General features: G+C 42.4%; 1 protein-coding gene and 1 long non-coding RNA gene across 5 annotated transcripts; one reads left to right on the top strand and one right to left on the bottom strand.

Annotated features, from left to right (window-relative positions):
* Positions 1 to 20,989: 20,989 nt before the first annotated feature.
* znf512b (zinc finger protein 512B) lies at positions 20,990 to 187,943 on the bottom strand. Of its 4 annotated transcripts, none has more exons than XM_068048282.1 (17): positions 187,713 to 187,943; positions 169,273 to 169,398; positions 99,817 to 99,896; positions 88,720 to 88,848; positions 76,566 to 76,738; positions 74,464 to 74,675; positions 63,116 to 63,187; positions 62,353 to 62,481; positions 57,794 to 57,918; positions 43,418 to 43,510; positions 43,075 to 43,173; positions 42,520 to 42,687; positions 40,996 to 41,190; positions 38,689 to 38,790; positions 34,823 to 34,885; positions 30,026 to 30,124; positions 20,990 to 28,862 (listed from the first exon to the last, which is right to left on the bottom strand). In XM_068048282.1, exons 2-17 carry the CDS (start codon positions 169,394 to 169,396, stop codon positions 28,593 to 28,595), a joined length of 2,133 nt encoding a protein of 710 aa, XP_067904383.1. In that variant the 5' UTR covers positions 169,397 to 169,398; positions 187,713 to 187,943; the 3' UTR covers positions 20,990 to 28,592. The 4 variants fall into 4 exon arrangements, with proteins under 4 accessions (XP_067904383.1, XP_067904385.1, XP_067904384.1 ...); XM_068048284.1 differs by lacking the exon at positions 169,273 to 169,398 and adding an exon at positions 104,978 to 105,327 and having other exon boundaries at positions 187,713 to 187,942; XM_068048283.1 differs by lacking the exon at positions 187,713 to 187,943 and adding an exon at positions 104,978 to 105,327 and having other exon boundaries at positions 169,273 to 169,361.
* Positions 35,114 to 63,384, top strand: LOC137378155 (uncharacterized). Its single transcript, XR_010976568.1, has 3 exons — positions 35,114 to 35,195; positions 38,738 to 38,814; positions 62,701 to 63,384. It is a non-coding gene; the product is annotated as an uncharacterized lncRNA (long non-coding RNA).
* Positions 187,944 to 264,282: the final 76,339 nt, after the last annotated feature.

Below are 264,282 nucleotides of genomic sequence, written 5' to 3'. Positions count from 1 at the left end.
CAAGGTCAGTGCAATGCCCTGTGCCAAGTTGGCATCGGACTCCTCCATTCTCCTTGACATTGATCGCAGGTTTCCCAATACACCAAACATTTTGTTGTGCATACCAATCAGCATTCTTCTGTAGGTTGCCCCATCAACTTCTTCATATGAGTCCTCTGCAGTGGAATCCGTGTGTGACCTCGCCCTCAGTGAGCTGCCATCTGCGCTATCCTTGCTCTCTGTCCTGGCTGCAGCCCACTTCGTGCCCGGTGCCTCACCATGTGCAGATCTCACCTCTAATCTGTCCTCTAAGATGCACGCAGTGTCAGTGTTTGAGCTTGTGGCAGTGGTGGAATCTTAAGCAATTTAAAAATAATCGCACGTTGGGAGATTTCTGGGTCCCAACCCCGCACTTGCTGGCAGTTCACCTGCAGGCGCAATCTTCTGGGAAGCGGTCTCCTAATTGGCTACCTCCACGTCTGCTGTCTAATTAAGAATGGCGGGTAGGTTTCTGAGGCAGCGATGGGAGCTCTCGCTGTAGGGGGGGAACCACGAGTGTGCCTCCATGTTGAAGCACCCTCTGAAGATGTTTCAATTTTGTAAAAATGAACTATGGCCACAGCTGCCAGGCCACCACTGGGGGAGGACCCCTTCCACATGATGGCCTGTGGCAGCAGCTGTGACCCACTGATCCATCTGAGGCAGGTGTAAGTGAAGGAGGCCTCTTCGGCTTCCCCAGTGAGCTGTCAGCAATCCACCTCCAGGCACCTGGCCGCAGCCGGGGAGGTTGCGGGGAGTGGGGGGGGGGGTTGGTTGTTTGGGGCTCTCATCCATCACTGGGACGATCCCGTCAGCATCCCCAATCTGGTCACAATTGGGCACGCAAATGTGCAAAGTGGCTATCCATTACTGCCGCTTCCACTCTGCCACCAACAAGATCAGCCCAAGGTGGGAACCCGTCAGCCTACCGACCCGATGCACTCCCATTCCACCTTCTTCGAGGTCCCGCCATCAAAGCCCGTTTAGTGGGACGAGGAAGATTCTGCCCTGTGAGGATGAAATCGAGTGCCGGTGCTGTGTCTTCATCATAACTCTTTTGTTCGTGTTCCTCCACTCCCTGGTCAGGTTGGACCTTTTGGGTATCTGAAAGGAAAAAGGCACAAGGGTAAGGTTGTAGTGCAGGGAGTTCGGGAAAATTAAGATGCATTCACTAACCTTGACCGCTTATGTAAGGTCATTGAACTTCTTGCAGCATTGCATACAGGTCCTCAGGGCTTGACTCCTGGCATTGACATTCATAGCTATCTGCTCTCACTATCTTTTGAGTATAGAGGGCATCCTGACTCCCTCCAGATACAGAATATCTCTCCTCCTTTCCACCTCCTCCACCAAGGCCTCCAGTGCATCATTGTAAAAGCTTGGTGCCCACTCTCCCATGTTGTCCCATTCCTCACTCTTTCCCAGATCAGATCCAGTTCCTGCATGACTACCAACACCTGCTCCAGCGACAGTGTATCTGCCCTTTAAGAAGTGCAGTCTAGCTTTAAGTGGCATGAGCTAGTTACGATTTTGGGCCCTCTGCTGTTGAACAGCATAGTTAGTAATGGCTGCAAGCAGCAAACATGGAAATGAGAGTCAGGATAAAGTTGGCATTCTGCCTGCATTACATTGGATGGGCACAGTTTAATCACGCATTGCAATCCCCGTGCCTGTTTTCGTCGGCTATCCATTTTAACCACCTCTTCCCCCCCACACCCACCAACTTTATTAATAGAGGAGAAATGCAAGGAAGTTATGCTAAATCTTTACAAAACACTGGTTAGGCCTCAGCTGGAGTATTTTGACCAATTCAGGCCTTGGAAAAGGTGCAGAAGAGATTTAATAGAATGGTACCAGGGTTGAGGGACTTCAGTTATGTAAAGAGACTGGAAAAGCTGGGATTGTTCTTCTTACAGCAAAGAAGGTTATGAGGTTTAAAATCATAAAATAAAAACAGCAAGTGCTGGAAATATTCAGTAGATCTGGCAGCATCTGTGGGGACAGAAACAGAGTTAACATTTCGATCCGTGACCTTTCATCAGAACTGACAAAGATTAGAAATGTAATAGGCTGTGAGCAAGTGAAAGGGAGAAGAAGAACAAAAGGGATGGTGTGTGATAGGGTGGAGGATAGGACAGATTAAATGACTATGTCATGGAATAAAAGGCAAAGGGAGTGCTAATAGTTGTAGTAAAGACAAAGCATTGGTCCGGAGACAGTGTTAATGGCAGAATAATGAACAGCTCTGTCCAAAAGCAAAAATATGGAAAACAAATTTAAGACAGGCACAGGGTTAAAAAAAAATGTAAAAAAGGAGTGGTCGTACTCTGAAATTGTTGAACTCAATGTTGAGTCCAGAAGGCTGAAGAGTGCCTAATCAGAAGATGAGGTGTTGTTCCTCGAGCTTGCGTTGATGTTCACTGGAACACTGCAGCAGGCCAAGGTCAGAAATGTGGGCGTGAGAGCAGGTGGTGAATTAAAATGGCAAGCAACCGGAAGCTCGGGGTCATGCTTGCGGACTGAGTAGAGGTGTGCCACAAACTGGTCACCCAATCTGCGTTTCATCTCCCCAATATAGAGGTGACCGCATTATGAGCAGCGACTATAGTAAATTGAAGGAAGTACAAGTAAATCGCACATCACCTGGAAGGTGTGTTTGAGGCTGTGGATGGTGAGGATAGAGGAGGTAAAAGGGCAGGTATTACACCTCCTGTGAAGATCATGAATGGTTTAAAATTATGAATGGTTTTGAAAGAGAAAATAAGAAAAAACTCTTTCCAGTAGCAGAAGGGTTGGTAACCAGAGGAAACAGATTTAAGGTGATCAGTAAAAGAACCAGTGATGACAAGAGGAAACTTTATTTTTACAAAGTGAGTTGTTGTGATCTGGAATGCTCTGAAAGAGTGGTGGAAGTAGTTTCAATAGTAACATTCAAAAGGGAACTGGATAACTACTTGAAGGGAAAAAAATTGACAGAGCTATGAAGAAAGAGCAGGGGGAGTGGGATTAATTGAATAGCTCTAGTAAAGAGCCAGCACTAGCACAGTGGCCTCTTCTGAGCTGTATCATTATGTGGGTAAAACTGGTCTTTGGCAAAAGCATAAAATGAGTGGTAGAAAATAAGCAGTCAGTTCGACACCGCACCAAATTTTCTTCCCATTCATTCCGATTTACTACCAGTAGAGAGGTGGAGAGGTGGAGGGAGGGAATTCAGAGCTATGGGCCTAGATAGCTGAAGGCACGTCCACCAATGATGGGGCAATCAAGAGGCCAGAATTAGATTATCTTGGAGGGTTTTGGGGCTGGAGGAGGTTACAGAGATAGGGAGGGGCGAGGCCATGGATGGATTTGAAAACAAGGATAAGAATTTTAAAATCAGACGTTGCTTGACTGGGAGCCAATGTAGGTCAGAGAGCACAGGAGTGAAAGGTGAATGGGACTTGGTGTGAGTTAAGACACGGGCAGCATTTGAATGACCTCAAGTTTAAGGAGCGTAGAATGTGGGAGACCAACAGGAGTGTGTTGGAATTGTCAAGTCAAGAGGTAACAAAGGCATGAATGAAGGTTTCAGCAGCAGATTAGATGAGACAGGAGCCAATGTGGTTGGAAGCTCATCTTGGGGTCAAATAGGACACAAGGATTGTGAACAGACTGGTTTCGTCTCAGGCTGTTGCTAGAGAGAGGGCTGGTGTCGGGAATGGAGTTTGGAGCAGAGACCAAAAACAATGCCTTCAATCTTCACAATATTTAATTGGAGGAAATCATCCAGTCCTGGATGTTGGGTAAGCAGTTTGATAATTTAGAAACTGTGGAGAAGTCAAGAAGGGTGGTAATGAGGTAGAGCTGGGTGTCATCAGTGTACATGGGAAAACTAATGCTGTGTTTTCAGATGATAACGTCAAAGGGCAGCATGTAGATGAGAAATATGAGGGAGCCGAGGATAGATCCTTGAGGGATACCAGACATAACAGTGCGGGAGCAGGAAGAGAAGCCATTTCAAATGATACTCTAGCCAGGATTAGATAGATAAGAATGGAACCATGTGAGAGCAGTCCCACCCAGCTGGACGACAGTGGAGAGGCGTTGGAGGAGGATGGTGTGATCAACCGTGTCAAAGGCTGCAGACTGGTAGAGAAGGATGAGGAGGGATAGCTTACCTTTGTCACAGTCACATTGGATTTCATTTGTGACTTTGATAGAAGCCATTTCGGTACTGTGGCAGGGGCGAAAATCTGATCGGAGAGATTCAAACATGGAGTTCTGGGAAAGATGGGCACGGATTTGGGAGGTGACAACAGGGTCAAGGACTTTGGCGAGGAAAGGGAGGTTGGAGATGGTGTGGTAGTTTGCAAGGTTGGTGGGGTCCAGGGTTGATTTTTGAGGACGGGGTGATGATGACAGATTTGAAAAAGAAAGGGACAACACCAGAAGAGAGAGAACTGTTGACAATATTAGGTAACATGGGGACCAAGAAGGGAAGGTGGATGGGTCGGAGGTTTAGTGGGTGTAGAGTCAAAGGAGCAAGAGGTAGGTCTCATGGACAATATGAGCTCGGTGAGGGCATGAGGGGAGATAGGAGAGAAACTAGATAAAGATGTGAGTTCAGGGCTAGGGCAGCAGGGAAGTTAGAGGAAGTTTGGCCCAGTGGGATAATGGAAGGGAGGGATGGGGCAGAGGCAGCTGAACGGATGGTCTCGATCTTAGTGACAAAGAAGTCCATGAGCTTCTCGCCCTTATTGTTGGAGGTAAAGGTGGAGGAGACAGGGGAGATGTGTTTAAGACTACATTAAATATTCATCCACTAATAAAGCTGACAGTAATTTCTGGTATTATTTATGTTTTTGTTATCTGCAAATGGTTGCACCATGATTTATGTTGGCTCTTTATCGTTTAATTATAATATTAGATGTAATAGAGATGTTCATTGTCCACGTCGATAATGTTGTAAGAACACTAGGATCAGTCAAAGCCTTAATCCCTTTACCTTAAATCTTTGCCAGTGAACCATCTGAGGTTTACCATCCAGTCTATGGCTAAGATTTACTGATGCCTAAATTTGGCTCACAGAGTTATGTCAATTACTTTCATTATATTAACATTTACATTACCAACATCCAATCAGCATCTGCACAAACTGCAGAGTGGATGAATCAATCCTTTCTTGAAAATTATCATAGACAACAAAATCATGAGCTAACAAATGACTTTTTTTCTTAGGATCATAGTTAGCAGCATGTAAATTTAGGAATAAAAACAAGAAATGCTGGAACCACTCAGCAGGTCTGGCAGCATCTGTGAAAAGAGAAGCAGAGTTATCGTTTCGAGTCAGTGACCCTTCTTCGGATGAAGGGTCACTGACCCGAAACGTTAACTCTGCTTCTCTTTTCACAGATGCTGCCAGATCTGCTGAGTGGTTCCAGCATTTCTTGTTTTTATTTCAGATTTCCAGCATCTGCAGTATTTTGCTTTTATGTAAATTTAGGCATGGAGCATGCAAATAATTAGTAGAGTTAATTGACAAAATAAGTAACAGATGTTCAATAGTGACCTTCAAAAGGGAATTAGATAAATACTTATAAAGGAAAGATTTGCATGGCTAATGAGAAAGAGCCCAGGAGTAGGACTAATTGGATAGCTCATTCAAAGAGCTGGTGGAGGCACCATTGGCCGAATGGCCTCCTTCTGTACTATGCTATAATTCTATGAAATAGTTAAACTTGATATAATTTTTTCCAATAGAATAACAGAATTAATCTTAGACTGAAGCCAGTAAGTTTTTGTTGATCTTTACTGTGTGTAGTAGTATGTAAGTAAGTGTGATCCCCTAAGTTCATACGTATTACCTGTTCAATACCTTTCCCTAACATAATTACCAACATCTTTAAACTATTAACTGTGTGTGGTGAGCTATAGCCTGTATGTCAGAGATTTTCTTTGCTGAGGGACTGGAATTAGTACCCATTGTTGTTATTGAGCTTTGTTTTGACCTCCAGCTGGCACCATGACTACCCTGATGTATCTTCAATGTTATATCATGTTACATTGAGTCTACAGCACAGAAACATGTCATTCAGCCCAACTGGTTTATTCCGGTGTTTATGCTCCACATGAGCCTCTTCCCACCCATCTGCACCCAACCCAATGGCGGATCATCTATTTCTTTCTCCCTCATGTCCTTACCTTGCTTCCTCTTAAATGTATCTATGCTATTTGCCTTAACTACTCCTTGTGGTAAGGTGTCCCCCATTCTTACCACCCTTTGGGTAAAGAAGATTCTCCTGAATTCCCCATTGGATTTATTAGTGACTGGACTGTTGCTAGAATGTCCCTGCTATTGGAGTTGGCTTTAGAAGTTACTTGTCCAGGGCTTAGTGTTGGCACAGAGCTTATACTGACAACTCTGTAATTCACCAACCATGTGCCACTATGCACCTGCTGCTGCTGGGGGCATCTCCTTGGGTTGCGCAATCATGTTCCAGAGAGTAGAAGAATATTCATTTCACAGGTTCTTGAATCTTTACCTGATATTACAGTCTGGGCACCCTAGAAAGGGCCAGCCAGCACAACTGGTTTCTGGCTCAATCCCCTTGTCAATCTCAACCTCTTCTCCCACTTCTTCATCATTTTGCTTGCAGCAGCCATGGTTTCCTCATGGCCCCACTCAACAACAATAACAACGTATATTTATAAAGCGCCTTTAACATTGTGAAACGCCCCAAGACGCTTTACAGGAGCATTATAAAACTTGCTCTACGGCAGCGAGGCCTGGACAACGTATGCCAGCCAAGAGCGACGTCTCAATTCATTCCATCTTCGCTGCCTTCGGAGAATACTTGGCATCAGGTGGCAGGACTATATCTCCAACACAGAAGTCCTTGAAGCGGCCAACACCCCCAGCTTATACACACTACTGAGTCAGCGGCGCTTGAGATGGCTTGGCCATGTGAGCCACATGGAAGATGGCAGGATCCCCAAAGACACATTGTACAGCGAGCTCGCCACTGGTATCAGACCCACCGGCCGTCCATGTCTCCGCTATAAAGACGTCTGCAAACGCGACATGAAATCCTGTGACATTGATCACAAGTCGTGGGAGTCAGTTGCCAGCATTCGCCAGAGCTGGCGGGCAGCCATAAAGACAGGGCTAAATTGTGGTGAGTCGAAGAGACTTAGTAGTTGGCAGGAAAAAAGACAGAGGCGCAAGGGGAGAGCCAACTGTGCAACAGCCCCGACAAACAAATTTCTCTGCAGCACCTGTGGAAGAGCCTGTCACTCCAGAATTGGCCTTTATAGCCACTCCAGGCGCTGCTTCACAAACCACTGACCACCTCCAGGCGCGTATCCATTGTCTCTCGAGATAAGGAGGCCCAAAAGAAAAAAGAAAGAAAGAATAAAACTAAGTATGACACCGAGCCACAAAAGGAAATATTAAGTTAGATGACCAAAAGAGTCAAAGAGTTGGGTTTTAAGGAGTGTCTTAAAGGAGAAAGGTGAGGTGGAGAGGCAGAGAGGGGATGGCACTACAAAGCTTGGGGCCTAGGAAACTGAAGACGCGCCCACCAATGGTGGAATGATTAAAGTCAGGGATGCACAAGAGGCCAGAATTAGAGAAGCGCATATATCTCGGGATGTTGTGGGGCTGGAGAAGGTTACAGAGATAGGGAGGGTGAGGCCATGGAGGGATTTGAAAACAAGGATGAGAATTTTAAAATCAGATGCTGCTTGACCGGGAGCCAATGTATGTCAGCGAGCACAGGGGTGAAAGGTGAATGGGATTTGGTGTGATTTAAGACATGGGCAGCAGAGTTTTGAATGACCTCAAGTTTATAGAGAGTAGAATGTGGGAGACCAACCAGGAATGCATTGGAAGAGTCAAGTCTAGAGGTAACGAAGGCATAAATGAAGTTTTCAGTAGCAGATGAGCTGAGACAGGGGCAAAGTTGAGTGATGTCACAGAGATGGAAATAGGCTGTTTTAGTGATGGCATAAATATGAGGGCAGAAGCTCATTTCGGAATCAAATGTGACACCAAGGTTGCAAACTCACTGTAAATCCTGAAATGCTGGACGATCCGGTCCTTGAGTTAATGCTTACTGAAAGTCTGAGTGGTGATGGTGGATGCTCTGATGAATGGTGTTGCTCTGCTTCCAGCTCCAGGCGACTGATTTCTGTATCTTTCCTTGTACATAGTCGAGGTTACCTTTCTGAATGCATTAGCACAATTCTTCAATTCACTGCAGCCTTTGAAACTAATGAGCTGTAAAATTGTTGTCCTCAGTCTATGAGCTGCAATATTAGCTGTTCTGCAAAGCAGAAGAATATGAAAGTCTGGATTTTATGCTCGCCGCTTATCAACTTTGAGGTAGGCAGGGGTTAGAAATTGATTGGAGATCCACTCTGCCACATCGCTTTTTTCTGTGCATTCCAATTCACACTTTGAGCCCTGTGGCAGACACAATGCTCGTCCAGTGCTGGGTCAGTGTTTATAAATTAAATTGAAGATTAGGAAAATATATATCCAATTTATTTCCCCTCCATTTGCATCACTACTACACTGGATGACCTGCTAGCCCTAGGCATGCAGTGTCCAAAAAGCAGCAGAGGAGAAGGCATGACAATATTTTTTTGGATGCAGGTCCTGAAAAGTTATTATTAGAGCAATGGATTGGACACACTCAAAAGATTCATGTAAATAATATTTTGCATTTTGTGGTTGATTCACAGGCTGCACACAAACTGCCAGCTGTGGCTGGCCTCCATTTCAACGGGATTCTGTAGCGAAGTCCAGGGAGCCCCACCTTCAATATTCAAAGTACCTTGAGGCCAGAAGATCAGCTGGGGTCCGGAGCACATGTCTCTGGCAGGTGGAAGTCCCCTACACCCAATTATTAAAGGGCAGAAAATCTAGGCTGAACTTTGTACATGGTGTGCGCTTCTTCCTAACTCCTGAGGAGAATGCTTTCCACCATCTCCATATTGCAGGGCAACATCCTTTTGCATGTTGGTGCCGTCCCTGAACCCTTTTATTAAAATTCACCTTTTCTGACAGGGCAGCCATTAGGGAGGGTCAGTTCAACAAAGTCCTCATGATGATATATTAAATTTCCTGTACTATTATGGCATATATGAAACCCTTTTAAAAATCTTCATCTTCATTAAGACATTTTTGTGGAATTATATCTGTGTTAGGACAATGGCTTTTGATGCAAAAATTTGTAATATCTGAAGATCACATTGGAATATATATTTATAGTCCATATTAAATCTTGCAGCATTTGAAGTTCCATTTCATACTACATTGGTAGACATTTTCAAGTCATGGTACTTCTTCCTGACTTCTTTCCAAGATCTTTTGGATTTCTGAATTATCATCGACATCATCAGCAAGTTGTATCAAGGTGCCCCAGTACCAACTTTAGTTAGTGGACCACTAGTTAGACTCTACATGCCAACATTTACTTTTTATTCAGCTTGACGAAAGGGACAGTCAGGTCTTAACCAGAAAACCAGGGTTTTGGAGCACTGCAAGCAGCTACTGCTTACATATTCAAATTTCTTTGCGGTGTTTACAGGTAATTCACATGAAATGATGCTTAAGCAGCTCATCAGAAGTGTGAAAAGGATCATCAGTGCATGTATACACAAATAAAGAGTTCCTGTCAAACAAAATTACTGCATTAGCGAGGTACAAGTGTTAGTAAAGAAAATCAAGTCCATCTGACAAGAAAAATGCTACCCTACAAAATTTTGATTATTGTATAGAAAAAAAGCCAGTCTGTGTCCATAAACATTTAATTGCAACCACTATATACTGTCACTTAGGTCGTCTATGATGGCTATAGGGATGCATCTCCAGCATAACAGACTTATGCCCGCCTCAAAGAACCACCACTGATCTCGACTGCAATGCCACCCTCTGGATTATTTCCATATTGTAGCTGGACTTACTGTCATTCACTGGAAGCTCTGTTGGAATTATTCCCCTTTGGCAACAGATAAAATTGACTGGTCCTCTCTTCGCTGCCAGAACAATGTTGAATGCCAGGGAGTAACATGAGTCCCTCACATCCATGCAAGTGAAGTGATCTCCTGCTGTAAAATGGATTTCCCTCATTTTCAACTTTGTATATTACACCCAGCCACATATGGATCAGTATATTGTACATCGCCAAGCTGGCACAGTGCAAAATGGGGAGGGAGGTTGCGAAAAAAAAATGGGGACTGGGCAAAATGCGTTAAACCCAAACAATTTTCTGCCTCGACCCATGCCAGTTTCACTGAAAATTCAATGGATGGCAGACAAGAAATCCATCCGATCATGTCACGGGTGCTGTTGTTGACAAAATTATCTGCTGTATCATGTGAACTATAATATACCCTGGAGAATGGGAGAGTGGAGAGAGTATAACACGATATAAATAGTGCAGATGGTGTAGCTACATTACATATCACATTATGTAGCTACAATATCTGGGATTGGATACAGAGAACTATGATCCTTTTTGAAAAGTGTGTTTTTTTTTGCAAAGTTTAGAGACTACTGTTGCATTGCAGCAGTTGCTTTTGTAGTGTCAACCAGCAATAAAAAGTTAATTTGTCCATCACCAAGACCTGATTATAATGCATAAGTTGCTTTTTCTCTACACCAACACAAAAGTAAAATACTGTGGATGCTGGAAATTTTAAATAAAAACAGAAATGCTGGAAATACTCAGCAGGTCAGGCAGCATCTGTGGAGAGAGAAACAGATTTAATGAGGGGAATCTTATGGGCCCTGCAAGAACGGCTTTGGTGGCGTGCGGGGTGATTTAATTCGGCATGAGTTGTTTTTCCGGATTTCCAACCGCGGGGTCTTTTATCCCTTTAGAGCCAGCGGTGTGCTTGCAGTGGCCCAGGGCTCCCCCACACAGTGGTGGATTGCAGCTTTGCATGCATTTCCAAACCATAAATACTCATTACCCTCCACTTACAGCTCACCAATCACCTTCTCAAGGGCAATTAGGGATGGGCAGTTAATGCTGGCCTAGCCAGCGATGCCCACATCCCATGAACAAATACAAAACAGTTCAAATTATGTTCTACCTGCCAGATTAAGTTAGCGGCGAGTGGTATTCCTGTGCCACCCGGTTCACATTCGTTTAAATGTGGCATACACCAGTCGGCTTTGTGCAGTTGTGTCTGAGGTTAGTGGTTTCAAATCTTGAATTCATCTGCACAAGAAAGACAAACATTGGAATTGATGTTTGGCTCCAAGCAAGGGAGAATCTTCTCAGGCGATGGCGGGCAGGCATAGGGGGGTGGGGGGGTTCATGGAGGAGGACGGGAGGGAGGAGGGCAGCTTCCAGGGTGGGTAATGGTTGATTGAGAGATGAGGCTGGCTGTGTGCCGTTGCAGGGGGTGGTGGGTTGATATGTTCCTGCCAGAAAACTGATGGTCACGAGGGGCCTAAAAGGAGGGAGGATCACTGTTATGTCGGAGTCCTGTGTGACCACATCAGGGTACTCGTTGGCAGAAGTACATTCACAGTCACAGGGGATAATTGTATATGGTAGGAAGGTTGAGACTTAGGGTTGGGTATTCAAAGTCATTATAGAGAGGCAATTCGGAATCTGTAACTATATCAAGGTGGATTGTAGGAGGATCAAGGGTGAGAGTCGGCAGTCGGATGGTGACGGGAGTAGAGACGGGGGGAGGGATGATATGTATAAATTTATGATGAACCGGTGCACGGTAATGGGGGAGGTTCTATGGTAACTTGGGGAAGGTTGAAGATTACATTGGGTGGGTCAAGGGTGATGAGTGTAGCCTGGGAGGTGGCAGAAGGAGGTTGGAAGGTGAGTAACTTGCCCGTAGTTGCAGACGCAACATTTTCTCAAAGGATAATGGAAACCACATGTCCAATCAAGAATTGCTAGTTGATTGGGAGGAGACCAACGATGGTGGCTGGGATTTCCTGGTACAAGCAAATATAAGTCACATAACATGGCTTTCATGGCTCAGCTAACTGGCAGCAGAAGTCTGTTTTAGAACAAAAAAAACCAAAAAGTACTGGAAATACTCAGCAAGTCTGGCAGCGTCTGTGGAGACAGAAGCAGAGTTAACATTTCAGGTCAGTGACCCTTCATCAGAACTGGCAAAGGTTAGAAATGTAACAGGTTTTAAGCAAATAAAGCAGGGGTGGGTCAAAAGAGAACAAAAGGGAATGTGTTGATAGGAATAAGGTCACAGAGAATAACTGACAAGGAGGTCATGGGGCAAAGGCAAAGAGCGTGTTCATGGTGTAGTGAAAGACAAAGTGTTAGTACAGAGAGAGTATTAAATGACAGAATAATAAAAGCCCTATCAAAAGCACAAAAATGAAAAAAAGTGGGCAGGCACATGGTAAAAAAAATTGAATAATGAAACAAGCTAACATAAAATAAAATAAAAATAAAAACTAAAACTAAAAATAAAAAGGTCTGAAATTATTGAACTCAATGTTCAGTCCAGCAGGCTGTAGTGTGCCTAATCGGTAAATGAGATGCTGTTCCTCGAGCTTGCGTTGATGTTCACTGGGACACTGCAGCAAGCCCAGGACAGAGATGTGGGCATGAGAGCAGGGGGAGTGTTGAAATGGCAAGCAACCGGAAGCTCGGGGTCATGTTTTCAGACTGAGCGGAGATGTTCCGCAAAGCCTTCACCCAATCTACGTTTGGTCTCCCCAATGTAGAGGGAACCGCATTGTGAGCAGCTAATACAGTATACTAAATTGAAAGAAGTACAAGTAAATCTCTGCTTTGCCTGAAAGGAGTGTTTGGGGCCTTGGATAGTGAGGCGAGAGGAGGTAAAAGGGCAGATATTACACCTCCTGCGATTGCATGGGAAGGTGCCGTGAGAAGGGGATGAGATGTCGGGGGTAATGGAGGAGTGGACCAGGGTGTCGCAGAGGGAACGATCCCTTCAGAATGCTGACAGGGGAGGGGAGGGGAAGATGCATTTGGCAGTGGCATCATGCTGGAGATGGTGGAAATGGTTGAGGATGATCCTTTGGATGTGGAGGCTGATGGGGTGGAAAGTGAGGACAAGGGGAACCCTGTCGCGGTTCTGGGAGGGAGGGGTATGGGTGAGGGCACAGGTGCGGGAAATGGGCCAGACACCCACTCTGTTCATTTCAATATTTGGAAATCTTCAAAGAAATAAACTCAAATTTTCTCCGAATGTGGGAAGAAGACAGGGGGTGCGATTGAGGAGGGCTCTTTCCCGTGAACAGATGATGTGTGAATGCCAGCAGCAGCAAGGAAAAGAAGGGGAAGCTGCTCAGAATGTAGCCATCCAGGAAAGGCATTATCAAAAATGTACACTTGCGCATTGCCGCATCCTCAGCACAAGGTTACCTCACCTTCAGATGTCAAGAGATGCAATACGAGAGACGCTTAAGGATGTCACATTAAACGTTCACTTACATTTGTAGGATACTGGAGCCTGACCTGCAACCGCATATTTAGTTTAGTTTAGTTTAGTTTAGAGATACAGCACTGAAACAGGCCCTTCGGCCCACCGAGTCTGTGCCGACCATCAACCACCCATTTATACTAATCCTACACTAATCCCATATTCCTACCACATCCCCACCTGTCCCTATATTTCCCTACCACCTACCTATACTAGTGGCAATTTATAATGGCCAATTAACCTATCAACCTGCAAGTCTTTGGCATGTGGGAGGAAACCGGAGCACCCGGAGGAAACCCACGCAGACACAGGGAGAACTTGCAAATTCCACACAGGCAGTACCCAGAATTGAACCCGGGTCGCTGGAGCTGTGAGGCTGCGGTGCTAACCAGTGCGCCACTGTGCCGCCCCTGTGCCACTGTGCGCCACTGTGCTGGTGGGAATCCCATGCCAGTTACTCTCAAGGTAACTGCTGCACTCAATTTCTTTGCTAGTGCTGCCTTCCAAGGATCAATGGGTGACATATGTGGCATCTCACAGTCTGTGACCCCTAGGTGCATCAAAAAGGTGACCAATGCCCTGCTCCATCGTGCCAATGATTTCATCTACTTGCAGACGAAGATAGCTGGATAGCAAGCTCAGTGGCCTTCAGCTCCATTGTTAGTTTCCCTACAGTTCAAGGGGTGATTGAGTGGACTTATGTGGCCGTTAGAGCTCCGTGGCAACAGCCTGCAGCATTTGGCATTGGCAAAGGCTTCCACTGTTTGAATGTACAACTGGTTTACAACCACAGGAGAAGAGTCATGCAGGTTTGTGCGCGACTCCCAGGTGGTCTCATGGCTCATACATTTTGCATAATTCACAGCAAGAGAATTTGATGGCTGCATCATGGGTGACAAGGGCTACCTCCTTTGGACATGGATCATGACACCAGGGTGGCATCCTCAAAGCGCAGATGAAGATTGATACAACGCTGCTTACTCATCCACCAGAGCCATCATCGAGCACACCATTGGCATGTTGAAAATGCGATTCCACTGACTTGAACGGTTTGGAGGGGCTTTTGAGTACGTGCCACAGAGGGTCTCATGATTGATTGCTCTCTGCTGTGCATTGCACAGCCTATCAATTAGACATGGTCACAATTTGCATGCAGTTCAACAGAAGACACAGCAGTCAGCCTCAGATGAGGATGATTAAGCAGAGCGTGAGGAGAACGACAATGCAAATGACGATATTACAGATATAAGGGCCATGGAGAGATGTGCAAAGGACATCAGAGAGAACCTCATAATGTTTCAGCCAACATTGAGTCACTTGATGAAGTATATTTGGATGCAAGGTAAACAATCTACATATGTTAATGAATGCCTGTGTTCTGATTCATAGCTGCAATGTAAAAGAAGGGCTCATGACAACATCAAGTTAATCTGCATTGGAGATGTGCCTAACGGCCTGTCTGTGATCACCTTTATTGAAAGGGACGTGCTTGTCCATGGAAATGATGTCCTGCATCAAGGCTGAGACCCTCACTCAGAGGATGCTGCAGCTTTGCCCCACTTTGATGTGACAGGCATATCTAGTCACTTATGGGGAATGAGGGACCCACAACAGCACCTATGCAACTAATGTAAGGGGGGACCACAGAACTGAAAGTGGAAGGCATGTTGGTAAAGAATCATGTGACAAATGTTGAAGGGAAAATTGGCCATCATTGCAGACTGAAGGCTCCAATATTAAGGATTAAATCACACTGGACTCTTTCTTAAATCCTTTGAAAGCAGCAATGGGTCCCAGACATAGGCCTGCAAAAAAAAAATTACCTTCTCATCTACAATTAATGGAATGACATAGGAGAGTGCATCAAAAATTAAAGTAAATAAATATATTTGTAACATTCCTTGCATTATGTGCAATATTTACAATACCCGTGCCACTTTAGTGCTTATAATTGCTTCCTTTTCTCTCTTCCTACTGCCATGTCTGGGTGCAACCCCAACATCAGCAGCTGAGGTGGAGGCAGTCTGCTCAGTGTGCTGCCCCATTGCTCTGAATGACTGTGGCAGGCATCTTCAGGAGGTACAGGGCCTTGACGGCTCCATGCTACTGGGGCTCTGCAGCATGGATGCTTGAATACCCCTTTATGCTCGCCTGCTGGAGGTAAGGGAGTCAATGTCAGGGAGGAGGAGACAGCACTTAGCCTGGGGGTGTTCTGAGTGGGAGTCCAGGGCAGCTGGCACGTGCTCATCCTCCATCGTGTGCACGATGACACCTGCCTGTCTCCCTGAACGGAAGGGGCACCCAGATGAAGGTCCAGGTTCCTCATCCCCTCTCACTCTGCTGCATCGGACCCATGGATAAAGCGATTAAGTGCAGGTCAGAACACATACGGCTTGAGTGCTCAACCAGAGTCACCACAGAGCTCTCGACTGAAGAAGCCATACATTCATATATCTGGAACATGGCAGAACCGATGACTTGCATGGACTCCTCCATGGCACACGCAAAACCACGCATGACCTCAGGCATCTCCAACATGTGTTCCACATGGGTTTGCTGCACATCCAAAGATTTCTCATGGGGCCGAACAGTGCCTGGTGCCCAGCAGTCCTCCAATTGTCAGGGGACCCAGCTGGCACATGCTCCCTCAGCTGCTGGGACCTGTCTGTGTCGTGCACACCACCTTGTGCCCCTGCTTCTAATCTTGAACCCCCGCAGACTGTGTGGATGTATTGTGTTGGTAGAGGTGGAAGATGAGGCAAATGACAGTGCACTCTCTGGGGCATTGACATCTTCCTCCCCAGAGGTCGAATGCGGACCCTCATTGTATTCCATCGGTCAAATGCTGGCACCCGCAGTGAAGACAAAACAGAGAAACATTCAGCACCAGTTCTACATGAGGGCAACATTTTCACTCAAGCTCCTGCATGTTCACATATGGCTGCTAGACCACAATGGACACTTCATTCTTACGCCTTGAGGATCCTGCCTTGCCATCATCAACAGATCTCGCTCCCTCCTCTCTCTCTATTTGTACTGCCTGCTCCTCAGCTGCCAACAGTGCTCTGATGTCAGGAACACCTCCACCTGTCTTTGCCCACTCCCACTGGTTATGGTGCATTTATCCTGCAGGAGACACTGCAGATTTAAAGCCATATCAAAAGCTGCATCATACCCGTTGTATACATGCATCAATATCACTCATTCTCTGGAGTGGCTTCCACACCATACATCCAAACAGATGCAAAAGCCAGATGTCAGGATTCTGCAAGGTCATTTTGTGTCTGTCACCAAGGCTGATCAGGTATTCTAATGTATACTTGCTTGATCACTGTCAAACGCACATGGAGCCAAGGTGACAGAATTAATAGCAGCTTCGGGAAAAGCTCTTAGCCTTGCCGATCTGAGCAGGTCATTTACACGTTTCCAACATTGTACCCAAGTTTGCCGTGTCACCCCACAATTTGCCACCTCTATCCAAGCCATCTTGGTCAGGCGGGCGGGTCTTCTGATGCTATCGGCAGCGAAGAGGACCTCCAGCCTTTCCCTGAGGTGGTGTGGTGCTGGGGTGAAAACTGGAAATTAAGATAAAGCAAGTCCAAAAAACTTCAAGGATTTTCTGTGGTTGTGATCAACAGATAATTGCAAAGGATGCTGATCCTTGAGGCTTGCAACAGAGAAAGATTTATAAACGTGTGGCTCATGGCGCTTCTGATAGTAATGGCGGTTCCCACCAATGAAAGTCCATCCCTGCCACATGATTGCACGTCTCCCACGCACGTCACCACACCTTCAATTTGTATGTAAAATTGCGTGCAAAATAGGAAAAAGGGAGGAAGCGGGAATGGCTGCTAACTTCCAGTTCTGCTGTCGGAAATGCTGTGGTACTCATAAAATCCCAGTCAATGTTTCAGGTCAATGACTTTTCATCAACCTTTTTCTCTAAATCCTTTCCAAAAAGCAGGACCTTTTGAACATATTTTATTTCATAAAAGTGAAGGCCACTTCAAAAGAACCTCACTGTCAGTGCACTATTAACAAATGTGTGAGACCGGCAGCAATTGTTTACTTCAGCCTTTGGTCTGATGCTTGATTTTTTTTTACATTTATTGTCAATGCGCAGAACACATCTCAATGCTGTTGCATCATATAAACCTCTCAGTAATCCCACTCATGCAATGGGAATTATATATTATAACAATTGTATTGTTTTATGACTAACAGTAGTAATATTTTTCTTGATTATTAACTTTCAGATATCTAAGAAGCTGTGTAATTGTGATATTGCTCCCCTGTTCAGATAATGACAATGGCATTTGTGGACATTGATGAACTCCATGGCTGTGATAATCTTTTTAGTACTCCAATTAATTATAACTACAAAATACAACATAATTGCTATGGTTAACAATTAAACTATAATTACGATGATGTTCCCAAATGAAATGAATGTAATTCATAGGCATACAAAAGTTGTCTGATGATCTTTATTTTACTGCAGCCTTGTAACTGCAGATGCATGCTATAATGTGCTTTCGCATCTTTACCCCCTCTGGTCTACAGTTCAAAATAATCAAAACAAGGGTTAAATTTCTGTGGACATGTCTTCCAGTGACACTGGTTCCATAGAGTAGTATTTGGAAAATTAGTGATGGTTGATATGTACTTTCTGTTTTTAACCTTCCACCTGCCTCAGTCATTTGTCCATATTTATTCTGAATGACATCAGGGAACATAGAGACTCAGAAGTGTGACGGTTTTAGTGGCAAGACAACCATCCACAAAATAGCTTTTTTATCCATGTTAACGGACAAGTAAGTCACCTTACAACCTCCATTACTCAGGTGGCAAAGCAACTTGGGGTGACTTCCAATTCTCCTGTGTTAGAAGGAAAAAGACTTGCATCTGTATTGTGTCTTTCACATCCTTAGGCACCCCTAAAATGCTTCACAACTAATGAATTACTTTTAAAGTGTTTAGTGTTGTTTAGTAGCCAATTTGCACACAGCAGGGTACCACAAACAGTAACAAGAAAAAAATACCAGTTAGTCTGCTTTTAATCATGTAGATTGTGGAATAAATGAATGTTATCTAGGACACTGGTAGAACCTCCCTGTTCTTCTCAGGCAGATAGGGCTGCAATTAAGTATCTCATCCATAATGTGACAAATGCAGCAATCCTCCAATACTGCAAGGAAATGTCAGCCTAGATTGTGTTTGTCCCTGAACTCACAACCTTCAGAATCAAAGGTGAGAATACTACCACTGAGCCGAACTGACAGTAGTAGCTACCTCCCACTGCCATGATTATTTTCCATACCCACCTTCCACCTAAGATTCATCTTCACTGGTAGGAATATAGGAGCAGGAGTAGGCCATTCAGCTCATTGAACCTGCTCCGTCATTCAATTGGCTGATCAGCTACCTCAATGCCACTTTCCCGCACTATCCCCATATCCCTTGATATTATTATTATCCAGATAGCTATCGATTTCTGTCTTGAACATGCTCAATGATTGTGCTTCCACAGCCCTCTGGGATAGAGAATTCCAAAGATTCACCACCCTCTGAGTGAAGAAATTCCTCCTCCATTTAGTTTTAAATGGTCTACCCCTTATTCTGAGACTATGTCCCCTGGTTCTAGACTCACCAGGCAGGGGAAACATCCTATGTACATCCACCCTGTCACGCCCTGGAAGGAATTTGTAAGTTTCAATGAGATCACCTCTCATTCTTTGAAACTTTACCAAATGCCGGCCCGGTTTTCTCAATCTCTCCTCATAAGACAATCCTGCCATCCCATGGATTAATCTGGTAAACCTCCATTGCACGACTTCTATGGCAAGTATATCCTTCCTTAAATGAGGAACCCAAAACTGTACACATACTCCAGCTGCAGATTCACAAAGGCTCTATACAATTGCAGCAAGACGTCTTTACTCCTGTACGCAAAACGCCTTGCGATGAAGGCCAACATACCATTTGCCTTCATAATTGCTTGCTGCACCTGCATGCAAGCTTTTAGTGACTCATGAACAAGGACACCCAGGTCCCTTTGGACACCAACATTTCCCAACCTCTTACCATTTAAGAAATACTCTGCCTTTCTGTTTTTTTTTATCAAAGTGGATCACTTCACACTTATTCACATTATATTCCATCTGCCATGTTCTTGCCCATTCACTTAGCCTGTCCAAGTGCCCTTGAAGTTTCCTTGCATCCTCCTCACAACTTACATTCCCACCTAGTTTTGTGTCATCAGCAAATTTGGAAATGTTAGATTTGGTTCCCACATCCAAATCATTATTATAGTTTGTGAACTGCTGTGGCCCCAGCACTGATCCTTGCGGTGCCCCACTATTAACAGCCTGCCATCCTGAGAAAGGTCTGTTTATTCCTACTCCCTGTTTTCTGTCTGTTAACCAATTTTCAATCCATACCAGTATATAACCCCCAACCCCATGTGCTCTAATTTTGTTTACTAACCTCCTGTGTGGGACCTTATCAAAAGCCTTCTGAAAATCCAAATACATCACATCCACTGGTTCTCCTTCATTTATGCTACAAGTAACATCCTCAAAAAACTCCCAACAGATTTGTCAAACATGATTTCCCTTTCATAAATCATGTTGGCTTTGCCCAATCATATCATTATTTACTAAGTGTCTAGTTATCGCATCCTTTATATTAGATTCCAACATTTTCCCTACTACTGACGTCAAATTGACAGGTCTGTAGTTCCTCGTTTTCTCTATCCTTCCTTTCTTAAATAGTGGGGTTACGTTTACTACTTTCCAGTCTTCAGGAACCTTTTCAGAATCTATAGAATTTGAAAGGTGGCCACCAATGCATCCACTATCTCTACATCCACCTCCTTCAACACTCTGGGATGTAGCTCATTTGGTCCAGGGGATTTATCAACCTTCAATCCAGTTAACTTTTCGAGTACAACCTCTTTATTAATATTAATTTCTTTCATCTTCCTCATTTTCATAAGTCCCTTTGTTCCCTAGTATTTCTGGTAGATTTTCTGTATCTTCCTCCATAAAGACAGACACAAAGTAATTGTTTAGTTTCTCCGCCATTTCCCTATTCTCCATTATAAATTCTCCTGTCACCGCCTACAATGGACCCACATTTGTCCTTGCTAATCTTTTCCTTTCCTTCCAACCTCATACAGAACATTCTTCCAATTTGTCTAGGCTTCATTCCCTCTTTATAGTTGATTTTGCTGCCAGCATTTGTTTCTGAATTTGCATCTAAACGAATCCCAGCAAAGCAGAAAAAATTAAGGATCGCTGTGGTGAATAGCTCACTGCGTGATGCTTCTTTGGGCATTCATTACCAGTTATACACAGAAGCTTATTGCAAAATCAAAGTAGAAAGACCCAAATAGAATTTGTACATTCTTGAATGCAGGAGACAGGGAAATTTGTATAATTTTCAAAACAGGTTCAAAACAGATGTGATAAGTGAACATTCAGTGCAATATGAAAATGAAGAAACATTCCCATTATTTAACATCACTTTATTAAGGAGATGGTGTTTCATAAGCAGTTAATGCAACAGGAAACAATTTTATGATTTTTGAACAGTCTTGAAATTATGCCTTAAAAGTATTTAAATGAAAACAAACAGTATGTTGGTCACAATTTGTATGCCACCCTGCAACCTAGCACTATCACAATTATCTTTCATTTTTCTAGCTACGTTTTAGAAACATACATGACACAGTAACATCAGTATAAATTGTTATGAAGTACAAATGTTTGTGTGAACTTGTATTGTTGCATATAAATAAACATACATTTTTAACATGATACAAAATTGTGTTTAAAAAGCAATGCAGACTATGCAAAGCAAACTATGGGAACACAGAGCTCACTCAAATGAAACATTGTCTAGTGGCGCTAACATAGCACAGACACTGTTAATGATTTTAACCAGTTAAACTGGTCTGACCAAGTGCTGTCAATATCCTTTGACATTCTCTGACACTAAGGATAAATAACCATTTCATTTAACAGTAATGAATCTTTAAACTCAAAACCCCTTTTCTTCAAACTTTAAGATGTTGATTTGTGTCGTCTTGGTGAAACTCTGACTTCCCTATATATTGGGGTATTCCAACAGCATCTTTAGTGTATTGTACACTATGGTACTTGCTCTTGTAGATTTAGATGCAAAAAAGCTTCCCATGTCTTATAAAATTTCATTCAAAAACTGAGTTAGACGTGTATAGCATTATATTACATTAAGCAGTACTATAAACTAAATTATAGGTTGAGAGGACCCAGTATTCCTTTCACAATTGGAATTATGCAGGTAGAACAGATCTATAACTCAGAAGCTGGAGTTAAATGATTTGTTTTAATCAGAGCACGAGTTCACAATAAAAAATATATATTTCAGTTCAGCAGTAATTGGGCAAACACATTCAGGCAGGTTCAAGGACAGTACATTGGAAGCTGATGACAGGTAACAAAATCTGATGCTCGAAAAGGTTCTCTCAAGTTTGATGAGCATTACAACAATAATGCAGATCTTTTACCTTGCATATGCATTAGCTACCCTAGCAATGTTTTATGGTATCAATTGAAGCATGTCAAGCAGGTGCCCAACCTGTGGCCTGCCACCAGAATTTTACCTTGTTTTATTTTTTCATGGGATGTGAGCATCGCTGGCAAGGCTAGCATTTGTTGCCCATCCCTAATTTCCCTTGAGAAGGTAATGGTGAGGTAATGTGAACAGGACCAATGAGCAGCTGCTTATTTGAGTGAAATGAACACTATTCATGAATCGCACTTACCTATGCAAAAACCCATCATCAGAAACAAAGGGTCTGCTAATGAGGAATAAAATAATCAATCACTTAGACAACACTGCCACCTGCCCCAGCAAGAGGGCGCCAGGCTGGCAGACCCTTCTGCTCCATGCAGTATTCCTCTGTTGCTCCATTTGGGACTTGCGCTAGAAATCTACTAGATTGTATGTAACAATTGGAGGGGAACAGCAGCATTGCTTGGAAAGGAAAGTGGGTATTACAACAAGGTGCAATAAAGGGGTCCTAGGATGTCATAGTTTATAAAATAATTTGTACCCAAAATTTTTGCTACTAACTTGCAAACACTAATCTATACAATACGGTGTTCATTAATTTTTTTTTAAATCACTGGCTCCCATCTTTTTCATAAAGACTGTTACCTGTGGATGGACTGTTAGTTCTAGTGGCAGAGTGTTGTGTGGATGACTGTGTGTGATGGGCACAGTGAGTGAGTGCACAACAGAGTAGTGGAGTGTGGAATATGCAACGCAAACTGAATCCATGACAAAAACTCAGGCACACTGAGCCTTGTTAGGTGGCCAGGTTTGTTCCTTAGCACTGTGCAGAGAAAGAATGTTTGCGGCAGAGGGGACAATTAGAGGATTTGTTTTAAGGAGACTCTATAGGAACATCTGGGGTTAATCAATCAGATTACATTGCCAGGTGTCTCAATGGGAGTACTCCATCCCAACAATTGCCTCTTGCCTCCATCTACTCCAGAGGGGAGTTTTGGTAATCCACTATCGTGCAGGTCCAAAGTGGAGGGGAAGAATAGCACTGCAGAAAGCGAGAGGCTGGTGTCAGCCCTGTTCACTCTCACTGAGCGAGCAGGCAACGCTGCCTGCCTGCCTTATTATCCAGTGGGTTCTTCTGGAGCTGCTTTTCATCAATAGTGCTCAGCTTGCTCATCTGTGGCTCTTTACTGGTAGTAAGTAGGAAAGTTTCTGGGAGAGCAGCTTACTCAGAAAAACAGCCTTGAGAAAGGCTCACATAAAGCTACGGAGTTTAAGCATGGTTGTACCCCTAGACCCCACCAATAAACTACACCCTCAAAGAAGACCATTAACTCTCTCAGACAATCAACAGAATATGGCAGAGATTCCAGCATATTTTCACTGCAAGCCCAAGAAGCAACAGCCTCTAACTTTCCCACCTGAGTCTTGATGCCATTACCTCTAACCCACTTGAGTTCCTATGCTATAATAAAAACAGAAAGTGCTGGAAATATTCAGCAGGTCTGGCAGTGTCTGTGGAGAGAGAAACAGAGTTAACATTTCAGATTGATGACCTTTCATCAGAACTGTTCTGTTTTTCTCTCCACGGTTGCTGCCAGACCTGCTGAGTATTTCCAGCACTTTCTGTTTTTATTTCAGATTTCAAGCATTCACAGTATTTTACTTTTATATGAGTTCCGGTGCTGATGGTTTTCCCTGCCCACAGCTGCAGAGCCAAATGGGAGACAGATAAAATGAGAGTAAGAAAGTGAAAATAAATAGGAGAAAAGGGTAAAAGAGCAGGGAAAGAGGGTGAGATAGCAAAATAGAGGAGAGACTAAAAGAATGATTTTAACTCCCAGTGGAAGCAGCCGGCAATCCCATATAGGAGTTAAAAGTATTTCAATTTTCTTAGCTTAAGCTATTTTTCTGCTGAAAATTACAAGGCCGAATCCAGATACTTCCACACTGGGAGGGATCGAAAATGAGAGAGAGCCATTAATACTGGCCTTTTCATCCTCTTTCCAGTGTTAAAGCCAGAGTAGCAACTAAAAAAGATTTAAAAGTTGATAATCTACCACTACAAAGCAGGATTTGCATGGTCTGAAGAGATTATAATGGAGACAAAAGAAAAATGAGATGGCAGCATACCCTCAAAAATAAAAAGGGTTCTGGATCCACTCAGCTAGGCCCTGAATATAACAGAACTGGAAAATGTCAAGTGGTTCAATAAGTGATATCAATAGCACACCCATTATCAATGGCTGATGGTAGATTGAAAGCTGATCAATATAATTTGAATGAAGACAGTTTACATTTTCTTAAAGTTTCTCCATTCCCATCATCAAAACATTTAAACTTTTTTTCTGCATTTTAGATGCTCCTTTTGCTATGACTCTTGGCCAGATCGGCTTTTTTATTTTCAAGATGAATGAGAGAGCTAATGCGATAAGGTGGAACAAAATCCTTTCTCTTTTTGTTGAGTACTGAATTTGTAGATACTCAGCAAGAGTTAGGTTTCTGGGTTCTGAATGCTGTGCTCACAAATAGACACAACCAAAAAATAATACCTTCTCAAGTACTCAGAAGAAATTTTCAGTTTTTGTATTTAGGTTTACAAAAAATATTAATTTAACTGTCAAGCATTGCCTTACACTTCAGTGCTGTAACATTTGTAAACCCTGAACAAAGGCAATTTTGCAGAGAAATAAATTGTAGTTGTTTTTCCATATGTAAATTGGCAAATTATTTTTCTGAGCAAAATCAGTTTTCAGAACCTGCTCATTTTACTCCAGTGATGAAGGTAATCCTTGGCTTTTCACTTTCCCCTTTCAGGGAAATGCATGAATTCCACTTAAGCCCATGTTGCTCCCTTGGCGTTGCTAAGTTTAGGAATTCACCATGTGGGGAGTCACAGGAGCAATTCCAACTATCAATCTTTGGAGACCACTGCACTTGCACCTTATCCTTAATTCAATCTTATTTTTAAATCAAATAAGTACTATACCTTAATTAATAGTGCATTAATTGAAACTTTCAGGTGGGATTTCAATTTTACTTTACACTAAAGCCTCTAAGGCCACAATTAGGCAGGATAATATCTTCAACAAACAAAAGCTTTGCTTCAGTACTTGGCTATTTATTTATAATGTTAATAAGATAACAGTAGACACAGATGGAAACCTATTAATTTGGCAGCAGTGTGCATTTCTATCCAGCAATAAATCTAATAGAAAAATGTAGCTTAAAGTGCATATGCTATGTACCCATTTGGACTGGGATATGTATGACCCTAAACTTAAAATATACATTCATATTCCAGCTTCACACTGTATATAAAACCACATTTATCATTCTAAATTGACCCTTTCGCTGGCTAGTTCCAACTACAGACCAGTTCTGAATACAACATTGTTACAAGTGCTGTAAGGTCGTACTTGAAGGTGCTTCTGTCTATTACTTTACTTGTAAAATAGTTTTTCTAAAAATCAATCACATAATAGTATGTACAATTCAATTACTGAATCACAGAGTTATGAGGACTTCACAAAACACAAAGACATCAGTCCAAAGAAATACCGATTAATATGAGTCAAGATGTTGTGTTGCTTTGAATCTTTATTCTAATGAAGCAGTAAGGGGCATCAAGTGTATTGGAAACCAAAGTGTTTTCTCATGCTATTTAACTGCATTAGATATACTCTCTTATAACTGTTGTTACAATGTTGCATAATTTCTTAAATTAGTTATTGGAATTTCTTTACTCTTTTAAAGCAGTACTTTAATAATACATATACATATGCACTGAGCCCCTGCCTTATTCCTATTTTCAGTGCATGCAGAAGTTCTTCCATATGTTCCAACTCACTGGGTGTCTTCCTCAGCTGCTGACTGGTTTCAACAGTAATGACTAATACAGGCTCTATATTAGGAATGCCCATGCTTTTAGTCCTTGTGAGCTGCTTAGATGACTACCATGGAACCTTGGGGGGCCACATATAAGCCTAGAGTTTCCTTCTTGGCACAATCTGGAAGTTGCACCCGAAATCAGACCCGAAGTTGCGTCCATTTTGCTGATGTCAAGTTACATCCAAGTATCTTCCCAATCTCATTAGAATGCACTCAAACTTAAAAGTGGGTGTAAATGAGCATAAATCAGCAAAAACATTTAGGGCTCAAGTAAACACCAAACCCACACCAGTATATTTCTTCTTTGTGTCTTAAAATTTAAGTTTCAACTTATTTAACCATCATTCATGCACATCAGGCATATGTTTAAGAATCTGCTATCGGGAAAGGTTTTCAATTTTTAATGTGGCTTATGCCATAAAAGTGCATTAGAAGTATCAGAAGTAATAGACCAGGTCTGAAGGAGGATGATTTTTCAAAAGAATGCTTATAAAATTGTAATTAGAAGACCAGAAAAATGACCTTGCACCTGAAACTCTGGTTCCAATGTTAACAGATGCACACTGTACCTCCCACCCACCAACATCCCCACTCCCAAACAAATGCAATTGGAGGATACTCGCATTTCAGAGTCAGGTGTATAGCCAATTTTTTTGGTGCAAATTTGTTTAAACAAAGGGCTCGATGGACGACTTAAAAGATCAAGGAGTCTTGAGCGTATTGAAGTTACGTGGGAAACTCACTCACACCCAAGATTCTGCAATCTTTTACGTCTCATAATTTGTTTGTGCTCAGATCATGGGTGTATCTGGGTGCAAATGCGAAGGAAACTCCAGGCCATAAAGTTATAACCCACCTTCCATTATTCTGCATGTATCTCAAATTACTAATACTAACAGATCTTGGTTTTATGATTTAGAATTAAACCTACAATGTGACAACAGCATCAAAAACAGATCTTTGCAAAACTCCATGTCTGCAAAATTCAAACAAGACAAACCGGTGAATAAGAAATGTAAACACTAATAGGACAGTGTTGCCAGAGCTTTAAGGGCTGGTTTGCCTGGCACCCCATATGGTCCACTGATTCTGGCATATATTGATTCATACCATATATTCGCATTCGTCTCTGACAAGGCATTCCTTTCTGGATTAAAACATTAACATATGAGTTCACTGTAGAATTGCTGCAAATTACTGATTATTATGTTCCTGGTGGAGTAATCCAGTGACCCACAGGAAATTTACAATGATGCCAGATATCAGGATTACACACAAGAAATGGGACACCTATTTCTCATGTCTAATTCTTGCTTCAAGTAGAACTGAACCAAGCAATACTAATACAACTAGATTCAAAGCTGATTAAGAGCTGAGACCACAGCCTAGAATTTCTGATGTGCAGCCATTGCAGCTATCCAACTTTCTGTGCCTTGAACCAGGTGGACGATCCAGGTTCAGGCTCATTTGAATGTTTGTGGCAGCCTCCTAGCAAGTGTTTCTGATTGTGTGCTTTGGGATAAAGATGTGGGGAGGAAAATCACTGCAGGTAGGGTGGCCGGGGGTGAGTGGTTGAAAAAAAGCTTTCCACCTTTTGTTTAAAATCTCCTGCATTACCTTGTGAACTTGATTGTTCTGCAATGCACTAGGATTAATGAGAGGAAATGTTCTATGATGCATTTCCATCATTAACCTGTCATTTGGATACGTCTGTCCAAATGCTGAGGTGCCAGTGGAGGCTGGGATCTCAAACTGGCACCCTGCCACATTTCCCATTTCTGCCTGCCCAGAACCCTCTGAAAATGGGCAGTAAATTATCAGAAAAATTTAAGCTTATGAGTTAAAACATTCTGCAAGTATTTCAATGCACTGAAGAAAGAAATATGGAGAAACCTACATTCACCACACACAAGGGGTCATTTTACAAGTCCACATTGCCATCAAAGACATTTGGGTGTGTGCTAACTACAACTGTCGGTACAAAAATCATACACCAGCTGCACAGACCTATAAAATTACCCCTACAGTCTTAAGCACCAAATCATTTTATATATATATAATATATGGATTGTAATAGTTATTTTGGAAATATATACATAGCCTAGACTCTATATTGTATATAAACATTAGTTTATATTGATAAATAATTATAAATATAAACTAATAGATATGGATTGCAATATGTTTATTAAATTTGTTTATTAAATAACAAAGGAATTTGAACAATATAAATAAATAACCAATTCGATTAATCAAGGTGCAATCCAATACTAACAACATACTACCAATGTTTTAAATCTAGTTAAAAAGCATAACAAATCGTTTTATTTGACACCTTGCACCCCATAATTGTCTACTTTATAAAAACATAAACTGTAAAGTCAAATAGAGCAGTATATAGTAACAAAGCAGTATTAAATAGCCATATAATCCTTTGTGCTAAATGATTGTGTCCTGCTTGTGTTCAGTTTTAACCCAGTTACAAGGATTGGCTTTTATCTGCACATACACAGCTTTATTCCCTGGGCCAGTTTTTGGACCCATGTACATGTAGGTAATATAACAAACTTAAGAGCTACTGGTAGGTAGTGCTATCTTATGTTAATCCATCATTCCTCACTTATGATACTCGAAGGCTCCTCCAGAGTACAGAAGCTTTACCTTTACATTGGCTTTCATTTTGCAGCTCCAGGCATCTAGCCTGACCCTCCTTTTTTGCTGCTTGGTAATATATTCTTCCTTTTCATTTTTCTATTGCTCTTCAAATCTGTAGGACATTGTGTGGTTATTTGATCTGCAGTCTTTGCTTCTGCCATCTCCTTGTCTTTTTTAGAAAGCTCTGAAGTTCTTTCCTTGGGTTTTCTTCCTCTCTTCTTCCCAGTTGTGCTTTTCTTCCTCTCTGCTTTTGTAACCTTCAGTTCTCTTTTGCTTCTTGCAGGTATTTCTGCAGAGGCCCTAAACCAGTTCTGTCAAAGGACATTTTAACCTTTTAAGTGTTGATTGCGTTTTGAAGTTTGGGAAAAGTGCATAGCCTAATTCTCACTTCAACTATTTTCAGGATAAAACATGAAGTATTAGCGTAGGGTGTGCATTTATATTACATGTTTTTTTAATGCAAACTTGTGAAAGCCAATCCTCTAATTTCTTCTCTAATATCCCCAGTCTCCCTGTGACTTACAATAACTACAACTGGTGCAGATGGGCAGACAATCTATTGTCAAGCATTCACCAACACTCCTTTGATCTTGGCAAAAGCATGTGACATTTGCCCAGGCACAACTTTCTCCCCAAATTTTCCCTCCCTTTTGATAGGATGTGCTTGGCCTCCACTTAACAACTCTCCACAGCTGCACGATTCAGGCTGGCACCTCAGCACTGTGTTACCACACAGACTGGTGCATCAACACACAATTTAGCTTGTAGTACAGGTTCTAATTTAATAATGGGACATTTACTGGAAAGAGCTGTGCAAAGCAGGTAATAAATAAACAGCTCAGAGACTATGCCAAACTGAACTTTAACAAATGGGAAAGATTAAAGCAATACTTGTTCTTTTCAGAGTATTTAATGTTATTAGAAAATTAACATGAAAAATCATTTTGGTGGAATCCCATCATCCGGAGTGTAACATTTCAAGCCGACACATGTGGCATATGAACCAGTTAGGTAGACTGCCTGTCTAGACTAATACTGGATTATCAAATAAATTATGTAGCAGTACACCTGTTAGTCTTGACATTCATCTTCCTAATACCATACATACACTGGTCTGTAACCATCTGTAAAGTCAACTTCTGGGATAGGTGAATGAAGCTGAATTAGGCTGGTCTAGTTAACCTACACTTTCAGGCAGCACATTTCCCTTTCCTCTCATGCATCGTGGGTGCGCTTAATAGTAAATCAAGAAAATGTCAAGTGTGTTGTGGTTTAACAGCAATTGTACTGTAGTTCTCATCACCAGTCATAAATGTAGTCCTTAAATTCAAACCCATTTTCCTGTGATGGTGACTTCAACGTGTTGAAAAGGATACAACAAAGCAGGGACAATTGTTACATTAATACTGAAAGTAGTGATTCTTTTTGCTGATTGTCTTGTTTTAGGACTTTTTGTGAAATGATGTTAGCTTACCTCAGAATGAGAGTTGTTGATGTGGTATTTAACTCCACTTTCTGAGCTAAACTCCTTCTGACAAATCAAACATCTGTATTTCCCAACTAGATGCTCACCCTGTCATAAAACATCATGTCATTAAATCTCAAAGGGTAGATATTGAAAAGAAAACTGCAAGTCTTCACTTCTTAGGAGAGGTTTGCATTTAAGAGGCAATTTACTAACTTTGCATTGTTGGCAGGGATTGTGTGTTCAAATTTCCAATATGCTCTCTCAGTTGGCAAGGCTAGCCATTAGCAGCATAATGTCAGAAAATTACCTCTTCAGCAAGAAACTGTATTTATAGAGCCATATTTGCACAGGAAATGTTCCAAAGTGATTCACAGAGGTGCAAGCAGATCCATAACAATGAGGAGCAGAGAGCTCAGCAGTAAAATGGCATAAAGGGACATGGAATTTAATCCCCAAGCCAATAAGCTTTTGTTTTCAGCAGCATGGCTACAGAAAGCTGCCAGACACAGCCCTGGCACAACAGGAGTTGGGGCGATTTGCATGTTTAGACCATTGTCCCATGCCTCCTAGTGGCTGGTGGGAGGGGCACTTCTTAAAAATTTCTTTACACAGAAGATAATTAGAATGCAGAATTCTTTACCATAAGCTATGCATTCTTTTAATGGAGAGTTATATAGTTGCTTGAAAAAGAAGAATGTTAAGAAATGTGGGGCATGAGCAGAACAGTAGCATTAGACCAAGTGCAGCTCATGTACAGAAAATTACTGGTACAGATTTCTTGGGCCAAATGGCCTGTTTCTGTACAGTGACATTTTACAATTCTCTGGTGGTGGCCTGAGAGTTCAACGGGCAGCAGCCAACCTTAAAAGTAAAAGGCTAACAAATTATAAACACTACCAATGTGTCAATTTTCTGTACATCCTATATCATGGGAATGTTCCTCTATATATAAATGTTGGGAAATTATTTGGTAAATAGTTATAACAAATACTGTAGTTCATTTCTGAGAGAATACAAAGTTTGCCATTTTAAGGGATCCATTTAAATCAAATATAACACCAGGAATTTCCTCAGGGTATTTCCCACTCTCCTACTATAACTTTTAGGAGAAATCCCATTTATTCCATTTATAAACTTCTGCCGAAGTTACAGCGGTGGAACAGGAGAATTCCAGAGAAAACTTCCAGCCAAGGTGTTTCTAATGATGCGTTTATACTACAGTTTGAGATCAGTAGTTGCAGTATAAATTCCAGTTGATTTATACTGTTTATCCCCGTTGTAATTCTCCCAACAGGGAGAGAGTTCTGTATAAACATTCTCATAGACATTTGCAGAGCTCCTGTAACAATGGTTAAAAATTACAGAAACACTAAAATTCCAATATAAGCATACCTTAAGGTATTTATATTAATCACTCAACAGAAAACATTGCAATTTAGAATAGAGCAGAACCCTTACCTCACCATCAATGAGGGCATGCAAAGTCTGCCAGTTGACATACATACAACTAAACAGCACGTGCACCACAGACTGTTGTGGTGTTACTTAATGGTGCATCAGTTAAAAATAAGTTTGCTTAAAAAAAACAAAGCCAGCTGGTCAGTAGGCTAAGTCCTGAATGAAACATAATGCTGACACTATTTATGGGTGAACAGCACTGAAGAAGATTCTACTCAGATTGCACTTCAGTGCCACCTACTGGATGTCTGCAGAGTGACACCGGGGGATTCCACAGAAGTGTCAGTGGTCATCCACCTGCACACTCAGCTGGTGTCCAGCATGTGAAGAGAGGAAGAACAGAATGGAGAGAAATAGGGAAACTAGTGGGTAAAAATGACTATTAAAAGACTTCTTAAGCATTGTTAATTTGTTTTGTTTCCAATGTATTTCAGGATTAGCCATTTAATTCATAAATACTTCCATCACAACACTATAGCTATGAGTTCGAATCTCTAAAAGGGCCAGATTATCCTGCAGAAATATATTTAGGAAAGCACAGGCTAATTAGTTTGTCTGAGGGAAATACATGACAGCAACTTATGGAATACTACCAATGCTCATCTGAATAGGGTAAAGTCTATAAACAGTCAACAATTGGTCATGCTGTACAGTTATAGTGGGATTCAAAATTCATGGAATGAAATACCTGGTTCATGAAGTTTAGTTTGATTTTCAGAAGAGATCTGATGATGTTCTTATGTGAGGTATTTGAAGAAGATATAATTAATGGTAAATTTAGTGAGCTGGATTGAAAATTCATTGGGCAGAATAAATTAGAGATGTGGTATAAGGCAGATTTCATTAAATAATTAATCCTTTATAACTCATTGATAAGGTAAAACTAGCCTCAAAAGGACAATTGGTGCATTGGATAGATTTAAATTTAAATTGGAAAGAAAGAGGCATAATGTGGATGTCAGCAAAGTACTTAACCGATCATAGAGCAAGAGAACATCAAGACATCATTACCAAGCTTCAAATGAAATCAGACAGCAGAAAATTTTTTTTACACCGATTTAGCGGATGTGGAGTGGGCTCCCAGCAAATGCTTTTAATCTTGTATTAATTCCTTTAAAATGCCTGGTTAAGGATGGAATAGATAATTTAAAGGATAGGTCTATATTTGCTATGGAACAACAACTTACACTTATTTGGTGCCCTTAAAGTAGCAAAAGCTCCCAAAGTGCTTTGTAAGCAGGTAGATTGAATGCAAATAGGAATGGTAGGTGACCGAAGCCAAGGTTAAAAGATGTAGATTTCTGAGGAGGCATTTGAAAGTCGAGCAAGACGGACCAAGATGAACGGCTGAAAGGAATTGCCGAGCTCAGAGCTATGGTGGCTGAAGATTCTACCACCAAAAGGGCAGTACAGAGAGGGTGTCCTGGAGAGCAGAGTGTGCTTGCTGGGATAATATGGCTGGAGGCAGAAAGCAGGTGGATAATATGTGCATTCAGGACAAGTGGTGGGGGCTAGATGATTGGTGATATTGACTTTGTACAGGATTGGATATGGGCATCAGAGTTCTAAGTGGGTTGAAACTTCTATTGGGTGGAACTCAGAATGTTGCCCAGAAGTGTGTTAGTAAAAGTGAGCCTGAGGATTTCACAATGGTGGAGGTGAGGCAAAGATGAAGAAGGGTGACATTTCAGAATCGGAAGTAGTCTGTCTTAATGATGAATTGGAGTAATTTGTTCGCAATGCTGTCAGAAATCATCATCAATGGAAAGCAACTGGAGACCGTTAAGTACTTTAGCTTGTGAGGATAGATCAATAGCCTGTAGTTTAGTTTGATTAGTTAGTGGATTCATGCAGAAATTACATAGAACTTACTTCACAAGGTTAAGTGGGTTATATTGATTCCATATGAACACAAATTGTGCTCAAGTTTGTAGGGAGGCTGGACAGATTGTTACTTGAAAATGGCCTTTAATGTTCTTTGTTTTTTAAGTTTTAATTGGAATTTTAAACTGACTTCAGTCAAAGAAATCAAAAGGTAAAAATTTATATATCAGCAAGATTCAGTCTGTGAACTAAGAACATAAAATGCTGGAAATACTCAGCAGGTCTGGCAGCATCTGTAGAGAGAGGAACAGAGTTAATGTTTCAGCTCAGTTAGCCTTCGTCAGAACTGACCAGCTGTGACCCAGAACTGCTGACTAATTTTTCCAGAATTTTCTGTTTTAATTTCAGATCTCTAGCTTCCGCAGTACATTGTTCTTGTATCAGTCTGGGAGCTCTCCACCATGAACTGGGCTTGGAGTGTAGAGTGCCTCTGAACTGGGGGGGAGGGGGGGGGTTGGTTTGCTAAAATTAACTAGAATGTGTATTTTTAATCTAAAAATTCAAAATTTTACACGGAAATGTGAAAACAAGTAGTTACACAGGGCTGAATTTTCATAGCGGTGCAGAGGTGGGCTTGCTGGTAATTTCACACTACCGGCCAGTGTGCCAGACTGCCATCACGTTCCATGATGTATTTTCATGGAGCGTGCTTCAGGGGGCTGATGGCTCCTCGCCTGCTAGAGGAGGGTAGTCAATTAGGCTGAGTGAAGCAGTAAGTAGTTGAAGCAATAAACATTCTCCTCTGCTTTCTGGTTGTAAAGCCAGTCCCAATACTGAAGGGAGCAGCATTCCAAAAGCTAATGGGCCCAGACTATGGATTCTGATATGCTCCTATTGAAAACTCTCCATCTTGAAGCGCACTCACAGTCACCCACCTACTAAAGCAGTGCCCACTTCTGATGGTGGGGCTGCCAATCTTCCAGTTCTGGAGGGCCTCCTATTGGCCCTCCAGCCTCGGGAGCCTGCCCACCTGCTGTCCTTAATTCGAGGGACTCCTGGTGGTGGAAACTTATTTGGTCGCCTCCTCCAAAATCTCCCTCTGGGACCCGCCGCCAGCATTTGTGGGTTCCCAACCCACATTTCATCTCAACATGGGATCGGGCCCTGGGAACGAAGATCCTGCCCATGGTTCACCCCCATCCTACCACCCCAAGTGCCTTCAACATTTAAACTGCCTCTTTTATGCAGTTAGATTTTTTTCCTTCCAATATCAGAGAAGGAATGTTATGTATACCTAAAATTTAAGTTGTAAATTCCATGTTACCACTTGATTTCAAATGCCTTAGCTTTATAATCAGTGTGTTCTTAAGTTGTCAATCTTTTGGGGATGGTTCAATTATTTTTGCCACTGTTAGTCAGCTTTTACTAGTTTTCTAGGTTGGAATGTATGCAACTGAGCCAAGTGAACACTTTCAAACAATTTGATTGCACATTAGCTATTTGGCTATCTCTCCAACTGACCTTAGTACATGTTGCTAGATGAGCTTTTAGTCCAGAAAAACTTGAGTAAATTGCTTCACAACGCTGTAAAATAAAGAATATGCAAGTGAGAAACCTGCTCCTTCACAGCAACCACAACAAGTACAGGAAAAATACAGCACGGCTGAGTGAAGCAGTAAGTAGTTGAAGCAATAAACATTCTCCTCTGCTTTCTGGCTGTAAAGCCAGTCCCAATACTGAAGGGAGCAGCATTCCAAAAGCTAATGGGCCCAGACTATGGATTCTGATATGCTGCTAAATCCAGTTCCTTAACTGACTGGATTATCTGTTCTGTTAGTTAGGAATTATAAATCACAAAATAATTCTAGCATTGCATAATTCAAGATTCTGGAATGTGAGTACACTTTTCAAATGCTTGTTTTTACTCTGTGTAAGAAAAGTAGAATTGCAATAATAAGATCGTAATATAGGAGTTGCCTAAACTGTGATTCTGGTGGCTGAGTCTTCATGCATAATTTTCATACCACAAGTCACTTCCATTTTTTTACATTTGAACAGTTTTTTATTGAAATACTTTTCAACACAGCTTGAATATTTCCTCTGACTTGTTTTTTTGATAGGAAGATAAAACAGTGACCTTACAATAACAAATTCTTTTTGACAAAATTGAAATTTGTTGTACATAAACTAGCAGACCAGATATTATTCAAATAAATGGAACTGCTGCACCCATTCTAAATTACCAGAGTGAGATAACCAGGAATGGGAAGTTCTAGCTAAAGAAAGGCTTGAAAAATTGCCTGGGACAGAGAACTGAAAGGAACTAATAGAGATTTTCAAAATTATGAAACGTTTTTGGAGGGTAAGTAGTAAAAGATTGTTTCCACTGGTTAGCAAATCAGTAACAAGAGGTTACTCAAGACTCAAAATTATCAGGAGAAGAATTAAAGGCGAAATTAGAATATTTTTCACACAAAGGATTATTAGAAAATACAATGCTTTACCACAAGTGGCTAATAAGGCAGAGACTAAAAGAGGGATGGTGCAGACAAGGGGTTAAATGGTGGGTGAGGGGTTTGCACCAAATTCCTGAGGCATTCCCACGCCACTACCATTTTAACTAGCCTGAAATCAGGCAGGGAAAGGCCACATGCGCCAGAGGAGCAGGGGCTTAATTTAAATGGCAAAATCATGTCCCAATGTGTGATCAAGACACACTAGACATTTTAACTGCTGGCTCATCTAACAGCCGTATGGCCTCAAACCTGCCAGTAAAAGCTGGAAGCAGCCAGGTTCCTGGCTACAGGAAGCAGGTTTTCCTCCTGGCCTCACAAGAATACCTTGGTCTCTCTTGTATCCTAAATCATCTACTTGACAATTTACAATTGACATTACAATTCCCTTGTGGTATCAGTTCTTGCCTTAATGTTACTATTTAACTTCTGAATCATAGGGGGGAATTTTATGCTGGCGGCGAGGGTTTCGTGGCAGGAGAAACCGACGCCGAGATCCCCCACGATGTCTCTTTTCCGGAATTTAGTACCAATCAGGCACTTAAGTGGACAGCGGTGGGCCTTCCATAGGATTTAGGACCCCGTTGCCGAAGTCCCACCCATGGAGAGCTGCTGGCCAATCAGAGGCCGGCAGCTACAGCACCACCGTGGATGTGGTGGCTGCTGCTGGAGGTGACTGTCCTGGAGGCCGAGGAGTGTCAGGGAGCCAGACCTCCAGTATGGTCATGGCGGAGGGGTCGCGTGGAGCAGGGTCGTGGGGGGAGGGGGGAGGTTGGCAACAACGGTAAGGGGGGTTGGCCGTCAGCGGACATCCACCTCCCTTCCTGATGCCGGGTCTCTTGTTCAGGAACTGCCTTTGAATGTGGGCCCCTCTCCCTCTCACCATTGCCCCCGGAGCTGGGCAGCAGCCCACATGGTTTTTCCTACCATGCTTTCCATGCAGCGATAGGGCCGCCCGCCGCACGGGTATTTGCGGCTGTGGCGGAAAGAGGCTCTTAATTGGGGGTTAATTGCCCAGTTAAGGGCCTCAATTGGCGGTGGGTTGGGAAGGCCGTAGACAGGTCTTCCTGCCCTGGACTAAATTAAGGCAGAGGCGGGATAGTGCCAGCAATCACCCCCGCTCCCCCATCCTACCAGCGCCTGCCACCGGACACCATCTCACTTGATTTTATGCTCTCCCTGCCTCCAAATCCCCCACCGGGAAGAGCATAAAATTCCACCCATTGTGCATTTTTGTATTTTGCTGACAGCTTGGTTTGTGGCTCCTCTGTTACATAAAGTACAGAAATAATGGCCCCGATATTGATGGTGGTGTGCATTTGCAGTGTGGGGCAGGATTTATGGATGGGAGACCTGGAAGTATGGGTTTCCCACACATTCTGTATTAATTAACAGGGATGATGAGAAAAAAGACTTGGTGCAGGATAGGAGACAGACAGCAGAGATTTGGATGAGAGTGTTAAATGGAAAGCCAACCAGGAGAAGAATCAATTAGTTGGAGGTGGCAAAGGCATGGGTGAGTGTTTTAGTGGTAGCTGGGCTTAGGCAGTAGTGAAGGCAAATATTACAGATGTGGAAGAAAATGGGGATTGAAATTCGTCTCAGTGCAAAACGGATGATATCAGATTGACCACCGGTTATACACAGCACCTGATAATCACTTCCATTGCAGTAGTGGAATTAAATATCAGGCAATGCGTATAATGAGCAGCCGATACGATATGGCCCGTTTTGTACCAATCCCCGAGATGAGTTTCTATCTCATAGTCTTTATAACAGAAAATATATGGATCGGTAGCTCAGCTCAGGATTGAGTACAATGCCAAAGTTTAAGCCTGAGATGGTGACCAGGGAGGGAGATGGCGTTGGTGACAAGGGTACAGAATTTGTGGCAGTGGCCAAAGAAAATAACTTCAGCCTTCCCAATATTTAATTATAGGAAATTGACAGTTATCCATGACTGGATGGTAGAGAAGCTGTCGGACAGGCAAAGGAGGAGTCTAGAGAGGTGATAAAGAGGTAGAACTGCTAGTACTGGTGTACATGATGTGATTAGAACTATTTGCTCATGTGGAGGGTAAATACTGACATGAATCATTTTGGCCAAATGCCCTGTTTCCATGTTGTAACCTTTATGTAATCCGGGTGGATGCTGACCTCATGTTCACTGATGATGCAATCAAGTGAAAACATACATATGAAGTAGGGGATCCATGGTACACTCCTGAAGTGATAACACTCAGATGTGTAGAAAAGAAATTGGGAGAGATGCTCTGGTTATGAATGGATAGATAAGAGTGGAACTAAGTGAGGGCAATCCCATCAAGAAAATGGTGTAGTTAGTGTGTTGAGAGATCATGGATGATGAGGATGGATAATGCGCCACAGTCACAGATAGTGTCATTTGTGACTTTGATTAGGATCATTTTGCTGCTGCAGCAAGTATTGAAACCTGATTGGAGAGATTCACATAGAGTTTGAACAGAGCTGGGCATGGATCTGGGAGGTAACTGGATTCAAGTATTCAGGAAAGAAAAGGAAGGGGAGAACGGGTAGCAGTTTACAATGGCGAAACGGTTGAGGTGCATATTTTGAGGAGTGGGTTCATATCAGCAGTTTTGAAAGGGAAGAGGACAGTGCCTGGAAAAAGGAAACTATTTACAATGTCAGCTAGCATGGGAGTCAGGAAAAGAAGTTCGATGGTCAGCAGTTTAGTGGGAAGAGGTCAAGGGAGCAGGATGTAGGTCTGATGGACAAGATAATCTTGAAGACAGCATGAGAAAAGATAGGAGAGAAACTTAAGCCTTCACAAGATATAAAAGACAAGACTAGTGCCGTGGGGAAAGATCTAAAATAATAGCTGCCTTTACTTACATTGTTAGGGCAGCAGATCTGACCGTTTTCTTTGACCTCATTTTTCCAGCTTTCCAGCTGTTTGGGGTGAAATGATGGTAGCCCAGGACGAGTATATTTAAGCTACATCAAAAGAAAAAGACCTGGGTAAGAACAGCCTACATAACTGGATTCTCGGGCAAACAATGTCTAGCTTATTAATTATACAGTAAATTATGTTACTCTGTGATTAGGGCTGCACCAATTCTATTAAGGTTAATATCACACTAGCTATTACAATCACTTCTGTTACTCTTCTTGGAAAGCTTAACAATAATTCCTTTTGTCCAAACTTTTGGTATTACTTCTCTTTGAAATAGGGAAAGCAAAACTGCACACTGTACTCCATGTGTGGTCTTACTAGGGCTAAGTATAACTTTGCTGAATTTATATGTTATTCGCCTTGCCATGCATCTCCAGGTTCTGTTTGCCTTTTTAGCATTATGGGAACATTATGTTGATAGTTTTAGTGACCTGTTCATTAAACTTTCAAGATCTTTCTCCTGCTCCAATACCTCGAGTACACTTTTCCAATTAATCAATGGCCCTGAAATTTTGCAGAGCATTTACCAGTCTAAAGTCATAACTCCAGCAAGAGACCAGCAGAAACCAAGGAAAGAGACTAAATCATAGACTGGCCTCCTTCTGTGCTGTAACCAATCAGCCTGTCGTGTCTGTGCTAGCTTTCTGCAAGAGCAACTCAGCTAGTCCCAATCCTCTGCCTTTTCCTCATAGCCCTGCAATTTGTTTTCTCTTCAGTTAATTATCCAATTCTCTTTTGAAGGCCTTGATTGAATCTGCCTCCATCACACACTCAGGTGGTGCATTCCAGATCCTAACAACTCACTGTGTAAAAATGGTTTCTCCTCACGTCGCCGTTACTTCTTTTGCCAATCATCTTAAATCGGTGTCCTCTGGTTCTGGATCCTTCCACCAATGGCAACAGTTTCTCCTTATCTACTCTGTCCAGACCCCTCATGATTTTGAACACCTCTATGAAATCACCTCTTAATCTTCTCTTCCCCAAGGAGAACGACCCCAGCTTCTCCAACCTATCCATGTAATTGAAGTTCCTCACCCCTGGAAGCACTCTTGTGAATCTTTTTTGAACCCTTTCTAATGCCTTCACGTCCTTCCTAAAACGTGCACACAATATGCTAGTTGAGACTGAACCAGTGTTTAATACAGGTTTACCATAATTTCCTTGCTTTTGTACTCTATGCCCCTATTTATAAAGCACAGGATACCATATGCTTTATTAACCACTTTCTCAACCTGCCCTGCTAACCCTTTAGAATTGTACCCTTTATTTTATACTGCCTCTCCTCGTTCTTCCTACCAAAATTATTCACTTCACACTTCTCTGCATTAAATGTCATCTGCCACTTGTCTGCCCATTCCACCAACCTGTCTATGTCCTTTGGAAGTTTATCACTATCCTCCACACAGTTCAAAATACTTCCAAGTTTTGTGTCATCCGCAAATTTTGAAATCGTGCCCTGTACACGCAAGTCTAGGTCATTTTCCTCAATGCCTTGTAAGAGAAGGAACTTCCATCTGTCCGTCACAAGGACCTATGTGGGCCCGACCAGTGATGTCCTGGCCAACCAAGTGGACCCCAAAGACCAACTAAATTCTTTAAAAAATATATTTTTATAGATTGGTTCTCTGTTTTGGAGACAATAAAGAGATAATGGCCAGGGTCGGGGAGTTTGGTAATACCAATTGCTGGGCAGATACCAGAGTTTCCAGCTGGAATGGGTAGTTAAGCATTGAAGATGTGCCCAAAGTGTCATTTTTGCTCACCTGCTGCATGCAACTGTGATGCCCTCCCAGTAAGCACACAAACCCTGGCAGAGTTTCTGGAGGGCATGTATGATTAGAACCAGACGAATTTCAGGACCATGTGTTGAGCAGTAGGGAGCTAGCAGAGGTCAGCAAAGGCAGGGGTGATAGGTGATTAAGCTCTAGAATGGGATAGGATTTGGATAGCAGAGGTCTGGGTGAGTTGCTGTTTGTGAAATAAACCATTTTGTATTATGTAGTGTTTAAACTGAGTATAATCACATAGTCCTCTGTCTAAGAACAGTTGCTTCTTTCAATGTTTTTATTGCAACGATAACTTTTATACAGAATTGCAGATTTCTGCAGGAAATAACATCTGTAATTACTGAGTGACACTGCACTGCGTATCACATTGTAAATTACAAAAAAGGGTCAACACAATTTCAGCAAAAGATCTCCAATTTTCATCACAAGTCACTTTCATTGAAATAAACATTCCCTTACCCTCTTAATATCGGGGACTAAGTCATCTTTATTTCTTCTTCTGGTCCAAAGTTTTGATAGTTCATCCTCTGCAATTTCCTGGAGATGGAAAACAGCTACTTGTGCAGATCTTCTACGGATGCGCCCACTTGGTGTTTTCTCAAACAAATTTTCTAACTCATCCTCAGCTAATTTCTGATCAGATTCCTCAATTGCCTAAACAATGTTTTATTGGAATTGTTATTATCAACATAATGGTTAAAAAGATGCAAATTGTTCTTTTCTCTCTTTTTATAATCCATGAATTAATACTTCACAACAAATGTCAATGATTGCAAAGGAGAAAGAATGTAACATGATCCTTCCTTGAATCAGGCAGTTGAGAACTAAAGAAAGATGACAATAATGACTTTAGAAAACTTTCTGCTCTTTTAAACATGCACTTGTGTGTGTAATCAGGGATTAAGATGGGAAAGAAATTATAAAGAATATATATGAAAGAAGGGGAATCAACTGTGCAGATAATCATACAAATTATATTTGATAATTCTATTTTGTTGATTTTATTATTCTGCACAAATAGCTTGTTATAAATTAAAGATCTCCCATCCCTACTTGTTTAAATTTTGGAGAATAAGTTTATTTGACAGAAGTATTCACAGATGCACTAGTTATTAAGAAAAAAATACTTGCCAAGAAATTTCAATCATTAATTATTGTAAAGATAGGTGTTCAGAATCATTATCTCGCTCAACACTGGTGTATTAACCTAAGTGTGCTCACGTACTGGAGTAGAGCTTGAAACAACAAATTTCTGACTCAGAGACATGGTAATACCAATTCTGTCAATGTGATATAAACACATATCTATAATTCTGTTCTAAGGATAAGGCTTTAGCAATATAAACTCCGTACTGCCAAATGTAAAAACTCTTTGATCTTCTCCACAGTGTCAAACCTTAGTTCAGTGACCCATGTCCCTGAGTAAAATGGTTGCAGGTTCATGCCCCACTTAAGCACATAATCTATGGTGACACTCCAGTGCAGCACTGAGGGAGTGCTGCACTGTTGGAAATACCAGCTTTCAGATGAGTTGTTAAGCTGTGGCCCTGTCCATAAAAGATCTGTTGGCACAATTCAAAGAAGATCAGGGAAGTTCTCCCAGTGCCCTGACCAATATTCACTACTCAACCCTCATCATTAAAACAAATTACCCAGTCATTTATTTCATTCCTCTTTGTGGTATTATACTGTGAGCAAATTGGCTTATACAATTCCCAACATTACAATACTTCAAAAGTATGCAATTGGTTGTGAAACACTTGAGAACGGCCTGAGTTTCACATAAATGCAAGTTGTTTCTTACATGATGAGCTCCTAATACAACATTAATCATCACCAAAAATATTCACAAAAAACACCAGATAAACACTTCGGTATACTGAGGATATATTTAAGGAAATGTTCGCACAGTGTCCGTAAAAAAGCAGGAGAGAAATGAAACGTTTTTAAATTACCACTATTTTAAAAATCAAGCTATCTTACCACTGTATGTTCTGATTTTACATGATAGTCATGACCGGCCTTCGATTTATACTCCTTTCCACAATGTTCACAAATGAAAACAGCTTTTTCGATATCCGCAGGCTCTTTCCCACATCTTTTTAGATGATACTGGTAGCCCATTAGGCTGGCAAATGTAGCTGTGCAGCCCTAGGAAGGCAATAATTACAAACACTATGCACCAGATCAAGAAACAGGAGCATATCCAATTTCTCCAATTACTATGACAAATTGCTGTTATATATATTTCCATAATTGTTTCCAATTAGGAACTACCAAATGATGGAAGAGCATATAACTCTACAGGGTAAATATTACCAATCTATGCTCCTAGCACAGAAGTTCTACTACTGGCTGCACATGTCGTGAAATCATGTTGAGTTTTCATAATTTCCTACTATGTGTTTCCAACAAACAAGACTCTGTACCAGGAATGCATACTTGTAAAATTGACCCGAATAACTTCCCAAAATAAAAAATTTAGGGAATAAACTTCAGCTTTAACCTTCCAATATTAATATTTAGAATGTATTTAACCTCATTAGGACACTTCAGTTTTCCCATTTGCTTAAGTACTCTCCGAAGTCTTTCACGCTCCTGCTGTTCATCCAGCAGCTTCTCTGCATTCATCACAGGCTGTAAGATATGAGACAAGAAAATGCTGTTTCATAAGAAGTTCAGAAATGAGTAACTTTTTTCAATGCATAATGAGGAGCCTCGTCTACTGGAAGTTCATGTTGGGAAATTCCGCATGTCCTCGATTTCCTAATATGCATTCCCAGCGGGCAATAATCCCATATGGCAGCCAACATTTGTTATGCTGACAATCTGAAAAGGGAGCTTTAATTAATGTTATGAAAATTTGAGGTTGTTTACTCACCTTATTGTTGTGCTCTGCCATTGTGTGATACTTCAGCCCAGCTTTAGATTTAAACTGCTTAGCACAATGTCGACACTTCAAAGCATCCTGGAGCTGCAAGCATTAAAGAACAGTCAATCTTTCTGAATTGATAATACTGCCACATAATCCTAGCAAGTTATCTCAAATGTCATGTTAGGTCCCCACCTGTCAGGTTTGAGGCACATTAATTTTGTCAGGAACATTGATTTTTAACTATTACAGGAGTGAAGAAAGGACACGCTAAACAGATCAACCGTGGCTGGAAAATACATTTGCATATTAACAGACAGTGTTTGGAAGGTCAAAGCAGCCATTCCCTGACACATTCAACCCACAATGGACTTTTGATCACTAGACGTTGATGGTGGGAGAGCTCGCATTCCAGGTTGACTGCTAAGATGGCCAAATACACAAATGGACATGGTCAAACCAGCTGGTCACATGACTAACTTGCTGGGCAACCTGAGTTTTTTGAATTTGCAGAAAGTATGTTTGCTTCTAGACTGAGAAGAGCTCCCTCCTGTCTGCTCCCATCTCTTTCTCACAAGCCTCTGAATCCACTGAAGACACATGAACCCCAAGAGAGAAAAGTCTCGTACAGTGAACAAAGTTTAAGAAGAATACTGGGCCCCAACGAAAAGCAAGATCTACCTACAATCACAGACTTTACAGTGAGCTCGAAGAACCATAACACAAAAAACCTCCTCAGGTATTGCCTCAAACTTTCCAACTTTATTTCTTCTGTTTTCTTTCTGTCTCTATTTGCATGTGTGGATCGCATGTGCATGCTAGCGTGGGCGTGTCATGTATCCGTAGGCGTTACCCGAATTAGAGTTTAGGATTAATTTTAATAAATTTCAACTTTTCTGGCTGAGAGGGACCCCCAGACATCTTTCTCACCTGGTCGTAACAGAAATTTGGGGGCTATTTACCCACAAACGAGAGAAATTGGAAGTGGGAAACCAAATCGTTCCGAATCAAAAAGAGCAAGATTTCAATACAGGTTTTCTTGTGGTTGTGTGTGCTTGAATACTAACATATCTGCAACTGAAACTAGTAGCTCTCCAAGCCAGGTTGAAGTAACTTGGGATAAGTTAAAAGCATCCTCTATGGAGGAGTTGAGGAAAATGGCTGAGCAGTGTGGGATCACTGTACGTGGCAAGTCTAGGAAGTCTGAACACGTAAGGCTAGTGGCCAACCATTATGCCCTTGAACCTGAAGAAGCAGAAACAGCGTTAGAATCAGACTCCGACAGGGTATTGTTAGCAAAGATACAATTGGAGCAGAGGAAACTTGAATTTGAGGACAGGGAGAGAGAAAGAATATTTCGGAAGGAATGCGAAGACAGAGAGTTGAAGTGGCTTGAGTTAACTAGGGGGCGACAGAGTAACCCCAGTGAAAGCAAAGCCAATATGGAGGAGCATAATGCAGGGCTGGGTACAAGATTGTTAAAACTAGTTCCACTAACTACAAACTTCAATGAGGAGGATGTAGAAGCATGTTTTGTGCCCTTTGAGAAACTGGCAAGGCAGCTAAAATGGCCAGCTGAGACCTGGTCTCTTTTACTACAAAGCAAGCTAACTGGAAAAGTGCGTGAGGTTTATTCCTTGTTGCCAGATGAGAGTTCATCAAATTATGAACTGACCAAAAATGCTATCCTCGGGCCATATGAATTGGTACCTGAAGTCTATCGCCAAAAGTTTAGAACCCTCAAGAAGCAAGCTAAACAAACTTATCTGGAGTTTGAAAGAAGTAAGTAGCTGGCTTTTGACCAGTGGCTGAGGGCTCTTAAAGTAGTGCTCAGCTGTGAGAATCTCAGAGAAGTAATTCTGTTAAAGGAATTTAAACACTCTCTCCCACTCTCCATAAAGACCCATGTAGAGGAGCAGCGGGTTCAGAGAGCCCGGCAAGCAGCCGTTCTGGCCGATGTGTTTTCTTTAATTTATAAGTCGGTTTCCCAGGGGAGAACCTTTCCTAGTCACTCCCACAAATCCAAAAGGGACAAAAGGTGGGAAGGTGACAGGAGCCCAAGCAGTCTTGGGAGAGAAGGAAAGCAGGAGACACAGGGGGCCCTCCTCTAACCAAAAGGGAAGGTGCTTGAGCAAGAGTGAGACCCAGAGACCTGTGTGCTTCCATTGTAATAAGGCAGGTCATTTAAAAGCTGCCTGCTGGAAACTAAAGGAAAAACCTGTAGGGTTAATCAGGGCACACCCGCTCAGTGAAGACAGGAACCTGCAGTAAGAGTGAGACCTAGGAAGTCTACCACTGCAAGTGCAGGAAAATTTAATAAGGTTCCTGAGGGTTATCAGGGTTTTGTGTCTGAAGGGAGAATAACCCTATATCCCTCGAGTGGGGCAAACAAGCCCATAGTGATTCTCAGGGGCACAGGGGCCACTAGATTCCTTTTACTGGGAAAAGGCTTGACCTTTCCCCCAGAGAGTGCAGTGAACACCAAAACGGTGGTGAATGGTATTGGAGGGCAGTGTATGACTGTACCTGTATACCGGGTGCACCTGGAGTGCAACCTAGTTTTGGGACCTGTGACTGTAGGGATTGTCCCTAGTTTGCCTGTGGACAGGGTTGACCTGCTCCTAGGTAATGATCTGGCGGGGGTGAAGGTGGTAGCCCCCCCATGAGTGAAAGAAGGATCGCAGGAGGTCAGAGGGATGGGTGCAGTGGCGGGAGACGGATCCCTGCAGTTTCCCTGAATGTGTAGGCCATGATCAAACTAGCTCCCCGAGAGGAGACTGCATTAGCACTGCAGGCAGATGAGCATGAATCTGCCTGTCCGTGACTTTCTTTGGAAAGTTAGGAGACCCAGGGAATGAATTAAATGGATTTTCCCGAGCTAAGGCTAAGTGAGCTGATCCAATATTGTAAGAGTTAGCACAGGCTGCCCAGTCTGAAACTGAAGCAGAAGGAGTTCCTGATTGCTACTATTTAAAGAATGAGGTACTGGTGAGGAAATGGAGTTCTCCTCACAGACCTGAGAGCAAGGTGTGGGCAGTAGTTCACCAGTTAGTGGTGCCGCAGAGGTACCAGAGAGAAATATTAAGAAAGGCCCATGAGACCACAGTAGCTGTACACACTGGTATACGAAAGACCAAAGCCTGCATAAGACAGCAGTTTGACGGGCCAAAACTCCACAAAGATGTGGTGGAGTACTACAGGAGTTGCCACATGTGCCAGGTTGAGGAGAAACCCTAACCTACAGTAAAACCTGCACTCCTAAGAGGGCTGGTGAACTGTAAGGGCCCCCGCCGAGAACAAAAAGGGACAGGAGGCACACGGCTGGCAAAAGGTTAGACAGAGAAGGGGTAAAAGTGACCAAGAGGGCAGGTTAAGTAAGTCCAGGAGGCATCCCAGATGAAAACCCCTACTGTCCGGTCAGCCAATACTGAAAAATTTGAAAAGGTAGACCCCACATCCTCCCACGTAAATGCAGACACTGGAAACACCCCATCAGAGTTGCCAGCAGCATTTACAGGCACCTGCAGAGACAAAGAAAGACCTCCAGGGGGCAGAGAAACCGGGAGGGTGATGTCTCACCTAGTTGAAGTGCCACAGGGGAGTGCAGTTGAGTCTGCACAAATACCTGCAGGCAGGAGTGTCCTTTGGGACAAAGGGGAGATAAGCAAAGAATCCTCCCCCACAGTCAGAAAAAAAGCAAACCACCCATCCCCTGAAGTCAAAAGCCTTTGCATGACTCAGCAAAGCACTGAAAGAGAGTTCAGGATAAACCCGCCCACTACTGACTCTTAAAAAAAAATTACCTCAGCAGGAACAAAGACCCTAGGCAGCCATGGAAATAGGCAAATGGAAGAGAAACTTCCCAAAAAAAAAGAACCAAAGGTTTATTGGGATCTCAAAATGGGGGGCAATTAAAGCAGCACTGGCACCAAGAAAAGACAGGCTGTAATAAGTTTTAGGATTTATGAATGAATAGGAATGAATGAGAGAAATGCATGTTTTTTTTCTGTATCTTACATTTTTCTCTCGATCCTTTTAGCGAAATGTGCTTTTCTCAAATGACATTTCATTCCACTGGGTGTGGAGGTGTTATGCGAGGCCCACACCTGCCAAGAATGAGGCACATTCATTTTGTCATGAATATTGATTTTTAACTGTTACTGGAGAAGGGACTTGTGAAACAGATCAGCCATGACTGGAGAGGACATTTGCATATTAACAGACAGTGTTTGGAAGGACAAAGCAGTCATTTCCTGACACATTCTACCCACAATGGACTTTTGATCACCAGACATTGAAGGTGGCGGAGCTCGCATTCCAGGTTGACTGTTAAGATGGCCGAATATACAAATGGACACGGTCAAACCTAGTCACATGACTAACCTGCTGGGCAACCTGAGTTTTTTGAATTTGTACAAACAGGTTGGTCAGAAAGTCGGTTTGCTCCTGAACTGAGAAGATCTCTCTCCTGTCTGCTCCCATCTCTTTCTCACAAGCCTCTGAATCCATTGAAGACACATGAACCCCAAGAGAGAAAAGTCTCCTACAGCAAACAAGGTTTAAGAAGAATACTGGGCCCCAACGAAAAGCAAGATCTACCTACAATCAAGGACTCTACAGTGAGTTCGAAGAACCGTAACACAAAAAAACTCCTCAGATATTGCCTCAAACTTTTCCACTTTATTTCTTCTGTTTTCTTTCTGTCTCTATCTGCATGTGTGTATCACGTGTGCATGCTAGCCTGGGCGCGTTAAACGAATTAGAGTTCAGGTTTAAGTTTAATAAATTTCAACGTTTCTGCTTCAAACCTAAGAAAGCCTGTTTGTGCTGGTTTCTTTGCCTTATAATTGGAAAGCGGTGAACAAGGATTCACCAAGGGGGAGCTAAAAAACATGGTGTTTTAAAAATTAAACCCTGTTACGGGAAGACCAGGTGAAGGCTGAGAGGGACACCTAGACACCTTTCTCACCTGGTCGTAACACAAAGGATTACATTTTATTTAAATAAAATTTTAAATAAAATTTGCTTAAAATAACTAACTTCTAAAACACCTAGTTAATGTGAAAATATATATTTACTTTTTGTTTCTTATACGTTAAAAATGATTTGTGAAAGTTGGATGAAAAACACCATATAAGATCCTCTGATGGCTCAGTGGGATTACACCATTGAGTAACTGAGCTACCGTTCCTGCTTTTGACCACTATACCTCTCAGCGTTCACAGAGGAGGTTGATTTTCAGATCGCAGAATCACACGAAATCAGTGTAAATAGTGATTGATTGATTGATTCCTGTGGTTAGCAGGTCTCCAGTCCTCAGGGGTAGTGCCAGAGGACTGGAGAATTGCAAAGGTAACACCGTTGTTCAAAAAAGGGTGTAAGGATAAGCCCAGCAACTACAGGCCAGTCAGTTTAACTTCGGTGGTGGGAAAAATTCTAGAAAGAATAATTTGGGACAAAATTAATAGTCACATGGACAAATGTGGGTTAATTAAAGAAAGCCAACATGGACTTCTTAAGAAAAAATCATATCTGAAGAAGGGTCACTGACCTGAAACGTTAACTCTGTTTCTCTCTCCACAGATGCTGCCAGACCAGCTGAGTATTTCCAGCATTTCTTGTTTTTATTTCAGATTTCCAGCATCTGCAGTATTTTGCTTTTATTTTAATGTTTAACTAATTTGCTGGAGTTTCTTAAAGAGGTAACAGAGAAGGTTGATGAGGGAAATGCAGTTGATGTGGTATACATGGACTTTCAAAAGGCATTTGATACGTGCTACACCACAGACTTGTGAGCAAAGTTATAGCTCATGGAATAAACAGGACAGTAGCAACATGGATAAGGAATTGGCTGAGTGACAGGAAACAAAGGGTAGTGGTTAATGGATGTTTTTTGGGCTGGAGGAGGGTTTGTGGTGGAGTTCCCCAGGGGTCGGTGTTGGGACCCTTGCTTTTCCTGATATATATGAATGATCTAGACCTTGGTGTACAGGCACAATTTCAAAGTTTGCAGATGATACTAAACTTGGAAGCATTGTGAACTGTGAGGAGGATAGTGTAGAACTTCAAAAGGACATAGACAAGTTGGTGGAATGGGCAGACAGGTGGCAGATGAAGTTCAATGCAGAGAAAGGTGAAGTGATACATTTTGGTAGGAAGAACATGGAGAGACAATACAAAATAAAGTGTACAATTCCAAAGCGGGTGCAGGAGTAGAGGGACCTGGGTGTATATGTGCATAAGTCATTGAAGGTGGCAGGACAGGTCGAGAGAGTGGTTAATAAAGCATACAGTATCCTGGGCTTTATTAATAGGGTAGTAGAGTTCAAAAGCAAGGAGGTTATGTTGAACTTATATAAGACGCTAGTTTGGCCTCAGCTGGAGCATTGCATCCCAGTTCTGGAGCCGTGCTATAGGAAGGATGTGAAGGTTTTAGAGAGGGTGCAGAAAAGGTTCATGGGAATGATTCCAGGATGTGGAACTTCAGTTATGAAGACAGATTGGAAAAGTTAAGGCTATTTTCCTTGGAGGAGAGAAGGCTGAGAAGAGATTTGATAGAGGTATTCAAAATCATGAGGGGTCTGGACACAGTAGGTAGAGAGAAACTGTTCCCATTCATGAAAGGATCAAGAACGAGAGGGCACAGATTTAAAGTAATTGGTGAAAGAAACAAAAGCATTATGAAGAAAAACTTTTTCACGCAATGAGTGGTTAAGGTCTGGAATGCGCTGCCTGAGAGTGTGGTGGAGGCAGGTGCAACTGAAGCATTCAAAAGGGAATTAGACAGTTATATGAAAAGGAAGAATGTGCAGAGTTAAGGGGAGAAGGCAGGGGAGTAGCAATAGGTAAAATGCTGATTAGGAGAGCCGGTGCAGACACGATGGGCCGAATGGCCTCCTTCTGTGCTGTAACAATTCTGTGATTCTGTATCAGGAGAGCACAAATTGAAGATAATCTCAAAAAGACTGGTGGTGGGAATAAATGTCTTCATGCAGAGGGTAGTTGGAAATTTCTGTGCAGTCCTTTAATTAATTGCAAATCAGAAAGTTGATTAAAAAAGATAAATATTAAAGGGTTTGGGGAGCAAGCAGGACACAGGGATTGGAGTGAGAAATTTATGTGGAGAGAACATGTGCAGATCCGATAGATCCAAGACCTCATTCTATGCTATGAGTAAATGTGTGTAAAAATGGATATCAGGTGAGGCGATCAGCTGGAACAATTCAACAGTCAAACAGACAACACTGAATGTCCAGACTGATATAAAGAAATGGCACTTCAGTAAGGTAAAGATATCCTCTGGTGTTGAATAGAACACACTCATTGTCAAGGCTTACATATATACTTGAATATGGGACCAGAACGTGACAGACACCTATACGAACATACGAATTAGGAGCAGGAGTAGGCCACTCAGCCCCTCGAGCCTGCTGCCCCATTCAATAAAATCATAGCTGATCTGATTGTAATCTCGACTCCACATTCCTGCCTATCCCTGATAACCTTTCACCCTCTTGCTTATCAAGAATATATCTACCTCTGCCTTAAAAATATTCAAAGACTCTGCTTCCTCTGCCTTTTGAGGAAGAGAGTTCCAAAGACTCACGACCCTCTGAGAGAAAATATTTCTTCTCATCTCTGTCTTAAATGAGCGACCCCTTATTTTTAAATAGTGACCCCTAGTTCTAGATTCTCCCTCAAGGGGAAACATCCTTTCCACATCAACCCTGTCAAGACCCTTCAGGATCTTATATGTTTCAATCAGGTCGCCTCTTACTCTTCTAAACTCCAGCGGATACAAGCCTAGCCTGTCCAACGTTTCCTCATAAGACAACCCGCCCATTCCAGGTATTAGTCTAGTAAACCTTCTTTGAACTGTTGCCAACACATTTACATCCTTCCTTAAATAAGGAGACCAATACTGTACACAGCACTCCAGATGTGGTCTCACCAATGTCCTGTATAACTGAAGCATAACCTCCATACTTTTAGCTTTCCTAATTACTTGCAGAACCTGCAGACTAACCTTTTGTGATTCATGCACTATGAGACACAGATCCCTCTACATCTCAGAGCTCTGCAATCTTTCACCATTTAAATAATGCTTCTTTTTTATTCTTCCTGCCAAAATGGACAATTTCACATTTTCCCACATTATACGCCATTTGCCAGATCTTTGCCCACTCACTTAACCTTTGTAGCCTCCTTATGTCCTCTTCACAATTTACTTTTACTTTCCTACCTATCTTTGACTCATCAGCAAATTTAGCAACCATACCTTCGGTCCCTTCATCCAAGTCATTTATATAAATGGTAAAAAGTTGAGGCCCCAGTTCTGATCTCTGCGGCACACCACTTGTTATATCTTGCCAACCAGAAAATGACCCATTTATGCCCACTCTCTGTTTCCTGTTAGCTCGCCACTCTTCTATCCATACCAATATGTCATCCCCTACATCATGACCTTTTATTTTCCGCAATAACTTTTGATGTGGCACTACATCCCAGTGAGAAGTGAAAGCTTTCGGGGTAGAAGGAGGAAATATTTTTCAAGAACAAAGTTATCTGAGAAAAATACACAATGGATGAACAATGTTAAGAAATGGTTTTGAAAAATGGCTTAGATGAGTGGAATTTTTTTTTCTTGAAACAAATCTCCTAGGTGCTTAAATTTAGTAACTGCAAGCAAATCTAATCCCATAAATTCTGTTGAAAAATAATATTCAAAATGTCCTGTTAAATAATCAAATTAAATAAGGAATTAGATTAAACTTATCTATAAACCTTTGATCTCTCTTTAAAATATAAAAAATTATATTACATAATGGCTCAAAAACAGCTCACAATTGATCAGTACAGAGATTGTACTGCAAGTAACTAATTGATCATTCTCAGCAGAGGTGCTTCAAGTATCAGCTCAGTTAGTAGCACTCTCACCTCTAAGTTAAAGACTAAGTTCAAGCCTCAATTCAGAACCTCAGCACGAAATCTCAGCTGGCACTTCAATGCAGTACTGAGGGAGTGCTGCATGTCAGAAATGCCATCCTTCAGATGAAATGCTAAACTGAATCCCTATCTGACTGTTCAGGATAATGGGGTAAAAGATCTCTTAAAACTAGTCGAAGAGTAGGTGGTTCTCTCAGAGTCCTGGCCAACAATGATTCCTTAAGCAATATCACGAAACTTGCAGTATGTGAGACATTGGTGTACACAACTGATTGCCATATTTGCCTATATATCACAGTGACTGCACCTTAAAAGCAATTCATTGCTTGTGAAGTATTGTAAGATGTCCTGAGATGTGATAAAGCACTATATAAATGCAAGTCCATTCTTAGATCCCCTTGCTCAGGCCCACTCTAGGCTGCTTGTTCCTTTGCCCCACGAGAGACTGTCATGTGTGCTGGCTCACTGTGTTTACATTTCGGAATTCTTTTTCTTATCCTAGTGGTAGAATCGTAGACCCACCTTTTTTTGAATAAAGAAGCCACATTTAGCAATAAAAATGTGTGGAGCTGGTGCATAGATAGCAATTTTCTGTGATTGACAGGGGTCAATAGAAAAGTTAAATAAATAATTGCAGGATGCCATGAAGGAGCCCAGTAAATTAGAATATCAACCTATCTGATTAATTCATAAAAAAAAACAGGGAATAATTCCTCCCGAGATAACTCTACTCCTTTAAATATTTGTTAGCTTCCTGATATTCTGTTCCCCCTATCTCCTGAGGCCTCTCTTTCCGACCAGGTGAGGCAAGGTGGAACTTCTACCTGCCATAAGATTATTGAACTTATTTTAAAAATAAGGTGTATTGAGGAGCATGGAAAACACCTAGAGGAGAGACAGGAACCTAGTGCAGCAGTAGGATATAAAGCCAGCTTCTGCTGAAAGGGGAAATGGCAGGAGTAGAGGAAGCAAATAACCTGAACATTAAGGATGGCAGCCAGTTCAAAGAAACAAGCAGCAAACCATAAGGAGCTGGAGCCAGAGCCAGATGTCCTCAAAATCTGTGGCCATAACTGTTACTTGCAATATTTTTTCAGATCCTATCAAAGAAAAAGGGTGAGACAGCCAAATCTAGAGCCCCATGTATATCAAGGAGCTTACAGGGTAAGATAAGGCAGAAAAGGAACGCATATGTCCGACACCGAGAACTCAATACTACAGAAAGCCGAGAGGAGTATAGAAAGTGGAGGGGGTGAAATCAAAAAGGAAATTAGGAAAGCAAAGAGAGGGCATGAAAAAATACTGGCAAGCAAAATCAAGGTGAACCCAAAGATGTTTTATCAATACATTAAGAGTAAGAGGATAACTAAGGAGCAAGTAGGGCCCATAAAAGACCAAAAAGGTAACCTATGTGTAGGGGTGGAAGATGTTGGTATGGTTCTTAATGAATACTTTGTGTCTGTCTTCACAAAAGAGGGGGACGATGCAGATATAATAGTTAAGGAGGATGTGTGTGAAATATTGGATGTGATAAACATAGGGAGAGAGGATGCATTAATGGAATTAGCATCCTTGAAAGTTGATAAATCACCAGGGCCAGATGAAATGTACTCTAGGCTGTTAAAAGAAGCAAGAAAGGAAATAACAGAAGGTCTGGCCATCATTTTCCAGTCCTCACTGGATACAGTTGTAGTGCCAGAGGATTGAAGAACTGCTCACATTTGTACCTCTGCTTAAAAAGGGAGCGAGGGATAGACCGAATAATTACAGGCCAGTCAGTCTAACCTCAGTAGTGGGCAAATTATTGGAATCTATTCTAAAAGACAGGATAAACTGTAACTTAGAAAGGCACAGGTTAATCAAGGATAGTCAGCATGGATTTGTTAAGGGAAGATCTTGTTTGACCAACTTGATCGAATTTTTTGAAGAAGTAACAAGGAAGATAGATGAGGATAGTGCAGTTGATGTGGTCTACGTGGATTTTAGCAAAGCTTTTGACAAGGTCCCACATGGCAGACTGGTTAAAAAAATAAAATCCCATGGGAGCCAGGGAAATGCAGCAAGGTGGATACAAAATTGGCTCCGTGGCAGGAAACAAAGGGTAATTGTTGATAGGTGTTTTTGCGACTGCAGGGTTATTTTCAGTGGCGTTCCGCAGGGTTCAGTACTGGGTCCACTGCTTTTTGTGGTATATATTAATGATTTGGACGTAAATGTAGGGAGCATGATCAAAAAGTTTGCAGATGACACAAACATTGGCCGTGTGGTAGATAGCGAGGAGGATAGCTGTAGGCTGCAGGAAGATGGGCAGAATAGTGACAAATGGAATTCAACCTGGAGAAGTGACAAATGGAATTCAACCTGGAGAAGTGTGAGATGATGCATTTGGGGAGGCCAAACAAGACAAGGGAATACATAATTAATGGGAAAATACTGTGAAGTGTAGAGGAAGTGAGGGACCTTGGAGGAAATGTCCACAGATCCCTGAAGGTAGCAGGACAGGTCAATAAGGTGGTTAAGAAGGCATATGGAATCTTTTCCTTTATTAGCCGAGGTATAGAATACAAGAGCAGGGAGGTTATGCTGGAACTGTATAACTCATTGGTTAGGCCACAACTTGAGTACTGTGTGCAGTTCTGGTCACCTCATTACAGAAAGGAAGTAGTTGCACTCAGAGCGGGTACAGAGGAGATTTACGAGGATGTTGTCAAGACTGAAAAAATGCAGCTATGAAGAAAGATTGGATAGGGTGGGGTTGTTCTCCTTGGAACAGAGAAGGCTGAGGGGAGATCTGATTGAAATGTACAAAATGCTAAGGGGCCGAGATAGAGTGGAGGTGAAGGGCCTATTCACCTTAGCAGAGAAGTCAGTGACTAGGGGGGCATAGATTTAAAGTGATTGGTAGAAAAAGTAGAGGGGAGATGAGTTAAAAACCTTTTCACCCAGAGGGTGGTGAGGGTCTGGAACTCACTGCCAGAAAGGGTAGTTGAGGCAGAAACCCTCAATTCATTCAAAAGGAGTCTGCATATGCACCTCAAGTGCCGTAATCTGCAGGGCTACGCACCAAAGGCTGGAAGATGGGATTAGAATGGGTGGACTGTTTTTCAGCCGGCACAGACACGCAATGGGCCAAGTGGCCTCTTTCTAAGCCTTAAACTTTCAATGATTCTATGATCTTTATATGTAATGTCAGAGGTGAAAGTGGGATCAGAAAGTGGGTATCTGAGGCTCTGCGCAAGGCAGACATGGTTTCTAAGCTTGAAGATTCACATCTCTAGGATCCTGCTCTAAAAAGGATGCTGAATGAGCATCACACCCACATAAGACACAAAGGACCATTTCATAGGACCTGAGATGGATGGCACAGGTCATACCCCCAGTATTGAAGAAGCAATACAATGCAATCTTACTGGAATGAATTGTAGCACCATGAACCTTTTAATCCACTGATAGAGAGGCCTCCAGACCAGTTAGTGCATCCTCAGTGAATGCTTTTACCAGTCGCTATTCGGCCCTGGAGGATCATTTGGAGAGTATGATAGAAACTGGCTTTCCTGAAATTTGGGGCCCTATCTGTCAAAGTCCGTAAGGGATGTAACTGATGCCATCAATTCTGACCTCCCAATAGCCAGTGGGCACTGAGATCCAAGATCTAACGCAAATGGCATGGCTAAAATATGCCTTTATGATGCTATCCTCTCTCTTGATGACAGTTCACATAACTTTTTAATTTAGATCAGTCCCTTAGATGCCTGCTTACATAGGTGTCAGAATGCAGGACCAAACTGCCCATACACTTTCAGTGGCATTGCAGTCTGTTTGAAGAGTCCTCCTGGGACTCAAAAGCCAAGAAAAGGGCCACCTCAATCCCAAGAGGTTCATGATAACATAAGCATAGGCAAACATAACAGATATTCTGAGCCTTCAGGTAAGACCCTACTGCAGCACCATGATAGGTTTAAAGATGGCACAAAGAAGCACTGGGATAGTCATTTAAGAAGCACTTCTTGTAACTATATATGAACAGAATAAAGCCACTTTGTAGTATGAAGTCCAATGATCTGAGGCATGCCTGTTCTTTGCTTTTTGTGTTTGACAGGATGTTTGCAATGAGACAAACAGTTTCTTCTATGCCTCCTCAAAGAACATTTGCCTCCTTAAGAAAGTCACTTCAAGGCAGCAGCATGATCTGTTGACTCTGTTGGAAGAGCAGCTCCCTTCCCTTGCAGCTTTATTCTTTGTCTCTCTCACTTCTTCCTTCTCTTGTTCTGGCTTCATCATAAAGATGTGTAAGTGAATGCCCATAATGAACCCCATGGTAAGGTCCTTTTTAAAAAATTCATTCATGGGATGTGGGCGTCGCTGGCTAGGCCAGCATTTATTGCCCATCCCTAATTGCCCTTGAGAAGGTGGTGGTGAGCTGCCTTCTTGAACCGCTACAGTCCATGTGGGGTAGGTACACCCCAGTGCTGTTAGGAAGGGAGTTCCAGGATTTTGACCCAGCGACATTGAAGGAACGGCGATATAGTTCCAAGTCAGGATGGTGTGTGACTTGAAGGGGAACTTGCAGGTGGTGGTGTTCCCATGCATCTGCTGCCCTTGTCCTTCTAGCTGGTAGAGGTCATGGGTTTGGAAGGTGCTGACTAAGGAGCCTTGGTGCATTGCTGCAGTGCATCTTGTAGATGGTACACACTGCTGCTACTGTGCTGTGGAGGGATTCAGTGATGGTAATGGCAGTGAATGTCAACGGGAGATGGTCATTGCCTGGCACGAATGTGTGGCACGAATGTTACTTGCCACTTATCAGCCCAAGCCTGGATATTGTCCAGGTCTTGCTGCATTTCTACACGGAGTGCTTCAGTATCTGAGGAGTCGCGAATGGTGCTGAACATTGTGCAATCATCAGCGAACATCCCCACTTCTGACCTTATGACAGAAGGATGGAAAGCAAAAGATTTTCCTGTTGAAATTGCAGAAATACAGCTTGCAGGTTCACTTCTTCGTTGCACTGTTGAGAAAAGATGTTTTGTATTTGTTCCAATCAAAGCTGATGTTCCAGACAAAGCTTATCAATAGTGAAAACCTGTGAGCTCAACCACTTACTGGTTTAATAAGTCATGCTGGTAGCTTACCCCTCTTCCACAGGCTTAATTCTAGTCAGGTGAAACTCCTGCATAAATTGGTGAATTTCTGAGCCTGCAGATTTTGCCTTCATTATCCTGTTATTTGTAGACATGCAATATGGGGGAACATCTTCTGCCGAAACTAAGTTCCACTGGAATGTAGCATGTATCTTAGAAGTGGTGTAACTCTGGTGTATCTAACCTATACCTCAAATGATAGAACTACTCAATTTCTGCCATCATCTACCCCCATAAAAATAGCAGAATTTCAGGTCCCGAGTATTTTCTAACATCAGTAGAATTAAATCTTACATACCTCTTTGCAGATTTCCAGGTGTTTCTTCAAACCTGCTACAGTCTTTCTGTGCACAGTTATACAGTTTGGACAGACAACCTCTCCTTTCTCCGCAATCTCCTGATGCCACTTCTCTTCCTGGCTTCCTGTTACCAATAATATGAATATGACATTAAAAGCAACAGTGAAAGATCTACTTCCAAAAGATTATCTGTTCATCACACATTTAATGTCATACTATTCATATAACATAACCTTGTTTGGAATCCTGCTGGTCCTCCTGGCTGAGGAAGCAGCCAAAAATGCCTGTATTGTTAGAATAAATTCAACTAATGATTCAGTATTCCAACAAAGGAAACCTTGTGCTAAAGAAAATAGAAATTTTCAATTCCATGCTAGCATAAGACACATAGGGTGGAATTTTATGCTCTCCCTTGCGGTGGGTTTGGAGGCGAGGAGAGCATAAAATTGGGTGGAACAGTGGCCAGGGGGCGAGGGGTGGGGGGGGGGGGGGGGGGGTAGCGACCTCGCCACCTTCGCGCCTCCACCAAAATTTAGTCTGGGGCGGGAAAGCCTAAGAAAAGCCTTTCCGCCCCGCTGTCAATCGAGGCCCTTAACTGGGTATTTAATCCCTAATTAAGGTCCTCTTCCCGCCACAGCTGCGGGCAGTCCTGTCGTCGCAGGGGAAGCACGGTATCAAAAACTGTGCAGGCTGCTTCCTGGCTGCAGTGCGGGGGTGGAAGGCGAGGGTCCATAGTTCAAAGGACCCACCCCCCCCCACCCCCTGGACTTGCTGCCAACCACCCACACCCCCTCCCCCACAATCCCACCCCGCGAGACCCCTCCCACCCTGACCTACGCTAAGCCTGATTCTAGTGCGGCTCCTCAAAGTCTGGTCGCTGCAGCAGCAGCTACTGCCTCTGCGGTGGCACTACAGCTGCTGGCCTCTGATTGGCTGGCAGTTCTGCAAGGCCGGGACTTCCTATGTCCTAAATCCTACAGAAGGCCTGCTGCTGTCCAGTTAAATGCCTGATTGGCAGTAAATTCAGCAGGCCTGCCGTAGACAGTTTCCGCCGATGTCGCGACCCCCACTGCCAGCATAAAATTTCCACTACAGCTTTTACCACAACTGCTCTACAGTCTCTGTTGCAACTGTTTAAAGCTGCCTACTTTACAGGCCTTTATGGGTGTTAGTACTGCAAGTTGCCAATAAAAACAAAGTTCTTCCGAGGAGCCAGATTTAGCAAAGTTACAATGTCACTGCCGCTAGTTGCTCAAGATCAGAGCATTGGGAAACAGTGGCTTAAGTCTCGTGCAAATGCAACTTAACAGCCTGAAAATACAATCTATTTACAGGCTGTTAAATCCATTAAATCCAAGCAGCCCTTTTGTAATAACTGTTAGTATATTTGATTCTCGAGGGATGATTTTAACTCTGCCTGCTCAGTAGAATCCATGCAGGCATTTTAAATGGCTGACTTCCCATGGGCTGCAATTTTAACCTGCTCTTTTGACCAGGCAAATGGGAGACCCATCAAAAGGAATGGGGTCTTTCTTCAGATATGCAGGTCGTACTCCAATTACACCATCAGGACTTGACCGCAATTTTAAACTGAGGCCTATGCAAGGTAGCCATCGTGGCCTCAAAGCCAAGCCAACAAGGTGGCGAGTAGCTTCGGGGCTGGATGAGCCCCAGAAAAGTTGTTATTTTAAATTTTCTTTTTGCTTCCTGCCACTAGCTGGGAAGAGAACCTTTTGCTTACCCTGAACCTTCCAGCAGGCCCTTCAGAGAGAACCTGGAGGCTCGCCTTTGACTCATGCTGACTTTTCAAAATATTCCTTCATGGGATATGAGCATCGCGGGCAAGGCCAACATTTATTGCCCATCCCTAAATGCTCTTGAGATGGTGGTGGTGAGCTGCCTTCTTGAACTTCTGCAGACCATCTAACAGTGCTGTTAGAAAGGGAGTTCCAGGATTTTGTCCCAGTGACAGTGAAGAAACTGCAATATAATTCCAAGTCAGGATGGTGTGTGGCTTGGAGGGGAACTTGCAGGTGGTGGTGTTCCCATGCATCTGCTGTCCTAGACCTTTGAAGTGGTAGAGGTCATAGGTTTGGAAGATGCCGTCAAAGAAGCTTTGGTGCATTGCTGCAGTGCATCTTGTTGATGGTACACACTGCTGCTACTGTGCGTTGGTGGTGGAGGGAGTGAAAGTTTAAGTTGGTGGATGGGGTCCCAATCAAGCAGGCTGCTTTGTCCTGAATGCTGTCGAGCTTCTTGAGTGTTGTTGGAGCTGCACTCATCCAGGCAAGTGGACAGTATTCCAACACACTCCTGACTTGTGCCTTGTAGATGGTGGACAGACTTTGGGGAGTCAGGAGGTGGGTTACTCGCCGCAGAGTTCCCAATCTCTAATCTGCTCTTGCAGCCACAGTATTTATATGGATGGTCAAGTTAAGTTTCTGGTCAATGGTAACCCCCAGATGTTGATGGTGGGGGATTCAACAATGGTAATGCCATTGAACGCCGAAGGGAGATGGTTAGATTCGGTCTTGTCAGAGATGGTCATTGCCTGGCACTTCAGGGCCACGAATGTTACTTGCCACATATCAGCCCAAACCTGAATGTTGTCTAGGTCTTGCTCCTTCAGGCAAGGGTTGCTTCAGTATCTGAGGAGTCTTGAATGGTACTGAACATTGTGCAATCATCATCAAATATCCCCACTTCCGACCTTATGATAGAGCGAAGGTCACTGATGAAGCAGTTGAAGATGGTTGGGACTCGGACACTATCCTGAGGAACTCTTGCAGCAATATCCTGGGGCTGAGTTGATTGGCCTCTAACAACCATGACCATCTTCCTTTGTGCTAGTTATGATTCTAACCAGTGGAGGGTTTTCCCCCCGATTCCCATTGACTTCAATTTTGCTAGTCTCCTTGATGCCACACTCGGGCAAGTTTATCCTGAATGTCAAGGGCAGCCACTCTCACCTCACCTCTGGAATTCAGCATTTTTGTCCAAGTTTGGACCAAGGCTGTAATGAGGTCTACAGTTGAGTGCCAACCCAAACTGTCCATTGGTGAGCAGGTTATTATTGAGTTAAGTGCTGCTTGATAGCACTGTCAATGACAGCTTCCATCACTTTGCTTATGATTGAGAGTAGACTGATGGGGCAGTAATTGGCCGGATTGGATTTGTCCTACTTTTTTTGGACGGGACATACCTAGGCAATTTTCCACATTGCTGGGAAGATGCCAATGTTGTAGCTTTACTGAAACAGCTTGGCTAGGGACGTGGCTAGTTCTGGAGCTCATCTTCAATACTACTGCCAAGATGTTGTCAGAGCCCATTGCCTTTGCTGTATCTAGTGCCTTCAACTGTTTCTTGATATCACATGGAGTGAAGTGAATTGACTGAAGACTGGCATCTGTGATACTAAGGACCTCAGGAGGAGGCCAAGGTGGATCATGCACTCAACACTTCTGGATGAAGATGGTTGCAAATTCTTCAGCCTTGTCTTTTGCACTGACATGCTGGGCTCCTGCATCATTGAGGATGGGAATGTTTGTGGACCATCATCATTTACAACTGGATAGGACTTCAGCGCTTGTGGGATTGCTTAGTTCTGTCTATTGCATATTGTAGCTTCACCAGGTTGGCATCTCATTTTTGGGTATGTCTGGTGCTGAATCTGGCATGCTCTCCTGCACTCCTCATTAAACCAGGGTTGATCCCTTGGCTTGACGGTTTTGGTAGAGTGAGGGATATGCCAGGCTATGAGATTACAGATTCTGGTTGAATACCATTCTGCTGCTGATGTTGGCTCACAGCACCTCATGGATTCCCAGTTTTGAGCTGCCAGGTCTGTTCTGAATCTATCACATTTAGCATGGTGGTAGTGCAACACAATACGATGGAGGGTATCTTCAGTGTGAAGACAGGACTTTGCCTCACAAGGACTGTGCGGTGGTCCTTCCTACCAATACTGACGGACCGATGCATCTGAAACAGGTAGATTGGTGAGGGCGTGGTCAAGCAGGTTGTTCCCACTTGGTTCTCTCACCATCTGCCACAGGCCTAGTCTGGCAGCTATGTCCTTCAGGACTCGGCCAGCTCGATCAGTAGTGGTGCTACTGAGCCACACTTGGTGATGGGCATTGAAGCCCCTGACTCAAGATTCTGTGCACTTACTACCCTCAGTGCTTCTTCCACGTGGTGTTCAACATGGAGGAGTAGTGGTGTAACTATAATCTTTTTTACTCAGTTATTTTATCTGTTAGTGAGCTATGGTTTATTTTAAACTATAAATTTTCATCATGCTCTGATGACTACAAGTAGTTTCACTGCAATCAAAGAATATGCAAATAGCTATAATTGCTCTGTTGGTTTTACAGGAACTCATCATGCCTAATTGATTGGGATTGTATTGAGGGCATTAGAATATTAAATAAAACTATTCCTCACTGGATACAATGGGTGGGTACTGCAAAATGGCAAAAATAATTTTAATACTTTAGTTTCTCAATGTGATTCAATATTCTTGGAATGGATTATAGATGAAACTTTGAAATGTTTTTACCTGGTAAATATGTGACAGTTTCTTTTTTTATGTGAACTCCCAAAGGTTTCCTTTGCAATTCTTCGGTGCATGTGCTGTTATTTTTCTTCTTGCCTCTACCCCTTCCCTTGTCATCTGGTTTTGACAGGCCTTTAATTAACAAAGTAATTAATTCAGAGTGTATAATGAAACCACCACAGAAAAATCACTGTCCTTCATCCAACACAATAATAATTAATTAGTCCCTTTGCTATTTTTTTATTCTCTTTAACCAGATGTATTTTTCAACAGACATATTGCATTAAACGTTTTGCAATGCATCTTGCTGAGTCATGTAATGATATAACACTCAAATTGTTCATTCCATAGCACTTCACTTATAAACTTCAGTTCAAGGTTGACTGTCTACCTACCAACCTGTGGAGGGGAAAAAAAGCTGTACTAAACTCTGCTTGCCATATGCATCTGAAAAGTCACAGAGCAACACAGAAATCAAGGAAGCACAAAGGAATTCTAACTTGATGATGGAAATTTTTAAAATAATGATGATTTAAAAAAAAAACACCTTCAAGAAACTGGTTGCCCAAAATACATAAAATGGGGAATAGTGCACTATTGTACAGTCACACCAGAAAACCAAGACTGTTATTTTTTGTTCTGGTGGATGATAAAAATGTCCAACATGTTATTACTGCATGTGCTTCATGACGCTTCTCAAACTTAATACTGTTCAACTAGATTATCTAAACTAGTTTTCACTTAACTGATTGTTGTGTTGGTTTACCTTTTAATCCAAAGGTTCCTGATATTGATGGCTGCTCGCCTGTAAACTTCTTAGGTGTCTTCTGTTTCCTTCCTAGCTCAAACAAATTATTGCAAAATATCAGTCTGAATTGCTTAATTTTTAGTTGTAACCTCTATTTGGCCTAAGAAGTATTCTAGCATGGTTTGGGAATTAACAGTCTAAATGTTTTAACTTTAGAAATTAAAATTTGCAATATTAGCAGACAAAACATTAAATTGTCAGTATGATATTCCTTTCTCTATTTTACCAGATGTGCTAAGTTATTTAAAATAAACCGTGTTCAAATTAAAGACAAAGGAAAGTCAAATGAATGTCTTAAGCATCTGTTCATTAACATCACCAATGGTAACTGTAGTCATTTAACTTTGGAATTGGTTTTGTGGAATAGTACTTCACACATAACGGCCAGAATTTGACAGAAATTTGGGCAGGTGGCCCCGCCTACCGGCTGAAAAGTCGGCAGCGAGCCCGCCTCCACCGGGCCTGGGGAGCTACATTGGGATTTTTCGCTTCCCAGGCCTTTAACTGGCTTTGGGCGGGACTTCCACCTCCTTGAGGCAGGAGGTCCCGCCTAACGGAGATGCTGGCCAATCAGCGGGCTGGCAGCTCTTAATCCAGCAGTGCCACGGGAGCAGTGGCTACTGCTGGGTCTATGTCCAGCCATCGGAAGATAGAGGAAGGACGGTCCCGGAATAACAGAAAGTTTCTGGGGCATCGCCGGGGACAATCCGCCGGTAATTGGCCACTTTAGGGCATTGATTGGCCTGGGGTGGGCAGGCCATTTCTCGCCGCCGTCGGCCCCGCTTAAAATTTTAATGGGGAATGGCCCCCACCTGCCACCAGCCCACTCATTGTGGGGGGGGGGGGCTGTAAAATTCCAGCCAATGTTCCAGCTTCAGACAATTGAAATTGTTTACATTTTCTGTGAAACATGCAGTTTCATTTTGCAAGCATGGTCCTATTGATTCGAGAATAGCAGGATATCATTTCTCGAGATTCCCAATTGGGCGGGGGGAATAGTCAACAATTTAATTGGCAGCAGAGAATGTGGGGAAAGGATCCAAGGTTAAGCTGCTGGCTTTCTGTCAACATGGGGAACAAAAAGGTTTCGGGAAAATATGGTCAAAGGCAGTTGTGTAAGATCTGATAAGGGACACAGAGGGAGATCATTGTTTAAGACAAAGTCAATCAGGTTGAGCAGAACTATGGACTAGAAAAGTGATATTGAGCCCATTAGCAAGAACATTGTGGCACATTTATTATTTTCTTTATAACAAGGAGTCCTACTGGATTAAGTTAAAGCACAGTGAGGTTTTCTATAAGTCTTACAATGCTTTCTCACTTAACAATTGTAAAACAAATCAGTTTATTGATTTACAGTGAGCCTCATCTTACTAAAATCTTAATCAGTCCACCATTTGGGAGACTGGAGGAACAAATGTAGAAGCACTTGTGAGATTTCAGTGGCCAGTTCAAATAGCAAGGTGTTTTCATTGTTACGGTCCTGTCATAGGACTAAATATTGGGCAGCAAAGGTAAACTCATGATCACAAGGGACATAAACTTTGCTTACAGGGGATACCAGTCAAACTGAGAGGATATTGTTAACTATATTTTGTAATGCCACTGTACAATTTTCTCACAATATTTACATATTCCTTTTTCTGAAAGAAAATAGAAAATGTAAACACCCTGAGATATTAATTCTGGCCGCTAGCTGCATTTTCTGAAATATGCCATGTTTAGGTTTGTTCACAGAATACCATGAATTTTGTTACTGTCTACTGTTTGGCATGATTATTTGATTCTGCATAATATTCAGGCTCACAGATTAAAACATTGTTTTCAAAGTGCATTTCACATAAAACATGTGGAGGCCAATTTTCCTACAGTTTGTACCTCAGGAATGCTGATGTTCCAGGTATAAAGCAATGAATATTGCAGTGGAGGCCCATTATGCCAGGACTTTGCCCCTTTATATTGACCCAGGAATTCCAGGACTTCCCTCAAGGGAAGAATGGAGTGCATTTGCAGGCACAGGCAAAGACTGGCCATTAAATAAAGTGGGAGAGGGGCATTCCCTGCCCTCCTGACTCATTTTTGTCAAAGCCCACCAGGAAGGCACCCAAGCAGAGTATCTGAAGAGTGCAAGCAACAAGCTTGGGCGGCACAGTGGCGCAGTGGTTAGCACCGCAGCCTCACAGCTCCAGCGACCCGGGTTCAATTCTGGGTACTGCCTGTGTGGAGTTTGCAAGTTCTCCCTGTGTCTGCGTCGGTTTTCTCCGGGTGCTCCGGTTTCCTCCCACAAGCCAAAAGACTTGCAGGTTGGTAGGTAAATTGGCCATTATAAATTGCCACTAGTATAGGTAGGTGGTAGGGAAATATAGGGACAGGTGGGGATGTGGTAGGAATATGGGATTAGTGTAGGATTAGTATAAATGGGTGGTTGATGGTCGGCATAGACTCGGTGGGTCGAAGGGCCTGTTTCAGTGCTGTATCTCTAAACTAAACTAAACTAAACAAGGGTGTCTGGAAAATTAAGTTTCTCTTCCAGACTGGTCATGGATTTTCAGGGCTGTGAGGTCTTGATTCTAAACACAAAGTTCTAAAAGGCCAGAGGGGAATATGACCAGACCATTTAAATGACCTGACCCACCAAATTTCAGCTTAGCCAGGCGAGGACAGGTATAATATACTTTAGGCATACTTTGCCTATCCAGGTGTCAGAGGAAAGGGAATGGCGGGGGCGGGGGGTGCAAGGAGGGGGAAGGAAAACTGGGGCTGAACTTTGTTTAACTTGAGGCAACAACTATTTTGCCCTCCCACTTTTGTCCCTGATCATCCCAGACCTGACACCCAGGTGGAGGGTGGCCATTCGTCTGGTTTTATACCGGACAGTCCGGATTTCAGCACATCTGGCCCCATTCTGGTACCAGTTGCCCTTAGGTCCGATATTTTGAAGTTCGCAATGCCTTGGCCCAGCCCGAGGGAAAGGTCCATTCATTCACGGGCGCTCACCGACAAATGTGGAGATAATCTAAAATGAATGATATCAAAAATCAACCAATTAGAGGCTGCGCGGTTCCAAATGGCCACCCTACCAGCCTCATTGGTTAAATGTAGGTCATGAAATCATTACCAGGTTAGCGAGTGCCCGCGATAAAAGGTTCTATCAGACCTGTCCTGTATCCTTATGACGCCACCCTCAATGTTACACGATGTTGTCCTACCAGTCTCATTGCCTAATATCTATGCCAGTCATTTCCAGTTTGGCAATTGTCTGTGAGAAAAGATCCTAGCATTGTTCTCATCACCACCCAGCACCATTCACTAATTCAAAATGCCTAAAGGAAAGGTGTTTTCAATCCAGAATGGTCAAAAATATGTAATTTCATAGCAAAAAGCAGGGAGAGCATCAGGTATTCTGCACTTTGTTATTATATTAGTTATTATTACAGCTATTATTGGTATTTGTTCCTTACACTTAATCAATAAAGTAATTCAGTGTGCAAAAAATGCAACTGCAGCAATCAATGCTCATTTTAATTAATTATATTGGTAGACCTTAAGCTCGTAGCCATTTTTGCATGTGCACGTGTGTGGTGGTTAGCAGACCAGTGAGGCCAGATCTGTGTCCAGTATTCCTGACCTCCGCCATACCCAGATGTGGCCAATTCGACAACAGAGGAAATGGGCTATTGCTGATTCTGGTCAAAGCAAAGTGCCAGGGAACCTAGAACAGTGCTGGATTAAACTCGAATCTCACCATTTTGCGGTGCACTCTCTGGTACTCCAACAAAAAGTATTACTTTACCCCATACTCCTGTGCATATTTTGGCAGTTATAAAAAATTCAGCACTCAAACATCTGGAAGTAGATTGAAATATTTGTTATCTCCTTTTCACTTTTGAAAATAACCCCACCCCCACTGGAGGGGTTCCCCCTCTTTTGCCAGGGCCTGCCTTGCAGCCTCAGCAGTAGCCACTTCTATCAGTAGCACTCTCGAGGCTGCAAAACTGCAGGCCCTCATATTGGAGAAGCAGGCCGCCATCTTTATTCGGGCAGCGGTCCCAGTGGCAGCCTCTGACTCAGATTCATTGAATTTGATTTATGTGATAGTATGTCACATAAATAGAATATTTACAAGTAAGATTTTAACAGTCTAATGAATCCAAGCAACCATTGGAAATGTCAACAGTTTTTAAGGAGTTATTGATGTTAGCAAGGTCCACAGACGTTGACAAATTTGTCTACAATTTGAACAAGATCCCATAAAAAGTTGATGACTCACAGGACTGATCTCCCAAAGTCAGAAATAAATTTAGTTCAAGAAAATCCTACCCCAGCACAGAAAATAACAACAGAAGCAATTACATTCATAAAAGTCCAAAAGGCTCATTTCAAGGAAATAGCTCCCAGTGGATAATGTAAAATGTTGCAACTAGGGGGCACTGCTGCACAAGCATATCTGACCTTGAAATTTCCTTAAAATGTTATATGAAAGTTTGAGGGAGGAAAAATAGACAGGGAAATAATCCAGACATGATCAGTTCAGAATCCATTGTAGAACAATAACTCTTTCAAATGGGTTAATCTTCTTTGATTCTTAGATTCCTGAAATTATAGGCAGTGTGCTAAATGCCTTTTTCCTGTTAAATATCTTGCAGCAGAGCAAATGTGAAGGAATACGAGATAGACTCAGGCAAAACATTTCTTTAAAACCAACTCAGAGGCTGCACTCTAGGCACCACCACTAAGATCACCTATTTCCACCTCTGTAACCGCCCAACTCCGCCCCTGCAGCAGATCATCTGCTGTTGAAACCCTCATCCAAGCCTTTGTTACCTCTAGACTTGACTATTTCAATGGACTCCTAGATGACCTCCCACATTCTATCTTCTGTAAACTTGAGGTCATACAAAAGTCTGCTGCCCATGTCCTAACTCACACCAAGTCCCATTCATCCATCATCCCTGTACTCGCTGACCTACATTGGCTCCTAGTTAAGCAACACCTCAATCTTAAAATTCTCATCCTTATTTTCAAATCCCTCCATGGCCTTCCCCCTCCCTATCTCTGTAATCTCCTCTAACCCCACGACCCTCCAGATATCTGTGCACCTCTAATTCTGGCCTCTTCAGCAAGCCCAATTTTAATCATTCCACTATTGGCAGCTTTGCCTTCAGCTGCCACAGCCCTAAGCTCTGGAATTCCCTTCCTAAAAGTCTCTGCCTCTCTATCCTTCTTTAAGACACATGTTAAAACCCATCTCTTTGACCAAGTTTTTGGTTATCTGCCCTAATATCTCCTTACGCTGCTTGGTGTCAAATTTTGTTTGATAATGCTCTTGTGAAACGGCTTGGGACATTTTACGACAATAAAGGTGCTATATAAATATAGGTTGTGTTTGTTGTTTGTTGTTGCAGTAAAGTGCTGAACAATAGTTACTAATCTGGCCTTAGGTTGTGATCCAAGCAAATGAATGATCAGCATCCTCCGTTTCCTAGTACCCAGTCTGAAATGCAACATAAATGTTTCCAGTTTTCTGATCTTAAAATATGATATTAACGTTTAACAGAATATGCTGGGCTTTCCTACTATTTGAAGTGTAGAAAAGCCCAAGCAATAAAACTTTAGAGATTAAACAGTATTTAAAAATTGGCATTTTTGTCTCCATGGGTGCAAAATTCAATAGCACCCAAAAATGGGCACGGGAATCGTGACGTGGAATTAACCCGCGTCCATTATTTCCAATGTAGAAAGCCCAGAAACTTTCTTCAGCCTGCTCCTTTAAATGATTGCATCATAAAGCGTGCAGCTGAGTCACTGCACAACTATGTGGGGGACACAAAATCAAGACAGAGGAGCATGAGTTCATGCTAGCCTGCGCTAATTAAAGCCAGTCTGCACCTCCAAAGGTGAAGTGCATTTTGGCTGGGGCAGCTGCTGTAAGTCATTCTAAAGTCACTTTGACCTGGGAAAGATACAGAAATAGCAGAACAGGGCAGACAGCGGGCTCCAAGGTTCTCCAATGCAGCATCAGAAGCCTTTATGCAGGAGGTGGACAGGAGGAGAGAGGTCCTCTATCCACAGTGGACCAGGAGGCCCTCCAGCCAATCTCTGAGAAGGTGGTGGGAGCAGATAGCCATTGCAATCAATGCAGTATAGCACTTGGATGCAGTGCCAAATGAAGTTCAATGACCTCACCAGTGGTCAAGGCCAGTGAATATATCTTCAAATTCCACAGCCCACCAACTGTACCACTAGCGTCACCAACTGCTCCATTCACCATACCCCCATCACTCATCTACCAACAATCTCTACCAAACATGACTCATACCTCACATTCATAGCTTTACTTCACCCTCACACACTTAGCACTGCTGCAAGTCTCAACACCCACATCTCACAACTCATGCACACTGCCAGCTATTCAACCATGACCAGCATGTCACCCAGCCACATTGCACCACACTCACTGACACATTTCCCTTTCTATTGCAGGAGAAGATGGCAGGTAGCTAAGTGGTGAACGACAGGCATGGCTGCATAGCCTCACCTCTATGGAGGAGACCATGCTTGCCATCATTGGAGCCGCCATGACTGAGGCCCTGGCAAGTGGCAGGGCTGAAACCAGCAAAGATGATCCTCCTTAATCCTCCTTCTCACATCCCACTTCCTCCTCATCCCACAATCTCTTGATTTACAAACTGCAGATGGTCTAAGCATGCACCTCTTGTGTTTTCCCCCTCCCCTCCCTCATCACAACCCTACCCTTGTGCCTTTCCCCTTTCAGATCCCAAGATCCTCAACCTGGCTAATGGTGGAGGAGTGTGAAGTGCAAGAGGAAGAAGAGACCAATGATGATGAAAACACACCATTACTCAATCTCACATTTGCAGCCACCAACTCAGACACTGACGCTGTGTGCACTTTAGAGGTTAGAATAGAGGTGGGATCTGCATGTGGTGTGTCAGAGGGTACAAGTGGCCTGCTGCCGGGGCAAGAAGAAAAGATAGCGCAGGTGCCAGCTCGCTGGAGGGTGAGTCATACACGAGTCCTGCTGCAGACGACTCAGATGAGGACTTCGAAGGGGTGGTGTACAGGGAAAAGTTTATGGTATGCACAATGAAATGCGTTGACAGGTATGGCAGAAAGCCTGGGTCAATGCCAAACAGCATGGATGAGTCCAGTATCAACATTGTGCATGGATCTGTGCAGAGCTTGGTGTCTTTTCCAGTGTGGAAGTGGTGGCCAATTCCATTAGTACACTTGTGAACCCAACCTTGATGCAGCGTCTGATGGCTGATGTCTCAGCTTCCATTGCAGCACAAGCAGAAGCCACCCAATATCTTAGTGCTGCAGTGAAAACTCAGACTTCTGCCATGCAAGCTCAGCTTGTTGCCATGAAAGTGCAGTTTTCTGCCATGCACCCTCAGACCGCTGCCATCATGGCTGCGGGTATTAGTGTTCAAAGAGCTTGCAGAGTTTCAGAGCAGTCCAATAATCAGTCCTCCAACACATTACTAGGATTTCTGGAGGCACCACTCCCAAGGAGTAGCAGTGGCTCCATGGAGCATGAACCTGCTGCCCTCTCTCAGGTTGACAACATTCATTCTCTCACCACTGCCACTCTGCCTTGATGTTGCCTGTCAGCCAGCCAGCCCAAACTGTTGCTGCTCATGCTGACATGGGGCAGTCCAAAGCCTGGCCTTCTAGCCCAGAGCTACATGAGGCCATCCTGCAAGGCCATCTGCAGTCACCCCACTGAAAGTCAGCCGCCTTCTGCCAGCCATGCTGCAACCACAGAGGTAGCACTGCATAAGAGCACTAAGCCAGGCAAAGGCACATGGAAGATAGGCACTAAGGGAATGCATGAGCGTGATTAGTTGAATATGGTATGGAATTGGATGGCTTGTTTGATAATGTTGGTTTGAATGTTTGTTTTGTGGTGACTTTTATTTCAGCATTGTGTCCAACAGGATGCTGTGATGGTCCGTAACAGAGGGAAGGTATGTTGTTGAATGGGGAATTGGCTTGTGTTCATTAGTAATGCACTGAGATGAACCAGCCAGAAAAGGGATGTGTTGGTTGCCTCCTTCCTTTCTTCCTCCTCCACCTCCTCTTACTTAGTTGCTTGCCATATACCTGGTGACAACGGCTCTGCCCTCATGATGGCGAGGTTGTGCAGGATGCAGCTGACCATGAGGAATGGTGACATGGTCTCTGGAGACTACTGCAGGGCTCTTCAAGAGCACTCCAAAAGCAATTTTACCTCCCAAATGGTCTGCTTGATGAAATTCCATGTGGCAGCATGACTCTTGTTATACGTTTGCTGCCCATGCATGTTTGAGTTGTACCCAAGTAGTCACCCTCTGGTCTCTCGTGGTGGCTCAAATGCTGATGGTACAGCAAACTGGTGCAGATGGTCGCACACCAGCTGCACACTGAGGGAGTGAACACTTTGCGGTTTCGGTACATCTCTGAATTAAGATGTGGTGCCTGCAAAGCAATGTGTGTGCAGTCAATGACACCTTGCACCATGGGGAAGCCTGCTATCTTGGCAAAACCACATGCATGCTCTGCCTGCTTCTCTCTGGAAAGAGTAAAGGCAATGTATTCCCAGCCTGGAAGCAGCCTGACATGAAAAAGTTCATGGCTATGATCACTTTTACAGCCATTGCTAATGCCATTCTTGCCCTGTTCTGAGGCTGCAAGTCATCCCGCATCAGATGGCAGATTTCAGTGAGCACTTTCTTAGTGAAGTGAAGGCATCGAACACATTGTTCCTTGCTAGGTTAAGGTAGGAGAATTGCTCCTTAAAGACCTGGGGTGGATAAGGCAATCTGCTGTGAGCCCTTCTCTGCCTCCTTCTCCTCCTCTATGTCACCTCTGCTCATTTTCCCTGTCATGCTACAGGCTAAAGATGATGGAAACTACAGCACCAATGACTGTGAGTACATGGTCTGAGCAGAACCCTTGAAGTCAGAACCAAGGCTTTCACCATGTACCAACATTAAAATGACAATTACAAACCAACAAACATATCTACTAACTCAGCAGCAGCCAGTAAAAAACACTCATAATTGTATATTAATTGTATTAAATAGTATGCAAGTGATGAACATTAACTATGCATTCATTTTTCCCCCTATAGACACAGACTGAAACTGTGGTTGGTGGGTTAGGTAAAAATTTGCTTGTAATATGTGACTCTATAAATAAATGCTTATAAAAGTGTGCAAAGATTGGCTCCAGTTCCATCGTTCATTTACTGGCTTTCTGGAATATAACTTCACCAACTAACCTGAAGTGGTTGATGATCCCTTTAAATAGCACTGTTTGGGGATCCTTACCGCTGCTGAACACATGCCCAGTTATGCAACGTTAAGAGAGGGCAATAACTCGAGTGTTGTGGTCGAAAGTAGCACCACTGGCATCGGACCAGTGCTACAATTTGCCGATTCTGCATACTTCCAGTGCATGATCCTTACGCCAGCACCACTGACCCTGTACCAGAGGAGTGCACAGCCACTATTTTGGACATGAAACGGCACCTGTAGTGCTGAAAATATGGGCAATACGGAGCTGAATTTTGGGGTTCAAATGTTTGGAATGCATAAAACCTCTACTGTGTAACGCACACATCAATTATAGATTTTATATTTAATTAAGCTTAATGAAGAATCTATCCAATTCTGGAATAATGGGAAGGCCATTTTGTCCTTTAAATTGTTATGCTCGAAGAATTGGGGTACACTTTGAACTAGCATAAATCAGTAATTGATATAAATTGGTCTATTATTGCCATGCAAAACCACAAACAAGCGTTGACAAGCACTAGCAACTTCCTTGCTCAAAGATACAATCAAAGGACTCATTTCTGTTTCAAAACATGACGTCATTGCAATAGCTGGATCAAAACATTCTTAGCTGGCCTTTCTATGGTCATAAATCCTTCAATAATGCTAATTTACATACTGCACACTGAAACCACAGGAACAATCTAAAGTCTGCCCACTTGTTCAGTTCAATGCATCCCAAAGGAGCTTATGGAGTGAGATGGTAAAATCCATTTGTGCTGTAGCTATCCCCAAACTGCAATAAGGAAAACAGCAATATCCACTAACATTGGGTCATTTGAAAAATTTCTCATCCAAGATCCTTGAGCAATCAGAGAACACAGTCCCAAACTCAGCAGCAATGTCAACAACAATAATTCTGGTAATAATTTAACAATCACTGAGCTGATCTTTAATCCACAAAAAATTAATGAGAAGCCATTTAATGCTAAAGATTTTAAGTCAACAATACAAAAATCTCCATGATAGCAAACAGATCCAATACTGTACACAAGTATGAGAGGCTGACAAAAGGACCAAGGACAAATTCACAAAAAACACCAAATAATATTATCGAATCCAAGGGTATCATCCCTACCCAAGGTACAAGCACAAATCACTACCTCAAACAGCTTGATAAATTGATTAAAATTTTTATTCCTTCAGTATTAAGTGAGTTTTAGATCATATTAATTCTTTAAAAAAACTTACAACAAATGTTTCAGTTGGGGCCCTGGGTGATCTTAATGTAGAAATCAAGTAAGGAAGATTAAACCAGATAAGCAATAACCATTTAATGTTCTGACAAACAGTCATTATTTGGTCATTCCAACCAGTAACTTTAGATTACACAGAATAGCTACAAATCAAATTTTCTATCCTCTTTTATACTGGTGATTGCTTAGATTGGATTAAAGATGACAAGAGTTCATGAACTGACTCCTCACATTGATAGTGCTAAATCTGACTCTCTTACCCTGGCAACAAAATTGTATTCTACTTTTCATGAGTCTACAATTAATACTATATATTTGTTAATGCTATACATTTGTACAGTATGAGTTTAAGTGCTAGAAAAAGCTTGTTAAAGAATTCAGTTGTGGCTTAGTCATCATGAAATAAGGTCATCAGAAGGAAAACTCACCAGGAAAAAGATGGGTGCAGGCAAGTGAAAGTTGGAATTGTGGACGTTTTGTGGGTCACAGTGATCACAGGTGATGGGTTGCAATATGGGAAGGGGGTGGAAGGGCTGAGGTGGTATGTTCAAGACTAGCACTATACCACCAGTTAAAGCATATAGGGTGGGTAAAGACAAGTATGCTGCACCTGAGGCCCCAAAACTTTAAGTTATTTCTGAAATATCAAATAAAATAACCTACGTTACTTACCCATTTTTGTTAGACCAACAGGGCATTTAATAGACCCTAATTTAAAAAGAAAAATAATTTCTCAGACAACTATTATCTTGAATTGTTATAGGCTTACTGTGTTTTGTTCGCTCGGGGTCTTCCTCAGGAAATATCTGTTTTTTGCCTTTGCTTAGTTCATTAGATGTCAGAGTTTCTTGAGCTTCTGTAGTGTTTGTTAATTTGTTGTCTCTCTTCTGTGTTGCACATTCCCCATTCTCTGAGTGCCTACTTAATTCTCTCTTCTGTTGCTTACACTTTTTTGGTGAAGTTTCTGCATTTTCAGTAACCCTGAAACAAAAGAAAAATATTTACCTATTAGCTCACTCAGTATACAAATAGCAGAAAGATCAATAATATTTCTGTCACTCCGGTGCATGTAAGATATAATTTTCTTCATAAAAATCTATATTAATTAATCATCTGTACCATTGCATAAAAATGTCAAGATCAAGTGAAGTATTCGGTTAGAGGGTGGGGGATAACTAGACCTAGACAGGGGAGAAGGAGAAGGCAGATGGGAGGAAAAGAGGATCATGAACAAGATGTATGGGCAGGGATAGGTGACTGAACATTAGACAGGAGGGGGAGAGAGATAGAAGAACAGAGAGGGAATGGGAGGAGAGGGAGGAAAGGGAAGGGAAGGGAAGGGGAGAGGGTGATGGAACAGGGGAAAAGGAGAGCCAACAGGGGATGGGGAGAAGCCAGAGTAAGATGGGAGAAATGGAGAAAGCGGGGGTGGGGGCAGCACAAGAGGGGAAGAAGGAGGGAAGGCCTGGATGAGGGAAACAAGGTGCCAAAACATTGCTCACTGGGTAGGGGATTTGGCAAGGGCCTAAATGATGGCCTGTGGAGAAAGTTGTAAGAGCTGAAAGGCTCAGAGCAAAGGCTCTGATGCTGTAAAGCAGTGGATGGGCTGAAATGTTCCTCAGTACTGGACTGCTGAGGGGACAGAATGGACCAAATTGCTGATCTATGGTGGCAGGGCAAGGGTTTGGGGCCAAAGTATTGCTCAGTGGGGGTGGGATATCCGTTATGCTGCAAGTAACGGTGGGGGGCAGAATCGACTGATATGCTGCACAGCGTCAATGGTGTCAGGGCTTGAAAAGCTGATCGATGGGAGGGATAGAGAGTAGATCTTAGCATCACCAGTCAACAGAACCTAGAGGTGTCTGACGGACATCTGAGTAGGTTAGCAGACTGTATTGCATACAGGCATCTGATTAAATGGCCAGCAAGTCAGTGGGCCAGGGTGGGGAGTCTAATTGCATGAGGTCAGATCATAAAGTGAGCTAATGGGATTTTTTTCAGATGCTGTTGTGGGCCTTGGGATTATAGGCCCATTGTTGTTCAGGATCATTGTATCATTGCAGAGAAAAGGCAGGCATCTTTAATTACCTTTACCAAGATGGCTGCTGGCAAAGATAACAGAAGCTCAAACACTTAAGGATGCTCCACTGTGTCACTCAATGGGCAGAAGCTGCAGTCTCAACTGCTTCTTTGGTCTTAACTCTCAATATGCTATGTTGGGACTGGTGGGGTAAGTTTAACTTTTGGCGATGGTGTAGAACTACCAATATCAATCAACTGCCCATCATACACCCTGCGCAATGTTACTTTCCATTGACTTCAATGGAAATTCATCCACTGTCGCCTGTTTCTACACCTTCACCATTGTTTTAGCTACTAAAGTGGTGTGACATTTAGCATTGAAAAACTCAGTAACCAGTATCACAATTAACTGTTTCCAGTTTTAAAATGGATTTTGCAGTAGACAGATTTTTCAATGCATTTTGAAGTGGAATGTTGCATCCCAACTTAGCAATTTTAATACAACAGATATACAGTATTATCTAAATAACAAGTACACTTTTGTGAAATGCATTAAACAGGAATATTTGAATATTAAATTAGAAGAGTATTGAATTTAAATAGAGGTTCAAGATAAAAGTTATAATTATGAACATATATGCATATTTAATTACTTTACATTAAACCGTTTTGACAATATATAATGTCCCTTAAATACATATTAAGCATAATGGCACACTCGGCTATAATTAAGCTGTGCCTGAAATTTTTTTTTAAAAGATAAATATAAAACCCTCAAAAAAATTTCCAACCCACTATAAACCTTAAGATAGTTAGTGTTCGACTAGATTCTATCCAAAACTAACATACCTTTTTCTACCTCTACCTCGACCAACTGCTTTTGTAACTTTCTCATCCACTTCTGTTGCCTGCGTTCTTTTTTCTTCATGTTTCCATTGTTTATGCTTTTCCAGTTGGGCTTTAGATACAAATGAGGCTTCACATAGAAGACACTGGTGGTTATACTTCTTTGAATCGATGCCCTACAGTAAAACAGTCTGGTTATAACAAGTTCTGTGGTTATTATAAATTACTCAACGAACAGATTATTGCAATTTAATGGTGTCAATGGAGACAATTCCCAAATAGAGCGGTTGCACCATTATAGATGCAAAAGATACTGAATATGGATGTAAAATATTGAACTTATGTAAAAATATCTGTATCTGTATGTTTGCTCTGTGCTTTTAGATTCTCCTAACCATTTCAACAATGTGAAAATCTGTTCCATGTGAATTTACTTCTATGAAATAAAGTTATGTTAAGTAACTGAAAAAGCCCCACTCCTGGAGCCTGCAGCAATCTAAATTATGCTAAAGCCAGTGAAAATGACGGTAGCACTCAATTTACTATCCACAGGATCATTTCAGGATCAGCAGAAAACGCTGTTGTAACATTACAGAGTGACAAGATTTCTCAGGTGCAGAGGGTTATTGACAGGACACACATCTCCACACATGCACTCTCGCAGAATCCAATAAACTATGTGAACAGAAAATGGTTTCACCCTTAATCCCCAGTTTATAGGCAATGCTAGGTACAATGTTATGCATGTGAATGCTTGCAACCAAGGAAGCTGTTATGTTTCATTCATTTTAAAATAATCAAGAACCTCAGCACTGCACAATTCCAGGCTAGGTTTCCAGTTGGCTGTTTGCAGACAAGGGCTATTGCTTACAACAGCAGCAAATGACTCCACTGCAAAATCCCAGAACCCTGAACAGGTACTATTACAAGTGGGGGTCAGCCTAAATATTCTGGTCATTCCCTTAAATAGGCTGAGTATGCCCATACTGCCAAAACTAAATATTATACTGAAACCCAGGGATGTAATAACATAATATATATGAGAAGGATGCACCGTCCGTGGCTAATTAAGGAAGTGAAGGACAGTATCAAATTGGAAGAAAAAGTGTACAATACTGCAAAGATTAGTGGTAGGTCAGAAGATTGGACAGATTTTAGAAACCAGCAAAGAATTACTTAAAAAAAAGGATGGAGAAGTTAGAGTATGAGAGAAGGCTAGCTGGAAATATAAAAACAGATAGTATGAGATTCTACAAGTATTTCAAAAAGAAAAGAGTAACTAAAGTGAGCATTGATCCTTTAGAGGGTGAGAATGAGGAATTAATAATGGGAAACAAGGAAATGGCAGAAGCGTTCAAGAATACTTGAAAATCAAAAGGCAAAAGGGTGGAACTTAAAACAATCACAATCACTAGGGAAAAGGTACTGGGAAAACTATTAAAACTAAAGGCTGACAAGTCCCCTGAACCTGATGGCTTGCATCCTACAGTCTTAAAAGAGGCTGAAGAGATAGTAGATGCATTGGTTGTGATCTTCCAAAATTCCCCTGATTCCGGAAAGGTCCCTGCGGATTGGAAAAGGAGGGCGACAAAAAACAGGACATTATAGGCCAGTTAGCCTAACATCTGCCATGGGGAAAATGCGAGAAGCCGTTATTAAGGAGGTAATAGCAGGACATTTTTTATTCTTTAATGGGATGTGGGCGTCACTGGAAAGACCAACATTTGTTGCTCATCCCTAATTCCCTAGACAACTGAATAGCTTGCTGGGCCATTTCAGAGGGCAGTTAAGAGTCAACCACATTGCTGTGGCTCTGTCTTCACATGTAGGCCAGACCAGGTAAGGTCCTCCCCTAAAGGACGTTCGTGAACCAGATGGTTTTTAATGACCATTGATAGTTTCGTAACATCATTACTGAGACTAGATTTGAATTCCAGATTTTTATTAATTAATTGAATTTAAATTCCAACAGCTGGCGTAGTGGGATTTGAACCTGTGCCCCCAGGGTATTAGCTTGGGCCCCTGAATTATTAGCTCAGTGACATTATCACTATGCCACCGTCTCCCTCATGATTATAAAATCATAATACAATCAGCCAGAGCCAGCATGGTTTTGTGAAAGAGAAACTGTGTTTGACTAATTTATTAGAGTTCTTTGAGGAAGTAACAAGCAAGATAGATAAAGGGGAACCTGTAAATGTGGTGTACTTGGATTTCCAAAAGGCATTCAATAAGGTGCAACATCAAAGGTTACTACACAAAATAAGAGCACATGGTGTAGGAGATAACATATTAGCATGGATAGAGGATTGGTTAGCTAACAGGAAGCAGACAGTCGGGATAAATGTGTCATTTTTGGGTTGGCAAGCCGTTAATAGTGGAGTGCCACTGGGATCAGTTTTGGGGCATCAACTATATACAATCTATATCAATGACTTGGATGAAGGGACTGAAGGTATGGTAGTTAAATTTGCTGATGACACAAAGATAGGTAGAAAAGTAAGCTATCAAGAGGACATAAAGAATCTACAAAAGGATTTAGATAGGTTAAGTGAGTGGGCAAAAATTTGGCAGATGGTGTATAATGTGGGAAAATGTGAACTGAGTAAAGATAGGCTCCAGCATTATCCTTCCACAAGCTTTCTGCAGTATAACATGGTAGCAGAGGATGGTTACCTAAACCTGAAAGTTGGAAACTAGGATTTTTTTTTTTTACATAGAAAACTAAAATCTCACTGGTTATTACCGCCGCCGGCAATATGTGGCTGGCCCTTTTCGACGTTAGGGGTAGAGGCGGGCCTCTCCACACTGAATTTTACCGGCCCCTCCACCACCACCCCCCCCCGCCATGACCCACAGTTAGCCTTGTCATACAGGTGGATTTTTACTGAAAAAGTCCTTCCAGATGGGACTTATAAAGCTAAAGTGAGGCTAGTTCCGAGGGTTTTTAAAGAGCGACTGGGTGATACTGATGTTAGATAATAAAAACAAGAAATGCTGGAATCACTCAGCAGGTCTGGCAGCATCTGTGGAAAGAGAAGCAGAGTTAACGTTTCGGGTCAGTGACCCTTCTTCGGATACTGATGTTAGAGTGGACTCTCCCACAGCTGGAAAAGTAATCCTTGAAAATCTTTTCAGCTCTTTTGGCCACATATTCATGTGAGTGTAGATCCATTGACATAAAAGCCACATTTCTGCAGGGTGATACTTTTCAGAGAGAAGTGTTTCTGAAACCACCTAAAGAGACAGCAGATGCAGAAGGAAAACTATGGAGATTGAACAAATGTATCTACGGCCTTAATGATGCTTCCAGAGTGCGGTATTTCTCGGTGAGATCTGTTTTGTAGAAAATTGGTTGTGTTCAACTAAAAGCAGATCCTGCCATGTTTTATTGGCATCATTAAGGAAAACTTTCAGACATCAGACATTGATGATTTCTTATGGGATGGTACCATGGATTTTGAGTAATATGTTATTCGTAACATTAGGGGAGAATTTAAGATTGGGATTCAGGCTTGTGGGCCCTTTAAGTATATTGGTTTCGATTGTCATGCAGACCCCCACCTGCCAAGACTGAGGCACACATTATTTTGCCACACAAGCATTAAAACTTAAAATTGTGCTAAGAAAAGAGGGTCTATCACAAGGAATTGCCGACCCCTGACTGGAAAGACATTTGCATAGTAACAGACAGTACTTGGAATGGACAAAGGGGCCACTCCCTGCTCCAATTTAATCCACAATGGACTTTTGATTATCAGACGTTGAAGCATTCCAGGTTAACTGCTAAGATGGCCGAATACACAAACAGACATGGTCAGCCTAGTTTAGTCACATGACTGACTGTTGGAGTTTTTTGAATTTAAACTTGCCACAGAGTTAAAACTCAGAAAGCTCTTTGCTCCTGGACTGAGAACATCTCTCTCCTGTCTGCTCCCAACTCTTTTTCATGGAACTGAAGACCCATTGAAGACACATGAACCCCAAGAAAGAAAAGTCTCCTACAGTGAACAAGGTTTAAAAAGAATACTGGGCCCCAACAAAAAGCAAGACTACTTACAATCGAGGACTACAGCGAGCTCAAAGCACAATAAAAACCCCTCTTCAGAGATTGCCTCAAAGTTTTTCACTTTATATTTCTTCTGTTCTTTTCTGTCTCCATTTGCATTTGCGTATCGCATATGCATGCTAGCGTTGTGTGCAGTGTGTATCCATAGATGTTAACTGAATTAGAGTTTAAGTTTGAATAAATTTCACTTTTTTTCTTTAAACCTAACAAAGTCTATTTATGCTCATTTCTTTGCCTTATAATTGGAAAGTGTTGAACAAGGATTCACCAAGAGGGAGCTCAAAACACAGTGTGTTTAAAATTAAATCCTGTTACAATAAGACCAGGTGAAGACAGTAAAAGACCCCTAGACACCTTTCTCACCTGGTTGTAACAAGATAATAAGCAGACTACATCTGGAATAACTTCAAATCAACAATCCTATTTAGAGAGTGTTACTCCGATCCCGGTTATTCGTGTTAGGTCATCGCAGAAAGATGATGATATATTTAAAGCAGAGACTGAGCAATTGTGAAGCTTGATTGGTCAATTAAATTGGTTGTACACTCAGACTAGACCTGATGCTGAGTTTTGATGTGCTGGAGCTAAGTACAATGACGAAATACCCGAAGGTTGAGAATGTTTTAAGGACAAATAAAACATCAAAAAAATTAAATCTGGAGAAATGTGTACTGAAATTCCCAACCTTAGGTGACCCAAAGAACATGAAGCTAGTCATTTTTAGTGATGCCTCACATGCTAATCTTCCTGATGGGTATTCGGGTGAAGTTGGTTTCATAATATTTCTGATGGGTGAAAATGGGAAATGTCGTCCTTTAGCTTGGGAAGCTAAGAAAATAAAACGTGAGTATTGCTGAAAATAGAGACATGTTGTCGAAGCTTTTCGTCTTGCACTCATCAAGACAATCCGCAAAAATACCAATGTAAGGGAAAAGAACAACATAATATTGTATGAGAAGAGTGCTGATTGATTGGTAAGTGAACTCTGATTGGTAGTGGTGTTGCCATGGAGAATACACTAGTTTACGGTGACTGATAGTTAACTGCCAAGCTTTCTTTGAAATTTAAACCAGGCAGCTTGACGCTGATTGGTGAAGGCATTGACCTGAGGAATGAACCAGTGTGTGACTCTCACTTATTTTGTTTAGTGCCAGACAGCGCAGTGTGGTGCATTTGACCTATATTAATACACAGGGCCCTGTTCTTTGCAGACAGAAAGAACATATACAAACATTGCACTTTGAAATGTTCTTTGAGCATGTTCATACTTCGTTCATAATATGGAATTTATTTTGAAATGTTGAGCATATTAATCTAAGTTTTACTACAAAAGAAAAAAAGAAATCTCTTAATTGTATGTCAATTGTTTAATTATCTGCAGGTGGAGGTGTTACTGGGGTCTTACTTGAGCATTTATAAGGCAACTCTTACTGAGACTGGTACAGGGTTTGAGTGAGGAGCTACATGTTTGTACTCCTTTTACTCTGTACAATAAAATGTGAAACTGAGTAAAGATAGGCTCCAGCATCATCCTTCCACAACAAGCTTTCTGGTGTTTAACAATATGGAGTACTGTGATCAGTTTTGGTCACCTTACTTAAGAACGGATAAAATTGGATGAGAAGCAGTTCAGAGAAGGCTTACTTGACTATTCCTGGTTTGAAGGGGTTATCTTATGAGGAAAAGTTGAGCAGGTTGGAGTTTACAAGAATGAGAAGTGATCTTATTGTAACATATAAGATCCTGAGAGGACTTGACAGGGTGGATGCTGACAGGATGTTTTCCCTTATGGGGGAGTCTAGAACAAGGGGACACAGATTAAAAATTAGGTGTCTCCCATTTAAGACTAAGATGAGGAGACATTTTTTCACTCAGAGGGTCTTTAGTCTGTGGAATTCTCCCCCCAGACAGCAGTGGAGGTAGGTCCTGAATATATTCAAGGCTGAGTTCGATAGATTTTTTGATCGACAAGGGAGTCAAGGGCCGGAGTTTTACGCCCCATCCCACCCCGCAGGAGCGGGCTGGTTGTAAAATTGAGTGGGAGGCGGGGAGGGGTGCCATTGCTGACGCTTTCCCGCCTCCGCTGCAATTTTACAAGGGGCGGCGAGAAACTGCCCGCCCAACCCAGGCTAACAAAGGCCCTTACATGGCCAATTAACTGCCACTTAAGGGCCTCTTCCTGCTGCCACTGATATTGTACCAGCTCAGGCCTCCAGGAGGCTGTCAGGTAAAACCACGTGGCCTCCTTGCAGGCTGGGGGGTGCCCTCCAGATCGGGCACCCTGTGCCCCATGGAGGACCCCTTCACAGCCCAACCGCCCCCACTACACAACACTCCACTCCCCCACCCACAATCAAACCCCTTGCCTCGCCAGGGCCTGGACGATTGTCCCCGGCGAGGCCCCAGACACATCTTTTTATCAGGGCCGGTGTCCCTCTTGCTACTGAAGCTGGCTACAGTCCCAGCAGTGGTCACCGCTCCCAGTGGCATTGCTGGGACTGAGAGCTGCCAGCCCACTGATTGGCCAGCAGCTCTTGAAGGTAGGACCTCCTGCCTCAGAGGGACGGAAGTCCTGCCCAAGGCCAATTAAGGGCTTGGTGAGCGAAAGTCCTGGGGTGGCTCCCCAGGCCTAGCAGAGGCAGGCTCGCCCCGACTTTTTGGCAGGTGGGCGGGGCCTGCTGCACAACGTAAGATTCCAGCCAAGGGTTATGAGGAGTGGACAGGAAAGTGGAGTTGCGGCCACAATCAGATCAGCCATGATCTTATCAAATGGCGAAGTAAGCTCGAGGAGCTTAATGGCATACTCCTGCTCCTAATTCTTGTGTTCTAGCGTAAACCTCGTGTGATCTGAATTGGATATGGGTGCAGATTTTGCCGGAGTAACAGCGAGGATAACGGTGCTTGCCATTGTTACAGGGAAAATCTGACAGCAACTTCTGGCATCCATACATAAGTAATTAAACGTGGAAATCCAGATGTTTATGTCAGAGATACCCTGCTCCTTCACAGGGTGTGCTGTTGCAGAGCTCACCAATAGACTTGGCACTGAAATCAGTGAAATGGCGTGAACTCAGGATAAAGACCCACTAGTCTTATATTAAAGGCAGATGAAAAAGATAGGCCTAGTGGATTCAGGAGTGAGTTTTTAAGTGTCATAAGTGATAATTACTGCTCAAGAACCTCTCTGGCCCTGAAAATGTAATTTTGCAAGTGTGGAGTCTCATTTCCTCAGAAGAAAATTAATGTTGCAGATTTTTTTTAAATGGAAACTACAATTTTATTTAGTTTTTCCATTTTCTCTTTTATCTCTCTCCTTTAATCCCATGTGCATGTCCCAACCTTTATTTTGTGTTCTGCATAATGATTTAAATGCAATTTATACATTATCTGTTTTTTTAATTCCTGGTTTCCAATCTGCGTCTCTCAGTGAGGGTTCTTCAATTTGGTTGAAGAGCCGCCCCCCTGCCTTTGCTGCTCACAGACACCCTGTACAGTCTGCTGCACTGGATCAGACATAGGCTTAGTAGAAATCTCCTCTGATAAGCTTGTGAGAAGTCTCAGGACAACTGCAAAAACCATTCCTACATCACCTGGAGCAAAATCTGGGCCATTGTATCTTTTACAAATGCCCTCAAGTGCACAATGAGGGCAGAGAAAGCAGAATTTCAAAGAATGAATGCATTGTGAGATCTTCCAGCATATTTGGCACTGACATAGAAAGTTTAATTTTAGCCCTGCCAGCCTGATGATAATGATCTGGGCAGGGTTATTACAATTTCAGGGCTACAGAATCCATTGCATTCTCACCTTTGCAATTTTAACTCTCAGGTGCTCAGCAGTGTGAAAGACCTCCACCACAGGCAGACAGTAGCCCTATACATATTGATGATAATTTGCACTGTGACATAATTGGAACGTGGAATAGCAAGGATCGTGCAATCTCAAAGCTGGCAATAGAAACTGGCAGCAAGCAGGATCGGGTCAAGGGAGGTCCACGTAAGTTTTCTTAAAATTTTGGTATGGTTCCTTGTGACTCACAAGGGGAACGACAGATTGTCCCAGATCCTTACTCTACCCCATTATCTCCCCACAATTATTTACTTTCTGGGACCATTTCCTGCAGCCATGTGATTTTTCACTTCTGCCAGCTGGCCTCTACATCAGGCCTGCTGCGTTGGGACAGAGTCTGTGAGGTTGGATTAAAATGAGGCTGCAAGTTTCATCCTCCAGGGGCCGGATGAGTCATCCCCAGCTTCTGCCCCACATCAGGAATTCCTGCCCTAGGTTAAAATCAAGGCTGTAGGATCTTCTACAGCTCAAAGCACACAATCTATGCATTGAGGGAGTGGAAGCCTTTTCTACTGATAGTTGGGGGATGTTTGTTGGAGCCTGCAAAGCAAAGTGGGTGTGATCAATTGCACCCTAAACCTTAGAAAAGCCAGCTGGCCTGTAAACTAAATGGTCCTACCTTGCTGCAATGCCAAAGGTGATGAATTTCCCAGTTGTGCATCTGTCACCAGATGAATACATGCCTGTACTGCAGCATGGCTGATTGCTTATGACTGGCTGAAATGAGCCCGACTCTCCTTTGCTCCATCCTGTGCTGCTCATCCTCCCCATCCATGACAGGGACATTCAAGGGTATGCCCATAAGGAATGCCATACCTGCTCCTGAGAAACCTTGACTATGATTAAGGGGATGGGGGCTGAAAATCTGCCAAGGGTCTGACTCTTTCAGAAGCCAATGCAAGTCTGTGCAAGCAAAATGGCATGCGGATGTTGGTGTAGGGAATGCTGCAGCAATTGCTAAAGGAACTCTCCATCCAGGTTCAGAAATTCCTCACTTCCATTTTTCTTAGCTGATCCTGGCAGCATTTATTTGTATTGTAATTCCAGTCTAAATTAAACTGAATGCATTGAGATTTTAAAAGCAAAATACACAGTCCCAGTAGTCTTCATTATAACATAGAATTACACACAATATACAGCACAGAAACAGGCCATTCGGCCCAAACACTCCATGCAAGCATTTATGCTCCAATCAAGCTCCCTCCGGTCCTTCCTTATATAATTATCAGCATAACCTTCTATCTCCTTCTCACTGATATGCTTATCTAACTTCCCCTTAAAAGCATCTATATTATTCGCCTCAACTACTCTCTGTGGAAGCATTAAACAAAATTTTTAAAACCATGTACTTCACAATAGCTTGATTACATATATCCAATGTGTCTTTTAATGTTTTAATTAAAGGTTTTACATGGGGGCCTTGGACTATCTCAAAAACGTGAGCTCTGCCGGGATATTTTTACCACTCAAAAATTAATAATCACATCTGCATAATCTGACCAAGTGCAGTTTGCAGAATATACTAGCAAACAACGTGTGCATCAACATGAGAGCTAAAAGATAGACAGGTGTGTCTTCTGAACCTGTCAGGATTTGACAGATTCTTTGCTTTATCCAGAAAATTTTGAAAGGAACTCGCGGTTGGATTCTCAAAGCACTCATTTCAAGCAAACTACATACAATATACCAGACAAACAGGCCATTTGTCCCAACTAGTCCATGATGGTGTTAATGCTCCATACAAGCCTCTTCTCATCTTTCCTCATCTAACTCTATCAGCATCACCCTCTATTCCGTTCTCCCTCATCTGCTTATCTAGCCTCCCCTTAAATGCACCTAAACTATTCACTTCAACCACTCCCTATGGTAGCAAGTTCTCACCACTCTCTGGGTAAAGAAGATTGTTCTGAATTCCCTATTTAATTTCTTGGTGTCTATTTTGCTCTAGTTTCCTCTTCCGCACACTCTGTCTGTGTCTACTTCATCAAAACCTTTCACAATTTTAAAGATCCCTCTATTATATCACCCCTCAGCCTTCTCTTTTCAGCAGAAAAGAGACCTATCCTGTTCATCCTTTCCATAAGTAAATGGGGACACTCAAGACTTGATGGATGGATCGCAGGAAAGACCAAAATGCACAAATGAACTCAGATGAGTGATTGTATGCCAGAAAGCCAGCAGAAACAGCTTCTGTCCGATTTTCCTGCCACAAACATTTACTTGCCCCAATCATGTCAGGCCACAAAAGCAATGTACAATACTTACACAATCTTCCGCTCCCCCAAGTCTGTTAGGAGTATTATGAAGGTGCTCCTATCTTTTAAAAAAAAAAATTTGAGTATTCATGTACTAGAATTGTGGATTCATTGGAAAACTGAAGGAATTCCATAGATGTAAGGTCGCCAGAAGGACACTTGAGGTCTTGTTTGAAAACAACCTTTACTGGAAGTCACATGCCTTAAGCTCAATAAACAACAGAAACCTTGGTGACTTGGGGGAGATGTTTACAGAGAAGTGACATGTCACGATTTATGAGGGTCAGGAGGTTCTGACTTGCTATTTGGTTTCACTTCTGAGATAATGTTTTGGTTCATTGGGGTGTGGACTGTGTTTGAAAGCAGTGGAGATCAACCTGCCAACAGAGAAACATACAGCTTGCCTACTTCCTCTTTTCTCTGTGAAATGCTATGTTTCTCCTGAGGAGCTCCTGGAAAGCTTGCCAGATTAATTCTCAATGCTGCTTGAAAAGAACTGCTCCAGAAAAGGTCCCAGTGACCGGCCTACGTGTACTCAGGTATGCCATTTTGGGACACAACATTTCTCATCTGTTTTATTCAAGAATAAACAAGTGTTTGGCCAAACATGTCTTTTATTTGTAAAAGAGCTCTGCAGAGACAATCTCTATATTTTTCAGTTAGCGTGTGTGTGTGTGTGAGGGGCTAAGGTAAAAAGGGAACTTTCATATTTCAATCTGTGTGTTAATGCTTTGCTTCATTATTGCATAAGTCTTGTTTAATAATAAACTGATAATTTTGTTGTTTATTAAAGAAACCTTGTTGATGTATTTTATTCGGGGACAAAGAGTAGAGTATATTATTGATCGTATCAGTAACTGGGTAAACATTTAATTAGAAAAGGCAGCGCACTCCTCTCGTCTCAGTCATCATAGGAGAATGCAAGCAATGCCTTGAGTTCAACCAGTGAGCTCCAGATTGCAGTAAAATGTCTAGAATGAGAAAAAGCCTCATGGCCAGATGGCTATCCTGCTTAGTTCTACATGGCCCTACTCCTGTCCTACATCATGGGCTGCAGAACTACCCAAATACTATCAGGGCAACCATAATGGGCTGAGCTTTAACACCCAAAAATGGGTGGGTTTGGGTTTGGGTTTGGACCGATATTAAATTTTTAAAAATCTCAAACCTGACCCCAAACCACCTCCAAACCCACTTCTGAGATTAACAGAAGTGGGACAAGGGTTAGGCAGCCATCCCGCTCCCAAGAGGCGGGTTGGCAATTTAATATTTTAATTAGACTGACAGTCTCTGATTTAACCCGTTTTACATGTTTAAGGGTGGCCTACTGCGTTTCTCAGGCCTCGGGAAACCTGACAGCTGAAGGGAGGTGAGGACAGCTTTGGGGTGAAAATAATTGGCTTTACAGCACTCCTTGTGGGCCAGGAGGAGCAGTAGTGCCGTCCTCCTGGCCACCCAAGCTCCCCCATATCAGCCTCCCATCTCATACAAAGACCTCATCTCACCACCCCCACTCCCCTGCCCCGGGATCGGACACGCCACTTCCTGCCCTAACTACAGATTCTTTAGTAACATTCACCAAGGTGAACCTTGGCATCCACAGAGTACAGGCAGGAGGGAATAAAAACAAGATTACACCCTGTAATTGTATGACAATTTTTTGTCTGGCATTATATGGAAGTGTTAACCCATTTAAAATAAAGTGGCTAATGCCTGCCTCAAAATATAAATCAAAGGAATGTAACATGAATGTATTAAGTATTTGACAGCTAATATCAGCAGCAGTAATATCTACACTCAAGTGAACACTGTTTTGCTGAATTGAAGATTCAAAGGTTACTGGGCCTAACTCGTCCTTAGTTCTTTACCTTCTGTAATCCAATCTATGTTCAATTCAAGGCGGAACATTACTGGTTCATTATTGTTTCAACACTGAGTTAATTAATTTTATACAGATTATCTACCACTAGAAAGTAGTTCTTACCCTCTGACAACGCTGGTAATGGTACTTCAATCCATAAATACTAGGAAACTCCAGCCAGCAACCAGAGCTAGGACATTTGATTCGAGAATGTATTTTGAACTCTTCCTTCCATTTCGCCATCACACTTGCCTAGGAGCAGAGACGTTCTATTAGTAAATGTAATCTTTGTGCAAAATATCAGATACGATAGATTCCCACTGAATGAAAGTGTCTGAAACTTGATGAAGATATGGTGAACAATGGCAAAGATGAGATGGCTTCACTATTATCTTTTAATGGCCATTGTGTAACATTAAATACTTTGGTCATGAAATTCAATACCATTTTTGGTAGATTAAATCAGGAAAATTACTTTTCCAAGGCAGTAAATTGAGGCAAAAACCATTTCTACTGGTTTTCCAACCTAAAATGAAATCCCTTAAATTTCTTAGCACAATTTGACTCTTGCCCATGATCCGGCTGCCAAGGTGTATGCTCCCTATACACCTTAATTACCATTTATTATAATGAGGGCCAGGGGTACTGCAACTTTAAATTTCCCATTTTATGTTCACAATGCATTAAGGGTAAATTAGATTTTAAAATATTCAGACACTATTGCCTAGACCAGCTGAGAATGAATGATGTCAGAGGTTTGAGCCTGAGGTCTACGAAAAGTCTGTCCTATAATTACTGCAGCTGGGAACAACTTTTTGGAATTTTTTTTGTTTGGAGTTGGACTTTCTTCTGATTTTCTGTGGTGTGCCAGAAGGCCAAGAGATTTTGACTCACCCTCTAATCCCCATCGTCACACAGAGTAAGAGTGTCTCAGGAGCAGGCATTCCCCATGGGAATACTTTTATACATCATTATCATGGCAGAAGGAGGAACAGGATAGAGGGACCTGCAGTCTCAGCCATCTGCCCACACTGTTCCTTCTGTGGCTATGAAGATGTGCACTGCTCTCAACTTTTATTACACCAGTTTACTTCAGGCAACATCGGAGATCTCTTTATCATCAGTCAGGGTGCAGTACAGGCATGTATTTGACAGATAACTGATGCACTTTTCAGAAAAGCTGTGAATTCATCATCCTTGGCTTTGCAGCAAGGCAGCAGCAAGAAAGTGACATCCAATTTTATTCAATCCCCTTTTATCACAAGGCCCAGGGTGAAATAGAAGGGACCCATGTGCTTTTTGAGCCTGTATAATTAATCCCCTCAACTTCCTCAACAAAAATAGTCCCACTTCCTGAATGTACAGATTCAGACAACAGGCAAAAATTCCTGCATATCAATTTGAGATTTCCTGGTAGTTGTGATGATGAAATTATTGTTTAGAATTCAGCCCTCCCCAAGATCTTCAAGGAAGAACTTCATATTGTCACGAAAACATGTTATGCCGAATGATGATTTTTTTTCATCTAAGGGCTGGAAACCTGAATTAAATTTCTAAAAAGGCAAAAAAGAACAGACAAAAGGTGACTGCTGGCAACTAAGATGGCCAACGCAATTTACATCACTATACCCTACATTCCAATGCATCAAGGTGGAGACGATTTGTCTGCCCAGTGCCTTCAAGAACAATGACCTGGGGAATTTTGAGTGAGCTACCTATCCTGCTCCCATTAACAAGACATTACGTGAGACATTAAACTGGTGGAGAAAAACAACTCAAACCTAATCACTTGAACAATGGGACCCTGGTTGAGAGAAGGGAATTCCTAGACATGAACTGATTATGTTGCAAGAGGGAATACACACTGGTAGCCATCATATTGAATCACTGGGTGACAGTCATGTGACAGACCCACCATCTGTGCGTTTAAGCTGGTGTTTTTCTCTGCAGCAACAGAACCAAGCAACTAGACACCGACCAAAGAAGGCCCACGGGGAGTCCCTCCTCTCTCCAGTCCACTTTACAAGCTTTGAACCCTGCCTGCTGGCTGCAACCACATAGGCCTATCATGCTGCAGAGACCCCGTGAAAGTAATCATCTGCATCGCTGTCTCTAGGAAAACCCCGAATCAACAGGCTACAGCTGCAAGGCAGAAGCCTCTGGGCCACCAAGTTCAGCTGGAAGCTAGCCAAGTCACCAAACTCTAATCCAGACTCTAATATGTCCAATCTATCCTTCCCCACTCTATAACGTGTGTGTGTGTGTGTGTGTGTGTGTGTGTGTACGCTGCAGCGTAGTTTATTATTTTATTTAGATCAATTTAAGTACGATAAAGCTAATCTCTTTCTTTGTTAAACTTAAGAAAACCTATCCGATTAGTTCTTTTATGATCAAAGCAGATAACTAGTTCAACACTCACTGAATTGGGAAGTATATCCACTTTAAAGAAGAAATAAATCTGTTGTGGTCAAACAAGGAGAGGGACAAGAGGAGAGCCCTCCGACCCCTCCTCTCCTGATCGTAACAATGTCAATGAATATTTTGTGATTGACAAGGCATACCTCCTGCTCTCATGGATAATAACCCCAATAAGAGTTATGCAAACAGCAGCAGAGGAATGCTACAATGAGGCACATGCCTGTGGCAGAGTTGTTATTGAGAAGACCATTAAGGAGTTTAAGGTGCTTCCACTGCCTTGACTGGTCAGGAAGGGTGTTGCAGTACGCTGAAGTTCTCAGATCCTGCATAGAAGTAGCTTGTTGTGTTCTGCACAACTTTGCTCCTCAGAAAGGCCTGAATGTATACATGTTACTTTGGAGAGAGAAGTATATGGAAGACAGCATTATGATCATGGTCACTCAGAGGACTTTGATTGACTTCTTTAAGGGTCAACAGAACACAACTAATTATTGGAGCCTTCTCTTCTGTTTAACACAATCTATCTTTGTTACCATTGCTTTACCTCCTTCTGACTCACCCTCAAATAAAGGACCAATGCTCCAATCCACTACCCATCCTAGAACATGACAACATATTAGATCTCTTTGTTCCTATGTGACCATGCCAATAATAATTATCAAATTGAATAAATCAGAACAAAATAAGTGCACCCTTTCCTGTACGTCAATAACTTCCATGAATAACAAAGCACAACATAAGCATATATTCTTTTTAATACAATGAACTTTAAATAAAAGCCAACATACTTATTTCTGACAACATGCTTCCCTATTCTAGTGCTACACCTAGGTGCAACTGAAGGTCCAGTATTACAAGAGCTGTTTGGGTGCTTCTGTACTACAAAAGGCTTCTGGAATGAGATGACCCTGCTCTCATGGTAGCTTGCTTCTGGGAGGGACCTGCTGCTAGCTGCATCTCTTAAGCTTGTGCCGGGCAGCCGATGGCATTTCCTATATACCAGTGATATTATTTATTAGAGATACAGCACTGAAACAGGCCCTTCGGCCCACCGAGTCTGTGCCGAACATCAACCACCCATTTATACTAATCCTACACTAATCCCATATTCCTACCAAACATCCCCACCTGTCCCTATATTGCCCTACCACCTACCTATACTAGTGACAATTTATAATGGCCAATTTACCTATCAACCTGCAAGTCTTTTGGCTTGTGGGAGGAAACCGGAGCACCCGGAGAAAACCCACGCAGACACAGGGAGAACTTGCAAACTCCACACAGGCAGTACCCGGAATCGAACCCGGGTCCCTGGAGCTGTGAGGCTGCGGTGCTAACCACTGCGCCACTGTGCCGCCGATATGGTGATCTAAAGGGCACAGCCATATAACTAACATATGTTGCTGTCTTGAGTAATAGCAGTATCAGGCAGATCTATTCCAGCCATTACACTGGGCCCTAGGTCTATGTACCCACTGATAAACAGGATGACTGGTCGAATAGGATAGGCTTAGAAGCACTGAGAGATAGTGGCCTGTGTCCTGGCCACCAGTATCTGGAGGCCCATATGCAGTGTGCTGTCTATTCTGTCCCCGACTGCCACCAGAGCCACAGTCTGTGCTATTGTGGAGAAGACAGCCCTAATTGGTGTTGGGTTGGCTATTAGGCAACAGATTCCAATGAAGCTGTCACAGGCTCTGTTAATATCCGCAATGAAGAAAAATCCACCCTACGGATGAGTCAGTTAGTTGTCAGACATCCTTAGAAACTGACCTCAGAGTCTGCCTAGTTGTGATGTTCCTCAATCATTCTTGTTTTCAGGCCTTCACCCATGAGTTCTTGGTCTCAGAAACTGCTGGAAGCTTGTGGCTATGTACCACCTTACAGAAATGCCACAGCAATTATGTAGGTGTGAGGCCACTAACTTGATGCCAGCACTGTAGCCCTGAACTTGCCAACTCCCACGACTAGAGCAGGGTACGTCCCAGCAGCTTCATGGTCTGAAAATCCTAGAGGGTGAGCTCTTTAATGTCCCCTCCAGTTCTCAGCTTCTCAATGTAGGCAATTTTCTCTTGCAACATGGTTAAAGGAATTATGTAAAAGCCAGCAACTGAGAACAGTCTCCCACCTAGCATTAAACATCTCATGTAAGCCATCTGGTGGTACCACCCTGCTGAAATACAGGACAATATTTTAAGATTCTGCTTGCAAGTTAATTGCTGTTCAGGGAGATGGCAACACATACTATAAGATCCCTCTTCAGCACCTCCTTTACCATAGTGAAGTGAGAAGGCTTAATTATACAGCTTTTAGTTTTAGAGAGTGAAGACCTTACTGGTGCCCAAGGAATAAAAGAAATGGTGGCCAATGTGTTATTTTGGTTGGCCTGGTCAGGTCATTGACCTTCTTGTGACACAGGTCTGCAGTTCTAAGGTAACAGTTGTCACTCAGTGCCAATGCTACTTCTCTCCACAAGGCATGAGACATTTTTGAAGCTCCCTTCCATTGGGAATCAGCAGTCTTTCTCTTTCCTTTGCACAGTATCCTCAAGGAGCATTTAGAATCTTGCAACACCCTGGTCCCTTCTTAAGCTGCCTGTGCCAGATTCTCCAGGGGAAGACATTCTTGAAAAGCACACAGTAGGCCTCCAATGAAGCTAACAGTAAACCCAATGATACAAATACTTTTCTACTTACCTGTGGAGCCACCCACATGCTGCTGCAAATTTCAGCCAAACTTGGCTTTTTAAAATGTGCATTTTAATTTCCAACTACCCAGTGCATTACTGCTGCTGTACACCAAATTTGCACTAGAGTTACTCCAATGGATATACAAGTAAGTTAATAAATTTTATAAATTATGTCAGATTCAGTTGCAGAGAATCAACAGCCAATCCCAGATTCATTGGTGCAAACTGGGCACAGCTTATGTTGATTGTAAATTAACTGTATTTAATTGTAGGCAGGTGGTGGACATTAATATAAATGCACACCGATTGCAGCTGTGATGGTTGGGGTTAGGACATGCTTACTTGTAATATGTAACTATGTAAATAAATGCTATAAAAGTGTGTAAAGATTGGCTCCAGTTATATCCTTAACCAACTGGTTTTCTGCAATAAAACAACATACTGCGAGGAAATTTAAAGCCACTCCATATTCATACTTAATTTTGTTTGCGTTTAGTCTCCTGAGAATTCTCAATGTTCAGGCTAATAAATTAAAGAGCCAGTTGAATATTTCTAAACTCATTCACACTGGATTTGGATACATGTCTATAAACACTTTCACCACTTACATATCCAAATTACAACTTCAGAGGTGAAAAACACATTGCTTAATATTATTCTATTGAATCACTTGAAAATTAAAAACATGTACTAAAGCTAAATATACTTTCTAACAGAATGTATATTTTTAACTTGAGTAAAATTCCATTAATAGGAGCTCAAAAGAATATCCAGTATCCACACTCCTATTAGCTACCAGCATATGTACCTGCCAATAATGTTGTCCTTACCTTGAATATACATAATGTTTTTGATACTAGTATTGTACTGATCTTTATTCTCATGACCAGAGAACCGTTCTGTTGTTTGCTTAATACCAAATTTTGGGGACTCTTGATTATCTATAAATTTCCATTAACCACAGAGGGTCTCCTCCATTGAAGTGGGTATTGGAAATTCTGTGATAATATGAACAGTTTGCTAATTTAACATTCAATTCAACTGACTTCAATTTAAAACTTATCTTTGTTGAGCAATATTTGTATTTGTGTATAAGCCTGTAACATAGCAAGGAACATTGTGGATTGCCAAATGCTGCATTATTTGAAAAACAAGCTGAGAAAAATGGGATCCACTCTGAAAAGCTATTTCAGATACCAAAGTGATCAAAATCTGCTGAAAATACCATATTTGCTCTGATTTATTTCAGTTGGTTCTGTTTGGCTCAGGTCAGAGGCACCAGTCCACAAAATGCCAGTTTAGGATTGTAGCTTAAAAAATCTTGACTTGCACTACAGAAATGATTACAATTATAAAGGAGCCTATAAATGGAGATCATTATCCAACTTCAGATTTACCTGGCAATGGTTACCATCTACTAGATGTGCAGATCTTGGGCTGAATTTAATGATGGCACGGACATGGGTGCTGTTTCTCTCTGTCATGTGACTGACCCCCCCCACCCCCCCCCCACCACAATCACATGGTGGGCAGCTATTTTGCATAGTGGAGGTGCAGTGTCCCCTCAATCATGTGGTGAGCGGGAGGCGAGTCGCCAATTACGGTATCAGATGACACCAGGGCAGGTGCTGGCGCCATATTTAAAGGCCTGCCAGCCCTGCATTCACTCCTGCCTTACTGTCACTGGCAGCTTTCATTTGACAGTCGAAAACGTTGCTGAACTGATTCATGGACCCCTCCAACTGCCCCCTCGAGGAGGACATCAAAGGATGCACTGTACACAAAAAGCAGGACAAATCCAAACTGGCCAATTACCGCCCCATCAGTCTACTGTCAATCATCAGTAAAGTGATGGAAGGTGTCATCGACAGTACCATCGGTTTGGATTCCGCTAGGGCCACTCAGCTCCTGACCTCATTACAGCCTTGGTTCAAACATGGACAAAACAGCTGAACTCAAGAGGTGAGGTGAGAATGACTGCCCTTGACATCAAGGCAGCAGTTGACCGAGTATGGCATCAAGGAGCCCTAGCAAAACTGAGGTCAATGGGAATCAGGGGGAAAACCCTCCGCTGGCTGGAGTCTTACCTAGTGCAAAGGAAGATGGCTGTGGTTGTTGGAGGTCAATCATCTGAGCTCCAGGACATCACTGCAGGGTAATGTTCTAGACCCAACCATCTTCAGCTGCTTCATCAATGACCTTCCTTCAATCATAAGGTCAGAAGTGGGGATGTTCGCTGATGATTGCACAATGTTCAGCACCATTCGTGACTCTGCAGATACTGAAGCAGTGTAGAAATGCAGCAAGACCTGGACAATGTCCAGGCTTGGACTGATAAGTGGCAAGTAACATTCGCGCCACACAAGTGCCAGGCAATGACCATCTCCAACAAAAGAGAATCAAACCATCTCCCCTTGACATTCAACAGCATTACCATCGCTGAATCCCCCACTATCAACATCCTAGGGGCTACCATTGACCAGAAACTGAACTGGAGTAGCCATATAAATACCGTGGCTACAAGAGCAGGTCAGAGGCTAGAAATCTTGAGGCAAGTAACTCACCTCCTGACTCCTCAAAGCCTGTCCACCATCTACAAGGCACAAGTCAGGAGTGCAATGGAATACTCTCCACTTGCCTGGATGAGTGCAGCTCCAACAACACTCAAAAAGCTCAACACCTTCTAGGACAAAGCAGCCCGTTTGATTGGCACCCCATCCACAAACATTTACTCCCTCCACCACTGACGCACAGTGGCGGCAGTGTGTACCATCAACACGATGCACTGCAGCAATGCACCAAGGCTCCTCTTACAAACATGTGACCTCCACCACCTAGAAGGACAAGGGCAGCAAATGAATGGGAACACCACCACCAGCAGGTTCCCCTCCAAGCCACACACACTATCCTGACTTGGAACTATATTGCCGTTCCTTCACTGTCGCTGGGTCAAAATCCTGGAACTTCCTTCCTAACAGCACTGTGGGTGTACCCACCCCACATGGACTGCAGCAGTTCAAGAAGACAGCTCACCACCACCTTCTCAAGGGCAATTAGGGATGGGCAATAAACGCTTGCCTAGCCTGCAATGCCAACATCCAATGAATGAATTAAAAAAAATTCTGAGGAAAGACACTGGATAACACTGTTGATGAAGGCGGCTGGCTGGTCAGTGGGAGTTTTAATGGCCACATTCATGCTATCTCTCACACCTTGCACCTGGGGGAATCCAGTGATGGCCCCAAATCTGATGGCCCTCTCGGTCTGACTGTCAGTGTCAGTCCGGTAGCACACTGGCCCACTTGAACAGAGCCTTGGTCACCTCTTTGATGCAGCAGTGGGCTGCTGCCTGGGAGACCCCACACATGTCCCTGGTGGATCCCTGGAAAGATCCAGATGCATAGAAAGTTAGTGCCACAGTGATCTTTAGTGACCCCCTAAGCACAGAGGTCGCAACTTGGCATGCAGCAGAGAGCATAAGTCAGTGATGGCCTCCCTGGAGAGCTGCAGTCTTCGTTGACAATGCCACTCGGATATTTGGAGGTAGCTGATTCGAGTCGGTACACCCTCTGCTGCTGGTGGCCCTTCCCAGACAGGCGCAGCAGCCTACTGTCCCTCCTTCCATTGGAGGCACTGCTTCATGCCACGAAGGTCCAATAATACAGGGCATATAAGACCCATGCCAGGTGACCTGTGGGCCTGCAGAGTGCTGTTGATGCAGAGATGACCCTGCCTTGGCAACTAAGGTTTTGACAATTCTCCCGGAAGAGTCGCTGATGAGCTCGGAGCCCAAACTTGCTGACAGCCCACCTTCTGTTCCATCAGTGTCAGCGACCAAACACATTACACAGCAGTTTGATAACCCAAACTGCCATTCCCCCCAAACCCACACTGAACCGTTGCAGAGCCCCTGAGATGCCAGATCCCCTTGCAGAGCCTCTGAGACCCTGAAGCCCCTTGCAGAGCCCCCCAGACCCCAGACTCTTTTACAAAGCATACAGCAACACCATCCCACGATGACCTCCAAACCCCCCTCTACCCCATGCAGCAATGCTCGAGGCTGCCTGCCCATCACGGCAATGCAGCCTCTCACCTCAGTGACGCCAGGTTTTAACGGTTGTGAACCCAAAGGCACTTTTGTGTTGCCCGCTCTTCACAAAATCGAGAGCCAATCGTTAAATCGTAATTAATTATATTTAAATACATTTAAAATAGCAGTTCAGCAATTTAAAATAGCTTCCCATCTCGTGGGGGCGGCAATGCCGCTATGGTGCTTTCCCACCACTGACAAAGTCTGGAACTGATGTCACGACGTCGGTTGCGATTCTCCTTTCCACACCCCCCCCACCCCCCACCATTCCACCATACCCATGTTCAATAGCTGCATTAAATTCTGCTCTTTGTCTGGGCTCGTTTCTTGTAAACATTACTCATTAGCACTGTAGTGTTTAATGATGAGGTATTGCATTATTACACATATGCCATTCCACTTTCTGGTCGGTTTTTGATAACTACTTGTTATGGAAATTATTGTCAAACTTTTGAGTGAAATTATATTCTCCGATTATTCTTCTCTTTCGTTCCAAATATAATTAAATTCTCATACTTTATACATGAAAAAATGTACTAACATCTCAATAATGTCTGGGGAAAAATGTGTAAGCTGTGTGTTACGGCCACGTGGTGAGGAGTGCAGGTGGTTCCCAACTGACCGCAGCAAGTATTTTTTGTTATTAGGGTTTAACCCCTTTGTGTTTTATTTGTCAAATAAATAGACAGCAACAGGCTTTCTTATAGGTCTAAAACATAAGATTAATTATTTATTAAGCAATACGCCTTATCTGGAAATTGTCGCAACCACACCCACTCACACATTCACTCGTGCGCGTGCACACACACACACACAAACACACACACAAACACACACGAGATAAATCAAGAGGAAAAGGGGTAAGTGGTTTGAAGTGGGGTAGGTTTCATGGGTCATGGTAAACCTGCTGAATTCTCTCAGAAGTCAAGTTCTCGTTGGTTGCAGACCTGAGGTGTTTGTAGGTTTCCCTCAGTTGAAAGTTCAGTTGGAGACAGTGGGTCACTTCTAATTCACTGCTGCATAAGTAAAGATGTAGAGTTTTACACAGGGCACTTCTCTTCTAGCTTGCTGGATTTCTCCCAGCCCCTTGGCTGGAATCAAGCTTCTCGTAGATGCTTCTTTCTGGGTGTCTCCCTCTCTGTCATCACGGAGCTACCTTTAAGGTCAAAAATTGTTTCACACCTTTGCCTCTGTTGGGAGATGTGGATCTCCCTCCCAGTGGTGACCAAAAATGTCCTAGAATGTGGCTACTTCACACCTTCTTTGTTTCAGAAGAGCACATTCAATTCAAAAGTGTCTCTTGATAGGTGTAATTGACCCCTCCCAGCTCAAAAGGTATTCCCTGGTCCCTGTCAGAAAGCTTGAATATACAAAGGCCAGATCGTTTACCTTTGGCAGCCATTTTTAGCAGCATTGTCCATTTTTTTTAAAAGCTAAAGTCAATTTTTATATCTCTTCAGTTTTAGTCTGTATTTTTCCCATTGTCGAACCTCTTGTACATATGACATGTGGCACAATTCATATCTGGACTGTGAATTCAACTGAAATGTCCCTTTAAAACTTAGTCCTACTTATGTTTATATTCTAGGTTTATAAGACCAATCTTACCACATTAAGAGGTAGAACTTATGATTGATAACATTTATGTACAAACATTTTGGTGTTGTCCTTATGACACACTTGCGTTATTTTTATGTAGATGTTAATGCATTTATTTTAAATGTCCTCTTATTTTAAATAAGTTAATACCTGTGTTAAAATAACACACACAGAAATGTAATACAATCTCGCTAAATGTTCACATATAATCTCGGCTGATTGAAAATTCTACCCTTAAATTATTCATACAGTAGAACATTTAAAGTTAAGAATGATGCAATGCTCAAATAAACTTTATCATTAGTATTACAATTTCATGCATTTATCAAGAGTGACAATAAATTGATAGGATAATAATCACAAAGTGCAAACTATTTATATGTACTTTTAGGTTTGCAATACATGTATATCTCAAACTACCTACTGGGATTTCCTTCAGATCTTGGTCCTCTGATTTGTGTCTTCCTTTCTGTCTGCTTACTACTTTATCACTTTCAGCATGTCCTGGACAAAAAAAAAAACAATGTTCAGACAATAGTTATTTTCATTAACCTCAAACATTGCAAAACAAACAGTTATTGGCATCCCAGGAGACATTTACTGATAGACTCAGTCTGCTGATTTAGTGATTAAGCTACCGACCCTTTCAGATTATTGGACCTCAAGACTTGCGTTCATTTCTTGACTCAAATAGAATGAAAATATGACAAGATGGTTCTGGGTTTCTGCAGTCCTAACATATGCATGAATAAGGTCAGTCCCACACTGATAGCAGTTTGCTGATAATTAAAGAATTGTATGACACACTGCTAGATTAAGGAAGCATTTAAGAACATATACATAATTGCTAATTGCTAGGTGAGGGAGGAGAAAATAAACCCAACAGTTTGTGATTATTGTCCAGTGACTCATGTGGGTAAGTGCATATGTGTGTATATTGGATGGAAATAAAATCAGACTCCACTGTAATGCCTTTGTGATAGAATAGTCTTCTAACACTTAGAATCCTGGAATATTAGGGCACAGAAACAAGTTTTTTTTGGAGCAACAAAATATTTTGCATAAGTAAGTGATTTTAAAAGTTGAAATATTTATATCCAGATGCACCATTTGCAATTTAAAACAAACTGGCAACCTCACTGGGATTTTTGAAACATATCTGTAGTCAACATGAATCTGCGTGCAAGGGTCATAACCATACTATTAATAACAATTTTCTGTCTAAAACTGCAATTTTAAATGTCTGGCCGGTAGAGGAAAACACCGTGTAATCAATCATATAATGTTGGGTGGAATCCCACTCAAGCTAGTGAGTCACATAACGTTAAGGTCACAGCTTTTTATTTATTTATTTTTATTTAGAGATACAGCACTGAAACAGGCCCTTCGGCCCACCGAGTCTGTGCCGACCAACAACCACCCATTTATACTTATCCTACATTAACCCCATATTCTCTACCACATCCCCACCATTCTCCGACCACCTACCTACACTAGGGGCAATTTACAATGGCCAATTTACCTATCAACCTGCAAGTCTTTGGCTGTGGGAGGAAACTGGAGGACCCGGCGGAAACCCACGCAGACACAGGGAGAACTTGCAAACTCCGCAAGGCAGTACCCAGAACTGAACCCAGGTTGCTGGAGCTGTGAGGCTGCAGTGCTAACCACTGCGCCACTGTGCCGCCCACATAATATATATATATATTATTAATATATATTATATTAATATATAATACATGCATATAAACACAGCGTTGAGGTGAGAGTGATTGCCGTTGACCTCAAGGCAGCATGTGACTGAGTGTGGCTTCAAGGGGCCCTGGTAAAAATGAAGTCAATGGGGATCATGGGAAAACTCTCCACTGATTGGAGTCATACCGAGCACAAAGGAAGATGGATGTAGTTGGAGTACAATCAACTAAGCCCCAGGACATCACTGCAGAAGTTCCTCAGGGTAGTGTCCTAGGACCAACCAGCTTCAGCTGCTTCATCAATGACCTCCCTTTCAACAGAAGGTCGGAAGTGGTGACGTGCACTAATGATTGCACATTGTTCAGTCCCATTCACAACTACTCAGGTACAGAAGCGGTCCGTGACCTGGACAACATTCAGGCTTGGGCTGATAAGTGGCAAGTGACATTTGTGCCAAGCAAGTGCCAGGACATGCCCATCTCCAATAAGAGAATCTAACCATCTCCCCTTGACATTAAACAGCATTACCAGTGCTGAATCCCCCACTATCAACATCCTAGGGGTCACCATTGACCAGAAGTTGAACTGGACCAGTCATATTATTACTGTGGCTACAAGAGCAGGTCAGAAGCTGGGAATTCTGCAGTGGGTAACTTACTTTGTGACTCCCCAAAGCCTGTCCACCATCAACAAGGCACAAGTGAGGAGTGTTATGGAATACTTTCCACTTGTCTGGATGAGTGCAGTTCCAACAACACTCAAGAAGCTCAACATCATCCAGCCTGTTTGATCAGCACCCCATCCAACACCTTAAACATTCACTTCCTCCATAACCAGCGCACAGTGGCAGCAGTGTGTACCATCTACAAGATACACTGCAGCAACTTGCCAAGGCTTCTTTGACAGCACCTTCCAAACCCACGACCTATACCACATAGAAGGACAAGGGCAGCAGATGCATGGGAACACCATCACCTGCAAGTTCTCCTCCAAGTCACTCAACATTCTGACTTAGAAGTAAATCGCCATTCCTTCACTTTCGTTGGGTCAAAATCCTGGAACTCCCTCCCTAGCAGCTCTGTGGGTGTACCTACACCACATGGACTGCAGCGGTTCAGGAATGGGGCTCACTACTTCCTTCTCAAGGCCAATTAGGGATGGGCAATAAATGCTGTGTTCTCCAGGCTAGTGATGCCCACATCCCAAGAATGAATAAATAAAATACAAGAAACTAAATTTCAGAATTTCTACTGAGACTAATACAGCTCCCCCATACTAATGGGATCCATAGCACTTCCCGGATATATCACACAATGTCATCGGCATTTCAGTTAATCACTTCATGTAATTATTTAATTCTTTAAAAGAATGTTGACAGTAATGCTAATTCTCCTTTCAATTAAATTTTCTGCTTTTTAAAGTAAGGAATGACAGTACTGAGGAAATGAACAGTACTCCAAATTTGACATTCTGGGGGTAATTTTCACTTTGGGCATGGGCAGAAAACTGGCAGTTACAGATCAATTGCCTGTTATACCCCTTGCCCAATTTTCTTTTCCATTGACTGATTCAGAACTACCAGTTTTCCACCCACACCCAAAGTGTAAATGAACCCCACTGTCTTACTCCCCAGTAAGGCACAACACAGATGCTGAACTCACACCCTCTGTCACAAAGATGTACTTAACTCAAACTTCAAAGGATCCCTGACACTAATTCGGTGCAAAAATACTGCAGACCTATATCAAGTCAATCATATTATACAGCCTTCAAAACTTGAACCTCACACTGGAATTTGAATCAATTGTCCAAAGTTCAAATTGAGATTTCTCAGTGTAGTTTCCAGTATAATAAATGGGTTCATCCAATATCAATCTCATCCTATCACACTTCTTATATGTAATAAGGGAAGTTGGCCATTAAAATTCATAATAATCCATGTTTAACAAATTGGATTGATTGTATCTAAACTGAGCCAACCTGAATTTTATGCTCGCCACTGCGGCAGGTTTGAATAGTATTGGTTGGGATGGTGGCTGGGGGGGGGGTGGGGAGGGGGAACTCTGCCACCTTCCCACCTCCATCGAAATTAAGACAGGGGCGGGAAGGCCTGTGAATGGTCTTTCCATCCCATCGTCAATAGAGGCCCTTAAGTGGGCAATTAATGTCCAACTAAGGGCCTTATCCATCTGTTGCCACAATTAGCTGAGTGGCAGGCAGGCCTGTTGCCGCACATGAAGCACGGCAACAAAAACCGTGTGGGTTACTTGCCGGCACCAGGGGGGTCCCTCGTTAAAAGGCACTTAGTGCCTGAACGAGGGACCTGGCGTCGGGAAGGGGGGGGCCCGCTGAGTGCCACCCCCTGCCACTGCTGCCAACACCCCTACACTTCCATCTATACACCCCTTCCCTGCGACCCCACCCCCAACCTGCAAGACCACTCCTGCCCTGACCTACCTGTGGCCTGGGTCCAGCGCTGCTCCTAGGCCTCGGGTAGGTGCTTCACCGGCATCAGCCTCCGCCTCCACGGTAGCACTGCTCAGTTAAAGAGCTGTCGGCCTCTGGTTGGTCGGCACCTCTGAGGGCAGGACTTCCATCGCCAGGATTCTTGATCCTGTGGATGGTCCACCGCTGTCTAGTTAAGTGCCTAATTGGCACTTGATCGGTGGGCCTCCCACAGAAGGTCAATTTGGGGTTCTCGGCAGCGCTTTTGCTGGAGGTCAAGACCCCCGTCGCCTGGATAAAATCCTGGCCAATGTTTCAGCCACTGTTCTCTACCACTCAGACCTACAGCGCTGTAAGTTGACAAGTATTGCTAAAATTCCATGAATATATGAAGTCATAAAAGACTCCAAAATTGAACAACCACAAAGAGAGGAGGAAAACACTTAACAATGACAAAGACAACACTTTTTGTTAGAAAATAAAGTAATGTATGTTATCTCTGCATCTTCAATGAACATTTGAGGCAATGACTATCCATAAACAAACTACTTTTGCTGGAATATCTATGCAGTGCAAAGTGTGCAAACAGGCCAATGAGTCTCTCAAGGTCGTTAGGAAAAGTCAATCGTGTAATGATTTTTTAATTAAGTCTGACAATTAAAAATGCTAAGCTTGTTCAGATTAAGTGACAGAAGGTAGTGACTTATAATATTGTACACTTTATATTACTGGTTGTCAAGAGTGAATTCCCCTCAAAGGACAAGTATTTAAGAATGTGATTAAATTACTGCTAAGTTCATTTCATGCATAGCTATATTTAATCAGTTCTGACCAGTTGCAAGTAACCTACCTATCTTATCTGCAAAGTAGAGAAATCTCAAGTGGGCAATTGCTATCTGTGCAAACAGAGGGAGTATTGCTGACAACAAGGATTAGACCAGGACTCCAAATTGTTCATTTGCATGACTGTAATTTCTAAATGAACATTGGGTCCAATTTCATAGATTGCATGCTATGACCACTCCAGCAATTGCTCTTAATTGGAAAAAACAGCAGCAAAGGTTTTGTAGCTCTGAATTATTATTAATAACTTGCCCTACGCTCTGACCAAAGCCAACATTTTTATTGCAATTTGGGAAAGAAAACTTTCAATGTTTTAATTGTAATTATTTTATTTAAAATTCAGCAGCAATAAATATAACTTAATCCTTTGTTAAATATTTATGTGTTAAAGTTAAAGAAACATAAATAACAACTGTAACTGTATGAAACTCCTCTTTCACAGAAGCATTTAATATTTATTTTTAACTACTTAGTTCCTTTGCTCCTTCCGTACGGTAAATTTCTATGATTCTAATATCACATAGGGTAATGTTAAAGTATTTCTTATACTCTAAATAAATCTGGTTATGTAGTGTCAACATTGGGTGAAGATATAATTCTACCTTTTAGAATATACTAGCATGGAATTGGTCATGGTAAGTTGAAAGGACACAGGGGTAGAAATTCATCTGTGTTTCCAGGGTGGCACAAAATGGTTGCAGGAATGATCCCTGTGCCCAAACAAGTATGACCAAGGCCTGATGAAAATTGGGCCTTTCTTCTCATTTGAATAATTAGGTCAAGTTGTCAGTGCTTGTTGTGTATCCAGAGGAGGGGTCCATCTGTTGTCTGAGGCCAGGACTCTTTGGCAGCAGCTCATTAATGACTGCTTCAGCTGAACAATCGCTGCTCCCCTGTATTAAAAGTCATGGCCAATATATCTCCAGTCCTTCCACCCTCAAGTAAACGGCACCTGCCCAAAGACAAACATTGATATTCATTTCAACTAACATTACAGGGTCATCAGCTAAAACATGAATACTCTCTGCATGTAGCATAAAAAGATTTCAAAATTGTTTTTCATATTATCGGTTTACAGAACTCCTACATGCTAGTTATAACTCTGATGTGAGCCCTTAAAGCTCTTTTATCTCCCCAGTGATTGCAGCATGGAAGCTGGAAGGGTGTTGCGGCTCAAAGGCTCATGAGATGCCATGGTTGGCAACATCCATTTGTCTACCAGAAACAATCAGACAGGGAGGTAGATAAACATTGGGAAAAGAAAAAATAAAGGGGATGGAAAAAGGACAGCAGAATGGGATTAACTGGTCAGCTCCTTCAGAAAGCCACCACAGCAGTACGAACAAAATAGCCGTCCTGTATTCTGTACAAATGAACATACAAACATATAAATTAGGAGCAGGTCACTCGGCCCCTCGAGCCTGCTCTGTCATACAACAAGATCATGGCTGATCTGATTGTAACCTCAACTCCACATTCCCGCCTAACCCCAATCACCTTTCACCCCCTCCCTTGCTTATCAAGAATCTATCTACCTCTGTCTTAAAAATATTTAAAGGCTCTGCTTCCACTGCCTTTTGAGGAAGAGAGTTCCAAATACTCACCCCTCTGACAGAAAAACTCTGGGACGATTTTCATCTGCTTACTGCCTCAGCCAACTTTATTTTCGACTAAGCTTCCAAATGCATAGCCAGTGCTCAAAACTGAAACAGGATTAAGCCTTTTAAAATATTTCACTCGGGGTCCTATGGTGGTTGTATTGGATGAGCAGAAATTTCCTCCAATAATTATTGGGAAGACGGAAGCCGTTACCTTCGGTCCCTACCACAAATTCCACTCCCTAGCCATCAATTCCATCCCTCTCTGTGCCAAATGTCTGAGGCTGAACCAGACTGTTGGCAACTTTGGCATCATATTTGACCCCAAGATGAACTTGCAACCACATATCCATGCCATCACTACGGCCACCTCTTTCCCTTCTGTAACATCGCCCAACTCTACCCCTGCCTCAGCTCATCTGCTGTTGGAACCTTCATCCATTCCTTAGTTACATCTAGACTTGACTATTCTAACATACTGCTGGTCCACCTTCTGCATTCTGCCCTTAAACTTTCGATCATCCATCACTCTGCTGCCTATATCCTAACTTGCGCCAAGCCCCATTCATCCATCAGCCCTGTACTTGTTGACCTACGCTGGCTCCTAGTTAAGCAATGCTTCAATTTTCAAATTATCATCCTTGTTTTCAAATCCCTCCATGGCCTAGCCCCTTCCTAGCTCTGTAATCTTCTCCAGCCCTAATGCCCTCAATGATATCTATACTTCTCTAATTCCAGCCTATTGAGAACCCAGATTTTAATTGCTCCATCATTGGTAGCTGTGCCTTAAGCTGCCTGGGCCCTAAGCTCTGGAATTCCCTCCCAAAACCTCTCTGCCTCTCTACCTCGTTCTCCTTCTTTAAGATGCTTCTTAAAACCTACCTTTTTGACCAAGCTTTTGGTCATCTGCCCTAATATCTCTTTATGTGGTTCAGTGCCATATTTTGTTTTATAATGCTGTGAAGGACATTGTTGTTGTAACACTAACGTGCACAGATCCAGTACCACAAAGTGTGCTTGGTGCAGAAATTAAGTTAACCTCTTTAAAGGTGCATGACAATCCCACTGTCATCCTTTACATCTTGTCATCTTTCAATATTTTTGACTATTGGACTGAGGAAAAATTTGAGGAAATTTATACTAAGATGTCACGATTAAGTTGAATTCAATACATAAGGATTTAAGTCCACAGAACATACAAGAATTTGGAAATTGTGGATTAGATCCAGAGGGACCAGCTGGAGAAATGGTTGTCAGAGCTCCTTACCTAGTTTGGACACAGGTCAGTGTAAAGAAAATAAAGACTTGCATTTATATACAGCCTTTCACAATCTCAGGTCATCCCAAAGTGCTTTACAGCCAATGTAGTATTATTGAAGTGTTGTTAGTCTTGCAATATTGGAATCTGCAGTAATCTGCAGTGGAAGTCAGACCCAGGAGAGAACTCTCAAGTTTTGGCTGATTAGTGAGACAATAGATTCAGCATGCTAACAAGCATAGTGTGGTGTGCTTTATTATTTTCTATATTATGAGGATTGTTGTGAAATAGATTTAAATTCAGAGTAAGCATATTCTGTTCATTTACATATTTTATGTAACAAAAACTCAGTTGGTTACTTTACATTTGGCCTGACCTCATTAGAGCTTTCATCAGTCTGCTTTTGGGAAGATAGGAGGAACATACTTGGGGCAAGGGCAAGATTGCAATATCCAGTTCACATGAATAGTCAGTGGGGTTGTACGACCTCCAGATCACACTGTTGTACGACTGGATATTGACCAATAAAAGTAAACTCCTGATCACAGGGAACGTGAGAATCATTAACATGAGATACCCAAGAAGCTGAGCATGAGTGAATATCTATTGCAGTCCTGAAATTTGTATTCAGTGACTCGAAGTTAGCACACCAGTGGGATTGCCATGTACTGTATATTTGAAGAATGAAATTAAATATTTTCTTGTTCTGTACAATTATGTCTCTGCAACGGCTAAAATAATGAGATTTTGATCGATAGTGTACCGCCAAATAAGTCGTCTTATCGAAGCTCGATGAGATTTTGGTGGCTTTTGTATTGGGATGGAGAAATTCTTTTTCACCATTAACATGGAATATTCTCGCACAGTGCAGTGAAAGAGGTGTGATTAAACAAAACACAAGAAATTAAAATATTTTCAAAAATATAACTGGAAATCATACTGGTGGCCATTTTAATTACAAATAAAATATTACATAATTTATAACAAGGTATGGGCGACTTTTTAATGTTATCCCATTCCCTCCTCACAAGCTGCTGCAAAGAATATGTACGCATATATCATTTGTATTGCGTTTGTATTATGAAAGCACCAATATATATCTGGTTTCTGTAAAGTGAATGCTATTTCTCTGGATAAGCAAGCTTTCTAACTTAATTTGCTAAGTCGTGAGCTCATCAAATTGCTGGTAATTAAAGACATAATCACACATAATACAAAATCTTTCGGGTTTCTAATAAGCTTGACCTAACAGTGGCTATAAGGAGAAAAGTAGCTGCACTAGAGCAAGGCAGAATGAAAGTGAATGTGTCAATGATTCAATGTATTCGAAATAACTACAAACCAGCCAGATTAAAATCAGCTCGTTAGCAGATGTAAGTATAGAGCACTGAACAAAAGCAATATTGTTTCGTTGGTATGCAGTTATCAGAACCATCTTTATATGAAATTTTAAAATATTCATGCTTTAGAGGGATTGTAAAAATAATTTATTTCAGTTTTTTGTTAAATCCACTTTCAAATTTGCTTGCAATGGCTTTCAACATCTACAATCTTTCATGTTCCAAATTCAAAAGCAGCAAGAGAAATGTCAAAGCTCTAGAGCAGAGCAGCGTTTTGGGTAAAAATAAGCAGAGTGGGTCAGGAAGGGGCAATGAGAGTAACAAAGGTAATAGGACATCAGTAACTAAGGTTTCAAAAGGGAAAATTAGAAGACAGTCAAAGCTAAAGGCACTATATCTGAATGTGTGAAGTATTCACAATGAATCAGATGAATTAACACCACACATAGAAATTAATAGGTTTGATCTAATAGCCATTAAAGAGATATGGGGCAGGATTTTGCCTCCAGGGTCGGGGTGAGAGGGGTGGGGAGTAGTCGCAACCTGCGATTTTCGCAGATACGGGCTAGTAATTGCAGACCCGATTTAAAGGCATCATGGCAGCCATTACTGAGGCAGCCATTTGGAAGCAGGATGCAAGCAGAGGCGACAGGAGGAGAGGCAGAAGCCTGGCACCCAGGGCAGGGCTGTTCCTTGCTTCACTGATGCTGACCTTGAGGTGCTCCTGGAGGCTGTCTGGAAGAGGAGGGAGGTCCTCTATCCAGAAGGTGGAAGGAAAAGGCTACCCAGCCAAACAAAACAGGCAAAGCTGGAGGTGGCTAAAACTGTCAGCAGCATGCGTGTAGTGCAGAGCAACTGAGTACAGTGCTGCAAGAGCATGAACAGCCTTCTTCACTCTGGCAAGGTGAGTTCAACACGAAACCCTGATGACAGGCCTCTGCGTATTCAGCAGACACAGCAAGCAGGTTGCTTCCACCTCATCCATGGGAAGCACAGCTCAGAAGTGGCCAAGAGTGGAGGGCACTGCGTCAGTCAGAGCAGTGAGTTGTTCACTGGGGTTTCTTTCACTTGTAAGTGTGCATTTTGTTACTTTTTGACCACAAGATAAATATTGATGCATGACTCCAGACGTGTGAGCTTCCATTCTTTAAAGCCAAAACTTGAAAAAAGGGATGAGGTGGTGAAGGAATGCAAAGGCCTTTGAAGGTAGACAGTGAGACCGCTGGATTGATTTGCATCATTCATTGGCAGTTAGAATGGATCCATTCAAGGCTGTGTCATCAATGGAAGTGTCCTGACAAGCAGCTCAAACTGAATTCCAGAGCATGCAGTCCTCCTGGGTTAGAAGCATTCAGGTGAAACGTGCCTGAACCAGATGTTCCCTGGCATTGATGGTATCCTGATGAGACCTTCGAGTCCTGCGCCAGCCCTGGCACTTAACTGCATGCTGGGGCACTTCTCTACTCTGCATCTTCAAAATCATCCTGCTCCTCTTCCACCTCCCGTTCCTCCTCTTCCTCCAATGAGCTGTGTCGTTCCAGGGCCTCTCCCTCTTCAAGGGCCAAACTTCTCAGCAGGGCGCAATAGAACACCACAATGCGCGGGACCCTTTTTATTTATTTATTTTTATTTAGAGGTACAGCACTGAAACAGGCCCTTCGGCCCACCGAGTCTGTGCCGACCAACAACCACCCATTTATACTAACCCTACAGTAATCCCATATGCCCTACCACCTACCTACACTAGGGGCAATTTATAACAGCCAATTTACCTATCACCTGCAAGTCTTTGGCAGTGGGAGGAAACCGGAGCACCCGGAGGAAACCCACGCAGACACAGGGAGAACTTGCAAACTCCACACAGACAGTACCCAGAATTGAACCCGGGTCCCTGGAGCTGTGAGGCTGCGGTGCTAACCACTGCGCCACTGTGCCGCCCTTGCAGAAGTGTACTGCAGGGCGCCACCCGACCTGCCAGGCACCGGAGCCACATCGTCAGAAGCACAATGGCCTGTTTGATGGTAGTCCTTGTGAGCAGTTGGCTTTGGTTGTAGTGCCTCTGCGGCTCTGTCTCAGGCTCTTGTAAAGGGATCAGTAGCCACCTCTTCAAGGGATAAGAACATAAGAAATAGGAGCAGGAGTAGCCAATACAGCCCCTCGAGTCTGCTCCGCCATTCAATACAATCATGGCTGATCTTCTGCCTCAACTTCACTTTCCCTCCCCCTCTCCATATCCCTTGATTCCCTGAGAGACCAAAAATCTGTCTATCTCAGCCTTAAATATACTCAACAATGGAGTATGCACAACCCTCTGGGTAGAGAATTCCAAAGATTCACAACCCTTTGGGCTGGATTTCACAGCCACCCCCCGCCAACGTCGGGGGTCATGGTGGGAGGGCAGCCGGAAAATGCCTCCCGCAGAGGCCTCGATGCCTGGAAGGCTCAGCCCAATATTGCCGACGGCAACGAGGGTTCGCGGCGACCCCCACTGCCGCTCGGTGATGGGAGCAAAATCTGCATGTTTAAAAAATGCAAACAAAAGAATTAATTCAAATGAATTAATTACTTAGCCGCTCCCGCCGTCCGTCCCGCTCTGATATTGGTCCTGGAGGCTGACACTCCCGCGCCTTTGGAACTCCGTCTGGAGATCCAAGGCAGAACACTGTGAGGAGTGGGGAGGAGTCGCAACAGAATAATTTGATTGGTCTAGGGGATGGTGGGAAGGGGTAAAATTTAATGCATATGAACTTTGAGGGGGGAAAGGTTAGGTGAACCAGGTAATGTTTTGGGGGGGACAGAGGGCAGGTACTTATTTCTATGGTTATTGGGGGAGGTGTGGGAGAGGGTCAGGATCGAGTTATTTAATTTTTAAAAAACAATGTCTCTTTAGATAGCAATGTAGAGCTTGAAGCCCTTTAAAAATGGCGTCGGTGCCTGTGCAGTGGCACCTGTGCCATTGCCAGGGACGGACCGCCCGCCCCCTCCACATCATCGGGGGGCACCGTCTGCCCGGCCATTTATATGAGCAGCTGCGATCCGCTACGTGCAGCCCGTGCGGGCGGACCACCATTGTTCATGTCTGCCGCCGATCATGGTGGTGACAACATAAATTTCATCCCTTTGAGTGAAGAGGTTTCTCCTCAACTTAGTCCTAAATGATTGGCCCCTCATCCTGAGATTGTGCCCCCATGTTCTAGATTCCCCAACCTGGGGAAACAACCTCTCAGTGTCTACCCTGTCAAGCCCCTTCAGAACCTTGTATGTTTCAACGAGATCACCTCTCATTCTTCTAAACTCCAGAGAGTATAGGCGCAATTTACTCAGCCTCTCATCATAGGGCAACCCTCTCATCCCAGGAGGCAATCTAATGAACCTTCGCTGCACTGCCTCCAATACAGGTATATCCTTTCTTAAATATGGAGACCAAAACTGCACACACTACTCCAGGTGTGGTTTCACCAAAGCCCTGTGCAATTGTAGCATGACTTCCTTATTCTTGTACTCAGTCCACTTGCAATAAAGGCCAACATGCCATTTGCCTTCCTAACTGCTTGCTGTACCTGCATGCTAACGTTCTGTGTTCCTTGTACGAGTATACCCAAGTCTCTCTGAACATCAACATTTAGAAATTACACGTCTTTTAAAAAAATTCTGTTCTTGCTACCAAAGTGAATAACCTCACACTTCCCCACATTATATTCCATCTGCCACCTTGTTGCCCATACAATTAAGCTGTCTATATCTCTGCAGCTTCTTTGTGTCCTCTTCACAGCTTATATTCTCACCTAGCTTTGTATTGTCTACAAACTTAGATACACTACTCCTGGTGTCTTTGTCTAAGTAATTAATATAGATAGTAAATAACTGAGGCCCCCAGCACTGAACCTTGCGGCACTCCACTAGTTACAGCCTGCCAACTTGAAAATGCCCTGTTTATCCCTACTTTCTGCTTCCTGTCCATTAACCAATCCTCTATCAATGCTCATATATTACCCCCAACTCCATGAGACCTTAACTTGTGTATTAGCCTTTTGTGTGGCACCTTATCAAATGCCTTTTGGAAGTTCAAGTATACTACATCTACTGGTTCCCCTTCATCTACCCTGCAAGTTACATCCTCAAAAAGTCTAATGAATTTGTCAAACACGATTTCCCTTTCGTAAAACCACGCTGACTTTGATCATACTATAATTTTCTAAGTGCCAGCATTTTCCTGATGACTGATGTCAGGCTAACTGGCCTGTAGGTCCCTGTTTTCCCTTGCTCCCTACTTTCTTGAATAGCAGTGTTATATTTGCTAACTTCCAAACCACCGGGATTGTTCTAGAATCTAGGGAATTTTGGAAAATCATAACCAGTGCACCCACTTTCTCTGCAGCTACCTCTTTTAGAATCCTAGGATGTAGATCATCAGGTCCTGGAGAATTGTTGACTTTTAGCCCCTGAAGTTTCTCCAATACTTTTTCTCTGCAGATATTAATTACCTTAACTTCCTCATTATTATTAACCCCTTGGTTACCCTCTATTTCTGGTATGGAATTTGTGTCTTCTACTGTGAAGACAGACACAAAATATTTGTTCAACATCTCTACCATTTTCTCGTTTTCCATGATAATTTCTCCCATCTCTGCCTCTAAGGAACCAATATTTATTCTAGCTACTCTCCTTTTACATACTTGTAAAAGCTCTTACAAACCAATTTTATGCTCCTGGCTAGTTTACTCTCATTCTATTCTTTCCATTTTTTTCAATTTCTTGGTTACCTTTTGCTGGTTTCAAAACACTCCCAATCCTTAGGCTTACTATTATTCTTTACAACCTTATAAACCTCTTGTAATCTAGTACTACCCTTAATTTCCTTAGTAAACCACAGATAGATTATTTTTGCTGAGTATTTGTTTTTAATGGAATGTACTTTTGTGGAATATTTTGAATAATTTCTTTAAATGTTTCCCACTGTTTGTCTATTTACCTTTTAGTCTATTTACCCAATCAACCTCAACCCTCATACCGATGTAATTGGCTTTGTTTAAGTTCAAGAATCTTGTTTGGGACTGGACTTTCAAATTTAATATGGAATTCATTTGTATGATGATCACTTTTTCCCAGAGGATTTTTTACTATTAGATTACTGATTAAACCTGCCTCATTGCACAATACTAGATCTAAAATAGCTTTATCCCTAGTTGGTTCCACAACGTATTATACCAGGAAACTGTCGTGAAATCATTCTAAAAATTCATCTTCCAGACCAGCATTGCCAATTTGATTTGCAGAGTCTCCAAGCAGATTAAAGTAGCTAATAATTATTACATTGCCTTTGTTAGAAATTCCAATTATTTCTTGCTTAATGCTCTGTCCAATGGCATAACTACTGCTAGGGGGGAGCCTACAAACTACTCCCACCAGTGTTTTCTGACCCCTTTAATTCCTAATCTCTACGCATACTGATTTTACTTCCTGATCTGAACCAGGATCCTTTCTCACTTCTGTCCTTATGTCATCCTTTACAATGAGAGCTACTCTTCCTCTTTTAACATTCTGTCTATCTTTTCAAAATGTTGTGTACCTTGGAATATTTATATCCCAAACCTGGTCACCTTGTAACCATGTCTCTGTAATGGCGATTAGATCCAAACCATTTATCTCTATATGTGCTGCGAGTTTGAAGACCTTATTGTGAATGCTTTGCATATTCAGAAAAACAGCCTTTTTTAACTACTATTCTTTGCATGGACATTATTTGCTAATGCATTATTACTGTTAAACTATCTAGGGAGTATTTTTATTTGAATGCAAGGGTGGGAATGGGGGTGGGCAGTTGCATAAACCTGTCCCTTGGGTTGGCGTGCTCAACGCTCAATTCCCAACATGAGATGGGCATGCTCAAATTTTAAAAGCCCCTGCCGAGAGCCAGAGGAACCAACCTGCCCGACAGCAGAGGGTCTAATGCCAAAGAAAAAGCTACCTAGAAATGTCAGAGAATCAATGCCACAGAAACATAGAAAATAGGTGCAGGAGAAGGTCATTCAGCCCTTTGAGCCTGCTCCGCCATTCATTATGATCATGGCTAATCATCCAACTCAGTAGCCTGTTCCTGCTTTCACCCCGTACCCTTTGATCCCTTTGGACCCAAGAGCTATATCTAACTCCTTCTTGAAAACATACAATGTTTTGGCCTCAACTGCTTTCTGTGGTAGCGAATTCCACAGGCTCACCTCTCTCTCGATGAAGAAATCTCTCCTCATCTCAGTCCTGAAAGGTTTACCCCGTATCCTTAGACTATGACCCCTGGTTCTGGACTCCCCCACCATCGGGAAAATCCTTCCTGCATCCACCCTGTCAAGTCCTGTTAGAATTTTATAGGTTTCTATGAGATCCCCCCTCACTCTTCTGAACTCCAGCATGTATAATCCTAACGGACTCAATCTCTCCTCATAGGTCAGCCCCACCATCCCAGGAATCAGTCTGGTAAACCTTCGCTGCACTCCCTCTATAGCAAGAACATCCTTCCTCAGATAAGGAGACCAAAACTGCACGTAATATTCCAGGTGTGGCCTCACCAAGGCCCTGTATAATTGAAGCCAGACATCCCTGCTCCTGTACTCAAATCCTCTTGCTATGAAAGCCAACATACCATTTGCCTTTTTTACTGCCTGTTGCACCTGCATGCTTATCTTCAGCGACTGGTGTACAAGAACACCCAGGTCTCGCTGCATATTCCCCTCTCTCAGTTTATAGCCATTCAGATAATAATCTGCTTTCCTGTTTTTGCTACCAAAGTGGATAACCTCACATTTATCCACATTATACTGCATCTGCCATGCATTAGCCCACTCACTCAACTTATCCAAATCACCCTGAAGCCTCTCTGCATCCTCCTCATAACTCACCCTCCCACCCAGTTTTGTGTCATCTGCAAATTTGGAGATATTACATTTAGTTCCCTCATCTAAATCATTAATGTATATTGTGAATAGCTGGGATCCTAGCACCGATCCCTGCGGTACCCCGCTAGTCTCTGCCTGCCATTCGGAAAAAGACCCATTAATCCCGACTCTTTGTTTCCTGTCCGCCAACCAATTTTCTATCCATCGCAATACACTACCCCCAATCCCATGCTCTTTAATTTTACATGCTAATCTCTTATGTGGGACTTTGTTGAAAGCCCTTTGAAAGTCCAAATAAACCACATCCACTGGCTCCCCCTCATCAACTCCACTAGTTACATCCTCAAAGAATTCTATTAGATTTGTCAAACATGATTTCCCTTTCGTAAATCCATGCTGACTCTGCCCGATTCTACCACTGTTCTCTAAGTACTCTGCTATAAAATCTTTAATAATGGACTCTAGAATTTTCCCCACTACCAACGTCAGGCTGACTGGTCTATAATTCCCTGCTTTCTCTCTACCTCCCTTTTTAAATAGTGGGGTTACATTAGCTACTCTCCAATCTGTAGGAACTGTTCCAGAGTCTATAGAATCTTGGAAGATGACCACCAATGCATCCGCTATTTCTAGGGCCACTTCCTTAAGTACTCTGGGATGCATACCATCAGGCCCTGGGCATTTATCGGCCTTCAATTCCATCAATTTCCCCAACACCATTTCTCTACTAATACTGATTTCTTTCAGTTGCTCTCTCTCACTAAGCCCTGTGTTCCCCAACATTTCTGGTATGATATTTGTGTCCTCCTTTGTGAAGACAGAACCAAAGTATGCATTTAGTTGGTCAGCCATTTCTTTATTCCCCATAATAAATTCCCATGTTTCTGACTGTAAGGGACCTACATTTGTCTTCACCTATCTTTTTCTCTTCACATACCTATAGAAACTTTTACAGTCAGTTTTTATGTTCCCCGCAAGCTTGCTCTCGTACTCTATTTTCCCCTTCTTAATCAATCCCTTGGTCCTCCTTTGCGGAATTCTAAACTGCTCCCAATCCTCAGGTCTGTTGTTTTTCCTGGCAAATTTATTTGCCTCTTCCTTGGATCTAATGCTTTCTCAAATTTCCCTTGTAAGCCATGGTTTGGCTATCTTTCCCATTTTACTTTTGTGCCAGCAAGGGATAAACAATTGTTGCAGTTCATCCATGCGCTCTTTAAATGTTTGCCATTGCCTATCCACCATCATCCCTTTAAGTAACGTTTCCCAATCCGTCATGGCCAACTCGCACCTCATACCTTCGTAGTTTCCTTTACTAAGATTCAGGCCCTTGTCTCAGAATCAACTACATCACTCTCCATCTTGATGAAGAATTCTATCATATTATGGTCGCTCGTCCCCAAGGGGTCTCGCACCACTAGATTGTCAATTATTCCTCTCTCATTACACAATACCCAGTCTAGGATGGCCTGTTCTCTAGTTGATTCCTCAACGTATTGGTCCAGAAAACCATCCCGTATACATGCCAAGAATTCCTCCTCTACAGTATTGTGACTAATTTGATTTGCCCAATCTATATGCAGATTAAAGTCACCCAGAATAACAGATGTTCCTTTATCGCATGCATCTCTAATTTCCTGTTTAATGCCATTCCCAACATCACCACTAGAGTTTTGGGGTTTATATACAACCCCCACTTACATTTTTTGCCCCTTAAGTGTTTCTCAGCTCTACCCATACGATTCCACATCGTCAGAGCTAATATCTTTCCTCACTACTGCGTTAATTTCCTCTTTAACCAGCAATGCAACTCCACCGCTTTATGCTTTTTGTCTGTCCTTCCTAAATACTGAATATCCCTGGTCACTTTGCAGCCATGTCGCCATAATCCTGACTATATCATACCCGTTTACATCTATTAGCGCGATTAATTCATCCACTTTATTGCGAATGCTCTGCGCGTTAAGGCACAAAGCCTTAAGGCTTGTCTTTTTCACATTACTTGTCCCCGTCCCACTATTTTTCACTGTGGCCCTGTTTGATTCTGGCCCTTGATTTCTCTGCCTATCACTTTTCTTATTCCCCTTACTGTCTTTTGTGCTTGTCTTTGATTCCCACCCCTCCTCTGACTCCTTGCAAAGGTTCCCATCCCCCTGCCATTTTAGTTTAAACCCTCCCGAACCACTCTAGCAAATACTCCCCCTAGGACATCAGAAAGCCACACCTGCCCAGATAGATGGTTACTGACTGATATGTCCTATTTGAGGGTCAACTGAGGGTTCACAGGAAGCGTTGCTATGATCTTCCTGTGGCTGTAAAGGTCACAGTGGCCTTGTACTTTTTTGCAACCAGATCCTTCCAAGCAGCAGCAAATATTGGTGGCACCTTGCAGGCAGAAGCTCATCACTGCATCAGTGAGGTGATGGATAGTCCGTTTGAGAGGGCAGGGGATTACATTGAATTCAAGGTGGATTGCAACACTCAAGAGCAAAGGGCAGTGGGATTTGCCTCAGTTGCCAGGTGCCCTCAGGTGCCGGGGATCAGCAATTGCACCCATGTGGCCATCAAGGCACTGACTGTCCAGCCAGAGAGATTCCTCAACAGGAAGGGATTCCACTTCCTAAACATTCAGCTGGTATGCGACCACAGAAAGAGCTTTAAGTAGGTGTGTGCATGCTATCCTGAAAGCTGCCATGATGCCTTCAACCTTCGGCAATCACAGGTGCCGCAGCTCTTCATGGAGTCAGTGGCAATCCATGGATGGCTGTTAGCCAAGCAAGCTTATCCCATGAGGAGATGGCTGATGACTCCAGTGCGTCACCCTGACACGGAGGCTGAGAGACATTGCAACCGATGCCACCTGAGCAAAAGAGTGATCAATGAGCAGGACATTGGCTTCCTGAAGATGAGGTTCAAGTGCCGTGACCGGTCAGGTCACACCCTCCAGTACACTCCATCAAGGGTTTCACGCATTTTAATGTTCTGTTGCACACTTCGTAACATGGCCTTTCAGAGAGGTGTGGACCTTGAAGAGGGAGAAGCACTGGAATGGCACAGCTCTTCAGTGGAGAAAGAGGATGAGAAAGAAGAGGAAGAAGACAACGATGAGGAGGAGGCTGAAGGAGCACTGGAGAACGATCACAGTGCTTTGCAGGGATATCACCGTGGTAGGTTCAGTAGGCAGAGCATTTACCAAGATGGCAGGGACACCAGAGCCACTCTGATCCAGCCACGTTTCACCTGAGCGATACTCAGTCTGCAGGACATTTGGAGAGGAAATTCTCCTTTATCTGAGTGACAGCAAGCATCCGTTAAGAGCAAAAGTCTTCAACTTTCCAATGGCACAAACACTGCAAGGCTCCAGATTTTCTACCTGACACACTCTTCCCCAACAGACTCCTTCACTTTGCCAACCATAATTTCCTCTTGCCCTGCCTTTCATCATTGTCATGCAGACCCCCACCTGCCAAGCGTGAGGCATATTAATTTTGTCATATGAACATTGATCTTAAACTTGCTGGGAAGAAGAGAAGGCCTGTTACAAGGACTGCCAGACACTTAGCTGAAAAAACATTTGCATACTAACAGACAGTGCTTGTGGAGCCAAAAGGACCAGTCCCTGACACATTCAACCCACAATGGATTTTGATCACCAGATATTAAAGGTGTAAGGAAGAGCATTCCAGAGACTGCGAAGGTGATACAATCCACAAAAGCCAGGACTGGTTAAACCAGCTGGTCAAATGACTAATTGGCGGGTCCAGGGTTTTTTGAACTAGCCACAGAGTTTTTAAACTCAGAAAGACTGTTTTCTCCTGGACTGAGAAGACCTCTCCTGTCTGCTCGCATCTCTTTCTCACAAGCCTCTGGGCCTACAGAGGACACATGAACCTCAAGAGAGAAAAGTCTCCTACATCGAACAAGGTTTAAGAAGAATACTGGGCCCCAATGAATAGCAAGACCTTCTTACGATCAAAGACTTTACAGCGAGCTCGAAGAACAGTAACCAAAACCATCTTCAGAGGATACTGCCTCAAACTTTTTCACTTTATTTCTTCTGCTCTTTTCTGTCTCTATCTGCATGTGTGTATCGCGTATACATGCTAGCATGGGCATGTTGCGTATCCGTAGGCATTAACCGAATTAGAGTTTAAGTTTATTAAAGTTCAACCTTTTTTCTTTAAACCTACGAAAACCTGTTTGGCTAGCTTCTTTGCATTATAATTGGAAGTTAGTGAACAAGGATTCACTAAGGGGAGCTAAAAAAAAAGTGTTTAAAACAAAACCATGTTAAGGTAAGACCAGGTGAAGACTGAGAGGGAACCCAAGAACCCTTTCTCACCTGGTCGTAACACTATGATGAAATGAAGACACACAAGTCTACCTTAGTGCATGAACATGCCCTGTGCTTTATCGAATAGAGTGTGATATTATTTACGACACACCCAAGTGATCCACAAAGTGATATTACCGATGAGGTGCTCTCCCTGTGGCTGAGGATGAGGTGGAGGCAGACCGTTCGTTAGTGCCTGTCTGGGACTAAGATGCCCATGGTAGTCGGCCTCATTGTGGAGGTGCTGGAATGGTGGGGGGGGGGGGGGCAGCCTCTGTCTTAGGGCATAACTTTACAGATGCTACGTCCTTTGGAGGGGCCAAGGAGGCGATGATGATGATGGAGCTCCGTGATGAGTAGCACCACTTATCACCAGCTGTTGCCACTTCAGTCGTTTCATGGCGCCCTTGATCTCTATAGGGAAACAACAGCTGGGGCACAGCTGGCATCCATTCCATGCTTCGTTGAACCAGTATGTCGAGGAACCAACTAGGGAACAGGCTATTTTGGATCTAGTACTGTGCAATGAGAAAGTCATTGCTTCACCACTGACCACAAAATCTCGCCCATTATGTTCTTGTTTTCCACATTACTTCAGAAAACATTGATCCTAAGTTACTTTGTTTGATGTTTTACACAAAATAACCCAAATTCCAATTACTTTCAATTGTTTTCCTGGTGGTTTTCATCTCAGTAAATTGCCATTGGAGGGGCTAAGCTTAAAAACAGCAATTACTGTCATGCCCTGATTGACCAGTTTTTCTCGCAATCATATAAATTGTAAGTTGTAGGCACTACTGCATACTGAAAGCTGTAGCCTGAATTTGAGCCTCAGGGTTCTCACACTGGCACAAATTTCCGAAGGGAAATATTATTACAAGCAACAAAATGACAGAAAGTGATATTGTATGTATGAGTTTAAGCATTTTCTTGGAATTTTTTTAAAGTTATAAATCTTATTTCCAGTTGTAATTGTTCAGCTTAATGAAGTGAACAAGATGGTGACTGAAAAGATTATCAATTAATATTTCGACTGATTTGATTTGCTTTCTTTCCTATTTATTTGACTGATCACTTTGACTCGATGTTTCCTTAACAATTTCTCACTGGAGTTTTATCTCTCCATTTTCCTCATGTTTAATTCATGCATTCCTTGCCTCTTCAGTAATGGCTTGATACTGTTTTATGAATATTTAATTTGAGTTGCTCAGATACAAGTGTAATGCATGCTTTTCGTATCAAGTGTGACACAGGAAATGTGACGCCTGAAGCATGAGGGAGAAAACACACATGCAGCATATACAAGCCAATGGATCTCCCATGGCATTGTTCAAAGCAAACTGGATGAGACATTGTTTTGTAAGTACTGGAGTGCTGTACTATGTAGTATAAATGTATTATTCCACTCAGTTCCCTAGTTTGTGCAACAAATGCAGTAGCAAAAGCCACAACAACAAACAGCAGTATGTAGCATGTTAATACAAAAATAAAAAGCAAGGAAGTTCTACTTCAATTGCACAGTGCACTGGTCACACCTCATTTGGAACACTCTTTTCAGTTTTGGACATACACCTAAGGAAGAATATAGAGGCCTTGGAAATAGTATAGCAATAATTCATCAGGATTAAACCTGAGAGGATACAATGTAACTATGATCAAAGACTGGGTTCAATTGGGTTTTATATTCCTGGGGATTAGGAGGTTAATGGGTGATCTGATCAAGGTACTTAGAATTATGAAGAGAATGGGGAGGGTAGACAGGTAGACTGAATACGAGAATCCCAAAAAAAAATTACAAGGTGCTTCGCAATTGGAAAATAGATGGGGGGCTGCTGGATGCCAGAACACAGTGAATGACAGCTTGGTAGAGATAACCAAAAGCTTGGTTGAAAAGATGAGTTTTGATAACATTTTGAAAGGAGAGAGAAATGGAGAAGTGTAGAGGTTTAGGCAGGGAGTTCCAGAGAGTTGAGCCAATGCTGAAAGAAAAGGAGGTGGGATGGGCAAAAGAAAGGAATCAGAGAATGAAGAAGGCGGTATAAGGTTGGAAGAGGTTGCAGAGACATGGTGCAGCAAGGATTCAAAGGCAAGTATGGAGATTTCGCGGTTCATTGGAGATAAGGTGCAAAAGTAGTTCAGTAAGGTGTTTAAAATGATAAAGGATTTGATAGAGATAAATTATTTTCTCGGGTCAGGGGATTTCAGAATAAGTGGCATAGCTAAACATTGGAATGGGGGCAATTAGGAGTGAAATCAGGAAGCATTTTTCACACAAAGGGCACTGGAAATCTGGAACTCTCTTTCCTCCAAAAGGCTGTGGGATTTTTAAGACTGAGATTGATTTTGTTATGTAAAGGTATCAAAGATATGGAGAAAAGGGGACAGAATGGTGTTGAGGTGCAGATCAGCTGAGGGGCTGAATGGGGGAGTGGGACACTATTCAGGAGGCTGAGCTTTAGATCAATTGAAGTTTATATAGGTGGAAAGATGGGAGACTGTAAAGAAGAGCAACAGTAGAGTAGCAGACAAAAATATGGCTAAGGTTTTCAGTGGTAGAGAGAGGGAGATGGACATAGAAAATAATGTTGCAGAAACAGAAATGAGTGATCTAGGTGGTTGCTATGATGTGGGGTTTAAAGCTCAGAACAAAGGGACATAGAATTTGAGCTAATATGGTTAAAAGTGATTGCAGGAGAAAATTAAGCTTCACCAAATGGCAAAGTTTAAAGGATGATAGATACTTATTTGGGAAATATGGGTATTAATGAATAATTGAAAAAGACAGACCATTAAGGTCTAGAAAGCGCTGCCATGCTGAAAATAAAATTGGAGAGCAATTTCAATGGACTGAATGGCCTGCTCTTATTACTGACAGAGATGGGTTTGGGAGCCCGCCCACATGAACTTATGACACAGACTTCTAATATGGCACAGATATCTAGCAAAGAACACAGCAAAAGAAGAAGGCCATTTAGCCCCTCAAACCTGTCTATCATTCTAATAGATCTATAATTGGTTTTCTAATTGAACTCTTTACTCACCCGTTATGACCTCAGTGAGACCGTTAATGTTAAAATATGAGATACGAACCCCAAGGCCAATTTAAAGAATTACAGAACAAGATTTCATGTATTAAGACTTTTATTATAACAACTAAACTAAAAGAAATCCCCATTAACTAAATAGTACTTTGTAAGCAGCTGATACCCCATATTACAAAGAAAGGTATTTTCTTTACTTATGAAAATACTTGAAAACCTCACACCACACTTATGCGTTACACAGTCTTCTTTGATGGTGAAATCTTTGCAGTTAAAAGTCCTAAACTCCTCCTAGTTGCAAAGGGTTAGATCTCCCAGACCTTTCTCAAAGTTAATGTCCTCTTCAATCACTTCTCCAAGCACTTTCGACCTGAACCTCCGTGAATAAGGCGATCCCTGGTGATCCTGTTGGTCTTTTACTTCTCTGCAAACGTCAACTTTCAAAACAGGTTCAAGTCTTCACAGCCTTTCATTGTATCGAGAGCAGGTATTCCTTCTCTCTCTCCCTTGAGGCTGGCACTGCCAGTTGTCTTCCTTTCTTACAGCCTGTCTGCTTTCAGATAATGTGTTACATTTATCTGGAATCATAACTCAATAGCCTATTCTCATTTTCCAATAAGCAAAGTCCACAAGTCTGGCTTCAACGGTGCCACCCAGGCGTTTCACTGTGTCCAAGTGTTAGCAGCTACCATACACATTTGCATCCTCAGAATCACTGGATGTTTGGGCTGAATTTTACCAGCCCCTCGACACTGTGGGTCGCAGCCAGGGGCCCGTAAAATTCAGGAGGAGAGGCCTGCCACGACCCCCGACGTGGAGAAGGGGCCGATGCATATTACTGGCAGCGGGGGGATCTCAGTGCGCTCCCCCCCGCCCACCACTGCTTGGCATCAGGGCCTTCATCTACATATTTAAATTAACCTAAATTATATGCAAATGCACTTACCTGCTGGCGGCGGCCGTCCCACACCGATTTTACAGCAGCTGCTTGTACCTTGCGTGCCTTCGGAACTCCGTATGGAGGTCCGAGGCGGGAACCTGGTGGGGAGGGGGGAGGAATAACATTTTCAGGGCGGGAGGGGTGGGGGAGCGGGGAAAACAATTTTTATTAGCTGTAGGGATGGTGGGAAGGGGTTGAGGGTCAAAGGGAACACATTTCGGGGGGTAAAGTTTGGGATACGGGAGAGGGCAATTAATGTATAAATTACCCATTGGGGGGTGGGAGACATGATTTACAGTTAACATAACATTTTATTTTTAATTCCCTGAGATCGGGACCTTTAAATTTTATAATGTAACAGAAGGGCCTGATGCCCTTTAAAAATGGCGCTTGCGCTGGACACCTTTGCCAGGGATGCGGCGGCCACCCCCTCCTCGTCATCGGAGGTGGCTCCCTCTATTTAAATGAGCCCCCATGCGTAATATTGCGGGGGCTCTTTGGCAACACTTCCATGTCGGAAGGCCGCCGAGTTCAAAGCCTAATAAAATTCAGCCCCTTAATTACAATCAAAAGGTCTGGGAGGGTAAAACACATTGGTCTTCAGGTGCTATACCCCTGCAGTCTCTGCCTTTCAAAAAAAGTCTTTGATTTATGTTCTCTGTTGTCCTGGTAACCAAGATTTCTGTCTTGTCTTTAAGCAGAGTTGATGCGAGGTCACCTGACTTCTCGGACTCCATCTTAAACTTTTAAAAATCACAGTCTTTAAAACATAATCATGTTACAAAGTCCAGCATTCATAAAACACCTTTGTTCTATATTCCTTGGCACTCTTAGCATTTCAACAATTAAATACTACTGTATACGTAGCTTTAATCTTTTTTGAAAATTTCTTATGTTCATTATTTTACAAACCTTGGGCCCTAAAACCATGCTGGTGGAAGTACCTAAACCCACCCATTTGTGATCACTGCTGCTGGCCCCGCCAAGTTTGCAGGGGGCAGTACCTCATCTAAATATTCCAGGTGGACACTTGTGACACTAAGGCCACATATTGAGCGCCGACTCACCAGAGGAGTGCTCAATCCCCTAGAAACATTCTTTAAATGGCCTGTCAGGGAGCCAACATTTTTTTTAAACCTACCGCACAGTGACCCAGGCTTGTATCCCCAGGTGGCCCCACTTCTACTGGACAAAAAACTGATATGACTGCTTTCAAAGAAGGCTTCACAGTATCTGATTACAACCTAACTTTGTGGCCTTGCCACCAAGTTCTTGCCAGACTTATGTGGGAGTGTGCATAGGGCTTCAGATTCTTCGTCCCCTTATTTACAATCGTATGTTCTCAGCATAGAAAAACAAAATTGGATTCCCAAAGGAATTTCAAGAAGTATTTGAAATAAGTTTGTTAATTCAGCTTCATTTTAACGAGTAGATATTGCTGATTTCTTATTCTTTATGCATTGTTTTTAAACACCCTCACAGTTCCTCATTGCAGATAAATGCACTCACTTTTCTTGCACATGATTCATACATTCCATTCTTGTTCAGTTGCTATTTGTTACTGACTTATGAATACAAAATTTGAGCTAATCATGTGCAAGTGTGGCACAAAAATCTGCATGTAGAAGAATGACACTGAGATGACTTCCAAATGTGGCACAACACACATAAAAATTTGATTCTTACTAATTTTAGATTAATTGTATAACTTCACAATTCCTCTGAAGTGACAAAATTATATGGAGAGCTGTTGAAACAGCAGATAAGGAAATGAGTTAAAATCCCTGCACAAATTGTGTGGAAAAGGCTCAAAATATTACTTCCACACAGGGCAAGGAGACCAAAGCCCAGAAGTCAATAACAGCAAAGATTAAATAGTTAATGCATCTGCATGCTGTTCCTTTGTCGCTATTTCAACACCGTTATTCATGCTACCAATTGTGTTTGAACAATGGAAAATGTCAAATAAATATTCCACCACTGATATTGTGAACAGAAAATTGTGGGACCAAGCATTTAAAAAAATTAAAACAATAGTTAAAACAAAAGCAAAAACTAAAGGGCAGTATTTTAAATCATCTAAGCTCAACTACAGGCAAGTCTAGACAAGGTTACCACAATAGAAGCAAGCTGATACACTGAAAACAACACAAATGAAACAGTGCTACTGTTCACAAAATGCATATCCTGAGTATACAAGTTAAACAAACCACCAGGAATATGGCACATAAAACTGAAAAAGGAAATATGATCAAAGAGAGGAAGAGGTATTGAGTTAGACAAATACGTTTAAGAAATGCTATGAAGGAGTACAAGGAGAAATTTACTAACTGCTACAGTTGGATCATGCAATTACTTCTAAATTATACAAACTTGATAACAGAAAGAATTAAAACAATTGTTGGATCTTCTGAATACATAGTACATGTACCAAAGATCAGGCGCAAAGATTAACCAAATTTAATGTATAAGAAACTGCTAAATCATTTAATAGAATGTCCAAATGAAGCAGGACTCAGGTACGCGCACCAGAATTGTTGCAAAGAACAGCACTGGGGAGTCTAATAAAGTATACTCAGACATACTTCAAGTACAGCTGAGCTGCGATTCCAGGTTCTAAAAATCTCAAAAGTTTAAAATGTTATATTATTCTACAGAATAATTCATATAAAATTACATAGAATTGTAAAGGATGTACAACACAGAAACAGGCCATAATAATATAAAAGCAAAATACTGCGGATGCTGGAAATCTGAAATAAAAATAAGAAATACTGGAACCACTCAGCAGGTCTGGCAGCATCTGTGAAAAGAGAAGCAGAGTTAACGTTTCGGGTCAGTGACTCTTCCTTGGAACTGTCAAATATTAGAAAAGTCACAGGTTATAAGCAAGTGAGGTGGGAGTGGGGCAAGAGATAACAAAGGAGGTCTAGATTGGACCAGGCCACATAGCTGACCAAAAGGTCACGGAGCAAAGGCAAACAATATGTTAACAGGCCATTCAGCCCAACTGGTCTGTGCTGGTGCTTATGTTGCACATGAGTCTCTTCCAACTGTACTTCATCTAACCCCATCTACACAGCCTCTTGTTCTTTTCTCTCTCATGTACTTAGCTAGCTTCTCCTTAAAGGCATTTACTATACTATATTAGTTTAGTAATTACTTAGCAGCTTAGCATAATCAGAGAAAAGTAAATGTGATGTTCATTGGCCTGCAAGGAAAAGACCAAATACAAAATCAATCTCAACAGTGAAGAGAACAGTGAGAAAGATGATATGCCATCCAAGGAACAATGGACGAAGAATAAAACTGTATTAGGGCTGGTACAAAGGAAAATAAATTGATGTGATAGAGAAACAGGTGATACTATGGTTACAAGATTATTATAGTTCTTAGCTGAAGAACTTAATTAAATATTCATTAACTCTACTCCAAAGATAGATACAAAAGTGGCATCGCTTTTGGGATTAATTTCAACTAAAACAAAAGGAGAAATTAAATGAACAGAAGAACCAATGTCAAAAGTATAATAGTTGGGGCATAAGAGCAATCCTCTGACAAAACCAATAAACTGGAAAAATTCTTGTCATGCTTGCAGATAATAGCACTTTAATTCTCATTAGACTTTAAATGGCGATAAAAAACGTGGCTAATAATAAACCAGTGAATTCAGTAATCATGTAGTACTGTGAAAAAAGGGCCAGGTACTCTCAGCAAGAGAAAGAAGAGTTTGTCACCAGCAAATTCTTCTAGTGAGTTTCTGCTTTGGCACAGGAAATTTATGAGAGGAAGCACTGATCTTCATGCAACAAATGAGTATGCAGCATAGAAATTTAAAGTTTAAAGAAATTTAAGATGTAGGATAGGAATTTAAAAAGAACGGCTAGCTTAATAAGAAGAGGGATCATCTTTATTGAAAAAATTGCATTGAACAAAAAATAGTTAACAATTAGATTATTCTTGTAGGTGACTCCAAACAAGCAAAAGAAGAATTTCCTTTTAAAGAGCATCTTTCAGATGGTCCCATAGTGTTTCACAACAAATGAGGTACTTTTGAAATGTAGATATTGTTATAATGTAGGTAAATATGCAACCAATTTGCACTCAACAAGGTCCCACAAACAGCAATTATAGATGACCAAATAATCTGTTTTCGTGTGAGGGATACATTTTGGTCAGCACTATCTAGCTTTTCTTTCAATGGTATCATGGGATTTTATATGTACATCTGAAAGGGCAGACTGGCCCCCAGTTTAAAGTCTCCTCTGAAAGACAGCACTTCTGACATCACAGCACTCTCTCAGTGCTGCACTTAAGTATACAACCTTCTGTACACAAACAAGAAATGCTGGAAATACTCAGCAGGTCTAGCAGCATCTGTGGAGAGAGAAGCAGAGTTAACGTTTCAGGTCTGTGACCCTTCATGGGTGAACAGTTGTATAATTGCTGAGTAGACAATGTCTGCTGCAAGGTGACTAATAATCTAATTTTAAATGATATTTTAGCTGATTCTCTGAGGATTTGGAAATTTAAAAAATATATAGCAAGGGACAATGCATGAACTGTGAAAGCAATCCAAGCATATACAACTCAGCATTCAATAAAATGCAAATGAATTGTCAAAGTCACACAAAACTGAGTTAGGAAATAGAGACTTATCACAACATTATGTATACATGCAGGTTTATGTAAATTTACCAACCCTCATGAATATATTTTGAATGTCAAAAATGCTCATGAGGAAGTTGGGCAGTGAATGTATAGAAGGAGGGCCACCGAAACAGGTATTGGAGAAGAAATGATGTTTTATGGAAAAAATAGCAAGGAGGATTTACTGCAAAAATTTTGCAAGAGCTCACCAAGATTGTTTCCTATGCTGACTGACAGATAGATGTGTTGCCAACATTTTTTGTTTTCATTTATGATTTAGGTACTCTCAGTATGGACCAGGTAGCTAAACCAGGGTTAAATGTTATGATCATGCAGATAAGGCTGGTGTGGCAGTTTAAAGAAATCTGGAGTAAATCAAAGCATTTGTAATTGAATAGCTACAAAAATCTAAATGAATACTTTAGAACTTTCTACACCAAACTACACAAACCAAATTGCTCCTCCGACACTCATATCCTACACCCTGATAGACTCAAATGCAACAAATCAATTATTAATAGCATTGTATCCAATATACACTAGGATTTCCCTTTTTTATATCCCCTCTTTCCTAAAGTATTTCAATTATAATATGCATTGAACTGGGCAGGAAATTAATGCAATTCAATATGTGTGGTTATGGAGGAGGAAATGGTAAATGTTAAACAATATTTCATGCAGGAAAATTCCCCATCTAAAACAGAATAAAGTCCCAAACCACATAATGGCAATCATCCAACATGATGCAACAAAATCACAAATTTCCAGGGGACATATGCAGCTCTTAGCACAAGGTCATGGACACAAGAGCCGATCAACACTTGAGTGAGTGAAAAACATATTTGGAGCACCAAACTCTTATTCCTATAGAGAAGAGGAGGCAGTGGTGTAGTGGTATTATCGCTAGCCCGGAAACCCAGGATATTACCCTAAAGACAAGGGTTTGAATACCACCACGAAAGCAGACAGAATTTGGATTCAATTAACAAATCAGGAATATAAAGCATTTGCCTAATGATGTTGTACAATTGGGAGAGCTGACCAATCTGAAGTAATTATGCTCACAGGATCATGATTACTACCTGAGCCATGTGTAAATTGGTGTAGGGTAAATAAGATTAGAGAAGTAAATGTGTGGCTCAAAGATTGGTGTGGGAGAAATGGGTTCTGATTCATGGGACACTGGCACCAGTAGTGGAAAGAGCTGTCCTGTTGGGATAGGCTGCACTTGAACCATGCTGGGACCAGTGAACTGTATAACTACAGTTATTAAAAAAAGGCTCTAAACTTAATAGTGGGGGGAGGGTTCAATTGAAGGGAAGTTCAAAAAGTAACAAGAGAGCAGAAGAACAGTGCAGTGAAGGGGCATACATTAATCAGAGTGTGACAGGTAGGGACAGAGAATACAAGCATAAGAGTACAGTAGAAATTAGAACCAGACTAGTTAATAAGTCAAAGCTTAAGGCTCTTTATCTGAATGCATGTAGCATTTCTGACAAGATAGATGAGCTGACAGCACAGAAATAAATAAATGAATATGATTTGATAGCTATTACAGAGATGTGGTTGCAGGATGATCAGGACTAGAATCTCAATGTTCAAGGATATTGAATGTTCTGGCAGAAAGGAAAAGGAGGTGGGGTAGCTTTGTTATTAAAGGAAGGGATCAGTGCAGTTGTGAGTAACAATATAAGTGTAATAGATCATGATGTAGAATCAGTTTGGGTGGAAATACGGAATAGCAAGGGGAAGAAATCATGGGTGGGAATGGTATATAGGCCCCCGAGGAATTGCCTCTCTGTAGGACAAAATATTAATCAGGAAATAATGGAGGCATGTAAGAAGGGCACTGCAATTATCATGGGTGATTTTAATTTGCATATAGACTGGACAAATCAAATTGGCAAGGGTAACATGGAAGACAAATTTGTAGAGTGCCTCAGGGATTGTTTCTTAGAACAATACGCTGCAGAACCTACCCAGGAACAGGCTATTTTGGACTTGGTAATGTGTAATGAGGATTAATAAGAGATCTCGTAGTTAAGGATCCTCTAGGGGGAAGCGATCATAACGTGGTAGAATTTCAGTTTCAGTTTGAGGGTGAGCAACTCGGATCTCAAACCAGTGTCTTCAACTTAAACAAGGGCAATTACAGAGGTATGAGGAAAGAATTGTCTAAAGCGGGCTGGGAAAATAAACCATAGGGGAAGTCAGTAGATGAGCAGTGGCAGACTTTTAAGCAGATATTTCATAATAGTCAGCAAACATTTATTCCAGTCAGAAGAAAGGACTCAAAGAGAACTATGAACCACTTGTAGATAACAAAGCAAGTTAAGGAGAGTATCAAATCAAAAACAAAGGCGTGCAAGCTAGTGGTAGGCCAGAGGATTGGGATTTTTTTGGAAACCAGCAGTGGATGACTAAAAAACTAATAAAGAGAGAGAAAATTGATTACGAGAGTAAATTGGCAAGAAATATAAAAAACAAACAGTAAGAGCTTCTACGGGTATATAAAAAGAAAATAGCTAAAGTAAGTGTGGGACCTTTAGAGGATGAGACTGGGGAATTAATAACAGGGAACAGGGAAATAGCAGATAATTTAAACCAATATTTTGCATCGGTCTTCATGGTGGAGGACACTATAAACATCCTAACAGTAACAGATGAGCAAGGTGTAAATGGGAGGGAGGAACTTGTAACAATCTCTATCACGAGGGAAAAGGTGCTGGACAAACTGATGGGACTAAAGACAGACTAGTTGCCAGAACCTGATGGCCTGCATCCAAGGGTTTAAAAAAAGTGGCTGCAGAGATAGTGGAGGCATTGGTCATAATATACCAAAACTCACTGGATTCCGGTAGGGTACCTGCAGATTGGAAAACCACTAATGTGACACCCCTATTCAAGAAAGGAGGGAGACGGAAAGCAGGAAACTATAGACCAGTTAGCTTAACATCTGTCACTGGGAAAATGCTAGAGTCCATTGTTAAGGAAGAAATAGCAGGACATTCAGAAAAACATAATGTAATCAAACAGAGTCAACATGGTTTTATGAAAGGGAAGTCATGTTTGACAAATTTGTTAGAGTTCTTTGAGGATATAACAAACAGAGTGGATAAAGGGGAACTAGTAGATGTAGTGTATTTGGATTTTCAGAAGGCGTTCAATAAGATGCCACATAAAAGGTTATTACACAAAATAGGAGCTCAGGTAATTGGGGTAAAGTGTTGGCATGGATTGAGGACTGGCTAACACACAGAAGGTAGAGAATTGGGATCAATGGGTCTTTTTCAGGTTGGAAAGCCGTAACTAGTGGGGTGCCACAAGGATTGGTCCTAGGGCCTCAACTATTTACTATCTATATTAATGACTTGGAGGAAGGCACAGAGTGTAGAGTATCCAAATTTGCTGACGATACAAACATAGGTGGGAAGGCATGTTGTGATGAGGACACAAAGAATCTGGAAAGGGATATAGATAGGTTAGGTGACTGGGAAAGAACTTGGCAGATGGTATTCAATGTGGGAAAGTGTGAGGTAGTCCACTTAGGTAGGAAGAATAAAAAGGCATATTATTATTTAGATGGAGAAAGACTACAAAATACTGCAGTACAGAGGGATCTGGGTGTTCTTGTACAGGAAACACAAAAAGTTAACATGCAGATGCAGCAGGTAATTAGGAAGGCAAATGGAATTTTGGCCTTTATTGCTAGTGGGTTACAGTTTAAAAATAGGGACGTCTTATTACAACTGTACAGGGTGTTGGTGAGGCCACACCTGGAGTACTGCGGACAGTTTTGGTCCCCGTATTTAAGGAAGGATATAATAGCATTGGAGGCAGTTCAGAAAAGGTTCACTAGGCTGCTTCCTGGTATGAAGGGGTTGTTTTATGAAGAACAGCTAAACAGGTTAGACCTCTATTCATTGGAGTTTAGAAGAATGAGAGGTGATCTTATTGAAACATATAAGATTCTGAGGGGGCTTGACAAGGTAGATGTTGAGAATATGTTTCCACCGGTGGGGGAATCTCGAACTAGGGGACATAGTTACAGAATAAGGGGGCACACATTTAAAACTGAGATGCGAAGGAATTTCTTCTCTCAGAGGGTTATGAATATCTGGAATTCTCTACCTCAGAGAGTTGTGGAGGCCAGGTCATTAATTGTATTTAAGGAGGAGGTAGATAGATTTTTGAAATCTCGGGAAATCGAGGGTTATGCGGAGCAGGCCTGAAAGAGGAGTTGAGGCCTGGGACAGATCAACCATGATCTTATTGAATGTTGGGGCAGGCTCGAAGGGCTAAATGGCCTACTCCTGCTCCTACTTCTTGTGTTCTTGTGTTCACCAAATCATACCTTAGAGTCAATGTCCCAGACATTACCATCCCCAGGTATGTCCTGTCCCACCAGCAGGGTAGAGATGGTGGCACAGTGGAGGGATGTGCGCTGGGAGTCCTCAACATTGACTTTGAACCCCATGATGTCTCATAGCATTGGGTCACACACAGGCAAGGAAACCTGCTAATTACCACCATCTGCCATCAGCTGATGAATCAGTACGCCTCCATGTTGTCCACCTGAGGGTGCAAGGGTGCTTCAATGTCCATCACCAAGAGTGGCTCAGTAGCACCACTACTGGGCGAGTCCTAAAGGATACAGCAGCTAGATTGGATCTGCGGCTAGTAGAGAGGGAACCAACAAGAGTGAAAAACATACTTAACCTCATCCCTCCAATCTGCCTGCCCCGGATGCATCTGTCCATGACAGTATTGGTAGAATTAACCACCGCAGAGTCCTTGTGGAGACTAAGTCCCATCTTCACAGTGAGCATGCCCTCCATTTTGTCTTGTGTGGCACTACCACCATGCTAAATGGGATAGATTTCAAACAGATCTAGCAATGCAAAACTGGGCATCCATGAGGCGCTGTGGGCCATCAGCAACAGAACTGTATTCAACCACAATCTGTAACCTCTTGGTCCAACATATACCCCACTCTAGCATTACAATCAAACTGGGGGATCAACCTTGGTTCAATCAGGAGGGCACGCCAGCAGCAGCACCAAACATACCTCAAAATGAGGTGTCAACAGGGTGAAGTTACAACCCAAGATTACGTGCGTAAACAGCACGCGAATGACAAAGCTAAATGACTCCAAAACCAATGGATCAGATCTAAGCTCTGCAGTCCTGCCAATCCAGTCGTGAATGGTGGCAACCATTAAACACCTATCAGGAGGAGGTAGCTCCACAAATATCCCCATCGTCAACAATGGGGCTGCCCAGCACATCAGTGCAAAAGAGAAGGCTGAAACATTTGCAACAATCTTCAGCCAGAAATGCCAAGTGGATGATCCATTTCGGCCTCCTCCTGAAGTCCTCAGCATCACAGATGCCAGTCTTCAGCCAATTCGATTCACTCCACATGATATCAAGAAACGGCTGAAGGCACTGGATACTGCAAAGGCTATGGGCACTGACAACATTCTGGCAATAGTACTGAAGACTTGTGCTCCAGAACTTGCCACACCCCTAGCCAAGCTGTTCCAGGACAGCTACAACACTGGCATCTACCTGGCAATGTGGAAAAATGCCCAGCTAAGTCCTGAACACAAAAAGCAGGTCAAATCCAACCAGGCCAATTACCGCCCCATCAATCTACTCTCGATCATCAGTAAAGTGATGGAAGGTGCTGTCGACAGTGCTACCAAGTGGCACTTGCTGAGCAATAACCTGCTCAGTGATGCTCAGTTTGGGTTCCGCTAGGGCCACTCAGCTCCTGACCTCATTACAGCCTTGCTTCAAACATGGACAAAAGAGCTGAACTCAAGAGGTGAGGTGAAAGTGACTGTCCTTGACATCAAGGCAGCATTTGACCAAGTCTGGCATCAAGGAGCCCTAGCAAAACTGGAGTCAATGGGAATCAGGGGGAAAGCTCTCCACTGGTTGGAGTCGTACTCGCACAAAGGAAGATGGTTGTGGTTGCTGGAGGTCAATCATCTCAACTCCAGGACATCACTGCAGGAGTTCCTCAGGGTAGTGTCCTAGGCCCAAGCATCTTTAGCTGTTTCATCAATGACCTTCCTTCAATCATAAGGTCAGAGGTGGGGATGTTCTCTGATGATTGCACAATTTTCATCATCATTTGCGACTCCTCAGATACTGAAGCAGTCCATGTAGAAATGCAGCAAGACCTGGACAATATCCAGACTTGGGCTGTTAGGTGGCAAGTAATATTCGTGCCACATAAGTGCCAGGCAATGACCATCTCCAACAAGAGAGAATCTAACCATCTCCCCTTGGCATTCAACGGCATTACTATCGCTGAATCCCCCACTATCAACATCCTGGGGGGTTACCATTGATCAGAAACTGAACTGGAGTAGTCATATAAATACCATGGCTACAAGAGCAGGTCAGAGGTAGGAATCCTGTGGCACCTAACTCACCTCCTGACTCCCCAAAGCCTGTCCACCATCTACAAGGCACAAGTCAGGAGTGTGATGGAATACCCTCCACTTGCCTGGATGGGTGCAGCTCCAACAACACTCAAGAAGCTCGACACCATCCAGGACAAAGCAGCTCACTTGTTTGGCACTCCATCCACAAGCATTCACTCCCTCCATCACCAACGCACAGCAGCAGCAGTGTGTACCATCAACAAGATACACTGCAACAATGCACCAAGGCTCCTTACACAGCACCTTCCAAACTTGTGACCTCTTCCACCTCAAAGGACAAGGGCAGCAGATGCATGGGAACACCACTGCCTGGAAGTTTCCCTCCAAGCCACGCATCATCCTGACTTGGAACTATATCACCAATCCTTCACTATTGCTGGGTTAAAATCCTGGAACTGCCTTCCTGACAGCACTGTGGTTGTAATAAAAACAGAAAGTGCTGGAAATACTCTGCAGGTCTGGCAGCATTGTGGAGAGAGAAGCAGAGTTAACATTTCAGGTCAGTGACCTCTCATCAGAAGGTTCTGATGAAAGGTCACTGACCTGAAATGTTAACTCTGCTTCTCTCTCCACAGATGCTGCCAGACCTGCTGATTATTTCCAGCATTTTCTGTTTTTATTTCCGATTTCCAGTATTCACAGTATTTTGCTTTTATTATAGCACTGTGGGTGTACTTACCCCACATGGACTGCAGTGGTTCAAGAAGGCGACTCACCACCACCTTCGTAAGGGCAATTAGAGATGGGCAATAAATGCTGGCCTAGCTAGCAACACCCACATATCATGAACAAATTTTTAAAAAATCAATCTGCAATAAAAGAACTGCAAAGCTGCAAACTGAAAGACCTAAATCTCCCAAATTGAGATTCAACTGAAGAAACTAAAAAAAAATAATATAATGGTTATGCTATACCCCAATATATTCTTCAATATAACAAAACATTGTGGCATTAATACAACCCAACTTAACTAAGCATGGGAAAAAGTTGGGGACTTTGATCAATGATGTAAACTGTATGTTCGTACAGTCTCATACATGAGTAACACATACAAATATACAAAGTTTCGGTACATCAAGGTTAAAAATCTTACACTGCATTTACCTAAGCCCTTTACAATAGCTTAAGGAAAAAAAGAGTCATGGAGGAAATGAAAATCAAAGAAGGTTTCATGTTTATTGGAACACCCAGCCAAATCTACATTATGATCATAAATATTCAATTAGCTGAGTTGCTTAGTAAGTGCTTCAACTGTATAATTTGCCCTTGCTGAATCTCCTAACCAAGAAATGAAGGTGAAATTAATTAATTAAGCTATTGCTGATAATATTTCAGTACAGTAGAGCATATTAACCTGGACACTACTAATCTTCATAGGTCAGCAATCCAGAAGTGTGCTTGGTCCTGACCAATTCGAATTTGCAGCTTTCTACTGACCTGTAAAATACATACTCCTCTATGAAATCAATGAATCAGTTGTTGAACATGAAAAAGTAGTATATACTACAGTAGTAAATTATATTAATGCCAGTTGATCTTGCACGGCATTATTCACGGGCATTTTAAAAATAATTGAAATAGAGTGGGCCTTAGCAACTGACACATCTGACAAAGATTGCTCATAGATTACCAGGTTTGCCCAGGCTTGACTAGGCCCAATCTTTCAACTTAATTAAAATTTCAGTCATTTCAACTTATTTACTTATGCCTACATTTGGGTTGGATGTGAGTTGTTGGATTTTGTTTTTATTTATTCCGGATGAGGGCAAGATCCATAGGCTGAACTGAAGGAAGGCAATCTGATGGTGACAGTATGGATGGTGGGAATGCAGGCTATTCTTGGATGTGATTTAGCTAGTGCCAATGGCAGATATGTTAGTCTTTCCCACTCCGATATAAAGGAGGTAACACACAATGTCCCAACCATACCACAGACCAAGATTTGCATGGGTCTTACAATTTGTAATCTGTTTAGATGCCTGCTGCGATGACTAGCTAAATGTGAAATCAGTTATGCTCATCTGTGAGTTGATGTCATGGCTCAAGCATGAGCATATACAGAATTCGCTTAATCTCAATTCACCCATGCTGACATTACATTGATTTTTATGAAGCCACATAAAATTAAACTGAATTGTCAAATGTGCAGAATTATGCATGGGGTAGCTTAATCCATACAAGTGTACTGAAGCTAGTTTATTTCTCCACTGCAATGTTTCTTTTTAAATTGCCGGATGCTATTTTCAGTGTGCATCATGATTGCAATAATTCCCAGAGTTAAAATGAACATTTTAAGGCCTCCAGCAGACCTTCAAAAAACAGCAATAAACACAGAGATTGTGCGCCTTTATTTAAAAATTATCTCTCAGAATCTGAACAAATAAGTTAAAAGTGCCTTAAAATATTTACTTCAAAGGCCATTATAAAAGGTGCCAATCCAGATCAGTACACATACATTTAATGATTTTTAATTAACAAAGACAAACTGATAAAGATAGTGGCGTAAGTTTCAATTACTGACTGCCCATTTCTTATCTGAAAAACAACCAGCCAGCAAATTAAAATGCAGGGGAGGGAGGGGGCGCACCTCAGCTGTCCCACTGATGCCTAAAGTCCGCCCAATGTAATTATCAAGTGGGCATGTAAATGTATGGACACATGCCTGCTTGTTTCAGGCAGGAGGTGGTTTTCACATTGGGGTCCTATGCCAGTTGTAGGATCTTGTTTGCAATTTTCAGGTACAAACAGGTAGAGCATGCACCCATATGTACCAGGCACAAAATGTATAACCAGTGGTTGTTAAAGGGATTCCATTCCTAATGAAAGGGCACAAAAAAATCTGGAAGAATTTTTATGAGGCTAGGAGGAACAAAAACACAACAGCCGGCTGCTTGTCCATGACTAATCCGCTATGGGATTGGCTCAGCTTCCCTGCCTTTGCAGGCCCAACCTGCTGGTAGGCTCAGTGTGAGAGCCAGATGATTTACTGCATTTCCACAACCAGCAAGCTGCAGCAGAGTGCCTGTCTAAGAGCTGTAGCTCACTGGATATATTTGAATAAGGCCCAAACTTCCAACTCTGACTTCAGATGAGTGGCACGGTTATTCTGTTGACTTTCTGCCTGTATCCGACGGAAGTCCAAAATTTTCACCACTGCATAGATTGTCCTAGGATGTTTCCATTCAGTGGCCTGTACTGCAACAGTATGCTTATGTTTACAACACACATTTAAAGAGTTCTTTCATTCCAACTACCTACTGTAATTAATTATGTTAATTATGTTTTGCATATTAATTGTGTTTAATTGTCTGCAGATGGTGAACAATAACTGGTGATTCACTTATACTTCTATAAATAGGAACAGGCATGAAATTGTGGTTGTTGGGTTAGGGATGCATGTTTGTCATGTGTATCTCTCTAAATAAAAGCTTATAAAAGTGTGTAAAGACTGGCTGCAGTTCTAAACTTCACCATCTGGCTTTCTGGATTAGAACATGGATGCAGAGGATGGTGAAGATTGGAAACTAAGGATAAAAAAACAGACACAAAACTAAAATCCTAACGGCCATTGTGGAAAATGGCAGAAAACAAATACAAATTGTTGGGGTATGATTACCCTCCAATGTTCTCGGAGTCTGAACCATATGACCAGAAGAATGAATTAGATATGTGGACATGGGTTACAACCTCACCGAGGAGAAAACGAAGTATGGCCTTCCTACAGGAAGTAACGTCAAAAGTAAAGTATTTTGTGAGATGGATGTCTGTCAGTAAGATAGTGCTGTAGGTCAGACCTTCTATTAGAGTTCCTGGATGAAATCTACAAGAAAGATGATCTGAGGCATGCTCAGAATTTGATGGATTTTGGAAAACGGATGGTCATTCCATAGAAGAATATATCAGATTGTATAAAAGACTGACAAAATTAAACTTGGGATCCCTGGATTGGTACTAGCATTTAAATTACTGGATTGTGCTAAGGTGTCTCATATAGACAGGCAACTGGTTCGAACCAGAGTTCGGTTCTTGGAGAAGGAGACTCTGTTGGATCACAGTCTGCTGCTTTAAAAAAATTCCTGGGGAAACAGACACTTCCTTCAGTCTTCATGGAACAAATGGGACATTTCGCGGTGACATAACGGGGGAGGGAATTTTATGCTCTCCCCGTGGTGCGTTTGGAGGCGGGAAGAGCATGTACTCAGGTGGCATGGTGGTGAGGGGGGGGGGGGGGGGGGGGTGGGGAACCCCGCCACCTTCCCTCCTCTGTCGAACTCAAGTCGGGGCAGGAAGGTCTGTTAATGGAATTCCCGCCCTGCCACCATTTGAGGCCCTTAAGTGGGCAATGTATGCCAAACTAAGGGCCTCACCCCTCCACCACTTCAATTAAGCCCAGTGGAGGGTTGGCCTGTCACCGCACAGGGAGCACAGCAAGAAAATCCAAGCAGGTTGCTTGCCAGTTCCGACAGGAAGGTCCCTCATTAAAAGGCACTTAGTGCTTGAACAATGGACCCGGCATCAGGAAGTGGGGTTGGGGAACTGAGAGGCACGCTTGTCCTTGCTGCCGACTCCCCTAGACCCCCTCCCCTGCAACTCCCACCCCACGAGACCCTTCCCACCCTGGGTCCAGCGCCACTCCTCAGCCTCAGGTGAGTATTCTACCAGCAGCGGCCACTGGCTCTGATTTGCCGGCAGCTCTCAGATGGCGGGACATCCGCTGTCGGGGTACTTGATCTCGTGGAAGGCCCACTGCTGTCCAGTTAAGTGCCTAATTGGCACTTGATTCAGTGGGCCTCCCAGAGAAGGGGTGACGTGGGGTTTTCGGTGGCGCATTTGCCAGAGGTCGAGACCCCCATCGCCCAGATAAAATCTCGGCCAAAGAATGGAAGACTCAATGATTGCCAGATTTTGAAATAGTCCAGACACCAGAGACAGGTGTCAAACAATGGAAGGATTAAAGACTGGCAGAAAGTGAAAGTCCCTTTAGCAGATCTGGCTATTACAGAAGAAGACAAAATTGGAACAACAGTAATGGGCAAATGAATCCCAGGAATGCCCAAGGAACAGTTAATAGGTGCTTCAGGTGTGGTTCAAAGTATTATTATGCAATGAACTGCCCAAAGCAAAGATACAGGGTCATTGAATTCAGAGGAAGGGGGGTGGTGAAGATAATGATGAATCCAAAAAAATTATACTGGTCACAAGAAGCTTTAGTCTTGTGATGAATGAGTTAGTCACAGACTCATTTAACTGTGCAGTACTTGATAGTGCTTGTACTTCAATAGAATGTGGGATAGAGTGGTTAAAATGTTATCTCGATTCACTAAGTAGTGAGGATCAACATAAGATTAAGGAATATAAAAGTACTACTTGCTTTAAGTTTGGCAATGACAACACACTGAGGTCACTAAAGAGAGTTGTAGTTCCATGTAAAATAGCTGGAGTAAGCCATTTTATAAGTACTGAGGTAACCAGTAGGGAGATACCTATGTTCTTCAGTAAACCTAAGAAAAAGGCTCAGATGAAACTTGACATGGAGCATGATAAGGCAATTATTTTTGGAAAGTCAGTTGATCTGTCCAGTCAGGACATTACTGTATCCCCTTAACAAAACCTTATGTTTCTCATCAAGGCATTAGACAAATATTAATGCCAACAGAATCAGAAGAATCAGAAACAAAATAAACAAATTGTCTTAAAGTTACATGGACAATTTACTAACGCCATATGCAAAGGTAAAAAAATACTGCTAAAAGATGCAGGTATAGTTGATGGGGAGTACACAAGACTAACTGGAGAGATTAGTGAGAATTGCAGAAGTTTGAAAAGGTATCGAAGGGTGCTACCACATTCTATTATAAGCCTTTCATTGGCACATGACTTTAAGAGTTTGTTGCCATGGATCTAAAGGTATGGGACAAAGACAGAAATATGTCCATTTTATAGACCTGGCAACCAGGTGTAGTCTTTCTACAGTAATACATAGTAAGGACAAAATTGTGGTGAAGTAGGTATAGAAAAAAAGGTACAGAAGTAGGTACAGAAAAAACAGCCATGGACAACTAAAGAGATTAGGGATAGCATAAAACAGAAAGAAAGGGCTTACAAAAATGCAAAACGCAGCACAGATCCGGCCGAATGGGATTGATACAAAGACCAGCAAAGGGTCACAAAGCAGCTTATAAGAGCTACTAAAAGAGATTATGAAAGGAAACTTGCAAGGGACATCAAAATCAATAAGAAGAAATTTTATAGTTACATAAAGGGAAAGCAGGTGGTCAAGAGCAATGCAGGCCCACTAAAAGCTGGAGATATTGTCATTGATAATGGGGAAATGGCAGACATGTTGAACAATTACTTTGCCTCAGTATTTACAGTTGAAAAGGAGGATAACTTGCCGGAAGTCCCGAAAAAATTAATAGCTGATAGGGGACAGGGACTTAATACAATTAACGTAAGTAAAACATCAGTAACAAGGAAATTAATGGAACTAAAGAGTGAGAAATCCCCAGGAACTGATGGTTTCCATCTGAGGGTGTTAAAGGAAGTAGGGGAGCACATTGTAGATGCCCAAACTATAGTCTTTCAGAGTTCCCTAGATTCAGCAGTGGTTCCTCTGGATTGGAAAGTTGCACATGTCACTCCACTTTTTAAGAAGGGTGAAAGGGGGAACCAAGGAAATTACAGACCAGTTAGCTTGACATCTGAAGTGGGCATGTTGCTGGATAGGGTGACTGAACACCGAGAAAAATTTCAGTTAATCAGGGACAGCCAGCATGGATTCATGACGGGAAGGTCATGCCTGACAAATCTCATTGAATTTTTTGAAGAGGTGACTAAGGTAGTGGACAGGTGAATGTCTAGGGATGTTATTTATATGGACTTCCAGAAGACATTTGATAAAGTTCCACATAAGAGACTGTTAACTAAGGTAGAAGCCCATGGAGTTGAGGGCAAATTACTGACATGATTAGGATGTTGGTTGAGTGGTAGGCGACAGAGAGTGGGGATAATGGGTAAGTACTCCGATTGGCAGGATGTGACTAGTGGTGTCCCGCAGGGATCTGTGGTGGGGCCTCAATTATTCACATTATTCATTAACGACTTGGATGATGGCATAGTAAGTCATATATCCAAATTTGCTGATGATACAAAGTTAGGCGGCATTGTAGACAGTCTAGATGATAGCATAAAATTGCAAAGAGATATTGACAGACTAGGTGAGTGGGCAAAACTGTGGCAGATGAATTTCAATGCGGGCAAGTGTGAGATTATCCATTTTAGACCAAAAAAGGATAGAGCAGGGTACTTTCCAAATGGGAAGAGGTTAAGTACAGTGGATGTCCAAAGAGACTTGGGGGTTCAGGTGCATAGATCTTTAAAATGCCACGAGCAAGTGCAGAAAATAATCAAAAAGGCTAACGGAATGCTAGCCTTTATATCTAGAGGATTGGAGTATAAAGACACAGGTTATGCTGCAGCTGTACAAAACCCTGGTTAGACCCCACTTGGAGTACTGTGAGCAGTTCTGCACACCACACCTTAGGAAGGATATATTGGTCTTGGAGGGAGTGCAACGTAGGTTTACAAGAATGATACCTGGACTACAGGTATCATGAGGAGAGATTACACAAATCAGGCCTGTTTTCGCTAGAATTTAGAAGGTTAAGGGGTGATCTGATCGAAGTCTTCAAGATATTAACAGGAAAAGACAGGCTGGATAACGATAAACTATTTCCACTGGTTGGAGATTCTGAAACTAGGAGCCATAGTCTAAAAATTAGGACCAGACCATTCAAGAGAGATGTTAGGAAGCACTTCTTCATGCAAAGGGTGGTAGAGGTTTGGAACTTTCTCCCACAAACAGCAGTTGAAGCTAGAACAGTTGTTAATTTTAGTTTAGTTTAGTTTAGAGATACAGCACTGAAACAGGCCCTTCAGCCCACTGAGTCTGTGCCGACCATCAACCACCCATTTATACTAATCCTGCACTAATCCCATATTCCTACCACATCCTCACCTGTCCCTATATTTCCCTACCACCTACCTATACTAGGGGCAATTTATAATGGCCAATTTACCTACCAACCTGCAAGTCTTTTGGCTTGTGGGAGGAAACCGGAGCACCCGGAGAAAACCCACGAAGACACAGGGAGAACTTGCAAACTCCACACAGGCAGTACCCAGAATTGAACCCGGGTCGCTGGAGCTGTGAGGCTGTGGTGCTAACCACTGCGCCACTGTGCCGCCCAAATCTGAGATAGATAGCTTTTTGTTAAGCAAAGGTATTAAGGGATATGGGCCAAAGGCAGGTATATGGAATTAGGCCGCGGATCAGCCATGATCTCATTGAATGGCGGGACAGGCTCGAGGGGCTGAATGGCCTACTCCTGTTCCTATCTTCCTATGCTCCTGTGACTGGACTTGAAACATCAGCAAGGTTTCTGATTGATAACGGAGGGGAATTTGCCAATAATGATTTCAGAGACATGTGTGAAAATATGAGTGTCATGGTCATGAATCCCGCAACTGAAAGTCCTTTCAGCAATGGACTTTGTGAAAAAAAACATGTTGTGATCGATGAAATGCTGCATAAAGTTTTAACTGATCAACCAAACTGCAAGTTGACAACCGCCCAGGTACGGGTGGTTCATGCAATGAATTCATTCCAGATGGTTGGAAGATATAGTCCCTATCAATTAGTCTATGGATGAAATTCCAAATGCCTTCCATTCTGTGCAATAGTTCTCCTTCCCTATAAGGTACTACAATTCGTTCCATTTCCTTCTGCACATTTGAATGTTTTACATGTAAGGAGACAGGCTTTCATCAAGGCTGAGGTCTCTGAGAAAACTCGGAGCTCTGAGGCACCATATAAGACCACCCAAGAAAGAATGCAATTCAGGAGATTTAGTATACAATAATAGAGAAGATCATAGGGAATGGAACAGGCCTGGCAAAGTAATAGGTCATGATGGTAAAACAGTGCTTATCAAACATGGCAATCAAACTGTTAAGGTTCATTCCACACAATTAATTGGAATTAGTTACAAAATCTCAGACTCTGAGCAACCGACAGCAACGAGGCACCTTGTACCACAAATGCTCATGTGTTTAGTGATAAGAATCCTGAGGAACAGAATGCCATAGTTCAAGGGCTGGATGGTGGTAATGTGAGTGATCATGACACACATGACAGAGTTATCACATCCAAAGGCCATTTGCCTAGAGTGGATAGTCAGGTGACATATATTGCAGAGGCAGCTAGTGAATGGAGGGAGGTCACAATTGAGGGACATGCAGGAAATGCTACTGGCACGTTTAAATATTATTTAAATGTTCAGGATGATGGCCAAGAAGTGAGGTCTATGGACTGGCAGAATGGGGTGAAAGAGTGAAAAGTAAGAAATCATAGTACAAGTACTGATAGTGAGCCCGGAAATGACTCTTGTGTCAGAAAACAATCATATACCAGAGAAAGAACCTCTGATAGTACAAAGGGGTGATCTCGTCACAACACATAAAAGCGTAAGTAGAGGTCATAGCTTGAATACATTAGCCAATGAAAGAAAGGCCACAGAACAATCTCGGAACAGAACTTAAAACAGAAGTCTTCATGATTATGAACTTTTGGTGACTGCCAATAAACTTGAGGACTAACTAAGAAGAGAGGCAAAACAAAGGGCATTAGATAGTTGGAGAGAGTTTGTAGTTTATTCTGAGGTACCAGATAAGGATCAGCATCAGTGGATTTGTACTGATAAAGTCCTTGCACATGGGATTTATAAGGCTAAAGTGAGGCTAGTAACTAGGGGTTTTGAAGAGCAACTGGGAGATACAATGTTAGTGTGGACTCTCCCACAGCAGGAAAAGTAATCTTAAAAATAGTTTTTAGTTCTTTTAGCTACATATTCATGGGAGTGTAGGCCAATTAACATAAAACCGCAGGGAGAGACTTTCCAGAGAGAAGTGTTTCTGAAACCACCCAAAGAGGCAGCAGATGCAGAAGGAAAACTATGGAAACTAAACAAATACATCAATAGCTGAATGATGCTTCCAGGGTGTGGTATTTTTCAGTGAGATCTATTTTGCTGAAAAAAAGTTGCGGCCATCTAAAAGCAGATCCTGCAATGTTTTCTTGGTATCACAAAGAAAAACATTCATGCATCTTCATGATGAATGTTGATGATTTTTTATTGGATGGTACTGTGGAATTTAAGAAATATATTGTTAATAAGATTAGAGTAGAATTTATAATTAGGAGACAAGCTTGTGGGGCTTTTAAATATATTGGTTTAGATATTCAGCAAAGTAGGTATGGAATTACTTTATTTATTTAAAGAGTGTTTCTCTCATCCTGGTTAATCATACTAGGTCATCACAGAAAAATGATTTTATATCTAAAGATTAGACAGAATAATTGCAAAGCTTGATTGGTCAGTGGAACTCGTTGTGCACTCAGACTAGGGCAGATGCTAGTTTTAATGTGCTGGAGTTAAGTGCTATAATGAAACATGCTAAAGTAGAGAAAGTTTTAAGGGCAAATAAACATGAAGCTCGTCATTTTTAGCTATGCTTCACGTGCTAATCTTCCTGATGGGTATTCTAGTGCAGCTGGTTTCATAATATTTCTTAAGGATGTGAATTGAAAAGTTGTCCTTTAGCTTGGGAAGTGAAGAAAATAAAAGGATTGTTAAATGTATGCTAGCGACCGAAACACTGGCTCTTAATGTGGCAGTGGATATGAGATTCTATTTGTCAAATATTTTAAGTGAGATTCTGTACAAGGGGTGTACTGAAGATAGTAAACCCATTGAATGTTATGTAGATAATCGTTCATTATGGGATAATGCACACTCTATGAAAAAGTGTGAGTGAGAAAAGGTTATGGATTGACTTTGCTGGCTTGAAACAAATGACAACAAGAAAGGAAATCTCTAAAATTAAATGGGTGGATGCAAGTCATCAACTGATTGTTTTATAAAGAGAAATATACATGGGAAGAAATTGTGATGGGTCCTAGAGAAGAGGCATCTGACAATGTAATGCTTTGCACAGGAATAAAGATGTCTTTGGTTTAATATGTTTTGACATTTTGGTTGTACACATAAACTCATCTTTATTGAGAGAGAAAATAGAATCTGTTAGTTGCATATTAATTGTATTTAATTGTATGCAGGTGGTGGGCATTAACTGGGGGTGCACTTGTGCTCCTATAAATAGTAACAGACTGAAACAATGGTTGTTGGCTGAGGAGGTGCATGTATGTAATGTGTATTTCTGTAAATAAATGCTTATACAATGTGTAAAGATTGGCTCCAGTTCTATCCTTCACTGCCTGGCTTTCTGGATTAGAAAAGCACGTACTGTATAATCTTGGTATCAGGTCCTCAACATCAAAATTTTGATCTTTGGTTCTTGTGCTGTGAACAAATAATTGGTATGCGTTTATTTGTACTGAACTTTTCTGACATGTTGACATTTATTACTGTGTAGCAAACAACAAACTGCAACAACAAATACTTTATTTAAATAGAGAAAGAATACCATATCAAGTAAACCTTACATGATATTGAAAACTGTAGCAGATCAATACCATAAACCATCAATCTCCACTGGTTGGAGTCATTCTGAGCAGAAAGGAAGGTGGTTATGTGTGTTGGTGGCTAATCATCTCAGCCCAATCACTGCAGGAGTTCCTCAGGGCAGTGTCTTAGGCCCAAACATCTTCAGCTGTTACATCAATAACCTTCCCTCCAACATAAGGTCAGAAGCAGGGATGTTTGCTTATATTGCATAGTGTTGAGTTCTGTTCACAACTCCTCAGATAATGACGTTGTCCATGCTTGCAGACAGCAAGACCTGGATGACATCCAAGCATGGGCTGTTAAGTGGCAAATAACATTCAGGCCATACAAGTGCCAGGCAATCACCATCTCCAACAGGAGAAAGTCTAACCACCTCCCTTTGACATTACCACCTTCAAATCCACCACCATCAACACTCTGCGTGGGGAGGGGGATCACTATTGATCAGAAACTTAACTGCACCAGCCACATAAATACTGTGGCTACAAGAGCAGGTCAGAATACAGGTATTCTGCAGTGAGTAATTCATGTCCTGACTCCTCAAAGCCTTTCCACCATCTACAAGGCATGAGTCAGGATTGCGATCGAATACTCTCACGTGCCTGGATGTGTGCAGATCCAACAACACTCAGAAAGCTCAACACCATCCAAAACAGCCTTCTTGATTGGCACCCCATCTACAAGCTTAAACATTCACTCCCTTCACTAACAATGCAACGTAGCTGTAATGTTTACAAGATGCACTACAGCAACTCACAAAGGGTTCTTTATCAGGACCTCCCAAACCCGTGACCTCTATCACCTAGAAGGACAAGGGTAGCAGGCGCATGGGAACACCCATTGCTTCAAAGTTGCCTTCAAAGTTCTACACCATCATGACTTGCTCCTTCATTGTCACTGGGTCAAAATCCTGGAACTCCCTCCCTAACAGTGCTATGGCTGTAGCTTCATCATATGAACAGCAGCAGTTGAAGAAGACAGCTTGGGATGGTAAATAAATGCTGGCCTTGCTAGTGACACCCACATCCTGTGGATGAATAAATTAGAAAAGCAAGTCATAATTGCTCCTGCAAGTGTGGTAGGCCAGCAGTCAGAGCAGAAAGATGTAGAAAGTGGGACAGTAGAGTAACAGGCACTAATGCACTGATTGACCTATGTCACAATCACTATGTGGATGCCTGGGCCATGTGTTACTATTGTTAAGCCCATCAGTTAAACTGGTATTATATAATTCATTAACATGTTAACACAGCATTGTGAATGATTATCTGGTAACTGGATGCAGCACATTACTAACCATCCTGTGTTATGAAAGTGCTTTGATTTTTTGTTAAATATTTTTTGACGACTCATATTTAAATAGTGGAAATGGATTCGATTTTGGAATGTTGAAGATTTCATAGATGTTGGACTCTGTTTTTGGTTGAATGTTCACTGAAGGGACACTTGAGATGTTGTGGGTGAAAACAACCTTTAATGGACATCACATGTCTTAAGATAAATAAACAACAGAAACCTTGGTGAAATGGGGAAGATGTTTACAGAGAAGTGACATGTCAAGATTTATAAGTGGTCAGGAGGTTCTGACCTGCTGTTTGGGGTTTGCTTCTGAGATATTGTTTTTGGTTCAGTTGGAGTGTGGTCTGTGTTTGAAAGCAGTTGGAGATCAATCTGACAGGAGAAAAACACCCAGCTCATCTCTTTCTCTACCTCTTTGAAAAGACCCTGTGAATCCAGAGTGTGATAACTCAAACCCCCGGATGCCACATTTCTCCTCGTAAGCCTACCTGACTATTTCTCGACATCGTCCAGAAAAGATCCCAGTGACATGTCTCCGTATACTCGGACACCAGACCAAAAGGGACAGCTGAGATCGTTCCATATCTTCTCTATTTTTCTTCAAGAATTAGCAATTATTTAGCCAAAGTATTCTTTTTTGTCCTTTCTTTTTGAGAACCTTAGGGAATTAATTCTCCTAGAAGAATTTAAAAATTCACTTCCTCCATTAGTAAGAACCCATATAGAGGACAAGACGGTTTCAACAGCCAGACAGGCAGCAGAGATCGCTCATGATAACGAGCTTGTTTACAAGCCCAAACCCTTTGTCCGTCATCCCCACAAACCCCAACAGGATAGGAGGTGGGAGGGTGAAAGGAAGGCAAGTAGCTGGGGACAAGAAGGGAGAGCTTAGAACACCCGGGATCTCCTCCTCAAGCCAGAAAGGAAGATGCTGAGGGTGGAAGTGAGGTCCGAAAGCCTAAGTGATACCATTGCTATAAGGTGGGACACCTTTGTGCAGAAGGCTGGAAGTTGTGGGGTAAATCTATGGGGTGCACAAGGCCAGCGCAGAGAAAAGGGTCCTGACTGAGAGTACGACAGATCAGGCTCGGTTTCAGACTGCAGCTGTAAGGCCAAGTACAAAAACTGCTGTGAGTGCGGAGGTCATGAATAAGATATCTGAGAGTTATAGGGAATTCTTGTTGAAAGGAAAAGTAACTCCTTATCCCTCAAGTGAGGCAGGTAGACCTATAGTTATACTTAGGGATACAGGCGCCACCCAAACTCTTTTACTGGGGAAAGGCACAACTTTTCCACCAGACAGTGCATTGAATGCCAAGGTTTTAGTGAATGGTATCGGCGGGGAATATATACCCGTACCTTTGTATTGTGTGTATATGGAGTGTGACCTGATGTTTGGAATGGTAACCATATGAGTTGTCCATAGTTTGCCTGTAGACGGAGTTGACCTATTCCTGCGGAATAATTTGGCTGCAGCGAAGGTAGTAGCTTCTCCACTAGTCACAGAAAGATCAAGTGAAGTCAAAGAGACAGAACAGTTGCAGGAAAAGGTTCCAGGAATTTTTCTTTCATGTGTAGTGACCCGAGTAATGGCAAGTTCCATTGTCGGAGGTAAAATTGGCATCACAGACAGATAGTCGAATATCTGAAACTTTCTTTGGGGATTTGGATAATCTGAAGGAAATGTACAGTCTTCACTGATCAAGGCTCAGCAAGCCGTTCCAGCATTACGTAAAGTGGCACAATCGGCTCTAACTGAAGCTAAGGCAAAGGGAGTTCCGGAAGGCTACTAAATTAAAAATGGGATTCTGATGAGGAAGTGGAGACCTCCTCACAGACCTGCGATGAAGGTTGGATGGTTGCTTACCAGATAGTGGTACCGCCTAAATATCATCGGGAAATATTAAGGATAGCCCATGAAATTCCTATAAGTGGGATATGTGGGGATCCAAAAGACCCAAGCATGTATAGGTCGACATTTTTACTGGCCAGGTCTTTCCATGGAGGGGATGCAGTTTTGTAAAACGTGCCATATGTGCCAGATTGTTGGAAAACTGCAACCTGCCATAAAACTGGCACCTCTAATTCCCATAGCAGTTTTTGGGGAATCATTTAGTAGGGTGTTGGTAGACTGTGTAGGACCTTTACCGAAAACAAAAGCGGGACACCAATGTATGATCACTATTATGGGTATGGTTATTTGGTTCCTAGAGGCCATTCCCTTGAAAACAATTTTTGCTAAGGTAGTGGTAGAAAAGTTAATCCAGTTCTTCACTAGATATGGATTACTCAATTTGAGATTCAGTCGGATCAAGGTTCCAATTTTATGTCTGAAATTTTGCAAGAAATTGTGAATAATTTGGGTATAACACAGTTAAAGTCCTCAGCATACCACCCAAAGAGTCAAGGGGCTTTAGAACGGTACCATCAGACCCTCAAAACGATGATCAGGCCATACTGTCATGAATATCCACGTGATTGGGATAACGGGCTGGAATTTCTTTTACTTGCCACTAGGGATTCGCCCAATGAGTCTACAGGTATAAATCCTGTTGAATTAATTTATGGACATGAGATAAGAGGTCCTCTGAAACTAATTAATCAATGAAAAGTTATTAGAACAGAGGGGCAAATATTCCATGTTAGATTATGTTCTGGGAGTGCCTGATGAGAGCCTGCAAAGTGGCTCAGGGACATCTGAAAGCTTCCCAAACAACAATGCAGAAATGGGCTGACCAGCATGCCAAGATCCGAACATTTCAACCAGGGGATGAGGTGTTAGTATTACTGCCTTTACAGGGTGAACCATTGAACTCACGGTTCAATGGACCATATAAAGTGGTCAAAAGAATTTGGAAATTAAATTATTTGATTGACACCCCAGATCGCCGGAAAAAGATTCGGCTGTGTCACATCAATATGTTGAAACAATATCATCACTGGGAGGAGGATAAGCGAGCACTGGTATGTCAGGTAGTAAGGACAGTGAAAGATGAAAGGGGTAGTGAGGATGAGGCAGAGGGAGGCCTAGGCAATTCTCAAATTGAACTTCCTACTATCCAGTTAGCTAATCCTGAATTGTTAGGGAGATTAGGCTCTATGCTTTTATATTTAGATGCAGAACAACAAGAAGACCTAACAAGGCTACTTCACAGCATTTAAAAGAGTCCAGATACAAGCCAGAATGTACAAACTTAGCCACACATAATGTGGATGTAGGAGAATCCTTTCCTATCAAACAGCATCCTTATTGCTTAAGTCCAGAGAAACAGGCCCAGGTAAAAGCAAAAATCCAATACATGTTGGAAAACCACCTAATTGAACACAAAGCAGCTGGAGTTCCCCAGTGGTGTTCATACCTAAACCTGACAGTTCAACTAGATTCTGCATACACTACAGAAAGGTTAATGCAGTAACAAAGGCAGATTCTTACCCAATTATCTGCTCAGAAGACTATACTGACAAACTGGGGAGTGCCACGTTTCTTACAAAAATAGATCTGTTAAAGGGATACTGGAAGGTTCCTTTAACACCCCGAGCTAAAGAAATATCGGTCTTTGTCACACCAGACAGTCTTTTCCAATGCCGAGTGATGCCATGCGGGCTAAAAAAATGCCCCAGCAACTTTTCAGAGATAATGAACCAAGAAGTAGCAAGTGTTCCTAACAGTGTGGTTTACCTTTATGATGTGCTGGTATTACAGTGACACTTGGAAGGACCACTTGGAACAACCAGAAGCTCTGTTTACAAAATTACAGTTGACTGATTTGGTGATAAACCTTGGGCATTTAGTAGAGCAAGGACAAGTGTTGCCAAGAACAGCAAAAGTACAAGCATTGGTGGAGTTCACAACCCCGAAGACTGAATGAGAAATCTTGAGGTTTTTGGTTTCTACCACAAGTTTGTACCAAATTTTAGTATTATAGCTGCTCCACTTTTGGATTTGCTTCAAAAAAAGAAAGCCAAAGTAGTGTGGTCAGGGGAGTCCCAAACATCGTTTGAAAGGCTGAAAGCCATTTTGATTAATGAACCAGTATTGGCTGCCCCAAATTTCACTAAGCCCTTCAAGGTAGCAATTGATGTTACTGACCTAGGGTCGGTGTGGTCCCATTACAAGATGATGAATTGGAAATAGAAAGGGCAGTAAAGTACTTTTCCAAAAAGCTAAAAAAAGAAAAAAAAAATCGACATCAGAAGAGATACTCAACAACAGAAAATGAAACCCTGGACATACGACTAGCTCTTAAGCATTTTGAAGTCTATGATTTTTTTTATTCATTCATGGGATGTGGGCATCGCTGGCTAGGCCAGCATTTATTGCCCATCCCTAATTTGCCCTTGAGAAGGTGGTGGTGAGCCGCCTTCTTGAACCGCGGCAGGCCATGTGGGGTAGGTACACCCACAGCTCTGTTAGGAAGGGAGTTCCAGGATTTTGACCCAGCAACAGTGAAGGAACATTGATATAGTTCCAAGTCAGGATGGTGTGTGGCTTGGAGGGGGAATTTGCATGCATCTGTTGCCCTTGTCCTTCAAGGTGGCAGAGGTCATGGGTTTGCAGGGTGCTGTCTAAGGAGCCTTGATGAGTTGCTGCAGTGCATCTAGTAGATGGTACACACTGCTGCCACTGTGCGTCGGTGGTGGAGGGAGTGAATGTTCGTAGATGGAGTGCCAATCAAGTGGGCTGCTTCGTCCTGGATAGTGTCGAGCTTTGTGAGTGTTGTTGGAGTTGCACCCATCCAGGTAATTGGAGAGTATTCCATCACACTCCTGACTTGTGCCTTGTAGATTGTGGACAGGCTTTGGGGAGTCACGAGGTGAGTTACTCGCCACAGGATTCCTAGCCTTCGACCTGTTCTTGTAGCCACGGTATTTATATGGCTACTCCAGTTCAGTTTCTGGTCAATGGTAAACCCCAGGATGTTGATAGCAGGGGTTTCAGCGATCGAAATGCCATTGAATGTCAAGGGAAGATGGTTAGATTCTCTCTTGTTTGACACAGTCATTGCCAGGCTCTTACGTGCTGCGTATGTTACTTGCCACTTATTAGCCCAAGCCTGGATATTGTCCAGGTCTTGCTGCATTTCTACACAGACTGCTTCAGTATCTGAGGAGTCGCGAATGGTGCTGAACATTGTACAATCATCAGCGAACATTCCCACTTCTGACCTTATGATGGAGGGAAGGTTATTGATAAAACAGCTGAAGACGGTTGTGCCTGGGACACCACCCTGAGGAACTCCTGCAGTGATGTCCTGGAGCTCAGATGATTGATTTCCAACAGCCACGACCATCTTACTGAGCGCCAGGTCTGCCTCCAACCAGTGGAGAGTTTTCCCCCTAATTCCCATTGACTCCAGTTTTGCTAGGGCTCCTTGATGCCATACTTGGTCAAATGCTGCCTTGATGTCAAGGACAGTCACTCTCACCTCACCTCTTGAGTTCAGCTCTTTTGTTCATGTTTTGACCAAGGCTGTAATGAGGTCAGGAACTGAGTGGCCCTGGCGGAACCCAAACTGAGCATCACTGAGCAGGTTATTGCTCAGCAAGTGCTGCTTGATAGCACAGTCTACGACACCTTCCATCACTTTACTGATGATTGAGAGTAGACTGATGGGACGGTAATTGGCCGGGTTGGAATTGTCCTGCCTTTTGTGTACAGGACATACCTGGGCAATTTTCCACAGTGTCAGTTGGATGCCAGTATTGTAGCTGTACTGGAACAGCTTGGCTAGGGGCACTGCTAGTTCTGGAGCACAGATCTTCAGTACTATTGCCGGAATGTTGTCAGGGTCCATAGCCTTTGCAGTATCCAGTGCCTTCAGTTGTTTCTTGGTATCACATGGAGTGAACTGAATTGGCTGAAGACTGGCATCTGTGATGCTGGGGACTTCAGGAGGAGGCCAAGCTGGATCATCCACTCGGCGCTTCTGGCTGAAGATTGTTGCAAATGCTTCAGCCTCATCGTTTGCACTGATATGCTGTGCTCCCCCATCATTGAGGATGGGGATATTTGTGGAGCCACCTCCTCCTGTTAGTTGTTTCATTGTCCAACACCATTCACGACTGGATGTGGCAGGACTGTAGAGCTGAGATCTGATCCATTGGTTTTGGGATCACTTAGCTCTATCGCATGCTGCTTGCGCAGTTTGGCACGCAAGTAGTCCTGTGTTGTAGCTTCACCAGGTTGACACCTCATTTTGAGGTATGCCTGGTGCTGATCCTGGCATGCCCTCCTGCACTCTTCATTGAACCAGGGTTGATTTCCCAGCTTGATGGTAATGATAGAGTGGGGGATATGCCAGCCCATGAGGTTCCAGATTGTGATTGAGTACAATTCTGCTGCTGCTGATGGCCCACAGTATCTCATAGATACCCAGTTTTGCGTTGCTCGACCTGTTCAAAATCTATCCCATTTATAACGGTGGTCATGCCACACAACACAATGGAGGGTATCCTCAATGTGAACACGGGTCTTTGTCTCCACAAGGACTGTGCGGTGGTCACTCCTACCAATAATGTCATGGTCAGTTGCATCTGGGGCAGGCGGATTGGTAAGGACAAGGTCAAGTATGTTTTTCCCTCTTGTTGGTTCCCTCACAACCTGCCACATACCCAGTCTAGCAGCTGTATCCTTTAGGACTTGGCCAGCTTAGTCAGTACTGGTGCTACCGAGCCATTCTTGACAATGGACATTAAAGTCCCCCACCCAGAGTACATTCTGCACCCTTGCCTCCCTCAGTGCTTCCTCCAAGTGGTCAACATGGAGGAGTACTGATTCATCAGTTGAGGGTGGGTAGGGGGGGCGGGAGGGGAGGGCGGTAGGTGGTAATCAGCAGGTGGTTTGCTTGCCCATGTTTGACCTGATGCCATGAGACTTCATGCAGTCCGGAGTCAATGTTGAGCACTGCCCGGGAAACTCCCTGCCGCCATATACTGCTGTGCTGCTACCTCTGCAGCCAATTTCCTGCCAGTGGAACGATGGTGATGACAGTGTCTGAGACATTGTAAGGTATGATTCGGTAAGTATGACTATGTCGGGCTGTTGCTTGGCAAGTCTGTGGGACAGCTCTCCAGATGTTAGTAAGGAGGACTTTGCAGGGTCGACAGGGCTGGGTTTGCCATTATCATTTCTGTTCCCTGGGTCGATGCCGGGTGCTCTGTCCGGTTTCATTCCTTTTCAACTTTGTAGCAGTTTGATGCAACTGAGTGACTTGCTAGGCCATTTCAGAGGGCATTTAAGAGTCAATCACATTTCTGTCAGTCTGTAGTCACATGTAGGCCAGGCCAGGTTAGGACAGCAGATTTCCTTCCCTAAAGGATATTCGTGAACCAGATGGATTTTTACGACAATGGATTCATGGCCATCATTATACTAGCTTTTAATTCCAGATTTATTAATTGAATTCAAATTCCACCTTCTGCCACGGTGAGATTCAAACCCATGTCCTCAGAGCAATACCCTAGGTCTCTGGGATAGTAGTCCAGTGACAATACCACTATGCCATCGCCTCCCCTTATGTCCGCCACGACTACAGAGAGACACTGGTATATATTGATCATAGCTCCCTGGCCTTTGGGAAAAAATTTAAAAACCAGAATGCCAGACTATTCCGATGGAGTTTACTATTGCAATCTTATCACTTAAAGATTATCCACATTGTTGGACAACATAATGTAAATGTGGATTCTTTGTCTAGGATTTAAATCTACTTTTATTTATCCGAACACAAGGATGGTACAAAGCAGAAATGTATTAGGTAAAGGTAAAGAGCGAATGGGAGTGAGCGTGTAAATGTGTTATAATTTTTTTTCATCTTCTGTTGTTTCATACTTTGTAAAGAAACGCATTTAAAAATGGCATTTCATTCCTCCAAGGATTGAGGTGTTATGAAAGTGCTTCCAATTTTGTTAAATATTTTTTAAGGACTCATATTTAAATGGCAGAAATTGATTCGATTTTGGAAGGTTGAAGATTTCATAGATGTTTGACTTTTTTTTAAAAGTTCACTGAAAGGACACTTGAGATGTTGTGGTTGAAAGCAGCCTTTACTGGACATCACACGCCTTAAGATAAATAAACAACAGAAACCTTGGCGACTTGGGCAAGATGTTTACAGAGAAGTGACATGTCAAGATTTATAAGTGGTCAGGAATTTCTGACCTGCTGTTTGGGGTTTCGCTTCCGAGATATTGTTTTTGGTTCAGCTGGGGTGTGGACTGTGTTTGAAAGCAGTCGGAGGTTAACCTGCCAAGAGAAAAATGCCCAGCTCGTCACTTTCTCTACCTCTTTGAAAAGACCCTGCAAAGCCAGAGTGTGATAACTGAAACCCCCTGATGCCACATTTCTCCTGGTAAGCCTAACCAACTAGTTCCCAACATCTTCAGAATGAACTACTCCATTAAAGATCCCAGTGACCGTCTCCCTATACGCAGATGCCAGACCTAAAGGGACAGCTGACAACCTTCCATATCTTTTCTTTTTTTCTTCCAGAATTAGCAAATATTTGGCCAAAGTATTCTTTTTTGTCCTTTTTTTTGTAAAAGAGCTCTGCAGAGAGAATTTTTTTTTTCTGTGTGTTTCTGTGTGAGTTTGCGTGTGGGGTATTTTAAAAGGGAACTTTCATATTTTAATCTGAGTGTTAATGCTTTGCTTTGTTATAGGGTAAGTCTTGTTTTATAATAAACTGATCATTTTGTTGTTTGTTAAAGAAACCTGGTTGGTGTATTTTAGTCTGGAATAAAGAATAGACCATATGATTGATCATTTCAGTAACTGGGCAAACATTTAAAATATATGTTGGGACCTGTAGAGAAGTGGAACTAGAAAAGACAGTGCACTCCTCCCGCCTCGGTCATAACACCTGCCAACATTTACTAAACATGCTGACCTGCTTTTATCAGGTCATGATTGAATATTATATTGTTACAGAATACAGACATTGAAATTCAAGACCAAAAACATCCCTACACATTTGAAGGTTGAAAAGATTATTTCTGAAGTAAGCACAAGAGGTGGTTGCGGTTTAGTAGCTTTTAATTTGAAATGTAACAGTAAAAGTTGTTCAGTGTTGTAATGTGCTAGAATTTCACGCACTGATCATGTTTTGCTGCTTTGACAGCTTCATTTGGAGATTTATGTCAACCTTCATGATATTGTTGTAATCCATGAATTGTGTGCATGAAAATTTGAAGTTATTGGTGGTAGCTGCAGAGTGGATGTGCTAGCTATGATTTTCCAAAATTCCTTTGATTCGGAGCGGTCCCATCAGGTTGGAAGTTGGCAAATGTTACACTGCTTTTGAAGAAAGGAGGGATAGAGAAAACATTGAACTACAGGCCAGTTAGCCTAACATCAGTCGTTGGAAAAATGTGGAATCTATTATTAAGGAAGTCTTAACAATGCACTTAGAAAAGCACAGTATGATGAGAACAAGTCAACATTGTTTTACTAAAGAGAAATCCTATTTGACAAATTTATTAGAGTTTTCTGAGGATGTAACTAGTAGGGTAAATAAAGAGAAAACCAGTAGATGTAGTATACCTGGATTTCCAAAAGGCATTCAATAAGGTGCCACACAAATGGTTAATAGGCAAGATAAGGGCTCATGGAGTTGGGGGTAATACATTAGCATCAATACAGGATTGGTTATTAGACAGGAAGCAAAGATGTGGGCACAAACGGGGCACTTTCAATTTGACAGGCAGTGAATAGTGGAGTGCCGCAAGGATCAGTGTTGGGGCCTCAGCTAATTACAATCTATATTAATGAATTAGATGAAGAGACAGAGAGTAATGTATCTAAGTTTGCTGAATATGCAAAGGTAGGTGGAAAAGTAAGCTGTGGGGAGGACACAGAGAGGCTGAAAAGAGATATAGACAGGTTAAGTGAATAGGTAACAAGATGACAGATGGAGCATAATGTAGGGAAGTGTGAAGTTATGCACTTTGGTCGTAAGAATAAAAAAGCAGAATATTTTTTAAAAGGTGTAAAACTTGTCAGTGTTGATGTTCAAAGATACTTGGGTGTGCTTGTACACAAGGAACGCACAAAGTTAGCATTCAGGTACAGCAAGAAATCAGGAAGGCAAATGGCATGTTAGCTTTTATTGTAAGGGGATTAAAGTACAGGAATAAAGAAGTCGTGCCAGAATTGTACGGTGTTTTGGTGAGACCACATCTGGAGTACTGTGTGCAGTTTTGGTCGCTACGTTTAAGGAAGGATATACTTGCATTGGAGGCAGTGCAGTGAAGATTCACTAAATTGGTCACTGGGATGAGGGGGTTATCCTATGATGAGAGGCTGAGTAAATTGGGCCTATACTCTCTGGATTACAGAAGAATGAGAGGCGGTCTCAATGAAACATACAAGATTCTGAATGGGCTGGATAGGGTAGATACAGAGATTTTTTTCCACTGGTTGAGAATCTAAAACTCTGGGGCACAGTATCAGAATAAAGGGCCGAGCATTTATGATTGCCATGAGGAGAAATTGCTTCACTCAAAGGGTTGTGAATCTTTGGAATTCTCAGATTTTTGTGGATGCTGCATCATTGAATACTTTTAAGGCTTGCATAGACAGATTTTTAGTCTCTCAGAGAATTAAGGGATATGGTGAGTGGGCGGGAAAGTGGTGTTTAAGCCATGATCATATTGAATGGAGGAGTGGGCTCGATCAGCCATATGGTCTACTCCTGCTCCTATTTCATGTGTTCTTTTGTTAGGTAAAAATATTACCACTCTCGTTATGTTAACTAATTATCAATACTGCAACATAGACCTGTGAAATGCCGTATAGGAAAACCCACAATTTACAGTGTCACATTGCGGGCAGCAAAGAATATCAGTCTGGAATTTTCTGTAATGATAACAGCGAGACTATCAGCACTCGCCGTTATTGCAGGGTAAATATAACAGCAACTTCCAGTGTCTGCACAAATGCAGTTAAATGCCGAAATCCAGCTGTTACTGTCAGTAATGCCCTGCTCCTCTACAGGGTGCGCAGTTGCAGTCCTCACCGATAGATTCAGCACTGAAATCACTTTAATGGCATGAAGTTGGGATGCTTACCCACTTTTTCTGAAATAAAAATGGCTGAGAAATTTAGGGCTTGTACACTGCAGAGTAAGTGAGATTTTAACATTGTAATAAGTGGTAAATACTGATGTACAACCTCTCTGGCCCTGAAAAAATAATTATACAAGTGTGGAGTTTCATTCCCTCTGAAGAAAGGTAACGTTATAGATGTTTTTAAAAAGTTAGTATTTTTTACATGATATAAATGTAATTTATACTTCCTGTTTTTTACTTCCTGGTTTGAACTCGGCATGTTGCAGCAAGGATACTTCAGTCTGATTAGTTGAAGAGCCTTGCTGTTGCTTGCTCTGTTCAGACGTCACAGATCCCCTTAGAAGGCACAATACTGAAACAGATGCCCAATTAGTGGAAATTTCCACTGACATGCCAATGAAAAGTCTGTGGGCTGTTGTATACGAGGGGAACAGCAAAATCTGTTCCTTCATCGTGTGAGCAAAATCCAGACCATTAATGCTATTCTTTTCAATTACCTTTATTATGGATTTCAATGTGACTGCATAAGATATTAGGAAAAAGAGCAATCCAAGCTGATGATTTCTTCTGCAAAATGTGTTTGCAATATTTGTATGCTTTGTCACTTGGTGTCTTAACAGTACTAAATTTAAAAAAATTACAAATATGATGAACAGATGTAACCAAACTTTAAGACATCGCAACCTGAGGTGTTAACATTCTCTGTATTGCAGAATTTTGTACCCTGCTTTACATATTTGAAGTTTTTATGCTAAATATTTCCTTAGATTCAGCATCACTGGCCTTGTGTTGTCTACAGATTTAGTGAGATCCAGGGATTAAATAGAGAACTCTCATCACTGGCTTCCTGGAATTTATCACATGCTACCACATGGGCCCCTTATCTTCTCGGTAGAATAAATGCTCGATCAGTGACTGAGATCATAAGCCATTAGACAAATCTACTGAACATTATACAGGTAAATATACACTACACAAACAGTACATTTATAGTAATTATAAACTTTACAAAACTCCTTGAAATGTCAGAATAACAGATGTTTTCTCCTACGATGACCCTCAACATTGAGCAGGACCTTGAAATGTGGTTTCCTACTTATAGGGCTTTCCACTTGCCTCATTACCTTGATGGATCAAGACTAACTGTAGTCATTGTGAAATGCTTCCCAACATGTAGCTCCAAGTTCCTTGGAAAATATCCCAAAACAAACGGACATTAAAAACTATTTCGTCGATAACTAGATTATGTAGTCAACCATTTAGAAGATTCAAAATGGCATTTTCCCATTTGAAAACAGCTGCCAAATATTTACTGTAATCAGCCCCACAAGACACTTCTATTTGAGATGAAAGCCTTGAACCATTGATTTGTTCCAATCACTTTAAAGTGGCTTGTAGATAGGTCCCCATCCAAAAGCAAAAGCAGTAGTCAATCTACACATATCCTCAATCTCTGCTTTGTCTTGAGGAGCGTATATCAACTCCCAGGGACGCACACCGAGACAAACATCAACTGCTGCTGGAGGACTATCAATTCGGTGAAAGACGCCCTTTGGTCTGCCCGAAACTTGCTGGTCTTCCAGCACAAAGAGTTGTCCACGACCGAATGTTGCAGACTGGCACATTCCAAGGTTCAGGACTACATGCTGAGGGACGCACTAAAGCTTGGAGCTACCGCAGCAAAGGCTCAATGGGGAAAGACCACTGTGTAAGGTCCCCCCCACCAAGCTGAACGGAGGGGCTGGATCCATGAGAAACCCCTCGAACTGTATCGGGAAAATTTTCATTTGCTGTAAAATGTAAAAATGTAATTGGCATGACAAATGTGAGGCAACTCATGATTGCAATGAAGAAAATGGACATCCTTTGCACTGTTTGTATTTTTTGACTTGGTGCAGTTTGAAACTGGTAATGTATTTTTTTACAGATTTTTATGAATAAAGTATATTTTGGAAAAAAAAATATATCAACTAATATGAGATGAGTATTTTGCCGGCCAACAACTGTTAGCTGTAACCAACTTTAATCCTATATGTGCTGTGACCAGCAAGAAAGAAACTAATAGATAATTCATCATGGATCAAATGTTTTATTTTCTATCACCCTGCCACTTTACTCTTTTTGAGTGACCTAATCTCGTTTCTTCCTCATAGTTAAAGGTAATGACTTACCTGTTCCAAGAGTGGTGAAAATGTTACGGAAAACTGGTAATAAATCGCATCATATGGACAGCAAGGAGTATTGTTGTAAACAACAATGCCTATACAGGCTGCAATTTTATTTACACAGATCAGAAGCACTGCCAGTACAGGGTTAACTGTGTGCTGGGTCTTGTGCATGCATCAACATTCTCATACTTTCAGTTAAACCATTCGACACAAAAATTGTTCACTGCACAGATACATTAACAATGTTTTAGAGACTTTAGCTCATTAAGTGCCTCGTTAACTGCTCAACAAGTGGCTTATCATCATTATTGCTGATGCATTTAGATTAGATAAACTGCTATTTGTGATTTCTAAAGAAATCTATCCTGCCACAATTGTTATTCAAAATACTGCATTCTTGCAAGCTTATTAGTAGAGTATGAATGTTACTAGTATACATCATCATATAGTTGGGTTACTTTCAATAATTCAATGAAACAGCTGCAGGTATATGGTAGAACATATATTTATATTTTGAAATCTTGGCAATCAAAACAACAACATGCATTTGTATAGCGCCTTTAACACCCAAGGCGCTTCACAAGAGCATTATAAAGCAAAATTTGACACCGCAAAGATGACCAAAAGCTTGGTCAAATTGGTAGGTTTTAAGAAGTGTCCTAAAGAAGGAAAGAGATGTAGACAGGTGGAGAGATTTAGGAAGGGAATTCCAGAGCTTAGGGCCTAGGCAGCTAAAAGCATGGCTGCTAATGGTGGAGCAACTGGAATTGGTAAAAGTCGAATACTTAGCTCATAGAGGAATGGGGCTCTGATCTGGGAGGTGAGAAAGACGGAGCAGCAATGGCTCAGGCTGGCTTTGTGGAACCTGGAGTAACGACTGATGTTACAATTCCCTGATTTAATGATCTAAAATTAGTTGTGCACCCTCTTCAACTGCTGCCCAGGTCACCTATTCAGGGGGCCCTGATAAAATGGAGACAGTCACAGTGACAGCAGAAATGGGACGATGCATTTTCCACACCATTTCAGGGTGTTACCATCCTAATTCCGCCAAGCGAGCGACTTCAAAATATCCAGCTTCGACACAAGTTCAGGAATCATGGTACCATTATGCTCCAGTAACAATGATGAAAAACATGGTTACACTCATAGAAAAATAGACTACAAAATTTGCTCAGGAGCGCCTGTTGCTTTGGCACTTTGGGTGCCAGTTTTGGAGAACAATGGCACTCCCAACCACTTCCAGCATGGCTTGTGCTGAATGTTATTTTGTTGAGGGCATTAGCCCAAAATTTTACGTCTCTGTGGTGGAATAATGGAAAGTAGGCAGACCGTGACGAGTGTCAGCATGTAATGCTGATCTGATGCCCAATCTGCCATTTTCAACCTTGCCACTCTAGTTAACCTCATCTCTCAAACACGCACATCTGAACATGTGTTCAGCAGCATGAGAGACAACCCCTACCAGTGCTAATTAAAGACATCATCATCCTACTTGCAGATTAATTGCTTATTACCTTTCAACTGGCTCTCGCTGAGTTTTTGAAGAAGTGGGTACTTGGAGCAGTTGTGAAAAGTTGGTACAGTTTGCAGGGAGTGGTGCTGGATTTTGGGAAAGTGATGGTTTCTACTGAAAGGCCTCTGAATTCACCACTTGCTCCAAATCACGGAAGCTACAGTTGCTGTCTCCCTTGGGTTGCAACATCAGACAGACATGCAGCAGGGCAGCAAAAAAGACACGCTGTTCGCAGAGAGAGGAGGAGGGCTCTCAGCAGGAGGTCTTACCCATCAGGGATCTTCAGGAGCACTTATTCTACCTGCACCTAAGCCAGGAGTATTGTGTTGGTGGCTGAGATTCACTAAGGAGGTGGTCACAGAACTGTGACACCTCTTGAAACCAGAGCTGCAGCCTCAGGGCAGGACAAGGAAGGCATTGTCAGGGGCCGTCAAGGTGACTATGGCCTTGAGTTTTGTCGCCAGTAGATCTTTCCAGGCGGGAACAGGCTACAAAGCAAACATCTCATAGTCTTCCATCCGTCACTGCATCTGGAAGGTAATAAAGCTTTGTACGCCAGAGAAGGGACTTCATTGTACTCTCTCTGAACAGAGAGAAGCAGGAGAAATGTGCACATGGATTTGCCTGGAATAATGAGCTTCCGCATGGTGCAAAATGTCATTGATTACTCACACGTGGCTTTGCGGGTGTCGCATCTCAATAGTGACATGTACCGAAACCGCAAAGAGTACCACTCACTCAATGTGCAGTTGGTGTGTAACCACCCAGCCCAACATGCTGGTGAATGCCCGCTATCCTGGCAGCGGTCATGATTCATTCATCTTACACCAATCCACTGTTACAACAATCTTCCAACTCCCAGGTTCAACCAGAGGGTGGCTGTTCAGTGACATGGGCTATCCACTCTACACCTGGTTGATGATTCCCCTCCCTAAGCCCACCACACATGGCCAGCACCATTATAATGAAAGCCATGCTGCAATGACGAACGTCATCAAGCAGCCCATTGGCATGCTAAAGTCATGGTTCTGCTGCCTGGGCCACTCGAGAGGAGCCCTCCAGTACTCACCAGAGCGTGTGTCCCGACCAGTGCTAGTTTGTTGCATCCTCCACAGCTTGGCCGTTATGAGGGTACAGCCCTTGTCACCAATGGTTCGGTAAGCACTTTCAGGAGGAGGAGGAGCAAGAGGGGAGGAGGAAGTTAACAAATTAACGTTCTGAATGGGCTGTCTGTGAGCACATCATCAGACTCCAGTTCCCCTGAATGAAACCCAAGATTCCCAATGTTTAAGATTTCCCCATCTTATCATCCCTCAGTGATGGGCTATCACAGCATCCACTTGGCCACAATTCTGAAATAAAAGCCACATCAAAGCAACCATTCCATACCAACTTTATCCACCAACACATCCAATACTCCATACAACACTTAACTAATCACCCTTATGCATTCCCTTAGTACCTCACTGGACCAGGCAAAGGCAGCTGCAGATGTTTCTTTGCAGTGCTACTCTAGTAGCTGCAGCATACCTAGTGGAAGACTGCTGAATTTCACTGGGGGAGACTGCAGGTGGCCTTGCAGGATGCTGTCAAGCAGTTCAGGGCCTTAAAGGCCTGGCTTCGGACCATATCACCTCAGCAAAGGTTGACAGCAGTCCGGCTGGCTGATATGCAACACCAAGGGGACTGGCAGCGTAGCAGTGGGGGCAGCACGAATGCTGTCAACTTGAGAGAGGACAACAGGTTTGTGCTCCACAGAGGCACTGCCATACCTCTGAGGTGGCGCCTCAACAATCCTAATCTGCTGCAGCACGGATTGCTGGACTGCTGCAAAACCCTGAAAGAGCCTTTGAGCATTGCTATCTCCAGCTATGATGGCAGCAGTTTGAGCCTGCATCACACCAAACTGGGCTTGCATGGCAACAAGCTGAGATTTCATGACTTCAGTCTGAGCTTCCACTACAAAACTCAAGCATTGGGTGGCTTCTGCTTGTGCTTCAATGGAAGCTGAGACATCAGACGCTGCATCGCATTTGGGTCCACAAATGTTCTCATGGAGTTGGCCACCAATTCCACACTGGAAAGCCCTGAGTGAAGCCCTGTGCCAAGTTGGATCCCGACTCCTCCATGCTCCTTGACATTGACAACAGGCTTTCTGGCAGGCCCACCAATGCACCAAGTACTCGTGTGCGTGTCCATCAGCCTTTTCCTACGTACTGTCCTCATCTGAGTCCTCTGCAGCAGAACTTGTGTACAACCTCGCCCTCCTGAGAGCTGGCACCTATGCTACCCTTTCCCCTTGGCCTGGCTGCAGTTCATTTGTGCCCAGTGACTCACCACGTGCAGATCCTCCCTCGAATGATAACTTCTAAAATACACACTGTGCCAGTATCTGAGCTGGTGGCTGTGAGTGTCAGATCGAGCGATGGAGTTTTTCCTCCTCTGTCTGTTCTCCCTCTAGGCCTTCAACCTCTCACACCACTGGCTGGCTAGCAGTTATTAAGTATCTAAAAGCATAAAAGCACAAGGGGAGGGTTGTGATGAGGGAAATGGGGTGGGTGGAAAGCTATAGGTGCATGGTTATAATATCTGCAGCTTGAACATTTTAGCAGATTGTGGGATGAGGGTGAAGTGGGATTTGAGAAGGTGCATTAGGCAGGAAGATACCATCATACTTGACTCTGACTATTCCCAGTAACTTCTCCTCCATGTGGGTGTGGGTATGCAGCTGTGCCTGCCCCCACCAGTTAGCTGCTGCCATCTATTATGGACCACCCTGTCCTGCAAAAAAGAGAGGGAAGTGTGTCAATGAATGTGTTGCTATGTTTGGATGATGTGCCTGCCACGGTTGAATAGCTGGCAGTGTGTACAATCTGTGAGATGTGAGTGTGCATTTCCAGTACTGCTAAGTGTGTGAAGGTGAGATGAAGCATATAAATATGAGGTTTGAGTCATGGCTGATATAGTTTGTTGATAAATGAGTGAAGAGAGAGTGGTGAACGGAGCAGTGTGTGGGGCAAATGGGAAACATTAGGATATGACGTAAAAATGTATTCATTGACCTTGACCAATCGTATGAGGTCATTGAATTTCGTGCGACATTGCATCCAGGTCCTCGGGGCTGCACTAATGGTATTGACAGCCATGGCCTTCTCAATATTTATCTTGGTGGCCTCCTGCACCCTGAAGGATGAGAATCTCTCTCTTCTGCTGTCAACCTCCTCCATAACGCCTCCAGCGTGGCATTCGAGAACCTGTGGGGTGCCATTTCTGTTCCTTCCTCCAGGTCTTCCCTTCTTCCACAAGCAGTTTTAGGCCCAGCTGCAGCCAGAATGCTCCTGCCTCTAAGTACAGCAGGCTAATGCGAACAGGTGTTAGACTTGCACAGATATGGTCTCCTGACTGATGCATGCAGCCACTCAGAAGCACATTCAGCACTTGGCTGCACATCAAAATCATGTAAATGAGCAGGCAGCATGAGACATCAGGCAGATTTCGGGGCTATCCAATTTTGCCCCCATAGAATCCTCTAGCACAGAAGGAGGTCATTCAGCCCATCGTGCCTATATTGGATTTTTGACAAAACAATCCACTTTGTCCCACAGCCCTGTTCTTTCCCCATAGTTCTGCACATTTTTCCTCTTCAAGTAACATTAGTGGGGAAACGTTTAGAGACAATAATCCAGGACAAAATTAATTAGCATTTGGAAAATATGGGCAAATAAACACAAGTCAGGATGGATCTGTTAAAGGCAAATTGTATTTGAATACCTTCATTGAGTTATTTGATGAACTAACAGATAAGGTTGATGAGAGTAGTGTGATTGATGTGTATTTGGATTTTCAAAAGTACTACATAATAGACATTAGCAAATTGATGCTGATAGGATTAAAGGAACAGTGGTAGCTTGGATACAAAATTAGCTAAGGAACAGAAAGCAGAGAGTAATGGTAAACATATGTTTTTAAGACTGGAGGGAAGTGCACAGTGGTGTTTCTCAGGGGTAGATATTAGGACCACTGCTCTTTTTGATATACCTATACTTGGGTATACTGGGCATCATTTCAAACTTTGCAGAGGCCATAAAACTCAAAAATGTAGTAAACAATGAGAAGGATAGAAATAGACTTGAAGAGGATATAGAACAGGCTAGTGAACTGAACAGACACAGTGCAGATTAAATTTAATGCAGAGAAATGTAATACATTTTGGCAGAAGAATGAGGAAAAACAATATAAAACAATTTATACAATTTTAAAGAGGGTGCAGGAACAGACACCTGGGGGTATATTTACATAAATCATTGAAGGCAGCAGGACAAGTTTAGAAAGCTGTTAAAAAAGCATATGGGACCTCTGACATTATTAATAGAGGAATAGAGTACCAAAGCAAGGACACTATGCTGAACCTTTATACTCACTGGCTAGGACTCAACTGGAGTATCATGTTCAATTCTGGGCACCATACATCAGGAAAGATATCAAGGCCATGGCAAGGGTGCAGAAGGGATTTACTAGAATGGTACCAGGAAGGGGAACTTCAATTAGGTGGAGAGACTGGAGAAGCTGGGGCTGTTTTCCTTAGAGCAGAGAAGGTTAAGATGAGATTTAGAGATGTTCGAAATCATGAAGTTTTATTCGAGTAAATAAGGACAAACTGTTTCCAATGGCAGAAGGGTTGGTAACCAGAGGACACATTTAAGGTGACTGGCAAAAGGATCAGAGGCGACATGAGGACACTTTTATTTTTACACAATGAGAGGTTAGGATCTGGAATGCACTGCCTGAAGGGGTAGAATCAGGTTCAATAGTAACTTTTAAAAGGGAATTGGATAAATACTTGAAGGGAAAAAATTTACAGGGCTGTGGGGAAAGGGTGAGGGAAGTGGGGCGAGTAGGATAGCTCTACTAAAGAGCTGGCATACACACAAAGGGCCAAATGACCTCCTTCTGTGCTCTAAGATTCTACAATATATTCAATTCCCTCTCTGAGACATAATAAATTTCATGTATTAAGTACATGCATTATATGGGCATACGAAGAAAATCACAGGTGGACAGAAGAGGGCATCGTGAAATTAACCCATGTTTGATAACTGCAATTGGGAGTCCCAGGGACTACCCAAATATGACCCTCTGCTTCAATTGTTATTGTCTTCAGTTGGAAGATAGCACTGTGACAACACAAGGGGAAACTGCTAGCATCTGGTAAGAACCCATTATCTCTATACTGCACTCCATGATTTATGCCAAACATCAAATGTGTAGCTATACTAGCACCAGGTGAGAGTTGTTGGTAGGACAGAACAATATAACAACAACTTATATTTATATAGAGCCTTTAACGTAATAAAATGTTCCAAGAAATTAACAGGAGCCGTTATTAAAAAAAAGATACTGAGCCACACGGGACCATAATAGGTCAGGTGACCAAAAGCTTGGTCAAAGAGGTAGGTTTTAAGGAGTGTCTTCAAGGCGGAAAGTGAGGTAGAGAGACAAAGAGGGTATTCCAGAGCTTAGGTCTGAAGCGACTGAAAATGCGACCATCAATGGTGGAGCGATTAAAATCAGGGATGTTTAAGAGGCCAGAATTAGAGGAGCATAGATATCTCGGAGGGTTCAGCGGCTGGAGAAGACTATAGAGATAGGGAGTGGCACAGTCTTGGAGAGAATTGAAAACAAGCATGAGAATTTTAAAATCAAGACGTTGTTTGACTGGGAGCCAATGTAGATTAATGAGCACAGAGTTGAAGGACGAATGGGACTTGGTGCGAGTTAAAAACATGGGCAGCAGAGTTTTGGATGTCCTCAAGTTTACGGAGGGTAGAATGCAGAAGACCATCAGGGGTGCATTGCTATAGTCAAGTCTAGAGGTAATGAAGACATGAATGAGGGCTTCAGCAGAAGATGAACTGAGAACAGGGGCAAAGTCAGGTGATGTTACGGAGGTGGAAATAGGCGGTCTTAGTGATGGCGCGAATGTGTGGTCAGAAGCTCACCTCGGGGTTAAATGTGACACCAAGGTTGCAAACAGAGTGATTTAATCTCAGACTGTTGCCAGGGAGAGGGATGGAGTCAGTAGGTAGGGAACGGAGTTCGGAATGGAGACTGAAAACAATGGCTTCAGTCTTCCCAATATTTAATTTAAATTGTAAAATAAAATGTATGACTTCTTGTTCCTGGCTTGGCAAATCATTACAGGACAACCTTATTATTTTTAAAGAAGCCTTTTCTCTTTGCCTAATGTCCAGTGGCCCCAACACCATAGCTGGGGCAAAACAAAGGCTATGCTTCTTTACAGCATTGTGTTGCTCTTAATTCCAAATGATAATACTGCCCTTATGTTTCCTTATGGATATTTTCTGATCTACCACAACCTAAAATACAATATGAATTGTTTAAAAGCTTGCTTGTTGCTAAAAAAGCAGATAAAAATAATCTTGGTATGATAGATCCTTTCCTATAACACTTATTTTATAGCCACTTCTCACAATAGTCTTTTGAAGAATATCTATTTTACCCCTAAACAGTACAAGGAAATCCACAGCATATCTGTAGCATTAGCATAGGGATTACATTTTATCTTTAGTATATAGTGATATTCAGTGTGGTGGGTGCGGGGATGGTGGTGGTGGGGCTGGGAGTGGGGGTGGGGTGAATATATGGGATCCAGAAAGTAGGGATAACCAGTTAGTGGCCAGGGAGCACCCTCCATCCAAATAAGGATACAAAACGAAAAAAAAGACACTATCCATACCAAATGTAATGGTGTCAGCAGCTGTTTTAACCTTAGTCGCTGTTGCTTTACTCTGATCGCCAAGTCCCCTTTCATTGCGTCCTTTACTTCCACGAACCTTTCCAGCAGCACTGGAATCTGCCATTTCTGTGAGACAACAATAATCTGTCAGGCTTTACCACCCAATGACGTTGTGCTAGAGCTCAGATATAATCAATATGAGCACTGATTTTATTTTTTACATGTTCACCTTAGGAACATAGAAATGTACAGGGGCAGAAAAACAACTGCAGTCCATCTAGGCAGTCCTAGTATCTTGGAAATAACGTATTCCATGATACCTCTCATAGACCTCTATCAGGTTTTTCATTGTTGTTTTCCAACTCTTTCATGAATTTGCACTTAAGTCCAATAATTTACATGTGTCAGTTTGGGTTTGATGGTAGCACTCTTCCCCCTGAGTCAGAAGCTGCAGGTTCAAGCTCCATCACAGTATATAATCTGGATTAACATTTCAATGCAGTACACAGAAAAGTGCTTCAATTTTGATTGAGTCATCAAACTGAGACCTTGTTGGACATTGCAGTGTTACAATGAGACATTAAAGATGTCATGGCACCATTTGAAGAGCAAGTGTTTTCCTCAAGACCTGGCCACCATTATTTCTTCAACTAACACTATGAAATACACATTACTGGTCATTTATGTAACCGCTATTGCTATTTATGAGTTCTTGCCGAGTGCAAATTGGCTTCCACGCTTGCCGACATAACAACAATCACTGTACAGTCTTTCACTATGTTTAGTGCTTTGACATACTTCTGGGAGGTCTGGAAAAGCCCTATATAAATGCAAGTCCTATTTTCAATATTTTCATCCTTAGCCTCTTATTTTTTAATAACTTAGTTTGCTCTGCAGTGTAATTCCTTTGATACAGCAGTGGAAAAAAGATTCTATGATTGCCTGTGGCTTTGCATACTTTAAGTCAGAGAATACAGTCATTGGGCTGGATTTTTGTTTTGGGGTCAGGACCCTGACGTTGGGAGAATTTCTGGGTCCTGATCCCACCTCAGGTCAGCATCAGATGCCCGACGCGATCTTTGTAGGGATGACCAGTTAGTGGCCAGGAAGCATGCGCCATCCAATTAAGGATGGTGGGCAGGCTCCCAAGGCTGGAGGGCCAATAGGGGGCCCTCTAACAGTGATACATTAACAGCCCCTCCGTCCAAGGTAAGAGCTGCCAATGCATGTGTGAGAGAGAGAGAGAGAGGGCATCTCACAATGGAGGCACCCTCTGAAGAAAAGGTAAGAAAATTTCAATTTAAAAAACGCCACAGCTGCCAAGCCATCATCATGGAGGGGAAACCCCTCCACTGTTTGGCCAGTGGCCACAGCTGTGGCTCGACCGCCATGGCAGGTACAGGGAGGCTCCCTAGTGGGATGGGTTGCTGGCCCCAGATCCCCACCCCCCATCATTTGCTGGCTGTGTTTTGACCGTCGGAGGAGGCCCAACTACCAACTGTAAAATTCGAGTCGGTGTTTCCCCAATGACCTGAATAGGATCTTTAAACGGCCTTAATTGGCTACCCGCCGCTTGTGGGAGAGCAACCATCACCCTCCCATAACCATCCACTTCTAAAATGGCCTGGTGGTGGGAACATGCCGGCAAATTGGCACATCGCTTTCCAAGGCCAATTTTCCAGCCCTCCTGCCTCTGATACAAATCAAAAATTCTGCCCATTTTCTCAACTGCTTCCATTGTCCTCAGGTTGCTGTTTCTCTCTCCCTGTCACTGCTCCTGTGTCAGTCTCTCTCTTATTGTTTTTGCATCTCTCTCCCTTTAAGTGTTTTTGTTCCTTTACTGTACTCTTCTAATTCAGTCTTTTTCTTTCATTTTGGGCGAGGAAGTGGGCCGTATGGCATGGAATAGCTGGAAACAGAGCTTCCAAAAGATGCAAGCTGCATTGTGTTGTGATTGCAGAAAAATTGTGATTCATAGTGACTCCCCTCTCATCTCCTCTTTCACTCCTGCTTCTCCCACTCCGTTACTCTAATTGCCTCTCAAAACCCTAATCTTTCCACTATCACTTCATGATTAATACCCTTACATTTACTCCTTTGAACTACCCACTCAACTGCTGTATTGACATTTCCTTACTTTACTGCCACTCACCTCACCCTTAAACCTCCATCCCACTCTCTCCATTCCTACATGTTCCCCCAAGGATGGGCAATAAAAGGCCAGAGGCCATATCAATATCAAACCATTTCACACCTCCTCCCTTCCCATCTGTTTCCCTCAAAGTGGCTTTCTTTGCTTTCAAAATTCAACTTGCCTTTTTAAAGGAAATCAGATTAGAATGAAGAAGAAACTGCCTGTCTCGCTTTCTCTCCATTTTGTCTTTCTCTCATAATTCCCAGTTCTCTCTCTGAGCCCAAACGCCATCTCGTCTAACATTTTCTTAATTTGTAGAAGTCAAAACAAAAGCTACAACTGTTGTGTATTTAATACAGTCAGTTCTCTTCTGCCTATCACACACCCTCCTATTCAATATAAATTTTACCTCAACAAATCTTTTGAAATGTTTCCTGCTTTTCAAAATTATTTGAAGAAAAACTACTGAGCATAAACTGCTGGAATCTAAAGAGAAATATTCCACCAGTATAACTATCTGAATCGTGCTGATGCATCCTGAGAAATTAGCTGCGCAATTGACAGTAAAATCAAAATTCAACTCTGAGTCACAGCTATGGGCAGAAGTATCAAGTGCAACTCCAGGCTTCTGGAAGAGACTCAGGCGTTCAAGTCAAAACTTTAAGTTCTCCCTGTGACCGCGTGGGTTTTCGCCAGGTGCTCCGGTTTCCTCCCACAGCCAAAGACTTGCAGGTTGATAGGTAAATTGGCCATTGTAAATTGCCCCTAGTGTAGGTAGGTGGTAGGGGAATTGAGGGGATGTGGTAGGAATATGGGATTAATGTAGGATTAGTATAAATGGGCAGTTGATGGTCGGCACAGACCCGGTGGGCCGAAGGGCCTGTTTCAGTGCTGTATCTCTAAATAAAATAAAATATAAAAAAAAACACAGAAGACAATTCACTAAATGATTTTTTCTGTTATTGCAAATGCTTTTTTGATTTTTTTCTCTTTTGAAACTCTCATTTTGGATATTAGAAATAATCAGTTAAGAACAAAAATTGGTGGGCTCAAAAAAAACAGAAGCATTTTGAATCATTTGTGGGAACAGGTGATCAAATTACACAATCAGAATAACAGTTTACATAGGTAAAACACATAATAAATCCAGAGATAGGAATTTATAATGGATAAAAGCGGACAGAAAAAAATGATACAATAGGAACTGCTAAATAGATGTGTGTCTGTCTCAAGTCATTGCACGCATAGAATCAAGACCCAGTACCGTTTTCAAGCAGTTTCCCTCCTTAACCCAATGCTTGTCGGCATAATCCTGCTCCAATTCTTGTCTATGATCCCCAGATCCTTCAAAATTACTATCATCAACCCCTCTTTCAAAAACTTGTTGGCTCTCCATTCATTGCAACCAGCATTTCTTTTCTCTTTCAATTCTTGCAATTACTCTCAGCTCTTGGTTTAATGTACTCTATTTCAGCTTTAACTCCACCTACCGAAAGGAGACTACATTGGTCACTATCACAAACAGCATCCTGTGTGATTGTGACTATGGATTTCTGTCCTTCCTCATCCTCCCAGACCACTCCATTCTTACCTTTAACACCATTGATCACATTATCTTCCACAAACACATCTTCTTGCACAGTCCATCACTGCGGCACTGCTCTCCCATGGTTGCACTCCTACTTGTCATAACATAGGTACTACATCACCTTCAGTAGCTTCGCCTCCCTTGCCCGCAATCACCTCTTCTGTATCTCAGGGTTCCACCCTCTTGATTATTTTCATGCCACCTCCTTTGCATCATCTGTAAGCATTGGGCAAGCTTCCACATGTATATGCTCAGCCAGAGGGTTGTGGGTTCAAGCACCCCCACTCCATGATATGATCACATCATTTAAGCTGACACTACAGTAATGACAGAATTTCCTATTGTGCTGTTTTTCAGATAAGATGTTCTTTTGCATGTTAATAATTTGAAGGCACTATTTGATGAAAAGCAGAATTTGACATTCTTCTCTCATCCAACAACACCAAAAATAAATTAAATTGTCATTCATCTTATTGCTGGTTATCAGAACTGGCCACAGACCAAATTATTGCTGCACTTGCCCTTGGATATGTGACTCTATATAATGTCACCTAACTCATGTTATGAAAGTGCTTCCATTTTTTAATATATTTTGTGAGGACTCCTGCTTTAAAATTGTTGAAATGGATTCATTTGGAGGACTGAAGTGATTCCATAGATGCTGGACTTTGTTTTTTTTTTAAAAGGTCACTGGAAGGACTTTAGGATTTTGTATAAAAGTACACTTATTGGAAGTCACATGTCTTCAGTTAAGTAACAGCAGGTGCCTTCTGACTATGGGAGTTGTTTAAAGAGAAGTGACATGTCAAGACTTATGGTGGTCAAGAGTTGGTTTCGGTTTGGATATTGTTTTGAGTCAGTTGGGTTTGCAGCCTGCTGAGAGAAGCACCCAGCTCATCCTTTCTCCACTTCTCTGAAAAATCCAGAGAATCCAGTGTGTGATAGCTGAAACCGCTGATGCCGCATTTCTCCTGGAAAGCCTACCAGACTAATCCTTGACATCCCCAGATCAGAACTGCTCCAAAAAGATCCCAGTGACAGCCATCTACATCTATTTGGGACACCAGAAAAGGGACAACTGATATCATTCCATATCTTATCCTTGTCACTCAAGAATTAACAAGTATTTGGCCAAAGTACTTCTTTTGTCTTGTTTTTGTAAAGCGATCTGTGCTTAGAAAACCTCTATTTTTTCTTTAACTGGCGTGTGTGCGTGTGAGAGTGCTGGGCTAAGTTAGAAGGGAACTTTTATATTTCAATCTGTGTGCTAATGCTTTGCATCTTTACTGAAGATGTCTTATTTTATAATAAATTGATAATTTTGTTGTTTATTAAAGAAACCTGGTTGGTGGATTTTATTCTGAAATAAAAATAGAGTATGTAATTGGCTGCATTGGTAACTGGGTAATCATTTCAATATATGTTGTGACCTGTGGAGAAGTGAAACTAGAGAAAGTCAGTGCACTCCTCCTGCCTCGCTCGTAACAGGATAACAGGGGGCTCTGTGCAGGATAACTCAAAGCCTACGACGTGCAATTCTAAGTGAGGTTATTATAATTGAAAAGGGGAAAACAAAAAGTAGGCTTCTTGTACATTAGAGTAAAGTTTACACTACCGGAATGGCTTTGTCAGTTGCTATGACCTTTCTGGGGAGGGAGGACTTATCCCTGAGTGAATTGAAAAACATAACCAAGGCTAGGCTAAAGAATTGGCAGAAAAGTTGGAGTTAGAGTTAAAACCAGGGGTTAAGAAAGCAGACAAAATTGAGGTAATAGCACAGCATTTGAAATTGGAAGAAGGAAAAATAAATTCAGATGATAATTCAGTTGAATTAGCTAGAATTCAGTTACAGATGAAGCAGTTTGAACAGGAAAGAGAATTGGAAACAGAAAAACTTGAGCTTGAACAAGAAAAAGAAACAAAAAAACTTAAACTACAATTTCAAAAGGAAAGAGAAGAGAGGCAAGAGAGAGAAAAAGAGAGAGAAAAAGAGAGAGAGAGAAAAAGAGAGAGAGAGAAAGAGAAAAAGAAGAAAGGGAGCAAGAAAGGGAATTTGAATTTAAAAAGCTAGAACTGAGAAAAAGGATGGCTTTGACCGAGATGAAAATTCTGGTGAGGGAAGAACTGACTCTAGCCCAGGACCCAGTGCAGAGCTGTTTAAATTTGTGAAAGCCCTCCCTAAGTTTGAGGAAAGGGATATTTTTCATTTCTTTTGAAAAGATAGCAAGACAGATGAAGTGCCCGAAGGAAAGTTGGACACTGCTATGCAAATCAGGTTGATGGACAGAGCTCATGAGATTTATGCCGTGCTTTCTGAGGAGGCTTCTGCAGATTATGAGATGGAGAAAAAGGCTACTCTTGCTGCTTATGAATTAGTCCCTGAAGCTAACAGGCAGAAATTTCAGAGCATGGGCAAACTTATATAGAATTTGAGAGGGTAAAACAAATTAACTTTGGTTGTTGGATATGGGCACTAAAGGTAGAGGCCACCTATGAGACACTTAGAAAATAATTTTTCTGGAAGAATTTTTTAAATCACTCCCTCCGTTAGTAAGAACCCATGTAGAGAAACAGAAAGTTTCAACAGCCAGAAAGGCAGCTGAGATCACTGATGATTACGAGCTTGTTTACAAGCCCAAACCCTTTATCCATCACCCCCACAAACCCAAGAAGGATAGAAAGTGGGAGGGTGAAAGGAAGGCAAGTAGCCGGGGACAAGAAGGGATAGCTGGGAAAGTCCTGTAATCTCCTCCTCAGGCCAGAAAGGAAGATGCTGAGGGTAGAAGTGAGGTCCGAAAGCCTAAATGTTTCCAATGCCACAAGGTGGGATACCTTCGTGCGGAATGCTGGAAGTTGCGGGGTAAACTCTTGGGACTTACTGGGGTACACAAGGCCAATGCAGAGAAAGGGGCCCTGACTGAGAGTACGACAAAGCAAGCTGTAGCTCTGACTGCAGCTGTAAGGCCAAGTACAAAAACCGCTGTGAGTGTGGGGAACGTGAACAAGATATCTGAGAGTTATAGGGAATTCTTGTCAAAAGGAAAAGTAACTCCTTATCCCTCAAGTGAGGCAGGTAGATCTATAGTTATACTAAGGGATACAGGAGCCACACAAACTCGTTTGTTGGGGAAAGGCATAACTTTTCCACCAGAAAGCGCACTGAATGCCAAGGTCTTACTGAATGGTATTGGTGGGAAGTACATACCTGTACCTTTGTACTGGGTACACCTGGAGTGTAACTTAATGTCTGAAACGGTAACTGTAGGAGTTGTCCATAAATTGACTGCAGATGGAGTTGACCTACTCCTGGGGAATGATCTGGCCGGGGCAAAGGTAGTAGCTTCTCCAGTAGTCACGGAAAGACCAACTGAAGTCAAAGAGACCCAGGCTCAAATGAGATGTATCCCACGCTGTTATGTGAGGCAAGGGAGGAGACTGCAGGGTGTCTGACACAAATTTTCAAATCCTCTCAGTACCAGAGGACTGGAGGACAGCGAATGTGGTACCATTATTCAAGAAGGGTAGCAGGGATAAACCAGGTAATTACAGGCCGGTGAGTCTAACATCAGTGGTTGGGAAACTATTGGAAAAAATTTTGAGGGACAGGATTAATCTCCATTTGGAAAGGCAGGGATTAATCATGGATAGTCAGCATGCCTTTGTCAGGGGGAGATCATGTCTAACTAACTTGATTGAATTTTTCGAGGAGGTGACTAGATGTGTAGATGAGGGTAAAGCAGTTGATGTAGTCTACATGGACTTCAGTAAGGCTTTTGATAAAGTCCCGCATGGGAGATTGGTTAAGAAGGTAAGAGTCCATGGTGCCAGGGCAATTTGGCAAATTGGATCCAAAATTGGCTTAGTGGCAGGAGGCAGAGGGTAATGGTCGAGGGTTGTTTTTACGAGTGGAAGCCTGTGACCAGTGGTGTACCACAGGGATCGGTGCTGGGTCCCTTGCTGTTTGTAGTGTACATTAATGATTTAGACATGAATACAGGAGGTATGATCAGTAAGTTTCCAGATAACACGAAAATTAGTGGTGTCCTAAATAGTGAGGAGGAAAGCCTTAGATTACAGGATGATATAGATGGGCTGGTAAGATGGGCGGAGCTGTGGCAAATGGAATTTAATCCTGAGAAGTGTGAGGTGATGCATTTTGGGAGGACTAACAAGGCAAGGGAATATACAATGGATGGTAGGACCCTAGGAAGTACAGAGGGTCAGAGGGACCTTGGTGTACTTGTCCATAGATCACTGAAGGCAGCAGCACAGGTAGATAAGGTGGTTGGGAAGGCATATGGGATACTTGCCTTTATTTTCCGAGGCATAGAATATAAAAGCAGGGAGGTTATGATGGAGCTGTATAAAATGCTAGTTAGGCCATAGCTGGAGTACTGTGTACAGTTCTGGGCACCCACATTATAGGAAAGATGTATTGGCACTGGAGAGGGTGCAGAGGAGATTTACCAGGATGTTGCCTGAGCTGCAGCATTTCAGCTATGAAGAGAGACTGAAAAGGGTTGTTTTCCTTAGAACAGAGAAGGCTGAGGGGAAATATGATTGTGGTATACAAAATTATGAGGGGCATTGATAGGATAGATAGGAAGAAACTTTTTCCCTTAGCGGAGGGGTCAATTACCAGGGGGCATAGATTCAAGGTAAGGGGCAGGAGATTTAGAGGAGATTTGAGGAAAAAAAATTTCACTCAGAGGGTGGTTGGAATCTGGAACGCACTGCCTGAAGAGGTGTTAGAGGCAGGAACCCTCACAACATTGAAGAAGTATTTAGATGAGCAATTGAAATGCCATAGCATACAAGGCTACGGAGCAAGTGCTGGAAAATGGGATTAGAATAGTTAGGTGCTTGATGGCTGGCACAGACATGATGGGCCAAAGGGCCTGTTTCTGTGCTGTATAACTCCTTGACTCTATGAGAACAGATGCAGGAAAAGGTTCCAGGAATTTTTCCTTCATGTCAGTGACCCGAGCAATGGCTAAACAAGTTCCACTGTCGGAAGTCAAATTGGCACCACAGACAGATAGCTGAATATTTGAAACTTTCTTTGCGGAGTTGGATAATCCAAATGCAATGTTCAGTAAGTCTTCTCTGATCAAGCTCTGCAAGCGATCCAGAGTTAAGTAAAGTGGCACAAACGACTCTAACTGAAGCTGAAGCAAAGGGAGCTCTGGAAGGCTACTATATTAAAAGTGGAATTCTGATGGGGAAGTGGAGACCTCCTCACAGACCTGTGGATTAAGAATGGATGGTAGTTCACCAGATAGAGGTACCACCTAAGTATCATCAGGAAATATTAAAGATAGCCCATGAAATTCCTATGGCAGGACATGTGGGAATCCAGAAGACCCAATCACATATAGGGTGACATTTTTATTGGCCAGGTCTTTACTAGGACATGGTGCAATTTTGTAAAATGTGCCATATGTGCCAGATTGTGGGAAAAATGCAACCTGCCATAAAACGGGGACCTCTAATTCCCATACCAGTTTTTGGGCAACCATTTAGTAGGGTGTTGGTAGACTGTGTGGGACCTTTACTAAAAGCAAAAGCGGGACATCAATATATACTCACTATTATGGATTTGGCTACTTGCTTCCCATCCATTCTTAATCCACAGGTCTGTGAGGAGGTCTCCACTTCCTCATCAGAATTCCACTTTTAATATAATTCTTGAGAACAATTTCTGCTAAGGTAGTGGTAGAATAATTAACTCAGTTCTTCACTCGAAATGGATTAACGATTGACACCCAGTCGGATCAAGGTTCCAATTTTATGTCTAAAGTTTTTCAGGACGTTATGAGTAATCTGGGTATAACACAGTTAAAGTCCTCAGCCCACCACACACAAACACAAGGTGCTTTAGAACGGTATGATCAGACCCTCAAAAAGATGTCATGAATATCCACATGATTGGGATAAAGGGCTAGAATTTCTTTTGTTTGCAACCAGGGATTCATCCAATGAGTCTGACAGTTTTAGTCCTATTGAATTTGTCTATGGACATGCGGTAAGAGGTCCTCTGAAACTAACCAAAGAAAAGTTTCCAGAACAAGAGGGACAAATCTTCCATGTTAGATTATTTATCCATGTTCTGGGAGCGGCTCACGAGAGCCTGCAAAGTGGCTCAGGAACACCTGAAAGCTTCCCAAACAACCATGAAGAAATGGGCAGACAAGCATGCCAAGACCCAAACATTTTAACCAGGGGATGAGGTGTTAGTATTACTGCCTTTACAGGGTGAACCGCTGAAAGCATGGTTCAGTGGACCATATAGAGTAGTCAAAAGGATTGGTAAAGTAAATTATTTGATTGACACCAGATCGCCAGAAAAAGAATCGGCTGTGTCACATCAATATGTTGAAACAATATCACTGCCGGGAGGTGGATAAGCGAGCACTGGTATGTCAGGTAGTAGGGACAGTGAAGGATGAAAAGAATAGTGAGGATGAGGCAGAAGGAGGCCTAGACAATTTCTCAAATTGAACCTCCTACTATCTGGTTAGTTAATACTGAATTGTTAGGAAGTCTAGACACTACGCTTTCATATTTAGATGCAGAACAAGGAGACCTAACAAGGCTACTCACGGCATTTAAAGGAGTCTGTAGGGATAAACCAGGATGTACAACCATAGCCTACATGATGTGGATGTAGGAGAATCCTCTCCTATGAAACAGCATCCTTATCGCTTAAGTCCAGAGAAACAGGCCCAGGTAAAAGCAAAAATCCAATACATGTTGGAAAACAACCTAATTGAACCCAGTCAAAGCAGCTGGAGTTCCCCAGTGGTGTTAGTGCCTAAACCTGACTAGATTCTGCATAGACTACAGAAAGGTTCATGCAGTAACAAAGTCAGACTCCAACCCAATTCCTCACTTGGAAGACTGAATTGACAGAGTGGGCAGTGGCACGTTTCTTACAAAAATAGATTTGTTAAAGGGATACTGGCAGGTTCCTTTAACACCCTGTGCTAAAGAAATATCAGCCTTTGTCACACCAGATGGTCCTTTCCCATGCCGAGTGATGCCATTCAGGCTAAAAAATGCCCCAGCAACTTTTCAAAGACTAATGAACCAAGCGGTAGCCAATGTTCCTAAATGTGTTGTTTACCTTGATGATGTGCTGGTATACAGTGGCACTTGGAAGGACCACTTGGAACAATAGAAGCTCTATTTAGAAAATTACAGTTGGCTGATTTGGTGGTAAACCTTGCCAAAAGTGAATTTGCAAAAGTGCGGGTAACCTACGTAGAGCATATAGTAGGGCAAGGACAACAATACTAGGAAACCAAGGGACTTGTAATAATGAGGAACTGAGAGTAATTAGTATCAATAAAGAGGTAGTACTCGGAAAATTAATTGGATTGAAAGTTGATAAATCCTCTGGACCAGATGAGCTACATCACAGAGTATTGAAGGAGGTGGCTATAGAGATAGTAGATGCATTGGTGGTTATCTTTCAATATTCTATAGATTCTGGAAGGGTTCCTGCAGACTGGAAAGTAGCAAATGTAACCCCACTATTTAAGAAGGGAGCGAGAGAGAAAACAGAGGACTACAGACCTGTTAGTTTGACGTCAGTAGGTGGGAAAATGTTAGAATCTATTATAAAGGATGAGATAACTAGACACTTAGAAAATAATATGATTGGGCAGAGTCAACATGGATTTGTGAAAGGGAAATCATGTTTGACAAACCTGTTGGAGATTTTTTGAGGATGTTACTTGTAGCATAGATAAAGGAGAACCAGTGGATGTGGTGTATTTGAATTTACAGAAGGCTTTTGATAAGGTTCCACATAGGAGGTGAGTAAACAAAATTAGAGCACATGGGATTGGGGGTAATATACTGCAATGGACTGAGAATTGGTTAACAGACAGAAAGCAGAGAGTAGGAATAAATGGGTCATTCTCAGGATGGCAGGCTGTTACTTGTGGGGTATTGCAAGGATCAGTGCTTAGGCCACAGCTGTTTACAATCTATATAAATGACTTGGATATGGGGGCCAATTGTAATATTTTCAAATTTGCGGATGACACAAAACTAGGAGGGAATGTAAATTGTGAGGAGGATGCAAGGAGGCTTCAAGGGGATTTGGACAGTCTAAGTGAATGGGCAAGAACATGGCAGATAGAATATAATGTGAATAAGTGTGAAGTTATCCACTTTGGTAGAAAAAACAAAAAGGCAGAGTATTTCTTAAATGGTGAGAGATTGGGAAGTGTTGATGTCCAAAGGGACCAGGATGTCCTTGTTCATGAGTCACTAAAGCTAATATGCAGGTGCAGCAAGCAATTAAGAAGGCAAATGGTATGTTGGCCTTCATTGCAAAGGTATTTGAGTACAGGAGTAAAGATGTATTGCTTCAATTGTATAAAGCATTGATGAGACCTGACGTATTGTGTACAGTTTTGGTCTTCTTATAAGGAAGGAGATATTTGCCATAGAGGGAGTGCAACAGAGGTTCACCAGACTAATCCTTGGGATGGCGGGATTGTCTTCTGAGGAGAGATTGCAGAAACTGGGCCTGTATTCTCTGGAGTTTCGAAAAATGAGAGATGATCTCATTGAAACTTACAAAATTCTTACAGGGCATAACAGGGTGGATGTGGATAGGATGTTTCCTCTGGCTGGTGAGTCTAGAACAAGGGGACAGTCTCAGAATAAGGGATAGGCCATTTAAGACTGAGATGAGGAGGAATTTCGTTACTCAGAGAGTGGTGAATCTGTGGAATCCTCTACCCCAGAGAGCTGTGGGACATGTTCAAGACAGAAATCAATAGATTTCTGAATACTAATGACATCAAGGGATATGGGGATAGTGGGGAAAAATGGCATAGAGGTAGATGATCAGCCATGATCTATTTGAATGGTGCAGCAGGCTCAACAGGCCGAATGGCTTACTTCTGCTCCTATTTCTTATGATCCTATGATGGAGTTCCCTGCCACTAAGACTGAAAGAGAAATCTTTAGGTTTTTGGGGATGTGTGGTTTCTACTGCAAGTTTGTACCAAATTTTAGCACTATAGTTGCTCCAATGATGGATTTGCTACAAAAAAGAAAGCCAAAGTAGTGTGGTCAGGAGAGTGCCAAGCATCTTTTGAGAGGCTTAAAGCCATTTTGATCAATGAACCAGTGTTGGCTGCCTCAAATTTCACTATGCCCTTCAAGGTATCAACTGATGCTAGTGACCTGGGGGTCGGTGCAGTCCTGTAACAAGACGATGAATTGGGCATAGAAAGGCCAGTGGGATACATTTCCAAAAAGCTACATCTACACCAAAAAAGATATTCAATCATGGAAAAAGGAACCCTCGGCTTATTACTAGCTTTTAAGCATTTTGAAGTAAAACCCCCAACCACAGTGGTGCAGTGGTTAGCGCTGCAGCCTCACAGCTCCAGTGACCTGGGTTCAGTTCTGGGTACTGCCAGTGCAGAGTTTGCAAGTTCTCCTTGTGACCTGCGTTGGTTTCCTCCCACATGCCAAAGACTTGTGGATTGATAGGTAAGTTGGCCATTGTAAATTGCCCCTAGTGTAGGTAGGTGGTAGGAGAATTGAGGGAAGGTGGATTGAGGGAAGGTGGGGATGTGAAAGGGAAATGGGATTAATGTAGGATTAGTATAAATGGGTGGTTGATGGTCAGCACAGACTCAGTGGGCCAAAGGGCATATTTCAGTGCTGAAAAAAAGGGCAGCACAGCGGTTAGCACCACAGCCTCACAGCTCCAGCAACCTGGGTTTGGTTCTGGGTACTGTCTGTGCAGAGTTTGCAAGTTCTCCCTGTAACTGCATGGGTTTCTGCCAGGTGCTCCAGTTTCCTCCCACAGCCAAAGACTTGCAGGTTGATAGGTAAATTGACCATTGTAAATTGACCCGAGTGTAGGTAGGAGAATGGTGGGGATGTGGTAGAGAATATGGGATTAATGTAGGATTAGTATAAATGGGTGGTTGTTGGTCAGCACAGACTCAGTGGGCCAAAAGGCCTGTTTCAGTGCTGTATCTCTCTATATATCTGCCACGAATACAGAGAGACACTGGTGTATAAGGATCATAACATCCCAAGCTTTTGTGGAAACATTCAAAAACCAGAATGCCAGACTATTTCATTGGACTTTACTGTTGCAGCCCTATCACTTAAAGATTATCCACATTGCGGGGAAAAATAATGTAATTGCTGATGCTTTGTCTGGAATTTAAATTTGCTTTGAGTTATCTGAGTACAAAGATGGTACAAAGCAGAACTGTATTAGTTACAGGTAAAGAGTGAATGAGAATGAGTGTGTAAAAGTGTTTTAATTTTGTTCATCTTCTGTTTTTTGTCCACCCTTTGCAAATAAACACATTTAAAAATGGAGTTTCATTCCTCCAAACTACTTCCATTTTTTAATAATTTTGTGAGGACATGATTTAAAATTGTAGAAATGGATTCCTTTGGAGGACTGAAGTGATTCCATAGATGCTGGACTTTGTTTTTTTTTTAAAAAAAGGTCATAGGAAGATCTTTGGGACTTTGTTTAAAAACATACTTACTGGAAGTCACATGTCTTTAAGGGCGGCACAGTGGTTAGCACTGCAGCCTCACAGCTCCAGGGACCTGGGTTCGATTCCGGGTACTGCCTGTGTGGAGTTTGCAAGTTCTCCCTGTGTCTGCGTGGGTTTTCTCCGGGTGCTCCGGTTTCCTCCCACAAGCCAAAAGACTTGCAGGTTGATAGGTAAATTGGCCATTATAAATTGTCACTAGTATAGGTAGGTGGTAGGGAAATATAGGGACAGGTGGGGATGTTTGGTAGGAACATGGGATTAGTGTAGGATTAGTATAAATGGGTGGTTGATGTTCGGCACAGACTCGGTGGGCCGAAGGGCCTGTTTCAGTGCTGTACCTCTAATCTAATCTTTAGCTAAGTAAACAGCAGGTGCCTTCTGACTATGGGAGTTGTTTAAAGAGAAGTGACATGTCAAGATTGATAGTGGTCAAGAGTTGGTTTGCAGCCTGCTGAGAGAAGCACCCAGCTCATCCTTTCTCCACCTCTCTGAGAAACCCTGAGAATCCAGCGTGTGATAGCTGAAACCCCTGATGTCACATTTCTTCTGGAAAGCCTGCCAGACTAATCCTTGACATCGCCTGAACAGAATTGCTCCAAGAAGATCCCAGTGAAAGCCGTCTACGTATATTTGGGACACCAGAAAAGGGACAACTGACATCATTTCAAATCTTATCCTTTTCTCTCTAAAATCAACAAGTATTTGGCCAAAGTACTTTTTTTGTCTTTTTTTGTAAAGCGATCTCTGCAGATTTCTTTAACCAGTGTGTGTGTTGTGCTAAGTTAGAAGGGAACTTTTATATTTCAATCTGTGTGTTAATGCTTTGCATCATTACTGAATAAGTCTTGCTGTATAATAAATTGATAATTTTGTTGTTTATTAAAGAAACCTGGTTTGTGGATTTTATTCTGAAATAAAAATAGAGTATATAATTGGCCATATCGGTAACTGCATAAATATTTCAATATATGTTGTGAATGGTGGAGAAGTGGAACTAGAGAAAGTCAGTGCACTCCTCCTGCCTCGGTCGTAACACTCATTCATAAACGTGGTGAATAGTTGAGGCCCAGCACAAATACTTGCACAATGCAACAAGTTACATCTTGCCCATTATCACTACCTTCTGCTTCTTGTTAATCAGCCAGTCTCCTAACCAGGTCATTAATTTTCCCTCAATTCCCTGAGCTTCAACTGTAGCTAACAGTCCTTTATTGAATGCCTGCTGGAAGTCCATATAAATAACACCCACAGACATTCCCCTCTGCACTACTTTAGTCACCTCTTCAAGAAGTGCAATTAATTTCATCAGGAAGTTCTCTGACAGATCCTGGGAACAGAGTGTGTGATTGACAGCTGAAGAATGTATGCATAGATAGGTGGGGAGCTGAAGATGGTTGGTGGGAGTGGCGAGGAGCTAAGAATATTAATTTGGTTGTGGAGGAGCTGAGGATGGTCGGCGGAGGTGAGGAGGTGCTGATGATATGAGCTGGGAGTGGGGAGGAGCTGAGGATATTAAGTGGGGAACGTTGAAGATATTAGGTAAGATGGGGAAATGCTGAGAATATTAGGGGGGAGTGGGGAGACGCTGACAATAGTAGGTCTGGAGGGAGAAGCTGAGGATATTTGGTGGGGTAGGGAGGAGCTGAGGATGTTAGGTGGAGGTGGGGAAGATTTGAGGATTTTAGATGCATAAGTAGATACTGAAAGACAGAGAGAATCTGAACAAAGGGGCCAATGTTTCTGTGAGTTAAAATATATACTAACTTCACCAACTTCTTCAAATAGCAGCAGTACAAAGTAACAAGGGATTTTACTGTGCAATAATGTCATATTTTGTGATACTACTCCAAAACTTCCTGCAGTTGGAGATGGCTGTTTTTATTTATTGTTATTAGTTTTGTTATTTTATTAAACAGATGCTTTGTTTCAAATATTGAAGAAATATATGTCTCTAAAGAAAGACATTTGAAATCTTAAATCAAGTGAAAATGCATTTTAACATAGATAAATGCATGGTGATGCGCTTTGGTCGGATACAGGACATAATTTCAAAGTCTGGAGATGATACTAAACTTAGAAATGCAGTAAAAGTGAGGAGGATAGCATACAAGGCTATGGGCCAAGTGCTGGAAAATGGGTTTAGAACAGTGGCGCAGTGGTTAGCACTGCAGCCTCACAGCTCCAGCAACCCGGGTTCGATTCTGGGTACTACCTGAACAGAGTTTGCAAGTTCTCCCTGTGACTGTGTGGGTTTCTCCTGGGTGCTCTAGTTTCCACCCACAGCCAAAGACTTGCAGGTTGGTAGGTAAATTGGCTATTGTAAATTGCCCCTAGTGTCGATAGGGGATGTGGGATCAGTGTAGGATTAGTATAAATGGGTGGTTGTTGGTCAGCGTGGGCTGAAGGGCCTGTTTCAGTGTTGTATGACTCTATGATAGTAACAGACTTCAGAAGAATATGGACAAACCGATCAAATGGGCAGACACACAGCAGATGCAATTTAATCCACAGAGAAGTGTGAAGTGATTATATTTAGGTTGGAAGAATGAGGAGAGGCTATGTTAACTAAATGGTACAATTTTAAAGGGGGTGTAGGAACGGGGTGGGGGGGGGGAAGAGGGTGGAGGGGTTGTACACAAATCTTTAAAGGTGGAAGAATGAGTTGCGAAGGCAATTTAAAAAATATATAAATTGTTTTATTGATAGAGGAATAGAGTGCAAAAGCAAGGAAATTATGCTGAACCTTTATAAAACTGGTTAGGCCTCAGCTGGAATACTGTGTCCAATTCTGGAAGCCACACTTTAGGAAGGATGTCTAGGCCTTGATGAGAGTGCAGAAGAAATTTACTAAAATGGTACCAAGTATGAGAGACTTCAATTATGTGGCGAGACTGGAGAAGCTGGGGTTGTTCTCCTTTGAGCAGAGAAGCTTAAGATTGAGGTGTTCAAAATTATGAATAGTTTTAACAAGGTAAATAAAGAGAAACTTTCCAGCGACAGATGGCTTGGTAAACAGATGACATAGATTTAAGGTGATTGTCAAAAAAAGAGGTGGTATGAGGAAATCTTTTTTTTTACACAGGAATTTGTTTTGACCTGGAATGCATTGCCTGAGACGATGGTTGCTTTCAAAAGAAAATTGGCTAAATACCTGAAGAAAAAAAGAGGTAAAAGAGCTGAGGAGTGCGATTTATTTGTACCATAGAGCCAGACTGGCATGATGGGCCGAATGGTCTCCTTTTGTGCTATTTCATTCTATATAACAGTGAATATATATGAAGTGGTTTGAGACATTCTAAGGTGATATGCAAGACACCATATGAATGCAAGCTCTGCCTTTCGTTCTTACTTCAACCACACTGTTCTGCCTCCAAGCCTCTTTCACCAAATCTCCACTTATCCCAATGTGTCTGATTGACCAGATTTCCCCTTACACAGCCCGTTTTGCCCTGACGTACAAGTGGTTTCTGGCACACACGCAATCCATAACTGTGCCATTCGGGATTGTCTAACCAGACCAAAACAAAACCAGACCAAAACTTAAATGATTGGCTTTCCCCAACCACCCCACCCACTAAAAAAGCTCATGCAAGTAAAGGCAACTGGAGATGAAGAAAACCTGCCACCCCATGACTCACATTGAATATGGGTGCCCATTCACGCCCCCACTGCGCGCAAGAGGGGGAAGTGCGCGCATATGCGCGCGAACTCCCCCCCCCCCAGCTGGCACGTGCCCCCACTCAACATGGAATCCGGGCGGGCACGCGCGCCAGGAAGCGCGCTCACAGTAAAAGAGAAAACCCAAGAAGTTCCGACATTCTCCCCCGGGCTCGAACCTCTCACCTTCCTTCATTAACATACAAAGCGCGAACTTCCTCCTTCAACTCGCCGACATGCATAATGTAACAATTGGCACTGCTGATACATTGTTTCTCTAGCTCGGGAGCAAGATGAGCTTGCACGGCGCTGTGGCAAAATGGCGACATTTTAAAGAAGCAGCCGAACTAAAGCTCACAGCGAAAAAGAGGCAGAAAAACATTTCGCACCGCCTAAAGTTGCCACTACCGATTGACAATCGCAAGAGTAAAAGCAAAGAAAATGATGGAAAATACGAGGCGGCGCCCAAAGGGACGGGAGACAACCACAGAGTGAGGCGTCTTACCTTAAATTTCTGTTCAGATTATTATCTTCAGGGCCTTACAGTAGACTCTATTCCTGGGTCATGCGCGATTCCACTTGTCCTTTGACAGTTCTACAGTGAGGAGGTAAGTTTCAACTCTCGCGTTACTATTTAATGCTGCACGAATTTCGAGTTCCAGCACAAGCAGCAAATCTGCATTTTCAACGCTGCAAATGTCTGCTTCTTGCTTGCCAAAGCAGATGACGGATTGCATATTTCCATCTCAATATTATTGCATAAACAGGAACCCTAGCTCAAGTAGGAACTATAGAACAGCCACCATCCCCTTCGAAAATGTAACTTCATTTTATGCAGTGCTATTTGTAGCTGTTTTTATATTTTGCTAAATCGGCTGAAACTTTTTTCTAAAACAAAACTGCTTGTCGAACACAGCCCCAAGTATCACTATATTATACTTTTCCCCCTAAAAAATCCTGACATTTACCAACGCCTATATTAACTATTAACAGGCCAATTATTGTACAAAGTAGAAAAATATTTTCATAGCATAAAGTTATATGTAACTTATTGTTTGATGCAGCAGACTTGAGCGGCGACTTTTAAAAATGTTGCTTTGTTCTGAACGAGAAAAATTATGATGAAAGACTTGTCAGTAATTTGAAATTTAAAGTGGCATTAACAGAATTGTATTATATTCTGCACGATGTAAACCACGAAATAATGATCCCGGCCTGATTGACTTTTCACCTTGGTATATACTGGCGTTCTACTTAGAATATAGAACATTTATATTATAATACTGTTGGAAGAAATTAGTATCATAACTAATTCGTGGCTTATTTTGTCAGCTACCTAAAACAGTGTTTCTGCCGAGTTGGAGTGACTGAAACCTCGTTCGCAAAGGTGGACATAACCTGAGGCCAACGATCCAAATATCAGTGGAAAACAACAACTTACATTTATAAAGCGCTTTTAACGTAGTAAAACATCCCAGGTGAAGCCTGAATGAATGTGGGAAAAAATATGTGCGAAGCAATTTTGAAGTATAAGTTGCATAAGACAACAAGCAAGAGGTGAATAAATTAAACGAATATTTCTTAACTTGCAGAAAGGCAATCAGAATAATGAGAAGGAACAGTTGCTATAAAACGAAAACAATATGGTAAAAGGGGCAAAATCCAAGGGCACTAAGCGGACTGTTTGTTGCGCATCACTTGAATGGAGCTCAGGCTGATGAGACGAAAGTTCTTTTCCATCGCCAAATGAATTCGTTGCTCAGAGTACTTTCAAAGCACACAGTTGGATAATATCACTTATTCTGCATGTGTTGGACAAGTGCAAATTGATTCATCACTTGGACACGACTGCAAAGTAACAAGTGTTGACAAACTCCATCTTAACTGAGACTTTTGCGAGCAATTCAAGACTGGAAGATGCGATTTTGCATCACTTGTGCATGTTCGCTGTAGTGTAATTGAAAATTGTATAAAACTGAAGTTTTAAACTTTCAAATGATTAAGGATGGAAACTGGGTAAATAATCAAGTCACTGCTAAACACTAATACATAAGCAAAATACTGCAGATACTAGAAATCTGAAATAAAAACAGAAAATGCTGGAAATATTCTAACAGCATCTGTGGAGAGAGAAATAGTTAACGCTTCAGGTTGATGACCTTTCGTCAGGACTGTGAATGAGTGACATTCATTCATCACCTTAATGGAAACCATCACATAAAGTGAAATAATGAAAACAAGAATGAAGGGAAATCAAAATAAAATAAATGGAAATAAATATATATTGTGTATTTTGATGGGTAATAATCACTACAAAATAATACTGTTATAAATGTGATCAAGTGCCAATAAACTTAACTTTAATAAATAAAATACAGATGAGAAATGTTACAAATAAGTGCCATCTTGCAAAATTGGCATAGCATAACTGAGTCACAGTATATATACAGTAAGCCTGACTTCACCATTGGTCCAATTATCATTCCATTTTCCCTATTAGTCACAAGCATAAGTTATCTGCATATTATTGCTGATTCCCTCTGCATGACAGAATTATCTATTCTCACCTCAAGGTGAAAACGACTGTTCTTAAATTGGCTTCTTTATTGAGTCTCCTTTCTGCTCATCTGAGTCTCACTTTGCTGTCATAGTGAACCGCAAGCAAAAGCTTACTGACTGCTTCTGTCAAACAGTGGGTTTTGTTTGACTTGAGCAGTGCCAGGAGCTCAAAGCCAGGAAGCATAGCAGCTGCTCTCCAACTTGTCTTATCTCCTCCTCACCTGTGTGGTCTGCCAGTCAGTCCAGTTAGGATGGACAACTACAACTACCAGGTGCTGACCAAACCTCCCTTATAGAATAGTAAAGTCAAAGCAACCAATTAAAATTCAATCAACCCTCCCATGCACATCAGGAGTCTGAACTCCAAGCTACTCCAGGCAGCTGGCAGCAAACCAGATGCAAACATCATGTGACTGGTCTGCAAATTGAATATGATAAATCTCAAATTGAGCCACGTTGTAGCTGTTCATTGGCTTCCACTAAGTCAGCGCTTACAATTTTACAGCAAATAAACGAATCATCATTAATGATTTAAAATCAGTATAAGGTACTGATAAGGTATAAGAGCAATGTAGGACAATTTAATTTCTGTCAACTAAATTTGGCTTGAGTACAGACTCTTGTTAATACTATGTGCCCAATCTGTTTTAAAGTCTCCCTCCTACCAATTCCCTAAATCCATTTTAGTTTTATGTGTCCTGTTTAAAGTGTGAATATAGAGTGTCAGAGTAGTGGTGTGAAATTGATACTAGCCTTGCATCTCAAATCTGGGCTTGATAGATAGAACAAAAGTCTTTTGTGTCTGCTGGCTATTCGCATCTTATGTGAAATGAATTGAAATAGTCTTAATTCAGTTCTTATTGGCATTGGCCCGCAATCTTACTTACAAAGTCTGCAGGACTGCTTGTGTGGGACAGAAAAATATCACCTTGTTCCAATGCCGGATGGTCAATCCAGGTTAGGATTTTGGCATATTGTTGTAACAGAATATAGGGAACTTTGTTCTACATCTAACGGTGCTGTAAGTGCCTGATAGTAAGGGCATCCAAAATCAAAAATTTCCATTGCCCAGCAATAATATCCTACACTTTCATGAGCACAAAAAATTCTAAAAAATCATTTAATGATCTTCTAATATGTTTTAGCTTTCTGAAGATATTTTTGATGACACCGTGAAGAATGTTCACATTGGGGCTGTTTGGCAGGGAGAAGGTACTGTCCTGACCATTATGGGAGGAGAGTTTATATCAGTCAAAACATAGGCTATAAAATTCAGCTCTGTGGCAGAAACATATTAATTTTGTCATATGGAACACTATTTGAATGTTTACTGGACATTGCACACAACTTGTTTAAAAGGACCACAGAGCAGTGGCTGAAAACATGACTGCACATTTGCATTCTGAGAGACAGTTGAATAGTGAGATAATGGGAGTACTCCCTGATTCAATTAACCAGATGGGTTTTGTCAATAGTGATGATCAAATGCCATTGAGGGTCATTGTCTGTGTAAGAGCCAGCACTCCACCCCTTCACTGAGTGTATCTAGTAAGCTTTGAAGAATCAACAACCCTCGCAGGCGATGCTGTGTCAAACAAAGAGCTGGTCACATGACTAACCTGCTGGCCAACCTGGGAATTGATTGAATTGTGCATCACAGAAAAAGTTTTGGGACGGACTGCAATTTTAAAGACCAAAGAGAAGTAAGGTCTCTTTTTCTCTCTCTCTCTCTCTCTCCGTCTCTCTCTCTGTGTCTCTCACTCACGCAAAGTTCCAGGGACCCATGGAAGAAACTTATGCCTCAACACAGAAGAGCCCTGCAGCATTCTGGTACCAGTGAAACAAGTTTGAACGTGTGCACTGGGCCCTAATGAGAAGTGCAAAACTTAACTTCAATCAAAGACTTCACAGCAAAACTAAAAAAAACTGAATTCCATCTACTACTTCAAACCCTCACCCTTTAATTCTTTCTCCTCCTCTCTGTCAATTTATCTGTTTATCACATATGCATGCTAACATGGTTGCATCACATATTTTTAGTAGTTTTAACTGAGGTAGAGTGTTAAGGTTAATAAACTTACACCATTCTTGTCTAAACGTAAGAAAGCCTGTCTGATTGATTCCTTTAGAATTAGAGAGCAGTGAGCAAGGACTCACTGAAGTGAAGCTAAAAACACTGTTTTAAAAGTTAAACCCTGTTATGGCCAAACCAGGAAAGGGGCCAGAGGGGAGCCTGAGACCCCTTTCTCACCTGGTCGTAACAAGCTCCTTTTTTTTTTCAAAAAATATACTTTATTCATAAAATTTGTGAAAGTCCATTACAGAACAATTCAAATGTGACATTACATAAAGTGCAATACTGTTCAATTTCTTTCAATACAGTACATGGCATTCTAAGGTGCCTCACTACACTTCTAATCACAGGTCATATTTACAATTTATATTTACATTTCATTTCAAATATTCTCTGGTGCATATGGGCCGAGGGGTTTTACATTGGTTCCAGCTGCTCAGTATACTATGGCAGAAGGGCCAAGCCCAGGGGTCTGTAACCTGCGGCTCTGGATCTTTAACATCTAATTTGCGGCTCTCAACTTTTTACAGTTGGATTGCAAAAACAGGAAAAAAGCCGAAAGAAAATTAAGTCAAGAAAAGTAAGAGTTGTGTTTTTATTGTGTCGATAAGAAGCTGATCGTTATGCTACGCTTTATGGCTCCAAAGATTATTAAACGAAAAACATCATCATTCTCTAAATAAACCTGTTTGAGTGATATAGCTACACCATGGTTATAGATAATGCCTTTGGTTCGAGGAACAGGTTTGGTGGTTGCAACCATTATTGTTTCTAATATAGCTGTGACAATAAATTATTCTGAATGTGTTATTGGAAGCCTGTGCATAACTGAGGCTGCTTTGGGCAGGCCTTGTAGAAATGGCCGACCTCACCACAGCTCTTACTTTGCTTGCAGTCATTTGTCTGGTGCCCTTGCTGCTTGCAATTCCCCCCAAAAGATGGCTTTGCAGTTGGCTGCTACGTCTCCAGCTTTGCCACGCGTGCGACAAACTCTGGGCTGCCCCACGTAGACCAAATAGACTCGACGTCCCCCAATGGCAAAGCTGAACAGAAGGTAGAAGATGGCTCCCTCGGCATCCTCTTTCAATGTCACCTTCACCTGCCACTTGCTGCATCAAATGCTGAACAGGTCATTGACTTTGATGCTGTTTCCAGCCACTTCGAAGTACCTGGTGAGAAACGTTAGCATATCCATGATAGGGATATGGGGTTGTACATACGGATTGTCACAACACAATTCCATTATGATGGCAGAGTAAGCAACGGCTCTGCAGTTAGAATCAACAGTGGCATCTGGTTCCCTTTGTCCTTGAATACCTGCAGGAACTTCAGGTGTCCCACAATGTTTTTGAACGTAACGTCAAAATATCTACTGCTGGGAATTCTTGCAGGCAGAAGATGTCCGAGCCTTGAAACCCAAAGCAGACAAACAGTATCTTCTCAATGAAGAAGATGTGGTCCATCGACACGCCTTCTTCGAGTTCTTCACTGTCATCCTGACAGTGTTACGCAACCCCTGGCTTGGAGCTTGGGTGTTGGTACCAGCCATACTGGAAACAGTGAGTCTTCACAAGTTTCGGTGTTCGGTCTGAGCCAGCATACAAATTCATCAATTTCAGCGAAGCTTGCGTATCGTTGGGCATTAGACTGAGGCCAGCATTGAGAGCCACTCAATAAAGGTGTGAGATGTGGGTGTGAGGCTTGCAGCAGTGCTAAGTGGGTGAGGGCGAGATATGAGTCATGAATGATGGAGATTGTTGGTAGGTGAGTGGTGAGGTGTGTTGCATTGAGCAGTGCGTGAAGTTTGTGGTGCATTTGGTGGGATGAAACATTTGAAGATGCATTCATTAAGCTTTGCTGTAGGGTGATCTTAAGAAGGGACCACCTTAAGAACTGTAAGTGAAGAACATCAGAGGAAGTGGGTCGCTTCACATATGACTTGTTAGTTGTGGGTGGAGCCCAACAGAGTGAGACGTGTGTAGGTGTGCTCGTATACTCCAGTTAAGTTATTAGAATACCCACGTTTTTTTGGATATTACCTGTATTCCTGTGAATCTTACAATGGTTCACATACCAAAGGGTCAATTAATATTATATGGGGGAAACATTTGGGATTTATTTTCTGAAGACTGTCAAATATTGCATCGTGGCAATGTTTGATTCTTTTTTTCTGAAGAACATACCAAGAGTGAACAAAGAATAGCAGGCTGCCGAACTGGACTGGCTGAAAATCCAGCAGGAGAGCAGTTAACAGGAGACTCCACAACACTGCATTGAGCTCGGCACAGACAGGATCCCTGGTGGTGTTGAAACTCTAAGTACAGCAAGCAATCTGTCAGGCGATCTTAGCGTTCACCTATAATAAAAACAGAAAGTACTGGAAATACTAAGCAGGTCTAGCAGCATCTGTGGAGAGAGAAGCAGAGTTAACGTTTCAGGTCAGTGACCTTTCATCAGAACTGGCAAAGGTTAGAAATATAATAGGTTTTAAGCAAATAAAGCGGGAGTGGGGGTAAAGAGAACGAAAGGGAAGGTGTGTGATAGGACACAGGGCCAGAGAGATTAACTGACAAGTAGGTCATGGGGCAAAGGCAAAGAAAGTGTGCTAATGGTGTGGTGTCTTTGACCACCTTGTCAGTTTCTCTCTCCACAGATGCTGCCAGACCTGCTGAGTATTTCCAGCACTTTGTTTTTCTTTCAGATTTCCAGGATCTGCAGTGTTTTGCTTTTATTTTGGAGCCTTCACCTAATCTGGCAGTGGGTCAAAAATATGAAAAACAGTAGCTACAGCCATTACTGTTTTAGTTTTTCTGGGGGTTTTTTTTAGCTTTGGGGCAGGGCCTAAGCCGAAAAGAGTAGGAAGAACTCAATAGTGCCACTCGAGGTCCAGCACAAAGTAAAAGGCTGGCTGTTGCAGCTGCTGGTACTACAAGCTGCAGCTCTCTTTTAAAAAAAAAAGTGCTCTCCATTTAAAAAAAACAGCTGTCACAAAAATGTGCCATGTCAAATTATGATTTTTTAATTCACTGGCTGGAAACCTGAATATTAAACTGGTGGAGATGAACCAATCAACCTTGAAAACTTTGAACTCTGCCTGCTGACCATAAGCACCAATGCATATTCTTTGCTGCAGACTGCCATTTTCAGTGGTTTAATTGATCTATGTTTGATTGTGTTAGTCTGTTCAATGATCGATGTTAACTGTGCTTAATTACTTAAGCCTGAGGGTGAAGCTAGTGAGACGAGAAGTTTCCGGAAGGAACAGACAGAGACCACCTTGAAGGAAATCAACTGCATTGCTGCCTCCCAGAGAACCACCGAATCAGCTGTCCACATCTTCAAACCAGAAGCTGAAGAACCACCAAATCAGCCATCCACATCTTCAAACTGTAAGGCTCAGGACCACCGAATTCAGCCTGAAGCCAGCTGAGTCACCAATCTCCACAGACTGTATACCCTTTTTATTTCTCTGGACTCTAATTCGACCAATCAATCCCTCCTCGCTCTGTAACCTATTTGTGGGTGTGTGTGTGAAAGTTGGGGCATATTTTATTATTTTACTTTGATCGGTTTAAGTACAATAAAACTATCCCCGTTCTTTGTTAAACTCGCGAAAACCTATCCGATTGGCTCTTTTTATGATAACGGCACGTAAATAATTAAAGACTCACTGAATTGGCAAGTATGTCCACTTAAAACTAAAAGAAATAAACTTCCTGTGGTCAAACAAGAAGAGGGAAAAGAGGGGAGCTCTTCCACCCCTCCTCATCTGATGGTAACACAGCTCTCTCAGTTTTAAAAACAATTGAACAGCTGTGTAAACAATGAAAGCTGTAGTCTCTCACTCTTAAAAGGGACAGGCCTGCAAAAAAAAAAAGAATGTCTTAAAAAGGAAACAAAAATAAGTGTGCGTGTGGAAAAGAAAATATGTAAAAAGTCCTATATTTATATTAAAAAAGCAGGATCATTAAGACAATGGCTTTCAGATATCCAGTTATAGGTTGGAAGGTGTCAGATATCTGAACTTAAACTGTTCCGACAGTGAATGGATCCAGACATAAGCGAACCAGAAAAACAAGCTACCAAAAGTAAGATCACACAGAGCAATGAGGGCTTGCAAAGGTTCAATACATCAGGATTGTCAGCTGAGGAGCAGAAGGACCCTAGCAAGTTATGAACATTCCTGGAGCAGCAACTGAAGGTAAAGATCAATTTCGAGTACTTAGGCTTGAGCTTATGATCCGCCGGCAAAGGCAAGATGAGTCCATTGACCAGTTTGTTGCAAGGTGTTGAGACAAAGCTCAATATGTGACTTTGCAGATATTGAACTGTCAGAATGCATTATAGAGCTCGTAATCGCATCAAACCCACTAGAGGCCTTTCAAAAAGACCTGCAAGAAAAGAAGAAAGGGCACACCAGAGATGGACTACTCAATGATGGAAGGAAATTTGAAGCCATCAGGGCTGGGCACCAGCGGTTAGAAGCACTGGGGACGGGTACAACAATTAGTATGGTAACCAAAGCTCAGAAGTCTGCTGAGCCTTGTGGCAAATGTGGCCTGACTCCCCAATTTGCAGTTTTCCAGCATACCAGGACCAGTGTAAAGCTTGTGCCATGCTTAGGCATTGGGCAAGGCAGTGCAGAAAGCTGAGCTCAGATACTGCACGCAGGAATGGTGGCAGATCACATGCAGAGAGAACGTCTACAAGACAGGATGAAAAATGCAACAAAAGGTCTGTCAACACTCAACAAATGCCAAGTAGGTACATCAGGTCAGCAGAGAGATTGTCAGGAGGAATCAAATGAAGAATGCACTCGTGCGACCAGTGAGCAAGCATTTCACATAGTTAATTTGGATCAACATGTCAATGCTGTCACGCAATCTGAAGCATTTGTATGTCCGCAGAAGAATGGCAAGCATAAGCTCAGTGAAAATTGACAAGTGCAAACATTCTACCCATCTGTATGCTGAACGACATGTACCTAAAGAAATGGGAATCTATGATACAACCCGACACAGCTAGGCTGACTGCCTACAATGGTCTCCAATCAATTGCATTGGAACAATAACCTTGCAGTGCAGCTATGGGAGCTCCGAACGGCTACCACAAATGTTTTATATTATAGACACAACTGGACTAGCTGTCACAGGACTTCCAGTGTGCCAAGGTCTATGAATTGTCACAATTCATGAATTCAGTAATGCACCAAAGATGGTAAGAAGTACCCAGGTCGAGTGTATCAGGTTGGTCCATATAAAGAACAACACAAAGGCTGGGATCTGAACATGAAGAGGCGATATGACCAAGAGTCTCTCCTCAGGCTTCAGTTCTTTGCAGCAAGTACCCAGAGGCGAGAGAGATTGCTGGTGAGTGGTGACTGTTCTGAGTTTTCTAAACAAGTTAAGATGATACTGTGGTTAGCATATGCCTGAGAGGGTAGTTGAGGCAGAAACCCTCAACTCATTCAAAAGAAGTCTGGATATGTACCTCAAGTGCCGTAATGTGCAGGGCTATGGACCAAATGCTGAAAGGTGGGATTAAAATGGGTGGAATGTTTTTCAGCTGACACAGAAATGATTGGCCAAGTGGCCTCTTTCTGTGCTGTAAACTTTCCATTCTGTTCTATTCTATTCTATTCTATTCTATTCTATTCTATGATAGCCAAGCAGGACCAGAATTAGATCAATTGTGAGTAGGAAAGAAGATCAGAGTCCTCAATCAAGCGTCAGGAACGTGATATCGTGCAGAGGTTTTTAGGATGAGGTCCAGACAGCCAGAGAGCAATTCTCAGATGGAATCAATGTCAACTAAAAGGGCTGTACAACAACAATTTATGTGACAACCCTGTGGCTTCACTGACACGTTCAAACACAAAGTCTGAAGACAAACATATAGAGGATACGAGCACGGAGGGAGAACGTGCTAACCAGAGTTCTGAGTCACCAGTCTCAGAGGAGTCACCAAGATGAGTTCAGCTCTGGGAAGAGGTTGACGATAAAAAGATCAGGACGAACATTCAAACCTCCTCTACATTTTAGTGCATGTTACATTTGCTTAATAGTAAATAACATTTTGTTTCAATCATGTATAGTTAGTTCAAACTGCAACATCGTTATATATTGTACATATGTATTTTCTTTGGAAAAATGGGGATGTTGTGGGATAACCTTAAGAAGGACAACCTCAAGAGTTGTAAGTGAAGATCATCAGAGGAAGTCATGCCCTGTCACACCTGACCAGTTAGTCGTGGGTGGAGCTCAACAGATTGACGTGTGCAGGTGTGCTCGTGCAGTAACTGTTTGTGTATATATATGTTCCAGTTAAGTTATAATAAAACCCACGTTTTCTTTGGATATCACTTGTAGTCCTACGAATCTTACAGTAGTTCCCATACCAAAGGGACAAGTAATATTACAAGTGCGACCACTTGTATGAAGGCACTGAACTTCTTTCAGCACTGCATCCAGGTCCTTTGGGCATTGACCTGCAAGGCTACCTGCTCTCATTGCCTTCTCAGGGTTAGTCTGGAGGGCCATCTGGCCACCTGAGGATAGAGGGCCTCTCTCCTCCTGCACCAAGGCCTCCTTTGTTGCATCACAGAACCTTGGAACCTACTCTCTGTCATGTTGTGCCATTCCTGTGTCTTTCCCAGGTCCAAGTCATTTCTGCAAAGAATTCCAGCATCTGCTGGAGCCAAAATGTACCTCCCCTTTAAGAGGTGCAAGCTTGGCTTAAGGAGCACAGGCTAGCCTCAACTCATGCTAGTCTGTCAAGATTTTGCAACCCATACTTGGGTGTGGTCATTCAACAGCATGCTTAGCGCCAGCTGCATGCCACAATCATGTAAGTGAGCAGACAGCACTGAGTTTGCATGCTGTTGGCATCATAATGAATGGGCACGGGTTAATCATATGAATGGTTCATATTTTTTATTTTTATTCATTCATGGTATGTGGGCATCGGTGGCTATGCCAGCATTTATTGCCCATCCCTAATTGCCCTTGAGTAGGTGGTGCTGGGCCACCTTCTTGAACCACTGCAGTCCATGTTGGGTAGGTTGACCCACAGTACTGTTAGGAAGAGAGTTCCAGGATTTTGACCGAGCAATAGTGAAGGAACGGCAATATAGTTCCAAGTCAGGATGGTGTATGACTTAGAGGGGAACTTGCAGATGATGTTCCTTTGCAACTGCTGCCCTTGTCCTTCTAGGTGGTGGAGGTCGTGGGTTTGGAAGGTGCTGTCTAAGGAGCCTGGTGCGTTGCTGCAGTACATCTTGTAGATGGTACACACTGCTGCCACGCTGCGTCTGTGGTGGAGGGAGTGTTTGCTCATGAGGTGCCAATCAAGTCAATGGCATTACGATCGCTGAATCTCCCACTATCAACATTCTGGCGTTTACCATTGATCAGAAACTGAACTGGAGTAGCCATATACACACTGTGGCTACAAGAACCAATCAGAGGTAGGAATCCTGCGACAAGTAACTCACCTCCTGACTCCCCAAAGCACGTCCACCATCTACAAGGCACAAGTCAGGAGTCCTGGATGGTGTCGAGCTTCTTGAGTGTTGTTGGAGCTGCACCCATCCAGGCAAGTGGAGAGTATTCCATAACACTCCTGACTTGTGCCTTGTAGATGGTGGACGTGCTTTGGGGAGTCAGGAGGTGAGTTACTTGTCGCAGGATTCCTACCTCTGATTGGTTCTTGTAGCCACAGTGTGTATATGGCTACTCCAGTTCAGTTTCTGATCAATGGTAAACGCCAGAATGTTGATAGTGGGAGATTCAGCGATCGTAATGCCATTGAATGTCAAGGGGAGATGTTTAGATTCTCTTTTGTTTGAGATGACCATTGCCTGGCACTTGTGTGGCATGAATGTTACTTGCCATTTATCAGCCCAAGCCTGGATATCGTCTAGGTCTTGCTGCAATTCTACATGGACTGCTTCAGTATCTGAGGAGTCGCGAATGGTGCTAAACATTGTGCAATCATCAGCCATCATCCCCACTTCTGACCTTATGATTGAAGGAAGGTCATTGATGAAGTAGCTGAATATGGTTGGGCCTAGGACACTACCCTGAGGAACTCCTGTAGTGATGTCCTGGAGCTGAGATGATTGATCTCCAACAACAACAACCATCTTCCTTTGCGCTAGGTACAACTCCAACCTGTGGAGAGTTTTCCCCCTGATTCCCACTGACTTCAGTTTTGCTAGGACACCTTGATGCCGTACTCGGTCAAATGCTGCCTTGATGTCAAGGGCAGTCACTCTCACCTCACCTCCTGAGTTCAGCTCTTTTGTCCATGTTTGAACCAAGGCTGTAATGAGGTCAGGAGCTGAGTGGCACTGGAGGAACCCAAACTGAGGATCACTGAGTAGGTTATTGCTCAGCAAGTGTCGATTGATAGCACTGTTAATGACACCTTATATCACTTTACTGATGATCCAGAGTAGACTGATGGGGTGGTAATTGGCTGAGTTGGATTTGTCCTGCTTTTTGTGTACAATACATAGCTGGGCATTTTTCCACATTGCCGAGTAGATGCCAGTGTTGTAGCTATACTGGAACAGCTTGGCTAGGGGCGCGACAAGCACAGTACTATTGCCAGAATGTTGCCAGGGCCCATAGCCTTTGCAGTATCCAGTCATTTCTTGATATCATGTGCAGTGAATTGCCTGAAGACTGGCATCTGTGATGCTGGGGACTTCAGGAGGAGGCCGAGATGGATCATCCACTCGGCACTTCTGGCTGAAGATTGTTGCAAATGCTTCAGCCTTATCTTTTGCACTGATGTACTGGGCTCCCCCAACATTGAGGATGGGGGTATTTGTGGAGCCACCTCCTCCAGTTAGTTGTTTAATTGTCTGCCACCATTCACGACTGGATGTGGCAGGACTGCAGAGCTTGGATCTGATCCGTTGGTTGTGGGATCTCTTAGCTTTGTCTATCGCATGCTGCTTACGCTGTTTGGCACGCAAGTAATCCTGGGCTGTAGCTTCACCAGGTTGACACCACCTGGTGCTGCTCCTGCCATGCCGTCCTGCACTCTTCATTGAATCAGGGTTGATCCTCCAGCTTGATGGTAATGGTGGAGTGTGGGGATATGCCGGGCCATGAGGTTACAGATTGTGGTTGAGTACAATTATGCTGCTGCTGATGGCCCACAGTGCCTCATGGATGTCCAGTTTTGTTGCTAGATCTGTTCGAAGTCTATCCCATTCAGCACGGTGGTAGTGCCACACAACACGATGGAGGGTTTTCTCAATGTGAAGACGGGACATCGTCTCCACAAATACTGTGCGGTGGTCACTCCTACCAATACTGTCATGGACAGATGCATCTGCGACAGGCAGTTTGGTGAGGGCAAGTTCAAGTATGTTTTTCCCTCTTGGTTCCCTCACCACCTGCCGCAGACCCAGTCTAACAGCTATGTTCTTTAGGACTCGGCCAGCCCAGTAAGTAATGGTGCTACTGAGCCAGTCTTGGTTATGGACATTGAAGTACCCCACCCAGAGTACATTCTGCACCCTTGCCACCCTTAGTGTTTCCTCCAAGTGGTGTTCAACATGGAGGAATACTGATTCATCATCTGAGGGGGGCAGTAGGTGGTAATCAGCAGGAGGTTTCCTTGCCCATGTTTGGCCTGATGCCATGGATGAGGTCCGCAGTCGATGTTGAGGACTCCCAGGGCAACACCCTCTCTACTGTACACTACTGTGCCGCCACCTCTGCTGGGTCTGTCCTGCCATTGGGACAGGACATACCCGAGAATGGTGATGGCTGCTGCCTGACTAGTAAATGGGACAGCTCACCCAACTTTGGCACAAGCCCCCAGATGTTAGTAAGGAGGATTTTGCAGGGTCGACAAGACTGGGTTTGCCATTGTCATTTCCAGCGCCTAGGTCGATGCCGGGTAGTCTGTCCGGTTTCATTTCTTATTGACTTTGTAGCGACTTGATACAACTGAGTGGCATGCTAGGCCATCTCAGAGGGCATTAAGAGTCAACCACATTGCTGTGGATCTGGAGTCACATGTAGGCCAGACCAGGTAAGGACAGCAGATTTCCTTCCCTAAAGGACATTAGTGAACCAGATGGGTTTTTACGACAATCGACAATGGTTTCATGGCCATCATTAGTCTAGCTTTTTAATTCCTGATTTATTAATTGAATTCAAATTCTGTGGTGGGATTAATTCGAGTATCCCACATTGTTCAAATCTGTAGCTCATCTAATTTTGCTCAACAATGTTATTAGCTGCTAGTTTCTTGGTAACTAACTGCTTGACGGTGTGCTAAAATAGCACTGCTGATGCACGTGTAACTTTTCAGGTAGATGTTACCTTAATAGAGATGAGACAGGTTTCCCCTCTCAACTAGTTCAACTGAAACATGATCAGGTGGCCAGGTGGGCAGCCAAGAGTCTCTTTCTTAATCAAAAACGAGAGTCGGGTTTTCACTTCGTAAATAATCCCATCTGGGGTGCCATCTGTAAGTTTTCAGGGAGATGTTACCTGAATAGAGGTGAGACAGAGGATACCCAACCCATCTCACCTTGGGATTCTTGACCCAGATAGACCGACAAGGTACAGTCTCAAGTTCTGTGATCAAGTCAGAGTGTTTATTAAGCTTAACTAAGATATATAAAGTTAATACTTAACAACGGCAATAGGTATTCAGCAACACTCAGCACCAATTCTTGCTTCTGAGCTTACTGGGGCCTGGACTTCTCTCCTTTTGCTGTGTTCTGTTGATAGTGGTTTATCTTCTCCTTCTAAATGTGCCAACGATGTCCCGCAACCCCCTTTCTTTTAACTTTCTTGGGGTGCAAGGATCTTACCATATTAGGTTATGAATTGTTGCAAGTATCCTAATTGGTCCAGGTTGACATCACTGATAGACCCTAGTTAGTTTATGGTTCAATCTACACACTTTACACACGTTTCCTGTTTCTTTCTATTTGAGCAAGGATCCTAAAGTCACATTCTTGCTGATCCCAACCATTTTTGCAATTCTGCAATTTCACATTTATCTCATCTCGCTCCCTACAAGGAGTGCTGAGGTCTTCAACCCATCTCTCCCGTTGTTCTTAACCAAAGGTTTAAACAGAGTATAGCCTTGAAAAACCATTTCATAATAAAGCAAGCATTAGTTCAAACAGACTTCAATATATTAATGTACATAGCATATAATTAGTCCTATTAGTTTAGCTGTCCTTATTTTCCACAAATGTAAAATATGTCACGGTCCATAGCCCCTACAATGTGGGCCCCCCTCCAGCTGCATGACTTCCCCCTTCCATTTTAGGCTATATGCAGTTCCATGTACACATCTCTCAACATGCCATTTTGACATTTTTCAGTGATGATTACCATCATGCTTTGCAATCCAGTCTTGACATTACATTTAGCCTTACAGAAAAAGTATTACAATGTTATTCAGAAAAGTAAGCCATGCAAATGCTCTAAACCGTACAGTCCCCACTTTGAGGATGAAGTGCTCATGCACTCATTCCTCGCACAATCTATGAATACCTTATCAATCCATAATAACCCACTGCTTGCTGTCCTTCAGTCAGATTAATATAAAGGAGTCTTGATGTCTCTGTGATCAATAAGCATTGTCTCAAATTTTTTCTGAGAGTTCCTGTGCGTAAGATACCTTGCTTGATAAGGAACTCAGTAACCTCTTGGAGACGGGGGATATTGTTGTTAGGAATGGAATACTGTTTACAGGCCTGATGCACTGGCCATTAATACTTTCCTGTCATTTGTTCGCTATCATGTTTGGATGTGGTGAAAACAGAGGAGTTCTGTTGTACCAGGGACATACCAGGAACGTGACTTGTGGGTCTGGGTGAGCAGGGATGTTTTAATGCATCATCCCTAGAATACCCCGTCTAACCCTTGTTGTCATATATAAAGGCTCATTAACTACAATTTCCCATCCCCAAAGATTAGAGAGAGCAATAGATTTACTGGGGTGCACTGAAGCCTAGGCCCCAGTTATGCCGCTAATAGCAAAGCAACCCTTGCCGCCGCGAGGTGACGTTCAGGGTGTGGGATATGAATAATTGTCACAGATAATCCAGTATCCATCAGCATAACTTGCTCTAGGCCCCTAGGTGTCCATTACCCTTGTGTCTGAACCCCACTTCAGACCATGAATGAAGACCCTGACTTCTTCGGAGGGGGTGTCTCCTTGACCATCTATTGACTATCCCGAAACCTGAACCATCTGACCATTGGTGTTCTACGTGATCATGAAATCTGCATAATCGTGGACAATTTATCTAAATTCTAGGTGGTATTTTCTAATCCTGTGGCTCGGGTCTGTATCTGGTTTTCAAGCCCATTTGGATGGTGAGACAAATAAGGAGGTGGCTCTTGATATGACCTGGATCTATCCACAATTATAGAATGACCCTGAATTTTGAGGAACTATGTTTGGTCCCTCAACTGCATGGACAGGTGCTTTCTTGGGCATCTGTGTCTTAGTGAAAGACCAGGCTCTTTCTATTTGTTGGAGGAGCTGGGCCCACTGGGTGACCCAGGGCGGATCGTTTCGCCAGCTGAATATTCATGGGGTGTTGACCTTACCATCATAAAACAACTTAGCAACATGTAAGCCCATTGAGTGGCGTGATCTGCACATAGCTTTATCCTGTACTTAAATGAATGGTATTCCCCACCTGCAGATAATCCCATTCAACAACATTCCCCATTACTTATTTTTTTGCTGAAGCGTTATTCATTCCAAATGTCGAAAGTACTTTGTTTCAAGTAACAGATCATACATGAACTTAAAAGATTCTCCAGCTCTCTCTTTACCTGTATCCATTTTGCGGATCATTCTTACTCAGTACTAGACCTACCCCTCAATTGTCTTAATCCAGATTCCATATCCCTCTTTACGTTATGCCCAACAATTTTACTCCCTCTGACAGGTACCATTCTATCCTGATTTTTAAAGTCAGTTTCTTTATGGGGTGTGTGTCACTGCCTTGATAGTTTAAAATGTTCTCTCACTCCACTGGCCACATTAACCATTTCCTGTTGTGCTGTGTCAAGTAGCTGAGCATGTCTGAGACCCGTTCTTCAGTGCATTTCAACATGCATTTTGCATGTCAGTTACTTTACACGTAACAGATCACATTTGCACATTTACACCAGTGTCCCAATATCATGTCACACATTCTTGGCTCTCCACTGATCTTATCAAAAGATCAAGGTGGGGTTCTGTCTGAGATCTTTGCTTATCTCCCCGTGCATGGTCCTGATGCCTTGGGTAGTGGTCCGACAGTCAAATGTGGTTTTCTTTTTTTTTAAAAACTGATAGACAAGAATCCAAATATCTCCATGAGAAAGCTATCAAATACAATTCTTAACCACACTTCCTTAACTCTTCCAAGTCCTATTTGGTGGTATGATTTTCCTGTCTCTATCTCTTACCCTCAATCACTTACTCTCATCCAGTTTTACACATCCCATTAGTTACTATTTTATTTCATTCATGAGCCCTGGAGAAACAATATTCTCATATATTAAAACAGAAATTAAACATTTCTGTTTGATTCCAGGCATTACTGTAACTTGTTTGTGGTTTCTTTATCTTAGATGACATTTTAGTTTCTTAAAAGTTACTTGCTAAATTACTCTGGACTTTTTGCATTTCAAATTATCCCAAATTCCAATAACCATATTGCTGGGGTGACAGGTTTTGTTAATGTTCAATTTATTTCTCCCCAAAAGAAACTTTGTTTTTTTTTATATACTCAGGAACATTAGAGGCATTGAATATAAAAGCAGGGAAGTTATGCTGAACCTTTATAAAGCTCTGGTTAGGCCACAGCTAGAGTATTGCTTCCAGTTTTGGTCGCCACACTTTAGGAAGGATGTGAGGGTTCTTGAAAGGGTGCAGAGGATGTTTACCAGAATGGTTCCAGGGATGAGGGATTTTAGTTACAAGGTTAGGTTAGAAAAACTGGGATTGTTCTCCTTGGAACAAAGGAGATTGAGGGGAGCTTTGAAGCTCAAGCTTTGAACTAAATTCCAAATCAATCTCTTTAAACATCTTTTACCCAATTTTTTTGGTATCCTTGGGGCTTGAAAACAACAAAAATTATTCATAACATTATCAGCTTCAAAGGAAAACATCTCCATCAGGGAAGGCAGCACTTTAGATTAAACTCCAATTATTTCCAAACACCCCTTTTTTTCAAATTCCAATTCACACCAATAAGCATTTGATAAGAGTGAGCCTTATTTTCTGGAATTAAAGACTGTCTCATACCTTAACGTAATAACTTGGAATTTCATTGTGACCACTAATGAAATTCCAGTCTTCCCAACTTAACAGGTTAGTTAACCTTAATAGTTGAAACTTAATTCAGACCTATACTTATAAACTACACACAGACTCGAGTAGGGCTGCTTTTTTTTTAAAAAAAGGGATGTTACCTCACTTGTCTTGTTCGTTCTTCGGACGCTTTTTCAACTTATGTAATACGACTATAAACAAGGAACAAACTAAAGAAAAAGTTAACTTTCACAGTTAAACAAAACCTTCAACATTCTTAGAACAAAAGAAAAAGAACTCTTCAATCCTGAATTTCAACTCTGCAGCAGAGAGCACAAGCAGACACAAATATAAACAAACACAGCAACTGGGTGCAAGTACTGGCTAGCCCTCATAATCGCGAACACCGAGTGGGTGTCCGATATCTTGATCGATTCACGACCTCCCGTACCAAACCAAATACTGCCCTGGGGGTAGCCTATGATTGTTCCCAAAATCCACACATAAGTAATGAAAACAAAATCCAATTCTCATTCCTCTAAAAGAGAAATAACTCATTACTTTCTCACAGGAGTTTTAACCATTGCTATGAGCTTTTGAACTTATTTCTTTTTCTTCTAGCCGTGCTGTGCAATCTTAAAAAAAAATTGACAGCATTTGCTCTCAGTCTAAGTGATGGTCTCACTTCCCAATTTGTAATTTTTTTTTTAAATTGTCCACTCAGTAACTCATTTTGATCCTCACTATGGGTGTTATGTTATTGATGGTTGCCTTTGAAATCTATTTTTAATTTCCCAAATTTTCAATTTACACTGAGTGTAGTTTGCTTCTGTGTGGGGTTGACGAATGCACTCCCTGAAATCACCATATGCATGCTGTAGTTGTCGGTAAACGTCAGCGTAGGAACAGTTATTTTGATTTAATTCCTGTTTCAATTGATCTGGATGTATCGCATGACTAACTTGGACAGCTGTCAGGTTCTGTTGTATGACGGTGGACAAGGTAGCCAATCTGTCCTGCAGCTTCCCTTTTGTTTTGTTTCTGGTGTTCAATAGTCTTTTTTTTAGTTCCCGGCTTATAACATTACTTAAACATTCAGATAAGAGGATCTGTATCTCTTCGATATTACACGATGTTTTAACCTTATCCTGAAATATCACTAACAATGTTTCACCTGTCATCTTATCTGTCAGGAGAGAAGATACCTGCCAGGGCTATCCAAGGACCACCCACTACCCATAAACACTTATACAGGTTTCCCCTCTCAACTAGTTCAACTGAAACAACCTACAGGCCAGGTGGGCAGCCAAGAGTCTCTTTCTTAATCAAAAACGAGAGTCGGGTTTTCACTTCGTAAATAATCCCATCTGGGGTGCCATCTGTAAGTTTTCAGGGAGATGTTACCTGAATAGAGGTGAGACAGAGGATACCCAACCCATCTCACCTTGGGATTCTTGACCAAGATAGACCGACAAGGTACAGACACAAGTTCTGTGATCAAGTCAGAGTTTATTAAGCTTAACTAAGATATACAAAGTTAATACTTAACATCAATGATAGAACATAGAACAGTACAGCACAGTATAGGCCCTTCGGCCCACGATGTTGTGCCGACCCTTTAACCTACTCTAAGATCAAACTACCTTCATACCCTTCATTAAAGGTCTTGCTTCTGAGTTTGCTGGGTTGCGGACTTCTCTTGCTGTGTTCTGTTGACCATGGTTTATCCATGTGTTCTGTTGACCTCCCCCCCGCCCCCCCCCCCCACCACTCTAAGTGTCCCTATGATGTCCCCTAACCCCCTTTCTTTTATCCTTCTTGGGGTGCTGGGATCTTGCCATATTAGGTTATGAATTGTTCCAAGTATCCTAATTGGTCCAGGTTGACATCATTGATAGACACTAGTAGTTAATGGTTCAATCTACACACTTCATACGTTTCCTGTTTGTTTCTATTTGAGCAAGGATCCTAAAGGTCACATTCTTGCTGATAACAACCATTTTTGCAATTCTGCAGTTTCACATTTATCTCATCTTGCCCCCTGCAAGGAGGGCTAAGGTCTTCAACCCATCTCTCCCATTGTTCTTACACAAAGGTTTAAACAGAGTATAGCCTTGAAAAACATTTCATAATAAAGCAAGTATTAGCTCAAGCAGACTTCAATATCTTAATATACATAGCATATAACTGGTCCTATTAGTTTAGCTGTCCTTATTTTCCACAAACACAAAATATGTCACGGTCCGTAGCCCCCACAATGTGGGCCCCTCTCCAGCTGCAATACTTCACTTTACTGTTTTAGGCCTCATGCAGTTCTACGCACACATCTCTCAACATGACATTTTGACATATTTTAGTGAAGATGATCATCATGCTTTGCAATCCAGTCTTGACATTACATTTAGCCTTACAGAAAAAGTATTACAATGTTATTCATAAAAGTAAGCCATGCGAATGCTCTAAACCTTACACACGCACAAAATTCAGATGCACAGTTCCTATTTTTTGGGCACTGTGAGTGGCCTTAGCGGTCCAAAATGGAGCCACAGCAGACATGCACACTTCTGGTGTGAGTCACGCTGGACACTATATTGATAAGGGTGTTAGCGCACGTGCAGTGAACGTTGCTGGAAGTATACAGGGTAGGCAGATCATAACATCAATTGGTCAATCAGCAGGTAACACTGATTTGATGCCCACGTGGCCATTTTGGGTCTTGACACTCTAGCTAGTGTCCTTTGTTAATCAATCATGGCTCAACACACGTTCAGTAGCAGGGAGGACCCCCACCACGACCAGTGCTACTTAAAGGGATCATCAACTAATTTTGTCTTAGTCACAAATTTCATCTTAATTGCTGATTGATTTCTATTGGCTGCTGTTACCATGTTTTAAGTGCCTTCTAGAATTCTTAAAAGTTACTGAAGTTTACAGGGAGTGGTGTGGTAAGTGCTGAAGGACTTGGTTCAGTCTTTGAGGCTTCTGCACAAACCAGTTGCTCCCAGGCCTGGCTGCAGTAATAGACAATCCCCTTGGAATACAGTATGATTAAGAGCATGAGCATAGGCGATTCGAGGAATGGCAAGCTGCTAAAGAGCGAGGAGGAGGAGGGGAGAAGGGCTCTCAGAAAGTGGGTATTCAGGAAGCAATTCTCCTGAATTTCAGTGAGGAATAGTGTGTGACACATCCGAGATTCAGTAAAGACACTGGCACTGAAATCTGCCACCTGTTTGAGCCCCACAACTGCAACTTCACAGCAAGGCAAGGACCACCTTTCCAGTGGCTGTGAAGGTGACTGCGACCATGAAGTTTTATGTGTTGACCTCCTTCCAGGCTGCAGCTGGAGAAATTTGCAACATCTCACAGTTTGCCATTCATGGTTGTGTAAGGGAAGTCACAGGCACTCTTTATTGAAGGAGAACTGACTATATTTCATTCTCTCTTGCCAGAGAGCAGCAAGAGAACAGGCACGCGGCTTTGCAAGGATTCCAGGCTTCCCCATGATGCTTGGTGCCGTTTATTGCACATTCATCACTTTGCTGCACTGCACACTGTACACTGAGATGTACCCCAACTGCTTCAATGTCCAGCTAGTGTGCAACCATACTCAGCAAATCATGTAGATCAATGCCTGGTATCCTGGCAACAGTCATGACGCCGTCAAACTGTGGCAGTCCACTGTGCCATATGCTTTTGAACCACCACACAAACCAAAGGGTGGCTACTGGGCAACAAGGCCTACCCGCTGATGACATGAATGTTAACTCCGGTGTGCAGTGCACGCACACGCGGACAGCACGCATACAATGAATGCCATGCTGCCACACAAAATGTGATAGTGCAGAACATCGATGAGCTAAAATAATGCTTCTGCTGCCTGGACCTCTCTGGAGGTGCCCTGCAGTACCCGGAAGAGTGGTTGTCAGGATTTGTGGTGGTCTGTTGTATGCTGCCCAATGTCACTATCATGAGGGCACAGTGAGCAGCTGAGGAGTAGGTAGAGAGGAAGAGGAAGGGAGGAAGCAACCTAGACAGACCTGTCTGGCCAGCCTGTCTGTTAACAATTTATTCAACTGCGGTACTAAGTGAACGCAACTCCAATACCCCATCCATCAACAGTCCCACACATTACATTCCCTTTGTTACTGACCATCACAGTGACTGCTTGGTTACAATGCAAAAATAAAAGCCACCACAATATAAGCATTCCAAACAAAATTTATAAACCAAAGAATGCTATATTGCATACAAACATCAACTAATCACCCTTGTGCATTCCCTTATCTGTCTTCCGTATGCCTTTGCATGTCCGAGTGCTCCTATGCAGTGCTACCCTAGTGACAGCAGCATTTTTTTATAAATCAATTAAAAGGATGCATGTAACTGCATGATGTCTACTGTCACTGATCAGTAAGTACTTATCATCTACATGTCAGTTTAGTGCACCATTCTCCAGCCATGTGCGGCATCCATGAGCAACAATTGTGATGCCTCTGCCTGACACAAGAATGAAAAACAACCATTTACTCAATCAAACTAATTCACTTACAAGATCATGTACAGTCTGTTAGAGCAGGAATTCTACTTAACACATCTATTTTTTTGTAAAGGGATTCCTCAAACTACTCCCAGCATTAAATCAAACAAAAGTGCAGAATAACCATTTAATTTTATATCTTTCACTATAATTCTTGACTGGTAATCTTTGTTGGTATAACATTTCCATGGTCCCAGCAACATAGTAGTCAAAATGACTGCTGGATTCAGTAATCACTTGTTTATACTAAAGGTTGTTGTGAAAGTCAGAAGATAGGCATAAAAATATTCCTTCCTTCACATTGTTACGACCAGGTGAGCAATATGTCTAGGGGTCTTTGGCTGTCTTTACCTGGTCTTGTTGTAACAGGGTTTAATTTTAAACATACTGTGTTTTGAGCTCCCCTTTTTGTGAATCCGTGTTCACAATTTCCAATTATAAGGCAAAAAACTGAGCACACACAGGCTTTCTTTGGTTTAAAGCAGAAAGAGGACATTTATTACAACCTTAAACTTAACCTCTAATACGGTTCATGCCTACGGATATATGACGCGCTCGTGCTAGCATTAACACGTGATATAAGCATGCAAATAGGAATAGAAAAGAGCAGAAGAAAAGATAAGTAGAACAGTTTGGGGCAATATCTTGTTACTGTTTCTCGAGCTCGCTGTAGTCCTTGATTGAAGCTGTGGTTTTGCGATTCGTTGGGGCCCAGTAATTATCTTAAAACTTTGTTCACATGGCAATCCCTTCTCTCTTTGAGTTTCACATGTTTTCGCGAGATTCAGTTCCATGGGAAAAGATGAAGGCAGGCAATCAGGAGAGGAGATGTTCTCAGTTCCAGAAGAAGGTCTTTTGAGCACATGGCTTTGTCTGAGTTCAAATTCCTTTGATGGGAGTTCAAATTCAAAAAAGATTCCCAGGTTGCCCCGCAGGTTAGTCATGTGACTAGTTCCTTATATGGAACAGTCTTTTCAACATCCTTTGTTGGAGGTTCAAATCCAAAAGCTCCAGCAGCTAGACATGTGACTGGAAGTGGTTTGACCACTTCTGTGTATTGGAGAAGCCACTGTTGGATCCCCATTGTTTTAACATTGTCTGTCACCATGGAAATGTCTTTCTGGTCAGGGCTTGCAATTTTAAGTTTCAGTGCTCATGTGGCAAAATAATGTGTGCCTCAGTCTTGGCAGGTGGGATTTGCCTGACACCTCCACACCCGGGGAAATGAAATGTGATTTGAAGAAAATGGCACATTTCATTACAGAGTTTGAGAGAAATATAAGATACAGAAAGAAAACCATGCATTTTTCTGATTCATTTCCAAACATTCACCAGTCTTGAAGCTCATTAAGATGGTCTGCTCTGGGGGCGGGGGGGGGGGGGGCGGCGTGGGCTGCGGGAGGGGCCAGGGCTGCTTTAATTTCCCTTTTATTTCCTCCAGGAGAGTTAGTACGGGGCAGGCCTATCCTGAACTCCTGATTCATGCCAAGACTTTTGGCTTCAGGGGATGGGTGGTTCCCTTTCCCTTTGTCTGTGGGGGAGGAGTCTCTGTTACTCTCCCCTTTGTTCTCTGGGACACTCCTACCTGCAGGTATTTGTGCAGTCTTAACTGCATTTTCCGGTGACCCTTCCACTAGGTGAGGCATCACCCTCACACATTCTCTGCTCCCTAAAGGTCTCTCTTTGTCTCTGTAGGGTCCTGTAAATGCTGTTAGCAACTCTGGTGGGGTGCTTCTAGAGTCTGAATTTACATTGGAGGATGTGGGATCTAAGTTTTCACATTTTTTAGGGTTGGTTGACCGGGCGGTAGGGGTTTTCATCTGGGCTTCTTCCTGGACTTCCTTTAACCTGCCCTCTGAGTCACTTTTTCCCCTACTCTTTCTAAACTTTTGCCATCCAGGTGCCTGCCTGTCCCCTTTTGTTCTCGGCGGGGGTCCATTACATTTCATGAGCCCTTTGCTGGAGGGTCCTCCTAACTCCGGTACAGGACTTAGGGGTGCAGGTTTCACTGAAGATTGGGGTTTCCCCTCAACCTGGCACATGTGGCAACTCCTGCAGTACTCCACCACATCTTTGTGGAGTTTTGGCCTGTCAAACTGCTGCCTTATGCTGGCTTTGGTCTTTCGTATACTGGCATGTACAGCCACTGTAGTCTCGTGGCCCTTCTTAATATTTCTCCCCAGTACCTCTGTGGCACCACTAACTGGTGAATTACTATCCACTCCTGGCCCTCAGGTCTGTGAGGAGAACTCCATTTCCTCATCAGTACCTCATTCTTTAAAAAGTAGCAGTCAGGGACTCCCTCTGTTTCACTTTCAGACTGGGCAGCCTGTGCTAACCCTTGCAAATACTGGGTCGGCTTGTTGAGCCTCAGCTAGGGAAAATCCATTTAATTCATTCCCTGGATCTCCTAACTTTCCAAAGAAAGTTTTGATCAGGCAATCCTCATGGTCATTTGCCTGCAGTGCCAATGCAATCTCCTCTGGGGGAGCTGGCTTGATCATGGCCTGACCCACTACACATTCAAGGACTCTGCAGGAGACATCTCCTGCCACTGCCCTGTCTCTCAGACCTCCTGCGGTCTTTCTTTCACTACCGGGGGGGGGTGGGGGGCTACCACCTTCACCCCTGCCAGATCATTACATAGGAGCAGGTTAAACCCGTCCACAGGCCAACTAGGGACAATCCCTATAGTCACCGGTCCCAAAACTAGGTTACACTCCAGGTGCACCTGGTGTACAGGTACAGACATACACTGCCCTCCAATACCATTCACCACCATCTTGGTGTTCACTGCACTCTCTGGAGGAAAGGTCAGGCCTTTTCCCAGTAAAAGAGTTCTAGTGGCCCCTTTGTCACTATGGGCCTGCTTGCCCCACTCGAGGGATATGGTGTTACTTTCCCTTCAGATACGAAACCCTGGTAACCTTCAGGAATCCTATTAACTTTTCCTGCACTGGCCATAGTAAGCTTCCTGGGTTGCACCCTTACTGCAGTCAAAGCCACAGCTTGTTCTGTGTTTTTCATCAGGCCTTTGACTTCACTGAGCGGGTGTGCCCTGTTTAACCCAACACTTTAATTTCCAGCAGTCAGCTTTTAAATGCCCTGCCTTGTTACAGTGGAAACACACAGGTCTCCAGGTCTCACTCTTGCTCACAGCACCTTCCTTTTTTGCTGGAGACAGGCCCCCTGTGTCTCCTGCTTTCCTTTCTCTTTCAGGACTGCATGGGCTTCTATCACCTTCCCACCCTTTGTCCTTGTCAGATTTGGGGGGATGATCAGGAAAGGTTCTCCTATGGGAAACCGACTTATAAATTAAAGCAAACTCATCAGCCAGAACGGCTGCTTGCCGGGCTCCATGAACCCACTGTTCTTCGACATGAGTTTTTATTCAGAATGGGAGAGAGTTTTTAAATTCCTCTAACAGGATTACTTCTCTGAGAGTCTCATAGCTGAGCTGTATTTTCAAAGCCCTCAGCAACAGTTCAAAAGCCAACTGCTTGCTTCTTGGAATAGACCTCATGGGCTTTTCCAGTTAGTTTGCTTTGCTGTAAAGGAGACCAGGTCTCAGCTGACCATTTTAGCTGCCTTGCCAGTTTCTCAAAAGATACGAAAAACACTGCCACATCTTCCTCATTGAACTTTGGAATCAGTTGGATAAGTTTTAGCAATCTTGTACCCAAGCCTCAATTCTGATCCTCCATATTGGCTATGCTTTCACTAGGGTTACTCTGTCACTCCCTAGCTAACTCAAGCTGCCTCAACTCTCTTTGGATTCTTTCTGGAATACCCTTTCTCTCTCACTCTCCTCTCTCTCTTGTTCCTTCTCCTGTCGTTTTCTTTCTCTTGTCTTTCTTCATCTCTACTGTCTTTGTTTTTCTTCACATTCCATTTGGAAGGCTCTTTCTTTCTCCCTCTCCTGCCTCTCTCTCTCTCTTTCCTGTCTCTTTCTTTCTCTTTCCTTGTCTTCTAATTTAGGTTTCTTTTGTTCCAATTGTATCCTTGCTAGCTAGCAATACCCTGTCTGGGTCTGCTTCTAACACTGCTTCTGCATCTACAGATTCAATGGAAAAATGGCTGGCCACTAGCCTTAGGAGTTCAAACTTCCTAGCCTTGCCACGTAGAGTGACCCACACTAATCAGCCATTTTTCTCAACTCCTCCAGAGACAGTGCTTTTAACTTATCCCAAGTTACTTCACCCTGGCTTGAAGAGCTACTCGCTTCAGTTACAGACATGTTAGTATTCAATCACACACAACCAGAGGAAAACATGTATTGATTTGCAGAGTTAACGTTTCGGGTCAGTGACCTTCTCTTTCCACAGATGCTGCCAGACCTGCTGAGTGAATCCAGCATTTCTTGTTTTTGTTTCAAATTTCCAGCATCCGCAGTATTTTGCTTTTATATTATTATGTATTGATTTGCTCTTTCTTGATAAGGAACGATTTGGCTCCCACTTCCAATTTCCACTCGTTTGTCTGTGGTAAACAATCCGAACGCTAGCACCCAATTTCATTTATGATCAGGTGAGCAATGTGTCTAGGGGTATTTTGTTATCTTTACCTAATCTTACTGTAACAGGTTTTAATTTTAAATACACTGTGTTTTGAGCTCCCTTTTTGTGAATCCGTGTTCACAGTTTCCAATTATAAGGCAAAGAACTGAGCACACACAGGCTTTCTTTGGTTTAAAACAGAAAGAGGACATTTATTAAAACCTTAAACTTAACCTCTAACACGATTCATGCCTATGGATATACGACACGCTCATGCTAGCACATGTGATATAAATATGCAGATAGGAATAGAAAAGAGCAGAAGAAAAGATAAGTAGAAAAGTTTGAGGCAATATCTTGTTACTATTTCTTGAGCTCGCTGTAGTCCTTGATTGAAGTTATGGTTTTGCAATTCATTGGGGCCCAGTAATCTTCTTAAAACTTTGTTCACATGGCAATCCCTTCTCTCTTTGAGTTTCACATGTTTTCATGAGATTCAGTTCCGTGGGAAGAGATGAAGGCAGGCAAACAGGAGAGGAGATGTTCTCAGTCCCAGGAGAAGGTCTTTACTCCATGAGCACACAGCTTTGTCTGAGTTCAAATTCCTTTGATGGGAGTTCAAATTCAAAAAAGATTCCCAGGTTGCCCCGCAGGTTAGTCATGTGACTAGTTCCTTATATGGAACAGTCTTTTCAACATCCTTTGTTGGAGGTTCAAATCCAAAAGCTCCAGCAGCTAGACATGTGACTGGAAGTGGTTTGACCACTTCTGTGTATTGGAGAAGCCACTGTTGGATCCCCATTGTTTTAACATTGTCTGTCACCATGGAAATGTCTTTCTGGTCAGGGCTTGCAATTTTAAGTTTCAATGTTTATGAGGCAAAATAATGTGTGCCTCAGTCTTGGCAGGTGGGGTTTGCCTGGCAACATGGTTGATCTGTGTCAGATTTGTCCCCAACAAACTGATCCTGATACATAACAAAAAAGTTAACCAGTGTGTACATGCCCAATTAACAGGCAGTGTACTCCCAAACTCAAATATTGGTTTAGCAGTGAGATCCACCTTTGGCTGTCACTTGCAAAGCATTTTTTAAATAAATCAGTTAAAGGGAAATGTGTTAATGCAAGATGTCTATCATCATTGATGTGTAATTACTTATAATCCACATGGTAATTGACTGCCATGAGTAACTAACTATTCAATGGTAAACTATAAAAACACAAAATGTTGGAAATAGTCAGGAGGTCTGGCAGCATCTGTGGAGAGAGAAACAGAGATAACATTTCAGGTCTGTGACCTTTCATAAAAACTTGTATTCTGTTAATTTACTTATACACCCAAAATTAACCTTCACCTTGATAACAGTTTATATTTATTTTCTGTACATTTCACTAGAAACCATGCTTTCAGGAAATAATTGAAATTTTACATCACATTTACCATGATGGCATTGCAACTGCTGTTGCACAAAGTTCTATTGTATGCTAAACATAAGCAGCTGTGATGTGAAGAATTCACCCAGATTTTATGGGTCTTACCATCTGCTATCAGATTAATTGCCTACTCTCTGGACTATAAGCAGACTGAGCCAGTCCCAGGTGTTATCATTCTTGTGTCATGACACAAAATATCTCAATGATTCATTTATTCAGGTGCACTGAAGCAACTCAAATTTCCAGCCTACCTGCTCCCATTTCTAGACATTTTTAATATGATCAAGTTAAATAGTCTCTGCCACAAATTGTTATTCTGACAGAGTTGATAAATTATAAATTATTTTAAAAGAGAAGTGGGTAGTTATTTGAAAAAAAGAGTGTCAATAAAAGAGTATAGGAAGGGAGTGGGATTAGATTGATGAGTAATATGGAGAAACACTGCCACAGACTTGGGGTGTGGGGTAGGAGTTTTAACCCCCAAGAACAGAAGAGGTAGAAGTGGGTGGGGGTAAAAAAAAAAAATGGAATTTTTTTTTGAGTTGCAGCACAATCCAGTTCAACATCTGGGTTTAATGGAGGAGCATTTGGATGTCAGTGAGAAACCTATTCGCCAAAGTCAGGGATTTTCGAATTGGATGCTGGGGGATACTTATTAGCACAATTAATGTCCTTATGAGACATTAATAAGTATTTTAAAATTATTTTTTAACTCCAAATTTTACTTGAGTAGCAAGGGTTTTCTAGGGTTCAGGAAACTGACCAGGGAAAAAGAGGTGAATTTGAGCGGCAGTTCAGGCTTTAAACTTGTCTTTGTCCCATCTGAATAAAACCTCACATTATGGCAGTTGTCTCAATTTCCTCTGGCAAATGTTTGGCAGAGAGCGCTTGTGTGGATACAGTTTTTTTTTTCAGCTTTGAGGATTTCAAATTGATAAGATCAGAATGGGATGTGCCTTGGATGTGTTTGACAGCACATCAGAAGAGGAATACCATCAATAGCCACAGCAGAGACAATGTGCTATGGTGGGATCAGCATGTGTACTGGAGAGAGGTTTGCAGTGGGAGGGGGGTGAAGGGGCTCATCACTCATCTTCGGATGAGGAGAACATAGAGGAGAAGGAGAATGAAGATGGGGAACCCATCACCAGATTAGTAGCTTACATTGCTGCCAGAGATGCCCTTATATTGTGAAGGCTCGCCTAGTGTGAAACAGAGCAAATGAAATCCCATCGTAGCTCCCACCACCAGCACTAACATTGCACCCCTTCACCCCCTCACCCCCTACACACATCCCACACCCTTTGCACTGAACAGTCCTTCAACCACTCATCCATAATTACGCATCCACCCAATGGGTCCCATCATGTATTGACATTTATCATGAAACAATTGAAACTGTGTTGGTACTTGGGACACAATAATAGTAAAGATGTGAAAGAGTTGCTAATCAATTGTTTTATGTGGCATTATTAAAAAAAAGTAAATAAACAACATAACATTTTGTCAAACACTCATGTAGTTACCTCCAGTTCATTACAGTTTCTTCAACTTACGATTCCCAAAGCTTCTACGTGGTGCATCCTGTATGGTTTTAGAAGAGATAAAGGCAGGCTCCTGAGAGCCCTGCCATGACTGCAAATATGTTTTGGCCTAAGTGCTCTGGGTTTTGGAGCCCCTGAGAGTCCCATCAAAGGCAGATCCACCTACATTTGTGCAGGGCAGACTTGGCCATTGAGAGATGAGACGGCATGTTGGGTGCTGGCTGAGGGGGCAACAGGTGAGAAGTGGGAGCACTTTAAGTGAAGTTCCCATTTCTGTGTCCCCTTTTGCTATTATCCCACTCCTGGGCCATTGCCACATCACTCCTACCACTCTGCTGCAGACTAGATTGGTAAAGATCAGTGATATGTTTTGAGGCCATGGATGAAATATCTGTCATCCTGTTTAAGGCAGCAGACAAGTTGGTATCCAAAGTCTGCGTGGCCTGTATGGTCATAGAGAGATACAGCATTGAAACAGGCTCTTCAGCCCAACAACATCAACCACCAATTTTATACTAATCCTACATTAATCCCATTTTTCATCTCACATCCCCACCTTCCCTCAATTCTACTACCATCTATCTACACTAGGGGCAACTTTTACAATGGCCAATTTACCTATCAACCCACAAGTCTTTGGCATGTGGGAGGAAACCAGAGCACCTGGAGGAAACCCATGCGGCCACAGGGAGAACTTGCAAACTCCACACAGTCAGTACCCAGAACCAAACCGGGGTCACTGGAGCTATGAGGCTGTGGTGCTAGCCACTGCGCCACTGTGCTGCCCCTATCTTGTGGCCTTCCTTGAAGCTCCAGGGAAAAGGGTTCTCTCTCTCTCTATGGCAGGCATTCGTGCAATTTCCTGCACCACCAATCCAGTAGTGATCGAGTTGGACTTCTCCTTCCTCCAATAATCAGAGAAAAAAATCAATAGGCACTTGGAGAGGTTTGAGTTAATTAGGGATAGCCAGCACAGATTTGTAAGAGGCAGATCGTGCTTGACTAATCAAATTGAATTTTTTGGCGAAGTAACAGAGAAGGTTGATGAAAGAAAAGAAATTGGTGTTATCTATATGGATTTTGATAAAGCCTTTGACAAAGTTCCACCTAAACAGCTGGTTAACAAAATTGAGGCTCATGGAATAGGAGGGTAATGTATCAGCTTGGATAAAAGAATTTGCTTAAGGACAGAAAACAGCAAGTTGTGGTAAATGGTTGTTTTCAGACTGGAGGATGGTAGATAATGGAGTTCCCCAAGGTTCACTGCCAGGACCACTGATTTTTTTGACATATATAAATGATTTGGCTATTAGAATACAGAGTAGAATTTCAAAATTTGCCGATGATATCAAACTTGAAGGTGTGGCAGACAGTGAGGATGATACGAATCGACTGCAACAGGACATAGGCTAGCAGAATGGGCAGATAAGTGGCAGATGGAATTTAATACAAAGAAATGAGAGGTGATACATTTTAACAGAACAGATTGGGGAGGCAATATAGACTAAATGGCACAGTTCTAATGAGTGTACAGGGACAGAGGGGTCTGGGGATTCATGTGCATAGATCTTTGAAGGTGGTAGAACATGTTGAGAGAATAGTTAGCAAACTCATATGGGATCTTGGGCTTCATAAATAGAGGCATTGAATATAAAAGCGGGGAAGTTATGCTGAACCTTTATAAAGCTCTGGTTAGGCCACAACTAGAGTATTGCTCCCAGTTCTGGTCGCCACACTTTAGGGTTCTTGAAAGGGTGCAGAGGAGGTTTACCAGAATGGTTCCAGGGATGAGGGATTTTAGTTACAAGGTTAGGTTAGAAAAGCTGGGATTGTTCTCCTTGGAACAAAGGAGATTGAGTGGAGCTTTGACAGGAGTGGTCAAGATTATAGGGTAGTCAAAGAAAAGTTGTTCCCATAAGTCAAAGAAAAGCTGTTTCCATTAGCTGATGGTACAGGACTGGGGCACACAGGTTTAAGGTTTTGGGCAAGAGATACAGATGTGAGGAAGAACTTTTTTACACAGCGGGTGGTAATGACCTGGAACTCGCTGCCTATGAGAATGGTAGAAGTGGAGATGGTGAATGATTTCAAAAGGACATTGAATGGGCATTTGAGGGAAATAAACATACAGGGCTGTGGGGATAGAGCGGGGGAGTGGGACTGATTGGATTGCTTTATACAGAGAGCCAGCATGAACTCGATGGGCCAAATAGCCTCCTTTTGTGCCGTTATGATTCTATGACTGTGACTCTCTGTGGATGGTGTATATGGCATGTTTGTCAGTACCTGGCTAAGTTGCTGATCTACCTCTAGCATTGTTATTCTCAATGATAGCCCCTGCGTTTTAGCATCTGTGGCTAGCTGAGCAGAGGTTGGAAAGGATTGTGCTCACCATCTCCTCCCACCCAAGGTGGATTCTTCACAGCTGTCCCTCCTACCAGGGTCAGCTTTGTAATATATTCAGTTTCACACCAGCCAAGAAAATAGACACCAAGCATGGCCAGTTCTCGAAAGTGTTTATTTAAATCATTACACCATCACATCATTACATCATTAGCACAATATACAAATACATTACACTGCTTCCCCTTTCAAAAGAAAAGCTTTTTTTGCCGTTTTGTTTCTCTTCAATTAACTATATTTACAAATCAAGTTTAATAACTGACAAAGACTTTCTGAACTCCTTACAGGTTTTCGTGTAGAGTCAGTACTAACAGTAGTTCAGTACTTAAATAAGATCTCATTTCTTTCTCAGAAATTGGTACTTCAGACACTGAAGTCTGAAATGGTTAAATTCAGGCAGGTGCTCGTGGTAAAGCGGATCGAGCTCATGTTTTGATTCATCCCTTGCTGGGATCATGTGATCTAGATGAACGTTTATCACCTTTCTGTCAATTTCAACCAAGTATCTTCTGGTTCCACACACTTCTTCTACATTTCTCACATCCCACTTGTGTGACTTGTGAGGGTGGGGAGGCGGAATTCAAAACAGGAACATGCTGATTTTGCCTGAAACTGTGTTCTCTCTTACTTGTGACATTTTTGACTGAACTGTTTGTGTTCAACTTTAGCAGTAAAGTTTGTTAGGATCAAACTCAAACGTGTCCTTAACCTTCTCTTCATCAGGTGTATACCCAATAGTGGAGTGTGAGGTTGTTCAAATTTCAGTATGAAACAGTGGTTGGCTAATTTCCTGCTGAAGTATAGAACACCCATGTAGCACTTGTTTCTTGAGTGCTTCTTTAACTATCCTAAAGGATCTTTCAGCTTCTCCATTTGATGCTGGATGGTAAGGAAGAGTGAGGGTATTAGCACACACATTCGAGATGCGATATACAACATTCACGAAATAACTCTGAACAGTTGTGATAAAACGGACTTTGTCTTTAAAAAAAATCAATCTTTATTTTAAAGAAAGCGAACAATGGTCCAAAATGGCCACTGAAGAAAAGGGGATTAACTGTTTGCATATTCAAATAGTCTGACAAAGACAAAGGATAAATCTTCAGAGCCAAAAGGTGATAATGCAACCCATCTCACACCTACCATAGAAACATTCCGGAATTCAATGCCTTCTTCTAAAACAAAGGAGGTGTGAAGTAGCCATGTTTTGGGCCATTGTGTGATCACCATGTAAAGAAACCAGAATGTCTCCGAACAGGAAGTGAGAATGACAGTTCTACCTTTTTTTAAAAAGACAGCCAGAAAGAGAGAGAGAGAGAGAGAGACTGACCCATAAGATGAAGCTACTTGTGGCTGTGGGATTCTAGAAAGCCAGCAAGCACATTCCCTGCTGGAAAAAATCCGACATCTGCATCATGCAGCAGAGAGAGAGCTAGGAGTGACCCACCAACTTCAACAGAACCTTCAATCACCACAGACCTGCAACTATCTGCACTTTAAGTCTCAAGAGGATGCAACAGGTTTATTGTAACATTTCTCCCCCACAAAAAACCTACCTCTTTCCCTCCTCTATCTGTTTCTTCTTGTGTGTGCGTGCGTGTGCGTGCGCGAATACGTGACTGAATGAGGTCGCGACAATTTCAGAATAAGGCATCGTCATCAATAAACAATTGACTTTCCGTTTTTAAAAACCTACAAGAAACCCTGTCGCTGTCTGTTTATTTGAAAAATGAAACACCAAGGGGTGGCACAGAGGAGCAGTGGTTAGCACCACAGCCTCACAGCTCCAGCGACCCAGGTTCGGTTCTGGGTACTGCCTGTGTGGAGTTTGCAAGTTCTCCCTGTGACTGCGTGGGTTTCTGCCGGGTGCTCTGATTTCCTCCCACAGCCAAAGACTTGCAGGTTGATAGGTTAATTGACCAATGTAAAGTGCCCCGAGTGTAGGTAGGTGGTAGGAGAATTGAGGGAAGGTGGGGATGTGGTAGGGAATATGGGATTAATGTAGGATTAGTATAAATAGGTGGTTGATGGTCGGCATAGACTCAAAGGGCCTGTTTCAGTGCTGTATCACTCTATGACTCTAAACTCTAATACAAATACACTTGCTATAGTCAGATGGGGAGTTGAACAGTGAGAGCCACCCATGTCGCACCATGTGGCTGTAACAGTACAATTGATACTATATTGCTTCATGAAATTTTGGAACGGAGCAGAGTGTGGATCATTATCTGAGACAAGCTCTTCTGGTAAACCATGGCAAGCAAAAATAGACTGTAACTTGTCTATTGTTTTGTTCAGGATTGGCCTTTTGATCCATGTGCTTGACTTCAATCCACGTGCTTGACTTCGATCCACTTTGAGTGGCTATCATTCAGTACTAAGAAATTGTCATTTTTCTTCTAACAATAGTCTACATGAACTCTTTGAAATGGTCGACTTGACCTTGAACATGATTGCAAAGGAGTTTTAGGTGGCTTATTTCTACAGTTTTCACAGATAGTACATTTGCTAACCAATGATTCTAGGATACTGTCTGGACCAGGCCAATAAACAAAACCTCTTGCTAAGGATTTCATATTGACTATTCCTGTGTGTTCAGTACAGAGTTCTGCCCAAATCCTGGGCTGGACATTACACAGGCAGGAAACAGGAACCAGGTCTGGTGGAAACAGGAACCAGGTCTGGTTCTGGGTCAGAACCCCCCCTATCTCAGATGGGAAACTGATTCAGATTGCAATTTTCAAATGGATGAGCCCTTAATTGGTGTGGAGACGTGTTTCCTATCCACTTGGAGCCAGTGAGGCAGAGAATGGAGGTGAGTCGGATCAAGTGTGGAACTCATGTCAACTCCCACAGCAGCCATTACTGAGACTGCATTTTGAGTTGAGGGAGAGATGTGCCTTCCACAGCACCAGTGGGAAGCGAGATGTCACAGGGGAGCTGGAGGGCTGGCACTAGCGGCAGGCAGAGCCTCGCTTCATCGATGCCCACCTGGATCTAATGCTGGAGGCCGTGAGGGAGAGGAGAGAGGTCCTCTTCCCTGAGGGTGGTGGGAGGAGGCCACCTCGTTGTGCAGCAGGGCAACCCCTCTATTCAGTGTTAGCCTCTTCCTCCTCCTCTCTTACGTCCTGCTCCTCCCCTGGCGCTGTCTCCTTCCAGGACCCCTCTGTCCTCAAGGTCCACACCTCTCTGGAGGGCCATGTTAAGGAGGAACAGTAGACCACCACAATGACAGAGACCATTGCAGGAGGGTATTGGAGGAAAACACCTGACCAGTTGAGGCAGTGGAATCGCTTCTTCAGAAGCCTGATGTCCTGTTCAATGGTAGGCCTGCTGAGCAGGTGACATTGGTTGTATTGCCTTTGTCATGCAGGCCCCCACCTGCCAAGAGTGAGGCATATTAATTTTCCCTCATGAACAATGATTTTTAAACTGTTACTGGAGTAAAGAAAGAACTTGCTTTTTGAAAGAAAGCAACACCAGACCCTTGACTGGAAAGACATTTGCATATTTACAGACAGTGATTAAAAGGGACAAAATACTATTTTCTGACACATTCAATCCACAGTGGACTTTTGATTACCAGATTTTGAGGGTGGAGGAGCTCGCATTCCAGGTTGACTGCTAAGATGGCCGAATACACAAAAAGACGTGGTCACACTCCTCCTTGTCACATGACTAAGCTGCTGGGCAACCTGAGTTTTTTTATTTTGAACTGGCCACAGAGTTTTTGAAGACAGAAAGCAGTTTGCTCCTGGACTGGAAAGGCCTCTGGTGGCTGGCTTGCTGCAGCCTCTCCTGTCTGCTGTCATCTCTCTCACCAGCTTTGGAATCCATTGAAGATATATGAACCTCGAGAGAGAAAAGTCTCCTACAGTGAACAAGGTTTAAGAGGAATACTGGGCCCCAACGAAAAGCAAGATCTACAGCAAGCTCAAAGCACAGTAACAAAAACGCCTCTTCAGAGATTGCTTCAAACCTCTCCACTATTTTTCTTCTGCTCTCTTCTGTCTCTATTTGCATGTGTGTATCACATATGCATGCTAGCATGGGGCGCGGCAAGTATCCATAGGCATTAACCGAATTAGAGTTTTAATAAATTTCACTTTTCTTCTTTAAACCTAAGAAAGCCTGTTTGTGCTCGTTTCTTTGCCTTATAATTGAAAAGCGGTGAACCAGGATTCACCAAGGGAGAGCTCAAAACACAGTGTGTTCAAAACAAAACCCTGCTCCAATAAGACCAGGTGAGGGCTGAGAAAGACCTTTAGACACCTTTCTCACTTGGTCATAACACCTCTATGCCTCTGTCTGGGGCTCCTGTAGAGGGGTGAGTATCCATGTCTTCCAGGGATATCCCTTGTCCCCTAGGGTTCATCCACACACTTTGAAGGATGGAACGAAGACCTGAGACAGCCTGGACTGACAGATAGTGAAGGACTCATGGCAGCTGCCAAGAAAGCGAGCCCGCACATGGAGAAAGCTCTTATTGTGGCCGCAGAGCAGTTGGGTGTTGAGGGAGTGGAAGCTCTTCCTGTTGATGTATCTCACTGGACGGTCACTGGGTGCCTTGATGGCCACATTGATGATTCCCTGCACCTAGGGGAATCCTAGAGGCAAAACTCAATGCCTCTATGCCTGCGCAGGCCCACCTGCGTCAAAGTGGATGTAGTCCCCGCTTTCTGGAATATGGCATGCGTGACCTGCCTGATCACGTGATGAACCGCCGACAAATGCCACCTGGGTCCACAGAAGATCCTTGGAATGACCCGGTGCATAGAAATTCAGGGTAATGGTGACCTTGATGGCTGCAGGTCAGGGACTGCCAAGGGGAACGTGAGGCCTCAGGTCATTGTGGATCAGAGCACAAAGGTCCGAGATCATCTGCCTGGATAGGTGCAGCCTCCTACAGCACTGGTGCTCTGTTATTTGCAACTAGCTGACTCTTGGGCAGTAGACCTGATGTCTTGTCTTGTGTAGTGCCTTCTTCCCCTTGCAAACCCCCCACTGTGCTTCTCTGGCCTCCTGCTGATTAGGGGGTTGCATCTGCTGAAGCTCATCCTGTGTTTTGTCCGATGTCAGAGAAGCTTGTTCCCATCTGAACTCCCTCAGCTGGGCTTCGATCGTTCACCAGGTCTTCTCCTGCCAACCCTAGGTGCCCAAGTGATTCTGGTGGACTCATGTCCCTCTCTGGATTCCTGCCACTCACCTCTGAGAAAAAAAGTCTTTCAGCTGCAGCAATGGCTACTCTGTGGCACTTTTGAAGTAGCTGAGCTTAATATTGTGCCTCAGCAATATTTTAATCACCCTCTTCCCATAGCCGTCATGGTCCCCCGCAGTGTTCATGTCTTGTACACAGTGTCATGTTCCACACATGGCGTTCTCCCCATTCCCTAATTTTTAAAAGGCCAAATCACTGCTAACAAGCCTGTTAATGAGCTCCATAATGAGCTCAACAGGCAATTAATGAGAGGCATGAAAGGTTGCCATTCTCTACCTCCCGACATCCCTTTAAAAATGGCTTTGCATTCCAGAGGCAACGGGTCCCAGTGCTGACCTCCAAGAATGCAATCTTCAAATCGTGCTTGCCCCCGTACCCGCACTCAGCGGGCTTTCAAAATCCAACCACTCTATGACATCGCTTAATGCAGCCACTGTTCACATGACAACTCATTGCAATGATTGTGGAACAGTTTCAGTTTCTTTTATGTACTCTGGTCACATTCTGTCCATCCATTCAATGTCTGCTTGTAGACTCTTTTCAACACTCAGCAGCAACGCACCAAGGCTCCTGAGACAGCACCTTCCAAACCTGCGACCTCTACCACCTAGAAGGACAAGGGTAGCAGATGCATGAGAACACCACCACCTGCACTTGCCCCTCTAAGCCACACACCATCCTGACTTGGAACTATATCGCCACTGTCGCTGGGTCAAAGTCCTGGAACTCCCTTTTTAACAGCACTGTTGGCGTACTAACACCCCAAGAACTGCAGTGGTTCAAGAAGGCAGCTCACCACCACCTTCTGAAGGGCTATTAGGGATGGGCAATAATGTTGGCCTAGCCAGCAATGCCCACATCCCCTGAACAAATAAAAAAAAAATGCAGTCTTTGAGTTTCAGCTACAATTTCAGTTACAGTGATTGGAAAGTCATCATCTACTACTTCGACTGTGAAGATTGCACCTTTACATCCTACTTCTGGGTCCTTATGTGGCAAACGCGAATGTGCGTCAGTGATAGCTTTCGCTTTCGAACTGCGATATTTAATGTTGTATTCGTACTGTGAGAGAAGTACAGCCCACCGCTGTATCCTTGACGCCGCCCTTGTCGGTATTGCACACTTTGGTCCCAAAATAGCTATTGGGGATTTATAATATGTTTGGTGTGAAGTTTCTACCCAACAAAAACTGATGAAACCTTTTGATTCCAAAGATGATTCCAAGTGCTTCCTTTTCTATCTGCACATAGTTGTGTTCTCTCATGGTCAGGGTACGCAACGCGAATGCTATATGCTTCTCTTGACCATCATCCATGACATGACTGATCACTGCTCCAACTCCATAGTTTGAAGCGTTACATGCTACTTCAGATCACGATTTGTGTCGTAATGAATAAGCAGTACATCACTGATCAAACTACTCTTACATGCTCCACAATTATTTTGTGCTTCAGACCATTCCAATTTCACATTTTTCTTCAACAATTCACACCATTGCAAGTTCAGGTAGAAATTGATGGTAGTATTGGACCATGCCCAGAAAAGATCTAAGCTCAGACACATCTTTTGGCTCTGGGACATTGACTAAAGCCTCTATGTACACTTTCGCTGGCTGTTGTCCTTTTTCATTGATTTTTCAGGCCAAGGTACATTACCTTGGATTGCACAAAAACATACTTGTTCTTTTTCAATTTCACTTTGTGATCATTAAGTCTTTTTAACACTTCATCCAACACATGAAGATTCTCTGTTGCGGTCACGATCAATACATTGTCCTGATTGCACAAGCAATGTGCCACTCCTTGCAAAATCTTAACCATTGTAGCTTGTAAGAATTTTGGAGAAGACTTCACACCATAGGGCACCCTGTGTCGGAGTATAGCCCCATGTATGTGTTTATCGTGAGATACTGCTGACACTCTCAATCCACATTGAGCTGTGCATAAGCATGGGACAAATCCAACATCATGAATAGCTTGGATCCCATTAACTCAGCATACAAATCTTGAGAGGTTGGTACTAGATACTGCTTATCATCCACTGCCTGGCTGATTGTTACTTTGTAGTCTTATGGTTTTGTCTGACATGGGCACTACTACAATTGAGGTTGCTCAATCACGGTGATCAGTTTTCACGAGCACACTATTTCTCTCTAGCTTCTTTAGCTCCTCTTCAACCTGGGTTTTGAGAGCAAAAGGAACTGGCCTAGCCTTGAAATGCACTGGTTTTGCATCAGACCTGATTCGGATGTGCGCTTTCACACTGATTATGCCTTCATTGCTGTTCTCAAAAATGTTGCTGTAACTGGACAATAGCTGATCAAGTTTCTGGGTCTTCTCAACTTGGCAAACATGATTCCAGTCTAACTTCAGCTTGCAAAGCCAGTCTTTGCCCATTAACATTGTTTTGTTGACATATCTCGCTACAACAATGGGTAACTTGAGGGTCTTGTCCTTATATTGAACATGGCACTGCTTTTGTCCACATGTCTCTAACACCTCACCAGAGTAGGTTTTCAACTCAACTGTGCTCTCAGTTAGAGATATGTCACTGAATTTGCTCTCATATGTATCTCTACTCATAATGGAGCAATCTGCAGCTGTATCGATGTGCATGTTGATATACTGTTGATATACCAACACCTTTGTCCAAAAGTCTCTGTCATTTGAGTGATTGCTGGTGGCATAAATGCTGTACAGCCCTAGATCCTCTTCACTTAGGTTCTCTGGATGCATTTCAAGATTGTGAACTCCACACTTGTGATATTGCTGTTTTCCATTACCACCAGAATCAATTCCCTTTCCTGCTTTGGCTTGGCAAGCAGTTGCAACATGGCTTTTTTTTTGGCAATTAAAGCACTTGGCATTTCTGTACTGACATGCTTGTGCCATGTGGTTGCTCTTACTGTGGTAACAAGACACCGAATCGTGATCACCAGCACTCTTCTGACAAGGTCTCTTCACTTTAGACTTGGCAGAAGCCTTCTGACAGTGGACAGAAGCTGTACTAGTTGCTGGCATAGAATGAAATTCCCAAGCATTTATTTATTTAAAGATACAGCACTGAAACAGGCCCTTCGGCCCACCGAGTCTGTTCTGACCATCCAACACCCATTTATACTAATCCTACATTAATCCCATATTCCTACCACATCCCCACCTTCCCTCAATTCCCCTACCTATACTAGGGGCAATTTATAATGGCCAATTTACCTATCAAACTGCAAGTCTTTGGCTGTGGGAGGAAACCGGAGCACCCGGCGAAAACCCACGTGGTCACAGGGAGAACTTGTAAACTCCGCACAGGCAATACCCAGAATTGAACCCGGGTCGCTGGAGCTGCGAGGCTGTGGTGCTAACCACTGTGCTGCCTCCATAGAATGAGAAATATTACACGCTAGCTCAAGTGTAACATTTTGTGTGTTTCGTAACTTTGATTGGATTCTTTCATCCACCAATCCACACACACATCTGTCTCAAAATGCACTGTCTCGGATTGTGACAAAATTGCAATGTAGTGATAAATTCTTCAGTGCTACAATGTGCTCACGAATTATTTCACTACTTTTCTGATTTCTGGTTCCAAATTTGTAGCTTTTTTGTATCTCTAGTGACTTAGGGTTGAAATGTTCCTCCAGCTTGGTGATGATTATGTTGAATGGCACATCTATGCCTTGTTGGGAGCAAGAAGGTTTGTTAGTATGCGATACACTTCCAGACCAACTTCTGTTAGCAAAATTGCTTTCTTGTGCTCAAGAGTTGCTTAATTCTGAGTCTCGATTTCTTCACTTTCACCTTCAAGTTTCAAAATGTTATTAGCTCTGAAAAAATGTCCATTCTTTCAATAAATGAATGGAGTGGTTCTCAAGCCTTCTCATATGTTCCTAGCCTTCTGATGTATCCTGTGGGGCAGCCAAATTGTCCTGTTTCCAAATTCACAGTAACCCAGTAAATACCGGGGGTTGGCAATGTGTCCCTACACAGGCACCAATGTCCATGGTAAAAATTTTGGAGGTCCGTGGTAACTTTAAATGTCTTGCTCCAAGCCTCATAAAGAGAGCACGAGTGATTTTGATTTCTGTGCAGTTGGACTGAGGTTCCTAATGCTACCTGCCATTCAATTGCACATCTCGCTGTCTTTCTTCCTTCCTTTCCCTTCCAGCTGAGTCTCTGTGAACTGACATGTCCTGATCCAGATGTACAGCCTAAACATGTGCCGCCAATGCTTCAGACAATACGCCAAAGACATCGGCTTCATCAAGGTAAAGGAATGGCTCCCAGCCTGAGGATTGGAGCCTAGCATAGATCATGGAGCATGTCAGCGCGCTGCCCCGGGAGGCGGTGTGGGGGGTGGGGGACTGTAGGGCAGAAGCATCAGTGAGCACCGCTGGGCATCTACCGTCACTCAGCCGGAGGAACTGTGATGTCTCTGGCGCCAATTGGGCACCGTAAGCTTCCTTTTCAGATATGTAGGTGAGGAAATGGGATTATCCCGAAAACATCCAATCCAATACACATTGAAGACGAATTCTTTCCATGCAGTTCACACAGACTTAGCTCTTGAGGTATCTATTATTTTTGCAGTCAGCTCTGTTGACAAAAAGAATGCGATGAGCACTTTCCAGCCAGAGGCTGTCTCTTGGTGTGACCACTGTATAATTCAACAAATTTTAATATTGTTTTGGTTAAATTGTCGGCACTGTGGAAATGTGGTAACATTTTTTACTTGCTACTGAGGCTAAAGTTCTGCAGCAAAATGCATTTTAGTGGCCTGCAATGTTTAGGATGTCTGTCTTTAAAAAGATCTTGATCAAAAAACTTAATCTCATTTAAACGACATAAAACAAAAATATGTTCTTTAATGTGGCTGACAGTACATTTTCTTGGAGTTGAGTAGTGAATAATTTGTGCATAATGTTGCAATATAATTCATTAAAGCCTTTTTATTCTCTATGAAGTATTGTGTTGCTGAAGGTTTTGTGATCTTTTGCAGATTATTTTACATGACCTGTGAATAACTGACAAGTTAGCTGAGTGATTGACCATTTTTCCCTGTTGCGATTCAGCATGGATATCAATTGGCATTAGGTTGGCTATACACTTTATATACAGATTAAGTGCCCCCTTGTCCGTGGCTGAGTCAATAACTTTGTCAAATGTCCGTGGTGCAACGTGTTGGTGCCGATCCCTGGTAAACACTTTACTGTGGCTGTCCATAACAGCGATATCTAAAATCAGTGTAATTGGTGGTTGAAAATATTCAGTAACTCAAATGAACACTTTGAATCCAATGCACATTCGGACCTTGCAGCATCTCATTCACCTGAGGAGACAGTTTGAGGCTCAGGCTTCACACAGTCTAGCTAAACTTTTCACCATCTGAGCAGGTAGGTGACCAGGAGCTGGCTGATCCTGTTCACTGCAGTCCCGCTGCTGTTTGCTGCCTATATTTACAGACTTTTATCTCATTCTTGTTGCCATTTTCTGTAATATATTCGGGTTCGCACTGGCAGAGAAAAAGGACTCCAAGCATAGCCAGTTCAAGGAAATGTTTATTTACGTCATTATCTCATCACATCATTACCTCATCATGTCATTGTGTCATTAGCAGAATGTAGCAATACATGTTAACTTGTGAGGTGTAAATCACCATGTGAAAACCCAACTAATTGTCTAAGTGAACTCACCGAAGTCCAAGTATCTGCGCTGGTGCATAGCTGTAAGGCCTGTGATGTACATCCTTAGAAGGAATGAGGCCCTCTCAGGAATCATCTTCATGGATGTTCTGCAACCATTTGCTGTACACATGAAGGCCCTTGAAGACAAAAGGGATATGATTTAGTTGTGGCTAAGCCACACTCTTGACAATCACCATACTTAGTCTTCTCATAGTTCAGTCATTGATGAAATAAAGTCAGCATATATATCACCAGCTATATGTGAGTTCCATGTCTCTCCATCTCCTACTGAGAGGGACACAGATGTTCCACTTAACTCAAGGTATCATCATCTGCATCCATGAGCTGCAGTGTTTGTGGTGGCCCACCTCCAGTCCTGTCCCTCTCCCTTGCATTTTGCATATTCTTCTCCTACAAGGAGTGATAAACCAGACCTATGAGTGAGTGAAGGTGAAGTATTCACCTGATGAATGTAGTGCATTTGGTGAGGGTGACTATGAGACACATGCATCACATTGCACAAGGATTGGGGTGAGTGTCAACAGTGGATGGATAAATGGGAAGATGATAATGTGCATAGGAAGTGAAGGCTCAGTGCTGCTGAAAGTTGAGTGGATGTGTGGAATGATGTGATGGAGAACACTTATAAGACAGAGTGAAGCATGGGGTTTAAAGCAGAGGACATTGTTGAATCAGCAAATGTGCTCACTTTTCCTTACCTGGTCAGGTTATGTTGCATCCATGACCTGGGCACAACATTCCTGCTGCTCACCTCCTTAGTTACCTCCCACTATGCCTTCTTAGTGAAAGCAACGTGTTTCTTCTTCTCATTCCTCCACATAATTCCTCCTGATTGCAGCATTCCAGTGAGACGACTTTAAATCTGATGCTGCCCTTGCTCTATTTCCACCTTCCATCCTAAGCTTCTAATTTCCATTTGCGGTCTGTCCCTAATACATCTGAGATTGCATCATGCGGGTGCACATTATGCCCACAGTGCAGTTTGGTAACATGAAATTCAGAAGTCAAAATTAATTGGTACAATTGAGTTGAGATCGAGGTCTGACCCACTGAGTTAACTTCCAGGTTTCCCCAACAGAATTCCACCCCACTCTGTGAATGGAAGTTACCTTCAGATTAATATCAGGACCTTGATGTCTGTTTTTATGTTTAGTAGCATTCTATGATTGTATGAATTATGGTTAATGTCCTTTTCTCAGTCTTTTTGATAAAAACTGAAGTAAATTAAAGAGCAAGTGTGGCAAACTACAGTACCTATCTCTTAGATGTGTCTTCAGGATTCAGATGACAGCAATTCCTATTGAAAGGCACTTGGCGTATGAGAACTGTGTTCCATGTTGCTTGGTTAATTACATTCCATTGGAACCAAAACGTGATCTACATCCATAATACAAGCATGAAAAGTGCTGTAATGTGCCCATATACCATAATTTTTTAAGTCATAGATAATAGTGTTTCTGGCTTCCATAAGTTTCCCAATTACAGATCAAAGTTCATACAATTCAGTGAAAGCAAAAGCATGTCAGTATTTATGTACAGACAGGCTGAGGAACTCAACTCATCACTGGTCAGAAAAAATAGCGGCCATTGCTGTAAGTGCAATTCTGTTCATGTTATTGTTGGGGTGATGTTATATCTATTAGCACCCACCAAAATTGTCTTTTCTTAGTGATGCATGAATTCTCCAGAGGCAGAAACAGGTATCTTGTGCCAATCTAGCATTCTTGTGCAGCATGATGCCCTTAGTGTAGGTAGGTGGTAGGAGAATTGAGGGAAGGTGGGGATGTGGTAGGGAATATGGGATTAATGTAGGATTAGTATAAATGGGTGGTTGATGGTCGGCACAGACTCGGTGGGCCAAAGGGCCTGTTTCAGTGCTGTATCTCTCTATGACTCTATGAAATGTAGTGTTACTGACTCAGACAGCAGTTAGAGAAACACATTCAACCAATGCATAAATTGAAAGGGTTCAGTAAAAGAACAACTTTTCGAGGAAGTATGCTGAAAATTTAAAGAAAGTGTTTCTCCTGCACACGATGAAAGACAAAAGGTGACCTGAGGCAGCTCGATATAAGTAAAGAGAAATTAAAGCAGCATTTAAAGAATTTTAATTAGAAACTTCATTAACATCACAGAAATTAATTGCCTGTACGAAGAGAATTGAAGCAGCCAATTAAGTGAAAACAATGGAAAGCAAGGCCTGAAACTAAAATAGAAACATCAAGCAGAACTGGAGCTTTCTTTTTCCATTTAAAATTCTAGAGAAATTTATTTTATCTGATAAGTTCATCATTCAATGTTACATAAAAAAATAAAATAACCCTTTCTTAAAACCTAAGAAATCATGTTGTATCAGAACATCACAAGGTAGACACATATAAGTAGGGCCCTAACAAATTCATAGCTGTGAAAAGTGCATCACAGACTGTGAAATCTCAGGTCTTCCATGAAATCTCGGGTCCTCTGTGAAATTGGTCATTTTGCAAATTTGCATGTTTTATTCATTGACACAAGGCTCACCTCACTGATTGCTGGGCATGTTGCGAACATAGTTTGTTTTAGTGATTGACACAAGGCTCACCTCACTGATAGGTAAATGAGAGCGGTGCAGTATTGAGAGAAGCAGTCTCAAGTATTAGCAGACAAATGACAATGCCTGAATGAGCAAATCAAAAACGGCCAAAACCATAACTGTATGGCGATGGTAGAATACTGTTTGCACAAGCTGCAATGTTTTGCTGGATCACACACGGTGGACAACGGTTCACCAACACTTAGCGTCGCAGCAGAAAGAGAGCATCTGACACCACATGGCTGGAAAACAAACACGCAAAATAACAAGCAATGCTTTCATCTCTTTTTAAAAAGTCAACAGAGCTCAGAAAATCATCAGTTGGTTACAATGGAAGTTGTGGATGCTTTAGCAAGCACCAATATAACATTGGAAAAACATGATCACCCAAAGCTGTGGATTTTCATTCAACATAATGTGCAAAATGGTGGTTGTTTGCCAAGTACAAATAAACTATGACAGGACTAACTACCAAGGTTTTTGCTGCACATTGTGAGGCGATGAAGTCTCAGATTAATGCATGCAATTATTTGTGATGAATCCACCGATGAACAAGACAACCATGTGCTGCATGTTTTGTTTGATTTTATATCTGGTAAGGCCGAAGATGTACAGGCAGCAAAGCTAACAACAGTGCTCTTAGACTGTATCCAATTATAAGCTGTTAACTACACCACTGTTCCCCAAGCAATATCAAAACCATTTCAAAATACAGTGAAAATTTCAACAGTGTCTGCTTTTGTTAGTGACAATGCAACTTACATGACAAATTCTTTCATATCTGTGCTCCAAGGTGTAATGCCTAAAGCTGTTCATATTACATGTAATGCACATATAATCTCACTTGTCAGTGAGCTGTGGAAAAGTGAGTTTGGTAAAGTTGACAAACTGGTCAGCTTCGTTAAAAAGATCTTCAAACACTGTTGTAGCCAAAAGCTTCGACACAGGCAATACATTGCAAATGCAGCTGTAATGACTGGAATTAAAGAACAAAACATTGCCCTTCCTCCAGAGCCAGGAATTACACATTGGAATTCTGTTTTGGGCAGTACAGTATCATGCAGCTCACCGGAAATACTGCTCAGACTTCGTCTCAGAAGAGCTCACATGGACACCAAAAACACAGATTTTAACAGACATTGTAACCCTTCTAAACAATGTTCAGCTTAAGAGAAGATGCAGTTTGTTGCCAAAAATGCAACACGACTGATGGATTTAATCACTTGGTTTGAATCATGGCACATCACAATCCACAAAGCTTACAATAAAGTAATGGATGCACTGTTCTAGGCTGCAGCACAGCCAAATGAACAACACTCTGATGATGCTGAATTCAATGCCTGTGCTCAACAGGTGTTTTTTTGCATCGCAAAGAAGCTCAAACAATATTACTGCTACAGGGAAGAAAAAGCAGCTCAGAAGTTTCAGCCTTCTGTGGCGTTCCTGAAAGTTGTGCCTATCTTTGACCCTGCACAAATGCACCTATTGTTAGTAAATTTAAACTTGTTTTATGTGATTCCTCCTTTGTGAAGAACTGTAGACTGGAGATTCCTGCTTATAAAAGTGTTGCAAAAGAAGCAGATTGTACTTTGCCTGTGCTGCAGTTTTGGAACTCTGTGGCATGCAGAATCCCTCACCTTGCAAGGCTAGCACGGTGCTGTCTGACAATTCCAACAAACTCTGTGGATGCAGAGAGAGCTGTGACTAAACATGGACAGGTGTTCACAGCGCAGAGACAGGGAATGAAGAAAAAGACAGTTGCAGTTGCAGGTTGCTCCATGCTCACATTCAACCATTGACTGCAATGAGTAAAGGATGTGACCTGGTGATAATCAGCTTTTTACAATAGTTTTTATACAATAAACGCCATTTGAAACCAGAAACCTCCCTTGTCTTTTTTTTGTTTTAAGCAGGTCATTTTCATGGATTGTGATACCGTGAAATTTATGATATTAAATACGTGAAATTCATGATTCTTAAAATGCTGTGACCATGAAATATGTTAAATTTGACCATGAATTTGGTAGGGCCCTACAAATAAGGGTTGCCATTTGGACCATCTTGACTTATACAGCTTGGAGAAGCTATTTCCTCTAGTGTGAGATTCCAGAATAAGATGCTTGTTATTTATATCATAGCTGATTATAATGACTTTAAAAAGACATGATGAATTAATGGTACATTTGGGGGAAAAAGATGTGTTATTGTATTTATCATTAGCATGCTGTTAATGGTAATTTAGCATGCCATTATATTGTTTTAAACAATGCTGCCATTAATTAAGTTCATGGTAATTGTTTTTGCTTATCAAGATTCAGGTTTGTTGGTGTTGGGAAATGGCACAAGTTTTGTATCCACAGTTGTCAGTAAATACTCCCAGGTCAGTTAGCTTGGGTGACGTAAGATACTTCTATACATAAGAGTGTAGCTGATAGGAAACAAAACATCAGCCGGTCCCACACTTGGGGAACCTGTGACATTGTGGACTCACGAAAATATGCATTTAAAAATATCAGATTGAGAGACAATTTTGTGGAAGTAAATTCAGAGAGCTGAGCCCCATGTTTTCACTGTTACAGCAACTAGGTCTTCACAGTGCACATGACCAGCATTCAGACAAAAATAACCAGGGACCAGCAATGCATGGAGGTCACCCTCCATTGGCAAGAGTGAAAGAACTCGTCACTATGAAAGCAGCTAAGAAGGTCCCATATTCCACTTAACGATGTTCCTGACCCCAACCTCAGGTGAGCTGTTACTGTACCTGCTAGTTATTTTAGTTTCCGGTAACTGCCATCCTCTGAATGAAACCACCAGTAGTGACAAATTACTGGCAATTATAGATTTGCAGTCTTTGGGTTGTTGAAACTCATTTCACTTATGTTCCTTACAGCCAGCAGAGACTGAGATAAAAAGAGACTTTTATTTCATCAGTCTGAGTTGGATTCAAATCCAAGTTCTGGAGATGAAAAGACAGTCTCCTAATCCAATGCATCAGCCATTCTTCCATCAGTCCTGTGAATGGTAAGTGTTTGTTAAGATTAGCAAAACATTTTAAGATTCAAAGAAGGTAGTATTCTATAAATTTTAAACATATTAGGAGCTAATTGGAGTTACACATGACTGGAAACAATTAATGTCTGGTACACATTAGTAGCAAAGGATCACTAATAGATGCAGTGTATGTCGTGTCTGTGTTCTAATGGACTTCAGAATCGCGATGACTGAGTAAAAGAAGACAAAGATTCTACAAAAGCACAGACATGTATTTTCAATTGATCTTCTGAGGCCTTAACTATGCTGTTACCTCCTGTAGTTTTTTATTTTTTGTAGTACAGGGAAATATTAAAAATTAAATCTTCTATGAAGTGCTGCTTTTGAATATCATGCAGAAACAATATGTTACAGACAGATGAGAGACAATGTAGATGACTTCCACTTTCCATCTCTCGAATAACCGCAGATAGTGTTTTATAAAAAATATTGTTTTAGTCCCTGACTGTTTCAAGGGACAAATAAACAGACAAGCAACAGGTTTTCTTGTAGGTTTAAAATGAAAGATAATTATTGATCAAACAATACCTGAAAATGTTCACAAACTCACCCACTCACTCATGCACACACATGCACGCACACAAGAAAAGATAAAAATTAGAGGATAGAATGCATTTAAGTATGATTGTTGTAAAAGGAGTTCACTTTGAAGCCTTCTTGACTTTCCAGGAGGAGTTTTTTAACAGTGTTGCAGGCCTGATGTTCCTTTTTTTGGTTCACTGAAGTTTTGAAGATTCCTTTGTTTAAAACTCAGTCACAGTCAGTGGCAGGAATCCTGTTACACTTTCTCAGATGGAAAGTTTTTCCAAAGGTCGCCTTTGCAGTCTCTGCCTATGATGATGTTCATACAGGCAGGGTCTCCTTCTTTGGCTGGCTTTCTCTCTCTCTTTCTCTCTGTGTTTCTGCCTGTCTTTCAGAGATTTTTTTTTAAGAGAAACACTTATCAAGTGTGGTTTCAGTCAGGTGACCATGGATGGTCTTTCCTGTTGTGTTCATATCATGTCTTTTAATGTGTGGCTATTGTTACATAATGGAGTTTGAATGTGGTTTATTTTGATAAAGTGGAGTTATTTCCCACCATTGGGCTGGATTCTAAGAGTCTGTCGCCAAATTAGATGCCGGATGTAAACAAATGTGCCCCGCCTGCACTGCGTCACTGAGCTGCCGCGATTTCCAACGCGGCAGCTTATTTGCATGGCCACGGCGCCCACTTCCCGCAATCACATGGAGGGGGCTGGTGAGCCGTCGCAGGCAACGGCATCTGGCGCCAATGCGCAGGTGCTGGCACCATTTTTAAAGGGCTTACAGCTCTTACTGGAGATTTTAACATTAAAGGGCCAGGTCAATTCAATGACCAAAAAAAATTTAAATTTTCATTAAGTTCATTTCTCCCCCCCCCCCCCCCCCCCCCTCCAATAACATTTCAAAACATTCCTGCCATTTTCCACCCTGGAATTTGTTTATTAACAATTTGGCCTGTCCCCCTCAAAATATGGCACCTTTGCCCTTTACCCCTTCCCATCACCCTGCCCACCGACCAATCTGCAGTGATGTCACTCCGCTCTCCCCCACCCACACAGAGAAACAATCCTCCTCCCCCTCCCCACAGGTGTTGCGCCATGTTTCCCCAAACGGGGATTCGAATGCACGGCATTGTTGGCCGCCCCAATGAAGATCAGAGTAGTGATCAAGGAGGCGACGGGACCCTAATTAAATCAGGTATGTAAATTAGTTTACATATTTAAATTGGGGTCCCGTCACCGAGTGGCGAGTGGCCGCCACGAGGCCTCGATGCTGCCGCTGCGATCAACATGGGGCCTGTCACCGTTGGGGTCAGCGTCAGGCCTCCACCGCATCGATCTTCATTGCCCCCCTGCCAGCACTCGCAATGGTGGAGGAGTTTTAAAATCCAGTCCATTATCTTGCTTTGCATCTGAATCACTCTCTCTACAAAGGTCTTTGCCAGCCCAATTCTTGAAGATAGGAGCCATTTAGCATCGAATGGCCTGTTTAGCATTTTAATGTGCCTTCCCCAGAACTAGTCAAGATGTGATAATAGTTTAGTTTCCAATAGTCCTGATGTATATTTGTAGTACAGGAGATGGTCACCTGACCTCTTCGTCTTGTCTACAGCAAAATGTGTCCTTTTTTGGAGTTTAATTCACCAGTTAATTTTTATAGTTTGTAATTGCTCCAGGTCACTCTATTTTCATAACTGGTCCTTGTGTGAATGTGACAATATTATAAAGAGATAACTATTTATAATGTCACCTGCTCATGTAGGAAGAATAGCTAGGTGATTAGCACTTTAGTGGAAAGTGAACTGGGGAACAGGAGGTTGGTCTCATGGATGAGATGAGCGTGGAGAGGGCATGACAGTCATGATAAAGAAACTGGAAGGATAGAGAACTAAGGCTTCAAGACTGGGGTGGGCAGTGGTGGAGGATGGCAGTGTGATGCTGTGGTGTCTGTAGAGAGATTTGGTTCTGTTGTGAAATGATTTATGACTTTAACCCCTTGTCGGTACTAAACCAAATCAGGAGCACATCCCCATTAAACTCCTTTAATCAAATTCAATACAGACAAATTTTCAGGCACTTACTTGGGTCCAAAGAATTGCACTAGCTTTCCCTCAAAGAAAGAAAACCGACAGAGAATTTTACCATCTTTTGGATTGCCTATTTCTAATATTTTTATGGCTAAGTCATAAATATCCCAGATATTATAAGGGTCTGGGAAACTCTCTTCAATACATATCTCTCCACTTAAAGAGACACAGAGAGGGGGTTCTTGCAGTTGTATACAGAATACTACTTGAGACGATTTATTAACTTTTATATATTTATTAAAGAATTTAACTTACAATAAACTTCGTAAGTGGATAAATATATCACAATATCAAATATTATTGAGAGGTGTAACACATATTCATATTTCTAACATAGAATCCAAAAGTTTAGCCTTGTTAATGTTACAGCAAAATTATCTTAGAATATCCAGTAAAATTTAAAGTAAACTTATACCTTAAATCTCTGAATAAGGCAACACTCCTAAATGTTTGCTTCAAAACCTTGTATTTATACTATTTCTAAGGTGTCATATGACTTTTGCATTAGATGTGACCTTCCTGTGTTCCCTTTTAAAATCTATATCTTTAATTTAATGTTTTACTGGAATTTGAAGTTTGTGAGCTTTTATCTGGTCAAAATGTTCAAAGTTGTGTTTACCTGACCTCTCTTGTTCCTGTGTGTAAATTCCATTTATTTTTAATTACACTTTCCATGGTACCCACAGCAACCTCCGGAACCTGTCTGAACAACAACCCCATAAACCAATTGAGTTTTATTGCTACCTCTTACTGAGGTCACACAGGATATTTCAATGTGTATGTTTATCTCCCAAGCCCCTGGTAACAGTAATTCTATTCTAACAGAGACCTTGAAATGTTTAATTCTACCATCTTAAAGGGGAACTTCAGTGAGCTCTGAAAACTAACCATTTATTCAATCTTTAACTCCAAAGGTATAATACACTAACTATTTCCAAATTCTATTTAATCGAGCCTATTATACTTATATTCCTTCACAGTCTAACTTTATACTTACCTGGTTTATCTTTCTCTCCCCTCTTGAATAAAGGTGTTAAATTGGCTAATCTCCAGTTCTGTGGTACAATTTACATATTTAAGGAGGATTGAAAATTGTGGTCAGAGTCTCTTATCTGCTCTCTGACTTATCAGGCTGATTTTATTTCCCTGAAATTGTCCCTCAATCTGCTCTGACAGCATATAATGCATACTATCAGGGCTCAGTAACCGACCCACCATGAGCTCATCTAAATTTTTTCTAGAGTCAATTCACATTTTACAGTTATCTCCACATTAGTGAACTGCCTCATTCCTGACATCATCCTGGTAAACAAAAGCAAAATACTGCGGATGCTGGAAATCTGAAATAACATTTCAGGTTTGTTACCTTTCATCAGAATACCTGGCAAATCTCCTCTGTACCTGCTCCAGGGCTTTGACATCCTTCCTGAAGTGTGCACTTCCTAAACCCAGAATTGGGCACAATACGCCAACTGAGGGCTAACCAGTAATGTGTAAAGATTTAGCATGACTTCCTTGTATTTTTATTCAATACCCCTATTTACAAAGCCAAGTATTTCAAGTATTGTAACTGCCTTATCAACTTGCCCTGCCACCTTCAAGGATGTGCGAATATGCATCCCCAGATCCCTCTGCTGTTATACCCTCCCACCTCAAAATGGTACCATTTCTCCTGCCAATCCATTTTGTTTCTCCCAATGTGCATCACATCACACGTATCTGCATTAAATTGCATCTGACACATGTCTGTCCATTTCACCAATTTGTCTATGTACTCCTAAAGTCTACTATTATCGTGTTCACTATTTATTACATTGCCAAGCTTTTTACCATCTGCAAACTTCTGAATAGTACTTTCCATACCCATGTCCAGATCATTTATATGTGACAAGAAAAGTAATGGTCTTAATATCGACCCCTGGATATTTCCCTAAAGTCAGAAAAAACATCAGTTCAGCACTACTCTCCAAGATAGCGGTAGAGTAAGAAATAGTAAGGTATTATGTGGGGTTAGACTAAGAGCGAATACAGTATGATCTAATTCAGGTTTACAGTGCATATAAGCAAATACACAAAACATGGTAAACAAGGTTGGTGCCCTGCAGGTGCAAATAGGCACATGAGAATATGGTGTTGTGGCGGTGACAGAAGCACAGCTCAAGAAAGGGCAGGACAGGGTACTAAATATTAGTGGATACAAGGTGTTCAGGAAAGATCGGAAATGAAAGAAAGGAGGATGGTTGACAATATTGATTAAGAAGAATATTACGGTGCTGGAGAGATGTCCTAGAGGGGTCAAGGACAGAATCTATTTAGTTAGAGTTAAGGAACAACAGAGGTGCCATTACACTACTCGGTATATTCTATAGGCCACCAACTAGTTGGCAAGATATAGAGGAACAAACTTTTGGGGAAGTTACAGAGAGGTGCAAGAACTATAGAGCAGTGATGATAGGGGACTTTAAATATCCTACTATAGACTGAGATAATAATAGTGTAAAGAGCAGAGATGGGAAAGAGACTCTGCAGTGTGATCAGGACAATTTTCTTTACCAATACGTTTCCAGCCCAATAAGGAAGGAGGCATTGCTGGATCTGGTTCTCGGAAATGAGGTGAGTCAAGTGAGTCAAGGGGATCAGATAGATTGATGAGGGTGAGGTCAAGCAGGTTTTTCTCTCTTGTTAGTTCCCTCGCCACCTGCCGCAGGCCTAGTCTGGCAGACGTGTCCTTCAGGACTCAGCCAGTTTGATCAGTCGTGGTGCTCCTGAGCCACTCTCGGTGATGGACATTGAAGTCCCCCACTCAGAGTACAGTCTGTGCCTTTGCTGCCCCCAGTGCTTCTTCCAAGTGATGTTCAACATGGAGGAGCACTAATTCATCAGCTGAGGGAGGGTGGTAGGTGGGAACCAGCAAGTTTCCTTACCCATGTTTGAGCTGATACCTTGAGTCAATGTTGAGACTTTCCAGAGCAACTCCCTCCTGACTGTATACTACTCTGTCACCACCTCTAGTGCATCGGTGCTGCCAGTGGGACAGTACATACCCAGGGATGGCGATGGAGGGGTGTGGGACATTGGCTATAAGGTGAGTATGACTATGTCGGGTTGTTGCTTGACTAATCTGTGGGACAGCTCTCCCAATTTTGGCACAAATCCCCAGATGTTAGTAAGTAGGACTTTGCAGGATCGACAGGACTGGGTGTGCCGTTGTCTTTTCTGGTGCCTAAGTCGATGCCGGGTGGTCCATCCGGTTTTCTATTTTTTTTTTACTTTTCTTTAGCTGTTTGGTACAACTGCTTGCTAGGCGACTCTGGAGGGCAGTTAAGAGTCAACCACATTACTGTGGGTCTGGAGTTACATGTAGGTCAGACCGGGTAAGGATGGCAGATTTCCTTCCCTATAGGACGTTAGTGAACCCGATAGTTGATAGATTGATTGGTCTGTGTTTATCAAGTTTTGCCCTCTCCCCTTTTTTGAACAGGGTCTTCTGGCACCCATTCCACATGCAAGGAGGATTGAAAGATTTTGCTCAGAGCTTCTTCTAACTCCACCCAAGCTTCCCTCCCTATCTGATAGGCTTTTCTCATATTTGCTTTAGCCTTCCAATCTTGCCTTTTTCACCTGCTCACTCCCTTTCTATATTCCTCCAGATTTTGTCATTTCTTCATATAACTCCCTTTTGACCTTTCTATTGATTCAGGGGATTCTATTCTTTATTGCATCATTTTTTCACCCTTAATACATTTATTTAGTATGAGTCTCCCACAAGGAAAGTCTGGGCCTCTGCTACCCTGAGAACCCAATTCCCAACCAGGAAATGGCCCAATCTCCCTATGACTTACCGTGGTGCCGACAAGCCCTATGATTTCGATCTGCTCAAACCCAGCCAACTGCCTTTTATCATCTGTTTTGAGTGGGCAACTAGGCAGTGGAATGTAAAGTAGGTCTCCGTTAAAATCTGCCAAGCCCCCTTATGGAGACTCCAAGGTGGGAAGGCTGTTGCCCATGAGTTAAAATCCACTCTTCAAGTCTGTGGATTTCACCAGTGCCACCATCATGTTACCCTGAACATTGCTCTCTCTCTCTCTCTCTCTCTCTCTCATGTGATGTTACTGTGATAAACCAGCTTACATGCTTAAGTTTGTAATTGTGATTGCATTGCAAACCTGAGCTGCTCATGATCCCAGATGATGCGAAAGACACTGCATTCCTGAATCCACAGCAATAAGACACACTTTATGTTTTAATACAAATTGTCGCATACGCATTCTTTCAGGAAAATGACTATCAAGAGGCTTTTAGCAGAATCTCAAACAGGCTTTCTGATTCGTAGTACACTGTATCCCTTTACCATTTTGCTAGAAATTTTTGAATTGGAAAATCGTTTTGGAACTTGTGTAATCTCCTGGACGGCATTAGATTCGAGAACTTTTTTTGATACCAAAGATTATTTCTTTTTTCAGATTGCTTTCTAAATTAAAAAGCATCCTCTTACTGTGAGAAACGTAGCCCACTTAATAATAATTTACACCAAGTCAAACTCTGAAGAAGTAAGTTTATTTAACGTTCTTGCAAGATCGGGTGTCCTACAAGCAGGCACACCGATCAACATATTCAGTTCATGTTTATACAATACAAATCCATTTTTCCACGCCTTTAGTTTACATTATTGGTTATAACATATTATGACACTAACCTATCCTATAGTTGCTACAGTCTCCTCCTCTGTTTACTTCTCCCCCTACTCTAACTTTCTAGCCCCTAACTCTTGTTGTTGTTTTACCTTATTTGGCTCTCCATTGTGTGTTTTAACTTGCAGCTGTCAGCCTTTATCTTAGTGGGGCAGTTTCTTATTCACTACATCCTTTGTTCTAACTCTTGCTGTTTCTCTTTTCTCTGCCTAAGCACAATTTTTAACTGCTGTACTGTCTCAAGGTCTTTACTTACATACCTTTATCAGTTCTCTTTTTCAGTGATTTCATTATGTTGTGTAAAAATGACTTCTTGGTAATTTTCCACAAGCTGTAGAAACAACATTTCAGTATTTCTTATTCTCACATGGACGGCATTAGATTCGAGAACTTTTTTTGATACCAAAGATTATTTCTTTTTCCAGATTGCTTTCTAAATTAAAAAGCATCCTCTTACTGATTAAAATTTTTCCTAAGTTCTTTTTTTATATACTTTTTTTGTTTACTTTTTCTTGCCTCAGTGCTAGTACTCTCACATCGGTGTCGGATAGGTCTGAATTAAGCTCCTCCCCAGGCATAATCAGGTTGCTGTGAGCATGTGCTACATTACCAGATCTGCTGAATTTCAGATGAGATGTTAAACCAAGGTCCCATCTGCGCAGTCAGATGGATGTGAAGCATTCTATAGCACTATTTTGATGAAGAACCGGAAGTTCTCCAGATATTCTACCCAACATTTATCTATCGACCAACGCCACCAAAAAAAGGAATTAACTGATAATTTTCCTAGATTCTTCTTCCCATTTATTGGACCTTGCTGTGTGAAAATTGGGCACTCTATTTGCTCACATAACAGGAGTGACCATCTTTCAAAAGTCATTAATTGACTATGAATATGCTGAGGACATGAAAGGCTTTGTGTAAAGGCAATTTCTTTCTTTCTAAACATTTCCAGCCTCCTGCACATGTGCTTTGCTATGACTGAACATATGAAAGGACAGGAAAAAAATGTCTAAACATGGTGCAGCCTTGTATGTCATCAACCTGCTTCCGAGTCACGCAGTCGCCTGGGAGAGGCAAAAAGCAGAGAAAATCCTGAGACCAATTTAGAAAAAAATCTAGATAAAATTCTTCTCTAACCTCCTAAGGTCAGCATTCTCCAGGAAAACATGACAACTAATGCATTTCAATTTCCCAGCTACGTCACAATTAACCTCCTATAACTTGAAATGTCCTCTTTTCTCAGAAACTTGTCCAGCTGTCTTTTTGAAGGACTACATGGTTAACTTTCTCTTTTATGATGCTTTGCAGCACATTAAGAGCTGTTCTGTCACTAGGGTTTTGTGTTTCCCAACCAAATCTGCCATAGACCAAGCCCTCTGAGCAAGCTTTCCTTTGCCTGCAGTCTGTTGAAAATAGGGGATGGGATTCCTATTGCAAAATTTGGTATACTTTGCCATTGCAAGATGTCAGAGACTTGGAGAGAGATGGGGAAGTATGTAAAAGTAAAAGTTAATGTACAAAAAAAATGGAGAAAGACTTGCAGGGAGATGTATAAAAGTTTGAAAGGGTTAATGTTTGGGCCAGTGTGAGTAATATCTCCCACTATGATTATGTAAGAGATCACATGAGAGAGGGACTTGAAGAAGAAACAGCATGGCATCTGTGGAGTTAGATATACTTGTGTAAATCTGTATACAGTTCTCTAATATATAATAAACTAATTATTGTTAAAGCTTACCAAAGACTCAGTAATCTCTCCTAGCTAGCCTAGCTAAACATACAATATGGTGAACAGCGGTGGTTCTTGCCATACAACACCCAGAAAATTTTGAAATGAAGGTTGGAAAGTCAGACCTGAAAAAAGTGGCGCCAAAACTTCAGAACTCAAGAAGAGGCCCTGAGGAGCTCCAGAGCTGCTCCATGGTCAAAGTGGAGGCATGGAGAGTCAGGGAGTTGGCCTGCAGAGGCATTCAGGCTGCACCACAGAGCCGTGGTGGTCTGATGAAAAAAATAACCTGGTCCAGCGATCGCAAGCTTCGAGTTGGAGAACCAAGCAACGGTTGGGGATCTGGTGAGCAACCCTTAAAAAAGATAGAAAATTGTTCTTAATGGCAACTAGGCACACAGCACTGGGAAAACCAAATCCCCAGCAAAGGCAGATCCGAGGTAGGCGCCATTACACCAGGCGACTGTGAGGCAGAGAAAAATAAGGGAAAGAAAGCGGCTGCAAATGCTCAATACTCCAGGTGAAGGGAGTGAAGAGATTATTGAAATAACACTGCAAAGCTGTGTTCAAGAAATAAATACCTCGTCTAGCGGAGAGATTTCCCAGAGAAAGACAGTGACTGCAGCAGGAGTCAGTGCGAAGCTGAGCAGCACGGAAAAGCTTCCAATACTGGAGAGAAAATATAAAACAGAAAGTAAATTACCTAGAAAGCTTAGAAAAGTTATGGATCTTAAATTTACACGACCAGAAACGATGGGACACATAGAAGGACAAAATCAAACTCAAAACTGGTCACTTCGGGAAAAAAAAGATTTTTGAAGTACTAGAATTGCTTCAAAAGTAGACAGCAAGTCTGAAGCAGAAGAAGTCAACACATTACTTTATACCATAGGAGCAATAGCAGATGATCTTATTGCAAGAAAAGGCATTGATGAGACATCAGATACATTTGAAGAAGTCTTAAAAGCCTTTGATAATTATCTCAACCTGAGGAACAACAAGATTCTAGGAAGGGCCAAATTCAACAGAAGGGTCCAGAAACCAGGTGAGCCAGTAGATGTTTTTATTCATGACCTTTACAGGCTGGTTGAAAGATGCGAATATGGAGACCTAGAAGCAGAATTAATGCAAGACCACATTGTAGCAGGTATTGCTGATGAATCCCTAAACAAAGCAATACAGCTGGTGAGACAAGCAGAGGTCTGTAAGCAGAACCCAGCAATCCTGAGAGGTGAAGAAAAACCTTGGTTCAGGAAACATCCAGCGACCAAACAGTTCCTTAAGCACAAGACTGTGGCTGGAATTTTACGTTGGGCGAGAGGCCCAGCCCACTGGCCAAAAAGTCGTGGGTGAGCCCACCTCCGCTGGGCCTGGGGAGCCACACCAGGATTTTACACTCCCCAGGCCACTGCTGGGACTGCAGCAAGAGGAACGCCAGCTCCGGAAACAAGGCAAGTGTCTGGGGCTTCGCCAGGGACAATTGGCCGGGCCCCGGCGAGGCAAGTGGGGTCAGTTGGGAGGGGAGTGGGGAGTGTTGTGTAATGTGGGTGCTTGGCCCATGGGGGAAGCCCCTCCATGTAGCACAGGGTGCCTGATCAGGAGGCCCCCCCCCCCCAAAGCCCGCAGGAGGCCGCCAGGTTTTACTGGGCAGCCTCCTGTAGGGTCTGAGCCACCCATCGGCCGCTGGTAAAATATCAGCAGCAGCGGGAGGAGGTCCTTAAGTGGCAGTTAAATGGCCACGTAATGGCCTTGATTGGCCTGGGGTGGGTGGGCCGTTTCTCACCGCCACCACTTCTCATAAAATTGCAGCGGGGGTGAGAAGGCATTGGGAACTCCAGTATAGGGGAAAGCAGATATTGGAAACACTAAGTTCTACAGAATCAAGAATTTCTTCTCTTAAATAGAAGAGCTTGTATGGGCCTTCATCTTAACAGGGAAGTGGAAGAAGTTAAGCAGCAAGAATCCAGGAGTCACTTCCAAAAAAACTTTCCGAAATTATTTACTTGTCTAGGAAGATTTGAGACTGAATATAGTATTAGTTTGAGAAAAGATGCTAAACCTGCATGTCTTTTCATGCCTAGGAAAATACCACACCCATTAATGAAGCAAGTCCAACTTCAGCTAGAAGAGATGACCGGGATGGGAGTCATTTCTCCTGTCACTAAGCCTACAGAGTGGTGCTCTGGAATTGTTCCAGTTCCCAAACCCAACAGTACTCTTCGTGTTTGTGTAGACTTAACTTAATAAGGCTGCAGCCAGAGAAATCCATCCGATATCCTCAGCAGATGACAGCTTGGCAAAGTTATCCAGAAGTACCATGTTCACAAAGCTCGAAGCAAATCGTGGCGTTTGGTAAGTCCCGTTGGGTGAGAAGTCAAGGTTATTGACAACTTTCTTTACTCTGTTTGGAAGATTTTGTTTTAATCATTTACCATTCGGTGTAACATCAGCACCAGAAATATTCCAAAGAACTATGTCGAACATTCTACAGGATCTTAAAGGAGTAATATGTCATATGGACCGCATCTTAGTCCATGGAAAATCCATCGAAGAACATGACCTGAGGGTTAGAGCTGTTTTGAATCGTCCACAAGAAGAAGGCATGACACTTAATGAAAAACACCAGCTTAAAACCACAGATGGGGAGAGACTTGTCACACGACAGTCACTTAGTCATTGAAATATAGCAGTTAGCAGTATTTCTCTGCTTACTAAAAGAACAACCAGTTCCTTAAACTTCCTGGGTTTTGGTTCTTGCTGGGAAATTAGCAGACAGTTTGTCTCTCACTTCACAAGCATTGCAGTGTGGGAAACAGTGTTACAAATTAGGTGGTCATCTTAAGCTGAAAGGATGATTTTGCTGGCAGCTTGTCTTTTAAAAATGTCTTTTAAAAAATACAAATTCAGATATCCAGCCAGTGAACCAAAGAAAATACTCATTCAACAAAACACATTGGTGTAACATACTGTTGACCATCCTACACAACAGGATGTTGACTTCATTCATGAGATTGAGTCATATTCTCAGTTCACTGCATCACAATGGCCAACAAGCCCAAAAAAGCTCCAGGAAATTCATCATGCTCAGATGCAAGATGAGGAATGCATCCAAATCTGCCAATATTGCATGCAACTATGGCCATAGCAGCATCTCAATGGTAAGGGGATGAAAATCTTCTTTGAGTACAGAAAGCACTTTACTACTGTGGATGATTTGCTGGTATATGATGAAAGGCTAGTGATTCCGGTCCCTAATTGCCCTTGATGACTGAATGGTTTGCTAGGCCATTTCAGAGGGTAGTTAAGAGTCAACCACATTGCTGTGTGTCCGGAGTTACATGTAGCCAGACCAGGTAAGGGTGGCAGATTTCCTTCCCTAAAGAACATTAGTGTCTCAGTTTCTCCACCCATATGCCACCTACATAGTTTGTCTCCCTCTGTTCCTTCCTCCCTCTCCATGGATCTTTCCCTTACTGTATGCTTGTCATTCTTTTGTTCAGTCCGGAAGAATTTTATTTGGTCTCATCTAATTTGTGTCTTTTACAGCCATTGCCATGAGATCAAAATTTTAATTCTCAAAAATAAACACGAATTAAATAATCTCAACAGTGCACATTGTTACAAGCGCATTAGGGACCATTAACTTTTGAATGAAAAGTTGAAATCCCAGTTATTGCTGAAAGAATTATGCCACAAGATTTCATGTGTTAAACAAAAAACTTTACTGTACAAAAGTTAAACAAAGTGAAACACTATTAACAGTGAAATTTGAAAACACTTATATTTGAAACTTAAAATCTTAACAGAACATGAAGATGTACACTTTGAACTCTAAATCTCAACAGAACACTCCTGTATGACTGTTGCTTCCACCCCGAGGGATCTCCTGTATGTTACGGGTTCTTGGCAGTTTCTCACTTCTCCTGGGCCCACTCCTATGTGTACCACTGCTCTTAGGAATTCACTTCAATTTCCTTAATTTCTCAGCTGTCTTCTGAGGTATCAGAGCTCCTGAATCTAGACTTCCCAGTCTGAGCACAGTCCTTACTCAAAACAGGAACACCCCGGTTCCCAGTGGCCTCTTTGCTCCTGACTCCAGCTGCTTTCAAAGCCAACAGGTTTCCAAAAGCCAACTGCTTTTGCTATGATCAACAACCTGTCTGAAGCCAACCATTTTTCCAAAAGCCAACTGCTTGTCTGTCACCAAGCACACAAATCAAAACACCAACAGACACCCCCTACATCATCTATCGCCATAGCCTTGTAGTACACGTGGGATGTTCCAGATAGCAATTTAAGCTAATTACCTCCAACTCCCAAACTTTGATTTCTGATATCCACATGAATAATTGATATTGCTAACAATGACAGAGAAATTTCCTCTAAACTTTATGTTTCCAACTGCCCAATTAAAGGAGCTCACCTGCGGTTTTATGGCTCTCACCTCTCTAACTCTGTCTCTGTGAGCACTCATGGAGGGATTTTTGAACTTTAAATATCGGGTGGCCTGCAACCTTTTGAAATTCTTACAGCTACACATTTAATTTCCCAAAACTAAAAGTGACTTCTAAAATATTAGCATAAATCATGAACAAGGTGATTGTAACAGCATACACACACACACTATTATACAGCATGACTATTAACATTTAAAAAACTTGCAAAAGAATTGGATAGTTTATAGAGGTTTTATTTACAATTGTGAAAAAATCCAAAATGTAATGCAATAGAACTAATTTGTTCAAAATTCATTTAGCAATATGTAGTGTTGAATTTTATATCATTACTTTTTTAATGAGGTGCTGAATGCAGCTCTCATCACTTAGTCAAACTGTTTGCCCATTCATTAGCTAAAATTAGCTGAGACTAAGGTTAAATCAAAACCTTTCTTTCAACTTGCTTGTTCATTGTTCATTAACTTTGTTCTATTTTCTATTCTGTATCTCTTTCTATTTGAATCTGAGCTGCTAACATTCTTCTGTTTTTCTCTCTTTGTCTCTGTCTCTCTCTGCATTATGCCTGAGAGACACTTGTTTCTCTCACAGATGAGAAATTCTTTGCCTCTGTCCCCCTTGAATTCGTCAGTTCCTATATAAAGCCAAGGCTCTTCTTGCTCCCAGCTATGTGGAACTGTTAGATGCCAATCTCTCTTTTTTTTCTCCTGTTCAGGTAATAGCAATTGATATCAATAACTTTCTTCATTGCTGAATGCATGTTGACGTCTGTTTTATTTTTTCCAAATATTTGTAATCAGACATTGTCCTTAAGAAGATTGACTTTAGTAAAGACACCTGGCTCCCCCTATCATCAAAGAGTGAGACTGTGGCTTGATTTTGCACATTTATATTGAAATTGGAGCATTTCACCAATTCATTTAATTCCAAAGATAACTAGATTTCATAAATATATACTCGTACATAGCTATATCAGGCCTCTGTTATTCTAAAAATGCTTGGAACATCAGACAGGATGGAAGCTTCTATCAGCTGATCATTTATCCCCAATTATTAGGATTTTGTTGCATTTCTCATGCCCTTGGTCAAGAGCCCTGACAATGAAGTATGTCAGACGAACAAAATTCAAGAAAGTTAAACCAGACCATGGTGCAACCACAAGGAGAGGATGAGAAATTTTTTTGGCATGAGTTATCTCTTTTACCATGACCCAGAAGCGCAGAATTTCGCCAAATGAGCCTTCCAACTTTTTAAGAATGGTCCTGCCTTTGGGACTGACAGAACAATCACATGGGTAAATTTGAGTCAACTATAGATTTTTCATGGCATTGGCGATGAAGAAAAGGAAGGAGAGATTAAGATCAGAAACAAAAACTTGCATTTATAAACCTTTCATAACTACAGGATGTCCCAAAGTGCTTTACAGCCAATGAAATACTTTTGAAGTATAGTCATTGTGGCCACTTTGCCCACAGCAAGGTCCCACAAACAGCAGTGTGATAATGACCAAATAATATAATTTTATGACATTAATTGAGGGCTATTCTTCAAAATAGTGTCATGTTATCGTTTACATCCACCTGAGAGGGCAGTACTATACTGCCATTCTTTTTTTACTTTTGTACTCAATACCTGGAGAGAACCTGAAATCCACAGCCTTCTGATACAGAGGCATGAGTGCTACCAACTGAGCCACAGCTGAAGTCATACAGGAGAGAGAGAGAGTGTAAGGAATTTAGAACTTTGATGAAAACAAGGGAAAAAAGGATTTCAAAAAATAGGGAACAGTAAAGATGTGGAAAATGGAATGGAGGTCTGACTAGTATGTGGCTATTTAGGATGAATGAGCAATGTTATAGGCTTGCTACAATATTGTAAGATCATAAGAAATAGGAGCAGGAGTAGCCCATTTATCCCCTCAAGCCTGCTCCGCCATTCAATAAGATCATAGCTGATTGAATTGTGGCCTTAACTCCACTTTTCTGTCAGCCCCCCCATGACCCTTGACTCCCTTGTAGATCAAAAATCTGTCTAACTCAGCCTTGAATATATTCAATGACCCAGCCTCCACTGCTTTATGGGGAAGAGGATTCCAAAGATTAATGACATCTGAGAAAAGAAATTGCTCCTCATCTCCAACTTAAACAGGAGATCCCTTATTCTGAAACTGTGCCCCCTAGTTCTAGATTCCCCCACAAGGGGAAACATCCTCTCAGCATCTACCCTGTCAACCAAGCCCCCTCAGAATCTTATATGTTTCAGTAAGATCACCTCTCATTCTTCTAAACTCCAATGAATATAGGCTCAACCTGTTCAAACTTTCCTCGTAAGACAACCCCTTCATCCCAGGAATCAGCCTAGAACACTATCTCTGAACTGCTTCCAATGCAAATATATCCCTTCTTAAGTAAAGAGACCAAAACTGTACACAGTCCTCTAGGTGCGTTCTCACCAATGCCTTGTACAGCTGTAGAAAGATTTCCCTACTTTTATACTCCATCCCCCTTGCAATAAACACCAACATTCCATTTGCCTTCTGAATTACTTGCTGTACCTGCATGCTAACATCTTGTGATTCATGCACAAGAACCCCCAGATCCCTCTGTACTGCAGCATTCTACAGTCTCTCCATTTAAATATTCTGCTCTTCTATTCTTCCCACCAAAGTGGACAACCTCAAATTGTCCCACATTATACTCCATCTACAAAAATCTTGCCCACTCATTTAACCTATTTATATCTCTTTGGAGATACTTTGTATTCTCCTCACAACTTACTTGCCTACCTATAATAAAAGCAAAATACTGCGGATGCTGGAAATCTGAAATAAAAACAAGAAATGCTGGAACCACTCAGCAGGTCTGGCAGCATCTGTGAAAAGAGAAGCAGAGCTAACGTTTCGGGTCAGTGACCCTTCTTCGGAACTGACAAATATTAGAAAAGTCATAGGTTATAAGTAAGTGAGGTGGGGGTGGGGCAAGAGATATCTAGACCTCCTTTGTTATCTCTTGCCCCACCCCCATCTCACTTGCTTATAACCTGTGACTTTTCTAATATTTGTCAGTTCCGAAGAAGGGTCACTGACCCGAAACATTAACTCTGCTTCTCTTTTCACAGATGCTGCCAGACCTGCTGAGTGGTTCCAGCATTTCTTGTTTTTATTACTTGCCTACCCATTTTTGTATCATCTGCAAATTTGGCTACAATATACTCAGTCCCTTCATCCAAGTCATTAATATATATTGTAAATAGTTGAAGCCCAGCACTGTTCCCTGTGGCACTCCACTAGTTACAATTTGCCAACCTAAAAATGCACAACTTTCATCCAGACTCTGTCAGTTAACTAGTCCTCTAGCCATGCTAAGATAGTACCCCCAACACCATGAGCTTTGATCTTGTATAATAACCTTTGATGTGGCACCTTATCAAATGCGTTTTGGAAATCCAAATACATGACATCTACTGGTTCCCCTTTATCCACTCTGTTTGTCACATCCTCAAAGAACACTATTTCCCTCCCATAAAACCATGATGACTCTGCCTGATTAGATTATGATTTTCGACAAGTCTAGCTACGACTTCCTTAATAATGGATTCCAGCATTTTCCCAACGATAGATGTTAGGCTAACTGGCCTATAGTTTCCTGCTTTCTGTCTCCCTCCTTTCTTGAATAGAGGTGTTTCCTTTTGTGGTTTTCCAATCTGCTGGAACCTTTCCAAAATCTAGGGAATTTTGGAAGATTTTAACCTAATGCATCCACAATCTCTGCAGCCACTTCTTTTAAGACCCTAGGATGCAGACCATCAGGTCCAGAGGACTTGTCAGCCTTTAGTCCCATTAGTTTTTCTAGTACTTTTTCTTTAGTGATCCTGATTGTTTTAAGTTCCTCCCTCCCTCTTGCCTCTTGAGTTTCTACCATTCTTGGGGTGCTTTTTGTGTCTTCTACCTGTTCAAAGTCTCTGCCATTTCTTGTTTCCCATTACTACTTCCCCAGTCTCATCCTCTAAGGGATCAATGCTTACTTTAGCTATTCTTTTCCTTTTTATATATCTGTAGAAGCCTTTACTGTCTGTTTTTCTATTTCTTTCTAGTTTACACTCATGCTCTAATTTCTCCCTCTTTATTATTTTCTTAGCCATCCTTTGCTCATTTCTAAAACTTTCCCAATCTTCTTGCTTATCACTAATCTTCACAGCATTGTATGCCTTTTATTTCAATTTGATACCATCCTTAGCTTCCTTAGTTAGCCACAGATGGTGCATCCTTCTTATAGAGTTGTTCTTTCTCAATGGAATATATCTTTGTTGAGAGTTATGAAATATCTCTTTAAATGTTTGCCACTGCTTGTCTACTATTTTACCTTTTAACCTGTTTTCCAAGTCCACTTGAGCAAATTCTGTCTTCATACCCTTGTAATTGCCTTTATTTAAGTTTAAGACACTAGTTTCAGGCCCAAATTTCTCACCCTCAAACTGAATGTGAAATTCTATCATGTTATGGTCACTTTTGCCGAGAGACACCTTTACTATGAGGTCATTAATTAATCCTGTATCATTACACATTACCAAGTCTAAAATAGCCTGTTGACTGGTTCCAGATGTATTTTTCTAAGAAACTGTCTTGAATACACTGTATGAAGTCATCCTCCAGGCTACCTTTGCCAATTTGATTTCTCCAATCGATAAGAAGATTAAAATCATCCATGATTATTGCAGTACCTTTCCTACAAGCCCCAATTATTTCTTGGTTTATACTCTGTCCGACAGTATAGCTATTGTTAGGGAGCCTATAAACTCCTCCCACCAGTGACTTCTTTCCTTTGCTATTTCTTATCTCCACCTAAACTGATTCTACATTTTGAACTTTGAGCCAAAATCATTTCTCACTACTGTTTTGATCTCATCCTTTATTAACAGAACTACCCTACCTCCTTTTCCTTTCTTCCTATCCTTCCACAATGTCAAATATCCTTGAATATTTAGTTCCAAGCCTTGGTCACCTTGCAACCACATCTCTGTAATGGCTATACCATACCCATTTATTTCTATTTGTGCTATTAATTCATCCATCTTGTTACAAATGCTGCGCGCATTTAGATAAAGAGCCTTTAGTTCTGTCTTTTTACCATTTTTCCCTACTCCGACCTTATTTGCTGGTCTACTTTTATGTTTGTATGCTCTGTCCCTTCCTGTCACACTCTGGTTATCATTACCCTTTCGCTACCCTGCACTATTGTCTTGTCTTTTCTCATTAACTTTCTAATTTTCATCTGACCCGAACCCTCCCCCCACTATTTAGTTTAAAGTCCTCTCTACAGTCCTAGTTATACAATTTGCCAGGACACTGATCCCAGCATGGTTCAGGTGAAGGCCGTCCCAACGGTACAGCCCCCTTTTTCCCCGGTATTGGTGCCAGTGCTCCATGAATCAAAACCTATTTCTCCCACATCAATCTTTAAGCCACACATTAAAATCTCTGATTTTATTTACCCTATGCCAATTTGTTCATGGCTCAGATAGTAATCCAGAAATTATTGCCTTTGTGGTTCTGCTTTATAACTTAGCCTCGAACTGCTCATACTCCCTCATGTTACCACCTCAGGAGACCACTAACTTTAAAACAAGAGATATGGACTTCCCAGTGACCAATTAAAGAATCACAGGACAAGATTTCATGTTTTAAGACGTTTACTATAACAACTAAACTAATAATCAACATTAACTGAGCAGTACTTAGGTAGCTAATACACTAAACTACAGGGAAATACACTCACAAACCCCACACCACATTTATATGTTACACAGTGTTTTCATCGAAAAGGTATCCTTGCAGTTAAAAGTCCCAAACTCCTCCCAGCTGCAATGGGTTGGACCTTCCAGTGTCCTTCTCGATGTCCTCTTTGTTTACACCTTCTGAGCACATTTGACTGGACTTCTGGTAATAAGGCAATCTCTGGTGACCCCGCTGGTCTTTTCTCCTCCGCAAACCTCAAGCCTTCGAACTGTGTTCAAATCTTAGCAGTCTTTTGCTGTATCGGTGATCTGAGAGCAGCTGTTCCCCAGAAAACATCACACTACTCTCTATCATAAATAAAAACAGAAAGTGCTGGAAATACTCAACAGGTCTGGCAGAATCGGTGGAGAGAGAAGCAGAGTTAACATTTCAGGTCTGTGACCTTTCATCAGAACTGGCAAAGGTTAGAAATGTAATAGGTTTTAAACAAATGAAGCAGAGATTGGGAGGAAGAGAACAAAAGAGAAGGTGTGTGATAGGGCAGAGGGCACTGGTTTCTCTTTCTCTTTAGGCTGTGCAGCTGACTGCTGGCCTTTGTTTCTTCCTGTCTGCCCCAGACTTAGGAAAGCATCTCAAACTTATCCGGATCAAAAGTCAATAGTCATTTGCCTTTGACAATTCTCAGAGATCATAAGTCTGACCATAGCAAAACCACCTGGGCTTTCCTTTGTGTGTCCAGGTGTTAAAAATTGCAACTCAAATCTGCATTTTAGAGACCCTGGCTCCCTCTTTACAGTCTGAGAGTCTGGGAGAGCAACCCTTGTCCTATAGGTGCTACAACCTTGCACCCTGCTTTCAAAAGGGTCTTTGATCTGGTTCCTTGTTCTCATGGTAACCAAGATCCCTGGCTTGTGTCTGGCAGATTTTGTATGAGGTCATATGTTTTCTCTGAATGTCTATTTCACAATACATTAAAGATAACAGTTTTTAAAACATAACCATACAGCAAAGTCCAGTGTTCATTACACTCAGCAGAACCTCTTAGTCTTATCTATGTCATTGGATCACGGCAACTGGATCCTTCCCCTCTCAAATTCCGTTCCAAATTCCTTTCTGTCCCCGAGAAGATGTTGTTAACCCTGGCACTGGGCTGGCAACACAGCCTTCAGGATTCGCACTCTCAGCTACAGAGAATAGTATCTATCCCCTTAACTATACCAGAGTCATAGAATAATTTACAGCACAGGAGTAGGCCATTCAGCCCATCAAGTCCATGCTGGCTCTCTGTTGACCACTTCAGTCAGACCCACTCCCCCGCTTGATCCCTGTAGCCCTGCAGGTTTATTTTCTTCAAGTGCCCATCCAATTTCCTTTTGAAATCATTGATTGTCTCCACTTCCACCACCCTCGTGGGCAGCGAGTTTCTGGTCATCACCACTCACTATGTAAAAAAGTTCTTACTCACATTCTCCCTGCAACTCTTGCCCAAAACCCTCAATCTGGTCCCCTAGTCCCTGTACCATCAGTTAATGGGAACAGTTTTTCCTTGCCTAACTTACCTAAGCCTGTCATAATCTTCTACACCTCAATCAAATCTTCCCTCAATCTCCTTTCCTCCAGGGAGACCAACACCAGCTTTTCGAACCTAACCTTGTAACTTAAATCCCCTATCCCTGGAAACATTCTTGTAAATATCCTCTGCACCTTCTCAGGAACTCTTAATTCCTTCCTAAGGTGTGGTGAGACCAGAGCTGGACACAATACTCTAGTTGTGGCCTAAACAAAGCTTTATAAAGGTTCAGCAAAACTTCTCTGCTTTTGTATTCAATGCCTCTATTTATGAAGGCCAAGATCCCATATGCTTTGCTAATCACTCTCTCAATATGTCCTGCCACCTTCAAAGATTGATGCACATGCACCCCCAGGTCTCTCCATTCCTGCTGTTACGACCAGGTAAGAAGGGGTCTATTGATTCCCTCTCGGTCTTTGCCTGGTTTAACCGTAACAGGGTTTAATTTTAGAAACAATGTGTTTTTAGCTCCCCCTTCACTGCTCCAATTGTAAGGCAAAGAAATCAAACAGGTTTCCTTAGATTTAAACAAGAAAGGTAGAAATTTATTAATCTTAAACTCTAATCTGATTAACGACTACGAATATGTGACACGTCCATGCTAGCACGCATACGCGATAAACACACATGCAGATAGAGACAGAAAAAGTAGAAGGAATAAGGGGGAAAGGTTTGAGGCAATATCTGGTAGTTACAGGCCTTTAAGTTCAATGTGGAGTCTTTGCATGCCAGTAAGTCTCGCAATTCATTGGGGCCCAGTTCATGCTTCAACTTGTTCCAATGTAGGAGTCTTTTCCCTCTTGAGGTTTACGTGTCTTCCGTGGGTCTGGTGGCTTGGGAGAAAGTGAGAGAGAGAGGCTTCCTTGTTCCAGCTTCAGTTGCACACTGCCTTCTGTTTGTTTCTGTGTGGCACAATTCAAAAAACCCCAGGTTGCTCAGCAGGTTAGTCATTTGACTGGCTCCTTATTTGGAACAGTCTCTCCTGTGAGGTTTGTGGATTGTATTATCTTAGCAGTTCCTGGAATGTGCTTCCTTACACGTTCAATGTCTGGTGATCAAAATCCATTTGGGTTAATTGGAGCAGGGAATAGTCCTTTGTCTGCACAAGCAGCATCTCTTAGTATGCAAATATCTTTCCAGCCCAGTGTCTGGTGATCTTCAAACAAGTAATTTCTTCACTCCAGCAACAACTTAAAATCAATGTTCATATGACAAAATTAATATGCCTTATTCTTGGCAGGTGGGGGTCTGCATGACACTGCACACTCTTTAGAACTGTGTCATTAAGTCTATGTTGCTTCACCCGATCCCTTCTGCCAAAATGTATCACCTCACACATAATGTTAAATTCCATCTGCCACTTGTCTGCCCATTCTGCAATTTATCTATGTCCTGTTGCAGGCGATTCATATCATCCTCACTCTTTGCCACTCCTCCAAAGATTGGTATCATCAGAAAATTTTGAAATTCTACTCTGTATTCCAAGGTCCAAGTCTTTTATATATAGCAAAAAAAGCAATGGTCCTAGCACTGACCCTTGGGGAACACCACTGTCTACCATCCTCCAGTCTGCAAACAACCATTTACCACAACTCACTGTTTTCTATCCTTAAACCAATTCTTCATCCACTTAGACACTGATCTTCCTATCCGTGAGTCTCAGTTTTGTAAACCAGCCTTTTATTGCTACTTTATCAAAGTAGTAAAATCCAGATAGACAACATCCACCGCATTCCCTTCATTAACTTTCTCTGTTATTTCATCAAAAGCTTCAATTAGATTAGTCAAGCATGATCTGCCTTTTACAAATCCATGCTGGCTATCCGTAATTAACTCAAACCTCTCCAAATGCCTGTTGATTTTTTCCCTGATTATTGTTTCTAAAATGTTACCCACCACTGATGTTAAACTAACTGGCCTGTAGTTGCTAGGACTGTCCTTACACCCTTTCTTGAATAAGCGGCCAGAAATTTACATCCACGGGAGCAGGCTGGAGGCAGGGAAGCATAGAATTGAGAGGGAGGTGGGGCGTGCCATTCCCGTCACCTACCCGCCCCCACTGCCATTTTACCAGCAGTGGGGGAGGTGGCAAATGGCCTGCCCAATCCAGGCCAATTGAGGTCCTTAAGTAGCCAATTAATTGCCACTTAAGGGCCTCCTCCCGCCACCGCCGGGAACTTGGTCAGCTGAAGAGGTTGCCCGGTAATACCAGGCTGCCTCCTTGCAGGCCCGGGGTTGGGGCGGGGGGGTGGTGGTGGGTGTGGACCTTCCTGATTTGGCACCTTGTGGTGCACAGAGGGTCCCCCAGCAGCGCGAGCCACCCCCGCTGGAGCACCTCCCATGCCCTCCTGATCGACCCTCACCTCCCTCACTGGGGCACAGGTGATTGTCCTCGGCAAGGCCCGAAACCCCACGTACTTTTATGGGGGCTGGAATCCCTCTTGTTGCAGTCCCAGCAGTAGCCACTGCTACCGTTGGCACTGCTGGGCCTGAGGAGCTGCCAGCTCGCTGATTGGCCGGCAGCTCTTGGAGGCAGAACTTACTGCCTCAGAGGGGCGAAAATCCTGCCCAAGACCAATTAAGGGCCTGCGCCACGCAAAATCACTGCATGGCTTCCAGGCCCAGTGGAAGCGGGTTCGCCCCCAACTTTTAAGGCAGTTGGCAGGGCCTCCACCGCCATGTAAAATTCTGTCAGATCTGCCACTCTCCAATCCTCTGGCACCACCCCCATGTCTAGAGAAGATTGGAAGATTATGGCAAGCCCTTCCGCTATCTCCACCCCAACTGGGATGCAAGCCATCTGGACCACGTGACATCTACTCTAAGCATAGCCAGCCTTTCCAGTACCTCCTCCCTCTCAATTTTTACCCTATCCATTGCCTCTGCTCTTTCTACTTCTCTCAATATCTGGTCAGATTCCTCTTCCTTAGTAAACACTAAAACAAAGTACTCATTAAGTATTCTAGCCTTGCCCTGTGCCTCTAAGCATATATTAGCCTCATTGTCTCTAATAGGTGTCGGGCAAACACCACCACCAAACCCCCCCGCCCCCATCACCTGCCAAGATTGAGGCACACATGATTTCGTCACATGAGCATTAAAACTTAAAATTGCCAGACCCTGACTGGAAAGACATTTGCACAGTAACGGACAGTGGTTGAACAATGGGGACCCAGTCATTGCTTCCCCAGTACACAGAAGAAGTGGTCAGACCAGTTTTGGTCACATGACTGACTGTTGGAGGTTTTGAATTTGAACTTCCAACAGAGGATTTGAACTCAGAAAGCTGTGTGCTCCTGGTTGGAACAGAACCTCTTCTCCAGTCCTGCCTGCCTCCAGCTCTTTCCCACAGAACTGAATCTTGTGAAAACACATGAACCTCAAAGAGAGAAAAGTCTCAAACCTTGTTCACGTAAAAGAAGAACACTGGGCCCCGACGAACAGCAAGACTACCTACAATCAAATGAGCTCGAAGCACAGTAAACAAAAAACTTCTGATATTGTCTCAAACCCCTCTCTACTATAGTTTCCTCTCCTCTTTTCTGTCCCTATTGCATGTGTGTATCGCTTGTGCATGCTAGCATGGGTGCGTTGTATATCCATTGGTGTTAACCATATTTGAGTTTAAGTTTAAGTTTCAATAAAATTTATTCTTCTTTAAACCTCAGAAAGCCTGTGTGAATTGGTTTCTTTGTCTTATAACTGGAAAGCTGTGAACAAGGATTCACAAAAGGGGGAGCTCAAAGCACAGTGTGTTTAAAAATAAAACCCTTTTACAATAAGACCAGGTGACGAAAGTAAAAGACCCCTAGACACATTTCTCACCTGGTCGTAACATAGGCCCCACTCCACCTCTTACTACCCGCTTATTATTTACATGCTGGTGCCTCCTACAACCACATTCCTTTTTAGTCCTGTTATGACCAGGTGAGAAGGGGCCTAGGTGTTCCCTCTCAGTCTTTGCCTGGTTTAACTGTAACAGGGTTTAATTTTAGAAACACCGTGTTTTTAGCTCCCCCTTCAGTGAATCCTTGTTCACTGCTCCAATTGTAAGGCAAAGAAATCAAACCGATTTCCTTAGATTTAAACAAGAAAGGTAGAAGTTTATTAATCTTAAAATCTAATCCAGTTAACGACTATGGCTATGCGACACGACCACCCTAGCACGCATACGCGTAAGTCCTGCTATTCATTGGGGCCCAGATCACGCTTCAACTTGTTTCGATGTCGGAGTCTTTTCTCTCTTGAGGTGTACCTGTCTTCTGTGGGTTGGAAGAAGGTGAGAGAGAGACAACCAGGAGAGAGGCTTGCTTGTTCATGCTACAATTGCAAAACTGCCTTCTGTCCCTTTCTGTGTGGCACAATTCAAAAAACCCCAGGTTGCCCAGCAGGTTAGTCATGTAACTAGCTCCTTATTTAGAACAGTCTCTCCTGCGAGGTTTGTGGATTGTACTATCTTAGCAGTCGCTGGAATGTGCTTCCTTACACCTTCAATGTCTGGTGATCAAAATCCATTTGGGTTAATTGGAGCAGGGAACAGTCCTTTGTCTCCACAAGTAGCATCTCTTAGTATGCAAATGTCTTCCAGTCAAAGGTCTGGTGATCTCTTAAAGAAGTAATTTCTTCACTCCAGCAACAGTTTAGAATCAATGTTCATATGACAACATTAATATGCCTCATTCTTAGCATGTGGGGGTCTGCATGGCACTCCTTGCAGTCGAATGCCCCCCCCCCCACCCCATACCATGGTGCTATGGTCAGTTTGCTCATCCTTCCCACTGCTCCTGCTCTCATCCACACAGGCTGCAAGAACCTGGAACCAGTTGGACAAGCGCAAGGGCTGAGGTTCCTCCAGTACTAACCTCTATATCTCCATAGCTGCCTCACTCATAGTCACACCCTTCTGTCCCTGACCATGGACAAAATCTGAAATACCTAGCCTAAGGGGTGTGACTGCCTCCTGGAACAAAGTGTCTAGGTAACTTTTTCCCTCCCTGATGCATCGCAGTGTCCAAATCTCGGACTTATCAACCATGAGCCGAAATTCCTCAAACTGCAGACACTTACTGCAGAGGTGGTTGCTGTGGATCCCACTGGTGTCCACCAGCTCTCGCATGCTCCAGCTGCAACACATCACCTGCCCTGCCATCTTTATTGAATTTTCTGTAACTAATTAGTTTCAAGTTTAGTAATGTCACTTAACGATTATATGTAGTTATAAGTAGTTTAACTAGTTAAGTTACAAATTTAATACAATATATCTCTGCAGTAACTGTTTAAGCTCCTGTTCCAGTTTAGAGAAAAGAAACCTTAAAACTCACCAACTGATCACCTACCTGCTCACCTAATTAATGCCTCTGGGCCTTAGCTCTCAGGTCTCACTGTGTCCAGCTCCCGCTCTCGGATCACTCCTTGCTCTGTAAAATACCAGAACAGTACTTCCTCCCTCACCCACCAAATTCCCGAGGACTCAGTGGAGCTGGACTAAGTGCTGCTTACACCTATTGCATGTTAATGGAATGGTGAGAAATAATATCGAAGAGAGAGAACACATTGAATACAGGCTTGTTTTTGATATGCTGGTTTAGCATGAAAAAAAAGCTGTGTAAAAATGTTCAGAAAATAATCAAAATTCTTGAAGTTGATTTATGATTTAAGGGATAGAAAATCACAGGTAGCTGTCTGTGATTTCTTAATGCATGTGACTGGTGGGTGAGGCTTCCTGCTGCTCGCATGATTTGTGAAATCGGCTCAATGAAATGGAAGTGTTAAACGATTGCTGGAAAAAATAATGGCAAATTAACATTGTAAAGATTCTAGCAGTTTGTGGCAAAGTAAGTCACGAGTTCCGATTCTTCACAAATTGCCTAACAATTTGCATTATTCCACTGTTAAGCTTGACAAACACAAAATAATTGCAACCTCGCCATGAGCCTCTCCTTTGAAATTAATTGTGAGTCATGAAATTGCTGGATTTATGCAATTAATATGAATTAATCTTACTGCAGCCATTTAGATCTCGTAATTCATATTGTAAGGAGCCTGTTAATGACATTATTTATAGTCCTGACATGACACTTAAACTTGGAGGCCCAGAAAGGGAAGAATGAAGTTGTATGAACAATAGAGAGCTCTGCATTAATTTTTCGTAATGTGAAAGTCAGTGCTGCAGTTCCTGTATCATTGAGAACACTAGGAGTCAATATAAACTCTGTTGCATCTCTCCGCTCATGAGGAGAATGTGCCTATTTGATCAGAATGTCTAAAACACTGATAGAGGTTGTACTCCCTTAATCTTAGATCAGGTGCTTTATGTGACTCTTAAGTGAAACACATTACATAATTCTAAACTGCAGCAAATATAGCACTGACTATAAAAATGGAGAACATCACGATGACT

This window comes from Heterodontus francisci, chromosome 16, assembly GCF_036365525.1.
Source record: "Heterodontus francisci isolate sHetFra1 chromosome 16, sHetFra1.hap1, whole genome shotgun sequence".
Lineage (NCBI taxonomy): Eukaryota > Metazoa > Chordata > Chondrichthyes > Heterodontiformes > Heterodontidae > Heterodontus > Heterodontus francisci.
The sequence above is the reverse complement of the archived record's forward strand: the minus strand, read 5'-3'. Positions and strand labels throughout refer to the sequence as shown.

Coding starts and splice junctions, on each gene's coding strand:
- znf512b (XM_068048282.1), bottom strand. CDS start 169,396: ATGGCAGATTCCAGTGCTGCTGGAAAGGTTCGTGGAAGTAAAGGACGC. Junction 43,511..57,793: donor ACCTGGAAATCTGCAAAGAG/GTATGTAAGATT, acceptor TAATGCTTGCAG/CTCCAGGATGCTTTGAAGTG. Junction 28,863..30,025: donor TCAACAACTCTCATTCTGAG/GTAAGCTAACAT, acceptor GTCCTTTGACAG/AACTGGTTTAGGGCCTCTGC.